At 39.0% G+C, this 264241-nt stretch overlaps 3 protein-coding genes and 2 pseudogenes across 4 annotated transcripts; 2 read left to right on the top strand and 3 right to left on the bottom strand.

The window, feature by feature from the left end:
- Nucleotides 1-31066: 31066 nt before the first annotated feature.
- LOC149829844 (protein STRUBBELIG-RECEPTOR FAMILY 8-like) lies at nt 31067-157782 on the bottom strand. The gene is made up of 16 exons (XM_090016112.1): nt 157361-157782; nt 156409-156541; nt 156187-156258; nt 156042-156107; nt 155844-155915; nt 155695-155766; nt 117405-117476; nt 117255-117320; nt 117105-117170; nt 116690-117018; nt 101536-101795; nt 100139-100410; nt 99907-100042; nt 79215-79354; nt 78941-79097; nt 31067-31766 (listed from the first exon to the last, which is right to left on the bottom strand). Exons 1-16 carry the CDS (start codon nt 157446-157448, stop codon nt 31614-31616), a joined length of 2154 nt encoding a protein of 717 aa, XP_089872238.1. The 5' UTR covers nt 157449-157782; the 3' UTR covers nt 31067-31613.
- An 18102-nt stretch (nt 157783-175884) lies between these two features.
- Nucleotides 175885-176894, top strand: LOC149829843 (proteasome subunit alpha type-4-like; annotated as a pseudogene).
- Nucleotides 176895-195499: 18605 nt separating this feature from the next.
- LOC149829842 (small ribosomal subunit protein eS28z/eS28y pseudogene) lies at nt 195500-195634 on the top strand (annotated as a pseudogene).
- Nucleotides 195635-199186: 3552 nt separating this feature from the next.
- GPAT9 (glycerol-3-phosphate acyltransferase 9) lies at nt 199187-243798 on the bottom strand. 2 transcript variants are annotated; one of them, XM_090016115.1, is made up of 14 exons: nt 243668-243798; nt 243080-243250; nt 242923-242980; nt 236411-236529; nt 236170-236269; nt 234233-234328; nt 234008-234104; nt 233791-233878; nt 233604-233700; nt 231285-231370; nt 228781-228900; nt 228575-228673; nt 199329-199389; nt 199187-199217 (listed from the first exon to the last, which is right to left on the bottom strand). In XM_090016115.1, the coding sequence occupies exons 2-13, from the start codon at nt 243160-243162 to the stop codon at nt 199341-199343; spliced, it is 1092 nt and encodes a 363-aa protein (XP_089872241.1). In that variant the 5' UTR covers nt 243163-243250; nt 243668-243798; the 3' UTR covers nt 199187-199217; nt 199329-199340. The 2 variants fall into 2 exon arrangements, with proteins under 2 accessions (XP_089872241.1, XP_089872240.1); XM_090016114.1 differs by having other exon boundaries at nt 199187-199389.
- Nucleotides 243799-259695: 15897 nt separating this feature from the next.
- Nucleotides 259696-260961, bottom strand: LOC149829840 (uncharacterized). Its single transcript, XM_090015312.1, has 2 exons — nt 260635-260961; nt 259696-260523 (listed from the first exon to the last, which is right to left on the bottom strand). The coding sequence occupies exons 1-2, from the start codon at nt 260959-260961 to the stop codon at nt 259696-259698; spliced, it is 1155 nt and encodes a 384-aa protein (XP_089871438.1).
- Between the last annotated feature and the right edge of the window lie 3280 nt (nt 260962-264241).

Here is a 264241-nt window from a genome sequence, read left to right as displayed (position 1 = left end):
TCAACAGTACTTTCTAATGATCTTTCTTGAAGATCTGCATCACTATTAATCCAGAAAATTTTTTAATCACTTGTTGAATTTCTTTTCGCACTGATTTCATCTGTTCGGTTGATCTATAGATTGTTTATCTGCTTATTAATTTATTATGTTCATGTTTGGAGTCGAGGAAAATCAAATTTATGTCGCAGTCACTTTTCCCATCAAAATCTCAGTTCAGAGAGAGACCTTGTGCTTCTCAACCTGCCTCAAAGTTCACTAAGATACTTTTTCCAATTGTAACTGGGAATGTTGCCCCAAGGGGTTTTGGCGTAGTGGGCTGGGGCCTTGGCTGCTAGACGGGCAGGCAAGGTTCGATTCCCATGGGTATCACCCCTCTGCACAAGCCAACACGTAGCATAGGCCCTGGGGGCAAGAGCCCTAGCCTCGGAGTTTTACGCTGCCAGCACGATGACCGTAGGCATGGCTGGCTGAGCCAGCGCGGCCAGGTCTTCGTGCCGGGTGTGGTTTCTTCAGGTTATAAATTAAAAAGAAAACTAGGAATGTCATGCCATGAGTTCAAAACCTGGGCGTGTCCCTTGCCGTGAGGCTGAAGTTGGGACACTCCTGGTGGGAAGGGGGGACCTGGGGTTTTTGCACCAACGGGCTCTCTAGTTGACTGAGGTGGTTTTCCCTGATTACCGGGAATGTAACTGGGAATGTCGACTGTGAGATTTATGAAAAATCTGAACTCGTAGGTTCCAGTTTATTGGGAAATTCTAATTCAGCAATGGGGTCTCATAATCCCATAGGCTTTCTCAGAATCACAACCAACTACAAAGTTCTTTCTTGATCATTACCGGAACAACTCAAAATAGTTGTAATATCTTGTGGAATTTTCTCAATTTTTAAACTTGATAAATATGATTTTGTTAAAATAATACATTTTTTGCGGCTTGAAGTGGTAGAATATATATAGGGGCTGACACCAATATGGATCTAGACATGGGTCATGGATCTATTAGTCAAGGCCCATAGTCCATCCACCACAAGATAGATAGGTTTGAAATAAATAGCAAATTTAAAACTAGTTAATAAAAATAAGATATATATAAATATATAGACATAATTAAAGAGCTAGAATTAGGAGTTCTATTTCCATATGGAAATAGAATTCTATCCAATGCGTCACTTCCTTGAGGAGTCCTTCTCAAGTTATAAAACTCTACAGAGAGTCCTCTCTCTCTCAACATCGGTTTTGAGAGCGAGGGAAAGAGAAGGAAGCTGAAAAAAGAGAGGAAGGTTGTACCGTGAGAATGAGAGAGAGAAAGAGAGGGTGCAGCGTGTGTACCTCCTCAACGTCACCACCATCTTCTTCTTCTTCTACTACTACTACTACTCCTTTCTCCATGAATCTACAAGAAAATGTACGGGATTTTCTCAGTCCAGCTTGTTAGGATGTAGCGTAGGATGATTCAGGCATGGGTTTAGGATTGGGGTTATAAATTTGGTTTTTATCTTGGTATTCATGATGAAAATCCATATTTGAAAACCTGCGATTTTATGGGACTGTATTTGATTAAAAAATCAGTAAGTTTATTATGTAAACCAGTTTACAAATCTGTGTTAGGATTAAAACCTATGTTCTTGCATGTTAAACTTGGTTGTAAATGTGTTTAGTTAAAAATCTGCATGCTTATCATGTAAACTAGTTTGCAATCGGTGTTTGATTAAAGAATCGTGTTCTTTTATGATAAACCTATTTGCAAACTGTTTGATTAAAAAAATTTGTATGTTTATTTGGGTAAACCAGTTTGCAATCTGTATTATGATAAACCTGTTTGCAATCTAGGCGTGATTAAAAAACTGTACATGTTAAACCGGTTTGCAATCTGTGTTTAATTAAAAATTTGCATGTTAAATCAGTTTGCAAACCTGCGTTAATTAAATCTGTGTTTCTTTATGTTAAATCAGTTTGCAAACTATGTTTGATTTAAAATCTGTATGTAAACCTGTGTATGGATTTACTTTTATGTAAAATTAGTTTGCAAACTTGCGTTTTGGATTAAAACTGTGACTGATTAAGAATTTGTATGCTTATTATTTTCAACCAGCTAGAGATCTGCATTGAAATCTGTTGAACCAAGAATCAGTCTTAGGGATTCAAGACTGATTCTTGAGCTGACAGATTCAAGACTGATTTTTGGGCTAACAAATTCAAGACAGGTTCTTGAAATCAGCCAATATATATATATATGTGTGTGTGTGTGTGTGTGTGTGTGTGAGTTTTTTATTGTGTCAGTCTTGTTGTAAGTTCTTTAATGATGTCAGTTATGCTGTAAATTATTTTACTTTGCATGTATGCTGTAAATTACTTAAATATGCACGTATGTTGTCAGTTTTTTGTTGTAACTGTTATAACCCACTATGGCTTGATGACTTATATATATATATATATATATATATATATATCGGTGAGTATATTTAATATGTATCAATTAAGATATATATACCTGTTGAGGAGTATAGGTACATATGGGTATGTATATACTAGAACTTATTTCAAAAAAGGTTTTGGAAAGTGCTGAAAATCTGATTTGATTAAATTTGATTTTATAAGTATGTTTGACGTGTTAACAAAAATCTGATTTTTTGAGTGTCATAAAAATCTGATTTCTGTCATGTAAAAGAAATCTGTTTTGAAAATCAAATTGGAATCTAAATCTTCATATGCCAAAAACATTGCTCTCTATTAGAAAATGTTAAATTGTTCTGCCTTGGATAGTTAGTAAATTTGAAAATTTTTAGATGTTAAATTGGAATGGTTATAAAAGTTTTGGTTTACTGTTGGCCTGATAATAAATCTGTTCAATGTGTATTTGTTAAATTGTTGGGGATATATATTGAGGTTGTATTGTGAACACAAAACTTAAATATTTATGTGTGATTGTTGTTCAATGAAATTTATAATGTCATTTAAATCTTATTAAATTTTATAGTGGTTATGTGTGAACCATCGACGGGGCTTTTAAAGATAGGAGCACGTGTTGCCCATGAAATAGTAAATTGTACATGCATTACAAAATGATTTTAGTATTATTTTTTAATTAATTACACTGTTGAATTAAAAGGGCAAGGGCCCAAAATTGTTATTGCATGATGATATGCGTAGATGTTCATGTATAAAGAACCCTTAATTGATTAAGAATGACAAAAGAAACCAAACAGTGTAATATTTTTTCTTTATTATTGTTCCTCTAAAAAAGTGAGAACCTTGGATGGCAATCATGAGGATAGTGAGAATACTAAACACCGTGTGTGGAATCGTGTTCCTGACCACGGTTATAGAAAATTCTTGCCACTTTGCTTGGGGGTGTTGTTGTTAGACTCAGCTGTACTTATTGATATACCAAGAAAGTTATGTCAATGGATGTTGATTTTCTTGTCATCCTGACATTAGGTGATGATTCCTAATGTTTCAATTGATAGTGATAATTTCTGACGTCAGTCAAAAAATATGTGTAGAACCCAGTATTTAAAATACAAATTATGTATTAAGCTATCACCAGGAACTGCCTTGAACATCGAGAAATTTGCCAATTTTTTTAGTATATGCGGGTTTTAAGAAAGTAAAAATTAAATAGTGTGCATTAAATAAGAACATGCATGCAAAAACAACTCTGATAATTGAACTTAAAAAGTTATTCATGCATGTTGCATTGATTCATGCATCCCTAATTATTTAATATAGCATACAATTGTTGATTGCTTTATTTGAATTGCCTAAATTGTAAGTTGTTTCAAATGTGTGTTGTTTGCAGAGCTTTCTTAAACTTGTGTTTAATTTAATCTATATTAATTTTCCTTACTGTTGGATTTTGATAGGGTCTCATACGAGAACTTTGATTCTTACCCTATTTTTAAAAATCTTTTTCAGGTACTGAGGTACAATGATGGTGGGACCAGTTTGTTGGAGGGCACGTAAATTATGATCTGGTGGCCAGGGTTCTGACATATTCGAAAGTCTTTGTTTTTCAGGGAAACTATGTGGATCCTCAATGGGGATTATTTGATTTAAATAAATTCAATTTCAGTTCATGAGTTGATTTATATTGTCTGAAATTATTGTTGGGTTTTGTAAATTAAATCTGTAATGTGCCCCAGGTCTCTGGGATATTTTTTGCAATGTTTAAAAAAAAAATCTATATTCTTTAAGGGTCAGTTTGGGGTTGTTACAAAGTTAATATCAGAGCTAGTCAGAACCACTACCATAAAGTCATAAACTTGTACTCTAAAAACAGTCTCCACATCACTGGTAAGAGGTATCTTGTGAATTTTTTTCCTTACTACTTGGTAGTTATGAAATTATTATTTTGGCAATATGAAAAGTTCTAATTAAATCAAAGTACGATGATTTAATTTGCAAGCTTGATGTGATTATGTATTTTTGGTGGGATCAATCCTAAGAGGGTATCTAGCGGTATAAATTTAATTATAATTTCTGGTTGATTTTTATTTTAGATATATATTTGTGGTCGTACGAACGCTCCTAAGAACTGCCAGGAACAAAGGGATTTTCTGACAAATGCCCTCAATAGTATGGTCGAGACAATTATTATGCACATCTAGGCACAAACTGCTCAGCCTGCACCATGTGTGCACCCCGCATCAGCTGCAACTCCTAATATTGGTGCGATGACCTATGAGAAATTCTTGAAGTTGGACCTGCCAACTTTTTGTGGGAAGGCTGGCCCTAAAGCCACTGAGAGATAGGTCGAGGAGATCGAGTGCATCTTCTGTGTCCTGCCTGTACCAAAGGACAAACAAACTAGTTTTGACACCTACCATCTTAAGGGTGATGCCAAGAAGTAGTGAGACATTGTGCAAAAGGTGAAATACATTGCAGTAAAGTCCATTCCCTGAGAGACTTTTTGAAATGAGTTCTTAGAGGCCTACTTTTCCTCCGCCAGGAAAAGGATGCAACAAGAGTTTCTCGAGTTGACACAAGGGAACATGAGTTTGGTGGACTATACCACCAAATTCTAGAGCTTGGAGTGATTTTGCCCTAACCTGTTTGCTGACTACAAGGCGAGGGCAGCGAAGTACGTAAGGGGGTTCAAGTTCAAGCTACATGTTCGGGTGATTTCCAGCCACCCTACGATGTTTAGCGACGTGATTAAGTCAACTTTCATCCTGAATGAGTGAGAGTGATTCAAGGGTGGGCAATCTAAGAAGTCTGGTGGCAACAGTAATGGTGGAGCTCCAAAGCACCCACCTACTGGTGGTAAGGCACAGGGGGCGCAGAACAAGAAGCAAAAGACCCAATATGGGAACTGATAGTACTTTTAGCGATTGAAAATTTTAGAAAAATGTTTTCAATAAAAGCAATTGAAAATCAACCATCAAATACTAAAAAGTGACTTTCACTGTTGTAGTGAGTCGGGTCGATCCACAAGGAACGAGAACTATTTGAAATCCTTAATCCAATCAAACTGCACTTTATTAATATTCAAACACAATAAAGATGAAAACTATACTGAATACAAGCATTCATATTACAAAACAAAAAGAAAAGAATAAATAAAAATTCTAGCTAGCCGGCAGGAGCACTTGGAAGTCTCAATTCATTTTTTTGCCTTCTTCTTAAGAGATATGACTCCATGTCTAAGATGTTGATCTTGACTTAAGATTGTGCATACCCTGACAGATGTTAGAATCATAGCTAAATAAGAATAACAACTAAGAAAGACTATACTATATCTCTGAATGTATTACCTAATAGCCAAACATGAAATTTGAATAAAGGGATGTTGCTCCTAGGTTATAACAGACATACTCTAATCACATGCATAACCAAAAACCAAGAAGAATAAAAAAATTAAGGGAAATCATTAAATGCAAATTAATACCTAAATCTAAGCTAAGTTAATTCAAGATACTATTGCAATTAATTAAAAATAGAACAATCAAATCTAAATGGTTAAGGACCACATTCTGTGCTATGACACATCCTTAGTGGGGTCTACACAAGCTAAGTGTCGGTCAAGGATGAATGACTTGTGGCTGATGTGGGTCCCTCAAAGAATACATATTGACTATAATTAGAATTAATAAAATAAATAAATAATAAAATGAAAAGTCAAAACAAATCTCTCTAACTAACTTAATTAATTCCACTAATCACAATGAAATCTTAAAATTAATTACACATTACCTACTTTAAGCTAATGTGGGGCCTACCAAAGTGACACCTAAGACAGAGATGGAAGGGATTAGAGATAGGGGAGAGAGAGAGGAGTTGGCGTGTGGAAGAGAGGAGAAAAGGAAGGTCGACACACCCTGGGACCCACACAAGATAATTCAAATTGATTGTACCTAAGATAAAGTTAATCTAATTAATTTGAATAAGACTTACTTTAATAAAATGTTAGCTACAAATTAGGAAAGCAATAACTAAATAAAATCTACTTTCTAAAAACCACCAACTAAGATACTCTATAATTTAGGCAACTCATTAACCCACGATTTTCAACTTTCTGATTTAGTTCTAAAGTTACCCTAATTCACCTAAGGTAAGTCTAGGTTAATTCAAATTCTATAAAACATGAATCTATATTTAAGGCAATTGAAATTCAAGATCTTCTAAAAAAAAATTGGCAACTAACTCACGCCCCTACTAGCTAGGAAATTCTCTCTTTTTTTTTCTTTTCAACTTTTGACTCTTGACTAAGACTAACCCTAATGGACGTCCTTCAAGGAGGTCGACCTCCTTGAAGGCTATTCACAAAAAAAAAGAATTTTGGAATTTAAAACTAGTCAACACTTCCTAAAAAGAAGCTACTATTTATTTTTGCCCTAAATGCCCATGGAAGAATACTCAATGCCCAAAAACTCCTTTACACGTATGGCCAAGACCGAAATTCGATTAACTGGGTTGGAATTCATGGCTAAGACGTTGGAATTCCTAAGGTGCCCACCGGATTTTAAAAATGATTTTATCGATTTTTAGAAAAATCATGCAAACTTCAATTGAAAGCTATTTGGTGCAGCCACTTAATGTAAATCAGATTTCATCAATTGAAATCTCCTCCATGCCATAAAATAATCAGATCTGCAATGAAATGAGGAATCTTCATAGAAAAAAATAATGAAATAAAACACTTACATAATTTTTTTTTATCCTAAACTATGAAAGGGATGCAAGAAAGCTTACCTTTCAGAAGCTCGACGAATATAGGTGCAAGAAGAATGGACCACGGCTTCCAGAGAGCTCCAATCACGTCCTTCAATGGCTGCTTGAAGGTCTGCAAATTTTCCAGCAAGTTTACGGTGGATGGGTGGAGGAACGAAGAGCAAAATGCTCGAAAAGAATCTTGCCATTAGATGCAAGAAAATCGGCTAGATCTTTGAGAATGCTTGATTTCTCAGGCATGATTGACGCCCTTCACCTGCAAAAATACAACAAACATTCATGAAGAATAATGACACAAAGAATTAGAGAAGAATAAAAATGAAGAGGACAAGAAAGATGAAGTGATAGAGAGGAAGATTTTTGGCTGGCTTTTCGACGAAGAAGAATATATGTGCAAGGTACAACAGGAGTGCTTCCTTCAGCTATGGACAAAACTTGCCTTTGAAAAACACATTCCTTATGAGGGAGGTTCAGAAAACGAGTTCTAAAAAATTCAAAACACCTCTTATTTTTCAGAAAATTTCATTTTCAGTTGAAAACTCTTTAAAATTGCATTTGGCCCCTCTCTTTTGAGCTATTTTGTAAAACTAAAACCTAAAGTTAGATGGATTTGGGTTTTGAAATGGATATGATGGTCTTGTCTGATCCACAAATCCAACAATAATTAGCTCGGTCCGGGTTTGGATCTGGTTTGTAATCGAAATCGCTCCAAGACCTTGAAATGCCTCTAACTTCTTCATCTTAGCTTCGTTTTAGCTCAAATTCGAAACGTGGCTCCTTGAGACCTATAGTGACATAAACATGTATTTAAATCATGAAAAAACACTGAATGCATGTAATTAATGTCTCAAATATGCTGCATTTTTGTGAACACCCCAAATTTTCCAAAAAAATTCCCTTTTGCCCCTGGGCCCATTCTCTGAATAAACTGGGTCAATTTCTGATCAAATTTCCATTCATTTCTCAGATTCACTAGAATCCAGACTCAAACTTCATTTGTGACCCAATTTCTGATCCAAATCAGATATCTGGATCCAATTCTGATCCTGAATCTCTTATTTCTCAAAAAATCAAAAAAATCAAATTCTTCATATTTTCTCAGAGTTTTTTCTCAATTCAGGGTCCAATCTCAATTTAAAAATCTGAATTCTAATGTTTTATCAAAATTCCCGGACCCATATCCATTCTGAAATCTTATTTCCAAAAAAATAATCAAGTATTTTTTTCCAAAAAACCCATTTTAGAAAATCTTAAAATATTTCAAAATAAATGTTTTACAAAAAAATACTTCAAAAACCCCATTTAGACCCCCCATCCTTTGTATTTCCTTCACATTTTAGGGTTTTTTCCCCTTTCTTGAAAAACTCAGAAAGTGACCCAACCCTCTTTCTTTGAAAACTTTCATAGTTAAACCTCCCTCTTGAGAAAACCTTATAAACAAACCCTCTTGTCGAAAATTTTAAGACTTGAAGGACCCAAGTTGAAAATCTCCAACGACCTTCCGTTGCAAGAAAAACCACAGAGACCTCCCTTTCTCTCTCTTTCGATCATCCTCTTTCGATCTCTCTCGATCCTTCCCTCCACTCTATATAAGCAACTGCAGGGGTCTCCTTCCCCTTACCGCTTCTTCACCCCTCCATCTTCTCGCAGGTCTTCTTTCTCTCTCAGTTCCTCTTCTCCTCTTCTTCCCCCTTCTTCTTCTTCTTCTTCTTCTTCTTGGCATCACTGAAGGAAGATCGCCATTCCAGAAATCCAGCAATCTCGCATCCATCAATCGAGCAATCCAGTAAGAGCTCCTCCTTCCCCTCTCCTCAGAATTTCCTCTTTCTGCTGCCGACCAAGCTAATCCCAAAGACATACTACAGGTAAGTAATCATCGTCTTCTTCTTTTCTGCAAATACTTATTTTCCTTTATCTTCAGCATTTCTCTGCTCTAATTTCTTTCGTTTTCTCCATTTACAAGGCAAAGTGGATAGAATCAACCTGCATATAGCAGGATCGATCCATCCATCGCTACATCAATGGAACCCTTTGATTCCAACATATTTTTCATTTTTTTCATTTACGATTTCAGTCTATAGCCGGTTTTATTTTATTTGATTTTCTTTTATTATTCCAATTTCATGTCTATTCTGATTTTAATTCGCGTCTTAATTTCTGATTTACATTCGTTTTTTTTTTTGAGTTGTTTCTTTCCTGTTTTAGTTTATTTTTAATTTATGCTTGACGTTCTATTTTAACTTGTTTAGATTTATGTTTAATTCTTGTTTTGATCCACGCTCTGCTTCCTGTTTCAGAGTTGCTTCGTTCCCTGTTTTCATCTTGGTCTCAATTGCTACTTTATTGCGTTTTAATCTATTTCGATTCCTGCTTTTTTTTTATTTCTCTTGTTCAGTTCCTGTTTCGGATCATACTTTGCTTCTTAATTACCTCTTTTACTTTTGTTTTGATTTCTGTCTGTTTTCTGTTTTCTATTTTGATTCCTATTAGCTTTGATTCCTATTGATGATCTCTCATTGATTTCCTGTTTTATCCCATTTATAGCTTTATGTCCACCCTTCTCTCTTTTCTCTGAATTTCATTTTAGCATTCAACGTTTGAATCTAATTCTGCATATGACTTCCGATCAAGGTTTTTTTTGTTTGATTGGCATTTGTGCTTTGTTTCATCGATTTTATTCCATTTCACCCGCTTTTATTCATTTTTCTATTATTATTATAATCCTGCATCTTCATTTTGATTTTTGCACTTTGATTTGATTTCCATTCTATGTGTATATCTTGCTTATTTTCATTCGCATATCATTGGCATCCATTTCCTTTTGATTTGCATCGTTCATATCATCTTCCCTATTCAACATATGTCATTTGCATCTCCTGCATTCCTCTTTAAGATCTGCTTGTGGTTCTCGCATATCCTCCACATCTCGTCAGTATGAAGCTGGCTTGAAGAGGTTAACTACTTTCATGGAGGATGAAAAGAATTACGTGACCCTGTAGGAATTTCTCTTATTTGAAATCCCTTAGAGCAACACAAATTTTGTTGCTCATTAAGTTCATAATTGACGGTTTCTGAAGGTGAAGTGCCTAAAACACTTCTGGTTTTCTGCTCATGATCCTTCGGTCCATAGAATCACTCTGAAGTCTTTCCTGTCGCTAAGAGCGACAACTCTAGATACTCTTATTTCAAAATCCTTTGCATCCGAATATAAACAGTGAAATTTATCATGTTTTGTAAGATAATGGATGACCAGTTGATGGGAAAGGAAGAAAAAATTGCATATAGTAGGAGGGATATCTCATTTGGTATGAATCCTTTGGAAGGTTGCTTGGGAAAGACATTATGAGATAGGATTTGAGAGAGAAGTTTGGCATGCAATTTTAGATTACAGGTGTGCCATGGGAAGTGGGTAGATCTTGTTGAGTGAAGGATCTTCTTAAACACAGTACGATCAATGGGTACTATGTTGTGTAGGTCAATGCCATAGGAAGGAAGATTCAGAATGCGTCCTAAAGAGTGAGTGTCAAAGGATATGATTTTTCCATGAACCATGGTGGTGATAGTTGTTTGGTCATGATCCACAGACAGATTGGTATAAAATAGTTTAATGAGAGCAGGATAATATAAAGCATTGTTTGAAGATCCTGAAATATGAACAAAATCTTGTAGAGAGGTTTCTAGATCAAAGGAGAAAAAATCTTCAAAGGAGATTAACCTTCCGGGTTGAATTGGGAGAGAACTTACGAAGTTATAATGTTGAATGCGATCCGGATATCGTAGTTTGGAAGAATCAATGATGTCAAATTTATTGAGGTAAGGTTTTAATGAAGAGGAGATCATTTGAAAATTAAAGAAGTGGATAACGAAGAACAAGCGTGATACCAAGAGATAAAAATTGGTGAAGGTATGATGAATTTTTCAAGTGATAGAGGTATGAATGCAAGAGTTCATTAAATAGAGAAGGTTGGGTTATTTCTTAAATGAAAAAAAATAAAGCTAGAGAATGTATGGTCAGATCAAGTTTTGGAATGTAGTTTAATGTGATATTGAGTATATGTGAGGTGATTCACAAGATAGAGGCAAACAAGAAGACACAAGAGTGGTTTGAATTCTCGTGTGAGAATATAAAAAAAAACTTTTTAATTCGATATGGGAGAGTCCATTGTTTTTAGAGAGAAGACATGGTTTGAGATAAAGTGGCAACAACAATACTTTTTACGTTTGAGAATAGAGTCCAATTTAGGACAAGCTTTTTATGAGTGATTGATAAGTATAGACAAGACATAAAGGAAGGATGAATAGAGAAAAAAATGTATAGCACAATGTTACAAAATAATGAACCACGGATTTTTAAAGAATCCGGTCATAGGAGTGATGAGACATAATAATTTTTGAAAAGAGGAAGGACAAAAAAAATAGCGTAAAAAGGTGTTTTGAAATAAAGTATTATTTTAATGTACGAATGATATAGAGTGAGTGACATGGGAGATATGATAGTGTGAATAAAATAAGAAATGTTCAAGAATGGCCTAATAAAACAAATAACAAGTAGGTATTTTAAAATACAAGACATGGGTCAATATATTTGATTTGAGGTAACATAAAGGAGATAGGCTCAATTTTCGTAAGGGAGGTTTTGAGAAAAAGACAAAAGTAATTGAAGAGGGTCATGAGATGAATGCCATGAAAGAATGTCATGATTGCTTATTTAATGTAAATAGTTTTTATGGATAGGCGTGAAAGGAGATAGGTCATGGGGTAATCATGTGATGTGTACTTGAAAGATGTTATGTTTAAAAATGTGAATGACATAAAGAATTTGTCATGATTAATGTGTTTTAATATTTATATCTTTTATACTCATACGTGAATATGATGACATATTTTGACTTTGAATAGAGTTAAGAGAGAGATAAAAAATGGCGTGTAAAGAGTAAAAAAAAACATATTTGAGAGATTAATAAGAATGGTAAGAAAAGATAAAGTAAACTTTGATAAATAGTTTTGAAAAACTGTAATATGCATGAATGATAGACTATACAATAGTACAAAAAAATCATATGATATTACAAAGTTTTATCTGAGTAAAAATACAATTAAGTGTGATAAATTAATTATATGTCACTTAGTTTACAGATTCCTGATTCTCTTCTAATTCGTATAAAGTCTTCATGTTTTAAAGGTTTAGTGAAAATGTCTGCTAATTGTTGATTAGTGGGTATAAATTCAAGTTTAAGTATGTTGTTTAAAACTTGTTCTCTTAAAAAGTGGTGTCGAATTCGTATGTGCTTTGTACGTGAGTGAAGAATAGGATTTTTGGATAAATTAATTGCACTTGTATTATCACATAAAATAGTTGTATTTTCAAATTTTAAACCAAAATAATTTAAGGTTTGTTTCATCCAGATGACTTGTGTACACGCTAAACTTGCAACAATATATTCAGCTTCAGTAGTTGATAATGATACACTGTTTTGTTTCTTACTGAACCATGAAACTAGTGAGTGTCCGAGCATATAACATGTTCCACTTGTGCTTTTTCTATCAGATTTACTACCAGCAAAATCAACATCATTGTATGAGATTAAATCAAATATAGATTATTTTGAATAAAATAACCCAAAATCAACAGTTCCTTTTAGATATCTCATTATTCTTTTTACAGCTTTAAGATGTGATTCTTTTGGATTTGATTGAAATATAGCACACAAGCAAACACTGAACATAATATCTGGGCGACTAGCAGTTAAATATAGTAGTGATCCTATCATACCTCTGAATAATTTTGTATCAACAGTCTTACCATCTTCATCTTTGTCCAATGCAGCGGTTGTGCCCATAGGTGTATTCTTTGAAGCAGTTGAGTTCATGTTGAACCTCTTTAGAAGTTCATGAGCATATTTTGACTGATTGATAAAGACTCCATTCTTGGTTTGCTTAATATGCAGTCCAAGAAAGTAGGTGAGTTCTCCCATCATACTCATTTCAAATTCTTTCTGCATAGACTTAGAAAAATCTTGACAAAGATCATTGTTAGTAGATCCAAAGATGATATCGTTCACATATATTTGAACGATTAAGGTATGAGCATCCACTATTTTTACAAATAAAGTTGAGTCTGCTTTGCCTACAGAAAATCTGGTTTTTAATAGAAAAGTTTTAAGTCTATCGTATCAAGCACGAGGTGCTTGTTTTAATCCATATAAAGCACGTTTTAGTTTAAAAACATGATCAAGAAACTGTTCATTTTCAAAACCTGGAGGTTGTTTTACATATACTTCTTCATTTATAAAACTATTTAGAAAAGCACTTTTAACATCCATTTGATATAGTTTAAAATCCATATAGCTTGCATATGCCAAAAACATTCATATGGATCCAAGTCTAGCAACAAGAGCAAATGTTTCATCAAAGTCAATACCTTCCTCTTGATTGTATCCTTGAGCCACTAGCCTTGCCTTGTTTCTTACAACATTACCTGATTCATCCATCTTGTTTCTGAAGATCCATCTTGTCTCAATTTTTTGATGATCTTTTGGTTTTAGTACAAGATCCTACACATCATTTCTTTGGAACTGGTTAAGTTCTTCAGTCATTGCTAGCATCCAGAACTCATCTATGATCGATTCATCAATCTTTTTAGGTTCAAGTTGAGAAATTAAAGTCATATTTGCAATACATTCCAACTGAGCTCTTGTTTGAACCCCCTTGGTCAGGTCTCCCAAAATCTGCTTTTGAGGATGATCTCTGATTTCAGTAAATGTTCTTTGATGATCATCTTCATTAGATTCAACTATGTTATCTAAAAGAAAATTTGTACTTTCAAGATCATGATCATTAGTCTTATTGAAAACTCTATATGCTTTACTATGACTTGAATATCCTAGGAATATGTCTTCAACAGATTTAGCATCAAATTTATCAAGGTTATCTTTTGTGTTCAGGATAAAGCATTTACACCCAAAGACTTTAAAGTAGTCTATTCTTGGAGTTCTGACATAGAATAATTCATAGGGAGTTTTATTCAACAATGGTCTAATAAGTACTCTATTTGAAATATACCATGTAGTATTAACAACTTTAGCCCAAAAATATTTAGCAAGATTGTTATGTTGAAGCATAGTTCTGGCAGATTCTTGAATGGTTCTATTCTTTCTTTCTACTACAGCATTTTGAGGTGCAGCTCTAGAAAAGGCAAAGTTATGTGAAATACCATGCAAGTTACAAAATTTACAAAAAGATCATTATCAAATTCTCCTCCATGGTCACTACGAATTTTAATAATTGTAGAGGATTTTTCATTTTGTAATTTTTTACATAAAATTTCAAATTCACAAAACGTGTCACTTTTATTTTTCAAAAATATTACCCAAGTGAATCTTGAGTAATCATCAATAATGACAAAAGCATATTTATTATGATTAAGACTAGCTACTCTAGAAGGACCAAAAAGATCTAGGTGGAAAAGCTCTAAAGGTCTTTTACTTGACACAACATTTTTTTATTTGAAAGATGATTTTGACAATTTTCCTAATTGACAAGCATCACAAAAATAGTTATTTTTAAATGGTATTTTAGGTAACCCACGAACCAAGTTATTTTTAGCCAGTTTAGAGATATATTTAAAGTTAACATGTCCCATTCTCATATGCCATAAATTTTGAGAGTCATTATTTGCTATGAGACAATGTCTAAGTATAATTCATATACATTATTTTTCCTTATACCTTTTAAAACAATGTTTTCGTTTGTGTCCACTATGAGGCATGCATCATGTTTAAAACTGACATTATATCATATGTCACACATTTAACTGATACTTAGGAGATTGTGTTTTAAAGCTTTAACAAGGAGAACGTCTTTAATAAGAGGTTTATCGATATTACCAATATTGTCAATCCCAATTATTAAACCATTGTTGTTATCTCCAAAGGTGAAGGTTCCTCCTTCTTTATGATGAAGAACAACAAAAAGGTCTGGATGTCATGTCATATGTTTTGAACATCCACTGTCTAATATCCATCTGTTCTTTTTCAATGTCTGCAATAGATCAAGTAAAAACTCTTTTTGGTACCCAATCGGGTTCCTTTTTGTTAGATTTTGGAACCCATATCCATTTTGATTTGGGTTTATCAATAATCTTAGAGGAGTACAAGAAATTGAAGTTATAATACCTCTGTTTAGGTTCAGCAGAACCTTTGACAAACGTGGTCTTTTGATTTATACAAGAAGGTTTATTATAGTGAGAGTAACCAATGTCATTCTTGTAAAAAGAGAATTTTTGAGAGGATAGGAGTTTGTCCAGGTTCTCTTTTCCTTTGGTAAACTTGAAAACCGTTTTCATAAGGTTTTCAGTTTTACCTTTTAATTCTGAAATTTCTACTTGAAGATTTTTAGTCTTGAAGCTAGTAGATGAGATTTCAGAAGTAAGCATAAAATTTTCCTTTTTCAACTCAAAATTTTCAATAATGAGTTTTTCATTTTTCTGGAAAAGCTCTAAATTCTCATATTTTAAAACTTTATTTTTGAAACTCAATTTTCTAGATTCTTCAAATAGTTCGTGAAAAGCATCTAGAAGTTCTTCAAAGGAAAAGTCAGAAGTTTCACTTACAGAGCTTTCGTCTGCCATGAAGCACATGTTTGCAGTTTCGGCTTCATCATCACTTGACTCTTCACTGGTGGATGGTTCTGAATCATACCATTGAGCATGGAGAGCCTTTTTCTTGAAGAACATTTTCTTAGGTTCATCGACTTTGGATCTTCTTTTTAGAAGAGGACAGTCACGTCTTATATGACCTAGCTTATTACATTGATAGCACATGGTATCTTCATTAGAATCTTTCTTTTCTTTGTGTTTTTTGGACAACTTGTTCTTTCTCATGAAGTGTTGGAATCTTCGAGTAAGTAGCGCATATTCAGATTCTTTTTCTGAGTCCTCATTCTCAGAAATGACTAGGAAGGCTAGATTTTTCTTTGGAAGTTGTTCTTCTTCCCTTCTTTCTTTCATATGTACTTCATAGGCTATAAGATTGCCTATTAAGTCTTTCAGAGTAAGTTTGAAAAGATCTTGGGCTTCTTCAATAGATGTGGTCTTTTTCTCCCAGTCAGTTGTAAGAGATCTCAAGATCTTTTTCACCTTATCGGTCTGAGAATAGGTTTCTCCCATAAATTTAAGATCATTGGTGATATTGGTGAATCTGGTAAACATCTCTGTGATGGATTTATCTTTATTCATTTTGCATAACTCGTATTTCTGAACTAGAGATGAGATATTTGCTTCTTTTACTCCGTTAGTTTCTTCGTGAAGGACCTCTAGAGAATGCCATATGTCATAGGCAGATTCACAGACTGATATTCTGTTAAACTCATTTTGATCAATGGCGCAATATAATGCATTCATAGCTTTTGCATTGAGGTTTGCCATCTTCTTTTCTTCATCAAACCATGAAGCATAGTCTGAAGTTGGAGATATGTATGGACATTCTACAATCTTCCATACAGCAAAGTCTATAGACTTGAGGAATATGGTCATTTTGCACTTCCAATATCTATAGTTTGTGCCATTGAAAAAAGGAGGGCGAGATGAGTGTTGACCTTCGATGTCACGAGCATAAGAGGTTGATGTCATTTTGTGCCAAAAGACTTGTTATGTCAAAACCAGTAGAACCTGCTCTGATACCAAATAAAATTCCACTAGAGGAGGGGGTGAATAATAAAATTTGTTTCAGATCGATAATATAAAAAATAAGATAATTAAGCACAACACAATAAACACAGGATTTATACTGGTTCAGCCGAGTTACTGACCTACATCCAGTCCTCAAGTAAAACACTTGAGCCTTTCACTATAAAATTTGTGTTACGGGATAAATAGTACAACACCCTCTTCCTCATAGGTCTACTTCTCTCAACAGAGAAGGGAAACACCCTCTTTTTCAGAGGTCTACTTCTCTCAATAGAGAAGGGAAACACCCTCTTTCTCAGAGGTCTACTTCTCTTAACAGAGAAGGGAAACAACAGTAAACAGAAAGTTACAACACTTTTCTATAGAACCTTCAGAATGATATGCAGAGTATGAATGCACGTATGAAGATTCTCTCAGAATGTTCTCTCTTTTAAAAATAGGCAGAATAATCTTTCAGGAGAACATAATGTTCTTTTTCTTTTTCTTCACACACTTGATTCTTTTGTCAGAGAGATTTTCTTGTCTTTTTCTCTTTCTTTTTCTAAGCTCTTTTTCAGTGTGTCGAGTAGGAATGTTTCTCTTTGAAAGCTCACATGTGTATTTTTGAAATATTATTTTGTCTGTATATATATAGACTTTAAAAAAGTAGTCATTGCTTTTTTAAATGTTTTGAAATAATTGTCCTTTTGTGATGTGAGATGTGAGAACATCTCAAAAACAACTTTTGTAAGAAAGGTGTGCAATGATATGTGTACTATAAAAAATTGTCATTCCATAGATTTAAATAATTGTTAAGTAATAAATGTTTGGTGTATTTAAATAATGATAGTTTCTTCAAGTCATCATTTCTAAATTAAATATTTTGGGGTACAATATACGTTGGTGTAATTAAAAATGAGATTTAATTTGTAATGGGTCTTTTCTCAATTAAATGTTTTGTAGTACATTGAACGTTGAAGTATTTAGAAATGTAATTTATATTGTAATTTGTTTTTACTCAATTATATGTTTTGTAGTACATTGAATGTTGAAGTATTTAGAAATGTAATTTATATTGTAATTTGTTTTTACTCAATTAAATGATTTATAGTACATTAATTGTTTTATTACAAATAGTCACTTCTGTGTTTAAGAAGTGTGAAAGTACAATAAATGTTTGTTTAGCACTTTAATTTATTAAATGGTCATTTCTTGAGTAAATGCTTTGAAGTACCATTTAATGCTTACTAAAAGAATGATGACTTCAAATATAAGTCATCACTTTTTTGAGTGAATGTTTTTGAAATTATATTTAATGCTTAAAAAAAATAAATGGTCATTTCTTAAATTAATAAAATAATATTTATTTTCTCAAATCGTCATTTCTAAAATAAATGATTTGAAGTTCAATAAATGCTTGAGTAATACTTATATTATAAATAGTCATTTCCCAAATAAATGATTGTATATTATGAACCAATACATCTTTTCACAATTTGTCTTTTTCTTATATAAATGTTTATGTATTATGAACCAAAATTTCTTACGTAAATGTTTGTGTATTACATGTATAAATGCTTTTGAAATCATGAGCTTTTATATCTTGTCAAATTATCTTTTTCATAAATGTTTGTAAGAAGTACAATTAATGCTTTTGAAATCATGAACTATTATATCTTGTCAATTTGTCTTTTTCATAAATGCTTTTAGGAAGTACAATGATTTGTTTCAAAAAGGTATTTTTGAAATACTACAATATACATAACGTATCTTTTTATGAAAGCTTGACTTTTTGTAAATGAATGACTTATATGATTTCAAATGATATAGTCTAATATGAAATATGCATGCTTCTGAAGGTTTTGTTACATATGACTCTAAAGAAGAAAAAATCTTCATCTTGAAGTAGCAGATCTTCTTGGATAATCTTTAATGCATCTTTTTGGCTCATAAAGCTTTTTCTTCAGAGTAGTATGATTGCATCAAATTGTTGCACTTAATCAAGTTGTCTTCACTCTTCTTAAGTGAAATAACCTTGCATCAAATACACGTTAAATACATAGCACATCATATTTAGTCATAAAATAACATATCTAGTTTCAAATATGAAAGCATATCATAGTTATCATATCTCATGAACGCATATCATATATTTATCATGTATCATATATATGCATCATGAAAGCATATCATATTTATCATGTATCATCAAAACATAGTTTCTCAACAGTGTGTACCTCCTCAACGTCACCACCATCTTCTTCTTCTTCTTCTTCTTCTTCTTCTTCTTCTCCTTTCTCCGTGAATCTACAAGAAAAGGTACGAGATTTTCTTAGTCCAACTTGGTAGGATTTAGTGTAGGATGATTCAGGCATGGGTTTAGGGTTGGGGTTACACATCTGTTTTTTTTTTTTGGTATACTTGATCAAAATCCAGATTTGAAAACCTGCGATTTTATGGGACTGTATTCTTTATGATAAATCAGTCTACAAAACTATGTTTGATTAATAAATCAATAAGTTTATTATGTAAATCAGTTTACAAATTTGTGTTAGGATTAAAACCTGTGTTCTTGCATGTTAAACCTGGTTGCAAATTTGTGTTTAGTTAAAAATCTGCATGCTTATCATGTAAAGCAATTTGCAATTTGCAATTTGTGTTTGATTAAAGGATCATGTTCTTTTATAATAAACCTATTTGTAAATTGTGTTTGATAAAAAAGTGTATATGTTTATAGGGTAAACCAGTTGCAATCTGCATTCTAGTTCAATCTGTGATCTTTTATGATAAAACCTGTTTGCAATTTGGGCGTAATTAAAAATTTGTATGTTTATCATGTTAAACATGTTTGCAATATATGTTTAATTAAAAATATGCATGCTAAATCAGTTTGCAAACCTGTGTTGGATTAAATCTATGTTACTTTATGTTAAATCAGTTTGCAAACTATGTTTGATTTAAAATTTGTATGCATAATATGTTAAACCAGTTTGTAAACCCGTGGATGGATTTAATTTGTGTTCTTTTTTGTGAATTCAGTTTGCAAACTTGTGTTTTGCTTTAAAATTGTAATTGATTAAGAATCTATATGCTTATTATTTTCAACTAGTTAGAGATTTGCGTTGAAATCTGTTGAACCAAGAATCAGTGTTACTGATTCAAGACAGATTCTTGGGCTAACAGATTCAAGACAGGTTCCTAAAATCAGCCAATACAGATATATATATATATATATATATATATATATATATATATATATATGTGTGTGTGTGTGTGTGTGTGTGTGTTAGTTCTTGACTGTGTCTATCCTATTGTAAGTTTTTTAATGATGTCAATTATGCTTTAAATTATTTTATTGTGCATGTATGTTGTTTCCTTGTTATACATGTTATTATCTTGATTAATTATGGCTTGATGACTCAAAAATTTATATGTATATATAAATATCAGTCAACATATATATATATACATATATATATACCAGTCAATGTATATATATATATAACAGGCCGTGTATATAAATTGATCAACATATATGTATATATGTCAATCAAGACATATATATATATACCTATCGAGCAGTCTATGTACATATGGGTATGTATATACTAAAACTTATTTTGAAAAATGTTTGAAAAGTGCCGAAAATATGATTTGATTAAGTCTGATTTTAAAAGTATGTTTGACATGTTAACAAAAATTTGATTTTTTGGGTGTCATAAAAATCCAATTTTTGTCATGTAAAAGAAATTTGTTTTGAAAATCAAATTGGAATTTAAATCTTCAGTTGCCAGAAACCTTGCTCTCCATTAGAAAATGCTAAAATTGTTAATCTGAGAAATTTTAGATGTTGAATTGGAATGGTTATAAAAGTTTTGGTTTTACTGTTAGCATGGTAAATTTGTTATGCTTGGTTAAATGTGCATTCGTTAAATTGTTGTGGATATATATTGAGGTTGTATTATGAACACAAAACTTGAATATGTATGTGCGATTGTTGTTCTCTGAAATTTACTATGTTATTTAAATCTTATTAAATTTTATAGTAGTTATGTGTGAACCACTGATGGGCCTTTTGATGCCAGAAGCACGTGTTTCTCATGAAATAGTAAATTGTAAATGCATTGCAAAATAATTTTTGTAATATCGCGTACTTTTACACTTAAGCCATTTTGAGATATTTTTCAAAAATTTGGCTAAGTCTGGGAGAAAAAAATGTTTGAGCCCCGATTTTAGATCGATGCTTTTATGTTTGGGTTTGACCCATGTCTCATTTTCTATGTCTAAACGAGCCAATCGAAACGTGAGAAAAAGTTTTATTTTCGACCTTTAAATTCAAGCTAAATTCGAGCAAAAATTGAGTTATTTTTTTATCAAAATTTAGAATTTGATATTAGTGTTATATTTCATTGGATGCGTCTCAAAATTTTGAGCGCAACAGTTTTTTACTTTCCCAAATTTGGATTTTGGTTGACTTAGAAATCACATTTTTTCTAAAAATTGAGCAGTTTGTCAAAATGGATCCAGAGTTGGATCAGATTGGATCCAAGGCCTAGGATCCAAATTTTTATGGATTTGATTTCTATGTAGGTCCTACTTAAATCTACATTTGACCCAGGTCTTGCTCCAATTTTCGTTTTGGGTATAGGTTTGGATCTTGGATCCAGATCCAAATTCAAGCTCAACATTTTTCTAGCTTTAAATTCAATATAAAACCTTAATTTAGAGTTTATTATAGTTAATAAACCTTTAGGGTTACTTTGGCTATTTTTGGAAGTTTTTAGATAATTTTAATTAATTAATAATTAATTAATTAATACTAATTCTGAATTTTTATTTTTAGGGCTGAGTAGGACTCTTTAAAAGAGTCCTTATTTCAGCTTAAGAGAGGTTAGGAAAGCGTTTTAAAAGGATTGAAAGTTTTTGTTTTGAAAAGTTAACATTTGGTAGTATTTACAAAAAATTAGTAAACTAGAGGGAGGATCGAGAGTTTCCATCCTTTTGGAAACCCTCTTAGAGAGGGCTGGAGAAGGGGGGGGGGGCATCACCCCCTCTCCCACTCACTATTTAAAGAAAAAAAAAAGGAGAGAGAAGGGAAAAGATAAAGAGAAAGATGGAAAAGAGGAGAGAGAGAAAGGGAAAGAAAGGAGGAAGGAGAAGAAGAAGGCCATCTTCTGCTATCATCCAACGAATTTTTCACCATTCAACCATGTTCTTTTCTCAATCCACACAAAGGTATGAGTTTTCTCTTTTGATTTGAGTGAGAAAAGGAATATAAATTCGATTTTCATGCTGTATTTTAGTGTAAAACCATGTGAATGAGTAAATTTAAATGTTTACTCTAAGATCCATGGATGAAATCCATGTATTTTTGTTTTCTTGAAAGTTATTATGAAATAACATACTTGTGGAAGTAATGTATATGGTAAACAAAATTTTAATCCATGGAAAACATAGTGGATTTTGTGTGTGCACTCTAGTATTTCTAATTTGTATAAAAGACCCATGGTATGGGCTGAGTACCTGACCCAGCCGACTAGGTCGGCTGGATGGGTCTGGCCGTGTGCTAGACCCAGGTTTGGCTGGATCACTTATTCTAAAAAAAAAATGATATATGTGTCTCAGATTTCATGTTAGGCGGGGGTGTTTAAAGACATGTTAATGAATGGAATGATATGATTAATCAAGGTAACATTGACGTGTGTATTTCAAAGTATGTGGGTTTCATATGTGACTGGACTTTTAGCATATGCACAAGTGATGGTTGTGATAGCATATGAAAATTTCAGTTATCCTTGTGAATTTCCATATTTTCTTTTTATATGACATTCAGTCCAATGCATGTAAAAGAATAATAGGCTTCATTTTCTTGTGCTTGACAAATCATGTTTAATCAAGGCAATATTTCCAAGGTTGCATCTTATGTGTACACACACTAAATCAATGTATTTGGCATGTGCATCGTTACTTGAATGCTCGCATGATTGATTAAAGTGTGTGTTGCACGAAAGCATTGCATGTGACATGAATACGTGAATTTGAGCATGCATTTGACAGAAACATGCAAACGGAATGAAAGCATGCAATTAAAATGAATTGGTGAACTCGTGCATATGTAAATGTATATTATTCATGCATAACTTTAAGTTGTCACAAATGAGTGTGCATTGAGAGGCATGGAAAGGTATGCATGATGGCATCTTATTCAAGATTTTTGCATATGAATGCATTGATGATCAAATGGATCATCCTGGGTTGTGTGAGTCTTGAGCATGCATTGCTCTTTGTTTTGGTTGTCCTATGCATTGCAAAAATCAACTGTGGTATTGTTGTTTGTATGGCATTGTTCCATGATGCCACATGTTGTGGTCCTGTGAAGAGCTTGGCATGTTGATTTGCAAGCTTATGTTATTAATTTTGTATGCTGATTTGCAAATGTAAAAGAGATGAATTAATAACAAGATAAAAGAAAGTAAAGAACAATGTAATTTATGTTTCTTTGATGTCCTTCTTTAGTGTGGGAATCTTGGATATTGCAGTTTGAAAAAACCGTGAGGATACTAAAACTCTGTGTGCATTGTTGTTGCCCCTGAACCCGATATTAAGGTTCTTCTTTTGGCCACGGTTTTAGAAAGAGTCTGCCACTTTACCTGGGAGTGGTGTGTAGACACAACTGTTGTTTTTGTATACCAAGAAAGCGACGTCAGTGGATGCTGATTTCCATGGTGTCCCGGACATTGGATGTTGATTTTCAATATTTCGATGAATGATGTTGTTTCCTGATATCGGTCAAGGGCTAAGTTTGGAACCCAGTAATAAAATAAAAATTACGTACTAAGCTACCCTGAGAACCTAACTTGACCTTAGGGATTTTACCCGTTTTGAGTATCCGCGGGCAATAGTAATAATAAAAAGTGAAACTTAAATGTGTATGCATCCCAATAGGGACATGCATATAAAAGAAAGCTTGATTGAAGATAATAAATTATGCATGCATTGCATTGAAATTATGCCTATTCTGGCTATGCATTAGATCATGCATATTTATGTATTTCTTTAATTGTGATACATTGATGAATGCATGATGTTGTTTCTTAATGTATGTTAAATGTTTTTAATGCTTAAATTGTGATTCATGTTGTTATTTAATTGTTCTTTCATGCTTAGTAATTGTTCCATATTGCATGAATGATTAGTTGAATTATGAATATGTTATATTTATGTTCCTCTAAAATATTGCATGAATCTGAGTTATGTTCTTTTTACTTATTTGATTCATTAGAGGAACCTGTACGCAGAATTTTTTGGATTCTGATACCCTACTTTTTATGTTTTTCGCAGCCTCAAATGCCTAGTGGGGTGATCTGCTTCTGAAAAGAGTCACGAGGGGACCACACGACTACATGGCAGATTCTTTGGACGGCTTGGCTCTTTCCGTTTGTCTTTCCTTTTGCTTTTTTTACTTTTAATTAATTATGTCTCAAACTCTTTACATTTGAATGAATGAAGTTTGGTTTGATCATGGTTTAATATGAAAGATGAGTATAAGATCCTTTGTGGTGGTGGATGTGTTTAACTGTAAAGGCTCTGGGTCTTTGGGATTGTTTCTGCTCTTGTTTAAAAAAAAATCTGCACTTTTAAGGAGTAAAAGTTGGGGTCGTTACAATTTTGGTATTATTTTTTAATTAATTATATTGTTGAATTAAAAGGGCAAGGGCCCAAAATTGTTATTGCATATGATATGCATAATTGTTCTTGTATAAAAAAAAACCTTTAATTGAATAAGAATGGTAAAAGAAGCCAAACAATGTGATATTTTTTTTTCTTGGTGACCATCTAAAAAGGTGGAAATCTTATATGGCAATCATAGAGACCGTGATCGTGCGTGTTTGTTGTCCCCAAGAACCTGATGCGTGGTTCGTGTTTCCGACCACAGTTGTAGAAAATTTCGGCCACTTTGTATGTGGGTGGTAGTGTTAAACTCAGCTGCAGTTATTGGTATACCAAGAAAGTGACATCAATAGATGTTGATTTTCTTGTCGTTCCGGCATTAGGTGATGATTCCTAATGTTCCGATTGATGGTGATGATTATTGACGTCGATCGAGAAACATGTGTAGAACTCAATAATTAAAATATAAATTATGTGTTAAGTTACCACTAGAAAGTTCTTTGAACCTCAAGAATTTTGCCTATTTTTTTAGTATCTGCAAGTTTTAAGAAAGTAAAAATTAAATGGTGTGCATTAAATAGGGGCATGCATGTAAAATAAATTCTGATAATTGAATTTAAAAAATTATTCATGCATGATGCATTGATTCATGCATCCCTAATTGTTTAATGTAGCATGAAATTGTTGATTGTTTTATTTGAATTGCTTAAATTGCAAGTTGTTTTGAAAGTGTATTGTTTGTAGAGTCCTTTTAAACTTGTGTTTGATTTAATCTATCATAATTTTTGTTATTGTTGGATTTCAAGAGGGTCTCGTACGAGAACTTTGGTTCTTACACTATTTTTAAAAATCTTTTTCAGGTACTGATGTAACGCCCCAAAATTTTTGACTTGTGATTTCGAAAACATTATCGAAAAACCTTTCAAAGATTTAAAGTTTTAACTTTTAAAAACGACAGCGGAAGACATTTAGAAAGGAGCACAAGTCAACAATCCTGGGTACGTTAGCTGAAAGACCATCATTCACATGAACAACAACTTAAAGAAATTGAGGAAATAAGGCAATAGATTAAAAATCTGCAATTTATTACAAAATGAGCATTTTGTTCCAAAGTTCAATAATCTAAAGAAAACTAAAAAAAAAAGACTCAGAGCCAAGCCGCCAGCAGAAAGAAGATAAATCTTGATCTATATTGCACCACGCCATCGGCCGCCTGTGAAGCCCTACTCCTCACCTGCCCATGAAATGGGTCAGTTTCATAACAAACCAGTAGGTGCACGAATAGATAAGTAGAATGAAAATAAAGCATGACATTTATGAGATGAGCAGTTATGATATTTAAACAATCAATACAATTGTAATCTATTCTAACAAGTGTAATATGTGCAAAGATCTGTTAGTTGAAGCATTTCAAGCAGTGTAAGTCTCAATCATCTACAACTATTCAAGAAGATATTCTTTAAGTTCTGATATTAACTGGCCTGTGGGTACGCACAGACGCGAAACGTAAAAACAATCGAGACCAATCTGAGGGTTTATTATGTCAGGTGTTTTCATTAACCTGAATGGCTGACTGATTCCGCTCCTAAGGGGACGGTCAGTGACCAAGAGAGTAAATCCCCAAAGGCATTCGTAGCCCATGGATGCATCCAACTTCTGCAGAAGTACCTGGGAGTTACCACCTAGGATAATTTATGGTAATCCCAATTCCCCTAACTCCGATGACTCGGGAAACAGAGTCTTTTGCCCGTGGGGTGGTTGTTAACAACCTGTCCATCAAAGTTTTTATACCATCCATCCTCTTCCTTGATGAACCGTGAAGGTCGAATGGGTACGACGGGGGTTTCTTAACCGCCGCCGCATCCTACATGCTCTGGTCTATTAGACCCACTCGAGCATCTTGCCTGTGAAGGCGAGTGGTCACCATTTATGTGATCTCAGCATTGTGCTAATTGCATGCATCGAGGTTGCTACAACATCATCCTCCAACCATCGTAACCCACATGGGACGTACTTGTCCAAAAAGTACGGTTGTACCTCCCTAAAGGTACGACTACGATGAGAGGGCAACATATAATGTTTTATGATTCTTTTGGTTCATACATGACATGTATTGCTCTTTTGAGCAATTGGCCTGTGGAGGCCGATATTATCACATCAAAATCAATAAAGTGTTGATTTCCCACTTCAAGACATTCCATGACCTCACATAAAATTCATATTGTACCTGTCTTAAGGTTCGGTTACAATAGCAATTGCAATGGTTTTCTCTCCAGAAATGAGTCTATTCACAAAGTCTACCTTAAGTATGCAGTTTCATAAGAATAAGCATGCAGAACAGACAATCACGACTTAAGTAGTCCTACAGGTAAACAGTTATGCCAATTCAACTACTTGATTCTTTCTAGAATGAGTCTACCCAAAGAATTTACATTAAGCATGCAATTTCAAAAGAATCAAAATGAGTAAAACACTCACTAGAAATTCATAAATTAAATACTTTTTCAGATAAGCAGGTATGTAAAATAACTATTCTATCTCAGGAGTCTTATTTTATTTTATTCATCCAAAATCCTTGTGCGACTTTTCCCTACCTCGGGATGTCGTGCAGCTGTGTGCGTCTACGCGTGTAGATGATACGAGGCTTAGGCCGCGAAGCCAGAGCGGGGTTCGATACGATGTGTGCAAAAGTGAGTATTCAGCGCTACGTTAATTATCATGCGAAGAATAGAAAGCTAGGCCTGTCGATCGAAAAAGAGAGGCAGCAGGGGTGTGCCCCTGCTGGCCGAAATCAGAAAAACGATACGGGGCGAGCCCTTGCCTGCTAACAACAGCAGTGCGACAGGGGTTGAGCCCTCTGTCGAAAACATCGAGGCGGCAGGGGGGTTAGCCCCTGCCGATCGCAACGAAGCGGCAGGGGCTGAGCCCCTGCCGGCAACAACAAAGTGGCAGGGGCTGAGCCCCTGCCGGCAACAACAAAGTGGCAGGGGCTGAGCCCCTGCCGACAACAACAAAGTGGTAGGGGCTGAGCCCCTGCCAGCAACATTAAAGTGGCAAGGGCTGAGCCCCTGCCAGCAACATTAAAGTGGCAAGGGCTGAGCCCCTGCCGGCAACATAAAAGTGGCAGGGGCTCAGCCCCTGCCAGCAACATTGACGTGGCAGGGGCTGAGCCCCTGCCGGCAACATGGCAGGGGCTGAGCCCCTACCAGCAATATTAACGTGGCAGGGGCTGAGCCCCTACCGACGACATAAAAGTGGCAGGGGCTGAGCCCCTGCCAGCAACGTCAAAGTGGCAGGGGCTGAGCCCCTACCGGCAATATAAAAGTGGCATGGGCTGAGCCCCTGCCAACAACGTCAAGTGGCAGGGGCTGAGCTCCTGCCGACAACATCGAATCGGCAGGGGCTGAGCCTCTGCCGACGGACACGGGACGCTAGGGGTCTAGCCCCTGCCGAAGGCGATAAGGTGGTAGGGGCCAGCCCCTGCCGCCAACATCGAAGTGGCAGGGGCTGAGCCCCTGCAGGTAACATCGAATCGGCAGGGGTCGAGCCCCTGCCGAGAGAGAGAAAAAGAAAAAATCGGGACGGGGAGGTGGGAGGCCGCGGCAGGGGCTGTGAGCCGCTTGTCGGCTTCCCGGCGAGGTGACGGAGAGCGGGGGGGGTGAGGAAGAGAAGAGGGAGGAGGAAAGAGAGGAGGAGGAGGAGGAGTAGCGTACCTGGGAGGTGGTGGCCGACGTCGGCGTGGGGCGCAGCGACGGCGGTGGTGGCGAGCGCAGAGAAGGAGGAGGCGGGGTCGTCGCGAGGGGATCGATGAGCTGTGTGCCTCCCCTTGCCCTCCTGCAGGGTTCTTAAAGGCCTCAGGGGGGCGATGGAAGGGGAAACCTCGGTGGGTTTCCCTAATCCACCCGAAAACGAAGGGGGGAAAGGGTTGCGGCGCTCGGGAAGGGGGTTTTCTCAAAAATCCCCTTCTCGAGTCGGGTTATTAAAACCCTATCGATGACGGGCCCGGGTTGGGTCCGGACCCGACCCGGCCCGGGTCCGATAATTTTTTTTTTGAAACATGGGTTTTACAACTGAGGTGGTGGGACTAACTTGTTGGAGGATGCGAGGATTATGATATGATGGCTAGGGTTATGACATATTCGAGAGTCTTTGTTTTTGGGGAAAACTATGTGAACCATCATTGAAGATTATTTGATTTAAATAAATTGACTTTCAGTTCATGATTTTATTTATATTGTGTCAAAATTATTGTTGGGTTGTGTAAATTAAATCTATAATGTGCCCTTGGGTTCCTGGAATATTTTTCATAATGTTTAAAAAAAAAACAGCATTTTTCGAGGGTCAGTTTGGGGTCATTACAATAATACTAAATTTCATTTCTAAACCACGATATCCTTCGAAAAGGAATAAAAATCGATACTGAAAATTCATGCATTTCCAGTTTTTTTCAAAATTTTAATTCTGCCTTGGAGAGGGAATACTATTAGAGGAATCACTAAGGTACTAATGCAAACTAATTTACATTAAGATCGCCATAGGATGGCTTTAGCATAATATACTAAAGGTTTCCAATTTAAAAGCTACTTACAAAGAACTGCCCAACATCTCAGTTATTACATTCAACTGCCGTGTTTGTTTACAAATTGGGAATCAGATTGGATATAATTGGATATCCAATCTGAATCCAACACTTTTCGGATTTAATCCTTATAATGAGATCTGGATGTGGATTCCAATTTGCTAAATCAGATTGTTTTTTTCTTTTTTTTGGATTTAGATGGGGTTTATGTCTATTTTAGATTGGATCTAATTTGGATCTGGATAAAATCTGATCTATTTTCTTTTCTTTTCTTTTTCTTTTTACATATATGTTGCCCTGGATTCAACCATACCATATAAGATCTGTTTCAGATCTACATTGTATATATTGGATTTGTATTCAGATCTAATAACATCTGAAGAATCATGTCCAATCCATTTGGAGCCCCATCTATAAACATTTCAAATGCTTTCTTGGTTTGTAAAATGCCATTTTTATCTGTTTTTTGTTAAAACAACACATCTTATGCTCTTTTGCTGAGCAAATCAATAAAGAGGGCACTTTAATCATTTTTTAAATCTAAACTAAAGAGAGCTAAGTGATTTTAGGACTAAGAGTGTCAGCTGAATGTAATAACTTAAAAGCTGGTGGACTTCTGTTAATTGCTGATAAATTAGGCAGCTTTTTGTGAAGTATGGTCTGGGCTGGATCAGGTCACCTCCAGAGTTTGATCCCACTTTGAGGAGGCTGTATTCAGCCAGGTGCACATAACCAAGCCTGGGATAATCAGGTTAACCCTTTACCACACGCCCCTAGGGATACGTAGAGTTGCGACCCTTCTGGCCTTAATCAAAGCTTGCCTGACTTTTGAGGCAGGATTATAAAGATCCAAACCAGGTGTGAATTTTTGTCACTATTCAATATTGTAGACCCAACCCAATTAAATAACTGGACATGCTTGTTACTTTGGTGGTAGCGGTACTGTATGAGTATAGGTTCTAGCCGCATAAGACCCAATCCCGTACAACCCACACGTAAACAATAGTAACCATGTTTGACATTCTCAGGAACTTAGTATCAGATCAGCCAAATGCAACCCAGTGAAGTCATGGCTTTTAACTAATTTATTAAAAATAAATGTTAAATATGTAATTATAGTATAAAAATAACACATAAATGTGTTTTATTGCATATAATAATACTTAAAAAAATGTGTGTTTGTGTATAAACATGTAAGATAATTATTTTATAATAACTTCAAGAAAACTTAAAATAAGTATACAAGACTGGGACGACTTAGCCAACTCAACGATAAAACTTGGCCAGGTTTAGTCCCTAACAGTCATACTGGTTTTTTTACTTGCTTAGCGGCCGATCCAATTAGGGCTGGAAAACAAGCTGAGCTGCTCATGGCTCAGCTCATGTCTGGCTCATTAAGAGGTAGTTCGAACTCGTAAAATAGGCTCAGCAAGCTGAACATGAACAATAGATACTTGGCTCAACTCAACTCGTATAAGCTTGTTAGGTAGTAAGAAATGTATATATATATATATATATATATATATATATATATATATATATATATATATATATATATATATATATATATATATATATTACATGTATTTTGTTGTAAACCTCTTTCTTCCAGATCTAAAACAATGTTTTTTCCTATTAACAAGCCAGCTCGGACTCGGCTGTTCTGATTATGAGCTCAAACTCGCCTTGACTCGCCACATGAACAAGCCAAGCTTGAACACTTCAAGCTTGTCTTGTTCAGCTTGTTTACCAGCCTTATATCCAAGTCAATTCAGGCGACTCATTCACCGAGTTTGCCCATGATAATGACATGATCCATAATGGAAACAATCAATTGCCATAACTTTGTCCTGCCAGTTTTAGAAGAACTCCATTTATTTGGAGCCAACAGCAAAAGATCTGATAACTTTGTGGGTCAGAAGACTGTTACCAAGTCATTATTTTCAAGGCAGTTGCAAAGTCTTTACAAAAGCAAGCCTGACCTTAACAAGGATGACAGCAACTTCATAAATAATCATCAGGGTAATAATATGAATCCATATTCATGGAGACCATGAAAACATTCCATGTAAAAAAAAGCACCAAGTTTATTTCACGTTGGGCTCAGCTTGTCATGGAATTCTGCTTCTGTATCAGCTGGCACAAATGAACACAGTACTTTCTTATGTGCTTCACAATACATACAGGATTCTGCAGTACCTTTGTTTTCAGCTACTTCTAAATATAAATGCCATCTTCGATTAAATAAATAATTTTCAACCAAGTTTAATTACAACTGCACGGAGTGGAGGGTGGGGTATAACCATAATGCCTGGTCAAGAAGATTTTAGTCATTGCAATAGAAATACATAAATACAAAACTTCTCTACAGCAAATGGTAGGGTGAGGAAAACCAACTTCATAGCTGCCCTTAATCGAGTTGCCTACCAATCTGGAAGACCTTGCAAGCTCTGATAGATTTTGGGTGCTCAAACAAAATCAGGGACAACAATAAGAGCCTTTACATGCTCTTTGCTTGCTATTATGGACACTCAAATGGACAGATCCAAAGGGTCATGCTCCGGGATCTTGTAAGAAAGGCCTGCTTCATCGTTGGACCGCCTTTGTTTGACACTGGCTCTTTGCATCAAGCGGACTAGAGCTTGAACTACTTCAGACATAGGAGGCCGAAACTCCGGTTCGGGCTAGTAAAGTCCATCATAAACATTAGTTGATGAAATCAAAATAGAGATGAAAGTTAAACATGAAAAGAAGAAAAAACTTGAATAGCTCAGGACATATATGATAGCATAATCACAAAAGTATTGAAAGAAACACTTTCCTTTCATATGGAAATCCAGTTCTAGAGTATCAAAACTACATTGATGGATGCCCAATACCAACAAGGTAAAAACTAAGATTGTATGAGTATAATATCAGGAATTATAGACCTGCTATGCATATAGGTCTCCAATACATAGAGGCTGGAAATAGCTGGACCAGATTCACAGTTTCAAACCTCTAACCAACTTTGAGCATAAACCTATGCCAGCAAAGGAATTGAAAATAATTGGGTTAGCTCATTTTAACAGCAAGATTTTAACTGTTTCTGACATCTCATGATGAAACTTAGACATTTTGACTGCATATAATCTAAGCTAAGATGCAACTCAGCCTATTCAATCTCAGGCTCACTTGGATAACCCATTTACTATATTGTTCCTATTGGAAAACTTCATGAAAATGGTGTTAAAATAGACTGTTATGCACACACACACACACACACACACACACACACACACACACACACACACATATATATATATATATATATATATATATATATATATATATATATATATATATATATATGTTACACTATTTATAGTGTTGCAATAGGAAATACCCATTAGGGGTTTTTAGCCTTTTCACAGCATTGTAATAGGATGTGCCCATTAGGGGCACAACAGTACTTTTATATTTTTTCCTTTTATTTTTTGTTATCATGTCCTTTAGCTTAAAGCTAAGGACATTTGTGTCATTTGGCATTAGAGTAATTGGGACCTCCCCAATGGCTCTATTTCTAGCTGTTGGGGAAGGTCCCAAGGCCTCTAGTGTGTGTGTGTGTTGTGTATAAATAGGGGTGAACCCCCTCTTGTATTTTATGCTTTTATCAAGCAATTACAATTCAATAAGATTTATATTTTTTTAGGCTTTGTGTTCTCTTCTAGCTTGTTGAAGCTCTTATTTGCACTTTGTGCATGTGTAGTGCCTTAGTGCCTTTGTATTGTCCATTAAGTGGACTTGTATTTGTGCACATGCACATTGTATTTTTGCTTTCCGCTTGTTTCATTACATGGAACCAGAGCAAATGAACCTTGGAACATGTTGCTCGTGATTGATCAAGGGACCAAGAGCTCGTGGTGACTGTGAAGGACGTGTTCGTGATCAAGTGATTTAGATCTTCCATCTATTATTCTCTCTCTTTCTCTTCTACTTCTTCATGGACCGAGACTCTAAAATTGAACTCTCATCTATTATTCTCTCTCTATAGATCATTTATGCGTTTCTCATTTCTGTATGAAATCTGGTCATAAATTGTCGGATGATACCTGATGATATCTTTGTATAAGATCAGGTTATGTAGGTCCAGGTTTGATATATATATTGCAGGAAAGAGTAATGCACGTCCCCTTGTGATTGGGGGCTACGCAGACTCAAAACTGTTAACAGATGGGGATTGGCATAATCTCCATCCTACTTGCTTCAAAAAAAAAACACGGGCCGATACAGGGCCTGTCAGGTCCAGCTGAACCAGGTTCAGCTGGACTGGTTTTTACCTGTCAGGTCCAGACGAACCAGGTTCGGCTGGGCAGGTTTAGGGACTGTTAGGACCAGCCGACCTGGGGTCGACTGGGCATGGAAAAGAAAAGAAAAAACTTTGTACAAAAAAAAAGTATTTGGGGTTGTCTGGCTGAATTGGAAAAGTCTGGAAATTTTATTACAAGGGTTGTCTTATGATTATAAAATGCAGTATAGTACACCATAATTCCAGATTTTTTCCTATTGAATATGATTAGGCTATAACTCATGCTAAAAAGTTAGCTCTGCATGCTTACGGTCGATTCAATATACATGCTCAATGTTAAAATACAAGGTTACCTGTATGTACTTCATATTGGCATGAACAAATCCTGAATGTTTGGATTATTTTGCATGTTAGTGCGTATGTGAGCATGAATTGACTTATGAAATATGTAATTGAGCATGATCACGTGAACACATGCACGGAACCATTATTGGTTATGCACATCCTTGTTGAGCATGTGAATTGTGCACTTAAGTGACATTTTCTTGGGGTTTTACATTTGATGCATCGATGATCGAATGTAGATCATCGTAGGCCGTGTGAACCCTGAGCCGGTGCTACTCTATGTTTAGTTGTTTTATGCATCATAAAAAAAAACCCAAAAGAAACTTAATACTATCACTCTAATTACACTGTTCCAAGATTTGCAACGGGCGGTGGTCCTGTGATGAATTCGCATGTTGATTTGCGAAACTATGTTGTTAGTTTGCATGTTGATTTGCAAAATAGAGAAAAATTGAAATAATAAGAAGATAAAGGAATAGAACAGTGTAATTCACTTTTTTTCCTCGATGTCCCTGCTTTAGCGTGGGAATCCTGGAGTTTGCAGTTTTGGAAAATCCGTGAGGATACTAAAACTCCGTGTGCATTTATGCCCTTGAACCCAACTAGGTGATTCACCTCCCGACCACGGTTTTAGGGAGATTCCGCCACTTTTCCTGGGTGGTGTGTAGGCACAACTGTGGTCATTGGTATACCGAGAAAGTGACATTAGTAGATGCTGATTTCCCTAATGTCTCGCTATTAAATGTTGAATTCTAATGTTCCGATGAATGGTACTGAATCTTGATATCGGTTGAGGGCTAAGTATGGAACTCAATAATAAAATACAACCTGTGTGTTAAGTTACAACAGGAAACCTATCTTGACCTCAGGAATTGGTTTACCCGTTTTGAGTATCCGCGGGCAATCGTAATAAAAAGATGAACAAAAATTATGTGCATTTAATAGGAACATGCATATAAAAGAAAACTCTGATAAAAGATAATAATTTATTCATGCATGTGCATTGATATCATAAATATTCTTGTTATATAATAGATCATGCATATTTACCTGTTCCCTTATGCTAAATTAGTGATTGCATGATATTTGCCCCATATAGCATAGTAAATGGTCACTATTATTTATTAAGTGTTTTATATTGTTAAATAATTGTTTCCTATTGCTTAGTAATAGTTTCCTAATGCATGAGTGGTTAATTGAGTTATGAATTCCTTATATTAGCATCCCTCTAACTAAAAAAAGTTTATTTGTCGTTGCCTCTAGGGCAACAACTCACGTGACCGGTGATGCAGATAAACTTTTCAAACCTATTCCCTATTTTGGAAAAAGTAAGATTATCACTGGAGATGGATCTTACCACCCTGTTACTCACATTGGAAAGTCTATCATCCCCATGTCACATTCTACTCTTGAACTCTCCAATGTCCTTCATGCTCCCAATATCAAGAAAAATATTATCTTTGTTTCTAAACTTGTTGATGATAATCATGCTTCAGTCGAATTTACTCCCTTCTCTGTGCAGGTCAAGGACCTTCGCACGAAGGAAACATTCGCTGAAGGAAAGAGATAAGGCAATATGTATGTCTTTCAAGAAAATCCATGTCATTCGGCCTGTCCTGCTCACTCGGATTTGAAGTCTCCATTAGAGTTATGTCTTTCTGAAAATGTTCTTAGTATTTCTGAATGTAATAAGCCTTCTCTATGACAGTCGTTTAGAGCATTGTGGGAGTCATTTGATTAAGAAACTTGTTTCTAATAATCTCATTCCAAAAGAAAGTCTCAATGTGGAAGAGCGAAGTCAAAAGTGTTCCAATTGTCTTTTATGCAAGAGTCATGTATTACCTTTTCATTCCATTAATAAGAGAGCTTCAAAGCCTTTTGAGATAATATGTTCTGATGTATGGGGGCCTGCTCCAGTCATCTCTAGATCTGAAAGCAAATACTATCTAATTTTTGTTGACAGTTACTCTCAATACATCTGAATATACTTCATGAAAAATAAGTCTTAAGCTTTCCTTTTGTTTCATAACTTCCTGTCCTTAGTAAAAAATCAATTTTCCGAGTCCATTCAATTTTTCCAATGTGATGGAGGAGGGGAGTTCACATCCAGTGACTTCATTTCCTTTCTTCAAAATAATGAGATAGGAAGAAGAGTGTCCTACCCACACACACCATAACAAAATGGGATTATTGAGCGCAAACATAGGCATATTGTTGAAAGTGCGATGAGTATGCTTCATGACAGTCATATTCCCATTAATTTGTGGACAGAAGCCTTTCATTCTGCTGTACATGTGATAAATAGACTGCCCATGATTGTCTTAGAAAACAAATCTCCTTATCATTGCCTTTTTGGAATTCATCCTGATTATAATGACTTACGCGTTTTTGGATGTGTTTGTTACGTGCATATTGATCAGTCCTTGAGAAACAAGTTTCAGGATAAGGCTCAGAAGTGTAGATTTGTGAGACATGTGGATGACTACAAAGGATACAGATATTATGATCCCATTAGCAAACGCATCAAAATCTCAAAAAATATTGTTTTTGACGAGCTGAACTTTAATCATAAAATTGGCATAGGTGACATGTCCTCTTCCCCACTTGAAGTTTATTACCCTTGGCTGAATTCAGAGCTCTTTGATAGTTCGAATGAAGAATGTCATTCGAACTGTGTGCAACACGAAGAAGAGAGTCCCAAGATCGTTGGTACATCGAAATCGCAGAACTATGAAGTAGCACCACCATTGGAATCAGGAAGGTATAAGGGCATTTCCTACACTAGACAGAGGACGGCTGCTTCAGGACTCCTAAATCGGGCTCAAGAGGCTGCACCTACCTCCTCACACACCCTTGACGTCAGGAGATCCACTCGCATGCGACATCCTATTGATAGGTGGGTCAGCTACAACAATTTCTCCATGGATTTTCAACTCTTTTTTACTGCTCTCAACAAGGAAGATGAACCTATTATGTACTACCATACAGCCACTTCTAAGAAATGGGTAGAAGCCATGAATGATGAGATGCAAGCCTTACATGAATGTAGAACCTGGGAAATTGTTCCCAGACCGTCTGACAGAAATGTGGTAGGATGCAAATGGGTCTACAAAATAAAATATAAACCAGATGGGACCATTGAATGATACAAGGCAAGACTCGTGGCAAAGGGTTTCACACAAGACTATGATGAGACTTTTAGTCCAGTGGTGAGAATGGGAACGATTCAAATCATTCTTTCCTTAGTTGTTGAACATGGATGGACACTGAGTCAGCTTGATGTTAAGAATGCATTTTTGCATGGAGATTTGAAGGAGAAAGTTTACATGGAACAACCACCTGGATACTAGAGGAAGATTGTAAGACAAATGTATGCAGACTAAAAAGGGCTATCTATGGCCTAAAGCAAGCATCTCGCTCTTGGTTTGATAGCTTCTCTCTTGAGATTCAGAAGCATGGTTTTGCCCACTCCCTACTAGATCACTCATTATTCATCTTTAGAGGGCAAAATGTGATCACCTTATTGCTAATTTATGTTGATGATATTGTCATCACAGGAAACTCTGAGGATCATATCAAAGAAGTAAAGAAACTACTAAGTCAGAGATTCAAAATGAAAGACCTTGGTGCCCTACGTTATTTTCTTGGAGTTGAAGTTGATAGCCGAGCTGATGGGTTGGCTCTCACCCAACACAAGTATATGATGGACGTTCTAACCAAAGCAGGTATGAAGGATTGTAAACCTCTAGGGATGTAAAACCAGTTAAAAAAAAATTAAGATCGGACCCGGGTCGGGTCCAGACCCGACCCGGATCCAACCTGTGCCAGCCCCTCGAAAACCCTTTTCGAGGGGACTGGCAGCCCACAGGGGGAGGGGAGCCTCCGGCGACACAGGGGGCGAGCCCTGTGTGCGCCCCCTCCCTATTAAAAGACGAGAGGGGAGGGCCTACGAGCCTCCCCCGACCCCCCCCCCCCCCCCCCCCGACTCTCTCTCTCATCTCTCGTCTCTCTCCCCTCTGCTCTCTCTTCCCCCGACTCCATCTCCCTCTCCCTTTTTGCCGACGCAGGACACCCCCCCCCCCCCTCTTCACGGCGCCACCCTCTCCGACGAACCCCCCTTCACGGCAGCCCAGGTAGCCCCCTCCTTTTCCCCCTTTTTCCTCCCCCTGATTCGCCGGAAGGCCGGCAGGTGGCCGGCGGCCCCTGCCGAGCCTTCCTCCTCTTTTTTTCACGACAGGCAAGGGGCTCCGCCCCCTTGCCTTCCTCTTATCTCGACAGGCAAGGGGCTCCGCCCCCTTGCCTTCCTCTTTTTCGACAAACAAGGGGGCTCCGCCCCCCTTGCTTTCCTCTTCTTAGCAGGCAGGGGGCGGAGCCCCCTGCCCTTTTAATTTTCCGGCAGGGGCCGATGGCCCCTACCCTTCCCCTTAAGAGAGGGGGGCAGGAGCCCCACCCCTCGGAAACCAAGCAGGGGCCATTTGGCCCCTGCCCCTCTTTTAAACCGACAGGGGCCAAAGGCCCCTGTCTCTTTTCTGTCGAGCAAGGGCTCGGTAGGGGCCTTTGGCCCTTGCACTCCCCTACCTCCTCTCCTTTTGAGCCGCAGGGGGGCCTTTGGCCCCTGCGCTCCCTCCTCCCTACTCGTTCCATTGGCAGGGGCCATCGGCCCCTGCCCCTTTCTTTTAAGAAGGCTGGCAGGAGCCGAAGGCTCCTGCCCCTCCTTTTAAAAACCCAGCAGGGGCCAATGGCCCCTGCCCCTCTCTAGACCGACAGGGGCCTCTGGCCCCTGTCCCATTTTCTTGTCAAGCAAAACTCGACAAAGGCCATTTGGCCCCTGCACCCATCTCCTTTAACGGCATGGGTCATTGGACCCTACCCCGTTCTCTTTCGCAACGGTAGGGGCCGATGACCCCTGCATTGAGTTGCGGAGAAACCGAGCTTTCTCCCTACCTATATTCATTTTATGCATGCTAAACTACGTATTTTTGCAGTTTACGCAACGGAGCCCGTTCGCGCCCCGCGAACTAAACCGACAATCACTTACGTTCGTAGACGGCTTCATTCTCGCAATACTCCAAAGTAGGAGAAGTTGCACAAGGACTTAAATAATTAAATCAAGCTTAAATAATTGATAATCGAAAGGACTTAATGATATATTTATATACTTATATGTATATAAGTACACTTTTAAATCAAGGACGCGGTTTCGCGATCCTTGTCCTTTGCTTTCGCATTTCAGTTTGCCGTCGCGCTTTGCGCCCAGGCTTTTACTTTCGTATTTACTGCTTATTGTCTTTTAATTCAAGGACGCGGTTTCGCGGTCCTTGTCCTTTGCTTACGCACTTTCTGTTTCTGTTGCCGTCGCGCTTTGCGCCCAGGCTTTTGCTTTCATAGTTACTACTTACTGTCTTTTAATTCAAGGACGCGGTTTCGCGATCCTTGTCCCTTGCTTTCGCAGTTCCTGTTTGCCGTCGCGCTTCGCGCCCAGGCACTTCTTTTTCGCATTATTATCTTTTGTTTCTTTTTCTTGCCATAGACTCAGTGTATTCGAGAGGTATACCTATTCCTCTTTCCACCCGATATGTTTTGGGAAAACCCTTGATTTGGGGCAAGACCAAGTTGTTGGGTGATAGGTTCCTTTGTGAAACCCATTTACCAAAACCAGTGTCGTGACTTACATAGCACCCAGACACTGCGTTATCGGATGTCAGATTCGAGAAAATCACATGCCTTATGTTGGCAAGATTGTGTGTGGTTTCGAAAGATTTGATATGTTAAAATAGTTTTTAAAAAAAACATTATATCTTTGCGAAACACACTCCCGAGGCTCCTATTAAGGACCTGTATCCCTTTTCTCGTAAGTGTACTTCTTAAACATGCGAGACATGTTAGTACTACGACGATTGGATGAGAGAGTCTTATGACCTCGATTAATGCTTAGTGCAGGTTGTTGAAAACACATATAAGAGTGAGATCGCCTTCATAGGCAAGATGCTCGTTTCGGTCTAATGGACCAGAGCATGAAGAATGAGGCAACGGCTAAGAAACCCCGTCGCGCTCAATTCAACCTTGCTTCGTCAAGAGAGAGGACGAAGGGTACCAACTCCGATAGGCAGTCCATTTATGGCTTTCAAAAAGGGCAAAAGACCCGTTTTTCCCCAGTCATCGGAGGTTAGGGGGAGGGATAGGGGCTACATAAGTTAGCCTAACACTTCTGCAGAAGTTGGATGCATCCCTATCAGGCCTTGAGGACTTACTCTCTCGACCATCGGTCGTCTCCATAGGAATAGGATTCAGTCAGACAACCGAGGTATATTAAAATACTTAACATAATGAACACTCGGCTTGGACTCGACTGTTTCGACTCACGTGCCATGTATGTACCCGCATGGTCGGTTATCAAGTAATAACTAAATTGAGCATGCACACCCTTTTCAGTTTGTTGTACTTAGCTTATTCCTCCAGTCTACCTGCTTAGTTTGCTCGTTACTACCTGCTGCATAAATTATCTATGCCTAATTTAGTTCTCCATTCCTTTTCATGAGATAAATCGTGACTTCATGCGCAAGATTCAAAAGAAAGAAATTGCAGAGGCTTTGAAGAAAATGAAATCAAGAAGGGCAGTTGGCCCAGATGGTATACCTATCGAGGCTTGGAAATGCTTGGGAGAGAAAGGTTTAGAATGGTTGACAAATCTTTTTAACTTGATTTGGCGAACAAATAAGATGCCTAATGAGTGGAGGAAGAGTACTTTGGTGCCTTTATATAAGAATAAGGGTGATATACAAGATTGCACAAACTATCGTGGTATAAAACTCATGAGTCATACTATGAAACTTTGGGAGAGGGTGATTGAGTCTAGGTTGAGGAAGGTTGTCATGATATCGGAGAATCAATTTGGTTTTATGCCTGGAAGATCAACTATGGAAGCTATACATCTTCTTAGACAACTTATTGAAAGATATAGAGAGAGGAACAAAGATTTGCATATGTTTTTTATTGATTTAGAGAAGGCATACGATAGAGTACCTAGGGACGTTCTCTGGTGGACAATGATGAAGAAAGGTGTTTCTCTCAAGTACATTAGTATAATTAAATATATGTATGAAGGAGTAGTAACCAATGTCCGCACTTGTGGAGGGGTGGCAACCAATTTTCCGATAACGGTTGGGTTACATCAAGGATCTGCTTTAAGCCCTTTCCTATTTGCGATAGTGATGGATGAGCTTACGAGATCAATTCAAGAAAATGTACCGTGGTGTATGTTGTTTGCTGATGATATTGTTTTGATTGATGAGTCTAGAGCTGGGGTTAATGCTAAGTTAGAATTATGGAGACAGACATTGGAAGCTAGAGGTTTTAAGTTGAGTAAGAGTAAGACTGAATATATGGAATGTCGGTTTAGTAAGCAACGAAGTAGTGATGGGAGTGTAGTGAAGCTTGGTGAGCAAGATATACCGGTGAATGATTATTTCAAATATTTGGGATCCATCATTCAAAAGTATGGAGAAATTGATGGAGATGTAAATCATAGGATAAAGGTTGGGTGGATGAAATGGAAAAGTGCTACTGGAGTGCTGTGCGATCGTAGAATGCCATTGCGGTTGAAGGGAAAGTTTTATAGGACGACTATTAGACCCGCTTTACTATATGGTATGGAATGTTGGGCTGCCAAGAGACATCATATTCAAAAAATGAGTGTAGCTGAGATGCGGATGCTTAGATGGATGTGTGGAAATACAATAAAAGATAAGATTCAGAACGAAGAGATACGTAAGAAGGTAGGTGTTGCACCCATTGAAAATAAGATGCGAGAGAATCGTTTACGGTGGTTTGGACATATTCGGCGAAGGCCTAATGATGCTCCAGTTAGAAGGTTGGAGAAATGGGAAAATATATTAGTTAAAAGAGGTCGGGGTAGGCCTAGGAAGACTTGGATGGAGATGATAGGAAAGGATATGAATGCTTTGAACCTCACCGAGGACATGGCGTTGGATAGAAATGATTGGAGGAAAAGGATTCATGTGGAAGACCCAAAATGAATTTCTTTTTTGGTTCATATCGCTGACCCCAATTGTTTTGGGATGAAGGCGTAGTTGTTGTTGTTGTTGTTGTTTGTTGTCTTTGTACTCTCCTGCTATTTTTTCGCAAAACTAACCCATTTCATGGGCACAGGTGACGATTAGGTGCATCAGGCGATGGCGCGACTGCGAAATGATTTAAGGATCCACTGTTTCTGCTCGTAGTGTTTCTCCTGGACATTTTTGGTTTTTGATACGGTTTTCCCTTGAGGAAACCCAAATTTTGTACAAACTTAATACTCTCTTCAAATAGAAGGAATGGTTTCCTAAGTATTATTGCAGATCGTCCATGGTAAATCTTTGTTTTCTCGCTAACGTGCCCAAGGTTGTCAAACCCGTCTTTTTTCTTTTAAAAGAAATCGTTTCCGCTGATTTAGAAATAAACTCTGTAAAGAAAAGGTATTTTCCAACTATTTCAAGGAATTTATAAGGTTCGAAATTTTGGGGCGTTACAAGGGACTCCAAGTATTCTTCACCAAAAACTGAGCGCTCATGATGGAGACTTGTTTGAGGATCCCACCAGGTACCACAATCTAATAGGGATGTTACAGTATCTCACATTCACTCGACCTGATATTATCTATTCAGTCAATCAGGTATCTCAGTTCATGCATGAACTGCGTACTGGGCATATGGAGGTTGTTAAAAGGATACTCAGATATCTGAAAGGAACAATTGGAGATGGATTGATATATTCTCCAAAACCATCTAGCAAGGACATGCACGAGATTACTGTATATTGTGATGCAGACTGGGCAGGGGATCCAGATGAATAAAGGTCTATATCAGGATATTGCATCTTCATTGGAAGAAATTTAGTATCCTGGAGCAGTAGAAAATAAAAGGCCATTGCTAGATCAAGTACTGAGGGTGAGTACAGATCTATGCCGCTACTGCTGAAGTCACATGGGTCAGACATTTGCTAGCTGAAGTGGGAGAAGTGATATCTCGGTCTGTCTTGCTGTGCGACAATCAAAGTGCTCTCAACATACCATTCAATCCGGTTCATCACAGTCGTGCCAAGCACATTGAGATAGATCAACATTTTGTCAGACAAAAGGTTGAAGAAAAGGAGATCGAGCCCGAATTTGTTAACACTGAAAGAAAAATTGCAGACATATTCACAAAAGGCTTGACCAAGGATCGTTTTTGAACACTTAAAGGCAAGTTGTTCATGGTTCAATACCACGATCAACTTGAGGGGGGGTGAAAAAAGTTTATTTGTCTATGTATTCTTTACTTGTATTTGTTATTTTGTATTTTGGGTCCGGATAATATATCAGACCCGACCCATACTATAAACAAATGATATATATACATATTTTAGGTCACGATTTCATTATTGGAAATCGTAACAGCCGCAACTCCTTTCTCTTTCATCTCTCTTTCACGTGTGACAGATCCTAGTGAAATCTAACACTAACATCCTGCATGAATCTCATTTATATTCTCTTTTTACTTATTTGAGTTGATAGAGGAATTCATTCGTAGGATCTTGCATTCTGACACCCTACTTGTATTTTTCACAGCCTCTGAGACCCAGTGATGGGACTTGCTACTTCAGGAAGCCACAAGGGCTACACGACTGTTTGACAGTATTCTGTTTGGACAGAGGGGCTCCACTATTAAGACTTGTTGTTGTTATTATTATTATTGTTCATGTTCATGGTCTCTAGACATTACAAATTTTATTGAATAAAGTTGGTTTGGTTTGGATGATGGTAGTATAAGATCTCTTGTGGTTGTGGATGTGTTATAACTATAAAGGTCCGAGGTCTCTTGGAATGTTTTCGTAAATGTTTAAAAAAAAAATTGCCACTTTTTAGTGGGTTTTAGTTGGGGTCATTAGACCCTCTCTCTCCCTTACACGGTTCAGAAAACGGAGATTTCTTGGATTCATTGCAGCAGGAAGGGGGAAATCGACCAAAATAAAGGGGATTCACGATTCAGAGGTGAAGAATAGAGGAATTAGAGTGATTGCGAGACGATGTACAGGCCGTGATACATGAATTCTTGATGTTCTCGAGACATTTAGAAATAGATTAGTTAATTTTATTTCTGTTATTTTATTGTCCGAAACATTTGGATTATTATTAAATTTCACTAGAATGGAATGGATTGTTTTGCTTTGGTTACCCTCTGATGTACCCGAGATGCTTAACCTGGAATGAACTTAATATTTCCACTAAAAAAAATCCTCAAAATTCAAGTTAAATTTCAGGTCTTACAAGTATCATCTTTGTATCTATGTTGTTTGCTTATTGACAACTTGATATAGTTGTTGATCCATGTTTGTCATTGTTGCAAAGTATCATTTCTCTTGATTTGTTGTATGTGGGATTTTGAATTTCCTCATTGTTTTCGTTGTGCATTTGTATGAAAATGGCTTCTTTTTTTTAAAAACCCTCTTCATGAATATTTTATTTTTCTTGTGTGGATTTAACTCGGTGAGTTGTCTTGTTTAATTGTTCTCTTTTGATTTTGTTTGTGATATTTAAAGGTTCATATTTATGACTTCATGTTATATATATATATATATATATATATATATATATATATATATATATATATATATATATATATATATATGTTTTTTAAATTGTTTTTAAACTTTTTTATTATGTTTAAAATTTTGTACTTAAAATTATTATTAAACATATTTTGTGTTAACACTCATCTTTTTGGATATTCTCTCTCTCTCTCTCTCTCTCTCTCTCTATATATATATATATATATATATATATATGGTAATGATAAGGCTCCCGGAGTACCTACACGCACCTAATACTCCCACCTAATAGAAGCTTTAGATTTTCAAATTTCTTAAACTTCTTTTGTTGCTCAAACCCTATAGATATGCTCTATAAGCATTATTTAGTAGAAAACAAGTTTTGATTATGTGATTATAGCATACATGTATGTTTTTTAAGACCTTTAAAAATCAATGGCTAACAATGTATCAAAATTTCATGACTTGAACAATCCTATTTTTATGTCCAAAAAACATGATTCAAGGCATGATTCCTATTAATTAAACTATGTTGAGTACATCCATAAGGTTTAATAGAGAAGATACAACATACAACCATGATTTCAAGTATGTGGGAGTAGGTACTCCCGGAGCACCAGAGCATTACTTATACATATATATTGTATTTTTAGTGTGTTTGACCATCCTCTCTCAATAATATATAACTAATATAGTTAATTTTGAAATCTTCTTTTATGTTTTATGATATATATGTGTATAGTTGGGATGTTTTCTTAGCTCTGATTACAGGATCTCAAGTATTGATGATATTGAAGATCCTAAAGACCCTTTGTATAATAGAGCATATGATTAAAGATCACGAGCACCCTTTAAGAAAGTAACGAATAAAAGAACTTGTTGAAGACAATAAAGACATTTTATGTAATGGTTTTTTTTCTCTTGTAAATGCAAACTTATGGTGAGCCACCGTAAGTGTAATGCCCCAAAATTTCAAACTTGTAAACCTTTCAGAAAACAGACAAAAGACTAAAAAGAAATCTCTTTATCTCAGAGATGGTTTATGAAATCAGCAGAAGACTATTCTTTTGTTAAGTTCAGAAAGGCAAGCTGACAACTTTGAGCGTGTTAGCTAAAAGAACCAAAGCACAACCCATGCTACTTGCGAACACTTGGAAAAGCCACTTTCATTTAAGAAGTTCTCCAAATAGTACAAAATTTGGATATCCCAAGGAAAATCCATTACAAAACCCCAAATATCCAGGACGCGAGCTAAGAGCAGGAAGAAGAAAGTCTTGAAGCCATCTTGCTATCGCGTCATCGCCCTTGGTGTACCTAATCATCACCTGTACCCATAGAATGGGTTAGTTTTGCGAAAAACTAGTAGGTGCACAAGAGAGACTACAAGAAACTGAACTATGTACATTTAATTCAGTAGGTTATGCAGTTTAAAGCAGATATGCAGTCAAACAGGTAAGCAATGCACACAGGTAAAATAGTGCAAACGCGGAAGTAGTACAAGCAAATAAGTAGTGCAAGCGAGTCAGTAGTGCAAGTGAGTCAATAGTGCAAGCGAATTAATAATGCAAGTGAGTCAGTAGTGCAAGCGAATCCGTAGTGCAAGTGAGTCAGTAGTGCAAGCGAATTAGTAGTGCAAGCGAGTAAGTAGTGCGAGCGAATCTCACGACCCAACGACCTGTGTGAACAGACTTTATGTTTCGATATTACTGGTCTGCGGGTACGCGCAGGCAAAACGTAGAAACAACTGAGACTAGTTCGGGCGTCTGTGATTCTATGTATTTTTCAATAACTCAAATAGCTAGTTGAGTCTGCTCCAAAGGGGCGGCTTTAGCCGAGAGAGGATCCTCCAGATGAGGCAGTGTCACGGATGCATCCAACTTCTGCAGAAGTGTTGAGCTAACTATTGTATCCCCTTTCCCCTTAACTCCAATGACTGGGGAGGCTGGATCATTGCCTGTGGGGTGGTTGTTAACAACCTGTCCATTGGAGTTTTGTACCGCTCTGTCCTCTCCCTTGACAGAACAACCAGAAGCAAATGAGTGCGTTAGGGGTTGCTTAACTAACGACCCATCCTATGTTGTGGTCTTTAAACCACTTGAGCATCTTGACTGTGAAGGCGAATGTGAGGCAATTTATGTGATTACAGCATTGTACATTTAGCACTATTCGAGATTGCACGACCGTCTCATCCAATCATCGTAGTACTAGACGTGTCGTGCACGACTACAAGTACTCTAGGATGAAGGGAGTATAGATCCTCAATTAGAAGCCTCAACAGGAGTGTTTCACAAAGATGTAATATTTATCAACTTTACTTTATCTTTTGAAACAGCAGTACCTTGTGCCAACATTATGCATGCGATTTTCTAGAATCTCATCCGCTATCGAGGTATCTACATGCCTCGCATGACTCGATACCGGCCTCGATAGACGGGATACAGGTTTCTCAACAGAACTCCTGCTAAGTAGTTCGCTCGAACCCATACTCGTCTGCAGGACTGCATACTAGAAGAGTCAGGATCCTTGCAAGGTATCTCTTTCCTTAGACGAGGATATAACGCTAGCTCCCAACTCAACTCTCATCGCAAGAGAGAGAGTGGTAAATGCCCCTTGCATCCTCCACGAGGATGCCTTTAAGGCATAAGCAAAGAGCAAGAACCTGTGTGTCATCTACAATAGCAAGCCAATACCAACACATATGCAAAAGTGAAAGCCTAGGCGCAGAGCACGACAACAAGGTAAAGACGGTAAGCAGAAGTGCAACGCTAAACCTCGACGTGATGCGTGATGGCAAGTAAAAACTGTAAGCAGGAGTGCAACGCAAGATCTCGACGCGATGCACGACGGCAAGTAAAGACTAATAGAAGGTAAAGGGGCAAGGATTGCGAAATCGTGTCCTTGAGTGGGGTGCATACTCGTATAAATATATATATATATATATATATATATATATATATATATATATATATATTCATTTAATGATCATTTTTAGTTTAATTGAACTTAATTCAATTATCCAAGTCTTCGGTGCAATCTTCCCCTACCTTGAAGAGTTATGAGTTTGCTGGCGTCTGCGGATGTACACGATTGACGGCTTGGGTCGCGGAGCGCGAGTGGGATCTTTCGTAGCTGCAAATATGCGATATTAACATGCAAACCCAGACAAAAGCAAAAGCAAGGAGAAGAATCGACTTCTCCGATACATAGGGCTGGGGCCAACCGTCCCAATTGACTCGAAAAAAGGATGGGGCAGGGCCAAATGACCCTTGCTGCCAAAAGAGGGATGTAGCCAAAGCGAGCTGATGACTTACGCTTACTAGGAATTCTTCGTTGAAGACCAACAATTACAATGATCTATCCCCATCACGATGTAGTTTCCAAAGATTACCCGGGCCTGTCTGCCAAGGGTATAGGCTCGTACACAAAAAGCAGGGGGCCATCAGCCCCTGCCGGTAAGCAAAAAGGGCAGGGGCCGATGGCCCCTGCTAGAACAATCAAAAAGAGGCAGGGGCCGATGGCCCTTGCTGGAACAGCAAAAAGGGGCAGGGAGGAGGGGCTCGGCCCCTCCCCTGCCATGACAGAAGCAGGGAGGGGGCTTAGCCCCTCCCCTGCAGTAACGAAAGCAGGGAGGGAGCTCAGCCCCTCCCCTGCAGCCACAAGGGCACCGGGAGGGGAATCGGCCCCTCCTGTACCCTGCACGACACAAGGAGGGGCTCCGCCCCTCCCTCGCTAAAAGGGTTCGCAGGGAGGGGGCTTTACCCCTCCCCTGCAACCTAGGGCAGCAGGGAGGTGGCTCAGCCCTCCCCTCCCTGCGTAACCGAGAAACGAGGGGGAAAGAGAGGGAGAGAGACGAAAGAGGAGAAGAAAAGGAAAAGAGGAGAGAAGAGGAGACGTCGGCGTACCAGGGGGGTTTTCGGAGGAAGCTCGCCGGAGAGGAGCTTGTCGCCGGTGGCAGCGGGTTGTCGGGGGTCGCCTGTGTCGGTGACAGTGGACGAGCGAGTGAGAGAAATGGAGAGACAGAGGGAGACGAGAGGGTCAGTGAGGGAGAGAGTGAGAGAGAGATTTCAGAGAGCGAGAGGGTAAGGGAGAGAGACGAGAGGCGGTGAGGGGGGTTTCGTAACCCTCCTCATGCCTGCCTCGCTGTCTTTTAATGACAGCGAGGGGCGGTGGCCTCAAGTCGGGTCTGGGTCGGGTCCGGATCCGACCCATCTCAATTATTTTTTTTTTTGAAGGTCTTACAGTAAGTTTGAGGGGGTTGTTAAGATTAAAGTAGTTTTTATACATATTCTTATATATATATATATATATAATATTTTTGTTATATATAATGATATATTATGTATATATGTATACATATATAGGTATATACGTATATATATAAATAAATATATATATTATATATAATGTATATATTTATTTCATATATAATATATATCTGAGTCAACCAAGGTTGACTTGACTAGCCATTGATGGCTAGTAAGGTCTTGTCTCTCTCCTCTTTAATCCCTCTTTCTCTACTCCTCTTCTCTATAAATATGTGGTGAGCTATGTCACAGGGACTCGACAAACTAGGTGCCGCACCCGCGTCGACGCGACGCGAGTGTGCATGCGGCACCCGGTGCGGTCAACCCGACCCTGAGTGCGTTGACCGCACCCAGGGTCATTTGTGTCCATTTTTTTATTAAAAAAAATTTGTTGGGGGGGGGGGGGGGGAGCCCCCGGACCCCCTTTTTGCAAAAAACTTGAATTAGCTTGAAAGTATTTATGAAGACAATATTCTTGAAACTTGACAAACCGAGTGCGGCAAAAAAAAACTTTCTGCACAAATTATATATATATATATATATATATATATATATATATATATATATATTTTGTCGCACCCCCACACCCAAGTTTTTTTAAAGTGTCGCACCCCCGCACCCGCACCCATGTGACATAGGTGGTGAGTGTGCATATTATGATATGAGAGCGATGGGTAGTTTTTAGGTTTTTGAGTGTATTTTGTAGTGAGATCTTTATGTATTTTTCTTTTTGTATTTTTAATGTTCATTATTAATGAAATCATTCATTCACAATATGTAAAACCCAGAAAAAAAATTTAAATTTCGGATCTGAATCCGAACCCCGTATAGAGGGCTATCGGTAGGCCGTAAGGGCCTACCGAGCGGCGCCCGCCCACTTTGCTGCTTATAAATGGAGCAGGGGGGGGGGGGGGGGGGAGCATTGAATGCTTTCCCCTCCCTGTCACCTCTCCTTCTCCCCGACGCCCCTTTCCCCCCTCTTGACTCCCCCAATTTCCCTCTTTCTCCGGCTCCCTCTCCTTCTTGCTGTGACACCCGCAATCCGCCTCCGTCCGGCGGCGTCTGCCTCCGCCGCCAACCTCCAGGTGAGTCCCCCTCTCCCTTGTCTTCTTGTTTTCCAGCAAGAGAGGGGGGAGCAAACCCCTCCGCCTGCGGCCTCGATAGGAGGGGGGGGGGTTCCGGCAAGGGGTGCCCCCCTGCCTCATTGTGCTTCTCGGCAGGGGGCTTCGCCCCATGCCTTCTTATGTTTTCCGGCAGGGGGTTTCGCCCCCCTGCCTTGTGTTTTCCGGCTGGGGGCGAGCCCCCTGCCTTCTTATGTTTTCCGGCAGGGGGTTTTGCCCCCCTGCCTTGTGTTTTCCGGCAGGCGGTGAGCCCCCTGCCTTCTTATGTTTTCCGGCAGGGGGCGAGCCCCCTACCTTCTCGTGTTTTCCGACAGAGGGTTTTGCCTCCCTACCTTGTGTTTTCCGGCAAGGGGTGAGCCCCCTGCCTTCTTATGTTTTCCAGCAGGGAGCTTCGCCCCCCTGCCTTATGTTTTTCGGCAGGGGGCTTCGCTCCCCTGCCTTGTGTTTTCCGACAGGGGCGAGGCCCCTGCCTTCCTGTGTTCCTCGGCAGGGGGCTCTGCCCCCCTACCTTGTGCTTTCCAACAGGGGGCGAAGCTCCCCCCCTGCTCTCCTATTGCTTCCTGGCAGGGGGTTCTTCCCCCCTGCCTCCCGTATTTTGCCGGTGGGGGGCGAAGCTCCCCCTGCCTCCTTCGGCTTCTCAGCAGGAGGCGAAGCCCCTGCTTTCCTCTTGTTTCATTTCCAGCAGGAGTCTGCGCTCCCCTGCCCAGTTTCCTGTTGAGGTGGCTTTGGCAGGGAGCCTCTGCTCCTTCCCCTGCCTTGCTGCCTCTGTCCCTCTTGTGCAGGGAGTTGAGCTCCCTGCCTACCCTAGTATTTAGGGTCTGGTACCACTGTAGGTCTTACTGAACTCGTTCCTCGTGGTATTATGGCATATTAACGTTTTTAGCATTGCAGGTTGCACCACGGAGCCTTCTCGTGCTACGTGGCCCGAGACAGTGATCACTTACGCTCGCAAGCGTATAAACCCTCGCACCCCTTCTAGGTAGGGGTTTGTGTAAAAAGGAACAGGAACAATGAACTGCTAAAAACAAAGGACTTAACTAATAAATTAAAACATTTACATATAGTATATATGTATATCTTTTCCTACACTTTACTTTTCCTGCACTTTACTTTTCGTTGTCGTCGCGCTATATGTGCCAAGGCTTTCATTTTAGTGTACCTTTCTTTATTGTCTTTTACTTTCAGGACGCGGTTTCGCGATCCTGGTCCCATTTCTTTTCTGCACTTTACTTTTCGCTGTCGTCGCGCTATATGTGCCAAGGCTTCTCTTTTTGCACTTTCCTCTCTTATCTTTTACTTCCAGGACGCGGTTTCACGATCCTGGTCCCTGTTGATTTCATTTGTTGTTGCTTATGTTATTTCATAAATATATATATATATATATATATATATATATATATATATATGTCATTCTTCTTTTTATTGTCGTAGTCTCAACCCTGCCGTGGATTGGCAGGGTTCGACAGCAGAGCTTAGCCTAGTGTAAGAGCGCAAGTATCAATGTTCGAACTCTGCAGTGAGTTATGAAATGAGATACCGGTTTTCTTAACTCGAGACAAGAGCCTCGTTGCACGAAGGGCTGTTGTTTCCTGAGTTTTGGGCAAACGTTTGGTTTTTGGTACTATTGCAGCGCTAATATGGTTGACACGGTGCAATGAGTTCTACGAGGCAGATTAGACCTCGATCGTGCAATAATACTGATTTAAAATACACCTAAAGGGTCTCAGGCGCCTTCACAGGCAAGATGCTCGTTTGGGTCTAATGGACCAGAGCATGAAGAATGAGGCGGCGGTTAAGAAACCCCCGTTGCGCTCGATTCGACCTAGCTTCTCCAAGAGAGAGGACGAAGGGTACCAACTCCGATGAACAGGCCATTAATGACTATTTACGAGCAAAAGACTCGGCTTCCCCGGTCATCGGAGGTTAGGGGAAAGGGGCTGCACTAGATAGCCTAGCCTAACACTTCTGCAGAAGTTGGATGCATCCCTATTGGGCCTTTGGAGGCTTGCTCTCTCGACCACCGGTCGTCCCCTTAGGATAGGATTCAATCAGTCAACCGAGTTATCTTAAAATACATAGCATAATAAACCCTCGGATTGGTCTCGACTGTTTCGGCTCGTGTGTCATGTGCGTACCCGCATGGCCGGTTAACAAGTGATAACTAAATTAAGCATGCTCACCCTTCAGCTGTTGTTTTTGCATACTTGTGGTAGTACGTGCTAGCATACTTGTGGTAGTACGTGCTAGCATACTGGTGGGTTCCCTGTGCAGTATATTTTTTCTCATTGTTGTTGATGTGGTATGCTTAGCTGCTTTACCTGCTAGTTCTTGTTCTTTTTGCACTCCTACTAGTTTTTCGCGAGACTGGCCCATTTTATGGGCAGGTGACGAGTAGCGGCGACAGGCAGTCAACGATGCATGCGACGTGGCTCGAGGCTATACTTTTCCTTCCAGACGTCTGGCTGTTGTTGTAGGTTTTTGAGTTTTGGATTTTTGTTTTTAACTGGGGGCTGGGCCTCCTGTTGATTTTCCCTGTACAGTGACTTTTTATTAAGAATTTAGTACTCTTTTCAGCTGTCTGCTATCTTTCGCCGTGGTCATGTTTGGATTGTCGAGCTAACGTGTATGGGATTTGCAAAACTTGATTTCCAAAATAGAAAGATACTTTTTGAAGGGTTTTCAGAACAACAGAGTTCAAGCTTTTCAAGGAATTCCCTCAGAAAACTTTACTTGTCAAGTTAAGAAATTTTGGGGCGTTACACAATATTTGTATTGTATTTGTTTTAATATGTCTTGTTTGTATCCAAATGCTTTTTGGTTTGGCATTTGGATCTTGGTTTGGAGTATCTTGGTTTCCATGTCATTTTGTGACATTTAGTTCATTTATTGGTTTATTGATATGAGAGCTTGAGCTCTGGTTCAAGCTCAAGTTCAACTTTCTTGGTTCCACCACTACAGTGAGATCAAAGGGAGTTTGAAATTCAGGTGAAGGATGAGGATGAACCCCAAGAATATCCAGATTCCAAGAGAAAAGTGAGGATCTGAATCACTCACCAGCCCAAACAATCAGGAGTTTCCTTTCTTCAACAACAAAACATTCACAATCAGCTGGAATCCCTCTTTTTCCACTGGTTGGGATTAGACTTAGACACTACAAATGTAGGGGTTCCCATCACGGGTGGTTTAGAAGGGCTTTTCAATTAGCAATTTCAACTTTCTGGTTACTTGTAGACCCTTAGATTTAAGATAACTCACTAGGCCACTGTACATCCTTTTTTATTTTCTCTGAAGCCCCACTGTACATTCTATTGAAATATATGTATATTGCCGTTATTAAACAAGATTCAAACAAGCTTACCAATCCCCATGTGAATCTCAAACTCAGCTGGTTTAACAAAAAAGCAGATCTAGGCTTGAGTTTGGCTCATACAATAAATAAACAAATACAAATCAATCTCTTACAGAGACAAACTCGAACACATTCTACAACTGCTCTACTTGGTGCCCATCCTTAGTTGTGGTTCGTTCCTCCCTAACCGATTCTAGCGATTACCAAGAGTAATACATTTTGAAATAGGAGGTCTATAATTTCCAACAGTAAACTCGGAGATTTTAACACATGATAAACACAAAGTGCATTGATTGATTTGGCAGAACTCATCCTTCTAGATCATCCAAGAGTTAAGCTTGGAACTCTTAAGGGTTCCTTATCTTTTTTGTCCACAAAGAATGCTTAGAGAGATGGTGTTATCGTCGCGAAATTTTTCTCCCGTCTTCCCCTTCCTTGCGGAAGAGAAAAAGAGGAAAAACGCTTTCGCGCTTCAAACTTTGACCGGATTTTGGAAATTGTTTTGAAATACTCGCCTCCGTTTTTGAAAATTGCGGGAAAATCCATGGGATGGGGCTCGACCTGTCGGTACGAGGTTCGACCGTTCCTGCCGCCTTTAAGAGGGGTAATCGAACCAAGGACCAAAATTGTGCTTGACTTGGTTAAATCATCAGAATTATGTTCTATCCTAAATGCACAAAGAATTCAGGCATGTGCCATGAGATTTTGGAAAATGCAGCTTGGGAAAACATGATGTATGCTTAGAAAAACATTTGGAGTTGGAAAGAATCCCTCAGGAAAAAGGTGAAAGTCAATTTCTCAGGAAAATCAGATGAAAGGTGTCTTTGAAATCATGAGAAAGTTCATAAAGTTGTGAGAAAATTCAGAAATAGTTGAAAATCTTGGGAAAATGGAAGTGATTCTTGAGAGAAGATGAACCTTTTGAAAAGGGAAACACTTCTTAGGAAAACTTGGACTTTGAGAGTTTTCTTAGGAAAATGATGGAAATTCATAGGAAAGCTCATTGGAGAAGGAAATTCAAAACTTGGGGAATCGAAATCCTGGGAATTTTACCTTTTTGAAATACTCGGAAATCGATTTTGGATCTTGAAGAAAGATTGGAAAACTCTTTTGAATATCTTAAGAAAATATCATTTTCCTGGGAAAACTGTGGAAAAACTTGTCTTGGAAAAACCAATTTTGAAAAATCCTTAGAATTTCTTGAGAAATCGATTTCTTGAGAATGAAGTTTTCTTGAGAAAATCTTGAGAAAATCAATGATTTCATGATGCAAATGATATGAGTGAATGAATGCACTTTGAAAAGATTTTCTAAGAGATTTGTTGGGAAAATGTGCATTAAGTCAAGATAAATCCTTCACATATCCTGACTGTGGCCATGAATATGCTCAGAATTTAGTTGATTTGATGCACATGATTTTGAAAACTTTGGAAATATGATGTGCATTTTTAAGATAGCCTAAGAGTGTAGGCTCAATGTGACTAGTAGAAAGATGATGGATCTGGGTCTCGTCCATATTCCGACTAGGGCCGTAAATATGGATCCCACCGAGTCCATCAACTCCCTAAGAGTTGGTGCACGTGCCATTCGTGAACATCCATGGTGCTTTTGAAATAAAATGCATGAATCATATAATCAGGATATTGCATAAATTCAAACTATATGACATGCATCCTAGTCTAAGCAGGAAATTAAATCTCTTATTCCAAAATTTACATTATTACATCACTAAATAAAGGAAATAAAAGAAATTTGCAGACTTCAGCTCCTTCTTTGGAATGTCCCTGCCAAGCTTGAAATAAAGTTAGCTCAAATATGTGGGTTTTTCCAAGATTTTCCAATAATATTATGAAATTATTGGACTTAATTGGATATAAACCCTATTCTCATGCTTCCTTGATATTTGAAATGATGAAAATGCAAGAAATTCAGTGGAAAACAGTTTGAAATTCGGAATTGGGGTCAAAATGACCAAAATACCCCTAAAATTAAAGTTACACCTTTAAAATCAGGGTTTTTTGAAGGAAAACTTAGTAAAATTGGGATTTCGAAATTCAAATTGAATTCAATGATGATGAAATGCAATATGACATGCTTCTAAACACATTAGGACTGTAAAATCAGAATTTGGTATTTGGCAATTTATCAAAAATAGCGATTTTCGCTTGTTTTTCGCTTGGATCTGGGTCCTGCGGGACCCTGTTTTGGTATTATGGATGATCCGAACCTCAAATGGATTCCAAATTGCACCAAATTCGGTATGAAGCATCTAAACACTCTGATAAACAACCTAGAATGCTAAAATTCACGAAATGATATGATTTAAATGCTAAAATTTAAAGGAAGTCCTAAAATGATGGATTTTGCCTATGGATCCGAACCAAATGCAATGCCTAATATGATAATGCAAGATTTACACCATGGAAACTTCTGATATTTTGCAGACTGCTAAAAGACCCGAAATGAAACATTTTTGGTTTTTATAGCCTCGGGATTTGAGCCATAGTGAATTCAGAAACAGGGAATTAATTCTGACAGAGGTAAAAATCACCCTGATCGATTGTAAAATGCCAAAAAAATATAAAACGGCCATGGAAATTTGTGAAATTAATCAGAGTCATGCACGACACCTACATGAACAACTTTCATGTTTATGACTTTGGCATTTGATCAACGGAAACATAGATAAAAATATAACTATTTCTGTCTAAACTAACAGACCAGACAAATGTAGCAAAACAGGGGACTGACAAGAAAAATCCGAAGCAGGGTTCAACACTGTTCTAAAATTTACAGGCTTTTAGATTCAAACAGAGGACATCTCGGACACCACTTTCACTTTTTACAGTTTCGGATTTGAAGCAACACACAAAGAGAAACCATAGCCCTAAGTCGATCCAAGATCTCAGAGGCCCAAATTAGGCTCTGACACGTGTCCCGAACTCTCGGATTTTTGTCAGTCATAAAAAAAAATCAGAAAAATCTGAAAAAATCATATTAAAAACTAGACATTCTCCCGAGTTCAGGGCATTTTTCGGATCGAAAATCGGATCTCCCAGGAGGGAGAACTCGATTTTACAAGTCGGCAAATGGTTTTCAAAACGCATCCCGGGTTACAAAACCCGACTTACCATTTTGGATGTTTACCGCAGTAAACAAATTCAAATGGCTCCGAATTTTTGGCAAAATTTCAGGGACACCTAGGGTCGCATTCCGTGATTTTTTTGGGATTTTTAATAAAAAATAAATGCATGAAATGACGTGTGGACTGACTGACAAAAACAGAGACCTACTGAAAATAAGCAGAATTGAAATAAAGGCTAAATTAATCCTAATTAATTCATGAAATATGCTAAATGAATGAAATAAAATGCAAATTAAACCTAGCTAACTACATGCATGTTAAAATCATCAAGGAAGCATAATGACACATTTTTATGTATGTCGTTTTATGAGAATAGCTCAATCCATCCCTCGGATGAGCTCTTTCTTCAAACGACTCCCGATTCGGATTATAGCATCACATCAAGGGGAAAAGAAGTGCACATTGCTTCGTTACGCAGCGTAGGAGCTCCTGAAAGGGGTCAGCTATCACGAGCTTCCTTCGTCCTTCGCTCCGAGCTTCGGATGGTCCACCAAAATCGACCTCTGTTGGAATTGAATTGGCCACAGCACGAGCTCTACTCCACCTTCTTCAATGCGCCAAAGGGGGCACGATTTCCACAGTTCAAAATCTGATTCTAGGAAGGCTAGGTCGGATTTTCCAAGTTCACCAGAGCTAAAAAATGATCTCCCCTTTAGGCTGGGCGTGAACCCTTGTTTTTATAATTTTTCTGAAAATTTTTGAAATTCAAACAGGCTGGATCTGAGCCCTCCATGTGGCGCCATCTCAGGGGGTGTCATCTGAGGGGTTTGAAATTCGAATTTGTCTTCTGCAGGGAGCCCTCAGGTGGCGCCACCTCATGTGGCTACTTTTATTAAAAATAAAATAAAAATAAAATTTTGAAGCCAAGTGGGACTCTGGATTGGTGCCACCTCAAAAGGTGTTCTGAGGTGTAAAGTTGAAAGCAGTAGGAGCATGCCATGTGGCGCCATCTCTGGAGGTGCTTGACATGTGTCAGAGGGATAGGAGTGGAGGAAGCAGATTGTGCCACCTCAGAAGAATTCAAATTCTACTTTTCTGCAGGAAAGGAGAGGCTGACATGTGGCATTTCCTCAGAGTGGCTCCTACGATGCCATGTGGCAAGAGGGAGGAAAAGGGACACGTGGCACCATCTCAGACAAAATTGAAAAGGTGAAGTTCAGGATTTGCGCCACCTCAGTCTGGAGTTTGAATATTTGAATTCTAGCTTTCTCTAAAGGAGGCAGAAAGTGACATGTGTCACTTGCTTTTTCTGAAGAAAGCAGAGAATGACACGTGTCCCTTGCTTTTTCTGAGAAGAGCAAAGGGTGACATGTGTCACTTGCTTTTCTGAGAAAAGCAGGGAGTGACATGTGTCTTCTACTTTTTCTAAAGGAAGCTGGAGATGACATGTGTCATCTACTTTTCTGAAAGAAGTAGGGAGAAGACATGTGTCATCTACTTTTTCTGAAGGAGGTAGAAGGGGACATGTGTCACCTGCTTTTTCTGAAAGAAGCAGAGAATGACACGTGGCAGAGGGGAGAAAAGGAGGGCCAAGCCATGTGGCGCCATCTCAGACATGATGAAAAAGGTAGGAGTTCAGGATCTGCGCCACCTATGAGGAGATTTGAACTTTTGAATTCTAGTTTTTCTGAAGAAAGCAGGAAATGACACATGGCACTTGCTTTTTCTGAGGAAATGAGAGCTTGCCACATGTCCTCTGCAGGAGACATTCCAGATGGCGCCACCTCAGAGGAGACAAGCCTACCTTTTTTGTAGGAATTCAGAAGTGACACATGTCTCCTACTTTTCTGAGAAAAGTAGGAAGAGACATGTGTCAGGCTACTTTTCTAGAAGGAAGGAGGGGTTGACACGTGTCCCCTGCAGGAGACACTCTAGATGGCGCCACCTCAGAGGAGACAAACTCCACTTTTTCTAGACAGGACAACCTATGACACTTGGCATCTCCTGGTAGTCTTTGAAATGACACATGGCGCAGGATGGATAGGGTGACACATGGCAGACAATTGGGATGACATGTGGCGGCTTCTGAAGGTAGCCCCACACTGACACTTGGCATGGAAATGGGAGGAGAGAGAAAAGACAAGTGGCGCCAATCCAGGGGACAAGGCTCATATATTTTTGGTTTTTTTCAAAATTCAAATTTTCAAAAGGGGAGCTTGTGTGACACCACCTCAGTGTGGGTCCCACATTGCTTCTTTATTGAAATAAGGATAAAACAACAACTTCTTTTTGGAATTTTCATAAAATCTGGACTAACGGGCAAAACAGGAATTTTGAAAAGAGTTTGCCCTTGTAGGGCGATTTTATAAAAGAAAGATATTTGAAATTGTCAAAAAGGGCAAAATCTGATGTGAAGTGACTGAAATTCATATTGAAAACTATCCAGATGGTTTTCCTGAGGAAATATTTTGAAATTCAGAGTCCTGGGGGTAAAATGGGAAAAATTGATAATTTTGAAGACCCAGGGTTTTGAAATCAATTTTGAAAAGAGTTGAAATTCTAATCTGGAATGAAGATTTTGAAATCAAGAGTTCTGGACCTCGAAATGACATGCTGTGCAGTGCAGTGATTTGAAATGCTCATGCAATGATATGCAATGTCATGTCTTATGAAATGCAATCTTGAATCAAGACTTGGAGATGTCTGTCTCCTGTCAGAAATAAAATTTTGCACATCTGAGCTAAAAATAGAGAAATTTTGAGAGTTTCAGATGAAATTTAGACTTTTGCAAGGTCCGAGCTCAGAAAATGACCATTTTGCTCTCCAGCGATTTCAGAGGCTGGATGATGATGCTTGGTGGAACTGTCGGGGAGGTGAGTAAAAATTTGGGGTGTTTACAGATGCCCCTCTTTGCTACTAAGCCGGCTCATGGCCGAGCTTAGTGGCAAAGAAAAACACACCAAATTTGGGCTATATAAAAAAAAAATGCCCTAGTTAGAAGGATCTGACTGGGTATGAAGAAATTAGCCCGAGGAAGATGGTAGATATGAAGCGAAGAATGAAGAGAAAAGACTCACTCTGTGAGAGTGAAATTCAGGTTTATGCCCTTAACCTGGATGGGACAGAAATACCTCGTATGGAACGAAGCTCAGGTTTTAACCCTTGACCTGATTGGGGGATGGAATATCTCATTGAAATGAGACTCAGGTTTGTACCCTTAACCTGATCGGGCGGAAAATGAAATACCTCTTTGATTGAGGCTCAGGTTTGTACCCTTATCCTGATCGGGCGGAAAAATGAAATACCTCTTTGAATGAGGCTCAGGTTTGTACCCTTATCCTGATCGGGTGGAAAATGAAATACCTCTTTGAATGAGGCTCAGGTTTGTACCCTTATCCTGATCGGGTGGAAAATGAAATACCTCATCGAAGGAGGCTCAGGTTTGTACCCTTATCCTGATCGGGCGAAAAATGAAATACCTCTTTGAATGAGGCTCAGGTTTGTACTCTTATCCTGATCGGGCAGAAAATGAAATACCTCTTTGATTGAGGCTCAGGTTTGTACCCTTATCCTGATCGGGCGGAAAATGGAATACCTCTTTGATCGAGGCTCAGGTTTGTACCCTTATCCTGATCGGGCGGAAAATGAAATACCTCTTTGATTGAGGCTCAGGTTTGTACCCTTATCCTGATCGGGCGGGAAATGAACTGGAATCTTCGAAGGAAGAGACCATGATGGAACCTTCGGATTTTGCACAGTAAATCCGACAGGGGTTTTGCAAAAGGAAGGAAAATGGGGTCCCTAAAGCTTGAAAAGGGATTGATTTTGGGCGTCTCATTGCTGAGACTAAAATCAGCTTTTGAAATTGCCTTTTGCTGGAATTGGTGGCTTAACCTCAAGCCGAAATGGGACTGTCTATGGTGGGACAGTGGGGACACAGGGAAGTGTGCAAATTTGAGAGTTTATGCTCTCAAAGAAGGGAAGGAATCAAGTCCTTAGGAGGGATTTAAAATTGGTGTCAGGATGCATCGAAAACGGATATCGAGCTCTCACTTCATGTCAGGATAGCTAGAAAATATTATCAAAATATTGAGAATTTTGTTGTTGATTCCAAGTTTTTGAAAATGTTGCACATGGCTACAAAGATATTCTTTCTTTTCTACCCAAAGCATTACCTCCAAACAGGGTTCACTTCGTAGAATCGAGATTTGAAACCCAAATTGCTCGCAATTGACCTTCTTCAAGGAAGTTATCAATTTCCTTGATATGAACAAGAAAGAGAATTTGATATTATGAAAGCAATTGATGAAAGAATATTGATAATAGAATTTTACAAATTTAAAGAGGATTCTTGATAAATCTGGCAGCTTGATATCCTGAGAGCTTCTCTCTTGATAATCTTTCTGCACTCTTTTGGCTCTCTGGGTTTTTGCTACACTCTCCTTCATTTTGGAGATATTTTGACTTTTTTTTCTCTCTTTCTTTTTCCTCTCTTGCTCTCTTTTGGAAGGGTACGTCACAAACTCCTTCATCTTGGAGATGTTTCGATCCTTCTTGGACGATGGGTTTGGAGATCTTTGGATGATAGCTGAAATTAAATATCTTTTAGGGATTGTCGAGAGGTTCATCGCATCTGCCTTCATCTTGGCAGTGCTTTGGACTTTCCCTAGAAGGACCCGTCACAAACTCCGTCATCTTGGAGATGTTTCGAATCTTCTTTGGCCCCAGGGGTCTACTCGCCTAATTCGTCTTCATCTTGACGACAGGTGAGAGCTCCCTTTTGCGGATATTTAATTGCAGCTTAGGTGATTTTGAGGAAACGGGGCTTGGGTAAACGCTCTCTTTTCTAGCGCTCAGGATATTTCCACTGCCTTGTCTTTACAAGAATAAACCTTAAAGATGCGCCATTGACTGCGATCAACATCGATCATCTACGGCTTTTCAATAACATTGAATCTTCTTTTCTGGCCATATCGAGGACTTATCCTTCATCCTTTTGGTTGGCCAATGAAAGAATTTGAAGTTTGAATCTCTTTTCGCAAAAGCTTCATTCTTTTGGAAGTAATGCTGAAGGCAAATTGAGATAGAGATTAGTGCAATAAAGATTCTGAAATCAACAATTGATTGACAAATTTGATAAAATTTTCTTGAAATCCTTGGTAAAAGTGAGTGTTTGAAGTCCGGTTCAACACATCCATGACGAAAATTCTCCTCTCTTTTTCCCCAAAAAGAGAGACTCAGGCTTAGCCCTTACCTGAATGGGAAATGGGAAATATTCCTCTCTTCCCTGAAGAGGAGGTGTTTGCAAAACGAACTTTCGAAGAGAAATTGAGCTTTCGTCAAAGCTCCCTAATCTTAGGCTTCTCTTATGGAAAGGGGGCCGATAATAGTGAGGTCTGAAAATTGGGTCATGAAAGGAACGAGTCCATCACACTCTCCCTGCAAAGAGGGTCTTTCATGACGAAAATGGCCTAGTATGAAATTGGGGGGTCACAAGAAAAGCGAGTCTCCGTCGAGCCTCTCCCTTTAAAAGGGTTTCTTGTGTGAAATTGGAAATTGTTTTGCAAACGGTTCACAAAGACGCGAGTCCCTTCAAACTCTCCCTAGAAAGGGGCTAAGTGAACGGATTGGATAGCATGCGAAAAGAACGAGCTCCCTCGAACTCTCCCTAAAAAGGGTCTCTCGCAAGAGAAAATGATTGAAATTGGATATTGAGATTGATTGACCCGAAGGTCGAAATTGTGTGACCCGAAGGTCGAAATTGAGAATTGATTGACCCGAAGGTCGAAAATTTGGAATTGGTTGACCAAAAGGTCGAAATTGTGTGACCCGAAGGTCGAAATTGAGAATTGATTGACCCGAAGGTCGAAAATTTGGAATTGGTTGACCGAAAGGTCGAAATTGTGTGACCCGAAGGTCGAAATTGAGAATTGATTGACCCGAAGGTCGAAAATTTGGAATTGGTTGACCGAAAGGTCGAAATTTTGGAAAAAGGTCAAAATTTGGAAATTGATTGACCTAAAGGTCGAAAATTTGGAAATAGATTGACCCGAAGGTCGAAAATTGGAAATTGATTGACCCGAGGGTCGAAATTTGGAAATTTAGTGACCCGAAGGTCGAAATTGGAAATTGAGTGACCCGAAGGTCGAAATTGGAAATTGAGTGACCCAAAGGTCGAAATTTGAGAATTGGATGACCCGAAGGTCGAAATTGGAAATTGAGTGACCCGAAGGTCAAAATTTTGAGAATTGAGTGACCCGAAGGTCGAAATTGCATGATCTGGAGTCAAAATTGAGAATTTGGTAATTGGCATTGAGAATTGGAATTTGAAATTGAAAATTGGGTGACCCTTGGGTCAAAATTGGGAATTGATTGATCCAAAAGATTTGAATTGAGAATTTGGAGGGCAAAATATCAAATTTGAGCAATTGACAGACCCTGATGATCGAAATAACTTGGATCAATAAAGGAGAATGATGTGTTCGAGTCAGAGCTCGAATAAAATATTGAGATCACGAGTCGGAACCCGGATCAACAAAAGAAAATGGAAGGCTCGAATCAGAGCACAAATAAGATAATGAGATCACGAGTCGGAACCCGAATCAACAGAGAAAAATGAAGAGCTCGAATATGAGCTCGAATGAAGATAAAGAGATCACGAGTCGGAACTTGGATCAATAAAGAAAACGAAGAGTTTGAGTCAAGGCTCGAGTAAGATAATGAGATCACGAGTCGGAACCCGGATCAACAAAGAAAATGAAGAGCTCGAATCAAAGCTCGAATGAATAGGGAGGTCTTGAGTCGGAACCCAGATCAATAAAGAAAATGAAGAGCTCGCATCTGAGCTCGAATGAATAAAGAGATCTCGAGTCGGAACCCGGATCAACAAATGAAAATGAAGAGTTCGAGTCAAGGCTCGAATAAGTTAGAGAGATCACGAGTCGGAACCCGGATCAACAAAGGAAAATGGAGAGTTCGAGTCAAGGCTCGAATAAGGTAGAGAGATCACGAGTCGGAACCCGGATCAACAAAGGAAAATGAGGAGTTTGAGTCGAGGCTCGAATAAAGTAGAGAGATCACGAGTCGAAACCCGGATCAACAAAGGAAAATGAAGAGTTCGAGTCGAGGCTCGAGTAAAGTAGAGAGATCACGAGTCGGAACCCGGATCAACAAAGGAAAATGAAAAAATCGAGTCAAGGCTCGAATAAAGTAGAGAGATCACGAGTCGGAACCCGGATCAACAAAGGAAAATGAAGAAATCGAGTCAAGGCTCGAATAAAGTAGAGAGATCACGAGTCGGAACCCGGATCAACAAAGGAAAATGATTTGAATAAAAACCCGAGTCGGAACTCGGTTTTCCTAAAAGTTGAAAATGTGCCAGCTTGAATACTGGATTTTTGAAATAATACCAGTTCGAGTGTTGGGTTTTGGTTCAGTATTGGCGATGATCTTTGGATCATTAGGAATTATGATGGGACTGTTTGTTGAAATCCCAATACCGACCGGATTGTGATTAATGCAATTGAATGCAAATGAATATGAGTTGATGCATATGAATGCACATGTGCATGAAATGAGAAATTTGTTTATCCTGCCTGCATATAGAACAAAATTTTAAAATGCCCCAGTGTAACTGGGAAAGAAAGTTGGATCATTATCTGCGAAAAAAATAGGAAGGATTACAAGAGGAAAATGTCTCAAGTATAGAATTTTTTCAAGTGTCGAGCATTAATAGGATCTGGCAATTCTACTCCATCGGCATTGATGAGCCGATATGAGTTGCGGGGTAATGCTTCTTTGACAACATAGGGGCCTTCCCAATTTGGCGACCATTTGCCGCCAGGACGATGCTTGAGATAAGCTGTGGATCGAAGTACTAAATCATTGACTTTGAATCTTCTTTCGATGATAGATTTCGCATATTGCCTGGCTACTCTCTGGCGATAGGATTGAGCATGCTCTGCTGCCTTTAGTCTTCTCTCGTCGAGTAGGTCTAGCTGTACTAGTCGCTGCTGCTGGTATTGATCAAGAGGTAATTGCAGAAGTGAAGCAAATTTCAAGGCGGGTTTCTGAATATGTAGTGGCAATACTACTTCTGTCCCATAGACCAGCTCTGATGGAGTAGCATTCGTTGGTGTACGAATGGTGGTCCGATAGGCCCACAATGCATCGTGGATCTTCTCATGCCAGTCACGGCCTGTTTCCACAGTTCGCTCCAAAATACGAATTAAAATCTTGTTGGTGGCCTCTGCCTGACCATTCCCTTGAGGATAATATGGAGCGGAGAAATGATGATAGATCTTGAATTTTGAGCAAAATGTCTTCATCTTTTCATTCTTGAAATGACTGCCGTTGTCTGACACAATGTCATGCGGGACGCCGAAACGGCAAAGGATGTTCTTGTGAATAAAAGAGACCACGTGTCGGCCTTCTACTGTGCGGAGACTGATGGCTTCTACCCACTTGGTGAAATATTCTGTTGCGGCAAGGAAGTATTTGTGGCCATTTGAAGCTGAAGGAGTGATGGGACCTACGACATCGAAGGCCCACATGGAGAACGGCCATGGAGAGACAACAGACTGTAAGTAAGTTGCCGGAGCATGGATGGAAGGTGCGTGTATCTGGCATTGCACACACTTCTTCACATAATGATAACAGTCTTGTTGCATAGTCTTCCAATAGTACCCTGCTCTTATGATTTGCTTGACAAGGGTCTGGTAGCCGACGTGGCCACCACAAATGCCTTCGTGTGCTTCCCGCACGACTTCTTTGGCCTCGTCTTCATCTAAACATCTGGAATACTCTGAACTGAATCCGCGACGATAGAGGACATTTGCCAGAATGAAGTATCGAGTAGACATACGCTGGATTGCTCGTTGCTCTTTCTTTGAGAGTTCTGGAGGAAATTCACCAAGGCTTCTTCCTTTGCTCAGCCTGGTTTACCTGTTCCGCTGGAATGAAAGCAGGTTGGTCAAGTCTGCCAATTTCAAAAGAGCGACAAGATTCTCCATTCTTGAATGCCATAATGGAGCCTAAGCTGGCTAGGCTATCGGCCACTTGATTAAAATCTCTCTTGATGTGAAATAACTGAAATTCTTCGAACTTGCTGACGAGAGCTGAAACAATTTTCTGATAGGGAAATAGCTTCTGATCTTTGACCTGCCATTCGGCTCGAACTTGATTAACAACAAGTAATGAGTCACCATAGGCATACACTCTCTTAACATTGAAGTCTAGTAGAATCTTTAGACCTTGAATCAGGGCTTCATATTCAGCCATGTTGTGAGTGCATTGAAAATCTAATTTGAGAGAAAATGGAATCATCTCCTTCTCGGGAGTGATTAATAAAATTCCGATGCCTATTCCCGCCATATTCTTAGAACCATCGAAAAATAAATTCCAGACTGGAGATTGCTGGATATTGCAAATTTGCTCATCAGGGAAGTCATCTTCGGCTTTTACTTCTTCGGCCAGAGGGAAATCCGCCAATTGATCTGCAATTGCTTGACCTTTGATTGATTGCTGCGAGACATATTCTAAGTCATACTGCATCAGTAAGACTTGCCATTTTGCGACTCGTCCGCTGAGGAAAGGTTGTTCTAAGATATACTTGAGAGGATTGAGTTTAGACAAGATTTTGACTTCTGATGCTAGCAGGTAGTGTCTTAGCTTCTGACACATCCATACCAGAGCTAGGCAGGTCTTCTCTATTTGAGAGTATCTCTTTTCATAATCTATGAAAGTCTTGCTCACGTAATAAATGGCGTGTTCTATCAGGCTGCCTTCTTTGTATTGTGCCAAGAATCCACCGCATGCGACTTGATTGACTGAGATGTATAATAAAAGAGGTCTTCCCAATTCTGGCGGCTTCAGGATGGGAGGATTAAGGAGATACTTCTTGATTCGATCAAATGATTGCTGGCACTCTGGTCCCCATTCGAACTTCACTCCTTTTCTGAGTAAGTGGTTGAAGGGCTCACATCTCATCGCCAAGTTGGAAATGAATCGTCGGATTGACTGCATACGTCCTTGAAGGCTACGTAGTTCTTTGAGATTCTTCGGGGGTGGCATATCGATAATAGCCTTTGCTTTGGCTGGGTCAACTTCAATTCCCTTTTTGCTAACCAGAAAACCCAACAGTTTGCCTGATTCGACTCCAAAGACACACTTTTGCGGGTTAAGCCTTAACTTGTAAAGGATGAGTCGCTTAAAGACTTGATCAAGAGCTTCAAGGTGATCTTCTTCCTCTTTAGATTTCACGAGAATGTCATCAACATACGCATCCATGATTTTGCGCATTTGATCGTGAAAGATAACAGCCATTGCCCGTTGATATGTTGCTCCAGCATTCTTGAGCCCAAAAGGCATAACTGTATAACAGAAAGTGCCCCAAGGCGTAGTAAAGGAAGTTTTTGATTGGTCGCGGGCGGCCAACTTAATCTGATTGTAGCCGGAATATCCGTCCATGAAAGAGAACATGGCATGTCCTGCCGTGCTATCGACTAGAAGATCGATGCTTGGAAGTGGATAGTCATCCTTCGGAGTAGCCTTATTGAGGTCTCTGAAGTCTATGCAGATCCTTACTTTGCCGCTTTTCTTTGGGACAACGACGATATTGGCTAACCAATCTGGGTAGTCAATAGCTCGAATAAATCCTGCTTTGAGCAGATCTTCAAGTCCTTCTTTGACTTGTTGTTCTATTCTGGGAACCATTTTTCTCAGCTTCTGCTTAACTGGCTTAGCATCCGGCTTTAAGACAAGACGGTGTTCGACTAATTTGGGGTCTAAGCCCGGCATGTCTTCATATGTCCATGCGAACACTTCTTCATGCCGCTTGAGAAAATCTGTAAGTCTTTTCTTTTCTTCCGGATTCAGACTGGTTCCGATCTGGAGAATTTTTGGATCTTCCTCTGAACCGATATTGACACCTTCAGTTGGATCTTGTACTAGAGGAGATGGTTCGTCCTGCTTCTGAACTGCGGCGAACTCCGGTAATTCTTGAAGAGACTGATCATATTCTGCACAATCATCAGACTGCTTTGCACTCTTGTCATTTCCGGTGCTTGCTTTGATTCTGTGAATTGCTCTCGACTTCTGAAAGGCCTTGGGATTGAGAACGAGCTTCTTGATTGTCCGAGAAGTCATTCTGAAATTTTGGAGAAGAAATCTGGTTCAGATAAATCGGCTTATAGTAAGACAAGCAATCATTTGAAGAGAACCATACATAAAATCGAATTATAAAATGAAGAGATAGACAGGAAGGGAGTAGATGGCATCCGGATAGACAAAGAAACTTGGAATTTTATTGATTGAATTGATCAATGACATTGGTAAAATGAGACATTTATTTGGAAAAGAATAGAAGGAAAGTAACAAATGGTCTTCATTGTGCCCCTTTGACAAAAACAGTCTTCTTTGATGAGCTTCCGCCGGCAAATCCTAGTCCTGCTCTGTGGGGACGATGTTTCTGGATCATTGGCTCGATGCGGCCATCTTCATTCTTGCCGAGTCCCTTGAAGGGTTGATAACCATGTTTTAGAAGCAAATCAAATCCCTTTCTTGACTTCATGAATTGCGGAAACAAGGGATGATCCTTAATGGTGCTGTAGTCAATTCGACCTCCAACCCTGAAGAATTGAGGACCTTTCCATTGGGTCATGGCTACGGTATGCAGAGATAGTTCTGATGATGCCTGAAGTATTTCTCGATTCTCTCCGAGATTGATCTCTTTACTTTCCCTGATGCTGGGAATATCTGCATTGAATGATGGCCGAGGAATCATGGGCTGCGGGAGCCTTTCTTCTGGGTCTTCTCCCAGTATTGTGGTAATCATTCCACCTTTTGACCACTTCACACATTGATGGAGGGTAGAAGGCACTGCATTAGTATTGTGAATCCACGTCCTACCGAGCAGCAAGTTGTAGGTTGGTGGTACATTAACCACATGGAAAAGCACTGAATGCACTGAATAATTAATGAACACCTCCAGGAATATCTTGCCCTTGGCCGTTTGACCATGATTGTCAAACCCATAGATAGTGATGGGATCCAGAATATATTCTTCATCCTTGATCCCTAATGCCTTTGCGGTCATTTCGGGACATATGTTGAGGCTACTACCTCCGTCGACCAGCACATGGGGAACCGTCATTCCTCTGACCCGAACGACGATGTAAAGAGCATTATTGTGAAAGGAATGAGGCTTTGGAAGGTCCTCATCCGAGAAGGTAATTGGTGCATTGGTCATGGCGGAGTTCACAATCTGTGCCATGTCTTCAGGAGTGGTACTGGGTTTAACTTTGATTTTCCTGAGCAGATCATCCAGTACTTGTCGGTGCTTGCTAGAATTCTTGGCCAAGTCAAGGATGGAGACATTGGATAAAGCAGTCAGAGGCTTCTGACTTGAATTCTCTGGCCTTGGTCTAACGATTTGCTTGAAGAAGTCAGGAGTTCCTTTTGATTTGGGAACTGACTTCACAGGTGCTTCTGCAACTTTCATTTTGCTGCATGCTGAAATTAAGTCCATCTTCTTAGAATCTGGAGCTGCTTGTCGTAGCACCGTCACCTGATGCTGAACTTGGAGATCTTGCGCAGAACATGGCTTGATATGTTCATGCGGTAGAAAGGGTTGTGCAGACACTACTGCTGTGGTGTGTGAAGGGAAGGGGTGATTGAGAATGTCCATTTTCTCTTCTTCTTCTCCTTCCACTAGAAGATTTTTTTCAATGAGGTCTTGTATGATGTTTTTGAGAACAAAGCAGTTCTCGGTGTTGTGTCCCACTGTCCTGTGGAACTTGCAGAACTGATCTTTCCATTTCCCCATGGGCACAGGGGGATCGGCCAATCTGGGCAATTTGACCATCTCTTTTGATAGCATGTACTCGAGCACATCCTCGAGTGATTGGTCAAGAGGAGTAAATTTTTTGTCGTAGCTCCATCCTTCATGTTTGGTTTTCTCGCGCAGCTTCGGCCCTTGATCCTGCTGAGGAGGCTTGCTGAACTGAGGAGCAGGCTTTGCTTTCTGATCCTTGTTGTTCGAACTGCCTGAGCTGTAGCAGTAATCTTTCTTCTGCCCTTTGTGCTGATTACGGCCTTTGCTGTTGTTGTTGGTAGAATAAGTGAAGTGAGCTTTCTTCTTCTGCTCACCATGGGGGTTGTTCTTGGAAAAGGTGAAGCCTTCATAGACTCCATTTTCCACACTCAGCTCGAGCCATTCGGCTCGTTCAGTCAGCTCAATGAAGGTCCTGGACGGCGCTGTGGAGATTAATCCTCTTAACGGCTGCGAGAAATTGTTGAGGATTAGGGACAATGCATGCCTTTCCGAGATAGGATCTCTCATCTTATTACAGGCTGATCTCCATCTGTGAATGAAGTCCCGTGCTTTTTCATTCTCATTCTGCCTCAAATTGCAGAGATGACTTAATGTAGGCAGCGCTTCTGTGTTGAACAAGAAGCGTTCAATAAAGAGATTTACAACTTTATCGAACTCCTTGAGCTCGATGGGGTTGATATGCTCAGCATACCATTTGGCGGCAACTCCTTCCAAGCTGCGGGGGAAGCATAGAAACAATGCTCGGTTATCCCTTCTGAACCTCGAGCATTCTGCGAAGAAGGTGGCGAGATGAGCTTTTGGGTCGCCAGAACCATCGAATTTGATGAATTTTCGGGGGAGATTTTCCAGATCATCATCCCCTTCTAAGCCGTCATAGAAGTCCTCACTGGTGAAGACTTTCTTGCCCTTGGCGCGGGCTTGCAGATCCTTGACCACTCTGGCCATTTCCCTGAATTGCGCTTGCAGCGGTTCTTCTTTATCTCTGCTCTTTGATCTGCGGCTTTTACTTTGGCCGCGCTTCTCAAATGCCGGAGGCACCTCATATTCTTCATCTGTGCTTTCAGTGGAATCTGATTCATCTGAAATCTCTTCTAGCTGGATCCGCTTCTTGGGAGCCTTCTTACCCCTGTGACCATGGAACCTTTCTCTGAATGGGTTCCTTTCTGAGCTGGTCCCGGGCTGCTCATTCATCATCTTATTCATCATTTTTAAGAACATGGCATAAATTTGAGGGTCTATGCCATCGTCTTCTTGCTGCTGCTCTCGACTCTTCTCAGATCGAGGGGAACTCATCTCTTCTTCCGAGGCTGACGAGTACTGGGATGCTGTGGTTCTTTTGCCTGATCTTGTCTCAACCATCAAATGATATGGATGCTCTCTGCAGGGCAAAAGACCTGATTAGATTTTGAGGGAATTAGCTTTTGGAAGAAATATTTGCTGAAAATATGGTAGACAATTTGGAAAAGATGTCCCATTACTAGGGACTGAGTCGTCGTGGGAATCACGACAATTGTGTTGTCATTCCTTCTGCAAAAGAAATAAACAACGAAAATATGCCTTGTTACCTAGGCGAGGTCGTCAAACCATAATAGAAAGAAAGAGGATTTTATTTAAAATGAGAAGAATAAGATTTTATTGATCTTGACAAAGAGGTGAAGGACAAACAATTTGCCACCATTCACGATAGTCGGCAGACACTCTAGGACCTGGAAAGATTTTAAGAGAGACAAAGGAATCCCAGCCGTAGCGGGCAGAATGATATGCCCCGGACCATTGTGCGGAGGTGAGATCGAACTCTGCCATAGCTCCTGATAACAAGCAGGCTTCGACGTACTGCTGCCTTTGGGAGAACTGCCGAACACATCTCTCTGGTTGATAATAAGTGCAGAAGAATGGTCCCAGCAACTTGAACCGCTTGCCATAAGCGTAGGTATATCTGGGAAGAGATATTTGCCGATCAAAATAGTCCCAAACAACGTCATCCTCTTGAATGTTGTTGATCATAGACCGGTACTGCGCCACTGGAAGGAGTTCTTGACCATTGTATCTGAAAGAACTTGCTCGGGCTGGAATGTGCTGGAAAAACCAGGACTAAAGTGCGTAGATGCATCCTTCAACTAAAATTGACTCTCCAAGTGAGAATCGAGTCGGACCTCGATAAAGGAAGGCGAGCGCTGCCATGGCTATGGAGAGGCGATTGGTTTGCCGACTTCCCCATCTCCTCATAAGCTGGATTATCCTGATGTCCATGTAGTTCTGTCCATCTGGGAAAAGGGACAGTCCTACAGTGCATAGAACCATTGCATTCTGAATCTTTTCTTTGGCTGTTCTTGATAGCGAGCTGACTTCGACGAAGGTTCCGTACTGACGGTACAACTCAAGTAGGTCAACATATTCATCTCCTTCTAACTGGATCAGGGGCCAAGATCGACGGTCTGTCATACGGGCTAAGGAGTCTCGGGGGTCCAAACCCTTGACATTGATAAGGAATTGATGCTCTAATGGGTCGCTTGGTCGACCAGCTGGTTCCGGTAATCCCATGATTTCTGAAAATTCATCCATTAAAACGGTCATCTCTCCCCACGGGAACCAGAAGGTACACGTCCGAGGATTCCATCGCTCCGCCATTGCATGGATCAGGTTGCCATTGACGGTCTGCTTTCCGACTGCTGATGCCAGCTCTAATCCGCACGCGCTCAAATGGTCCGGGAACATTCGGGAAAAGCTCTTTAACCAGGAATAATACCACCGGGGAATGAAAGTTCCGGTGCTAAGAGCTCGATGTTCAGGACGACCTTGTCGCACCTCGAAGGAGATGTGACCTTCAGGAAAGATAGGATCGACTTGACTGGATGCCATCGAACTGAAAGCAGAGAAAGACTCAGAATGAGACTTAGGAAAATGTGGAAATTTTTGAAAAAATTTTGCAGGCAGGATAAAATGCAGCTGGAAATTCGAGATCCAGTAGAAAGAGAGAGTGGAAAATCACCTGGAGTTTTGAAAGAAATGGGATATTTGAGAAAATCATCCAGGGTTTGAGAAAAAAAGACCTTGTGGAAAATAAGGATATTTTGAAAAGGACCTAATGAGTTGAAAAATATTGGAAAATATAAAGAATTGAGGAAATAACACACATACAATCACATCCTGCACAAACATTTATGCGCATACAGCACTCCCTAAAAGGCTGACTCTAGATGCATCAATTTGAAAATAGCTGTAGGACCTTAATCCTAACTCTAAGTTCAGATCATCTTTGTCCAATCCAGTTATGCCGATATACCCGAACCGAAATCCGAGGTACGTGGCATAGAATTTCAACTCCGGTTCTAAGGTAAGGTTTTCCAACATCCTTGAGCGCCTACCGATATACTTCGGACTGTGGCCCGTGGTACGTGGTAGGGGGGGTTAACCCAAATAGTTGGCCCAGTTGTGAGGCTCTGTCCCGAACTATGGTTCTGGAAGAGAGCCCAGCAACGTGAAGACCGGGTAATGATAGGTAATTGAGGTTTTGAAAAAATGATCACATGCAAGAAATAGAGGGCTCTAAGTCCTAGAGAGATAGACTTTTGAAAATCTTTGAAGAAGCATACATTGTTTGCATTCAGATCCTAAATCGAGGAGGATTGTATTTAGACCTAAGTCTATGTGAGCATGAAAATATCTCCTCAATATGGTCCTACCAAACCATGCCTAAGCTATATGCATTCAATGTCAGCTGGGTCAGAATCTAGGCTCCTAGGCTCACATGATATTGAAAGTAAAAGAGCTGACATTTTATGAACATAATTTTGATAGTTGAACTAAATCAAGCATAATTTAGGTCAGACAAGGACAGGTCCCATCACGGTCGCGAAACCTGTTATCGTCGCGAAATTTTTCTCCCGTCTTCCCCTTCCTTGCGGAAGAGAAAAAGAGGAAAAACGCTTTCGCGCTTCAAACTTTGACCGGATTTTGGAAATTGTTTTGAAATACTCGCCTCCGTTTTTGAAAATTGCGGGAAAATCCATGGGATGGGGCTCGACCTGTCGGTACGAGGTTCGACCGTTCCTGCCGCCTTTAAGAGGGGTAATCGAACCAAGGACCAAAATTGTGCTTGACTTGGTTAAATCATCAGAATTATGTTCTATCCTAAATGCACAAAGAATTCAGGCATGTGCCATGAGATTTTGGAAAATGCAGCTTGGGAAAACATGATGTATGCTTAGAAAAACATTTGGAGTTGGAAAGAATCCCTCAGGAAAAAGGTGAAAGTCAATTTCTCAGGAAAATCAGATGAAAGGTGTCTTTGAAATCATGAGAAAGTTCATAAAGTTGTGAGAAAATTCAGAAATAGTTGAAAATCTTGGGAAAATGGAAGTGATTCTTGAGAGAAGATGAACCTTTTGAAAAGGGAAACACTTCTTAGGAAAACTTGGACTTTGAGAGTTTTCTTAGGAAAATGATGGAAATTCATAGGAAAGCTCATTGGAGAAGGAAATTCAAAACTTGGGGAATCGAAATCCTGGGAATTTTACCTTTTTGAAATACTCGGAAATCGATTTTGGATCTTGAAGAAAGATTGGAAAACTCTTTTGAATATCTTAAGAAAATATCATTTTCCTGGGAAAACTGTGGAAAAACTTGTCTTGGAAAAACCAATTTTGAAAAATCCTTAGAATTTCTTGAGAAATCGATTTCTTGAGAATGAAGTTTTCTTGAGAAAATCTTGAGAAAATCAATGATTTCATGATGCAAATGATATGAGTGAATGAATGCACTTTGAAAAGATTTTCTAAGAGATTTGTTGGGAAAATGTGCATTAAGTCAAGATAAATCCTTCACATATCCTGACTGTGGCCATGAATATGCTCAGAATTTAGTTGATTTGATGCACATGATTTTGAAAACTTTGGAAATATGATGTGCATTTTTAAGATAGCCTAAGAGTGTAGGCTCAATGTGACTAGTAGAAAGATGATGGATCTGGGTCTCGTCCATATTCCGACTAGGGCCGTAAATATGGATCCCACCGAGTCCATCAACTCCCTAAGAGTTGGTGCACGTGCCATTCGTGAACATCCATGGTGCTTTTGAAATAAAATGCATGAATCATATAATCAGGATATTGCATAAATTCAAACTATATGACATGCATCCTAGTCTAAGCAGGAAATTAAATCTCTTATTCCAAAATTTACATTATTACATCACTAAATAAAGGAAATAAAAGAAATTTGCAGACTTCAGCTCCTTCTTTGGAATGTCCCTGCCAAGCTTGAAATAAAGTTAGCTCAAATATGTGGGTTTTTCCAAGATTTTCCAATAATATTATGAAATTATTGGACTTAATTGGATATAAACCCTATTCTCATGCTTCCTTGATATTTGAAATGATGAAAATGCAAGAAATTCAGTGGAAAACAGTTTGAAATTCGGAATTGGGGTCAAAATGACCAAAATACCCCTAAAATTAAAGTTACACCTTTAAAATCAGGGTTTTTTGAAGGAAAACTTAGTAAAATTGGGATTTCGAAATTCAAATTGAATTCAATGATGATGAAATGCAATATGACATGCTTCTAAACACATTAGGACTGTAAAATCAGAATTTGGTATTTGGCAATTTATCAAAAATAGCGATTTTCGCTTGTTTTTCGCTTGGATCTGGGTCCTGCGGGACCCTGTTTTGGTATTATGGATGATCCGAACCTCAAATGGATTCCAAATTGCACCAAATTCGGTATGAAGCATCTAAACACTCTGATAAACAACCTAGAATGCTAAAATTCACGAAATGATATGATTTAAATGCTAAAATTTAAAGGAAGTCCTAAAATGATGGATTTTGCCTATGGATCCGAACCAAATGCAATGCCTAATATGATAATGCAAGATTTACACCATGGAAACTTCTGATATTTTGCAGACTGCTAAAAGACCCGAAATGAAACATTTTTGGTTTTTATAGCCTCGGGATTTGAGCCATAGTGAATTCAGAAACAGGGAATTAATTCTGACAGAGGTAAAAATCACCCTGATCGATTGTAAAATGCCAAAAAAATATAAAACGGCCATGGAAATTTGTGAAATTAATCAGAGTCATGCACGACACCTACATGAACAACTTTCATGTTTATGACTTTGGCATTTGATCAACGGAAACATAGATAAAAATATAACTATTTCTGTCTAAACTAACAGACCAGACAAATGTAGCAAAACAGGGGACTGACAAGAAAAATCCGAAGCAGGGTTCAACACTGTTCTAAAATTTACAGGCTTTTAGATTCAAACAGAGGACATCTCGGACACCACTTTCACTTTTTACAGTTTCGGATTTGAAGCAACACACAAAGAGAAACCATAGCCCTAAGTCGATCCAAGATCTCAGAGGCCCAAATTAGGCTCTGACACGTGTCCCGAACTCTCGGATTTTTGTCAGTCATAAAAAAAAATCAGAAAAATCTGAAAAAATCATATTAAAAACTAGACATTCTCCCGAGTTCAGGGCATTTTTCGGATCGAAAATCGGATCTCCCAGGAGGGAGAACTCGATTTTACAAGTCGGCAAATGGTTTTCAAAACGCATCCCGGGTTACAAAACCCGACTTACCATTTTGGATGTTTACCGCAGTAAACAAATTCAAATGGCTCCGAATTTTTGGCAAAATTTCAGGGACACCTAGGGTCGCATTCCGTGATTTTTTTGGGATTTTTAATAAAAAATAAATGCATGAAATGACGTGTGGACTGACTGACAAAAACAGAGACCTACTGAAAATAAGCAGAATTGAAATAAAGGCTAAATTAATCCTAATTAATTCATGAAATATGCTAAATGAATGAAATAAAATGCAAATTAAACCTAGCTAACTACATGCATGTTAAAATCATCAAGGAAGCATAATGACACATTTTTATGTATGTCGTTTTATGAGAATAGCTCAATCCATCCCTCGGATGAGCTCTTTCTTCAAACGACTCCCGATTCGGATTATAGCATCACATCAAGGGGAAAAGAAGTGCACCTTGCTTCGTTACGCAGCGTAGGAGCTCCTGAAAGGGGTCAGCTATCACGAGCTTCCTTCGTCCTTCGCTCCGAGCTTCGGATGGTCCACCAAAATCGACCTCTGTTGGAATTGAATTGGCCACAGCACGAGCTCTACTCCACCTTCTTCAATGCGCCAAAGGGGGCACGATTTCCACAGTTCAAAATCTGATTCTAGGAAGGCTAGGTCGGATTTTCCAAGTTCACCAGAGCTAAAAAATGATCTCCCCTTTAGGCTGGGCGTGAACCCTTGTTTTTATAATTTTTCTGAAAATTTTTGAAATTCAAACAGGCTGGATCTGAGCCCTCCATGTGGCGCCATCTCAGGGGGTGTCATCTGAGGGGTTTGAAATTCGAATTTGTCTTCTGCAGGGAGCCCTCAGGTGGCGCCACCTCATGTGGCTACTTTTATTAAAAATAAAATAAAAATAAAATTTTGAAGCCAAGTGGGACTCTGGATTGGTGCCACCTCAAAAGGTGTTCTGAGGTGTAAAGTTGAAAGCAGTAGGAGCATGCCATGTGGCGCCATCTCTGGAGGTGCTTGACATGTGTCAGAGGGATAGGAGTGGAGGAAGCAGATTGTGCCACCTCAGAAGAATTCAAATTCTACTTTTCTGCAGGAAAGGAGAGGCTGACATGTGGCATTTCCTCAGAGTGGCTCCTACGATGCCATGTGGCAAGAGGGAGGAAAAGGGACACGTGGCACCATCTCAGACAAAATTGAAAAGGTGAAGTTCAGGATTTGCGCCACCTCAGTCTGGAGTTTGAATATTTGAATTCTAGCTTTCTCTAAAGGAGGCAGAAAGTGACATGTGTCACTTGCTTTTTCTGAAGAAAGCAGAGAATGACACGTGTCCCTTGCTTTTTCTGAGAAGAGCAAAGGGTGACATGTGTCACTTGCTTTTCTGAGAAAAGCAGGGAGTGACATGTGTCTTCTACTTTTTCTAAAGGAAGCTGGAGATGACATGTGTCATCTACTTTTCTGAAAGAAGTAGGGAGAAGACATGTGTCCTTTACTTTTTCTGAAGGAGGTAGAAGGGGACATGTGTCACCTGCTTTTTCTGAAAGAAGCAGAGAATGACACGTGGCAGAGGGGAGAAAAGGAGGGCCAAGCCATGTGGCGCCATCTCAGACATGATGAAAAAGGTAGGAGTTCAGGATCTGCGCCACCTATGAGGAGATTTGAACTTTTGAATTCTAGTTTTTCTGAAGAAAGCAGGAAATGACACATGGCACTTGCTTTTTCTGAGGAAATGAGAGCTTGCCACATGTCCTCTGCAGGAGACATTCCAGATGGCGCCACCTCAGAGGAGACAAGCCTACCTTTTTTGTAGGAATTCAGAAGTGACACATGTCTCCTACTTTTCTGAGAAAAGTAGGAAGAGACATGTGTCAGGCTACTTTTCTAGAAGGAAGGAGGGGTTGACACGTGTCCCCTGCAGGAGACACTCTAGATGGCGCCACCTCAGAAGAGACAAACTCCACTTTTTCTAGACAGGACAACCTATGACACTTGGCATCTCCTGGTAGTCTTTGAAATGACACATGGCGCAGGATGGATAGGGTGACACATGGCAGACAATTGGGATGACATGTGGCGGCTTCTGAAGGTAGCCCCACACTGACACTTGGCATGGAAATGGGAGGAGAGAGAAAAGACAAGTGGCGCCAATCCAGGGGACAAGGCTCATATATTTTTGGTTTTTTTCAAAATTCAAATTTTCAAAAGGGGAGCTTGTGTGACACCACCTCAGTGTGGGTCCCACATTGCTTCTTTATTGAAATAAGGATAAAACAACAACTTCTTTTTGGAATTTTCATAAAATCTGGACTAACGGGCAAAACAGGAATTTTGAAAAGAGTTTGCCCTTGTAGGGCGATTTTATAAAAGAAAGATATTTGAAATTGTCAAAAAGGGCAAAATCTGATGTGAAGTGACTGAAATTCATATTGAAAACTATCCAGATGGTTTTCCTGAGGAAATATTTTGAAATTCAGAGTCCTGGGGGTAAAATGGGAAAAATTGATAATTTTGAAGACCCAGGGTTTTGAAATCAATTTTGAAAAGAGTTGAAATTCTAATCTGGAATGAAGATTTTGAAATCAAGAGTTCTGGACCTCGAAATGACATGCTGTGCAGTGCAGTGATTTGAAATGCTCATGCAATGATATGCAATGTCATGTCTTATGAAATGCAATCTTGAATCAAGACTTGGAGATGTCTGTCTCCTGTCAGAAATAAAATTTTGCACATCTGAGCTAAAAATAGAGAAATTTTGAGAGTTTCAGATGAAATTTAGACTTTTGCAAGGTCCGAGCTCAGAAAATGACCATTTTGCTCTCCAGCGATTTCAGAGGCTGGATGATGATGCTTGGTGGAACTGTCGGGGAGGTGAGTAAAAATTTGGGGTGTTTACAGATGGATCATGTCATTGAAACAACTCGAACACATTCTACAACTGCTCTACTTGGTGCCCATCCTTAGTTGTGGTTTGATCCTCCTTAACTGAATTCTAGCCATTACCAAGAGTCATACATTTTGAAATAGATCTATAATTTCCAACAATAAACTCAGAGATTATAATGCATGATAAACACAAAGTGCATTGATTGATTTGGCAGAAGAACTCATCCTTCTAGATCATCCAAAAGTTGTTAAGCTTGGAAATCTCAAAGGTTCTTTATCTTTTTCGCCCACAAAGAATGCTTAGAGAGATGGATCATGTCATTGAAACTATAGATTCTTGCAACTTTCAAGAGTTACCACTTCAAAATGTACTAGATTGTAGGAAATATTTCATTTTCTCCTCCATCCTATAGTTTGACAAAGTATGACCAGTATTTTCTCTTTTATAATTTCACTGATTTCAAGTAGCTTACAGCAAGTAATTTTCACAGGAGAAAAGATGCCCTACGGTACCTGAACACAGATGGCAATGATGTCAGCAAACCGTGAAAGAGACTTTGCAGGATACATTCCTTTGAGAGCCGGATCAACCATCTTTGCCAATGCATCAATATCATGAAGCTGTGGGATAGCCCATCTCACAAGGGACTGCTCTGATCTTTGCCTTGAACTTCAAAACCAAAATTTGGGAATCAGAAACAAAAAGAAAGAGTTCTAATTTGATAAGGAGCAAACAACTAATCCAAAGTAGAAATTTCTGGGCCTTGCAAGAACTATAGATGGAAACCTGTCCAGTGGCTTCCTCCCAGTCAACAGTTCTAACATGACAACTCCAAAGCTGTAGACATCACTCTTTACAGTGTAAGTTCCAGACATGGCAAATTCAGGAGAACTGTAGCCAAACGAGTCAAGCATCTGTGTTGAAACCTGTTATATACACGTGCAAGTAGACTTTTTAAGAGCTTAAAAAATCAATGGCCCGCCATACATTACACTTTCGTGATTTGACAACAAAATTATGTTTTTTACATTGAAATTGTTAAAAATGTAAATATACATAGTGTAAATACTAAATACATATGTATATGTATTATGCACATATATACATATGTATACATATATGTATATATATAACTAGGTTAGTAACTAGGTTAGGTTAGTTAGCTCAATTTTAACTTAAGTTTGAACTAGTCAACAAAAGAGTCGTTGGGAGAGGTTCAATGGCTCTATTTAGAGCCGTTGGACCTCCCAATTCTTGGGTGAAACCCCTCTCATTGGTAATGCTTCTTGCATGGATTCCTCTTAAATAAAATAATATTTCTGTATTTGTGAGTGTTCCTTATGTGCACATTGAGTGGGTTTTGTGTATAAACCTATTTTGTGGTTCTTTACGAGGTAGGTTTACTTTCGACTTAGCATATATATGTAGATTTGGGTTGCAAGTGCAATAATCTTTTCATGCTAGGAATTTAAGTACGTTTATCGATTTGCAAAATTGATTTGTGTTGCGTCATTTACGAATAGAATATGTGTTTGTATTCTGCATTTTTTTATATGAACGCTTTCAAAAAGAATATGTTTATAAGGAAGCTCTCAGATTTTGCCACACTTATGTTTTTTTGTTATGCACTTATAGATTTCCTGTACGTAGTTAATGCCAGTATAAGATTTTGTGTGTTTCCGAGCTATTGAAGATGCTTGCATATGTTTACGAGACTTCATATGGATATGAGCTTTCAACCTATATTATGAGTTTTCAACCAGTATTATGGGCTTTTAACCTGTATTATGAGTTTTTAAACATGTATTATGAACTTTCAAACTGTATTATGAGCTTTCAACCTGTATTACAAGCTTTCAACCTGTATTATAAATTTTTAACCTGTATTACGAGCTTCAACTTGTATTACGAGCTATCAACCTATATTACGGGGTTTCAACCTGTATTACAAGCTTTGATGTGCATACGTGATAATGAAAAGACGTGAATGCATGCTAATGTATGATATTGAAATTATGTGAATGAATGATATATTAGTGTATAATCCGAATGAATGATATGCTATAGCATGATAATAAGATATGCAATGTATAATATGAAAATATGTCTCGCATGATATTAAAAATGTGCAATGCTAATGAATGATATTGAAATTATGTGAATGAATGATATACTAGTGTATAATCCGAATGAATGATATGCTATAGCACGATATTAAGATATGCAATGTATAATATGAAAATATGTCTCGCATGATATTAGAAATGTGCAATGTATGAAACTAAATAAGATGCTAATGTTTATTGTTGAAAAATGCATGAAATGAGACATTCAATAATTTCTCTTGATATAAGATACATGATGCTTATATTGGTTGCATGATATAATGTTTGTATGTGATGCATAATGATATAAAATGATAAATTGTATCATGATATACAACAGATTTTGTTGATATAAAATCAAGTGAATGTTCGAGCCTGGATGGTGGCTCGCGACCTTATGTATGGTCAACTGAACTGATATATGTTAAGTGCCCCAAAGTGGTGGCCAATAACTCTATGATGGGTTAATTGAAATTATATGTGCTTCTGGAATCAGTAATAAGTAAATAATGTTTTAGCACGTATATAAAGAATATTGGGCTTAAGAGTAAGTGGTACTTTCGAGTTTCGACTCCGTGGGATATTGTATAAGCACAGAAGGTTGCTTTCTTCAGCTATGGAGATAGGGGATATGACTACCATTGCAACCGCAGGGTGTTAGGTAAGCAACTCATGAGTGAGATTTTGATATATCAAGTTGCAAGTGTTGGGGTTTCTCTCTCGACTGGATCGCCCCTCATCGGAGAATAGGAGAAGAGAAGCAAGGCCAGGGTAATAAGATACAAATTGACTGAATGTACCTCCTGGGTCGGGCCTCTAATCCGAGTATTGTCTATGTTAGTACCCACAAAATATTGTGAAAGAGAAACAAAAGTGTACCTAAATAAAAGAGATTAAAGCCCCCCATGCATGAAAGAGGTGATCAACTCGTAATGGTAAGTACATGCATTATTTAACTGTACATGCATGATTATGATTTATAAATAGGATATGTGTTTGATATCATGTTCTAAATAAGGAAACTGCTTGATTGTGTTATAAATATGTGAATGATTGCATAGTCTCATAATTGTAGTTGGAAAAGTATTTTTATACAATGATAATTGTTGTTTATTTGGTGTGTACGAAAACAATATTGTTACATGTATACTTGATTCTATGTATATATGTGAAAACAATATTGTTACATGTATACTTGATTCTATGTATATATGTTCAGTTATTTTTATTCATGTTGAGGGATGTTCTGACCCCTACTAAAAACATTTTAGGTACTGAGTAGCTGAGCAGAGCGGATGCGGGATGTTGCGGTAATTTTGAGAGTCAATCATTTTCCTTTTTCGGGAACTGAATTCAGATACATGTTTTTATGGTTTTAGTTTTGTAATACTTGTTTTATTTGGAATTGAAATATTTTGAATAAGTCACGTTATCTGTGTTCTTAATTTAGTATAATCTACGTCACATGGGTGCGGGCGCGGGTGCGGGTGAGGGTGCGGGGATTCGGCACTTCCAAAAAACCCGGGTGCGGGGGTGCGGCAGGGGCAAAAATGTAAATATATATATATATATATATATATATATATATATATATATATATATATATATATATATAAATAAAGGGGGTCGACGGGTTTTTCCAAATTTCACAGCTGTCAGCAGCTGACAGACAGCAGCTGCTGCAGCTGACAGACAACTGCTGTCAGCATATTTTTTTTAAAAAAAAAAATTGTAGCCCATTTGGGCAAATTTTAAAAAAAAAAATCCAAAAAATAAAATGGACCTAAATGATCCTGGGTGCGGTCAACGCACCTAGGATCGGGTTGACCGCACCCGGTGCCGCACCCGCACCCGCGTCGAATCGCGTCGACGCGGGTGCAGCACCCTGCTAGCCGAATCCCTGTGACATAGAGTATAATCATCGTTGTATGGAATGTAACCCGCCCAAGGTTTTGACCAAAAGCTAAGAAAGCTTTCGCTGATGATTCAAAAAGAAAAGTTTTACATTTTATGCATTTTTCGGGCTTGAAATCTATGGGCGTAGAAGTATTAATGCAATGTAGGTTTGGTACTTAGGTAAAAAAAAATCATAAGATACAAATTTTGGGGGAGGTTTTGATACTCTAGATGACCTTCGAGTTTGTAGTTCTATATGGTTTTTATTAAAGTATAGTGCCAACGGGTTGGATCAGTTTGGATCTTATCCAAATCCAAGATATATATTGTGTGATTGACGTTGTGTTATTGGGACATGCTTGTAATATTGTTTTATGTTGTAGGACTATTATGTCCATTAAATCATTGAATCTTATGTATAAGTAAAGGAAATTAAGTCACGTATGGTGTAAAAAAAATACGTGATCTAATTCAGCCCCTAAACCCTATGTCTTCTTCTTCCTCTTGTTGATCAGTTTTGGTGATATTTCAGAATCTAACATGGTATCAAAGCCAAGTTGGATCTAGAGTTTGACGTTGTCTCCAAAAGGTATGACCATAGAGATCATCTTCTAATTACAGTCAAGAAATATCCCTTCTTAAACTATCTTCTCAGATATTTTTCTCGATTCCTCTTGTTTTTCTTCAATCAATCTTTATTGGATATCAGTTTGTTTCTTGATACTGAAGTCTGGATCGTATTCACTTTTGAAATATGATTATCTTGAATTTGCTTTATCGTATCATCTCTCTTAAATCTGCTTTCATCTGAAATACGATTCTTGATCGTTATTTGGCATTCAGGACTGTTCTTTTTCACTCCCATCTATTCTATTTGGTTTTGGAATCTTAAGAGTCACATAACGCTAGTATTCGATCAATCATCCTTTCTCTTTTCTTCTTTGAGTATTCTGATCTTGTATTTTCTTTCAGTGATCATGGATTCCTCTTCAAATCAATCCGGATTGTCATCAAACTTCCTTGGTCAACTTGTTTCTGAAAAATTGAATAACACAAAATTTCTGAATTGGAAGAGACAAATCGTCCATTTTATTAAAAGTCAAGATCTCTTTGGTCATCTGGATGGATCAATTTCAACTCCACCAGAATTTATTACAAAGGAAGAAAAGGATGCACAAGGGGTTGCATCTTCCAAGATTGTTCGAAATTCAGAATATGTTTTCTGGATGAAGAAAGATCAAGCATTAATTGCTTATATCACTTCCACCTTATCACAAGAGGTACTGATTGCTATTCCAAATGATTGTACAACAATGGAATTCTGGAACAGATTGACACAAACTTATTCTCAGATATCTGAAGCCCGTCTTGTTTCTCAAGTGTGAATTCCAACTCCTCAGAAAAGGCAGCATGTCTATTATGGAATACTTGAACAAGATAAAGTCCATTATAGATGTTGAGAATAGGTGGTTTAAGTTTAAATCTTCTTAGTTTGAAGGTTATTTGAAATTTTTATTTAATAAGGGACTTAGATGTAATTTATTTTTTTGGCCTCTTTCTATTTAACATAGAGAGCAGTCCTAATGTGAATTAACGAGTTTCTCTTCCTGTGCACCCGTCTCTCTCTCTCTCTCTCTCTCTCTCTCTCTCTCTCTCTCTCTCTCTCTCTCTCTACCTAGGGTTCGGTGCATCTCTCTACATGGTATCAAAGCATCGATCGTGATCAAACTACGATTAATCTACACCAACGAAATTTTTTTCCAGGTTAGCTGTTTATTTTTCTGTGTAAGATCTGATAACAGATCTAGGATTTAACCAAGGTCATGGCCCAGATCTGTCATCAAATCTAAGGGAACAGGATGCGTGCTGCTGGTCGTGGATGCGTGCTTCTCGTTTTCTGTTTTTTCTTGCCGTGATTCCCCGTTGCCGTGATTCCCTGTTGCCGTGATTCCCTGTTGCCGTGATATCCCTGCCGTGAGTTTCTGCCATGATTCTCTAGTGCCGAGTTTGTGGCTTTAATTCCCTGTTGCCGAGCTTTATTGCCGTGATTTCCTGGATTTCCTGCCGTGATGTTTTGTTCCCAAGTTTTATTGTCGTGATATCCTGATGTTTGGGCACAGCAGCAATCTTCTTGTCGTGGTTTTTTTTTCGTGATTTCCTGTCGTGACTTTCTGTTATTTGGGAGAAACAGCAATCACACTTGTTATGTTGTTGCTGGTGATTGAGATATGACTGTCGAGCTATATATGTCTGGGAGCAGCCTCTATGATTCAGTTTCTGCATATGCATAGTTATGTTGGTCGTGATTCCCTGCTGTGCTGAAAAAAAAAATTAGAACTATTATTCATGTTTGTGGGCTGTTGTTCACTACTGTCGTGGAAACTGCAGGCTTGATTCCCTGTTGTGCTCGGAAAATACGCTTGTTGTGGGCTGCTGTCTCTTACTGTCGAGGTTTTTGTGTGTGTGAACAGCTGCTGGTTGTCGTATCGGTTGATGTCTGAGTGTAACACACGCTATTCCCTGTGTTGATTGAAGTTTGTCTAGATTTTTATCTCTGCTGAAACAGAAGTATATCTTCAGTATGGCTGAAACTTCGAAATGTGATTCCAAATTGGAACATATTGGAGAATATAAGGCATTTGCCAATTCCTTTTCGTACGGCTCTTCTGTAAAGTTGAATGAAACTAACTATGCCAGGTGGTCTAGAACTTTTATGATGTCGGTATCTGGACATCGTAGAAAACATATTTTGTTGGAAGACGAACCCAATGAAAAGGTGGGAAAATACGTTACTTGGGATGAAGATAATGACATAGTTATGTCATGGATCATGAATAGTGTTGAACCTCATATTGCAGATCGTTTAATTTACTATAATACAGCCAAACAGATGTGGGACAATCTTCGAGATACGTACTCACAAGAGACTAATGTGAGTCGTATCCTGCAAGTCGAACAGGAGATATATAATTTACAATAAGGAGATCAGACCTTGGCCCAGTATTATGCATCAGTAAAAGCTACGTTTGAAAGACTCAATGCTCACAAGCCTCTTTGTTGTTCGAAGCAGAAGGATCATCAAGAATAGACTATGGTTGCTCGGTTTCTTACAGGTTTATCTTCAGAATTCTCTGTTGCAAAAGTCCAAATGTTGACTGGATCAGATGTACATACTCTTGTTGGTGCATACAATCGCCTGAGTAGACTTGCGATATCTCTTCCACAATCACAGCCTGTGACCCAGTCATCTGCTCTAGTTGTCTTCTCTAGTTATGGGCGTGAAAATATTCTGAATATCAGAGGACGAGGTCGTGGACGAGGTATGGGAGGCAGAGGAAAGCTTCAATGTACATTCTGTGGAAAATCTGGACATTTAGAAGATTGTTGCTGGGATAAACATGGCCGGCCAACCTCTTCATCAAATTCATATGCTCCTAAAGCAAATGTTACTACTCTCGAGGCAACAAAGGTACAGGAAAATATCTCTGCAAGTGACAGTAGTATCACCCTCAGTCGTGCTGAATATGATGAGCTGATAGCTCTTCGTCCTGTGAGTTCCACCCCTCCTGTAGCTGGTGTTGCCTATTCAACCGGAAATCATCTTCATCCGACTGACAGTAAGTGGATTATTGACTCTGGTGCATCCAGACATTTGTGTGGAAATTCTCTTGTCTTTTCAGATCTAAAGGATATTATTGTTCATCGAGGAGTCTCATTAGCCGATGGGAGTTCCTCACCGGTTGTTGGTCAGGGAAATATTTCTATATCCTCCTCCTTACAGTTGAAAAATGTTCTTCATGCTCTCAACTTTCCTCAAAGTTTACTCTCTGTTAGTTGCCTTACAAAAGAACAAAACTATAGAGTAATATTTGATCCGATGGGTTGTCATTTTCAGGATTTGCTGACGGGGAAGAAGATTGGTGGAGGCTATGAAGAAAATGGAGTCTACTACCTACATCATCCAATGGGTAATGTTCATGCTGCAGTGGAACACTCATCCAGTCTTGTTCAATGGCATCGTCGTCTTGGTCATCCTTCATTGTCAAAGCTTCGTTATGTCTTTCCTCAAATTCCTTCCACTACATCATTTCAGTGTGAAGCATGTCAGTTGGGCAAGCATCATCGAAGTTCGTTCCCTTCGAGTCAGTCTAGTCATAAAGTTTTTGAACTTCTTCATGCAGATGTATGGGGTCCTTCCTAGTAAGATTCCTACTAGGACTCAGTGTCGATACTATCTAGTTATTGTTGATGACTTCTCTAAGTTGTCATGGGTGTTTCTAATAAAAGAACGATCTGAAGTTCCAAGTATTATCAGATCCTTAATTCTTGAAATAAAAACTCAGTTTGAATCCATTGTCAAGATTGTTCGCACTGATAATGCTCTTGAGTTTAAATCAAAAGTTCTGTTACAATTTTACCAAGATCATGGCATTCAACCTCAAACTTCATGTGCCTATTCATCTCAACAAAATGGGGTGGCTGAGCGAAAACATAGGCACCTGCTTGATGTTGCTCGGACCATTATGATTCAATCTAATGTTCCTGTGTTATACTGGGGTGATGCGATTACCACTGCGTATTATCTGATCAACCGCATGCCTTCTTCTTCCGTGGGTGATCAAATTCCATTACATATCCTAAAACCCAATTCCCCACTCTTCTCTTTCTCGCCCAAAATATTTGGATGTGGTTGTTTTATACACAAACTTAGCCCTGACCGTGATAAATTAGCTGCTCAAGCTACAAAATGCATATTTATAGGTTATCCCAAAAATCAAAAGGGATATCGATGTTATGATCCTATTTCTCGCCGAGAGTATGTCAGTGCGGATGTATCTTTCTTGGAATCCACTCCATATTACTCTAGTACCGGTTCCCCGCTGCAAGTTGATCCAGCTGAGCCTTTTCCATTACCTATACCTCCTTTTCCTTTGGAATCCATGCCCTCATTACCGAACCAACCTGCATCCTCTTCCAGATTTCATAATCCTCCATTGGTATATGTGCGTAGAGCTCCACCTCCGCAAGTGCCTTCATCTTCTTCTTCCCCTGAGGTAAGTTCTACTGACAATAGTGATCTTCATGATGATGATAACAGGCCTATTGCTCTACGAAAGGGGACACGACAATGTACCTTATATCCCATATCTCATTTTGTCTCCAATGCCAGAATTGGAAATCAGATGATGTCTTTTATTTCAGCCTTATCTGCTGAAACTATTCCTCTAAACTATCAGCAGGCAGAGCTTGATAATCATTGGAAGCTGGCTATGCAAGAAGAAATGGATGCTTTAGTATCTCAGCATACATGGGATCTAGTTGATTCCCCAACAGATGCTGACATTGTTGGATGCAAATGGGTATATACAATAAAGTACAAATCTGATGGTTCTATTGAAAGGTACAAGGTCAGATTAGTAGCAAAAGGGTATACTCAGACATATGGTATTGATTTCTTTGAAACCTTTTCTCCTGTTGCACGGATGGGTACCATTCGTCTTGTTCTCTCAGTAGTTGTTCAGCATGGTTGGAGCTTGTACCAATTAGATGTGAAAAATGCATTTCTATATGGGGATCTATCTGAGACCGTTTACATGCAACAACCTCCAGGATTTGAGCTTGAGGGGGAGTTTCAGAAGGTGTGTAGATTGAGAAAGGCGATTTATGGCTTGAAACAAAGTCCTCGTGCATGGTTTCAAGAGTTGTTTGAAATGATGTCACGCTTTGGCTTTAATAGGTCAGCAGCCGATCATACACTATTTATCAAGAAAACTAGCTCTGGCATAGTTGTTATGGTGGTATATGTGGATGACATCATTCTTACAGGAGATGATGTGAAAGCTATTGAAGCAACAAAGGCTCATCTTCAAAAACACTTTGTTACAAAAGACCTTGGTTCACTCAGGTATTTTCTGGGTATAGAAATTGCCAGGAGCCGTGAAGGGATGGTTTTGTCTCAACGGAAGTATGTTCTTGACTTATTAAAGGAAACGGGAATGTTGGGAGCTAAACCAGCAAATATTCCCATGGACCATAAAGTTCAGTTGTTTGAAGAAGGGTCAAAACCGGTTGATAGCAAAAGCTATCGCTCCCTAGTAGGGAAGCTACTGTATGTAACTGTGACCAGGTCGGATATTGCTTTAGCAGTAAGCAAAGTTAGCCAGTTTATGGACAAACCAACTGAGGTACACTGGAATGCAGCTATTATGATTCTCAGCTATCTAAAATCTTCTCCTGGAAAGGGGTTATTGTTCAGGAAAGGTGGAATTCTGGAGATAGTGGCCTATTCTGATGCTGACTATGCAGGATCTGTAGTGGATAGAAAATCTACCACAGGATTCTGTGTGTTTCTGAGAGACAACTTGATTTCTTGGAGAAGTAAGAAACAAAATGTGGTTTCTAGGTCGAGTGCAGAATCAGAATATCGGGCTATGGCCCAAACAGCTGCTGAACTGATGTGGGTTCGTACTATTCTTCATGATCTTCAGGTGAAGGTTTCCTCTCCTATGACCATGATGTGTGGTAACAAGGCTGCAACATATATAGCGAACAATCCTGTCTTTCATGAGAGAACAAAGCACATTGAGGTTGATTGCCACTATGTAAGAGATATGGTTCAAGCTGGACATATCACTACCAAATATCTAAAGTCGGAAGATCAAGTTGCAAATATGTTTACAAAACCCCTTGCTAGACCAAATTTTTCAAAATGTTGTGACAAGCCGAGCATGATTGATATCTATGCTCCAGCTTGAGGGGGAGTGTTGAGAATAGGTGGTTTAAGTTTAAATCTTCTTAGTTTGAAGGTTATTTGAAATTTTTATTTAATAAGGGACTTAGATGTAATTTATTCTTTTGGCCTCTCTCTATTTAACATAGAGAGCAGCCCTAATGTGAATTAACGAGTTTCTCTTCCTGTGCAGCTCTCTCTCTCTCTCTCCCTAGGGTTCGGTGCATCTCTCTACAATAGATCAACTAGCTACTATTGGATGTGAAGTACAAGACAAGGATAAAGTACAACAGACATTGAATAGCTTGGGGTCATATTACCACGTATTGGTGACATCCTTGTTATGTTTGCAAACCCTGCAAGATATCGAAGCGTAGTTGGCATGCTTCAATACCTTACTTTCACTCACCCCGACATTGTTTATTCAGTTAATCAAGTGTCTCAATTCATGCATGAGCCACAAATGGGACATATGGATACAGTCGAGAAAATATTAAGGTATTTGAAAGGTACGGTTGGAGATGGGCTTATATATAAGAAAATTTGGAAGAATAAAGGCAAGTGTGACATCACTGTTTACAGTGATGCGGATTGGGCAGGAGACCCTGATGAAAGAAGGTCGGTTTCAGGATATTGCATCTTTCTTGGAGACAACTTAGTGTCTTGGAGCAGTAGAAAACAAAAGGCAGTGGCAATATCAAGTACTGAAGTTGAATATCGATCAATGGCTGCAGCTGAAGTTACTTGGACAAGGCATTTGTTGAATGAGTTGGGGGAACCAATCTCGAAAGCCACTTTACTATGGGACAATCAGAGTGCCATCAAAATATCTTTTAATCCTATTTATCATAGTAGGACAAAGCATATTGAGATAGATCAGCATTTCATCCGACAAGAGGTTGAAGACAAAGAGATTGAGCATCATTTCATTTCTATGAAGAATCAAGTGGCGGATTTATTCACAAAGGGGCTGACAAAGAACAGATTTTGGTTTTTGAAGGACAAGTTGTCCATGGCACGGGACCATGCACAACTTGAGGGAGGCTATTAAAGTATAGTGCCAACGGGTTGGATCAGTTTGGATCTGATCCAAACCCAAGATATATATTGTGTGATTAACGTTGTGCTATTGGGACATGCTTGTAATATTGTTTTATGTTGTAGGACTATTATGTCCATTAAATCAATGTATCTTATGTATAAGTAAAGGAAATTAGGTCACGTATGGTGTAAAAAAAATACGTGATCTATTCAGCCCCTAAACCCTGAGTCCTCTTCTTCCTCTTGTTGATCAGTTCTGGTGATATTTCAGAATCTAACAGTTTTCACTATCAGTATATTTTTCAAGGGCACATGGATGTTCAGAATCACTACGCCTGGAATATTGTATACAACTTTGATTCTTATGAAGTTTCCCTTCTCTAATCTCATTATCACGAGATTGTTCTTTACTCACTATATCATTTTTAACTTCCTGATCTAAGATCAACATCATAATCTTCATACTTTGGAATTAGATCCAATAAGAAAGAAAACACACTTATTTCCTTAGATTTTTCAATTTCAAAAAACCTTTTTTTTTCTAAGAAAGACAATTTCTTGAAACATATAGCTTTTTATTCTAAAATCAAAGCATCTATAGCCTTTTTGGTTATTCGCATATCCCAAAAAGACACAAGGAATAGCGCAAGAAAGTTTATCATTCTTATCAGTTTAAACAAAGCATTTGCACCCAAAGACTTTTAATCTAGAATAATCAGGAATTAGTTTGAAAAGTTCTTCAATTAGTGATATATTTTTTAAAGAAGAGGATGGCATTATGTTAATGAGATAAACTGCAGTTAATGTGGCTTCAATGTGGCTTCAGCCAAAAAATCTTTAGGTACTTGGCTTGTAATAAGCAAAGTTCTTATTGTTTTTATGATATGCCTATGTTTTCTTTCAACTAAACCATTATGTTGTGGAGTGTACTATTTAAATCTAGGTAATCTTTAAATTCTTTTGATAAAAAAATTTCCCCTGAATCAGTGTGAAAGATAGACAACATTTTTAAATTTATTTTTTATCAAATTGTGAAATATTTGAAAATGTGAAAAGACTTCAAATTTGTGTTTAAAGAAATAAATCTAAGTGTGTCTAGTAAAATCATCAACAAAGATTACATAATATGCAAACAACCCTTCGATATAATAGGTGCTTGGCTACAAACATCCAAATGTATAAACTTAAAAGGTCATATAGAGGACAAAGGTTCCTTCTTAAAATGGTAATGTAAAACCCGTTAAAAAAAAATCCGTGTCGGACACGTGTCAGACACGTGCCCTGCACGCGTCGGACACGTGTCAAGGTTGGTCCGTTGTGTCGGACCCGAATCCGAGTTGGACCCGAGCCTGAACCCGGACTCGGCTTCTCGAACGATCGAGAAGCCTGTGACTTTAAAAAGTCACAGGCGTCTCGGGCGAGGGGCAGAAACCCTCGCCCCTTTTCTCTCCTCTCTCGTTCTCCTCTCGTTCCTCCCTGCGGCCACCGACGACTCATCGTCGGCCACCTGTTCGCCTCCCGTCTTTGGCCGCCTCCTGGCAGACGTCGGCGTTCGGAGCCATCGGCGACTTTCGTGCGACGACAACCTCCGAGCTCCGGCAACGCATCGCTTCCTCCCCTTCCTCTGTGGCCACCAGCGACCAGAGCAGTCGGCGATCGTGCCGTTGACCTCTTGTCCGACCGTCGGTTGCGCCAGAGCCCCCGACGTCGGAGTTTTCTGTCCTCAACGCCTTTCCTGACCTGTCGCCACTTGCAAGCATCCCGTGCTGCCGCCGGCGATCGAAGTTATCGACAACCAACCCCGTTCGGCCTCCTCCTCCCTGTGTCTGGCAGAAACTCCGACGACCCAGTTACCCCCGACACCTCTCTCTCGTCTTCCTCCAGCTCATTTGAGCCCGTGCTGACTACCTCCACCCGCAACATCGCTGACTCCCCTCTGGTAAACCCTCGGCAACCCCCGTTCCTTCGACCTTTTCTTCCTTGTGTCTGCCAGCACCCACCTCGGCAGACACCCCCCTTCGTTGGAGGCTGACGTTGGTGACCTCGAGGGCATCCTCTCCTTTGTCCCTTTTTCGCCTGTTAAAGGAGGTCCTGTCACTGCCATCGCCTTCGCCTGAGTCGTTTTTGGACTCCCCCGTTGCCGTGGTCTCCTGAGGTAAAACCCCCTTCTCCCTTCTTTTTCTCCTTTGTGAGGGGTTGATCGACAGGGGGGCTGAGCCCCCTATCGTCGCCTCTTGTCGGTAGGGGGATAACCCTCCCTGCCTTCCTCTTAGAGTCGGTCGACAGGGGGGTTGAGCCCCCTGTTGTCGCCTCTTGTCGACAGGGGGTTAAACCCCCCCTGCCTTCCTTTTGGAGTCGATCGATAGGGGGACTGAGCCCCCTGTCGTCACCTCTTGTCGGCAGGGGGTTTTGTTCCCCCTGTCCTTGCTAGGTCGGCAGGGGGGCTCCGCTTTCCCCCTACCCTTCTTGTTGTGCCGGCAGGGGGCTCTGTCCCCCTGCCATCCCCTTTGTCAGCAGGGGGGCTCCGCTTTCCCCCTGCCCTTCTTGTTGTGTCGGCAGGGGGCTCCGTCCCCCTGCCATTCGCTTTGTCGGCAGGGGACTCTGCCCCCCTGCCATTTGTCTTGTCGACAGGGGGTTCCTCTCCCCCTGTTCCTTTTGTGTTTTCTGGCAGGGGGCGAGGCTCCCCCTGTTTTGGTGTTTCCCGGCAGGGGGCGAAGCACCCCCTGCTCTCCTGCGCTTTGCCAGCAAGGGGCGAGGCCCCCCTGCCTCCTTTGGTTTCCCAGCAGGGGGCGAAGCCCCCCTGCTTTCCTGTTTACGAGCAGGGGGCAAGGCCCCCTGCACCTCGGTTGTTCTCCGGCAAGGGGCTTTGCCCCCTACCTTGTTCTTGCTGTCGGCAGGGGCAGCCTCATTTCCTGCAGGGGGGTTGCACCCCCTGTCTTGATTCGTGTTCTGGCAGGGGGTGTTCCCCCTTGTCTTGTTGTGGCAGGTGTGGCAGGGAGCATTTGCTCCCTCCCCTGCCTTTCTCTGTTCTGGCAAACAGAGAGCTCCTCCCTGCCTTTGTTGTTGTTGCCAAGCAGAGCTGAGGCCCCTGCCTCTGGCACCCTTGTCTGCAGGATGCAGAGTTTCTGCCTCTGTCCCTCTTCTATAGGGAGTTAAGCTCCCTGCCTACTCTCGTGTTTGGGGTCCGGTACCACTACAGGTCTTACCAGACCCGCTTTCGTTTATATTACGACATATACTAATGTTGTAAGCATCGCAGGTTGAACGGTGGATCCAGCTCACATTAGTGGCTCGAGCTCGTGCTTTGCTACGCCGCAGGTGTACGAGGACCCGCAATCCCTCAAGGTAGGAGATTCTTGCCTAAAAGGACAATGAACGGATAAATGCTAAAATAAGGAAAGATAATTAAAAGAGGATGATATATGTATACATATAATATATATACGTATGTCTTTACATTCAAGGATGCGGTTTCGTGATTCTTGTCCTCTTTACTTTTCTTGCACTTTCCTTTTCTGTTGTCGTCGCGCTATATGTGCCTAGGCTTTTAATTCATGTATTTACATTCAAGGACGCGGTTTCACGATCTTTGTCCTCTTTACTTTCTGTATTGTACTTTCTTGTTGCCCCGCGCTTTATGTGCCTTGGCATTTACTTTTTGTCTCGTCTTTTCTGTTGCCCCGCGCTTTATGCGCCATGGCATTTACTTGTATACATCTGTCTTTTTACTCCAAGATGCAATCCTGGTCCTCTTTTACGTTCTCGCACTTTGCTTTCTGCATTTACCTTTATTGCCCCGCGCTTTATGCGCCATGGCCTTACTACTTGCTTTTGCTCTTCGTACCTTACTTTCCTGTTGCCGCCGTACTTCTGTAGCACTTACTTTCTGTATGTGTTTGTCCTTACTTTGTTGTTGCACTTCGTGCATGTATTCTTATCTCTGTTGTATGCTCCTTTACTTGCTTACGCTTATCATTTAATCGAGGTGCAACCCCATGCCTCGTGAGTCGTCATTTACACTTGCTTAGTCAGTATAGGATCTCATACCTCGTGAGTTGCTTACGTAGTTGCCTGCTTGTGTGTTTCGATGATCGATGTATGATTTCATACCTCGTGTGTAGCTCTAGCGTTCTACCCTCGCAGTGCAGCTTCGCACATCGAGTCTTGCCTCTTGATTTGTCATTGTATTAGTTTGTGCACAGGTTTGCCCTTTGTCAGCTTGCACTCCCTGATTGCAGCTTCGAGTGTATAGCGTATATCGTTTCACTTGTCTTAAGAGTCACAACACACACTTATGCACTTCGGTTCTCCAAAGATGATTTAGGTGCAAACCTATTTTCAAAGATGTATAGCTTTGTAAAGCAGAGATAGCGGCTGAATCTCCCAAATCGATGTATTTGGGAAAGGTGTGTTACAACCTTGTTTAGGAGCCTGTGACGAGTAGGGCGAGAATCCTATAAGGTACTTGCGCCATCGCTAGATCGGTGTTGCATCACCTCTGATATGAGACCTAGTCTCTAGGCTTTTTGGTCAAACCCAGATAGTTGGCGTCTTCCTTTCATTGTGAAGGTATTGTTGTTGGATTTCTTATGAGGAATCCATGTCCCTCCTCTTGTAGTTGTACTCTTAGTCACGTACGATATGTTTAAACTACGAAGAGCAGGATGAGAGCTCTATAGTAACTTCTAAACGTGTATTGACACTTTAAGCTAAATCCTGTTATGTTGATATTTGCCTAATAGGCCGAATGCTTGCGATTGTCTAAAGGACCCGAGCACGATAAGTTGGAACTGGAATGAGTTCACTGTGGACTTCTGTAAAGCAGAAGTGTTGGGAAATTTTTTGCGAGAGATTTTTACCCCTCTCATCATGGTTGTACCTTTAAACAGGTACGTTGCATACTGCGGTGAGTAGGATGAGAGGTGTGTGGTTGCCTCGAATGCGCAATGGCGCGTATAATTCACATAAATGATAATCATGCGCCTTCACAGGCAAGATGCTAGATTGAGTTAAAGACCAGAGCATGTAGAATGGGACGGCGGTTAAGAAACCTCCTGTCATGCTCATTCGGGACGGTTCATCAAGAGAGAGGATGGATGGTACAAAACTTCGATGGATAGTAATTAATGGCAATCACGGGCAAAGATCTGACTTCCCCAGTCATCGGAGGTTAGGGGAAATATTTCAGGCCACTTCTGCAGAAGTTCTGATGTGCATCCATGGGCCTTTGTTTGCCTTTGGGGATTTACTCTCTTGGTCACTGGTCGTCCCCTTAGAAAGCGGACTCAATCAATCATTCGGAGTATAATAAAATACATAGCATAATGGACCCCCGAATCGATCTCGACTGTTTTTACGTTTTTGCCTTGTGCGTACCTACAACGGCCTGCTCATAATGAGGCAAGATATAACTCACATACATGATTATGAGATATGCATGTTGTGACATGAATTGATTGCTTGCGTGTTAGTTCGGTAGTTCGGTACGCTACTCGTTGAGTTATAAACGCCTATCGAGGCATTACTCTAGTTGGTTAAACTGCTTACGTAGTTCCTTGCTTAGCAATAACTAGCTTCTCATACTTGTTAATTGCTTATCCTGTATAGCTTATGAATTGCTGTGATGCAATAGCTTGTGCCTTACAATTAATGTAGCTACTTGCCGATGGTCTGAGCCATCTAATGGTAATTGTATGTATGGCAAGCATTATTACGAATGCTTGACTTATGTGGTTGCTTTGTCTGACTCTTAGTTAGAGTTAGTCACTCTTCACCTATAGTATCTGTTGGATTGCTATAGTTGCTTGTTTAGTACTATGGTCCTCACCGCTCTTGTATGTAGCTATTTGTTTTACTAGACTTTGCTTACTCCACAGCACATTTGATTAGATCTGCTAGTCTTGCTTTTTCCTGCTTGAGCTAGCGATTATTTTGCATATTGCAGCCTTTGTTCTTTCTTGTCTTTTGCACCCCTACTAATCTGTTGTGAGACTGACCCATTTCATGGGCAGGCGGTGAACATGTTATACAGCTTGCGATGGCACGATGTCGTGGTGCGTTCAAGGCGAGACCCCTTTCCTGATGTTGCGTTCCTGAGAACACTTTTAATAAGATGTGGTATAAAGTTTCTTTGAAAGCATTTATTCTGATTAGAACTCTGGATTACTAAAACTGTATTACCAAAACGTGGTTCTTCTTTTCATTTCAATAAAATGTATATTCGGATTGCAAATCGGTTTATATGAAGAAGATTGCATTTGTGTTGTAATGCGCCCAAAGTCTAGGTACTTGCTATTTTAAACATGATTTTCCGCTGAACTCCAGTTTCGAACTCTGATAAATAATCGATTTCAAAGCTTTCAACATTTTTCATAAAAGGTTTCAAGTCCACGATTTTGAGGCGTTACAGGTAATCTCTTCATTTTGCCAAGAATACATCTTCACATGTAAAATTTTCAAAATTACAAAAAAATCATCTTTGAAAAATATTGAATTTTGGATACATTAGGATGGTCGAGCCTTTTTATGCCATAAATTCAAATCTAGTTTCTGATCATTATAACAAAAGGTATTCATGGGTATTTTCAAAAATTTCATGTAGTATAAACCTCCTCTTGGCCTTCCCCAATCAGTTTCCTGCACCCGACAACCAATAGAGGTGAAGGAAATGTTACATCCATAGTCAGATAAATTTAAAAATGATCTCTATCTTTCACACTTATTCAAGGAAAGAATTTTTATCAAAAGAATTTAAAGATTTTCTAGATTTAAACGGTATCACACATCAAAAATTTTGTCCTTACACTCCACAACAGAATGGTTGGAAAGAAAATATACGCATATCATAGAAACAACAAGAATTTTATTTATTACAAACCAAGTGCCTAAAGATTTTTTGGCTGAAGCCACATTAACTATAATTTATCTCATTAACAGAATGTTATCCTATTCTTTAAAAAAATGTATCACCAATTGAAAAACTTTTCAAACTAATTCCTGATTATTCAAGATTAAGAATCTTTCAGTGCAAATGTTTTGCTTAAACTGATAAGAATGATAAACTTTCTCCTCGCGCTATTCCTTGTGTCTTTTTGGGATATGCAAATAACCAAAAAGACTATAGATGTTTTGATTTTAGAAATAAAAAGCTACATGTTTCAAGAAATGTCTTAGAAAAATAAAGGTTTTTTGAAATTGAAAATTTTAAGAAAATAACTGAGTATTCTTTCTTATTGGATCTAATTCTAATGTATGACGATTGTGATGTTGATCTTGATAAAGATCAGGAAGTTAGAAATGATATAGTGAGTAAAGAACAATCTCGTGATAATAAGATTAGAGAAGGACAACTTCATAAGGATCAAAGTTGTATACAATATTTCAGGCGTGGTGATTCTGAACATCTATATGCCCTTGAAAAATGTATTGATAATGAAAACCATATAGAACTACAAACTAGAAAGTCAACTAGAGTATCAAAACCTCCTAGAAAATTTGTCTTATGATTCTTTTTCACCTAAGTACCAAACCTACATTGCATTAATACATTCCTACAAAGAACCCTCGACTTGAGCTCAAGCAAAAGGAATTTTGAATGGGTAGAAGTCATGAGGGTAGAGTTAGATACCTTAGAAAAAGCAAATACTTGGACTATTCAAGACATTTCCCTAGGAAAGAAACCTATAGGTTGCCGATGAGTGTATAAGAAAAAAACCAAGAGTGATGGAACTCTTGAAAGGTACCAAGCCAAATTAGTTGTCAAAAGATATTCTCAAGAGTATGGAATATATTATAAAGAAACATTTGCCCCAATTGCTATGATGACCACAATTAGAACCTTAGTAGCCCTTGCCTTTGTGAGAATATAGCTAATATATCATATGGATGTCAAAAATGCATTTCTTAATGGAAATTTGGTTGAAGAAGTTTATATGAAAGCACTACCTAGTATAACTATTCTTAAAGGAAAAGCTCTTTGTAGATAAAGCCTTGTATAGTCTTAAACAAGTACCGACGACTTAGTATGACCGATTTAGTCATGTTTGATGTTAGATTTAAATTTTGCCTAACTGACATAGCTTTATTTATTAAGATTTTTTATGCAGGTATTATTATTCTTCTCCTCTACGTGGATGACATGATCATCATTGGAGGGGACAAATAGGGAGTTGAACACATTAAGAAACTTTTCAAAACACATTTTGAAATGACTGATTTGGGTTTTTAAAATAATTTCTTGGTATTGAAATTGCTTATTCTTCTAAAGGTTACCTGTTGACTTAATCTAAATGTGTTCTACATATTGTTGTTAGGTCTGGAATCTCAGATGATAAGAAGGTTGGCACTCCAAAGTTGTCAATACCAAAATGAGAATTGATGATGGATAACCACTTGAAAATCCGACACCGTACAGACAACTTATCAGGGCATTGTCTTATCTTTCAATTACGAAACCTCACATAGCACATGCAGTTCACAGAGCCAGCCAGTTTCAGCATAATCTCACTTTTATTCATATGAGAGTGGTTTTACGTTTTATTAGATATATTAAGACTTTTATTTATCAAGGTGTTTTCTTATTTGCTTCTTCATTTTTAGATTTAACTGCTTATATTTGGGGAGGTGATCTCAATAACCGACACTCAAACACGGGTTTTTGTGTTTTCTTAGGTGACTCGTAGATCTCATGGCGATGTAAGAAGTAGCAGAAGGTCTCTCTTTCCTCGACTGAAGCAGAATACCGAGTTATGTCTACAACCACTATGGAGGTGGCCTGGCTAAGAAGATTGTTGGCAAATATGAGTGTTCAGATTAAAGGACCATCACAAATATGTTGTGACAACAAAAATTTCATCTACACAGCCAGCAACCGGACCTTTCACGAATAAACCAAACATATTGAGATGGACGGTCACTATGTACGAGAGGAGTATTTACATGGCACTATCAATCTTTTCTATGTTACTTTAGAATATCAGTTGGCAGATTTCTTCACCAAACCTCTCGCTGCTCCTCGATTTCACTTTATCTTAAGCAAATTTTTTGTTATTCAACCGTAAGTTTGAGGGGAAGTGTTAAAAACGTAAATATACATAGTGTAAATACATATGTATATATATTATGCACATATATACATATGTATTTATATATAAAAATATATATGTAACTAGGTTGGTTAGTTCATTTTTAACTTTTTTGTTCAAGTTTGAACTAGTCAACACTTGTTGACTAGTCAACAAAAGAGTCGTTGGTCTATGGCTCTATTTAGAGTCATTGGACCTCCCCAACGATTCTTTGGAGCTCCCCATTCTTGTGTATATATAAGGGGTGAAACTCCTCTCATTGGTAATGCTTCTTGCATGGATTCCTCTTGAATAAAATAGTATTTTTATATTTGTGAGTGTTTCTTGTGTACCCATTGAGTGGGTTTTGTGTGTGAGCCTATTTTGTGGTTCTTTATGGTGTTTTTGGTGGATCTTATTGTGGCTCTTTTTGTGTTAACCACTTTTGTGATTTAGAGAACATTGTTGAAGGTTATCATTTCCTTACAAAAATAACTCGATCTTATGTGCATTTTCTAATAAATTAACCATGTTGACTACATCTGTGGGGTCAGATTGATCAAATGAAGGTTGCACTTGTAGAGAGTGTGGTACTCTAGTGTAATTTTTTACACACACACACACATAAAACCAAGAGCCTTCACCTGTCTCTCAGTGTTGGGTGTTAGTGCAGCCAGCCCACAATCAGAAAGGTGAGGATTCAACTCTTCATCAAGTAATATATTTGCTGATTTGAAGTTTCTATGTACAACAGATGGCAGACATACTTCATGCAAGTATCTGAACGAAAAATTAACAAGAAATATGAGAAAAGAAACCAATTATTGAAGCCTCAACAAAAACAAAACAGGAATAATGTTATTGTTGTGAACTTACTCAAGTGCCCTGGCTGTGCCAAGAGCAATCCTGACACGTACATTCCATGTCAATATCTTAGTGCTATCCTCAATAAAGTGTAACATATCATGAAGAGTCCCATTTCCATAGAACTCATAAACAAGTAGGTGCTGCCCATGCTCTGCACAATACCCCAGCAACGCTGTGATGTTTGGGTGCCTCAAGCGTGACATATTTGATACTGCTTCAACGAAATTATCCTCATCCTGCAGGGATAATGCCGATCTGTCGATCTTCTTGACAGCTAGAACCTATGGAATGGAAAAGCAACGTGACATTAGTTGATAATTCAACATCACTGATACACAAGTTGCAAACGAGAAAGCAGGATCAAGATAATTCTACTTAGCTCATTAAATTCTGAAAACCTGTTAATGCTATGTTTATTTCTTTTTTTGCTCTGGTACTACCGAATGCCTTGTCAAGTGAGATACAAGATGTTAACCACTAAATGCCTAAGGCCGACATTGCGAATGTTTGACCACTAACCACACACCATACACATGGCCCATGTAGATATCTTCATGGTGGGCAAGCCAACTAGGAAACAAGGAAGAACTAGACTAAGAGGAAGGAAGAACTAGACTAAGAGGAAGGATGAACTACAGTAAGTGGTCAAAAGTGCTAGCCGACCCCAAGACATTGGATTTGTTTGGTCAACATCTAGGCCTTTACTGGAACAATGCAAAATAAAAAACAAAAGAAAAGAAAAAGTCTAGGTCCTTTAGTTTGACTGGATCAACTTGAGAGGTTAACTGGATCAACCAGACACCATGGCTCACCTAGGCTGCTTAGGCGAGAATTACCTAATCAACAGCCAGTAGTGGGATTCACTGGCAAGACCAGTAAAAGAAACCCAACCCAGGTTCAAGTCAAGAATATGATAGTTGGATCTGAGGCTGATATAAATATTCTTTTCTTTTGGGAGAGCATAAAAGATAGGATCTGAACCAGACAATCCATTCCTCCGCTTTGGCCCAAGGAATCCATGGCAGGGTCTAGCTGGGCTTGAGCCAGCTACCAATTGTTGATACTTATAGATGCCTCTTAAAAAGGAAACACAGAACCAATTCTTGCATCAATCCTTTTAACAAGAACAAATGCATGAACAAAGTAAGCCAGGTACAGAAATCAACTTATCCAAGGTAGTGACTTAGCAGCAAAGTTGCCGACAACAATAATAAAATGCCACTGAATGATTTTTGCAGTGGAACACAAGAAATTCATTCAAATACATAGACTAACAGAGTGAAGTGAAGTTATAAAGTGAAAAAACAAAACAAGCTCATGAATATTACAACTTGAAATTCTATTAAAGAAAAAGACTTTGATCAAAAGATCACAAGGGAAGTCACAGTTGTTGAAGTACTCATCACCTTCCCATTAGGAAACTCTGCCCTATATACACGCCCAAGTGAACCCTCCCCGACAAGGCACTCTTGACTGAAGCTGTTTGTTGCAGTTTGAAGGGAAGCAATAGTATAAGAGGCTGCAGTTATAGGAGACTTTCCTCTTTTTCCAGCACCACTTTGACCTACTGATCTCTCACCCATGATTTTATCTGCTGGTAGAGGCCTCAGACTTGTTATAGAATGTTCAACTTTAGCCATCTGCTCACGGGTATCTTTGTTGGCAACTAAGCAAAATAAACAAACAACAATCCATTACTTCTGCATACAGAATTGAAACTGAAAATGACATACAATGTTAGATAATCAATTTACAGAGCAAGCATACATTTTATGCAGGATTCACAATAAAATCCATGACTATACAGATACGCATACATAAAATGTGTGTTATATTTCAGTACTGGCTGCCATAGGATTGGCAAAAAACTGACAGCATGGAACCAGCCGCAGTATCAATTTTCTCGGTCAATCTGATAACTGGACAGCATCAATCAAAGGGACAAGTTTTGTTGGGTCAACTGGGTTCTCATTGTCCCTTCCATTGGTACAAAGGGTATCAGCATGAGCAGGCAGGCAGACACACATGGCCTTTCATGGATGTCAACAAGTTTCACCATAAATTTATGCTCCTAATGAATTTAAAAAAGGCATGGTGATTTCATGTGTTACTTCAATCTTTTTTAAAAACCTTATAAAGAATACATACCATGTTAATTCTACTTCGATCATTATAAAATCACTAAATGCCAGTTGGTTGGTGACCATTAATTCATGAAATCACCATGTCATCTTTAAGCTTGTAAGGGGAATAAAGTTTATGAACTTGTTAATGTCCACAACAGGTTGTGAAAGGACACCATTTCTTCTTCTTCAGCTTAGAGAGAGAGAGAATATTCTGTGATATATACTCTATCAGTATTGTAAGTATCATACCCTATCATACAACAATACGGTACGATACATATTGTTACTTTGGGAAAAACAATACGATACACACCCGTATCTCGATACAAGTGTGTATCGTACCTGTATCGGGTGTATCGTATGAAACAACCCTTGTATTATACTGTATTGAATGGTACGGTTCGGTATGCAGTATGCACAGCTTTTTTTTTAAATTGTATTTCATAAACTTGGTTATTTTGTTTATGTTTATGTAATATGAAAGTATGAGTCTTGTGAGATATGCAAGCAATGTTATCTATGATTCTATATTAGTTGATGTTTTATGATGTTAGGTGCACTAATGTGGATCCGATCTGCCGAGTGTATGCTAAGATCTGGTCCAGATCTACCGAATATATGATTATTTGTTTTTTATTCAGATCTACCCAGTAAAATGCTCATACATCTGAATGCATTATTTTGTTTTATATTAGTCGACATGCATTTGCAAATAACTACATGTTTCAGCTTTATCTGTTGTGCAACCAGCATGTGGTACATGTTATATTCATAGTTTCTAGTGGTCTGACCGACCCATGTACATGATTATAATCATGTACATGGATCAGCCATCATGTTGAAAACATGTATTTTCAGCATTGGTGGACCCATGTACATGAATTTGGTCATACACATGGATCAGCTCAGTTGGTGGTCAAACAGAAATTTTTGCATTGTTGATTTAGTATATGAATTTGGTTATGTACATGTTTAAGATTGATGTATGCATTCTTTCTGAAATAATACATAAACATGATTTTGATTTGATTGACTTGCAGTTGTGCATATCATATCCATGAAATCTGAAATTTATTTGATGTTTGCATAACAGTCATCATATACATATTTAATTGTTTATGCATGGAATTGATCATGATAATGTGTTTTGCATGCATATGCGCTTCGCTTCATATGCATTCATTTTATATTTGAATGTGCATCGTGAACATATTTTGAAACAATGAGTGTATTACATGTTCACTTAAATTTTACAAAGATGCATAAATCACTTTTGAGATGTTTAGGTGGTCAGATGTGAACCACTGCAGGTTGTGTGAGCCAGAAGCATGGGTTGCTCCACTTATTGTTGATTTTATTTTGTCACATGGGTGCGGGTGCGGGTGCGGGTGCGACACTTTCAAAAAACTTGGGTGCGGGGGTGCAGCAAAATATATATATATATATATATATATATATATATATATATATATATATATATATATATATATATATAAAGTCCAAAAGTTCGACATAAATGACCCTGGGTGCGTTGATCGCAGTCAGAGTCAGGTTGACCGCACTGGGTGCCACACCCACGTCGCGTCGCATCGACGCGGGTGCGGCACCCAGTTGGCTGAATCCCTGTGACAGATTTTATTTATGCATTGCAAAATTTATTTCTAAAAACTAGATGGTTTTCCAAAATTAATTGCACTGTCAAATTATGCGGGCCAGGGCTCGAAATTGGTTTTTGCATGTTGATTTGCAAAACGGTTCTTTTGTAAAGAACTTGAATTTTTTTTGAAAAAGTAAAAGAGACCAATCAGTGTAATTAATCTCTTCATTGATGTTCCTTACACAGTGTGAGAATCTTAGATGGCAGTCTTGAGGGACCATGAGGATACTAAAACTCCGTATGTGATTATGCCCCTAAACCCGATATGATGGTTCACCTCTCGGCCACGGTTTTAGGGATATTCAACCACTTTGCCTGGGGGTAATGTTGTTGACTCAGTTGTAGTTATTAGTATACCAAGAAAGCGGCATCAATAGATGTTGATTTCCCTGATGTCCCTGATAAAATTCATAGGTTCCCTTTGTCATATACAAAAATAAGCAATGAAGAGAGAACACGTGAGAGCTGTTGTAGAATCCTCAATTGGTGGTTGTGGTATTGGGCTTCCCATTAAATACAGACTGTTACAATTACTAGGGTACGAAAATACCCATCATACAACAAAGGTAATTTATAATGTCATTAATACTATTAATGAACATGTGCTTAAATCTGTAATTAGATAAACACGAATTGGGTTTGGATAAGATCCAAACCCAGTTCGTGGATGATGGCTTCTTTTCATCCTCCCTCAAGTTGTACATGGTTTTGAACCATGAACAACTTGTCTTTCAACATCCAGTCAGCAACTTAGTCAGTTGTCCGAACAAATTCTGGTTCAATTTCCTTCTCTTCGACTTTCTGTGTTACAAAATGTTGATCAATTTCAATATGTTTGGCACGACTGTGGTAGATAGGATTGAATGACATGTTGATGGCACTTTGATTGTCACATAAGAGAATACATTTAGATATCGATTCTCCTACTTTTGTCAATAGATGTCTGATCCATGTTACTTCAGTTGTAGTAGCTGCCATTGACCTATATTCAGCTTATGTGCTCGACCTAGCAATAGCCCTTTGTTTTCTACTACTCCAAGAGACAAGATTTAGGCCAACGAAAACACAGTATCCTGAGACTGACCTACGCTCATCTGGATCTCCTTCCCAGTATGCATCTGTGTAAACAAGAAGTTCATGCATGTGATGTTTACTCATACTCTTTATGTACAAAAGACCGTCCTTAATAGTTCCCTTCAAATATCGGAGAATGCGTTTAACAGCTTTCATATGTCCAATACATGGTTCATGCATGAACTGAGATACCTGATTGACTAAATAGACAATATCAGGGAGAGTAAATGTGAGATATTGAAGCATCCCTACTATCCTGTGATATCATGTAGGATCCTCATACAAATCTCCATCTTGGGAACTGAGTTTCTGATGAAGTACATTGGGCGCGCTTAGAGACTTGTAATCTTTCATACCTGCCTTGCTGAGAATATCAATAGCATACTTATGTTGGGTAAGTGTCATGCATTCAATAGTTCTGTCAACTTCTACTTCAATAAAATATCGCGGTTTACCAAGGTCCATCTTGAACATGTGGTTCAGGAGTTCTTTGACCCGCTAAATATGTTCATTGGAGTTACCTGTAATGATTATGTCATCTGCATATATCAATAACAAAGTAAATGTGTCTTTACATTTGAATATGAAAAGAGAATGATCAAGAAGAGATCGACTAAAACCATATTTCTCTATTTCTTCAAACCATATATAGCTCTCTTTAATCTACACGCATATTCTTTGGAATTCCCTTCTGCCTATGTCACACGGACTCGGCTCCAAGGTCGACGCACCCACGTCGACACGCACCGACACGGGTGCGGCTCGGATTCGGTCAACCAGACCTTGGGTGCGGGGTCATTTTGGTCCATTTTTTGGATTTTTTTTTTTAATTTCTGGGCTACCGAATTTAAAAAAAAAACTTGGGGGGGGGGGGGGGGTGCTGCACAGTGGACTGTGCTGTGCACACAGTCACAGACTGTGTATGTCTATGACTGTCACAGTCTGTGACTGTGCACAGCACAGTATGTGACTGTGCACAGTCTTTGCACTTTTTTTTTAATATATATATATATATATATAGCCGAGTCCCCGTGTCCAAAAATTTTAAAATCGCGCCGCACCCGTGTCGCACCCGCACCCATGTGACATAGCCTTCTGCATACCCAGTGGGATGCTCCATGTACACTTCCTCCTTTAGGGTTCCATGTAGGAATGCATTTTTTATATCCAGTTGACTAATAATCCACTGATGCTTTATAGCCAATGATAGGATGATGTGAATAGTACCCATTTTCACAACTGGACTGAAGGTCTCATCATAGTCTTGTCTTTGCTCCTGGGTGAATCCCTTGGCAACCAATCTAGCCTTATATCGCTCAATAGTATCATCCGGCTTATACTTTATTTTATACACCCACTTGGACCCAACCACATTTCGATTATGTGGTTTAGGAACAATCTCACAAGTGTCACGTTCATGAAGATCTTTCATTTCTTCATTCATAGCTTCAATCCATCGCTTAGAATTTGCGGCTTGATAAAATGTTGTGGGTTGATCTTCCTTACCTAAAGAGGTTTAAAAGAGTTGAAAATCCATAGTAAAATTCTCATAACTTACCCATCTATCAATAGGATGTCGAGGTCGATTGGATCTTCTGGGAACAGAAGAATGCATCTCCTGATCAGAATTGGGGAGAATTCCCTTCTCATGTCGAGAGTAAACAATGCCTTTATATCTTTCGGAAGGCAAGAGAGGATCGAAAATGACACTTTCCTGAGTCCTTTGTGCAGCATCAGACATGTTTCCCTCATCTCTTTGATTACATTCTGAAGGACAAACATCATCAATACTAGAAAAGAGATCAGAGTTCAACCAGGGATGATAAACTTCAATTGCGGGAAGGGTGTTAGCATTGTGGTCAAAATTCAATTCATCAAATACATTCCTGGATATTTTGATATGCTTGCTCACGGGATCATAACATTTGTACCATTTATAATCATCAGCATACCCCACAAATCTACACTTCAAGGCCTTATCCTGAAACTTGTGTCGCATTGAACTGTCAATATGAACATAACATACACACCCGAATACTCGCAAATCATGATAATTTGGATGAATACCATGTAAAGAAAAGTAGGGTGATTTGTTTTCCAAGATATTCATGAGCAATCGGTTTATGATATGAACTGCTGAATGAAACACCTCTGCCCAGAAAGTAACTGGAAGGTTACTATCATGCTCATTGCACTCTCAACAATATGGCGATGCTTTCGTTCAGCAATCCCATTTTGTTGAGGTGTATGAGGGCAAGACATCTGCCTACGTATTCCATTTGTCTGGAGGAAATTAATAAAGTCATTTGAGAAGAATTCACCTCCTCCATCACATTGAAAACAAAGGATATTATCAGAGAATTGATTTTGAACAAAGGAATGAAAATTTTGAAATAACTTGAATGTTTTATAGTTACATTTCATAAAGAAAATCCATGTATACCGAGAATAGCTATAAACAAAAATAAGATAATATCTGATGCTAGACATGGAGGGAACCGAAGTCGAACCCCAAACATCAGAACAAATCATTTTAAATGGTCTTGAAGCTCTTTTATTAATAGAATGAAATGGAAGAACATGACTCTTACATTGAAGACAATTAGAACATTTTTTGTCATTGACATTTAAACTTAGACTTGACTTGGGAATAAGACTGCTTGAAACAAATTTTTCAATGAAACGACTACTACAAAGACCCAGACGACCATGCCAAAGATTCGGCTTATTACACTCAGAAAGACTAAAAACATTCTCAGAAAAAACTGAAGAAGATGATGGTGTGAGCTTCAAGGTGGAAGGATTCTCTTGAAACGCATACATATTCCCTTGTCGTTTTCCTTCAGCGAACGTTTCCCTCGTGTGAAGGTCCTTGACACGAACAGAAAAAGGAGTAAACTCAACTAAAGCATTGATGTCATCTACAAGCTTAGAGACAGAAACAATATTTTTCTTGATATTCAAAGCATAAATGATGTTTGAAAGAGCAAGAGAAAAAGTAGACATAGGAATGACAGAGTTTCCAATGTGAGAAATACGATGGTCAGATCCATCGCCAGTGACTATACTATTTCTACCAGCATAAGGAACAAGAGTTAGGAGCTTACCAGCATCACCAGTGACATGAGTTGTAAGATCTCGTGTTTTCAGACCTTAGTCACTTCATGAAAAACTTTGAAATTTGGCTAAGTCTGGTAAGAAAATCGTTTGAGGCTTGAGTTTAGACCAAGGTCTTAGAGTTTGGGTTTGACCCAAGTCTCATCATCAGGGTCTAGACAAGCCAATCGATGTGTGGCAAAGAGTTTTAAATTCAACCTTTAAATTCAAGCGAAATTCAAGCGAAGTTCGGGTTATTTTCGGGCGAAATTCGGAATTTGATATTCATGTAATATATCGTTGGATGCGTCTCGAAATTCTGAGTGCAATGGTATTTTACTTTTTCAAATCCGAGTTCTGGTTGGCCCAGAAATCACGTTTTTCTAAAATTTTAGCAGTTTGTTGAGACGGATCCGAAATTGGATCGGATTGAATCCAAGGTATAGGATCCAAATTTTTATGGATTTGGGTTCTAGTTAGGTCCTACAAAAATCTGGAATGGATATAAGTCTTAATCCAAATCTTGTATGAGTATGGGTTTGGATCTTGGATCTGGATCCGATCCAAAATCCAAGCTTAACATTTTTATGACTTTAAATTCAGCTGGGAGTTTTAAATTGGGGTTATTATTATATAAAAAGTCTACAGGGTCAACATGACCAATTTTGGGAACTTTTGAGTACCCATTAATAAGTAAATTCAAAAAAATTGTATTTATTAAATTAATGATTTTTATTAATTTCGGGAATAGAGTTAAGAGGGTTTAGGGTTAGCCCTCTTCCCTAATTAAAAAAGGGTATTGAGGATTCCATATCTTTTAGGATTAGGAGGTCAAATAGTCAACCAAATGTACATTAGGGAAGGAGTCTAGAATTTGGAAACTCCCTAATGTGGGAGACCCAAATCTGGAAACTCATGAGGGGCGGCAGCCCTTTTCCTTTCTTTTGGCTGGAGAGAAAAAAAAACAGGAGAGAGAGAGAGAGAGAAAGAGGAGAAAGCAAAGAGGAGTGAAGGAGGTAGAAGAGGAGGTTGGAAGCATTGGAGCTCAGCCACACGCCCCCATAGCCTCTATTCTTTTCTTTTTCCAAAAAGGTACGGGTACTTCTTCTTGAAACAAATGAGAAATAGGGTAAAGATTGGATTTTTCATGCTTCTTTTGATGGAAATCCATAGAGGAACAGTGAACCTCGATTTCCACCATTATCCCGTTTCGTATAGGCTGTATTTTTGCTGTTTTAGAGAAATATATATATAGATACATATATATGACATACTAGGGGGCAGATTTCTCAAAAGAGGTGTTTTGCTGCTGTTTTTGACAGCATGCACAGGTCCAATCTGGACCTGTGTACATATTTTGGACCCAGCCGACCCGGCTGGGCTGGGTATCTTTTTTTAAAAAAAAAAAAAAGAAAATTTCAGTTTTTGCAAAATAAGTGGTGCTGCTGTTGTTGACAGCATACACAGGTCCAAACTGGACATGTGTACATGCTGTTGGACCCAGCCGACAGGGTCGGCTGGGGCAGGTGTGTGTTCTCAAAAAAAAAAAAATCAGTTTTTGTGGGGTGGGTTTTGCTGTCACCTTTGACAGCCTACACAGGTCCAAACTGGACCTGTGTGTATGCTTTTGGACCCAGCCGACAGGGTCGGCTGGGCTGGGTGTTCTTCCCCTGTTCAAAAAAAAGGAACACATGATATTTTTTAGCAGGCAGTTGTGCTTAAATAAATTTTTTATGCTGTTGATTGTTGACAGCATACACAGGCCCACACTGGGCCTGTGTATATGCTGTTAAGCCCAGCCAACAAGGTCGGCTGGGCTGGGCAGGGTTGCAACAAAAACATTTGAAAAAAAAAAATTAGTTTTCTTGTAACAGGTATGCTGTTCTTTTTTACAGCATACACAGGCCCAAACTGGGCCTGTGCACATGCTGGTGGACCCAGCCGACAGGGTCGGCTGGGCTGGGCATTGTCCTTTCAACAAAAAAATAAATATAACAAATAAATAAAACAACAAAAACTTTGAAATCTGTTTTTTGTGAAGTATCGGCTGTTGGTTTGGCTGACTGGCAGCCAGCCGAGTGGCTCTCGGCTGACTGCCAGCTGCTGGCCGAACCGACAGGCCCAGCCAAGTGCTTGGCTGGGTGAGTGGATGGTTTTGGCAGGGCTGGGGCAGGCCCAGTCGACCCAGTCAGTGGGTGCTGGCCTGGGCCTTGGCCTTGAGAAAATTTTTGGGTATACTTTATACAGGAAATTTTCTGTACAGGTGCTGGGCCTGTGGATATTCTGTCAGACCCAGCCGACAGGGTCGGCTGGGTTGGGCTGTTAAATACAAAATTTTTCTCATGTGGATACTGTAGCATGCTAGTAACATGAGTGTGTTAAATTAAGAAAACAGAGCCTGTTGTGTGATTAGTAAAGTTTAGAATTGTTAGTCTCTTGAAGCACGATAAACTTTAAGAATGAGTCATGTACTTGAAATTTTGATTTTCATATCGGTTGGAACATGTTTACACATTACTCCATGATAAAGTTTGTTTTAAGTACTTACACATCGATGGATTTGACATGTGTTGTTGCACATACATAAATATATGAATGCTTCTTTGCCCATCTCAACACAAATCATGGTTAAAGGTATATGTAGTAATGATTGCACAAAGATGTTTGCATACTATGCATATGCACGGGGAAAAGGGGCATAACATGGGCAGTTTAATTTGCATACGGGAATGTCATATTTCAAGTTCATTATCAATTGGTTAATTTGTTACATATATGACTACACTTTGCAGACATGTTAATACCATTGCATACTTTACATATGATTGTGATTCGTGCATTAGTGCTCCGGTGATCAAATGAATCATCGCGGGTTTGGTAAACCCGAGTTGTGGAAATGTTTCCCTTACTCATTTCAATGCATTGCAAAGATCATGCCTTATTAATATTTCAGTTTTATTGCACTGTTCTATATGTTTCCACAGGCCGAAGTCCTGTGATGGCTCTCGCGAGGTAGATGCGAGCTTTTATCTTTCTTTTTGCATATGATGTTGCAAAACTTAAGAAATTAAATTTAAATAAAAGAATTATAAAGCACAGTGTAATATACCTTCTATGATCACCCATCCGGAGAATGGGGATCTTAGAAATCCGGTCTTGGGGAGACTGTGAGGATACAAAACTCCGTGTGCTTAATTTTGGTCCCCTGAACCCGATATTGAGGTTCCTTCTCCTGGCCACGGTTTTAGGGAGAGTCCGCCACTTTACCCGGGAGTGGTGTGTTTGACACAGCTGTTGTTTTTTTGGTACCAAGGAAGTGGCACTTGTGAGCGTGGGGTGTCCCTTATGTCCCCGACATTAGATGTGGAGGTCTAATGTTCCGAAGGTGATTCGGTCGAGGGCTAAGTTAGAACCCAGTAATAAAATATAAATTGTGTGCTAAGCTACCCTGGGAACCTAACTTAACCTCGGGGTTTGTACCTGTTTGGTGTATCCGCGGGCAACGATAATTAAAAAGAGAAACTTAAAGTTGTATGCATTTAATAGGGCATGCATAAGGAAACAAAAGACTTAAATAGAAGATAATAAACTGATTCATGCATTGCATAAAAGACATGCATTTTTCCTGTTATGCATTAGATCATGCATACTTTAATGGTTTCCTTACTCAGTACATAAGGGTAGATGTTGAATGTTAAATTCTTGTTGCATGCTGAAATTTTAGTAGATGCTACTGCTTTACTGTCTTTGCGTGCTTAGCAATTATGATTGTTGCATGATTAAATTCTCAATTGCTATAAACTGTCTTGTATGTATTTCCATTAATTGTTGCATGATATCTCATCTCCATTCTTTATCTCACTTGTTTCATTAAGAAGTAGCTGTGCTCAGGATTTCGATTCTGACACCCTACTTCGTTGGTTTTTCGCAGAAGCAGGTGATCAGTGAAGTCGACAGCTACTGCGAGGGCGCGAGAGTCACAACGAGTTTTGACAGTCTTCTATGTGGACAGAGTGGCTCTTTGTTTTGTTTTTTTATTTAGTGTTCTTGTTATTTGCTTATTGTCATCAGTAGTTACTTGAGTCAGACACTTTATTTTTGAGATTTGTTTTTCATTCATGAATAAAGGTAATGGTTAGTTATGGATGTTAATTGCAAGTTCCTTTGTGGTTTGTGGCTATCCAGTTGGAATTGGAACTGTGAGGACCCCGGGTCTCTGGGAAGTTTTCCGCACTGTTTTAGAAAAAAAAAATCCGCATTTTCAAAGGGGATGAGTTGGGGTCGTTACATGAGTAGCTGCACCAGAATCGACATACAAGTGCCCTAGTTATTTAGTTTTAAATTCAATTCAGCTAGAGCATATAGTAACAACTCCTTGACTTCGTCACTGTTCTTCAATTTATCTGACCCCTTTCTTGTCTCTGGTTGTTTGCCTCTTTTTTTATGATTAAACCAGCAATTAGCTTTGATATACCCCCTTCTATTGCATAGAAAACAGGTGGGTATTGATCTTTGTCTCTGACCATTAGGAGGAATACTGGGTGTAGGTAATATTCCACGACTTGTCAATTTCTTTATTGACCCCCTCTTTCCCGAAAATCATACCTACCACGTCCTCGCCCATAGCCAACTCATGTGGCAAGGACATCGTGTGCTCCAACTTGGACATGAGTATTTTCAGAAAATCCCTTCAAGGTCATCTCATACTGTAAAAGCTTGGCACGAAGATCTTTAAATGTAGGTAAATCTGGCAAACACAATAAAGAAGTAACCATCATATGATAATCTGATCCCAGCCCACTCAAGGTTTATTGCACCATATCTTTGTCACTAACTGTGCATCCCACGATGGCCAACTTATCAGTAATGGTCTTCATTTTGTTCAAGTACTCTATGATGGTCATGGAGTCCTTCCTCAACATTTGAAACTCTTTCTTTAAAAATAATGCTCTGGCCTGAGAAACTTGAGAATATGTCTGAACCAGTCGTTGCCATAATTGCATGGCAGAGCAGTCATCTGGAATTGCCACAAGTACTTCCTGTGACAATGTAGAAGGGATATAGGCAACCAGTGCCTGATCTCGCTTCATCCAGGATACGTACTCTGGATTTCTAACATAGGTAATCGAAAGATCTCCCTCACCATTTTTTCCTTCTTGTGGTATGAACTCTGGAGGAACAGAAACAGAACCATCTAGATGTCCAGAAAGATCCTGACTTCTTATGAATGGTATGATTTGTCGCTTCCAAGTTAGGAAATTGAAATTGTTCAGTTTCTCATAGCCAAGTTGACTAAGGAAGTTTGAGGAAAGACCAGACTAAGAGTGAGGAAATGAGTCCATACTCTATTGAAGCCAAAAAAATAAGGAGTTGCCAAAATAAGAAGGAATAAGAAGGTTTAATTACTATGGAATTCTGATAAAATTCAGAACAGAAACTTAAGATCAGCGATTTCTGCAGCCACTGTCCTTTTTTTTTTATAAACCCGAGGCAGAAAACCAGAACTACGCAGTAAAGATCTATTCTAAATTAAAAACTTAATCAAAGGAGCACGTTATTTTGAAAATAACGTGTTTCCTTTCAGAATATGGGAGAATATAGACAAGCAGTATAAAACAGAAAGGAATATAGAGAATGAGTCCAAATATTAACCAAGAGAGATCTGGGATCACTTCCAGATTTGAATCTAATGTGTCGTCAATGTGCAAAAGAATTTGATGTGATCCTATTCAAGCTTTGTAATCACACAAAGATCAAATGATTCAAATCCGGTCTTAAGTGATTATTTAAATTGTTAATATATAAGATCACGTGCAGCAATATGACAATATGAAACAGAGAATCAGCAATATGTTATTTAAGCCTTGAAAAGAAGAATATTAGGCAAACAGAAAATTAGAAATGTGCAAACGTGAACAAATCCAAGTTTTGGAAGAGAAAGACGTTGGATTTTGATATCAAGAGACAAGAAGAATGTAGGAGAAAGGAAAAGGATAATATGTGACAGATGAAGGAGAAGGGGTAAGAAGAAAGAAGAAAATCTTGGAGATGGAGAAGCTTTACCGGATGAAGAAGCGTTACCGGATGTTCATAAGAAGATCACGATCCTTAAATTTGAACCTGGCGCTCTGATACCATAATAAAATTCATGGGTTCCAATAAGCAACGAAGAGAGAATACGTGAGAGCTGCTGGAGAATCCTCAATTGGAGGTTGCGGTATTGAGCTTCCCATTAAATACACATTGTTACAATTACTAGGGTACGGAAATACCCATCATACAACAAAGGTAATTTACAATGTCATTAATACTATTAATGAACATGTGCTTAAATCTGTAATTAGATAAACACGAATTGGGTTCGAATAAGATCCAAACCCAGTTTATAAATGATGGCTTCTTTTCAATCCCGGTATTAAATGTTGATTTCTAATGTTTCGATAGATGTGTTATTTTCTGATATCGGTCGAGGAACAAGTGTAGAACCCAGTAATAAAATACAAATTGTGTGTTAAGCAACAACTGGGAACCTACTTTGAACTTCGAGAATTTGTGCTTGTTTTAAGCATTTGCAAGTTTAAGAAAAAGTGAAAATTAAATTTGTATGAATTTAATAGGGACGTACATGCAAAAGCAACTTTGATAAATAACTTAATAAGTTATTCGTACATGTGCATTGAATCATGCATATTTACTGTTCAACATTAGTTCATGCATTTATGCATATTTGGCCTTACAAAATAGTGTGTTTAAATGCTTGAATGGTAAGTTGATTGTGGAAAATTGTTGTTTGTGATGTTCTTCTGAAACTTATGCATAAATTTGTTTATACTATTTCCTTTATTGTTTGGATTTTTAGAGAAATTCGTATAAAGGACTTTGGTTCTTACCCATTTTCTTAAAATTGTGTTTCAAGCACGAATGCCCAGTGATGTCCTGCGGTTGGAGACTCCGAGCATTGTGATTGGTTTCGGGTTTCTGACATGGTGGCTCTACTAAGATAGACGATTTTTGTGTCTAGACTATTTGATATTTTTTTATTGAATTAATAAAGTTTGATTTACTCTTCATTTGATTCAGTGCACAGTTTGGTTTGTAGTTTGGTTTATTAAATCTATGAGGCCTATGGGTGAGTTTCCTCAATTATTTAAAAAAAAAAAATCCACTATTTCTACGAGGATCAGTTGGGGTCGTTACAGTGTGTGTGTTCCTCCAAACTGTAGGTGGGTGTGGATGGATCTGTGTGTGTGTTCCTCCAAACTGTAGGTGGGTGTGGACAGATCTCAATTTTTCATTTTTTTTTAATCTTACCTTACATATGTGTTCTACATGGTTTGCTTCGTAGGAATTATCTTTTGAATCATCCAATTATGACATGTAAGCAGTTTTTTATAAGGATTTTAAAATCAATGGCTAAGAATTTTTATAAATTTTAAACTCATAAAATTATATTTTTCGTCGAAAAAGCATGATCCAACCGTCGATTCCTAGAAAATGGATCATGCTGAACCATTTTTGGGGTCTGATTTATCTAGCATGGCTTGGAACATCGAAAAGCAGTACCGTCCACACTATATAGATGGTTAGGAGGAACCAATCTCTCTCTCTCTCTCTCTCTCTCTCTCTCTCTCTCTCTCCATATATATGTATGTATATGTACTTATGTATGTATTTTAACATCAGAAGGATTAGATCTAAAGCATGTTTACCATGACAAACACATGATAAAAAGGCACATGCAACCATGACGTTCTGCAACAGAGTAAGGTAGCCACAAGGCCACCAAATATAAGCCACAAAACACACACACACATGTATGGAAGCTATGGGCATGTAAAGGACAGCTTACCTAAACACCATTATGAACTTAAAAGATATGATGAGTCTTGCTGCTATGTCACATGGGTACGGGTACAGGTATGGAGGGTACGACATGGCAATTTCAAAAGATGAAGGTACGGAGACATTGCTGTGTATATATATGTGTGTGTAAAAATATGACTGGATCATAAATTAAAGAAAGTTTGGGTCTGGATCTATAATAAGGTCATCAAAAAATTTTAAAAAAAAGTTTGTGTGACTAATTTTTTGAAAAAAAAGGGGCAGGGGAAGGAAAAAGTTTGTATGGAGGAGGTGACTGTAATTTTTAAAAATAAGGGAGAGGGGGGAATGAAATTTTCATTTTAATAAAAATCACTCTCTCTCTCTCTCATCTTCTTCCTTCTCCTCTTCCTCTTCCTCTTTCATCCTCTTCTTCCTTCGTTTCCAATCCTCTTTCTCTTTCGTCCTCTTCTTCCTTCTCCTTCTCCTTCTCCTTCTCCTTCTCCTTCTCCTTCTCCTATTTCTTTTTTTCTTCTTCTTCCTTCTCCTATTTCTTTTTCTTCTTCCTCCCTGCCTTTCACCGAGGACAAACAAAAAAAACAAAAAAAATTGGGTTGGAACTTGGGTCGAGGTTGGACCCGACCCAATCCGGACCACAGTACCAGTCCCTGTGTCGGGCTGTGTCGACATGGGTCCGGCTGCCTGGTTGCTGTGTCTATGTGACATAAGTCTGCTGCTAGGTGAAGAATGAAAAACAAGAAATGGGAAAGCAAGGTACGGTGATACCTGATGAAACAGAATAGACCTCTGACGAATTGTTGATGGCAGTTTCCTTTGCATCTATACCTTTTGGAAATTTTCGTAGGCAAAGCATAAGGGCAACTAAAACAACCACAACCACCAAAAGTGAGCCCATAACGATGCCTACTATTGCACCAGCTGAAAGTCTTTTTGAATCACTCTGTTTGTTGCTCTGGAACCCGTTTCCATTGATAACTGGGGGATTATGTGGAGTCATTTCAGTACTATGATTATTGCCTGCTCTTCCTGGAGGTGGTGGGGTATATGGTGGTGGAGGAGGAGCAGGGCCAGCATTAAATGAATTTCCTCCAATCCTGTATAATTATCAAGTGAAAAAATGCAGCAGAGACGTGGTAAAAGAGAAAGGAAAGGGAGATGACAGATGAAATTGGTAGCTTACACTAGATTAGAAATGGAACTGAACTGTGGTGGAATCCAGCCAGTGAAATTATTGTTTGCAATATTTCTGTTGAAATCAGTATATGTGAAACATCGATGTGGAGTAAAGAATCAGCTCAAGGCAGGAAGAAACCAAAAAAAAAGGACTTACAATTCCTTCAAGGTCAGATTTGTTAGAAGAGTAACTGGACCAGTCAATTGATTATTTTGAATGTCACTGCAGAAAATATCTGTGCATAAGTACCAAAGTTCTATCTTATACACAAGCTGCTTAAATAACTTGTATCCCCATCATACTTACAGAATTGAAAGGTTTGACAATAAACCAAAAGAGTTTGGAAGATCTCCTGTAAAGTTGTTGAAAGATAAATCCCTTCCATGGTAGTACAGATACATACAATGGAACATGCAACATCAAAAGGAAAATCAATGGATCTATGTTAGTACATATAAGCCTGCTTGTTAATAAGGACAATCATATTACATAGTACACAACATATGGAATGATAGAAAATCACAAATTCGCTTCTGAGGTTTCCATGGAGTGTTCAGCAAATTTTGCCATCAATGCGTACCTTCTTTCAAAATGAGCAGATAAGCAAAACCTAACATTCAAATCATTTATAACAAGGTTGGTGACCCGTTGGTAGATTCATCATGATTGATGATAGCACTTTAAAGAGAAATAGAATAAAATTTTCCTTATTTCCTGAATGGAAAATAAAACTCAGAGGCAGGCATCTACAAGGATTCATTTACAGCCATTCTATGTCACACAGACTCTTCTAACAGAGCACTGCACCCAGGCGGGTGCGACACTTGGACACAGTTTTCTTTATGTTAGGTGAAGTCAACCACACTGAGGTTCATTTCTATCCAAAAGTAGATTCAGTTAACCCTAATCAAGTCCATTTTTATCTATATTATATATATAAATACATAAATGCACATAGCGTTAACTTAAAATTGTTAAAAATTATACATATATATCCTCCCCGCACCCCTGCACCCAAGTTTTTTTAAAGTGCCACATCGCCGCATCCGTACTCGCACCCGCACCTATGTGACATAGCAGCCATTGTATTCGTGTAATATTAAGCACAGGCTTCCAGAGCATGAGCGCACTCCCAGTAGGCAATATGGATTAGATGTCACTTCAGTGAAATTTTGCAATCTCTATTAGCAAACCAACCAGTTTACAGAAGTGGGAGAAAGGACTAACAAAGAACTGAAAAAAAAAAGTTTTGGCAATTGACATTCTCCCATTGCCCTAATAGAAAAGATTGGAGCCTCTTATCAACATTCAAGCAAGAAGAAAGAAAAGGCCTGCAATCTAAATCAAGGTTGTCTATATCATATGATACGGTTCGATATGTATCGTAACTTTGGGAGAAACTGATGTGATACTTGTATCCGCATTGGGTGTATCGTAGGATACACCCTGTATTGAGGCATACCGTACGATACACCTTCGGCGCCCTTTAAAAAAACTGGAAGTTACTTTTTTACTTTTTGGGTTTTAAATACCTCTTAAGGAACGACTCCCTCATTTGTGTAGAGGCCATTAGAGGAGAACTCACGCACCCTAGGAGTCGTGAGAGTGATTTAAGGGGTGATCTTTGTGCAAGGGAAAGGGATTTTGCCATTTTTTCAAGAGTGCATTTTCACCCTTTTTCTACGCAAGAAAGTGGGTTAAGGTAAAAAAAATCTATTATATATGTGTGTAAACTTGTTATCGAATATTTGTATGCTTGTATTTTTATTTGGTGGTTAATTGGTTATGTTTTATTTTAGATGTTTCAATATTGTTTTCACTTTCATCTTATAGAGATGATCCTGCATGGCAATACTGCAAAAGCATGGATGATGTACCACGACAGGGTCATCGTTGAGATGTGTTTTGTGGTTATGTTATTAGAGGTGGACTGCATAGATTTAAACAACATATTGCAGGTCTTCATCAAAATATACGTCCATGTGATTTTTCATCTATTCCTGCCACTTTTTGTATTGATGTTATCGTTGAACTAGAAGAAATTCAAAGAAGAATTTTGCAAAAATGCAAGGAAGAATGACTTACAACCACTATTTCAGATTCAGAAGATGATAATGATGACCCACTTGTTGTAATACCGTGTGTGTTTTCATGATTTTTAAATTCAAAAATTTTGAATTTTTTACTAAGTATTTTATGAAAATGATAAAAATCATGGAAAATATCCTTAAATATGAGTGATGTCAGTTGGGTATGAGCGTAGCCCAAGGCCCACTGACAAGAACTAAATGAGATGGTTAATATTTGAGAATTTTTTTTAACCTTCAAATTTGAGTCAAAATCGAGTGAAATTCTGAGGCCAAAATTAGGTAAGTATACCGTTAGGTGCGTCTCGTAATTTTGAGAACGTTGGTACCTTGTTTTTCTGAAATCGAGTTACGGTTGGCCCGAAAATCATGTTTTTCAAAAATGACCCCTCTCCATTTTTACCTTTTTCTATATTTGATCGGACTAGATTTGCTCCATTTAATCCAAGTTAATATAGATCTAGACCCAGTCCAGGACCCATATTAACTAGGATTTGGTCCATGTAGGATCCATATAGATTTTGGATATAGATTTGGATCTTGGATCCGGATCTGAAATCCAAATATGAGCAATTTAAAACTTTAAAAACAATTTAAAAGTTAAATTGTGTAGGTAGAGTTCTACATGGAGTAGAACTCTACTCTGAGAGGACTTACAAAGGGGGGTGACACCCTCTGGAATATTCTTAGAATATATATATTTAGTAATAAAATAAATAATTAATAATAAAGAGGAGTATTTAGAGAGGTAAAGTCTTACCTTTGGTAGAACTCTACTCTCTAATAAAGAGAGTTATCTAGAGGAGACGTCACCCGATAAGGAGTTAGTTAAAAGAAATAAAAAATAATAAGATAAAGAGAAAAAAATTCTAGAATCACTATAAAAAGAGGGGGTTGGACTCCTCTCTCTCTAGAATCATATTCTAGAGAGAGAGAGAGACCAACTTGTGGGAGAGAGAGAGAAAAAAAAAAGAAAAAAAGAAAGAGAGAAAAGGAGAAAGAAAAGAAAGAAGAAGAAGAGGAAGGAGAGGAGGAGATCCATCCTTCTCACCAATTATCCGATTGTTTTTCGATCTTTTTCTACATCTGAACTAAGGTACAGGTTCCTCTCTAGATTCGTACGGGGAGAAGTAGTTTTAAACTTGATTCATGTGTAAGTTTAGATGGAAAGAGGGAAATTGGATTCAATATATATATATATATATAAAGTGACAATTTCAAGTATATATATATGATTATTTCCTAAGATTTTTTGTTTCCCTAAAGTACCAAATCCTGAAAATACCTATGTTAGTGATAGATGTCAATTTTCTTGGATTGACAAGAGCATGGGTTAACGACTTTCTTGTTATGCTTAAGCTTATGATTATATATATATGTGTGTGTGTGTGTGTGTGTGTAATATTGGATCCGTGATAGTTGATCACGTTTTTACTATGTTAAAGTTTGTTTTGTTTGTCATGATGCTGGAATTATTTCTGGATTTCAGAATCTGTTGACCTTTGAGTGCAAATTTAATCAGATTTGCCGACTCTTTTTTAGTACAAATCTGATCAGACTTGCAGTATGATCTTGGTGTGAAAATCTGATCAGATTTGCCGACTCTTTTTTAGTACTGATCAGACTTGTATGATCTCGTTTATATAATGATAGCCAGTCGATCTGCTCATAAATTATATGTTTGGCTGTGGGTGCAGTCTGATTAGACACGTCGTGTGAGTGCATGCTGATCAGACCTGCTGTAGATAAATCTTGTTTTTTTTTATGTTGTGAAATTTGGCTTTATGTTATCCTGTTAACTGCTATATAAAAAAAAATTTGCTTATAACGGTTGCTAGATCTAATTCCATTTAACATGTTTCCGATGACTCTTATCAAATTTAGCAGCATGTCAACTTAAGATCGTCATCAGATTCACGAACATGTTGAATTTGTTGACTGTTATAAAATCGAATTCCTTGTTACTGTATTGACTACTATCAACCATGATTTTGTGTTATCAAATCCAATTTTATGATAGTTGTTGGCAAGTTGATTATACATTGTTTTGATGATGTTATGTTGATAGCCATCAAAATTGTTTTGATGTTGTTATGTTGATAGTCATCAAAATTGTTTTGATGTTGTTATGTTGATGGTCACCAAAACCGTTTTCATGTTGTTATTCCGATTGTCATCAAACTTGAGTATATGTTACCATGTTGGCTGTTATCAGATAATACATATATACATGTTTGATGGCAGTCAGCAAACCAGAGTTTTTGCCGAATTATGGGCCGATTATTGGCTACATATATGTGTGGGTTACGGTTGTTCAGGGCAGCAAATTGTTGTACATATTTGTGCAGCAACACCACACTATCAACAGCATGTTGTTGTGCACATTTGGCAGCAACATGTTGTTGACAGCATGTTGTTGAGCACATTTGGCAGCAACATGTTGTTGACAGCATGTTGTTGCGCAGTTTAATGCAACAATGACATGTTGACAGCATGTTGTTGGAGCATGGTTATGCAGGCCAAACAGTGCATGGGGTAATTAAAAATTTGAACCAGATTTGCCACATTTTGGCCCTTGTGCAATCTGATCCAGGTTTATCTGTGATTTTGCATGTGAAATCTGAACAGATTGGCCACGATCTGGACAGGTGCAATCTGACTAGACTGCTGATTATGTTGGGTGGTTGCAGTCAGATTAGAAGTGTGTTGGGTTTGCATTATGTTGGATGTTGATCTTGAACAGTGTTGTTATGTTCAGACCTGCATTCATGTGTACTGCAGGGTGTTATATATGTTTTGGATTTGCTTGTGCACATTTATGATTTCAAATACGATGTTGCAAATATGCATATCATACGCATGAGAATTCTGAAGTTATTTTGATGTTTGCATAAATATGATCATGTGCATGTTGGATGTTTTTACATGAATGGATCATGATAATGTGTGTTGCAAGCATTTGTTTGCATGCATATGCAATTGGCTTCATGTGCATTCATGTGATGTAATTGAATGTGCATTGTGGACATGTTTTGGAACAAGGTTATGTTGCATGTTTGCTAAAATTTTGCAAAAAAATGCATAAATGACTTTGAGATGCCTTTGTAATCAGATGTGAACCACTCAGGCCGTGTAGCCAAGAGCATCTGTTGCTCCAATATTGATTTTAATTTATGCATTACAAAATTTATTTCTAGAAATTATTGATTTTCCCAAAATAAGGGTTGTTGCATCGATTGTAAGGTTATACCGGAAGAAAGTGTAGCTACACAACATAGAGTCTTAATTTTAGATCTTAGAATTAGACAATGCCACAAAAGGGATAGACATAGGATAAATCCTAGAATTAAGTGGTGGGCACTGAAAGGATCTAAACAAGGAATGCTTGTAGAGCAGGTAGTTAAGGAAGCTGATTGGTGTCTTGAGGAGGATTCAGAATCAATGTGGAATAAGATAGCGGGTGGCATGAGAAAGGTGGCTAAGGAGGTATTGGGTGAGTCTAAAGGTGGTGCACCACTAGGTAAGGATACATCGTGGTGGAATGAGGATGTCAAATTAGCTATTAAGGTTAAAAGAGAGGGTTATAGAAATCTAAGTAAGAGTCGTGATAATGAGAATTTGAAGAAGTATATGATAGCAAAGAAGGAAGCTAAAAAAGTAGTTCGGAACGCGAGGGATAAGGTATATAAGGAGGTTTATGACAAGTTGAATACCAAAGAGGGCGAGAAGGATATTTATAGGCTTGCAAAGATGAGAGATAGGAAATCGAGGGATCTGGGTATGGTTAGATGTATCAAAGATGAAACGAAAAGGGTTTTAGTCAAAGATGAGGAGATTAAGGAGAGATGGAAAGATTATTTTGATAAGCTATTTAATTAAAGTCATGCTCAAGATCTTGGAGACTTGTCCATTCCTTTTAATGAGATGAATCGTGACTTCATGCGCAAGATTCAAAAGAAAGAAATTGCAGAGGCTTTGAAGAAAATGAAATCAAGTAGGGCAGTTGGCCCAGATGGTATACCTATCGAGGCTTGGAAATGCTTGGGAGAGAAAGGTTTAAAATGGTTGACAAATCTTTTTAACAAGATTTGGCGGACAAATAAGATGCCTAATGAGTGGAGGAAGAGTACTTTGGTGCCTCTATATAAGAATAAGGGTGATATACAAGATTGCACAAACTATCGTGGTATAAAACTCATGAGTCATACTATGAAACTTTGGGAGAGGGTGATTGAGTCTAGGTTGAGGAAGATTGTCATGATATCGGAGAATCAATTTGGTTTTATGTCTGGAAGATCAACTATGGAAGCTATACATCTTCTTAGACAACTTATTGAGAGAAATAGAGAGAGGAATAAAGATTTGCATATGGTTTTTATTGATTTGGAGAAGGCATACGATAGAATACCTAGGGACGTTCTCTGGTGGACAATGATGAAGAAAGGTGTTTCTCTCAAGTACATTAGTATAATTAAGGATATGTATGAAGGAGTAGTAACCAATGTCCGCACTTGTGGAGGGGTGACAACCAATTTTCCTATAACGGTTGGGTTACATCAAGGATCTGCTTTAAGCCCTTTCCTATTTGCTATAGTGATGGATGAACTTACGAGATCAATTCAAGAAAATGTGTCGTGGTGTATGTTGTTTGCTGATGATATTGTTTTGATTGATGAGTCTAGAGCTGGGGTTAATGCTAAGTTAGAATTATGGAGACAGACATTGGAAGCAAGAGGTTTTAAGTTGAGTAAGAGTAAGACAGAATACATGGAATGTCGGTTTAGTAAGCAACGAAGTAGTGATGGGAGTGTAGTGAAGCTTGGTGAGCAAGAAATACCGGTGGATGATTGTTTCAAATATTTGGGATCTATCATTCAAAAGTATAGAGAAATTGATGGAGATGTAAATCATAGGATAAAGGTTGGGTGGATGAAATGGAAAAGTGCAACTGGAGTATTGTGCGATCGTAGAATGCCATTACGGTTGAAGGGAAAGTTTTATAGGACGACTATTAGGCCCGCTTTACTATATGGTACGGAATGTTGGGCTGCCAAGAGACATCATATTCAAAAAATGAGTGTAGCTGAGATGCGTATGCTGAGATGGATGTGTGGAAATACAATAAAAGATAAGATTCGGAACGAGGAGATACGTAAGAAGGTAGGCGTTGCACCCATTGAAAATAAGATGAGAGAGAATCGTTTACGGTGGTTTGGACATATTCGGCGAAGGCCTAATGATGCTCCAGTTAGAAGGATGGAGAAATGGGAAAATATATTAGTTAAAAGAGGTCGAGGTAGGCCTAGGAAGACATGGATGGAGGTGATAGGAAAGGATATGAATGCTTTGAACCTCACTGAGGACATGGCATTGGATAGAAATGATTGGAGGAGAAGGATTCATCTGGAAGACCCAAAATGATTTTCTTTTTTGGTTCATATCGCCGACCCCAATTGTTTTGGGATGAAGGCGTAGTTGTTGTTGTTTGTTGTTGTTGTATTGATTTTCCCAAAATTAATTGCACTGCTATATTGTGCGGGACGGGGCCTGAGATGGGTTTTGCATGTGGATTTACAAAACAGTTCTTGTGTAAAGAACTTGAAATTGTTTAAAAGGTAAAATAGACCAAATAGTGTAATTAATCCCTTGGTGTCCTTTTTGTTAAAATATGTGTAATCATATATATATATATATATATATATATATATCACATCATACCCGATAAAGGGTATTTTTGTAATTCTGCCCATTAGGGGCATTTTAGTCTTTTATATTTCTTTTATTTTCCTTTTCTTTTTCCTTTTCTTAATTTTATTTTCTTTTTTCTTGAATGTAATTGCATTAAATGCATTGCATTGGGGGTCCCAACTAAGAGTTGTTGGACCCCCAACGGTCACATTTGTGACCGTTGGGGGCGCAACAAGTCCTTGTTGGGCCTCCCAATGCTCTCTCTCTCACACACTATTTTCTCTCTCTCATTCTCCTCTTTGCTTATAAATAGAGGGGTAATCCTCCATGTAACTCATGGCTTTTTAAGCCCCAATTCAATAAAGAGTATTTATTTTTATGTTTTGCCTCTTTGAAGGCTTCTTCTGTTGTCCCTTAGTGGACTATTTCTTTATTCCCCATCGTGGATTCGTATTTATCCATTGTTGGACCTTGTGAATGCATTAAGCATTCTTGTTATTCATTTTCGCCCACTTCCTTACATGGTATCAGAGCAACGGAATTCTTAGATCTTGAAAATCTTTCACCTCAATTTCCGTGGTTCATTTGCAAAGGTCTGTTATCACCTTGTTCTTGCAAGGAGTGTTTCCTTCTTGGCTAGGTGTGCTTCATCACTTGCCAAAGGAGTGTTTTATCACGTCTCTATCAGCTACAAGAGGATTTGGTTGGAAAGGACTTGAGCAACATTGTTGTATTGTATTCTCTCGCCTCTCCTTGGAGTTACTTGGCATGTATTTTTTACATCTTTCAAGTATTTAGCTCATGCATTATGCATGAGAAAAACACTTGTTTCTCTTTATCATTGTATATATATATATATATTATGTATGATTAAAATAAAAAACAAAATGTTTTTTTTTTATTTTTAGTACTTTAATCATCGTTGAACTTGTTTTTAAGGAAATAAAATATATATATCATGTTTAAATCTCGAAGCTTTTTTAATATATATATATATATATATATGTATGTATATATATACATATATATATATAATCATGAATTATTAATTCTAGATGGTTCGTCAATCATATTCTTATCTTAAAAATTTGATAATGATGTCTTATTTCATAGAATATATACATGCTCAAACTTGCATATATACTTAAACTTGATTAGAAGCATGTCTTTTGTATGAGACATGTGGCTTTAATTTTTGCATGAGTGCTTTTGATCTCTCTATGAGAATGTATGCATTTGGTCTCTCATATGGTTTCTTTTATCTATACATATGCTTTGGTTCCTTGTTAAACTCTCTTGTGCCGTCTTTTGAAAATATGTAGTTTTGTATTACAATTGATAGCGGTAATATATTTTCCTCAAAATTCAAAGCTAAAAACAGTCTCGATGCTTGAGAATGATCCTAGATTTTTGTGTTCATCTCTAGTTTGTTTGTTTTGAATGCATTTTGATAACTCAATGTTATCTAAAAAAGTATCAAAATAGATTGCATTATGATTGGTATAATTTCATAGCCTTTATATAAATTATCTTTCACATATTCGTGATTGGTAATGATTGTGTTACAAAAGGTTCTTCTAAAAACTTCTTGTGTGGGCTCTATCCCACTTTAATAAGATATATTTTCTCTCTTTTGTGTGTACACCTTTTGAGTTTTTGAGAGTGTGTTGTATGAACCATTGTGTTCATTAAGAGAGATCTTTTGTGAGCTTCCTCTTCTTACATGGTATAGAAAATTCATATGCATTATTTGCTTAATATTTCATGTTGTGTTTGTTGCATAATAAGACTTTTTGGTATAAATGTCTTCATTTTTGAAGAATTGATCATGTTAAGCATGATTCGTATTTATGCAAAATTGTTGTCATAAGGCATATTGTTGTGATTAATTATCTACCAATATTGGATCTTTGATTTGATTTTTCAAATCGGCCTTCTTTATAAAATCACCTATTTAGAAAATGATTTCCCTAAGTATTTATTGCCTTATGGCATTTATTTTGACCATCACATGTTGTTATTTAATGCATCACTTTTTGGCATTGTTATTACAGAGATGTTTGTTGGGGTGAGTTATGTGCACCTTGCGTTATGTCATTTTAGATTGTCAACTTGTAGTTTGACTCTAAATGACATATTATGGGATCTCTAATTATGAGTGTGTCATTCATTTGTTTTTTGGCCATTGATTTTATTATGGATGTTCTTAATTATGTATACCTGTGATGGATGTCTAAGATTTGAAATCATAGTGTTTCAAGGTTTATTGAAAATTTGATATCCTTCCTGTTAAATGTTTTTTCATTACAAGCCTTCTTGCCTCAAGTGTCTCTTCCTTTTATGCCTCTGATCTAAGTGTCATCATATGTAGACAAGAATTTTTGTTCACACCTTCGTGTGTGTTAACCCTTTGTTGGCTTTGTTCTCTTGATCTAGTAGCTGAACAAACCTGTTTTGAGCGTCATTATATGTAGACAAGGTGATGCAGAGTAGGATGGAGGACCCAGATCCATACAGCCTGACCCAGGCAGTGGACCGGATTCACACCATGGGATTGGGGATCGGACCCAAGTAGTGGACCCGATCCAGATTCCCGTACCGAGACGCGGAGGAAAGGTCCCGCTGCATACCTACACCAGACGAGTACAAAGAGTACAGGCCAGGACGCCCCAGATCTAGCAGCACACATAAGTGGTCTCGGGTCCGGACCAGACCCGAGACCCGGATCCAACTGAAGCCTTTAAAAGATCATCCTAGGGTTGCGTGCGGCTACACAGAAATTATTGACTCTACCACAGCTTTTGGGTTTTTCCTTCTGTTTTGCTCAACTGCCTTTCTCTGATGTTTTTTTTAATTGGTTTATTCCTTGCAGTCCAGCCACTTTCTGTTTGAGTTTTTTTCTTTCATTTCTTTAATTGTAAGCATTGTCAATCATCAAATAAAGTGTTGCTCGGACCCATTGTTCCGAGCCTTCTTGGTTTTCACGTCAATTATGTGTTATTGCTTGTTGCCCGACTGTACATTGAAGAAGCAGCCAACAGCAGCTCGTTAGCAGCACAGTGTTGATCCCTTCATTGCAACTCAACCTTCAGCGTCGGCATCCACGAGGTTAGTTGTTAGCCCCCTCTCGTTGCATCAAAGTCGTATCAGAGCCCCGGCGTCCACCTTCATCAGCGTGATGTCTCGTGAAGCGAGGACCGATCCGGCAAGTGGCGATCAACGGGAGGAGATCGATATCGGGGATCCAATGATGCGCATGATGGAAATGATGACAAAACTGCAAGAAAACATGTTGCGCATGAGTAAAGAGGCTGCAGGGGTGTCGAAACGGCTGGACGGGATCGAGGGTCGACTCGTCGCCCTAGAATCGCGAGCGGAACCGCGCCCTACGACAACCCCGAAAATGGGTACAACGATGGGAGACGGCACAGTCAATCTCATCAACGCAGCAGCGAACATGTAATACCAGTAAAATTTGAGTGATTTTATTCATATTGGGTCCGGGATCCGTTACCCGGATCTAAAAGGAAATATATATATATATATATATATATATATATATATATATATATATATATATATATATGGGTATTAAGGGTATATACGTAATAATAAGGTTTAATAAAAGAATAATTTAAAGTGTTATAATTAAAAAGATTTGGGTAATTGGGGTTTGGACCCACATTGGATCCAAATGGACCCAGCCAGTGGATCCTGCAGTTCAGTGCCGACCCGGATCCACTTGGATCACTCAGGTTGGGCTGACCCGGATCCGCCTCTCGCTTGGGACCCGGATCCACTTTGATAGTGGATCCAATGTAGTGGGTCGCAGGACCCGGACCGAGCAAGAAGTGTAAAGGCTTATAAAACATGAATCGTGCCCTAGGCAAACAGAGTCAAGAAGGGGAGGAGTTACGCCAGTCGTTCTCGGAGATGCGTGGAGGGGGTACGATCGATAAAGGGAGAGGGGGAAACGAGTCTCTCACCTTCCTCTTGGGTTCCCGCTATATCTCATCTCTCTTCCTTCTCTCGGCTATTCCCTCCCACCTCGCTGAAGCCCTTCTTCTCGCCATAGAAGATCTTGTGCTTGCCTGCAGAAGCACCGGCGTCAGAGGAAGCCGACCACCTGCAACTGCTGTTGCCGACACCTCCAACTATTTTTCATCCGGAAAGAGGTAGGTTTTCTGTCACGGATTTTGTTGGGTGTGGACTGAATCGGGTTGGGGTTGGGTCGGTCAAGGGAAATCCCGATTATTATCTCATGAACGAGATTCCAAATTCTTCTTGGTTGTCTGAAAATCCAACACCGTGGCTGGGGTTACCGGTAAGGCTAATGATAGCCTTGGGAAGGGCAGATGTTTACGTGCCTAATCCTAAAACACAAATCCCCAAATCAAATCGATTTGGGGGTTTTCTTGATAAACCGTAAATCCCCACATCAAATAGATTTGGGGGTTTTCTTGATAAACCCTAAATTTTTAAATTCATAACGTTTTGGGGGGTTGGTTTGATCTTATTCATTTGCTTGATAGAATTTACTTTATTTTCTCGATTAGAATTATCTTTCTTACTCATAGTTGACTTCGTGATGAACAGCCTTTCTTGATCTTGTATCCGATTTTTTTTATCTATACCTGTCTGTGTTTACTTGTTCATCTACCTGCAAATGATAACAAATCGGAAATGATAAGTCATTGTATACACCTTTCTTTTCGGTTCATCTGTTGTTCTTGAGAATACAGAAGTATTGATAGTTTCAAATATTTGCAGTGCTGGGTGAAATATATATATTTATATATATTATCAACTACGCCAACACCTTTCTTGACTGACCTGTTGTATGGGCATCATGTTAACACAGACTGTTTGCTACTGTTCCGGCAATTTTTGTTCTATGCATGATTGTATTGAATCCTTTATTTTTTATTTACTGAAGATAGTGATTCCCTGTTGACATGCAATGGTAGTTCCAGAATTAGTTTATTTTTCCTATCCATTAGTGGTTGATTCCATCAGTTTATCTTAGCCGTAGGTAGTGAATCATGTCAGTCCATTAGTGACCTGCATATTGGTACATTGGAGCCATTATTACTTCTCATCTTAAATGGTTTATGATGGATTATTAAATCTGGCTGAAGCAGCAACCCTTGCCAATTGTGATATCTACTTCTTTGGAAATTGTTTGTTACGCTACTGCACCCCTATGTATGAAATGTTATATTCCTGAACTAATTCAGTGTTCAACTGCATTCTATATTGAACAAGTGTCAGCACAAAGTAGTTTACCACAAATTTCAGAGTAGCTTAATTGTTATGTTTGAAAAGATATCTAGCTGGAAACAAATTGGTTAGAACAAACTCTCAAGGTCCATGATACTTCTGTTAACAAAGCAATTGGGTCATATTTATCAGATAGATACATTTGATGGGTACTCATGTTTAGTATATGGTGAACAAAGAACATATCACATGACAAGTAAATTGGGTCTCAATGTTTGAGTGTGTGTATTACTAAAAATGGGTTAATGCTATGGCAATGATTAGAAGTTGTGGAAATGTTCTAAACTTCGGGTAAATAACTAAATTAATGAAACCCAATTACTCAATTGAGACCTACCTTGGAGAGGGTAGGTGGTATAAAACTTCGAGGACTTGTGTTGTGTTACGAGCGTGAAGCGGCTCGTGGGTCCCCGTCCTTGGAGTTAGGGACCAGGACTACCCATGTGTCCTAGGTGGTAGTCTTAGGTCTTCTGCAGAAGTTAGGAATGCATCCTGATTTGAGTTGAGCCCTTGGGAGATTCTCTCGGCTATTGGTCGCTCCCTTGGGGATTCAGTATCCGTTAGAATGTTCTCTTCTGAGATGGTCACATGTGCCCGTGTGTACCCACGGAATAAGATAATTAAACATCATTTAGAAGAGTTAGGTTCACAACTAGTGGAGACACTAGAGAGATATATGTAAGTTGTATTTCAGATGCTTCATATTATCAACTTGTAAATTAGTAAAATTCTTAACTTGGTGGATACGAGGTAATTAAATTGTTATCTAAAAGTGTACATGTTATTACACTGACTGTGGCATACCTCACCTGCTTATCAATGTTGCATATTTGTTATTGTTAAATAACTGCTCACTTGCATATTAATGTGGCATAATTGTTATTGTTATATCACTGTTTATCTACTCATGTACATGAATATAGATCTTTGTTATATAGTGCTTACGTGTCTTGATATACACTAAAGAGCAACCATGACACTCATACCACACACTCGATTCACGATATATTTGCACTATCAGTACAGAATTCATGCTTAGACGTGGTAGTCTAATTCCTATAATTTTTACCATTTTCAGGTAAACGAGTAGACTTATGAGCGGTTGCGGGATGAGGCATTAGATCGTGCTTGCTGATTTACTGTTCCAGTGATTCCTTGGGTTTATGGTAATTTAAATGTTCATTTCATAATGAAATGAAATACATGTGTTGAGTTTTCTCTCAAATGTAATGTTCTGAAATGCTTAAACCTATATTGGATATTCTTTCCGCTGTTAAAAAAAAAACCACATAAATCTGGGTTAAAAATTTTGGGGCGTTACAGAACGACCCAGGCCAATTGAACCGACCACTTACCGTGCAGCCTGGGGACTTCGGGGGGGATCCGCGTCGGACTGCCAATCGCGAGGCACCCCAGTCAGAGGTATCGTTCATGAACCAGAGCCCGACTACCAGTCGAGGGGTAGTGGCTGTCCAGCCGACACCCGGGCCCATGGGAGACCCTTCCGTCGTGAGCCTGGGTACGCAGGTTGGGTACCGAACCACGGCCCAAGGGCCGCAGGCCAGACGTGACCTGCAGGGCCCGAGCGTGACGCAGGGTCGGGCTGCAAGCACGCCCGCGCCAGCCCGAGCCGGCACGGGCCTGTCGACCCTCCCGGCTCCTGTGCACGAGGGCTCGATCGCAGCCCACCAGCAAGCAACAGGGGATCATCCCCTGTGGGTAAGACCGAATCCGACCGGGTCTAGCCAGGATCCGAGATTATTTGGGCTCGGACCCGGATCCCGTGGGCCATCCTTTGGGTCCCCAGAGGCGGGTCCGAGTCTCGAACCACCTTACCCGACCAACCCAGTTGGGTTTGGTTTGCGGTTCGCCCCGAACCAGACCCAACCCGTTATGTTTCAACCCCAAAATGGTTTCAATGTCGATCCAAACCCATATCGGACCCGGACGGAACTCCCGTTTGAATTGGAGCCGGGTCAAAACCAGACCCATAATCATATGGATCGTGGGTTGAGTTCAAACCAAGCCGTTTATCCCCACAACTCGATCATCGATCCAACCTATCCAAATCTGAGTCAAACAAATAGTTTAAGGAGAGACTCGATCCACATCCAATCGGGCGAATCAACCCAATATTATACTAATCAGACCCAATACTTGAACCCGAACCAACCCATTAACCAAATCCCGATCCAGAACCCAATACTGTATCCGACCCAACACCACTATCCTAGCCTGACCCATAACCCAAACCCATATTATCCCATTCCTACCCACCAAGAACCCGAGACCCGACCAATCTTTCCACTCATAGCAGGACCTCTTGTCATACCGGTGCCACAACGCCGGCCACAGATGCGCCCACCGTAGGGCCAGCCAGACCGAGGCAGATTCAACAGGGATCGGCGCAACCTGAGCGCCGACCACACAGCGTCGGAATACATCAGCACCAGCAGCTAGGCGAGCAGAACCGCGATGATGGAGCAGTGTGGGACAATGATGCTTTTAGAACGAGTACCCCGCAAGCATGGTGGAGGCCTGTCAGCAGAGAGCACCAGAGCACCCCTCCACGTACGGGGTGAAGCTGGAGCTTCCCGAGTTCGTCGGCAGGTTCAATGCGAAGCAATCCTTCGACTGGTCTTACGCCGTCCAGTTTTTTTCCAACTACCATGATATCGGCGAGCACTGTCGTGTCTCCTTAGCCTCTACTCGGTTGAGAGGCTTGGCACAGACATGGTTGGTCGAGTTACAAAAGTCAAGAAAACGGCAGGGACTAGAGCGCATACAGATATGGGAGGAGATGCAGAGGCTGATGTAGTCAAAATTCGTGCCTTCAGACCACGCCAAGCGAGCCTACAAGGAGTACCTGACCCTACGTCAAAGCACGCGAACTGTGGCGGAGTACACTACTGAGTTCCATCGCCTTTCCCTACGAGTGCAGATCGAGGAGACCGCTCTCTAGCAGGTCACGAGGTATATTTCTGGTCTCCGTCCTGCTATTTCTGACGACTTCAGTTGTATCACAGTCGAGACATTAAATCAAGCAAGCAGTTATGCCATGAATGTCGAGGAAAATTTGAAAAGGAGGCAGAAGTATAGGACTTCCCGTAGTGACCAGTCTAGTTGACCCAAGTCGAGTTTCCCAACCAGAGCAGTGAACTCTCCTAGGAAGGAAGACTCAAAGTTTACCCTTAGAGCAGACCCTGACAAACCTGACCCGTCCAGACCCGCATACAATACCCGGTCCAAAGCCAAACCTAATGAGCCTACCATCCGTTGTTTTAGGTGTCAGGAATTAGGACATGTCGCGTCTAAGTGCCCTACTGTGGGCAAGAACACCCATCCCATCGAGGGTATTGTGGAGTCAGCATCCGAGAGTGAGAATGAGTCATTGGTCGAGGACGAGGATGAGAAGAAAGTCGTAGAATTCGACGGCAACGTCAAAAATTTATTGTCCATCTGTCATGTTTTGACCGCACCCCGTGAGTCGACCCAGGCAAAATGGCTGCGAAACAACATTTTTAGAACCCGGTGCAACTGTGAGGGTCACGCGTGTGATGTAATTATCGACACCGGTGCTTGTGAGAATATGGTGTCCGAGAGCGTTGTGTCTACCTTGAACCTAAAAACCGAGAAATTGTCCCAACCCTACAAGATGGCGTGGTTCAAGAAAGGAAACGAGGTTCACATCACCCAACGTTGTTTAGTTTGGTTCTCCATGGGGGAGCACTACCACGATGAGGTGTGGTGTGATGTAGCCCCCATGAGTGTGTGTCACATTCTTTTGGGTCATCCCTGGCAGTTTGATCGCAAAACAATTCACGATGGCCGCAAGAACACTTACTCTTTTATTTTTAAGGGTCATAAGATAGTCCTCCTCCCTATCAAAGAGATCGGTTTTCTAACTGTGGATAAGCCGGAACAAGTCCCGAGACTCGCAGGCCTCTCGTATCGGTCCTTCTTGAGCCATTGTCAGGAAGATGGTTATTGTTATGCCCCGGTGGCTAAGTCGTTGATGAGTATGTCTTTGTCCGTTCCTACGGACATTGCCCCTCTTATTGAGGAGTTTCGTGACATTATGCCAGATGACCTGCCTACCCTCGATGAGGGTGGTCCAGCACGCCATTGATTTTGTCCCGGGATCGAGTCTCCCTAATCTCCCCGCATATCGCATGAACCCATCCGAGCATGCCGAACTGTTGAGGCAGGTTCAGGAGTTACTGCAAAAGGGCTTTATTCGTGAGAGTGTGAGCCTTTGCACAGTACCCGTCCTGCTCACCCCTAAGAAAGATGGGTCCATGTGCATGTGTGTCAATAGTCGTGCGATCAATCGCATCACGGTCAAATACTGTTTTCTCATCCCTCGTTTGAACGATATGTTTGATATATTGTCTGGTGCTTCATTTTCTCCAAAATAGATTTAAAAAGCAGGTATCACCAGATTCGTATCCGAAAGGGGGATGAGTGAAAGACGACATTCAAGACACGTGATGGATTGTATGAGTGGTTAGTCATGCCATTTGGGTTATCTAATGCCCCAAGTACTTTCATGAATATGATGAGCCAAGTGTTGCGTCCCTGCATAGGAAAGTTTGTCGTGTATTTTGATGATATCTTAATTTACAGCTCGTCCTTATCTGACCATTTGAGTCACCTGCGTCAGGTCCTAGAGATTTTAAGGAACGAAAAGTTGTACGTCAATGCCAGAAAGTGTGAATTTATAACGTCTAGTGCCATGTTCTTAGGTTTTATTGTGTCTTCCGATGGAGTTAAGGTAGATCCTGCGAAAGTTCGTGCGATTGTAGATTGGCCTACTCCAAAGACGATAGGAGAGATCCGTAGTTTCCACGGGTTAGCCACTTTCTACCGTCGTTTTGTGCGAAATTTCAGCACCCTCATGGCCCCTATCACGGAATGCCTGAAGGGTACCAGTTTCCATTGGACGCCTGCCGCGGGAAAAGCCTTTACGACTATCAAAGAGAAAATGACTAGTGCCCCTATCTTAGCCCTCCCTGACTTTAGTGTAGTCTTTGAGGTTGAGTGTGATGCCTCTAAAGTGGGGATTGGTGCAGTCTTGAGTCAGAACCGCAGACCTGTTGCTTTCTTTAGTGAGAAGTTGACTCAGGCCAGGTGCCAATATTCCACTTATGATGTCGAGTTTTATGTCGTTGTACAAGCCCTTCGTTATTGGAGGTGTTGAGATTAAGAGGTTTTAAGTTTAAGTTTACCTAGACTAGAGGTTATTTGATATTTAAGTTTAATGAGGGACTTGTGTGTAATTTCTTTCTTTGGCCTCTCTCTATTTAACATAGAGATTAGCCCTAATCAAACTTCAGGTGTTATCTTATTTCACAGCCGTCTCTCTCTCTCTCTCTCTCTCTCTCTCTCTCTCTCTCTCTCTCTCTCTCTCTCTCTCTCTCTCTCTAGGTTCATGCGCATCTCATCTAAACTTCTACATGGTATCAGAGCCATTGATCTCAGGAGCGTGATTGATCTACACACCAACGAAAAGAAAAGTTGGAACCAGGTGTGCACAGTCATTTTTTTTTGCGTAAGATCTAATAACAGATCTGGTGTCTAACTAAGGTCATGACCCAGATTTGTCATCAGATCTAAGGGACACGGTGGATGCGTGTCTTCAGGTGATCTCTTGCCGTAACCCTTGAGTTGTGGGATTTTTTTTGCTGTCGTGATTCCTGTGTCTGGCAGCCGTAACCCTTGAATTGTGGGATTTTTTATTGCTGTCGTGATTCCTGTGTCTGGGAGCAGCTGCCGTGATTTTTGTGTTTGGGAGCAGCGGCAATCTCATTTCTTGTATTGTTTTTTGTGATCGGGATATGACTGTTTTTTTAATGGTGCCCTGAAGAAACGAATTTTTTTTTGGCTGTCGTGATTTATATGTCTGGGAGCAGCAGCTGTCATGATTTTTATTTTCTGCATGTGCATATTATCGTTGGTCGTGAATCTGGGTGCCGAGTTCTTCTCAGATCTTATTTGGTTGTTCGATTTCAGAATATGAATATCAACAGTCGTGATTCCCTGTTGTGTCGTGATTTTTTTTTAACATGTGTGATGTGAAAGGAGCATGTTAGTATCAATTGTGTTTCTGTCGTAGAAGCAGCAGGCGTGATTCCCTGCTGTGTGGAAAAAAATTTGTTTGTGAGAAGCTTTTATCTACTGTCGTGGGATTTTGTGTTGAGTACAACTGCTAGTCGTAGTATTGGCTGATGCGTGATTGTAAAACACGCTATTTTCTGTGTCGCTTGTAGCCTGTCAAGATTTTATTTCTGGTGTGGCAAACTGTGTAGTCGTGGACTTGCGTGACATGTGATTATAAAACTCATTGTTCAAGTGAGTGAATCTGATTTTTTTTTTGGCAGCTGAAATAAAATTAAATATTCAGTATGGGTGAAACTTCGAAATGTGATTCCAAAATTGAACATATTGGGGAGTATAAGGCTTTTGCAAATCCCTTCTCGTACGGCTCTTCTGTAAGGTTGAATGAAACTAATTATGCCAGGTGGTCCAGAACTTTTATGATGTCGGTATCTGAACATCGTAGAAAACATATTTTGTTAGAAGACGAACCCAATGAAAAGGTGGGAAAATACGTTACTTGGGATGAAGATAATGACATAGTTATGTCATGGTTCATGAATAGTGTTGAACCCCATATTGCAGATGGTTTAATTTACTATAATACAGCCAAACATATGTGGGACAATCTTCGAGATACGTACTCACAAGAGACTAATGTGAGTCGTATCCTGCAAGTCGAACAGGAGATACCTTGGCCCAGTACTATGCCTCTGTCAAAGTTGCGTTTGAAAGACTCAATGCTCACAGGCCTCTTTGTTGTTCGAAGCAAAAGGATCATCAAGAACAGACTATAGTTGTTCGGTTTCTTACAGGTTTATCTTCAAAATTCTCTATTGCAAAAGTCCAAATGTTGACTGGATCAGATGTACCTACTCTTGCTGATGAATACAATCATCTGAGTAAACTTGTGATCACTCTTCCACAATCTCAGCCTGTGACCCAGTCATCTGCTCTAGTTGTCTCATCTGGTTATGGGCGTGGAAATATTCAGAATATCAGAGGACGAGGTCGTGGACGAGGTATGGGAGGCAGAGGAAAACTTTAATGTACATTCTGTGGAAAATCTGGACATTTAGAAGATCGTTGCTGGGATAAGCATGGTCGGCCAACCTCTTCTTCATCAAAGTCATATGCTCCTAAAGCAAATGTTACTACACTAGAGGCAACAAATGTACATGATAATATCTCTGCAAGTGACAGTATCACTCTCAGTCGAGCTGAATATGATGAGCTGATAGCTCTTCGCCCTTTGAGTTCCACCCCTCCTGTAGCAGGTGTTGCCTACTCAAATGTGAATCATCTTCATCCGAATGACAGTAAGTGGATTATTGACTCTGGTGCATCCAGACACTTGTGTGGAAATTCGCTTGTCTTTTCAGATCTAAAGGATATTATTGTTCATCGAGGAGTCTCATTAGCCGATGGGAGTTCCTCACCGGTAATTGGTCAGAGAAATATTTCTATATCCTCCTCCTTACAGTTGAAAAATGTTCTTCATGCTCCCAACTTTCCTCAAAGTTTACTCTCTATTAGTTGCCTTACAAAAGAACAAAACTGTAGAGTAATATTTGATCCGATGGGTTGTCATTTTCAGGATTTGCTGACGGGGAAGAAGATTGGTGGAGGCTATGAAGAAAATGGAGTCTACTACCTACATCATCCAATGGGTAATGTTCATGCTGCAGTGGAACACTCATCCAGTCCTGTTCAATGGCATCGTCGTCTTGGTCATCCTTCATTGTCAAAGCTTCGTTATGTCTTTCCTCAAATTCCTTCCACTACATCATTTCAGTGTGAAGCATGTCAGTTGGGCAAGCATCGTCGAAGTTCGTTCCCTTCGAGTCAGTCTAGTCATAAAGTTTTTGAACTTCTTCATGCAGATGTATGGGGTCCTAGTAAGATTCCTACTAGGACTCAGTGTCGATATTATCTTGTTATTGTTGATGATTTCTCTAAGTTGTCATGGGTGTTTTTAATAAAAGAACGATCTGAAGTTCCAAGTATTATCAAATCCTTAATTCTTAAAATAAAAACTCAGTTTGAATCTATTGTCAAGATTGTTCGCACTGATAATGCTCTTGAGTTTAAATCAAAAGTTCTGTTACAATTTTACCAAGATCATGGCATTCAACCCCAAACTACTTGTGCCTATTCATCTCAACAAAATGGGGTGGCTGAGCGAAAACATCGGCACCTGCTTGATGTTGCCCGGACCATTATGATTCAATCCAATGTTCCTGCGTTATATTGGGGTGATGAGATTACCACTGCTTGTTATCTGATCAACCGCATGCCTTCATCTTCTGTGGGTGATCAAATTCCATTATATATCCTAAAACCTAATGCCCCACTCTTCTCTTTCTCACCATAAATATTTGGATGTGTTTGTTTTGTACACAAACTTGGCCCTAACCGTGATAAATTATCTGCTCAAGCTATAAAATGCATATTTATAGGTTATCCAAAAAATCAAAAGGGATATCGATGTTATGATCCTATTTCTCGTCGAGAGTATGTCAGTGCGGATGTATCTTTCTTGAAATCCACTCCATATTTCTCTAGTACCGGTTCCTCGCTGCAGGTTGATCCAGCTGACTCTTTTCCATTACCTATACCTCATTTTCCTTTGGAATATGTGCCCTCATTACCGAACCAAACTTCATCCTCTTCACGATTTAATAATCCTCCATTGGTATATGTGCGTAAAGCTCCACCTCCGCCCGTGCCTCCATCATCTTCTTCTCCTGAGGTAAGTACTATTGACAATAGTGATCTTCATGATGATGATAACAGGCCTATCGTTCTACGCAAGGGGACACGACAATGTACCTTATATCCCATATCTCATTTTGTCTCCGATGTCAGAATTGGAAATCAGATGAAAACTTTTATTTCAGCCTTATCTACTGAAATGAATCCTCTGAACTATCAACAGGCGGAGCTAGATAACCGTTGGAAGCTGGCTATGCAAGAAGAAATGGATGCTTTAGTGTCTCAGCATATATGGGATCTAGTTGATTCCCAGTAGATGCTGACATTGTTGGATGCAAATGGGTATATACAATAAAGTACAAATCGGATGGTTCTATTGAAAGGTACAAGGCCAGATTAGTAGCAAAAGGATATGCTCAGACATATGGTATTGATTTCTTTGAAACCTTTTCTCATGTTGCACGGATGGGCACCATTCGTCTTGTTCTCTCAGTAGTTGTTCATCATGGTTGGAGCTTGTGTCAATTAGATGTGAAAAATGCATTTCTATATGGGGATCTATCTGAGACAGTTTACATGCAACAACCTCCAGGATTTGAGGTTGAGGGGGAGTGTCAGAAGGTGTGTAGATTGAGAAAAGCGATTTATGGTTGAAACAAAGTCTGCGTGCATGGTTTCAAAAGTTGTTTTAAGTGATGTCACGCTTTGGCTTTAACAGGTCAGCAGCAGATCATACACTATTTATCAAGAAAACTAACTCAGGCATAGTTGTTATGGTGGTATATGTGGATGACATCATTCTTACAAGAGACGATGTGAAAGATATTGAAGCCACAAAGGCTCATCTTCAAAAACACTTTGTTACAAAAGACCTTGGTTCACTTAGATATTTTCTGGGTATAGAAGTTGCCAGGAGCCGTGAAGGGATGGTTTTGTCTCAACGGAAGTATGTTCTTGACTTATTAAAGGAAACGGGAATGTTGGGAGCTAAACCAGCAAATATTCCCATGGACCATAAAGTTCAGTTGTTTGAAGAAGGGTTAAAATCGGTTGATAGCAAAAGCTATCGCTCACTAGTAGGGAAGCTACTGTATGTAACTGTGACCAGGCCGGATATTGCTTTAGCAGTAAGCAAAGTTAGTAAGTTTATGGACAAACCAACTGAGGTACACTGGAATGCAGCTATAATGATTCTTAGGTATTTAAAATCTTCTCCTGGAAAATGGTTATTGTTCAAGAAAGGTGGAATTCTGGAGATAGTGGCCTATTCTGATGCTGACTATGCAGGATCTGTAGTAGATAGAAAATTTACCACAGGATTCTGTGTGTTTCTGGGAGACAACTTGATTTCTTGGAGAAGTAAGAAACAAAATGTGGTTTCTAGGTCGAGTGCAGAATCAGAATATAGGGATATGGCCCAAACAGCTGCTGAATTGATGTGGGTTTGTACTGTTCTTCATGATCTTCAGGTGAAGGTTTCCTCTCATATGACCATGATGTGTGATAACAAGGCTGCCACATATATAGCGAACAATCCTGTCTTTCATGAGAGAACAAAGCACATTGAGGTTGATTGCCACTATGTAAGAGATATGGTTCAAGCTGGTCATATCACTACCAAATATCTAAAGTCGGAGGACCAAGTTGCAGATATGTTTACAAAGCCTCTTGCTAGACCAAATTTCTCAAAATGTTGTGACAAGCTGAGCATGATTGATATCTATGCTCCAGCTTGAGGAGGAGTGTTGAGATTAAGAGGTTTTAAGTTTAAGTTTTCCTAGACTAGAGGTTATTTGATATTTAAGTTTAATGAGGGACTTGTGTGTAATTTCTTTCTTTGGACTCTCTCTATTTAACATAGAGATTAGCCCTAATCAAACTTAAGGTGTTATCTTATTTCACAGCCGTCTCTCTCTCTCTCTCTCTCTCTCTCTCTCTCTCTCTGCCTAGGTTCCTGCGCATCTCATCTAAACTTCTATAGGAGGCATTATCTTATTTATAAGGAATTTGTCTTGTACACGGATCATGAGGCTTTGAAGTATCTGAATAGTCAAAAGAAGTTGAATGTTCGTCATACCAAGTAGGTCAGTTTCTTGCAAGAGTACACCTTCACGATTCGCCATCAGTCTGGTACTCTGAACAAGGTAGCTGATGCCCTTAGCAGAAAAAATAGCCTTTTGATGACTATGTGAGTGCAGGTCATTGGGTGCAGTGTAAGGAGTTGTACCCGACAGATCCGGATTTCCAGCAGGTTTGGGAAGGGTGCATCTCCTCTGACCACACGGTCGACCCACGATTTAGTATACATAACGGTTACCTCTTTCGCGGTAACAAGTTATGTGTGCCTGACTTCTCTCTGAGACTTCAGCTGATTTCCGAGTTACATGAAGGGGGACTAGTTGGGCATTTTGGCCATGATAAGACATTCGCTATGTTAGATAAACGCTACTTTTGGCCTAAAATGCGCAAAGATGTAATCAAGTTTATTCAAAGTTGTCGAGTGTGTCAAGTGTTTAAAGGTCATCGTCAGAATAGTGGTCTTTATACTCCGTTACCCATCCCGAAGCGTCCCTGGGAGCATGTGTCCATGGATTTTATTGTGGATCTTCCAAAAACCCCGCGTCGTTTTGATTCAATTCTAGTCATTGTTGACCGGTTCTCCAAAATGGCTATTTTTGTCCCGTGTAAGCGCACAACTGACGCCTCCTTAGTAGCTTCCTATTATTTCAAGGACGTGGCTCTCTTTTATGGTTTACCTCACACGATCACTTCAGATCGTGACACGCATTTTATGAGCCATTTTTGGAAATCATTATGGGCCTTGTTGAAGACCAAACTTCAGTTCAGTAGTGCTTACCACCTTCAAACAGATAGCCAAACTGAAGTTGTCAATCGCACCCTAGGAAACCTGTTACGAAGTCTAGTGGGGGAGAATGTCAACACTTGGGACCTCGTTTTGCCTTAAGCCGAATTCGCATATAACAGTTCCATCAACCGGTCTACAGGCAAATCTCCGTTCTAAGTGGTTTATGGTCGGTCACCCACCCATATCGTTGACCTAGCCTCTGTGTCTGATATCCCAGACACATTTGATGTCGTCGAATATATGCGTGATATCCACAAACAGGTCCGAGCCAAACTTGTTGAAAGCTACGAGGCCTACAAAGCTTTCGTAGATCAAAGTCGTCGTGATGTCCAGTTTCAAGTATGTCAGTTAGTTTGGGTTTACTTGCGTCTCGAGCACTTCCCCGTAGGTACTTATGGCAAGTTGAGCCCTAAGAAGTATGGTCCTTTTAAGATTCTTCGGCGATTGGGTCTAAATGCCTACCTCCTTGAGTTGCCCGAAGATTGGCACATTTCACCTACATTCAATGTGTCTGATCATTTGCTTACTGTGGAGACAATAAGTCGTCAGAGCCAACTTCTTCCCAACCAGGGGAGAATAATGCAGAGCAGGATGAAGGACCCAGATCCATACAGCCTGACCCAGACAGTGGACCGGATTCACACCATGGGATTGGGGATCGGACCCAAGTAGTGGGCCCGATCCAGATTCTCGTACCGAGACGCGAAGGAAAGGTTCCGCTGCGTACCTACATCAGACGAGTACAGAGAGTACAAAGAGTACAGGCCGGGACGCCCCAGATCCAGCAGCACACAGAAGTGGTCTCGGGTCCGGACCGGAGCCGAGACCCGGATCCAACTGAAGTCTTTAAAAGATCATCCTAGGGTTGTGTGCGGCTACAGAGAAATTATTGACTCTACCGCGGCTTTTGGGTTTTGACTTCTGTTTTGCTCAACTGCCTTTCTCTGATGTATTTTTTAATTGGTTTATTCCTTGCAGTCCAGCCACTTTCCATTTGAGTTTTGTTTTCTTTCATTTCTTTAATTGTAAGCATTGTCAATCATCAAATAAAGTGTTGCTCGGACCCATTGTTCCGAGCCTTCTTGGTTTTCACGTCGATTATGTGTTATTGCTTGTTGCCCGACTGTACATTGAAGAAGCAGCCAACAGCAGCCCGTTAGCAGCACAGTGTTGATCCCTTCATTGCAACTCAACCTTCAGCGTCGGCATCCACGAGGTTAGTTGTTCTCCCCCTCTTGCTGCATCACAAGGCTTGTTGTTTCACACCATTGTGTGTGATGTTAGCCCATGGTAGGCTTTTGTGTCCTTGTTCTAGTCGTTGATACACTCATTTCAAGTGTCATTTTATGTAGACAAGAGATGCATTGTAACACCTTAGTGTGTGTTTTAGCCCATGGTTGGCTTTGTACTCTTTTCTAGTAGCTGAACATACTTGATTTAGAGTGTCATTATATGTAGACAAGAGTTGTTTATTCACATTTTTATGTGTGATTTTTAGTCCATGTTGGCATTTGTACTCTTGTTCTAGTCGCTGATACACTCATTTCAAGTATTATTATATGTAGACAAGAGGTGTTTATACACACCTTTGTGTGTGTCTTTGGCCCTTTAGTGACATTATATTTATATTCTTGTTCTAGTCGCTTATACACTTGATTTGGGGATTTTGGAGGTCTAATGAGGTGATTGCTTGTAGTAGGATGAACTATTGTTAAGATTTGCAAAATTCTATATTTATGGAAACTCTTAACTTGGTTTTGATTTGCATGTATCATTCCATTTATCATATGGGATTTCCTCCTAAATGAGTTTTTCCTTAATCCTTACTACTTGCAAAGAAAAATATTTATCGATAAAAAGATCATATCATTGATATGCATATTTGAAAATCAATTTTACATTTTTGGTATTTACCCTATTGCGAATTCATGTACTTTGCATATTAAGTGTTTATGGTTTTCGGCCACCTAGTGAGCTTTTGTATTTGAGCTATGTCACAGGGATTCGGCTAGCAGGGTGCCGCACCCGCGTCGACGCGGGTGCGGCACCGGGTGCGGTCAACCCGACCCTGGGTGCGTGTTGACCGCACCTAGGGTCATTTTTGTCCATTTTTTTGTTTTTTTAAAAAAAAAAATGCCTTATAAAATGGGTTGCGGAATTTAAAAAAAAATCTTTGGGGGGGGGGGGCGCTGCCCCCCTATAACCCCCCGTCAGGGGCGGCCCCCCTGGACCCCCGCCCGCTGACCGCGCAGCGGGACCCGCGCCGGGGGGAGCCCCCGGACCCCCCTTCCTGCAAAGGCAAAAACAATGAATCAGGCTCCACAACTCATCACTTTCATCTTTGGGGACAACCATATAAGATAAAAAAATGGTAAAAAGCAAGTTGGGCACACATTCAGATATACATCTAAAAAAAATCAATGCCTCTGCAAACATAAAACAAAAGGCTTCTCGTGAAGAGGGATCAGTCTAGAAAGTTAATAAGTGTGTTGACTTCCATAGCCATCTGCAGTTGTTAACACATGACCATAAAATACACCCTTGAAGTTTAAAAATGACTTGGCAGTTCCATGCATTAATGGACACCAGTAGGTATTTTTGCAATTTTGTGTAAAAATAAGTTACACACTTATTAGCTGTGCATTCAAAATGCACAATTATTAATATGTTTTCCTAATAAAAATTACTAAAATGTCCATAATTGTGACAATTAATACACCTAATCACCATATCAATTTTTAAATTTGTTAGGGGCATAAAATTGTGGTGAACGTGCTAACATGCATAAATGTCATGCACCTTAACAGCTACCATACAATGATACATATACACTATACATGATATATATATATATAATTTTTTTTTACATTATTGCCCCTGCCGCACCCCCGCACCCGGGTTTTTTGGAAGTGCCGAATCCCCGCACCTGCACCCGCACCCATGTGACATAGTATTTGAGTGAGAAATTGCTCAATGTGTAAGGTTCTCTACTCAAATTACATTCATTCTTGACTCTTGGGTGGATGTCTTTATTATGCTTAATTAAATCATGTTATTGTAAGTTCACACGTGACATTTGTTGGCATAGACTTTTTTCCCTCTAAGATGTGTGAGAAATCATTAACTCATCTTTTGTTGGTAAAATGTCTTCCTATTATTGATTTGTATGTGTTAAACATGCTTTGCTCTTATACACATTCCCTTGGGAGCAATTAGTTCTTGTATGAACATTGTCTTATTAAAGATATTTCTAATACATGAAACTTATTCTAAAAGAGTCTTACTTGATTTTAATACAAATCTCATGTTTTGTGTGTCTTTGTGCACTTGTGAGTATTCTCCGTATTCTTTTGTGCACACACTTCTTACTTCCAAGTATTGATAAATTCCTTTGTGAGTACTTATTGGGCCTTTGTGCACATATCTTTCTTCAAGAACATAGTGAGTTTTATCAATATTGTATTTAAGTTTAATTCATTTTTGCATTGAAATGCGTTGAATATCTTTTGAATCGTTGTTTCCTTTTTTAATCATATGTTCTTCTTGATCAATGTTATGGTCTCTTGATTCATTTTATTTAATATGTTTTGAGATTCAAAGATACTTTTTACTTGGAGCATTTTTTGACTTGTTTCATAGGATCTTCAAGATGAGATTAAAGAAGTACCTATGATACATCATGGAAGAAGCTTGGGGATGATCATTAAAGGCAGTTAATGAAAGAATCTGAATAGGGCTTCAAGATGAAAGAATCTGAATAGGGCTTCAAGATAGTGCGCCTTCAAGCTTTGGAGAATAGCCTTCAATCTGAAAATACAAAATAAAGAGAAGAGAGGAGAGGGGGAGAGGGGGAGGATGCCAAATGGAAAGTAGGGCACGTTAAAGTATCGTGACCCTCTCTTAATAAGATATATATAGGATCTAACACTACTGAACAAAATACATGAAAAATATACAGGATTACAAGTATGCCACCGCCCAAGCATGGGGAAAGCATACGCTCGGATATGGATCCAATATCGGATCCATATCCGATACAAATACAATTCTAACATCCCCCCTCAAGTTGTGCATGAGTTTTCATCATGCCCAACTTGTTCTTCAAATGCCAAAACTGTGATCCAGTGAGTCCTTTGGTGAAAAGATCAGCAACTTGTTCAGAAGTATGTATATATGCAGGGGAGATTTCCTCATCTTCTATTTTCTGACGAATGAAATGTTGATCAATCTCAATGTGCTTGGTACGACTGTGAAGTATGGGATTGAATGAAATTTTAATGGCACTTTGATTGTCAACCAGCATGGAAGATTGAGCAATAGGAAGAGATAATTCCCCAAGGAGGTGACGAAGCCAAGTAGCATCGGCAGTGTCAGCAGCCATGGCCCTATATTCAGCTTCTGTGCTGGATTTTGCAATGGCGCGTTGTCTGCGACTACTCCAACAGACAAGATTAGAATTGAGAAAGACACAATAGCCAGAAACAGATCGGCGTTCATCAAGATCGCTTCCCCAATCAGCATCAGTGTAAGTAGAGATAATATGACCATCCACAGTAGGAGACATGCGTTTATAAGTAAGTCCATCGCCAATAGTCCCCTTGAGATAACATAAGATACGCTTGACAGCTTCCATATGAGTGTCTGTGGGAGCATGCATAAACTGGGAAACTTGATTGACAACATATACAATGTCGGGCCGAGTGAATGTCAAATATTGAAGTTTCCCAACAATACTGCGGTAAAGGGTTGGAACAGGATATGCAGGACTGCCATCTGAAACGTTCAACTTTGCATGCAAAACGCTGGGCGTGTTAATGGGCTTACAATCAGACATACCAGAGGATGTGAGAATATCAAGGGCATACTTGTGTTGAGAAAGAGTGAGGGAATCCTCAGTCCTGTCTAATTCAACACCCAAAAAATATCTGAGGTCCCCGAGATCTTTCATTTTGAAGTGTTGTTCTAACACTTCTTTGATTTGGACGATATGAGAGAAAGTATTTCCCGTGAGAACAATGTCATCCACATATATCAATAACCAAGTAGTGATCCCTCCTTTGTGATAGATAAAAAGAGAATGATCAAGAGCACTCTTCTGAAAACCAGCTTCTTGAATGTGAAGGGAGAACCTTTCAAACCATGAACGAGAAGCCTGTTTTAACCCATATAATGACTTGTGCAACTTGCATACCCATAGATTAGAATCATTAGTAGCATATCCTGGTGGCTGTTCCATGTAGACGTCCTCTTTGAGGAAACCATGAAGAAAAGCATTTTTGACATCAAGTTGATGTAATGACCATCCAAAAGTAACAGCAAGAGAGAGAATAACTCGAATGGTACTCATCTTAACAACAGGGCTGAAAGTCTCATCATAATCTTCCCCATGTTGTTGAGTGAAACCTCTAGCCACAAGTCGAGCTTTATACCTATCAATACTGCCATCTGGTTTATATTTGATTTTATAAACCCATTTAGACCCAACAACATTCTTATCCCTTGGCCGTGGAACGACTTCCCATGTTTGACATTCATTCAAGGCTTCCATTTCTTCATTCATGGCTTCAATCCAACGGGAATTTTGAGAGGCCTGAGAATAACACTTTGGTTCAGTCTGTTTATGCAAACTGGTCATAAAAAGCTGAAAATCCAAAGTGAAAGTGTTATAGCTTATCCATCTATCCACGGGATGTCTCGCTCGAGTGGACCTTCGTGGATGAGAAGGAACAATGACAGAATCAGTAGTAGAGGCAGGAGTGCGACGAGAATAAACCAAGCCAGAAAATCTGTCTAAAGGAGGATCAGCCATCTGAGTATCAGACATGTCTGCTTCAATGTGAGTACTATCCATCTGGGCATCAGACATTTCTGCTTCAATGTGAGTACTGTCAGAAGGGGCTGGAAAAGTGGTCGGTTGAATCCCATCGCCTAAGATATTAGCACATAACCATGGATCATATAGTCTGGACGCTGAATCATGAATAGCCTTGGAAGAAGTGTGAAACTGCAATCTGAGTTCATCAAAAACAACATGTCTTGAAATATGTATACGGCCTGTTAGGGGATTATAGCACCTATAGCCTCGATAATGGTCTGCATAGCCCACAAACTGACACATTATAGCCCGAGCCTGAAGTTTGTTCCGGAGGCTGGAATCAACATGAACATAGCAAATGCATCCAAAAACCCGAAGCTCATCATACTTAGGATGCTCATGATTCAAAAGAAAGAAAGGAGATTTCCCTGCGAGAAGAGCTAAAGGCAATCGATTTATAACATAAACGGCCGTGTGAAATGCCTCAGTCCATAGAGTCATAGGGAGATCAGTGTCATGGAGCATGCTTAAGGCAGTCTCTACAATGTGTCGGTGCTTGCGTTCTGCAATGCCATTTTGCTGTGGTGTGTGTGGACAAGATATCTGTCTAGTGATGCCATGATTTAGCAAGTATTCAGTAAATTCAGATGATAAATATTCACCACCACCATCACATTGAAAATGCACTATGTTGGATGAAAATTTATTTTGGATGAGGGCATGAAATTGGCTAAACAAACGGAACACTTCAAATTTGTGTTTTATGAAGTGTATCCATGTATAGCGAGAAAAAGAATCAACAAAAATGACATAGTATCTACTGCCGGAAGGAGATGAGACAGGAGCTGGTCCCCAAACATCAGAGTAAATCGTTTCAAACAATTTAGAAGCTCTTTTATTGATGGAATTAAAAGGAAGGGCATGACTCTTACAAAGTTGACAGCTTGAGCACATGCTTGACTCACTAACAGGTCTCAGACTGGATTTGTGCAACAATCCATTATTAACAAGGCTAGAAATAAAAGAATGACTACAATGGCCTAATCGATTATGCCAAATGGACGGCATATCAATTTGAGTCAAATTGACTTCATTCGGACTGATAGGAAAAGAAACAGATGAACTGGACTTGGACACTGGAGGAGCTTCTTTGAGGACGTACATGTTGCCTTCACGAATTCCTTCAGCGAATATCGTCTTGGTGAGAGGATCCTTGACAAAAACAGAGGAAGGAGTGAATTCAACTGATGTGGAAGAGTCGTCAATGAGTTTAGATACTGAAATAATGTTTTTCTTGACATTAGGGACGACTAAAACATTGTGTAAAGGAAGAGAAGTATGCGGCAAAGAAACATATGCATTACCAATGTGAGTAATTTTGTGGTGAGTGCCATCACCTGTAACTACAGAACCTTTTGCTAAGTATGGAGATGCACTAGAGAGTTTACCTGCATCATCAGTCACATGGGCGGCAGCACCAGAATCCACATACCAGACACCATCATCATTTTGCTTGAGATTCAGATTAGAAATAGCTGTCATTAAGAGTTGTTGTGCATCGGGCGTGAATGAGGAGGAAGACGCTCTAGAAATGATAGAGGGGGTTGGCCTGTGATCACGTCGACCTCCCTTAGCTTTGTTCTGAGGATTGTGCCAACATTCAGATTTAACATGTCCTCTCTTGTTGCAATAGAAACATGTAGGGATACGCTTTGGCATGTTAACAAGAGTGCTGCCCTGAGGAGTAGGAAGAATACCCTTTCCTTGTCCGGATGTATGAGCCCAAGTATGTGTACGTTGTCCTGACACACCATGTGTAGAAGTAACTAAAATACTGGGCGAAGTAGAAATGGAAGCATCATGCCTGTGAACTCTACTAGCCTCATGCTGGATCAATTTTGCCTTTAAGTCTTCAAAAGAGGGTAAGACGGGGAGAACCTCCAGAGCAGTGCAAAATATATCAAACTCTGACCCTAGACCACTAAGAGCCTGCTGAACTTTATCCTTGTCTGAAATAGGATGGCCAATAACAACAAGTTGATCGCTTACATTTTTAATCTCATAGAGATACTCAAGTACAGATCTGGAGCCTCTATTTATGCTTTGAAATTGACGCTTCAATTGAAGATATCTAGCTTCTGAAACTTGAGAGTATGTATTTGCAAGCGTATTCCATAGTTGAAAAGCTGAGATATCATCATCTATACCTGCAAGCACTTCTTCAGAGAGGGTAGAAGTAATATAAGCAACTAAAGCCTGATCATGTGCCATCCATACGGCATATGCTGGATTAGGGATATTATCTGTAGCAGTCACCGAACTAGTAGCATCCTTTGTTTCACCCAAAATCAATTCAGGCGGGGCTGGAGTAGAGCCATCAATATGACCATATAGACAATGGCTCTTAATGAAAGGGACTATCTGACGTTTCCACGTCAAATAGTTGGAATGGGTTAACTTTTGGGAGATGAGTTGGGAGAGAAAACTCGAAGAGAGGGTGGACATGATTATGCTGATATAATATTTGCGTTTCCAAAGGTACTCGGCTGAAGGATCAGGCACTCGGCTGAAGGATGAGGATCAGGCACTCGGCTGAAGAATCAGGCACTCGGCTGAAGGATGAGGATCAGGCACTCGGCTGAAGAATGAAGATCAAACTCAGCAGATCGTGGCCTGGTTGACAGGCGTGATGAAGAAGGCAGACGTAACTCAGCAGTTCGTCGATCGTGGCTGGAGAAGACTCGCTCGTGGCTGGGGAAGACTCGATCGTGGCTGAAGAAACAGGCGTCGATCGTGGGTTGCTCTGATACCATGAAAGAATCTGAATAGGGCTTCAAGATGAAAGAATCTGAATAGGGCTTCAAGATAGTGCGCCTTCAAGCTTTGGAGAATAGCCTTCAATCTGAAAATACAAAATAAAGAGAAGAGAGGAGAGGGGGAGAGGAGGAGGATGCCAAATGGAAAGTAGGGCACGTTAAAGTATCGTGACCCTCTCTTAATAAGATATATATAGGATCTAACACTACTGAACAAAATACATGAAAAATATACAGGATTACAAGTATGCCACCGCCCAAGCATGGGGAAAGCATACGCTCGGATATGGATCCAATATTGGATCCATATCCGATACAAATACAATTCTAACAGTTAAAGGCTGACATTTGCAAAGTTCTTTCATGTGCTAAAAAGATGATGGCTTCCATTGAAGACCTTTGAAGACTTGGAATCCTCCTTTTGTATCTTCAAACTTTTCGTTATCCCCACGTAAAGTTTGAAGGGGGGTGTTAAAATATGTGTGTGTGTGTGTGTGTATATATATATATATATATGTATATATATATATATCACATCATACCCGATAAAGGGTATTTTTGTAATTCTGCCCAATAGGGGCATTTTAGTCTTTTTATATTACTTTTATTTTCCTTTTCTTAATTTTTTTTCTTGAATGTAATTGCATTAAATGCATTGCATTGGGGGTCCCAACTAAGAGTCGTTGGACCCCCAACGGTCACAAATGTGACCGTTGGGGGCCCAACGAGTCCTTGTTGAGCCTCCCAATGCTCTCTCTCTCACACACACTCTTTTCTCACTCTCTCATTCTCCTCTTTGCTTATAAATAGAGGGCTAATCCTCTATGTAACTCATGGCTTTTTAAGCCCCAAATCAATAAAGAGTATTTATTTTTATGTTTTGCCTCTTTGAAGGCTTCTTTTATCGTCCCTTAGTGGACTATTTCTTTATTCCCCCATCGTGGATTCCTATTTGTCCATTGTTGGACCTTGTGAATGCATTAAGCATTCTTGTTATTCATTTTCGCCCACTTCCTTACACTTTTTATAGTGTGGAATCTTGGATAGCGGTTATGGAGAACCGTGAGAATACTAAAACTCCGTGTGCGATTGTGCCCCTAAACTTGATATAGTGGTTAACGCCGACTACAGTTTTAGGGAATTTTCAGTCACTTTGCCTAGAGGCGATGTTGTTGACTCAACTGTAGTTTTAGTATACCAAGAAAGTGGCATCAATGGTTGAGGATTTTCATTGATATCCCGACATTAGGTGAGAATTCATAATGTTTCGATGGAAGGTGAGGATTTCTGATATCGCATTAGGTGAGGATTTCTAATGTTCCGATGGAAGGTGGGGATTCTTGATATCGGTCGATGAACAAGTGTGGAACCCAGTGATAAAATAAAAATTGTGTATTAAGCTAGAATTGAGAACCTAACTTGGACTTTAGGAATTTGTGCCCGTTTTGAGTATCCGCGGGTTTAAGGAAAAATGAAAACTAAAATTTGTATGCATTTAATATGAACATACAAAAGCAACTCTAATAAATAACTTAATAAGTTATTCATGCATGTGCATTGATTCATGCATATTTACTGTTATGTATTAGTTCATGTATCCATGTTTATTCTGTTTCGCATGATAGTTGTTACTGCATGATACTTGTTTAAATGCTTGAATGGTAAGTTGATTATGTAAATTTTTTTTGTAATATTCCTCTGAAATTATACATGAATTTGGTTTATGCTATTTTATTACTATTTAAATTTTTAGAAGAATTTGTACAAAGGACTTTGGTTCTTACTCATTTTCAAAAATTGTTTTATAGGACTGGGTGCTCAGTGATGGGTTGACTTGCTAGCCGGAGACTACGAGCCTTACGTGACTAGTTCTGGGTTCTTGAGCCTTACGTGACTAGTTCTGGGTTCTTGACAGAGTGACTCCTTGTGATAGACAATTTTATTATTTCAGCTTATATGACATTTATTCAATTGATTAATAAAGTTGATTATTCTACTGTTGTAGTTTGGTATGTATTAAATCTGTGAGACCTCGGATCCTTGGGTTTTGTTTCTGCAATTGTTTAAAAAAAATACTATTTTATGAGGATTAGTTGGGGTCATTATACTTGCCAAAAAATGGCTGAAGATAAAGAGATCGCGCAGCAATTGGATGTGACACTAAGGAACTAGCACGTAAGGTTGGTTAAATGTAATGTTTTTAGTTATCATGAACTCTTAGTAGTTTAGTCATGACTTATAACATTTTAGTATGACTTGGATGTGAATTTAATATTGTTAGTTAAGCTTTTAATTGTGTTTAAAATTTAAATTATGTAGTTGCTTTTTATTTACATTGTTAGTTATTAGTTGCATGGTTTGTTATTAATTTTAGCACGAGGAGAAGAAGAAGAAGAAGATGATGATGATTATGATTATTGAGGTTTTATATAATATTTTGTTTTTGTTTTTGTAATATGAAAGTATGAGTCTTGTGGCATGTTCTTAATTGCAGAAGTCCTATGTAGCTCATAAAGACATAAATGCTTCATATGTGATTTTATGCAATTCATCGTGGTTTCATGTGTAATGATTTTTTAAATTTTTTGCTAATTTTTTCTGATTTTTCTTGATTTTTTTGAAATTTTTGAATTTTTTTATTAAAAATTTATGATACGATTACGATATGGTGTTACTTTGGGCCCGACCGATACGGGTAATGGTACGATAGATACAACCTTGATCTAAATATCTGCTTTTGAAAGGAATGAAATGATGTTAAGGGGATAAATCCAAGTTAGCTAAGAATATGTGTCTATATATATGGCTAAGCACTCATTAGCACCAAAAATCAATATAGACATAACATATGACAGTGGAAATTCAGAAAAAACTAAAAAAACATGAATTGACAATATAGGTGGACAAGGAGATTCCTAATTGAAAATCCATCTCATGATCAAGTCTTCATGGTTGTGCAAATCGGTTAAGTATGTGCCCATGTTATCGATTTAGCACTACTGACACCACAGGCATATGTCACATATACATAGAAGGGTATGGGATACAACAGAATTTTGTAAAACTATGAATGGGGTCACTTCTATGTACGTGTGTGTGTGTGTAATGATGCATATGTGATAGAAGATATTTGATTTTCACAATCTAAAGCAATAAAGCATGAACACCATACCAGAAGCATGTCCTTGATTAAAATCTGAGTTAAAATTTGAAATGCACACAACAGATGACAATTTTTGGAAAGGAAAAAAGTAGCCACAGAGCAAAAGAATCAAGATCCTAGACAAACAAAATGAGGCTAAGGACGTCACGTTGACCATGTCAGATGAATATTTGACAACGTCATGTCATGTCAAATCAATGGACATACTAAGTGAATTGTCTGTGATAAAGATATGATGTCAAGTTTACCATCTGCAGCATAACCTACACTGCCACTGGCAGCACATCGTAATTCTGTTTTGTCCTAAAGTCTGTCACAATTCATTCATATAACACTACATCATAGGGGTCCTTGCTACATTTAAGATGTCTTATGCTTTAAGTATAAACAGGGGGTTTTAGCAGGGAATGTCGTTTTTCATGACTGATCAACGCCACATTAATATGCCCATGATCTTGGCCAACACATCTGTAAGCATTGTATGATGGCCCTTACAGTCACCTTCTCCATTGAACTTAGAAAAATTGTGGCAAGAAAAACTTCATCTAACAGATGCAGCCTGTGTAAATGAGACACAAAGACAGCACCAACACATCTTTTGACTTATATATTGCTCAAAATGTATAGAAGAAGACAGTAAGCTTGTTTCAGAAAAGGCTAAAATCTAGAACCTATGTCACAGGGATTCGGCTAGCAGGGTGCCGCACCCGCGTCGACGCGACTCGACGCGGGTGCGGGTGCGGCACCGGGTGCGGTCAACCCGACCCTGGGTGCGTTGACAGCACCCAGGGTCATTTTTGTCCATTTTTTTTGGTTTTTTTTTTATTTTTTGCCCTATGAAATGGGCTGCGGAATTTAAAAAAAATTCTTTGGGGGGGGCGCTGCCCCCCTATAACCCCCCGCTAGGGGAGGCCCCCCTGGACCCCCCGCCCGCTGACCGCACAGTGGGACCCGTGCCGGGGGGAGCCCCTGGAACCCCCTTCCTGCAAGGGCAAAAACAATGAATCAGGCTCCACAACTCATCACTTTCATCTTTGGGGACAACCATATAAGATAAAAAAAATGGTAAAAAGTAAGTTGGGCATAAATGTCATGGACCTTAACAGCTACCATACATTCATACATATACACTATACATGATATATATATATATATATTTTACATTTTTTCCCCTGCCGCACCCCCACACCCGGGTTTTTTGGAAGTGCCGAATCCCCGCACCCGCACCCGCACCCGCGCCCGCACCCATGTGACATAGTCTAGAACTGAAACTCCATTCCAAGGTGTGTAGGTTTTTCTTTAGGTTGTCCTTAATTTGGAGAAAAATTTACTATTGCTTTTAATCCAAGATTCTTTCAACTTTCTTCAATGATCACATGCAACCATTAGTGATCCCCATATCACATCATACTTAAGTTTATGTGCCTAGCCCTGCACCATAAGCTCTATGTCTTGGCTAATAATAACCAATAACTCACGGAATTGGAAGTTGATAGATGGTTTTAGGGAGGTCAAATAAATGGGATTCCTAGGTTTTCTCATGAGAAAATGGAAAAATCCAAAAAACAAAAAAGTTAAACCTGATCACATGAGTCGACTCGTTTATGGTATCAAGTACAAGTGATTGACATCCATAATCCACCATATGGTGAGATAGAGGTAGCTTAGTAAAAAAAACTTGTGCAGTGTTGTATAGGACTGAATGGAAGTGTCAGCGCATTGTGAGACATTTTAAAAATTGTTCAACTGCTGCTTATGTTAAGGAAAAAAATTATACTTAAACCCAGTGTTTCATCATATCACAAAGTCAAATGCCTTCACAGTTGTGAGATAGAGGTAGCTTAGTAAAAATAACTTGTGCAGTGTTGAATAGGACCGAATGGAAGTGTCAGCGCATTGTGAGACATTTTAAAAATTGTTTGACTGATGCTTATATTAAGGAAAAAATTATAGCCAAACCCAGTGTTTCATCATATCACAAAGTCAAATGCCTTCACAGTTAAATGCGCTGATACCAGGGTTTATGCTGAACACAACAAGAACATGAGCTGAATGAATAACCAAGCTTACAGGGTGGAAAGGCCCTTTAATTTAGGGAAAAAATCTCCAATTGTCTGTGAAAGGAAATTTTGGCTTACGTTCCTACAAAATCCAGACAACAAGCATGTTAAGGAACTTAAGCACAATACAACAATCCTAAAACAGTTATGACAACTCACAGGTAATTAAGTGACATCATGGTAGAAATCGAGTAAGGAAGGTTCCCACTTATGTTGTTCCTTGCTAGATTTCTGCATTGTTGATGAGGAAAACCATTAATTATCAAACGACCAAGATTAAGCCTCCAAAAAGGGGAGAGAGAGAGAGAGAGAGAGAGAGAGAGAGAGAGAGAGAGTCACTAGGGATAATTATCATACAGGTACGTTACATTAGGTGGTAATTGGTAAGGAATGGTTTGGTGTATGTTGTTGTTGCTGAGATCCCTGTCAGGAAGAGAAGCAAAAATACATCAACTTTATAATTACCTCCTCCATTCTTTGAATTCATAGTAAAGATACTTACAGTGTTCTCAACGACAAGAGATTCGAAAGCATGTAACCCATCGTTCCATTGAGCCCAAGCCCAGAAATTTGGCTGGCATGACAGCCAACAAAACAAATAGCATCTTAAATAGGTCCTTTCCAAGACATACAAGCATGTCATTGAATTAAAAAACAATGACAATTTGTTGAAATAGCATAAAAGCACATTTAAAAGACTCATTGACAGGAAAATTGTGCATACATGGATACAACTGACGACCCCACACAGGAGACTCCCATCCACGATTCCCCGCATGGATCACCTCCGCTCGCTTTCCAACCAGTTAACTGAGGTGGTTGGTTCAATGAGTTGTAGATAACTTGAAGGGATTGAACTAAACAAAAAAGGGATGATGGTTGGTACCATAGATTAAACCAAAAAAAGTGGTCATAGCTATAATTGATAGAATCATTCGTCCAATGTAAAGAAATCCAACTGCATTCTTGTTTTATAGTCAAGACTTACACATTCCACAACGAATATTATTTATGCACATCAAACAAGCGACACTGCAGATAAATAGTACTTAGAGTTTTAACATTAGGGAGATTACTGCATGTGTTATAGTCAATAACTGTTCTTAACGATGATAACAAGCTGAAGATAAATAAATAGTAGGGTGTCAACCGAAATGAGATATTTTAATGAACCTTTTCATGTCCTTTTTCAGAATCCTACATAGTCAAAGAACTAAATTTTCCAAAATCAAACATGAAATCTTCTTTCATGGTTAATCATAAATTGATAGGTACACCAAAACCAAAATTATACTTTCATAACTTCTCCCATAGACCATCTTCATCTACCATTGATGGTGGTGGTGGTTGTGGTGATGTCTTTCTGTTATTCTTGTTGAAAATGCAACCCCAACAACAGAGATAAGAAAACCATTAAATGGCAAAAAGACATGATGATCAGACTGCAACTAAGTATAAGAACATATAAAACCATTTTTTCCCTTTCATTTCTTTAAAACATAAATAAAACACTGGTCAGGAAATGCATGGAAGGATATCTATTTCTTCCATTGCAACCAAAAGAGAAAAAACAGATTTTTTATCAGAGAAATACCCAAAAAAATGCATAAACAAAAATGGGTTTTTTCCTCTTCTGCTCGTTATTTTACAGAATGCAAGAACCGGGAAGAAATTACCGTCGGTTTGATCAGTGGTGAGGCAAACGACAGGAAGAAGAAGCAAAATCCAAAACGTCAAGAAACTCATTCTAAAGAGACCTTCCATCTTCCTCTTTCATGGCTACAAACACTCCATTTTCTTCTCCTTTTCCCAGAAACAATAAAATCTAGAGAGAGAGATTTTCCTTTTCCCAGAAACAATAAAATCTAGAGAGAGAGGGAACTTTCTGCTTCTTCTCAGTTCTATGCCTTCGTCAACATCTGTCGACAACGCATTGTAGGAACACTTAAGAAATGAATAAAAACCCAATAGGAAAGGTCATAATTAATGGGTTTTAAGGATCAGAGGTGTCGGTAGAGACAACCACCACACACACAATAAGAGAGAGAGAGAGAGAGAGAGAGAGAGAGCTTGTGTGGGACATCCTTTCTGGCCGACCACCGTGCAGCGTGAACATTTAAATTGGGTAATAAATCGCCAGGTTTTAACACTTTCCATTAGGAACAGTTTCAGGCTCACGGTAGTACCATTGAACACTCATGATGTTTTTGACTGACTGCGTGTTGGCAGTGAAGCAAAAGGCCATGTCCCCCAAGTCCGTGCAAACGGGTCGGATTCGGGTCAGATCCTAATAAATCAGAATCTGAATAAAAAAGCAAACGGTTATCTATATCCGAATTAGATCGGATGAGGAACTTAGGTTGAATCCGAATCTGAAATATAAGTGGTAATACTGGATCTAAAAAAAAGCTATTTACATGTAAGAAATGCAAACGGATTGCAATTTGAATTATTTCTAGAAATCGGGAAATTGCATTCAGACTAGGATTAAATATCCGATCCATTGGCTGTGGCCCCACAACCCATCAATTCATTCTGAATTGGGTCTTGAATCCAGGGACCTCTTGTGCAGCCTCTTTTAATCACCAGAAAACCCGCGATGGCTTTCATATTTTCTTTGCTTCATGTCATAAAGGTGGTTAATGGCCGAGGGGGCGTCAATATTGTACTCAAGCCTCTCAAAATATAAGTTCATAATATTTGCTAAAAATTGAGGGTGGCAAACCAAGCCAAGGCATCTTCCTCCAAACTCCTAAAAAACCACCTAAGCAAAACTCAATCATTTCGTCTATGTTCATAGCAGTCAATGAAGAAATTGAGGGGAATATGCTTTGTTTGCAGAGGTGTTAACGGGTCGGGTTTGGTTCAGACCCAGGTGGAATCAGACTTGGACCCGATTTTTAGGTATGGTATCAAGTCTGGACCCAAGTCTAATCAGGTCCATTATAAGAAAAAAACCATACTCGGACCCGATAAGAACTAAATGAACCAGACCTCCACCATACGGCGGTAAAAGCATATTTTTAATCATTTTACATTGAAAATTATGGATCTTAATCAGAACTCGGGTCGGGTCTAGGTCTGGCATAAAATCTCACAAACTATAACCTGGGTTCATGTATTAATTGGACTTTTCAGTCCGGACCCGAGACTTAATCAGGTCTTATTATTTATCACCATACCCAGACCCTATAGGGTTTGGTTCGGGTAGGGTCTGTGTAAACCCGAATCCGACCTGTTGACATCCCTACTTGTTTGGCGTATAAGAGTTCATCAAGCTAACCCGTGGCTCAAGTTGGTGAAGCCAAGTGCATCTTTATGAGGTTCATGGCTCAATGGTGTCATCGATTGGCTGAGGACTTGAGCTTGCTAGACTAACATGCATCTTCTAAGCTGAGTGGACCAAGTTTGAGATTTGATCCAGCTCAGGCTTTGGTTATGCTTCATATTGAAATGTAGCCTACATTTGATATTTGGTTCATGCCTTGGTTGACCAACTCAACAACTCAAATATTTATGCAATTAAACCTTTCAAGCTTATGGTTTTGTTAAGTCATGGCACTCATTCACGACCCGCGCAAACTAGTCAAATGTGAGGGGAAGTCTCAATCATGCACCAAGAAAGGCATATATTCCTCACTAACAAAGACAAATAACTCATCTAACACTTCATTTATTCGAAGTTTACATAAACTACACACGTCCACAAGGAGGAATATATCCCTTTCTTCACATTAAAATCAGTACTAATACTATCTTAGCCAAGGGTTCAAGTGTTGGATTTATGGTATTTTAGCCAACAGTCTCAAGCTCAGATTCCAAGGTGGTTGATGTACTAACACTATTTTCTTGCTTTGAAACAACCAAAAAGAGTACCACATTGTGATAAATGACAAAAAATTGCACCTAGTTTTAGGCCTTTGATTGGTGGGTACCTTACTTGGCATGAGTCAATCAGTGCTAATAATTCTCTATCCCCTAAGAAAAGTTAGCAATGGATGTACATCTTCTTGACCTCCGTGCAGGCTACGATGTCAGTGATCAAACTGGCCTTGGATGACTAAATCTTGAGATTATTTCAACATATTTTATGAACATGTTAGGAGACAAGTATTTCTGGAAATTTTAAATGTGGGGTTTGGTTTTTGGGTAGTTCTTTTGAGATAAAGTATACCAAAAAAGTTCACCTGTTTCATGTGCACATGTGTTCAGACACCAAAGACAGCTCCTTCTGCCCACAAATCCTCTTCAATTATAGTCTTTTCTATGTGTCTACAGTTTGTGGTTGTTGGAGATTGGGGAAGATGAATAATAATATATTGATAACTTTGGACATTTGACCTAGATACTAGTAATTCTCCTACTCAAGGGCGCTTTAATACGACAAGAAAAGCCACAGATTTATTTTTTTTTTGGACAAAAAGTCGGCTGAAATAAAGTGGACTGGTGGGGTTTTGGTCCAGCACCCTCACAACCACCCCGCTGACCGCTCAGGGCATTTTGGGAATATTTAATCTCCCAAATCCAACACTGTAGCGCTAAATAAATACCGTGTTTGATGGGCATTCAAGGATACCGTATTGCACCAAAAAAGTAACTTATTGGAGGATACGAATGGTAGTGGACTGGGGCAGGGATGGGGGACAAGGTCTCCACCCCCAACCCTTATCAAAATCCTGTCCTCCATCGCCGCCTTCATCCCTACACGGGTTTTGATTTTAGCCTTCATCCTCGTTTCATGTCCTCTATTTCTGGTCCAAACGGGGTGAGGTGGGGTGGGGCACCGTTTTCCCTCGATCCATTGTCACTACAAGAAAAATGCTATTTAGCGACAGAAATTTGTGACGAAAATAATTCATCACAAATTTATAACGGATTAGCGAGAAAAAAACTATTCGTCCCTAAAATTGAAATTAGTTGTGGAATTAGCGATGAAAAAATTCTGTCGTAAACGTCATCGCAAATTTATGACGGGTTAGCGACGGAACAATTCTGTCTCACACTCCGTCTCAACTTCACGATGGATGAGCGATATTGTTTTTTCATCGCTACTCCATTGCAAATTTGAAACGACGTTTGCAGCAGAATTTTTCTGTCGCTAATTCGTCGCTAAATTTCACGTAAAACCCTAATGTGAGCCCCCTTTCTTTTTCCTTTCTGTTTCATTCATCGCACATCCCCGCCATTTCTCTCGCCCCATTGCTCGCCCTCCCTTCTCCCCCTTCCAGCGATCGTCTCCCTCTCTGGCAGCTTCGTTGGTGACCTTTCTCTCGCTTTCTCTTGCTCGTCTCCTCTTTCCTTCTCTCTTGCTCATCTGTCGACGCCGATGTCAGTGACCTCCTTCCCCAAGTACGTCCCCTCCCTTCCCTTCTTCTTTTCCCTCATCTCTCTCTCTCTCTCTCTCTCTCTCTCTCTCTCTCTCTCTCTCTCTCTCTCTCTCTCTCTCTCTCTCACACACACACACACACATACACACACACACACAACGGGTCGATGAAAGAGGTCCCCCCCCCTTTCTGCCCCTTGCCCCGATTCTTTTCAAGGATGGCAGGGGTCATTGCCCCCCCCCTTTTTTTCTTCTTGGTCCGGCAGGGGCCGTCGGCCCCTGCCCCTCTTTTATTTCCGGCAGGGGACGATGCCTCTGCCCCTTTTTTTATTTTCGACAGTAGCCGATGCCCCTGCCCCTCTCTCACCCCCGCCCTTTCTCTCGCTCTTTCTCACCTTGATTGCTCGATGTAACCCCAGCCTCTGTCTCGCTCAGCAGCCGACCCACGATTGAATCCCCTTCGTCGATGAGTCTGCAGGTATACCGTCTCTTTCTCTGTGAGGCGGTGGGGGAGCCTCTGCCGCCTTTTGATGGGTTGCTACCCCTGACATATATAAATGTGCTTTGCAGGTGCGTAACTGAGCTAATTGTGTGATGCTTAGTGTTAAACATCGTATGCGGCTAAAAATGCAATGTAAAAAGAAATAAGAGAAAAATGCAAATGCAATGGCATGCAAATTGGGTAAATACTCATAGTGAGTAAGTGATGCAAGCGTATCATAGGTTATTTAATTTCTTGGATGCAACAAATTTCTATTCACATACTCACTTAGTTGTGGATATCTAAGACTGCTTTGATGAAGTTCGGAGATCATGCTGAGCATGATTTTAATGTATGAAAATAGAAGTGATCTTATTTTTGGAGTTTGAATTTCATACTAATCATGGTAGTAGTTAGCGAAATATTTGAGTATTTTGCTGCAGGTATATATTTGACATTGTTTTGATATCAGTGATTTGAATGTATTGCAATGTTTGATGTGACTGTATTCATGCTTGCATGAAGTTATTTTTAATTTGATTATGCCTTCCATGTGAAATTGTATTATGAAAACATGCTTCAAATGAATGTATTGTGTTATGAATGGGTTTGCACATGAAAATAAATAAGTTATCAATGCTTCAAACATGCTTCAAATGAATAGTTTTGCATATGAAAATATTAAGTTTTCAAACATGCTTCAAACAGTTCTTGTGATTGAATAACATCATATATATATATATATATATATATATATATATGTGTGTATGTGTGTGTGTGTATGTATGTGTGTGTGTGTGTGTGTGTGATATCAAATGATTATATCCACCATGAATGTATGCTAAATTATATATTTTCTTCATCATAGTATTCTTATGATTCTCTTTTAACTGGTTAGAATATTATCCGTAACATCATAGGACAAAATGGCTGCAAACTGTGAATGGATGTATTGTAGGATAGTTGACAATGAAGTATCGCTTGAATATATAGATGGTGTTGACTGTTTTATTGAATTTGCAATGGTAAGTGTCAATATTGTAGATCCCACAGATCAGATCAGGTGCCCCTACACGATGTGTAAGAACAATCGATTTGTAGAACATCACCTATACAGGAAAGGTTTTGTGAGTGATTATCAGAATTGGATGCTTCATGGTGAAGAATTTTGAAACAATTTTAATGCATGGGTGAATGTGGTGCACGATAATTTATATGTGAATTTGATATTTGATGTCGCAGGACCAAAACTAGGTTCTGTTATGGGTCATATTGATATACCAACTAGGGTAGAGGAAAAAGCAGTAGCTAGTAGATTTTATGATTTACTTAGAGATGCTGATGAGCCACTTTAGAATGGTTACGAGAGTCATACTATCTTGTATGCAATTCTTCAACTACTGAATTTGAGGTTCAAGTATAATTTGAGTCAATCATGTTTTGATCGTCTGTGCTCTATTATGAAGAGTATGTTGCCCAAAGATGAGAAATTGTCACAAAATTTCTATTGTGCGAAGGTTATGGTCAACGCTTTAGGTATGAGGTATTAAAAGATAGATGTTTGTCCAAATCACTGCATGTTGTATTTTAAAGATCAAGAAAATAGCAGATCATGTTCGTTATGTGCGCATCCTCGGTTCAAGCTAAAGGCAAGAGGCAATAGTAGTACGAGGTCAATAGAAGTGTCATACAAGTCTCTCCACTACTTCTCTCTCACCTCTAGATTGCAATGATTGTATATGTCTTCTTGGACAGCTAAACACATGAGATGACATGCAAATAAAGTTTGACATGATGAAGACAAGATCACGCATCCTGTTGACGCGAAAGCTTGGAAGCACTTTGATCATACTCATTAGACCTTCACAATAGAAGTGAAAAATGTTAGGCTCGGTTTATGTACAGATGAATTTAATCCATTTGGGGGTAGATCAACTTCATACTCGTGTTGGATAGTATTTGTCACTCCATACAACCTTCCTCCAAACTTGTGTATGAAAAGTCAAAACCTTTTCTTGTCTCTATTGATCCCTGGTCCGACCTCTTTGAGTCAAAATCTTAATGTATATTTAAGGTCATTGATTGATAAATTGAAAATATTGTAGGATGACGGTGTTCTCACGTATGATGCCCATAAAAAATAAAACTTCAATATGAAGGTTGTTCTATGGACAATCAGTAACTTTCCTGCATATAGTATGTTATCTGGTTGGAGCACACATAGAAGGTTGGCATGTCCGTACTGCATGGAGGACACAAAATCTTTTAGATTGACGCATGAAAGGAAGTTGTACAGGTTTGATTGTCACCGTTGATTTTTACCTAGCGATCATCTGTTCTGACGATAAAAGAATGTGTTTTAAGCAGGCACAACTGAAATGGAAGGTCCACCTATACGGTTGTCTGGCATAGAGATTTTAAAACGATTGTGATATTTTTCATATGGACTGACAAATGCCCATAGTCTGACTCCCATCCTTAGATTTGGGAATGATCATAATTGGATAAAAAAAATATATTTTGGGAACTACCATATTGGCAGACCTTATTGATATGACATAATTTGGATGTGATGCATGTGGAGAAAAATATATTTGATAGTGTGTTCAATACGATAATGAATGTCAAAGGGAAAATGGAGGATAATCTGAAGACCCGTATGGATTTAAAAGTAATATGTAAAAGACCAGAATTGGAACTCAAATAGTATAATGGCAAAGTACTGAAACTAAAGGCAAGGTGCGTGCTTTGACCAGATCAAGTAAAGCAGGTATGTCAATGGTTGCGACAATTGAGATTTTCAGATAGATACGTCTCTAACATTGTTCGGGCTATAAAGATAGACGATGGACAATTATATGAGTTGAAGTGTCATGATTGTCATGTCATTATGCAACGGTTGATTCTCTTAGCATTCCATGATATGTTAGACAAACCTATATGGGGGGTATTATTCGAGTTGAGTAGATTTTTTAGAACATTGTGTGCATCAAAAGTTGTAGTAACTGAGGTAAAGAATCTCAAGGATTCTGTCATCACTACTATTTGTCAGCTAAAGAAGATATTTTTGCCAGCATTTTTTGATGTTATGGAATATGTGATCATATATTTACCATACGAACTTAGGGTAGGTGGTCATGTGCAATATCGGTGGATGTACCCATTTGAAAGGTATATATTTTTCTCTTCAATGCTATTGGAAATTTATTGTATTACGAGATGTATATTGTTGAATGATGCGTGTTTGATCTAAAAAAAAAGGTTCAGAATAATGCAAAAGTGGAGGGTTCTATTTGTGAGATGTACACTTTAGAAGATATTTCAAATTTCTCATCTATATACTTTGAACCTTACATTCCAACACATTACACTTGCCCACCTCGTAATGTTAATGAAAAACAATTTATTGTAGCTGACAAACTGTCGATATTTCAACCACTTGGGCATGCCTTTGGCAGTTGTCGGTTAAGACTCTTGGAAGATCGAGAGCAAGACACAACATAAATCTATATCCTTTTTAATTGCTCAGCGATCGACCCCTACATCAAGTAAGTATACTTAATATGTAATACTAAGTTCTATACATGCGTGCATGGTTCGGTAACATAAATATTTGTTAAGTGCAGACGATTTGATCCGGAGTTGCGAAGAGAACTTTCACATTTCACTGATTCAAAAATACAAAAAGAATGTGAAAATACGTTTGTAGCATGGTTGAAAGAGTTGGTAAGGACGATGACATACATTCTTTTCATGTAAACAACAATAAGTTACTTAATTGATTGTGATCACAACCATTGTTTATGCTTGTAGGTCCGTCATAGTGATGTTAATGACCAAGGAATATGTGATTTATAGAATGGTCTGACTAAAGTTGTGCAATGTTACAATGGGTACATCATAAATGGTTATCAATTTATACAAAAGACTACGGTGTAAACAAGTCAACGATAAGTAGTGGCATGTGTGTCAAGGGTAGCAACTACGGTGAAAATGAACATGACTACTACGGTGTTATAGAAGAAATAATGGAGTTGACTTACTTAGGCATAAATAATAAGGTAACTTTATTCAAGTGTCATTGGTTTGATCCCACAACAACAAGAGTCGACAAAGCATCAGGCATTATGGAGATGAATCATAAATCAAGGTTTAGAACATATGAACCATTCATATTAGCCTCGCAAGTTTAACAAGTTTACTATACTTCATATCTGAATACAAGGAAGTCAGATAGAAATGAATGGTGAGCAGTTTGCAAGGTAAAGTCTAAACTATACCCCGAGTATGATCAGTTACAAGAAGACAAGATTGCTGAAAATTGTGATTACTATCAATCAGATGATATGTGTGACTTCTCTTATGGTCATGATGTTGTATATGGTATGCATGTCATACCCCCATTGTCCGATGGCACACATATGGAAGAATGTGATCCAAATGATATACCAAGTGGACGGGCGTCTAATGAAGAAGAAGGGGATGAAGAGGAGGAGGAGGAGGAAGAAGAAGAATATGAAAGTCAAACAAGTAATGAGAAAGCATACTCGAGCTAGTGAAATACATCTTATAATACATACCTTATGTTTGAATGTATTGAAATGTTTGATGTGAATGATTATAATGATTTGAATGTATTGATATGTATTGCAATGATTTGAATGTATTGCAATGTTTGATGTGAATGATTTGAATGTATTGCAATGATTAGAATGTATTGCAATGTTTGAATGTATTGCATGAAGTTATTTTTTATTTGATTATGTATCCATGAAGATATATAGTTGTATAATTGATCCAAATAAAATTTTTATTTGTTAGAATATGGTTCGTGGAGGTCACAGTGGTTGACCAGCCAGTGGTAGTCAATCTTAGCCTTCATATTCACGGGCTGCTTTGATAGGTATATCATTTAACTATTTGTATACTTGATTAGTGTAAATGTCCATTGTGTAAATTTCTAACTCATTTTTTTATAGATGATGGTTTGTCTGCACATGACCCACCTACACCAGCTATTCATATACTTTACGAGACAATGTTGAATGCAAGATCTTCTCAGTCTGACACATAGTGACTGATTCAAATAGTATATATCGATAGTCAATCGTAAGTATTTTATTTTTACTTATCCAATACTTATCTTAAAAATAGTGTATATTGATAGTTAATGTGTATCAATTTATGTGCAGTGTGAGGTTCGAGTCATAAGAAGTAATACAAGAAATTAGGCACTCACTAGATCAACATCTTCTAGGATTGATTGCTTAATGGAAAAAGTATTTGAAGGAGGTGTTGAACAGATTGTGGTCCTCATTCATAGTATACAATCGTTTATCATAGTTAATGTGTTTCATATTTAATTTTTTTTTATAGTCATGTGTACTAACTTTCTGAAATTATTTATAGGCTTCAAATCGCTTCGCGACTGCGAATGAGGAGCAGGACGCGAGGCGGGTGTGGCAGAAAGTGACTGTCAGTCGATTTGCAGACATGCTGCACAATATGAAGATTGCAACAATAAAGACATCTGGTGGGATAGATGATTCACTGCAGTGGAAGGGTCATGACCCTCCTACTATCAGGTCAGATTATTGGGATGCCATGTGCGACAAGTGGGCGGGCTATGAATTTTGAAACCGCTCAGCAAAGGCTACACAAAACTGAGTGAAGATGTCAGATGCTCATCTACACACAGGTGGATCTAGGACTTTTGGGAGTCACCTGAAGAAAATAGTAACTCATCAATATATATTGTCAAATTTATAAATATTGTTGCATACTTTGTAATTGATTTTTTTATAATTTAACCTAGCAGGAAGCAGAAAAAGGAGGCATTGTGCCTTACAAGGATGTGTTTGTTGAAACACATAAACGTAAGAGCATGAGAGAGTTTATATCAGAGAAGGCGAGAGAGACAACGATATGTATTTATTGTATTAATAAACATTGTAATAGACAAATTATCATGAATATTGTAATTCTTAATTATTAATCCATACTGTAATCATTACTTTGTAGGAGTCATACGAGCAGTAGATGGTAGAGCGATATGACGATGACTCCACTCAACATCCGCCTTTTGATCCTGCAGCATGGGTGACTACAATCAGTGAACCAACAAAAAGTCGTGTGTTCGGGTTTGGGAATAATATGAACGCCACACTAGTCATTGCCTTCTCTAGCCATGGCTCTCAGAGTTCTTTCGCCAGCATCAACTCCCAACGTCCGATTGACCCTACAAATTCTTGAGATGGAATCTGCCAACTTGTTAAGGACACAATGCATGACTATTTACATGAAGTCATTTCTGACGTTGTCCGTAATGAGTTGTGCAACTTTTTTCGGGACAGGATAACTTCGTCTGTAGGTGCTCGTCAGGTATGAAAGTTTCATGTCATTTGTTTCATGTCGTTAGATTTCAAGCTAGTATATGCATGATTTTATCACATATGAGCATGATTTCATCATTATGAAAGTTTTTTTACTGCCTTATAACACATATATACATGATATAATCATTATGAAAGTTTTTTGACAACCTTAGAACACATATTAGTATGATTTCATCATTATAAAAGTTTTTTGACTGCCTTAGAACACATATATGCATGCTTGAATCACTATGAAAGTTTTTGACAACCTTAGAACACAAATATGCATGCTTGAATCACTGTGAGAGTTTTTTGACAAACGTAGAACATATATACGCTTGATTGAAGCACTATAAGAGTTTTTTAACAACATTAGAACACATATAAGCATGATTTCATCACTATGAAAGTTTTTGACTGCCTTATAACACATATATGCATGATAGAATCGCTGTGGAAGTTTTTTTACAACCTTAGAACACATATTAACATGATTTCATCATTATGAAAGTTTTTTGATTGCCTTAAAACACAAATATGCATGCTTGAATCACTATGAAAGTTTTTTGACAACCTTATAACACATATATGTATGACTGAATCACTATGAGAGTTTTTTTACAACATTAGAACACATACAAGCATGATTTCAACACTATGAAAGTTTTTGACAACCTTATAACACATATATGCATGCCTGAATCACTATGAGAGTTTTTTGACAACCTTAGAACACATATATGCTTGATTGAAGCACTATAAGAGTTTTTTGACAACATTAGAACACATATAAGCATGATTTCATCACTGTGAAAGTTTTTGACTGCCTTATAACACATATATGCATGATTGAATCACTATGAAAGTTTTTTTACAACATTAGAACACATATAAGCATGATTCCATCACTATGAAAGATTTTTTACTGTCTTATAACACATATATGCATGATTGAGTCACTATAAAAATTTTTTACAACCTTTGAACACACTTATGCATGATTGAATCACTATGAGAGTTTTTGACAATATTAGAACACATATAAGCATGATTTTACCATTATGAAAGTTTTTGACAACTTTAGAACGCATGCTTGAATCACTATGATAGTTTTTTGACAAACGTAGAACACATATACGCTTGATTGAAGCACTATGAGAGTTTTTTGACAATATTAGACACATATAATCATGACTTTATCACTATGAATGTTTTTTACTGCCTTATAATACATTTAAGCACGATAGAATCACTATGAAAGTTTTTTGACAATCTTAAAACACATATTAGCATGATTGCATCATTATGAAAGTTTTTTGACAGCCTTAGAACACATATATGCATGCTTGAATCACTATGAAAGTTTTTTGACAACCTTATAACACATATATGCATGATTGAATCACTATGAGAGTTTTTTGACAACATTAGAACACATATATAAGCATGATTTCATCACTATGAATATTTTTTTAATGCCTTAGAACACATATATGCATGCTTGAATCACTATGACAGTTTTTTGACAACCTTAGAACACATATATGCATAATTTAATCACTATGAGAGTTTTTTGACAACATTAGAACACATATAAGCATGATTGTGATACAAAAGACATTTATTTGGCAGCCTTATAACACATATATGCATGCTTGAATCACTATGATATTTTTTTGACAACCTTAGAACACATATATGCATGATTGAATCACTATGAATTTTTTTTTGTGAGCCTTAGAACACATATCTGAATTCTTTTAATGTCCTTCACTTTATTGCTAGCTAGCCTATGTTTAATTCATTCATGTTACATTGATTGTCTTAGATTAGGTGCATTGCATATAATTTATTTCATTGTATTTTGTTTATCAATACTAACCTTTCTTTTCTCTTGTAGGATGTTGTAGATAATCAGCGTAGAGGAGCTGATGGAGGCATGGATGAAGGGGCAAATCGAGACAATGAAGAAGATGATGCTCAGAATCTTGGCGATGATTAGATTCATGTGTTGAATTTATTGCACCTTCTTGTTGTTTCAAAAGAAACTCTTTATAAATGTTCACTTGTAAATAATTAAAACTTGGCGAGGATTATAGTGGATCGATAATTTTTTTTCACCTTTAATCTTGTGTTAAATTTGTTTCAGCTGCTTTGTATATGTATTTGTTATGTGTACTTTGTTTTTTCTACACAGGATATATAAATTGTATAACAAGAAAAATTTTCTCAAAATTTATATTTCAAACATTTTTTTTAATTTTAATTTTATTTTTTTTTATGGATTAGCGACAAATATTATTCGTTGCTAATTAGTATCGACCTCCAATTTAGCGACGAATTAGAGACAAATATTTATTCGTCAGAAAACTAAATCGGCCGATGTTTTGTGATGGATTATAATTCATCATAATTTTGTCGCTACAATAGCGACAGATGTGTACCTGTCACAAAACTAAATCTCTGCAGATTAACGATGGCCTTGCGACGAATCATGACATTCGCTAATTCATCGCAAATTAGTGATGAAAGTAGTGATAAATATTTTTTGTCGCTAATTAGCGACTAGGAACTTGCGATGAAAGTTATTCGTCGCTAAACTATTTAGCGATGGATTATAACCGTCTTTAATCCACAGATTTCTTATAGTGTGTCATCCCTAAAAAAGGATTGTGGATGGGGCAGAGTGGGGCAAAGTGTGGATTGGGATGGAGAAGAGGTGGGGTGGGAGAAAGCATAAGTTCATCCCCGCCTTCATCTTTGCACGGGTTTTGATTTTAACCTCCGTCCCTACTTCATGTCCTCCATTCCTGGTCTAAACGGGGTGAGGCAGGGTAGGGTGAGGCCCCATTTTCTCCCGATCCAAACGAGGTGAGAAGTCAATTATGGTTCCAATATGCTTCTTGATTATCTTGAACCCATTGTTAAGGGGATTTTGGTTTTGGAGGGTCACATGTGCTTCTAGTTCTGAAGCCCATTGATTTGGGTTATGAGCATGGTGTCTCTTATAATGGTCCCATACTTTTCATTGCAATGTGGTGGTCACGTGGTTTCATGGTTTTGGTATGAACATGGGCTAAGGTCTTTTTTAAGTCCTTTGATTGATGCTTTAATCTAGGATAAACTGGTGGGATGTGTGTGCGTGTGTCTATTCATGTCAACTTTTGTTGTTTACGTGCCTACGTAGTAGCTTATGAAAAGGCTACAACAGAGAAAAGAAAATATCTTTTGAATTGCATTCCTTTGGGGATAGCCGAGTAGGCTATTTATAGGTTAAACAACATACAATGGTTTACATACATGAAGATTGATAACTCTAAAATTATCATTTTTTATAATGATTATCAAAAACGATAATCAGCAACCTTTAGTTGCACTCTTCATTGACCAGACTCTTCACACGTTAAACTGTTTGAATTTTTTATTGACAGGACTCTTCATGTGTTGGAATCGGACTCTTCATGTGCTAGAATATTCTGGACACATGAGAGGTTCACTGTGTTTTGATGTTTACGTAGAAACGGTGTCTACTGTATCCTTATCATGCCCCTGCAAACTCAACATGGGGTCAACGACGTTGAGCTTGTCACGGAAAAAGATAAACCTTGAGAACGGAAGAGGCTTCATGAGCCCATCAGCCAATTGGTCAGACGAGGAGATAAATTAAACCTAAATATGACCCTTTTGCACATGGTCTCATACAAAGTAAAAGTCAATTTCAACATGTTTAGTGCAAGCATGAAAGACTGGATTTGCAGCAAGGTAAAGCACACCAATATTATCACACCAAAGTATAGGTGGCAAAGAGGGAGCGCGACCAAGATCAGTCAGGAGAGACTATAGCCAGAGAAGCTCTAACGCAACGCAATGCAAGCTAGCGACTTTTACTCGGCTTCAGTGCTAGAGTGAGCTATGGTCCTTTGCTTGCCGAAAGACCAAGAGATCAGATTGGTACCCAGAAAGACAACAAAACCACTTGTAGATTTGTGATCATCAAGACTTTTGGCCTAATCGGTGTCAAAATAAGCTATGAATTGAAACAAGGAGGACCGTGAGAAAAAGAGACCATGCTGAATGGTGCTTTTAACATATTGAAGAATACGCTTGATCGCCCACCAGTGAGTCACCATGGGATGATGCATGAATTGACACACCTTGTTGACGAAAAAAGCAATATCAGGTCGAGTGATGGAGAGATATTGAAGGCCACCGACTATACTCAGGTATAGTGTTGGGTCATGGAACGCGGAGGCATCATCTTTAAGTAGCCAAGTAGTGGAGCTCAAGGGAGTGGAGACAGGCTTTCCATCTGCCATAGAAGCACGACAAAGAATATTCAAGGCATAAGTACGCTGACACAAATGAAGACCTGAGGAAGCATAAAGCACTTCAATGCCCAAGAAATAGTTTAGACGCCCAAGGTCTTTAACGAAGAAGGCACAACTAAGCTGTTGAATTAACTAGTTGATGGCAATGTGTGAACTTCTTGTAATTATGATATCATCAACGTAGATGAGAACATGCATAATCAAAGCATGGTCTCAAAAGACAAACAGAGAAGCATCAGAGAGAGACATCTGGAAGCCGCATGACTGAAGATAAGAGCTGAGGCGGTGATACCAGGCATGTAGAGCCTGTTTGAAACCATGCAAAGCACGGTCTAACTTACAAACATAATGAGGATGAGAATTGTCTTCAAAACCGGGAGGTTGTGTCATATAAACATCTTCTGAGAGAACATCGTTGAGAAAGGCATTGTTAAAATCCAATTGATGTAGAGGCCATGTGAACGAGACCGCAAGGGCAATAACCACTCAGATGGTGGTAGGTTTTATCACGAGACTGAAAGTCTCAGAAAAATTAATACCTTCTTCTTGATGAAACCCCTTGGCAACAAGTTGGGCTTTGTATCGAGCAACAGAGCCATTGGCGTGATGTTTAATTCTGAAGACCCATTTGGAGCCAACGACATTATATTGAGGAAGAGGAGGAACAAGGTGTCATGTATGATTGAGCTATAAAGCACTAAATTCTTCTTGCATGGCTGAGCGCCACTTAGGATCAAGATTGACCTATTTGATGGAGGTGGGTTAAGGTGTGAGTAAAATCGGGCTAAAGAGAGCAAGTGAAATCGAATAGCGAGAAGAATGGAAGGTATGCGGTTTAAGGGAGTTGGTCATAGACCGCGTAACCATAGGATGAACATGATTCAGGGGCGGTTCAGAACGAGTTTGAGAGAGTCAATGGTTGGTAGAGAAAGAGGTGGTGAGGCAAGTTCAGAGAGGTCAGCATTAGGAATGGGATGCATACCATTAGTGGGGGACGGAGGGGGAAGAGAGGAATCAGGTGGAGGTGGTAGTTCAAAAGCCGACAAGGGTAGGGAATCTGAGGGAGGAAGAAGAATGGGTGGGGAGAGACCCCAGGCAATGAAGGAAGGTGAAGGGGACAATGGTTCAGAACATATAGGTCCAAGAGTGAACTCATCAAAGTAAATGTGGCGGGAGACATAGGTGAGGTTACGAAATGGATCAAGACATAGATAGCCCTTTGTGGCGAGAGGCATATCCAAGAAAGATGCAAAGGACAATCTTGGGGTGAAATTTGGTAGTGAGATATGGTGTTAACAGGGGTTAGCATCGGGCACCAAAAATGTGAAGATAATCATAGGTAGGTGGTTTATTAAAAAGTAGCTCGTGAGGTGTTTCACGATGAAGGACAAAGGTGGGGAGACAGTTAATAATATAGACAGCAGTACAAAAAGCTTCGACCCAGAAAGAGTGTAGTAAAGACATGGAAGAAATCAGGCTCAGGCCAGTTTCAACATGTCGATGTTTTCGTTCAACGAGACTGTTTTACTTGGGACTGTGCATGCACGAAAACTGATGCAGTATGCCATGGTCTCGTAAGAAGTTTTCAAACTCATGACTGGTGAACTCTCCTACATTATCATATTGAAAGGTGTAGACAGAGGTTTGCAGTTGTTTTTCAATAACGAACTTAAAGGCTTTGAAGCATTCAAAAACTTGTGACTTAGTGAGCAAAGGAAAAAGCCATAAAAATCAAGAAAAATCTTCAACAATAAGAAGATAAAAGGGAAAATCTTTATATGAGTTAATTGGAGCGGGTCCCAAAGCATCGGCGTGAAGAAGTTTGAGATGAGATTTTATGGATGAAGTCGAGTGGCCAAACGGCAGTTTATGAGCCTTGCCAATAAGACAACTTTCACACACCTTTGTTTTGTTATTTTTATTAACAGAAATAACATGACTAGAATGTAAATGAGAGATAATCTTCTTATTTGCATGACCGAGATGTTTGTGCCAAATGTCAAATGAAGCTACTTTGTCTGCATATGCCGCCACCTATGTATAGAGATCTGATTTAATTGGGTAGAGCCTCACATGGAATTTTGGTCCTCGTAGATGAATCTTGCCTGTCTCAAGAAATTTAAAGGGAGTAAATTCAAAAATACAGTCATTATCTTCAGTAAACTTCCCCACAGATAAAAGATTCTTCGTAATAACTTGAACGTGAAGAACATCTTTTAGGCAAAAAGTGAAGCCTTGAGAATTCAAAATAAGATTGCCAGTGTGAGAGATAGAGAGCATCTTACCATTACCCACCATAAACTGCTCACCACCGTGATATTGTGATTTTTTAGAAAATTATTGATCATCCATGCTTAGATGATTTGTAGCACCAGTATCAGGATACCAGTAATCATCATTGGATTGTTGAAGAGTCATGGCTGAAAAGGCTTTAGGAATATCCCAACAGGTTTTAGCAATGTGTCCTCATTTTTCGCAAAACTTATAGGTTATGGTGTCACGCTCGCCTTGGTAACTGAGGTTGTTATTATTGGTTGTGTTGGGAGAGGGACTTCTTCCTTGATCCCTCCCATGACCTCTATTAAAATTATGGTCGTGACCTCGACCTCTGAAAGTGGTGAAGGTCGTTTGTTGAGATTCAGATGTTTCAGGAATCTTGATATGAGATAAAAGCACACATTTTTCCTGATTGAGAAGCATATCATATAAATTTGTAAAGGAGTATGATACTGAATTGGTTGTGACAGATGTCACAAAGCTCTCATATTCATGAGGTAGACCATTCAACGTAATTTGGATTAATTCTTCATTGTTTACAGGGTGATTTGTGGCGGCGAGCGAGTTGACTAGAAATTTGATGTGATCCAAATAGGACAGCATATCCAGACTTTCTTTCTTAATGAAAGCTAAGTCTTTCTTCAAAATCATGAGTTTTAAAGGAGATTGAGGCCCATATGATTTTTCTGAAGTAAGCCAAGCCTCACGTGTTGTTTTGGTTCTTATAATTTAACCAAGAATAGTTTCTGAAATGATAGCTTTTATCCAACTAAGTGCCAATTGGTCAGAGTGAGTCCAAATAGGATAACTTGAATTCTCTATCTTACTTCTGTCTGGCGTGCCAATAAAAAGCTCTGGTTGACGAGATGACCCGTCAACAAATTTAAGAAGGTCATGACGGATTCAAGCTGAGATCTCCACAACAAATAGTTGTCCCGATTAAGCTTAATCAAGATAAGGCTTGCAATAGCGTTCTACTGGGTCATAGTCCAGGGAAGAGACGACGATGAGGCCATGTCAAGCTCGATGGAGAGTCGTGGCTCTGATACCATAAAACGGCTACAACAGAGAGAAGAAAATGTCTTTTGAATTGCATTTCTTTGAGGATAGCCGAGTAGGCTATTTATAGGCTGAACAACGTATAATGGTTTACACACATGAAAAACGGTAACTTTGAAATTATCATTTTTTATAATGATTATAAAAAATGATAACCAACAACCTTTAGTTGCACTCTTCATTGGAATCCGACTCTTTATGTGCTGGAATATTCTGGACACAAGAGAGGTTCACTGTGTTTTGATGTTTACTTAGAAACAGTGTCTACCATATCCTTATTAGCTTATTATGAGGATTTTTTTTTATCTGAGAAGATATGGCTCTGTTTTGTTTCTTTTTGCAGTCATTAGCCAAGATGTCTAGATGGTATGATAGTCGAACAACCATATTTTCTCCCGAAGGTCGGCTTTACCAGGTTGAGTATGTTATGGCAGCTATAGGAAATGTTGGAACTGCAATTGGGGTTATGGCCAAGGATCAGGGCCGTACCTGTGTTTTATGGGGCCTGAGGCGGAGGGGAAAAATGGCCCCCCTATTAATAGTAGGAGTTCGAGGGCAGCGCCTCGAAATTTTTTGAGCCCTCTATTAATAGTAGGAGTTCGAGGGCAGGGCCTCCAATTTTTTGGAGGCCCCTAATGAAAATGGAATCCTTATTAAAAATGGGCCCCTAAAATTTTTTTTGGCCCATGGGCCCTGAGGCCCAAGTCTCATTGGCCTCCTGACAGGTCCAGCTCTGCCAAGGATGGAGTTGTTTTGGTTGGAGAGAAAAAAAAAGTAACATCCAAGCTTCTTCAAACATCAAAATCTACGGAGATGTACATGATTGATTATCTTGGCATGCGTTATGGCAGGAATCATGTCTGATGCTAACATTCTGATTAACACAGATCGTGTTCAAGCTCAACGTTATGCGTATGCTTACCAGGAACCTACACCCGTTGAGCAGCTAGTGCAGTCTCTGTGTGATACAAAGCAAGGATATACACAGTTTGGTGGGCTTCAGCCAGTTGGTGTGTCATTCTTGTTTGCTGGTTGGGACAAGAACTTTGGGTTTCAGTTATACACGAGTGATCCAAGTGGAAACTGTGGAGGATGGAAGGCTGCTGCAATTGGAGGAAATAACCAGGTTGCACAATCCATGATTAAACATGAATACAAGGATGGAGAGAAGAGGCAGTTCAGTTGGTGTTAAAAGTGCTTAGCAAGACCATGGACAACACAAGCCTCACTTCTGACAAGCTTGAACTGGTTGAGATCTTTGTAGCTCCTAATGGAGAGGTGAAATACCTTGTTTGTTCACCCGAATCAGTTAACAAATTATTGGTAAAATTTGGAGTTACCCAACAGGCTCCTGAAATCTCTTGAACTATTTTAAGTGCCTCTACAATTTAGCCTCTTTTCATCATGTTGATGTGCATTTCCTTACTTATTAGGTGCATACCCTGTCAAGTACATTTTCATGTTTTTACTCTATATATTGTTGGCACCACCGGCAAAATGCAGTCTATTCTGGAGATTAGAATGCAAATGAAAACATTTGGCCACATTGTTGAAGAAACAAAAAGGAAGAAGAAAAAGGTCCATGAGCTTGCCATGCATGCACAATTATATTGCTTTTAAGCAATATATAAAAAGGATTCTTGTAGTAACTTCAGCCTAATGGATGGTCAGGAGTGATCTCTTCACGAATATTTGAATGCGGCTCAGGTAAAAATATTCATACTCGAGGCAAAATTCAATTAGAGATCCATATTCGGGGCAAAAATTCAATTTGAGATTCATATTCTGGGCAAAAATCCAATTTGAGATCCATATTGGAGGAAAAAATCCATATTCAGAGCAAATATTCAATTCTAGATCCATATTCGAGGCAAAAATTCATATAGGGGCCAAAAATTCAATTTGAGATCCATATTCGAGGCAAAAATATATATTGAGGTCAAATATCCAATTCTAGATCCATATTCGAGGCAAAAATCCATATTGGGGCCAAAAATCCAATTCAAGATCTATATTTAAGGTTAATATCCATATTCATGGCAAAAATCCAATTCCAAATCCATATACATGACAAAAATGTCATTCAAGATCCATATTCGGGGCAAAAATCCATATTTGGGGCAAATGACCAATTCCAAATCCATATTCATGGCAAAAAATCATGCTTTTTAGATATAATTTCATAATTGAATCCATATCTGAGCAAAAAAACCATAATAAATTGGTTAAAACGTGGAAAATGGTGAACAGATTGGGTCATACAGTCCAAAGCAAAGTAATTTGACCCATTATCCATGATTGTCCAAGTTGTCCTCACATTGTCATCAAACAACGGACATTTGGAACATAGCATCTGAGTACGGTCCAAACAAACATTGGACTTGGAACATTTGTTTCAGAACGAGCATAACACCAATGTTCTGCTCTGTCTTTTTTTTTTTTCATTTCGTCCCATCTTGGACAAGCCATCAAACATACCCTCAGTGGTCATTGGTTTCGCTCCAAAACGTGGAAAATCGACCAATTTTTTAGCCTTTCCCCACTATGAATGAAACAAAAATTGTTGGTGGTGGCCCTACATTTTCATAGGAAATGGCCTATGCACCTTCCCTGAGGAAGTGCTTTCCCGCACGAGTGTGGGAGTTTTTCAATGGTCAAGGGCCAACTCATCTCTCTCTTATGAAAGGGCGGCTTGTAACGAATGGGTTAATCTTAGTTTTCATTAAGTTGGCCGACAATTATGGCAAATTATAGAGACGTCATGGAATGGACAGTGCTTACTTTTTACAATAATTTAAAAAGTGAGAGATGAGTTGGCCCTTGCACCAACTCCATACAAAAGTTAATGGTGAACTTCAACTTGTTGGATCTAAAAATCAACGGCCAGGATAAAATGTTAACAAATAAAAAAATTCCCTATGACCTTACAAGAGAAGAGAGTAAACTAACCTTAACTTGATTTCCCTTCACAAAAAGATTGTGAGATAGTGCAGGCATACTAGAAAATAGTGCAAGAAAGTAATAAATAAAATGAAAACGGGGGTTGTACGTAGCTGGCTAGGTCCAGTTCTACTGAAAGACGCCTTTTTACCTGGAAAATAAAACTTTTCATGGCATAAAAAACTCATTGCCTTTCTTTCATGTCCATAAGCTGTCATCCCAAGGATTTATCCACGTTTTTTCTTTATTTTTACTCCGAGAAACCACCTCAGGATCATAAACCTAGTCACGTTAGCTATGTCTGTCTACTGTATTTATGGTCGTTGTCCTAGCAGCATAAAACTCCCAAAGCTTACCCCTCGCCCCGGGGAAGTCACCATGCTTCGGCACATGCAGAGAATGATGCTCATGGGATTTGAACCTAGACCACCTGCCCCGCCTAGCAGCCTAGGCCCCATCCGACTGCACCAAACCCCTTGTGGCTAAGGATTTATCCGTTTACTACCTCAAAATGGATCGTGACCGTATAGAAATTAGGGGTGGCAATTTCTGACACGACCCACCAACCCGACCCGCTTCTTAGGCGGGTTCGGGTTTGGCTTAAACGGATTTGTGTCATAAATGGGTCGACCCGCTTAACCCATTTATGAAACGGGTCGGTGTTAGGGATATGCCAACCCGCCAACCTGTTTACCATATCTGCCATTAACCAAAAATATAAGGAGAAAAAGGGAAACACACCAAAACAAGTAACCCGGAGAAGAACAGGTTTTCTTCATGGCATTAATTCTGCCTGCAGTAAATAAATGCTCATCCTTAGTGTTTTGCTCCTTTTTCGTTTGCTTCCATCGGAAGATACGCGGTACCACCATGGTCGCTCTTCGGCTCATTCCCGAGCCCATACTCGTCGGGGACCTCGCCGGGATCCCCCCATGTGCTCATCCTCCCGGTGAGCGGCGTGACCATCCCCCGTGGCCAGAACCACCTGGTCCACAACGCCTTTGCCGGTGGCTCCCCTGAGACCGACTTCTACAAGGGCTCGTTCGGGGACATCGCCGCCGTCCACGGCGCCCCCAGGCTCACCCTTGACCCGCTCCACAACTGCGCGGGGATCACAGCGATCGCAGCCCTCCTAGCCCTTGGTGTCCGGTCCGTCGGCATCTCGGTCTCGCTAGAGAAGGGGCTCCCTCTCGGCAGCGGCCTCTGCTCAAGCGCGGCCAGCACCGCCGCCGTCGCCTTTGTCGTGAATGCCTTCTTCGACGGCCGATTCTCCGGCCTCGACCTCGTCCTCGTCCTCACCAACCCGTTTACCCGAACCCGACCTGTTTATTAAACAGGTTAATCGTGTCGTGTCGGGTTATCCGTTTAATAAACGGGTCGGGTTCGTGTTTGCCACAGCCGACCCGTTTAATAAACGGGTCGGGTTCGTGTTGAGGTTTGCTGACCCGCCAACCCCTAATAGAAATCCCTTACCACTACTTGTAATTTAGAGAGAAGAGTGGCAGCTTCACATTTCATCAACTCTCTTTCTGTTTTGGTAAATATGATAATTTGCAATATTTGTGGCAATGGTGCAGTTCTTTTGGAACACTATAAGTGCATATAGCCCAAGGGAGCCAATAAACAAGCATTTTCCCATAATTATGATTAATTATCTCTTCTTGCATCCAACACCGGGACCTTTACACAACCAAAGAAATGTTTATATAATATAGCAATGTTGTTCAGGTCGGATAATCTTACGGAATCGGCCAGAAATCAATACGAAACTAAGCTGATTCTGTTTATGTTTAAATATGTTTTAAAATATGTAATGTTTTTTAATATTTTCATGACACGTCATCAGATGGTTACATTTTGGCTGATTTAGTTCGATTGTGATCAGAATCCAAATCGGCCCATTCCCTGAATCGTTTCCCAAATCTATTCAGGGCCGATATGATTCTGGACAACATTAATGCAAAACAGTGATGATAATTCTGGGAACTAGAGGTGTAGGTGAAACTAGACTTGGACCAGATTTTTTGGGTATGGTATCAAGTCCGAACCTGAGTTTAATCGGGTTCACTATAAAAAAAAACATACCCGGACCCAATAAGAACTACATGAACCAAACCCGAATCATACCCGATAAACCATATTTTTTTATCATTTTTATATTGAAAATTTTCAGGTCTTAATTGGAACTCGGGTCGGGTCCAGGTCTTGTATAAAATTTCACAAACTATACCAGGTTCTATGTATTAATCGGTCATTCGGGTCCAGACCCGGACCTTGATTGGGTCTTCTTATTTATCACCCTACTCGGACTCTATAGGGTTTGGTTCGGTTCGGGTTGGGTCTGGGAACTAGTGGAGCTTGCACATCTCAAAGATCATCACTCCTATCACCAAGAACCAATGGTACCATGTCATTTTACATATGAACTCTTGGTACTTTTAGATGACGCAATTTTAAACATCATTTTGACCAAACAAAGTCTAATATCTTTGATTGGCACCATTATCATGTTGGATTGATGCCATACCTGTCTGTGTGTTAATGTCACACATATTGTGCTTGAAAATGCTAGAGTATATTGTAGATGCATACAATCAAACATGCCCTAACTTGTGTATTCGACTGTGGATCTCAAATTTTGAAAAAGAAGAGGGTTTTTCACAAGAATTTTTTTTAAGAAAAGGAATCAAAAATCAGATCCGAATTCGAGCGTTATGGAATCTGTTATGCAAGTTGCGCATTTTTTTTTCTTCTTCTTCTTCTAAAGAACATAGATCAATCCCACCAGGAGCTCAAAATCTTCAATTGTAGGTTTCAGCATGAGAGTGTATGTATCTTGTATGTACGTGAATCCTAAAAAATAAACGAGCTTGATGGCATAGGCTACCAAGACTAAAAAATATATATATAAATAAAAACAATATACAAAGATCAGGAAGTTCTATACTTGCAAAATAAACTAAAATAAATGAAATAAACAAGAACCGAATTACACTTTGGGCAAAGGTAGTCATTTTCTACATTGATGATGAGCACGAGGGAACTCGAAGAGCACTCTAGCTCGGTGTGAACTCTAAAAGTTAGGTGAGATAGAAGATCTGAGTCCTAGGTTAAGCTAAGTGGGCTCAATTAGGTTAGATTTGTTGAGTCTAGTTGTGTCAAAATTTTGACAAAATATATTTGCAATTAGGTTTCAAACGTTAGATGGTGGAACAAAGAAAAATGAACCCTTATTTATAGTTTTTATAGAAGATCCAAACACAATTTTTGAGTATCAAGGGTTCGTAAATCTGGATCCATCTAAAAATAAAATGGTGGAATCCTATTGGTTGGATTTTAAATGGATTTCTATGATTGATCAAGGGTACTTAGGGGTTAGGTTTTGGTTGGTTTAGGATTATGATAGGGCTTAATCTTCGGTTTTGAGGGGATTCAAATAGGATTTTGGGCGGGCTTCTCAAAATGAGGCATATTTTTTAACTAAAAAAGTTGGTTGACGACACAATTTACTGACAACAAACAATAATTATTAGAAAAAGCATCGATGACAAATAAAAAGTGCTAATGACTCATCAAAAGTGCTAATGACACATTAGATTTGCTAACGATAATTCACCATTTTCTTACCCTCCTAATGACACATGTGAAAAAATGGCTAACGAGACATTGATGTGTCGCCAGCATTTTTGGACAACTGCTAATGATAGATAGATTGTCGTTAGCAAAATCAGGTAAAATATTGTCATGATAAATTTTTTTGTCGTAACTTTCTATCTGAATGTCATTTTGAGGTGATTTTTTATGTGTTAGAAGTATAACATCCTCTACTTTAATTCATATTTTAAGGAAAACTCAAATTCAATCATTTTAATGAAAAAATACTCTCAAAATATGTCTTATCTTAAAAAAATTTACTAAACAAGTCATTTTATTTTAGTCGTGATATCAATTTTGGCTTGTTAAAAAGCCAAGATCTTTTAGTTCAATTGATCTTTTGAACAAAAATCTTGAAGATGCCATTCTGAAGGTGAAAAATGAAGTTCAATTTAACATAACTTTGAAATGAACCAAAAATACTGAATTTTGGTATGTGACTCATGACATGAAATGACTCGGTCAAAATTTGGGTGTCTACTTCGACTTAATCCATTTAATATGAATCAACACTTATCATTTTTTTCAATAATTTTTTTGAGTCTTGAATATTTATAAAATTTTGACCCATTGATTTTCAAATCCAATAAAAATCTACTAGCATTTTAAAATCAAATAGTCTCAGAGTTAACTCCTACAATATCAAACATTGTACATCACCTCTATATGGTCAAATTTTAAAAAAAATAAAAAAAACTATAGTCACACAAAATTTGTAACTACATCCTACTCATATAGGATTTTAAGTGTGTGTATATATGTGTGTGTGAAAATGGGGATTGTGCTGCCCTCTTTTTATGTCACCATTAAGATCCTCCAAAAGTCCTAGTTTTATGTGTTTGATGTTAGATATGAACCATTAGATGTGTTTATCACTGTTTATTCAATAAAAAAACATGTTTTTGATTAAGCACCTTTATACTCATATGTGCATTTTAAAGAGGTAAAAAAAATCAATGATTGATATTCTACTAAAATCATCATAAAATATTTACATTTTACATCAAATCAATTTTAATAAAGCATGTTTCTTAATAAATAAGCATTGATAAACACATCCAAATGTTTAGATCTAAGTATAAAATAACTAATACTACTATTTTTAGGTCTTAACAGTGACTTAACGAAAAAGAGGCAGCACAATCCCCATTCTCAAAATATGAAGAATGCTATTTAAAAAGTTGTACTCATATTTTTAATAATTGAGGCTTGTCAGTACTTTTGGACAAACATTTTTCCACAATTTTATGGAAAAAACGCATGTGTGGATTGACGATCAAAACACAATTGGTTATTGATTGTGACTTTTTCATGTATGATGGTGACAATAAAGAGTGAAATGAATTATTTTTGGTAGACAATAAGAAAAAGCTTTAAAAAGTTAAAAGGTAGGGTCACTGTCCATATCTTGTTTGCTTTCCCTCAGCTTTCACATGAACAGGATCTAAAAAGTTGGTCACAGTCATAAGCTAACCGTTGGTTTATTGGCAAACTCTGGCTACATTACAATGAAGATATTGACAATTGATGTCATTGGGGCCCACAAATTTTCTTTTAGGTGTTGTTTGATGTTAACCCAAATTTCTTGATTTTTCAGTTAATGGAGCAGTGGAAAACTAGGAACTTTTTTGGATCTTATGTAATCAAACAATAGGTTGCTGGAAATAATGAGAAATTAAAATATATATAAAAGAACTGCATTCTTTCAAAGGCTTTCATGTGTCTCCATCAATTTACAAAGAATTTAAAGTAAAAGTTGTAAATGAGATATGAAAGCCATTAAGAAAAATCTCTATGAACAGTGAAAATGACGAGTTTTTAAAGAGAAAATATTGGTACATAAGAAACCGTAAAATATATATGTAATATATAAAAATATATTGCAAACATATAAATAATATAAAAACTTTAAAAAAATGTTTTTAATGCATTAAAAAGGTGATTTTTATTTTATTTTTTAAAATATCATTTTTTTTAAACGGCAAAGTAATGGCTATTGCAAATAATGCATTAAATTTACTATATTTTCAAAATGTTGGTGATATATATTTGTGACAATGGTCTTAGAACTCATGGAATTGGTGACACATCAAGCGATGCCCAGCTGAACCCTAATCTTCTTCTCATTAGAGCATGATAAAGTGTTAAGAGTAGAAATATTGGGAATTCATGAACTTGCTTACCCTTCACATGAAGCCAAAGAAAACCTTAAATGTGGCTCATTTATGTCAAGCATGCATGGTGGAAGTCATAAATGCGCAGCTGATTTTGTTACGAAATAATAGGACAAAAAAAATAAAATAAAGGCACATTGTAGCACTGTCCTTCACCAGCTAAGAACTGCATGATTTATTTTCGGCTGGAGACAGGTTTGGTTGTAAAGCTGCACCTCCCTTCTAATCTCCATATGGGTTGATTAAAGTATTTGTTGTTTAATCTTAAAAAAAAAAAATTTAAAGAACACGTTTGACTTTTGTCCTATTTACAACGACACACCTGACCATTGAATATTTACGAATACACGCCGAGTTAAGAAAATAATTTACAAATGCATGCTACTCCTAACTTAGGGTTTGGCATGATAAGATTACTTTATTGCTCTTCTCTCTTTCAACCGTTTCCCACTAAACTTGAGGTCCTACCAACTCTCTCTCTATCTTTCTCTCTCTCTCAAGAAGTGACCCATGCCCCCAATCCATAGCCATGAGGACTCACATGCAGGTGAGTAATGATGATGTACATTTGATGAAGGGGGGATGATGGATGTGTTGGACATTTTTGATTGGGTTCAACTGGAGGTGACCCAGTTTGACACAAGGCACACTAAATGATAAAGAGAAAAGGGGGTTACTCAATAGTTCACATTCAATATGATATTTTAAGGGTTCATATGAATGAATGCTACGCATGTAACCCCACTCTCCTCTCACTATAAATAGAGTGACATAGTTGTATGATAAATGCAACCAAGGTACTTTCTCTTAAATTGGATTCAAGGGTCCTGCTCACCTTTTGACCTGATGGCCTGGGCTCATCGTGGGCGTCGATAAGTTGACCACCCACATCAACGAAAGCTTTTTTTCAGACAGATGGATGCTTCTAGTATATTTTCATTCTCCGTGTAATTTTTTGTCAACATTAAGTTATGGGCCCACATTCCTCACTTCCACTGTGTGTGTGGGTGCATTGGCGTGCTCTGTCGAATGCTCACCAGAAATTCCATTCTGGTTTTTCTTTTATTTCGTCAAACTCTCGTTCGGTCTTTAGGATATTGGACGGTGACAGGGAAGTAGTAGGCCGATGCACCCCCGCCTGCGGGTGTGGGTGTGTTGACGTGCTCTGTCGATTGCTCACCATAAATTTCATTTTGGTTTTTCTTTTCTCTTGTCGGATTCTCGTTCGGTCTTTGGGATGTTAAACGGTGACGGGGAAGTAGTAGGCCAACACACCAGTGTCTGCGGGCCAGCAGCCGTTGCTGAAATCTGGGTTTTTGCCAGGTCATTAGAACCCCCTTGCATTTAGCCCCCACCACTTGAGTCTGCCAGCATGGTGAACCTGATAGTCACAGCTGACCACCGGCGATTGGTTTTCGCAATTGCTGGCAGAGGCTGGCTGCCTAAGACGGTCATTGTCGGCTGTGACTGTCAGAATATGGTGGTCGGGGGCTCAAACCCCTGCTTTCACTAGAGTCGTCGGATGACGACTATTTTGATTGACCTTCATTTGTTAGAGTCAAGCCATAGCTGAAAATCTCCATGGTAGGCCGCCATTGGCAACGATTATCATTAAGGGATAGCAGAAGGGACGATACCCTAAAAAAACAAAATTTTTTTCAGGGCCACCATCTGGCACCCATTGTCAGGGTAGAGCCTAGGTCGACAATGGCTGGTCTCCGATCAACCATCGTCAGTGGTGCTAGAGGTTGATTCTGGTGATGTCGAGTGCCATTTGAGGGAACATGGGGCATCCTCTGTTCCTTAATGACAACCTCCCGACCAACGGTGGTTGGTCACCGTCTGTAATACCCATGAATTTTATCAGATAAATAAACTTGAAATTATGTCCTTAAGCTGAAACATGGATATTTTTGTTATTTTATTTGTTTATTCGTATTTGGACCTTGGATATTTTGTTTGGATCTTCAATGTTGGATCCCTAAATATCTTGTTCGAAACTTCGATTTTTCCATTCGGATCTTAGATATCAGATCACAAACATTTTAATTGGATAACCAATAAGGGATTTTAGGCAAATGGATTATATCTCTGGTATTGGATCCTCAATATCATGATCAAATTTGATATTGGATCTAGGATAAATGGAGTGGATCCATGAAGTTTAAATCAGATTCTTAATAAGAAAATTTCTATATCGGACTTATAACACCTTATGGGGATTCATAATAATCTATGCAACATTTGGATCCACAATTTGGCATTTGGGTCCTGGACATCAGAGATTTAATTATGGCGATGATCCAATTAGAATTTTTATATTTGGATCCATAATAGTGGTCTAGATCCATGTATGGTAATTTGATTCCATAGTTCCAAATAAGAGTATGATGAAAACTTTGGATCCTTAGATCCGAATCTCTTAAATGGTTTATGAACAAAACAGATCCTGTATCCAGTATAGTTACATGAACTCCAGGATAAAGTAATCAGATCCATAATGATTCAAGTTGGACCCTTCTCTGGAATTTTTAAATATTAGTGTTTTTTTATGTAAAGAGAAGAAGATCTGGATCTGCGGATGGATCCAGATAGACACAAAACTTGGAACCAAGATGGTGTATGGATCGCGGGTTGGTCTATCCGACTTCGCACATACATGTGCATTAAAATAGAAACACGAAGAAAAAAAAAAAGAGTGACGTGCGTTAAAAAGAAAATTGTATGTATTAAGGAAACTGCAAACCCTAAGTGGGGGTTTGCAAATTCTTTTAAAATGGGTAGGAGTGAAGGGGGGAGGCGACTGCGTATGCAACCGCCAACCACGACCCCCCCCCCTTTCTCATGGTTTTGTAATTGACTTCCCATCCCATCTATTTAGCCGATGTTTCCCCTTTCTTCCCTCACACACACTCTCTTCCTCCCTTACTCTCTCGTTCTTCCTCCCTCTCATCCTCCCTTTCACGGCAGAGGAGTAAGGGTGGCCGGATGCACCTCCAACCACGGTTGAGCAAAGGGGAAAAACACCAATCAAGGTAGGGGTTTACTGTTTTTTTTAGGATACCATGTTTTCGAGTTTATAATGTGGGTGTCCTCTGTGATTGGGAGTACGCTCTACGGTAGCAAGGTACAGTGGGTTTCCATAGAACCCAAATCAAAAGAGAGGTTTTAATGGCTGCCGTAAACCCCAAATCGACAGATTTGGGGGATTCGGTTGCTATGAACCCCAAATCAAAAGAAGAGCTTTAATGGCTGTCGTAAAGCCCAAATCGACAGATTTGGGGATTTCGGTTACGATGAACCCCAAATAAAAAAAATGAAAATCATATGGTGATGTTGGTATTGCTCAAATTTCTGAAATGTATAGGTGTACACGAAATAGTTGCAGGATATTATTTCTTTTGAAAATATCATGCTTTTATGGCAATATCACGGCAGGTATGTGTTTGAGAGAAGGTATATGTCAATTATAGTTGAGTTACCATGAGTGGGTTCAAATTAACCTCTGTGAAAGTTCGATTTCTATGATGTAACATTGAGTTGTCTTGTTATTCATATATTGTTTCTGTTCAGAATCGGTTATTGATTGCAATATATTTCAATTTTCAACTTAGAATTATTACTGAATATTTGTGAATGATAATGTCTTAGAAATCATTTCAGATTAAAGGTTTTGAATGCATGCACATAATCATACATTGTATACAATGTATTGTCATGCCCTCGTGTCCTAGCTTTGTGAAACACCTATTTTGTATGAAGTGGGTTTGTGTTGTGTCCTGTATATGTGGCTACTATCTGTAGAGATTGTAAATTGGATATTTACCCAGCCTTGGACTGACAATGTCTATAAGTTCTCATTCTCCAAGATTTTCAGGCTACTTCATTAACAAGGATTCCTATTCACCCTTGATCCAAACACACCCCAAATTCTTGATTGATTAACATATATATTTGCTTGATTAAGAGAGTCCAAATTGCTCTTTTTGTTTCTTTCATATTTTCTACTAAGTATGGATATGTCCTAGTTCCCTTACAATTGCCAGAAACACCAATTAGTAAAATTTTTTAGTTTTTTATGAGCGTCTCACATTTGAGGATATGCTTGCTTTGGACATAGTGAGTATTCCTGCTGAATACTAAGTTGGTATTCCTACTGCATATTAAGTGGTATTCTGTTGCATATCATGTTGATATTAATCCGCATCTTAAGATGATCTTAGACCACATACTCGGTGGTTATTAAACTGTGCATGATGCTGATGTGCAAACGCATAGTTAACAACTTATTAGGAATGCACAAATGCCTATTAAAGTTGCATAAATTCTGATGTCCAAAAATATACATCAAGTTGCATACATCTTGGAATGTTTGAACATCATTAAGATAGATATTACTTAGATTGGTCAATTGCAAAGATGATTGGAGAAAAGGGTTGATCGCTTAACCGAGTCTACGAGCCAGTTTATTGTTAGCACATAAGTGTCAAGCCAGTGTGTTGAGGGTCACACATTTGCCCTCGAAATTATGAGGTGAATTCACATGTAAATTGAAAATAATTATATTTTTGCCTGACTGGTTTAAAGGTACTGGAGTACTCTGAGTGGGTCTGCATAATTAAATGGATAAATTTTGGGTTATTGCACCATTCTAAAGTATGAATTTTGGGGACCTACTACTGCAGTAGTATGAATCAAATTTTGGGAAAACTCTTGTGTCTTGAATGACTAGGTGCAGTTCGGGAAAAACCCAGGCACATCAGGAAATATAAATTAATAAAAAGAGCAACCCACTCAGATTCGGGCTTTCCTTAGAGAGGGTAGGTGGTACGCAACTCCGGGGACATGAGTTTTTTACTTTAAGCGGCAATGACTCGTTGGTCCCCAGTTCTTGGAGTTAGGAGACCCAGACTACCAATGTTGTCCTAGGTGGTAGCTTCAAGTTCTTCTGCAGAAGTTAGGGATGCATCATATTTATTTGGGTCTTTGGCAGGTTCTCACGGTTATTCAACCGCTCATTTAGGATTTCAGTTTCAGTTAGAACGCTCGAGTTAATAAAACATCAATGCATAATAAACCCTTGAGTGTTCTTTTCTATTACGGTTGCCTTGGCCCACGTGTACTCGTGGGATAATTAAAGAAAAACACTAACTAAAAGCATCTAGTGTACATCAGTTGAGTAGAGAGTTGGCAGGTTTGCACTTTAGCACATTAATAGTTACTTTTAGCATGTAGTTATTTAAATTAGCATGAAATAAATTTTGTATATCTGTGAGTTGCTTTGAGCCTGCTATTGATCATACATGCTAGTTAGATTGTTAGAATTTGTTGTTGTAGTGATTTAGTTCATGTTATTTACTTTCTCCTTTTATACTCAATATCATGCTATTCACACATATTACATGGCACATGATATACCTGCAAAATCACAGTATTTTTCTACTTAGAATGGTTGTAGTCTAATTCTAATTATCTTACTATTTTTTAGGTGAAGAGTAAAGTATTATGAGCGACTGTGGGATGGGGTGTTGATCGAGATGCTTGGTTTATTGTGTTTCCGGGTCGTCGAACAATAAATTTTACTCAAGACTCTGATTTCATAATTAATTAGAATAAAATGAATGTTATTGCTTTGACTACTCTTGTAATATGCCTGGTTGCTTAACCCTACAAAGTGATTTGTTTCTGTTGTTATACAAAAAAAAAAGAATCCTCAAAAAATTGGGTTAAAATTTTGGGGCGTTACATCATCGACTGACCGTCATCGTCGACTACAGAGGTTGGTCGTCGGTGGTGACTACAGCCGACGGAGGTCGCTGGGAAGAGGGTGTAAACCCTCTTTAAAAAAATAGTTTTAGAGGGGTGGCGGTCGGGGAGTCGATCCGAACCCAAAACCATTTCTTGGTTATGGGTGGATCGCGTCTGCACCCATTTCGGGGGGGACCCGATCCAAACCTAAATCCATTGAGTGGATCAGGTCTAAACCTGACCCTGGAGACACTGTCCAGACCCAGACCCGTTTGGGGTTACGGGTCTAGGTCTGAACCTGATCCAATGTGATCTAGGTCCTAGATCCGGATCCGACTTGGTATTTGATTTGCATCAGATCTATTTCAGACTAAGTCTAGGATCTGAATTTGACCCAGTATCTGGTTTAAAAATGGGTCTAGATCCAAATCAGGTCTCGATTATGAGATCCAACTCGAGGCCCATTTTAGATTGAGCCTTGATCTGGATTGGGTTTGGATCGTGGAATCCAACCCAGGATCCATTGAGTCTAGATTCAAACAGGATCGAATTAGGTTTGAAATTGGGTTCATGCACTATTTACCCCTTTTTTAAAGAGTTGAACTGGTTCTACAATCGATACAGGGCATTTCGGGACCGATTCAGAGCTCTCTTTCACTGGTTCCAATTGGGTTTTCACCGGTTCCTGTAAACAAACACCCTGTTTCATGAATCGATAAAAGAACATGGGTTTTTTCATTCAGTTTTAGGGGTTTATAGGCTTTTGTACATGTTTCAAACTAGTTAGGTTGTTTTAAGACCGGTTCAAAGCCTTGGTTGATTGGTTTGAGGTTGTTTCAGACCAATTTAGAATACTTTTTGGTCGGTTCCAGCATGGGGATCTCAAATATTACCTGTAAAAGCATATTGTTGTCATTTTTTTATGCTTTATCTGTACTTATTATCATGGATGCATGTCGCTTGCATGCATTTTTATATTATTTTCAGTTATCCATAATATTTCAGCATTAAGTATGACCAAATCCATGACATATAAGATATGTTTCATCAAAATTTTATTTATGCATATTTGATAAAGCATGAATTTGTGTTTTGATACTATAATATAGAGTTTGTCATGAATATACATGTATTATCATGTGTGCATGGGCATGCTCTATAATACAAATATGTTTGTGGTAATAGATCTCGATTAACTGACTCATAAAATCACCAAAGTGATTCAAGTTGAGTTAATTGTGGATTCTTTAGACCGCGTTAAGATTCAGTATAATAATTATGTGTGACTTTATAAAATAATGATTCTACCCAAAGAAAGGTCATTATGTTCTAAATTCACACAAAGTGTAACAATAAGTGTGTATACATGCCCATAAAGCATATTTATACCCAAAGGTAAAGTCAGTTTTTTGAGAATTGAGGAGACGAAGAAGCTTTGAGTATTATCATTTTCACCAAAGTGGAATGATAATGACCCTATTATGCTTGTCTCAAAAAAGGTGAATAATAAAGGGTTAAAATTTTTACTTTTTTAACATGAGTCTTGTTTGAGTATTTATAAGGTCTTTTCTTTTGTTCTTGCAGTATCATGTTATTTGATTATTAACGGTTCTAATAATACTCTCATCTTAAACAGAACCAAATTTTGGATTGAAAAGGAATAATGTTATTCACTCTAGGTTACATGGATCTAGATTTGACTCTTAGAATTAATGAACCTCACGCTCTTACAGTATAGAATACAGCCAAACACAAGGTTGCCTCTGAGAAGTGAAAGCGCTCAAATAGACTTAGTATGTTGCTTTTGCAATCAAGAATGACTAAGAACATTCAAGCCGTCATCCATCACTGTAGGACAGTGAAAAAATTCTTTAGAGTCATTGAGGCTCAGTTTGTTAGTTCTAATAAGGCTAAGGCCAGTACTCTGATGTCTAAGTTGATATCTATGAAATATTCTGATGATAATCACATCCAACAACACATCTTAGAAATGAAAAATATTGCATTTTAGTTGAATGACATAAAGTTCACCATTTTAAACTCTTTTTTAGTCCATCTAATTTTGACCTCGTTCCTATTGAATACAGACCCTTCAAGATCTTTTACAATACACATAATGATGAATTGTCCTTTAGTGAATTCTTGACCAAGTATGTTGAAGAGGAAAAATATTGAAGGGTGAGAATGTGTCAAGTACATATATAATTTTTCATCAGGGAAAGTACATGCAGGGGGCAAACAAGGGTTCCTTCAAAAAGAAGAACAAGAAAAAAAACCTCTAGGGAGAGTTTCAACTCTTAGGCAAAAGTCAAATCATAGGCAGAAGGTTCTTCTATAAAGTGTTTCTTCTGCAAGAAGAAAGGACATAAGGAGGTGGAATGCCTGAAGCATAAGAAATAACTCGAGAATAAAGGTAATTAGTCATTTATTTCTCATGAGTATAATTTGATCATGTTTCATTGTATAGTTGGTAGATTGATTTTGGTGCCACGATGCACATTGTTAATTCTTTGGAGGCAATTCTGAACAAAAAAGAACCAACAGTGCATGAGAGAAGCATCTTCTTAAGAAATAAGATGCGTTCACATGTCAAGAACGTTGGGACGTACAAAGTTGTGTTGGAATCGGGATTTATTTTGGATTTGTTTGATATATTTTATGTTTCATCCTATAGTCGGAACCTGATTTCAATTTCAAAACTTGATAAGTTTGGTTTTGTTTTTAAATTTGAAAACTCTAAGCTAATTATTATTAAAAAATTTATTCACGTAGGTTCTACATATATGTGTGATGGTTTGTATCGTTTGAAAACCAATTTCTAAATCCAGGAATCTCACTCTGTTGAGAATATAATGATTGACAATAAACATGGTCTAAAGGATGATCAATCATATTTGCTTTGATATCGAAGGTTATGATACATCTCGAAAGATAGAGTCCAAAGACTTATAAAATAAAAAATTCTTGGATTGCTTGATTTCACAGATATTGAACTATATGTTGACTACATAAAGGCTAAGCAGTCCAACACATATAAGAAAAATGTCAAACATAACAATAAAAAATTAGAGATTGTGTATACGGATGTTTACAGGAATTTTTTTCTGTGTTATGTGGGTAAAAAATATTTTGTCACCTTTATAGATGAGAATTCACGGTATATATATCTCTATTTATTATTTAAAATTTTTGAAGTCTTTCAAGTTTTCAAGGACTTCAAGAAAGAAGTAAAAAAAGCGACTGGTAGAGTTATTGAACATAGAGCATAATGCACTATGGGATCCATTAGTAAGGCATGGTTCAATAACCTGACAGTACTAGAAAAGATTGAGCATTGGCCTATGGCTTGAGCACCATTTGCTTAATATGTTTCTATGAGAAATCCTACTTAGCATAGTCAACTTCAACTTGTTTGAGTCAAGGTTTTAATACCTGATGACTCATCCTTGAGTGACTCGTGACTCGGTCGGGTCATGTTAACTTTATATTTTATATAAAATATATAAATATATGTATATATTATCTATATTTTATAGTATTTTATCAATATATCATATATAATATACATTATATAATATTTTTATAATATATGTTTATATATAATATACATAATATTTATATTATATTTCATATAATATATGTAATAATATATAAAGTATTATATATATATATATGCATGACTCACCCTTGACTCGGCTAACTCGCCCATGACTTGGTCGGGTTGACTCGGCCGAGTTTTGTTAAAGCTGAGTTAAATCTGGTTTTTTACCCGATGACTGGGAGATTTGGGCTGAGTTAACCGAGTCACCGGGTCAACCCGGTGAGTTTTTAAACTATGGTCCCAGACTCTGAGTTGCCAAATTGATTGTTGAGCCAAGACTTGACCCCGGAAGATAAGTACTCATTCATGCCTTGATATAATGATTTGATTTTGTGCAATGTTTGGACACATGCAAAAATGTGCCATTACATAACTAAGGGTACATTGGCAGGTGACATGAGCTGTTTGTCGGCCTTGCAGCTTAACATGGTTAGCTTAGGTTGGTGGTGGTGTTTTAAACAACATCACTAAAAGATATAAAATTGTGAAAATTGAATGGGGTTTAGAAGTAATGGATAAATGTATTAAAAAACACCAAATAATATTGTTGAAAATAGTTTAGAAAGAATCAGATTATTGTTTTAGATCCATTAGATTTTGTATAGGGAAGTATTGATAACAAATAATACATAAACCAAGTCTAAGAACCATGTTGATGAATAACACTGATGCACCAGCTGAAAAGAGACAATAGTAGACGATCAGATTAATGGTTAAACGAAGACAAGTATTGGTCTTGAATTAGTTCTTATCACTTTTTTCTTGTAAAAGAATACTGGTTGCATTTGGGGTGCATTTGCATAGATGAGAATTCTCATTGATGTTAATTCTTGCCAATCCTGCAGCATTTTTGTTTGGGTAAAGTAAGAAAGAAAATTGTGAAAAGTCTTCTTCACTTTCTGGACACTGCTTTTTCAAGGGAACTCTCTTTATCATCTCACTAGGTGGTAATTTGGATTCATAGAAATTATGGGTCTCACTAATTACATGGGTTCCATTATTTCTGTTTCTCAAAACTGTAATTTAATAAGATTCCTATTTACCACCTAAATTCTCCAATCAAACCCTAAATGCACTGTTAGAACTCCTAGAAAATAGAGAGTATAGAACTGAGATGATCGGTTGACATCAAACCTGCTGAGAATTCAAATTACAACTTAGAAGTGGTAAAAGAATCCTTTAGAAAGGCTGGTGTGGTTTTGAGGAAAAATGTGGATATTGTCATTTTACAATTTCCTTTATTCACTTTACCCAAAGAAGGAAACTTCGGGCCTGTTGAGAATTCTCATTAAAGAAAATTCTCAACCAGTGTATCCAAAAGAACTGGGGGGGGGGGGGGGGGGGGTTATTGATGTTGTCATTCCCATACATAAATACATATCAAAGGTGTACTCTCTGGACCACTTGTACGACGGCCATAGACATTAGATGTTTCAAGGAAGATCAATTAACTATAGTCTGTCAAAGCACATCAAAAAGATAAAATTAATAAATTTATTTGCTGCTTTTAACTGCAAAGCACTGGCTTTGTAGTAAAAAGATGAGGCTCAATCTTGGGCATTTTGATGCGCGGTTCAACTTGAAGTTGCAGTACAGTATAACAGATTTGCAAGAAAAGGTCAAAAGATGTGATCAGTGACATTGGCCTTCACAGTGTTGCTGGCCAAAAAGGAGCCTTGAGCCTTGCTGTGCAATGCCTTGAGTCAAGTGGATAATTTCATGTTTGAGCAATATTCTAGTGTGAGCTGGAATTTTAAATGGTTTTGAATAACTTAAAACTTCAGAGTTGTCTTGTGTCATTTTTGTGAAGTCTGTATATAAATACTGTCAAATACATTTTTTGTGTATACAAGATGGATTCACAAGTGAAGCTTGCAGTTGTGGTCAAAGTGATGGGAAGAACAGGGTCGAGAGGTCAGGGGCCTGTCAGAGAAGGTGAAATCCTTGCTCTGCTAGAATCTGAGCGTGAAGCAAGGAGGTTGCGCTGATGGCTCTATGGTATCTTAGTGAAAGTTTTGGATATGTTCCTAGGGAGTGGCAGTTTGTACTGCTTATACTTTTGAGTCCACATATATATATATATATATATATATATATATATATATATAATGTGATAGGATTTATGAAAATATAAAAACTAAAAGAGCTGGAGCTTCTCCTATGGTTCTACCCAAAATGAATCAATTGAGGAAAATACTAATCTTTTCAGATGGCTAACCCGTACCAATTTGTGATTCAGTACTGGATTAAGTTTTGATATGATCTTGCTTTTGAAGCGCCAATGCTATTAGTTGGACACTAGTGTTTTTTTCCTTGTTTTGTTTGAATGCAATTTTGTGCCATAAGGTGTGAGGAAAGAGCATGTGTAAGGGTGGGCAACAAGCCAACCCTTTTTGCAAGAGCCTTCAAGTGAATTCTGTGCTTGGCTTGAGCTTGGTCATTTAATTAGTGAGCCAAGTTCAAGTCATCTGGTATTGTGATGGAATCTTACAGGAATGATTGAGGTTCTGTTTGGGATCTGGTGTTGGAAGCGGAGAGGGATTTTCCAGATCTCCATCTTTGCTGATTGTGTTGGCATAGTTGGGAGAGGGGGCTCCATTGGCAAAATTGGGACGCTTTGCTTGTGAAGTGTGGAGTTCAACAAAATCCTTCCGAGGATGTTGTGAACTCCGCTCTCATCCCATCTCCACACCAGTATCCCTCTTGACATCGGCTCCCAAACAAGGCCTTAGTGTCTTTGGTGAATCATCATCTTGAGGGAAGAGGCCAAATTAATGTGATACCTTCTCAAGTTGCAGAGCTTTTACTTCCATTTGACAGATGTAGCATTGTGTATGTTAGTAGGTGTTATAACAGTGTTGCTAAATCCCTGGCCAAGCTAGCTGTGCTGCGGCAATCTAGAGAGTGGCATGATATGCCGGCTGATTGGAATCCTGTAACTCTTTTCCTTCTTTTTTTTTATATGCAAGCTGGGATTAGGCAGACCCCCACCAGTTATAAAACATAACATTGGGTTTTGAACTTGCAGCGTCCCAACGCATGATGAGGTGCACTAACTGCTCCTACCAAACAAGTGGAGGCCCCAGTTGATCCCGTAACTCATTCCTTGTAATCCTATTCTTATGCAATTATATTATTAAAAGTAATCTTTTCAATGTATCAATCCGATAAGTATCTCTAAATCATGAGACAATTGTAGGCCTCTTTCAAATAATTTAAGCACATTAGATTGGAATAATTCTATCGTGCACCATGTGTGCAACTTTTGTGTGCTTCGAGATTTTCATCTTCTTTGATCTGTCATGTCTGTTGATGGCACATAGTTTTTTAGGGCTCAAATATCAACGGGCAGAAATTCATAACAAATATGATTCAAGTGTTGATTCTTAATAATAGGTCAATGCAAATGCTCTGTCCACATGAAAGTTCACATGGTAGATTGTAATTGAACCAAGCACAAACTGAATTCTGAATTCAAAATATGCAGGGGGGGGGGGGAGTGGGGGCGCTGCACCTCTTTTATTACCTAGTAGACTAGTGCACAGTAGGTTCGGGTTGGTGTCAATCAAAAACTTGGATCTACAAGTAGTATCTGATTGTCTTGATCACCATCACCATTTCTTCCTCTTTGTCTTCACTTCCTCCTCTCAACCTCTCTGTTCACTCTCTCTTTTTCTCTCTCCTCTTGCCAACACTCTCCCTCTCTCTTATCCTATTCTCTCTCTCTCCTTTCACCGACATTTCCTCTCTTTTGTCTCTCTCTTTAATCTCTCCCTTTCTACCCCAAGTTTTATTATTCTCTCATTTCTTTCTAAGTTCTCTCTCTCAAATCTCTCTTCTCTGTTAACGAGATCGACCCTCTGTGTTCGCCAGACCACCACCCCACCCACCACAATCAGGTTGGCTGTCGGCCACCTGCTGTCAGCCAAGCCCCATCATCGGGGCTTACACCCAGCCGACGGCACCCAACCACCATCGGGCCCCCTTTCCATCGGCTGCCACTCCTATCCGACCCAAACCCCTCCCATCAGGGTCCCCTGCCTGCTGAGGCCGTCCCCACCAGCCGGGCATTCCACCTCCATTGGGGCTTCTGCCCAGCTGGCCACCGTTTGTTGGTTGCCACCGTTGCCACCACCACTGTGAAGGGGAACCAGAGGAAAATGAAGAGGAGAGTAAGAAATGAAAAAGAATGATATTTTTCTAATTACTAAATGACATAAAATGTCTCCAACAAGTGGCTCTAAGCCAAATATTTAAGAATATGCCTAATGCAAAACCCTAAATTCGAGACCCAAGAAAGAAGCGATATTCGCTAAAAACTAAACTTAAAGAAAATGATATTATCTTAAAAAAGAAGCAAAAAACATGAGACCTAGTCAAGAACGCAAAGATACGCTATTTGGAATACCAAACCAAATGAGTGTTTATGCCCCAAAATGACAAAACAGAGTTTTAACCACAAAAAATGTTTTTCTAAATTTTTCTTTCAAAATATCAAAAAAAATTGAGCTAAAGCATGCTGACCATCCATCTCGCACATCGATGGACGGTCAGCATGCAAAAAAAATAAAAATCATGTCAAAAACATGATTTTTGCACAAAAAGACCTTTCCTTGCACAGTATGGGTCCTTTACTGTCGTTTTTAGTGCACCAAAATCGTCTTAAATGGCACACTAAAAAAGCCAGCAAAGGGTTTTTTATAATTTTTTTACATGCTGACCGTCCATCAATGCAGGCGATGGACAGTCAACATGATTTAGCTCTGATTTAACACCAAATGGGTTTAGTACAGACCTCTCTCTCTGTATATATATAGTAAGTGGTAGCTGCCTACCACTTTTTATGCCTGACGCAAATGGATGCAGTCCTATGCATAAACAGCCTTTATTGGTGCTTGTATAGCGCCCCAAAAGCCTTTAACAACTCTTCAAAAGGGTTCATTGTCAGACCATGCAAATGTGGTCTATATGTTTGTTTTTATAGGAATCACTTCTTGAAACATTTGATTCAGATACATTGATAGGTTTTTATAAGGTTTCAAAAATCAACAGCCTACAATTTTCATAAATTTTCAAAGCTTCAAATACATTTTTTTCATCCAAAATGCATGATCCAAGTGTCGATTTATAGTAAATCATATAAATCAATCATGCTGAACACATCTATGGGTTAAAGTTTTTAAAAAAATCACCAGAAATCCACTAGGAGGGGGGCGGGGTTGATGAATCCAACCTTACAGATGTGATACATGGTTGGTTTAATATAAAGCAGCTCTCAGATCATCCGGTTATGACATGTAAGTAGGTTTCTATATAAGGCTTCAAAATTCAACAGCACAAAATGGACTAAATTTTCACCACTCAAAAAACCATGATTTTGCATTAAAAAAACATGATCCAAAAGTTGATTCCTAGCATTTTAACTATGCTGAACACATCTATCAGGTCCACTTGAGTCGATATGACTTGAACCTATGGTTGCCAGTTTAATTTGACAATCAGGTCGCCATGACACTGCTTACGAGTAACTATTGTTCCCATGCCCACGCAACTCAGTTCATTCATTTGATCCTGTTTATAAGTTTAATGTGGTGATACAAAACCAACAGTAGTGGAAGGAAATTAAGACAATTGCCTGAAACTGCATGAAGAAAAAGCAATAGGAAATAGAACAATTTATACCCAGAATAGCAATCACTTCTCCTCCAATCGTCTCAGCACTGATTCCGCAAATATTTTCTGCCTGGAAACATACAAAATGCGTTATGGCGAATAATGCTTCCGCAAATTATTTTATATGGACTTTGACATTCGCAAATTATTTTATATGGACTTTGACATTTAAATTACAACAAAAGCAAATACCCACCATCACAGAGTTGAGAGATTAATATGAGAAAACTGTCCACAAAACTCCAAAGATATGCTCATGCCAATATAAAACATCAACTAGCTTTCCCAAGTTTAACTTTACCCTTCCAAGTGTCCAACTTATTCTGGAGTTACGTTTTGTGGAATTTTTTTCTTTTTTGAGAAATAGTAAAATATTCATTAAACAATAGAAGGAAGAGAGTCTGATGAGGAGCCAGTGTAAAACCCGTTGTAAACAAAAAAGAAGTTTCTGATCCAAGTTGGATCCAACCCGGACCCGACCTGCCCCCCCCCCCCCCCCTGTTTAAACAGGGGAGAGGGGTTCTCCTTTTACGCAAAGGAGACCCCCGACGCTCTCTCTCTCTCTCTCTCCCCACTGTCTCTCTCCCCTTGTTACACTCTCTCTTCCCGACCCCGAGCTCCCCCCCTCTCGTCCTCGCTCACCCTCTCGGCGACCTCCCCCCACTCAGGTGAGTTCCCAGCTCCCTCTCTCTTCTCCCCGTCTCTCTTGGTCCTCTCATTTCAGGGAAGGGGGTGCTGCCTCCTCCCTAAGCTCTCTTTTCAACAGGGGAGGGGCGCGCCCTGTCTCCCTGTTTCGGCAGGGGAGGGGCGTCGCCCCCTTCCTTACTCCCTCTCTCGTTAACAGGGGATGGGCGCAGCGTCACCCCCCCCCCTCTCTGTCTCTTTCATATCACATGGGAGGGGCACCGCCCCCTCCCTGCCTCTCATTTCGGCGGGGGAGGGGCGCCGCCCCTCCCTGCTTATTTTTAACCAAAGAGGGGTGCTCTCTCTCTCTCTCTCTCTCTCTCTCTCTCTCTCTCTCTCTCTCTCTCTCTCTCGGGGTTGGGGCCAGGCTCGGCCTGGCTGCCGAGCCCACCCCACCCCACCCCTCTCTTGGTTTGAGTTGGGGCTAGCCAAGCCCACCCCACTCTCTGTGCTGTCAGGTCGGTGGGTAGGGGCGCGGCCCCTGCCCCATCCTTGTTCAGGCTAGCCGGCGGGCAGGGGCGGAGCCCCTGCCCCCTTCCTCTTTTCCATAGGACCGATAGGTAGGGGTGCAGCCCCTCTTTCTGTCAGCCCAGCAGACAGGGGTGCACCCTGCCCTCCCTTTTCTGGCCGGTGGACAGGGGTGCGCCCCTGCCCCCTGTTTTCTTTCTTTGTTTCAGGCTGGCAAGCAGGGGCGCAGCCCCTACCCCCTTTCTTTTATTTTTGGCTTTTGGGCAGGGCGCCGCCCCTGCCCCCTTTTCTTTTTTAGCCGGCCGGCAGGGGCGCAGCCCTTGTCCCCCCTTTTTTTTTCAGGATGTAGGCAGGGGCATGGCCCCTACCCTTCCGTTCACTATCTGGGCCAGGCAACCGAGCTCGGCTAACCTCGGGCCCTTGCGACACGAACATGTTACCAAACGCAGGATTTAAAATGAGTTCCTTTGCATCGTTTACGTAGTACGCGCACCCCATCGGCGCAACGAACTACACGCGTGCACCGAGACACGAGTCGCTTATCACCTACGTCTGAAAACGTCAGTAAAGCCAATATTCTCAAAGGAAAAAGTTGCACAATGAATAATAAATGACAAATCTTAAAACTTATGAATTAAACAATATATATATATATATATATTATATACATGTATATATAAACATTACGCATTTAATTCAAGGATGCAGTTTTGTGATCCTTGTCATCTTTCTTTTATGTCATTTACTTTGCCATTGTGCTATCACATGTACAGGCTGCTTACGCATTTAATTCAAGGATTCAGTTTTGTGATCCGTGTCCTCTTTCCTTTATGTCATTTATTTTGCCACCGTGCTTTAGTGCACAAGCTACCTGCTTATGCGTTTATTTAATCGAGGTACAATTTCGTACCTCGTGCACTGCTTAAGCATTTATTTAGTCGAAGTGCAGTTTCGTACCTCGTGCATTGTTCATGCATTTATTTAGCCGAAGTACGGTTTCGTACCTCGTGCACTGCTTACGCACTTATATATTATCGTCGCGCTGTAATGTGCAAAAGCTTGCAATGTAATATATGTATTATTCTTATATAAACGCAACCTCGTAGGACACGCAAGAGTGTATCCTATCCTACTTGTTCCCCACTCGCTCTTTTTCAAAAGACATGGGTTTGCGCATGGATGCTAGAGTTTTAAAGAAAATAGATTCTTTGCGAGAATCCAACTTTCTAAATGCGTAGTTTTGCAAAGCAAATTTTGTACACTAAAAGGTTGCCAAATTGCAACTAAGTTTTTCCTAAAACAGCATGATAGGAGAAAATGTTTTAACTTCGGTTTAATACTCGACATCATCCGTATAACTCTGGATGGCAGCATGAAAATGTGTTTGGTTGGGGTTTCTTCTAAAAAACCCATACCCCTTTTATCGTAAACGGTATTGCAAGACATACGTTGCATGTTTAATACTACGATAACTAGATGAGAGATTTGTGGCGAGCTCGTATCGTGAAAAGTGCACGATGATATAAAATGGTTTGAAAGACCAATTCATGTCAAACTAAACTAAAATTGTTACACCGTTTCTTTCACGAAATAATTGAGTTGAGGTTTCTTTCTGAGAAACCTATACCCCTCTCATCGTAGTGGTACTATCAGACATTCACAACATATTAGTACTACGATAATTGGATGAGAGGTTTATGGTAACCTAGAAGCGTGCAAAACGCACATTGTTGAAATCACATAATGGTGATGATTCGCCTTCACAAAAAAGATGCTCAGCTTGGTTTGAAAGACTAGAGCATGACAAATTAAACTAAAATAGTTACACTGTTTCTTTCACGAAACAATTGAGCTGGGGTTTCTTTCTGAGAAACCTATACCCCTCTCATTGTAGCGGTACTATCAGGCATGCACGGCATGTTAGTACTACGATGATTGAATAAGAGGTTTATGGTAACCTCGAAGCGTGCAAAAGGCACGTTGTTGAAATCACATAAATGGTGATCATCGCCTTCACGGGTAGGATGCTCGATTTGGTTTGAAAGACCAAAGCATGTAGAATGGGTTGTCAGTTAAAATAAAACCTGAGATACTCATTCATCACTTGTTTTCGGCAAGGAAGAGGATGAAATGGTACAAAAACTCCGCTGAAAAGTTGTTAACAACCACCCCTCGGGCAAATGACTCGGCGTCTTCAGTCATTGGAGTTAGGGGACGGGACTACCAAAAATTATCCTAAGTGGTAGATCTCATTGACCTCTGCAGAAGTATGGATGCATCCCTTTGAACAAATGGCCTTTGAGGAATCCTCCCTCGGTCAAACACCGTCCCCTTAGGAACGGATTTAGCTAACTGTTCGGGGTATCAAAAAAATACATAGCATAACAAACCCCCGAACAGTTTCAGTTGTTTCTACGTTTCGCTCTTGTGCGTACCCTCAGAACAGCTAATATCGAAATAAAGTTATCATGTTCACTCTACTTATTCTGACTTGCACACCGCGAAAAGAACAACGTTTATATATCAATTTGGGTTCTACATTTTGCTCAGTCTGCTCACTCTTCAGAGATATCTGATAATATAGGAACGATACAGAAACAAGATTAGTATGTTCATTTCTGCATATTTTGAATTTTATATGGTATGAAATAAAACATGTGCTAGTTTTGTCATAAATTGTTATACTTGTGCACCTACCAATTTTTCAAGAAACTGACTCGTCTTATGGATATCGGTGATGATTAAGACGATACTACAAGCGATGACACGATGACGTGATGGTATCAAGATGGGACTTTTTCCTTGATGTTTTGTTCCTGAGGACATTTCTGAAATTTTGCATAAGGGTTTCCTTGAAAATTTCTCTTTTTTATAAACTCTAAATTATTAAATCTGCATTTCTTTTTAATCTATTTGGTTTTGAATGTACGGAGTTTCAAATCCATTGTGTAAAATGAAAGGTTTTGCAAGTAAAGCGCCTAAGTTGACTTGTTATTTCAAAAATACAATTTTCCGTTGAATTACTATTTAAAACTCTGATAAAAGAATGTTTACAAGACTTTCGAAATTTGTCTAAAAAGTTGCAAGTCCAGGATTTTGGGGGCGTTACACTCTTTGGAGATCCCTAATACAAGTTTCTGGATGTGCCGCCATCAACATCAGGCCAGGACCGTTTAAAAGACTTTTGGAAGAATGAACACAACCAAAGAAGGTAAGGATGTGTAGACTGGTTTGCCAACTGAATAACATATTTCTTGAATTGGTACATGGTATGGATTTTCCCTGAAAGGCCAAAGGAAGACAAAGCACATGTACACCAAGGGTGGGTGGTGGGGAAGTACAATGATACAAGACAACAACATCTTTAAAGAGAAGAAGCACAACAGTTCTATAATATCGTGCATTTTAGTACTTAGTCATTCTAGAATTTTGACGAAAATTTGGCTAAGTCTGGGAGAAAAATCGTTTGAGGCTCGATTTTTAGACTGAAGTCTTTGAGTCTGGGCTTGACCCAGGTCTCAACGACAAGGTCAAGGCGAGCCAAACGAAGCGTGAGGAAGATTTTTAATTTTGACCTTTACATTCGAGCGAAATTCGGGTTATTTTCAAGTGAAATTAGGAATTTGATATTCGTGTAATATATCGTTGGATGCGTCTTGAAATTGTGAGCGCAAGGATATTTTACTTTTCTGAATTCGAGTCTCGGTTGGCCCGAAAATCGTGTTTTTTTTTTAAATTTAGCAGTTTGTCAGAATGGATCTAGAGTTTGATCAGATTGGATCCAAGGCCTAGGATCCTAATTTTTTTGGATTTGGGTTCTATTTAAGTCCTACTTAAATCTGGATTGGATCTAGGTCTTGATCCATTTTTCCAGCTTTAAATTCAGTATAAAGCCTTAATTTGGGTTTTATTATAGTTAAAAAGCATTTAGGGTTAATTTGGATATTTTTGAAAGTTTTTAGATATTTTTAATTAATTAATTAATTAATTAATATTAATTCCGAATTTTGGTTTAGGCCTGAATGAGACTCCTTATGAGAGCCCTTATACTTACGTAAAGAGAGTTTTAAAAGCTTTAAAAAGTTAGAAAAACTACCAAATGTGGAAAAGTCAACATTTGGTAGTATTTCGAAAAATTAAGAAATTAGAGAGGGAGAGTTCCACCTTTTGGGAACTCCCTCTTAGAGAGAGCTAGAGAAAAGGGGGGGGGGGTCACCCCCTCTTCCATCCTTTACATAGAGAAAAGAGAGAGAGAGAGAGAAGAGAGGAAAAAGGGAAAGAGGAGAGAGAGAGAGAGAGGAAAGGAGAGAAAAAAAGTACTTTCTTCTCCAACGGTCTAACCACCCTTTCCACCATTGATTTTTCTCTATTTTTTGATTCCTATCAAAGGGTTCTTCTTTTGACATAAGTGAGAAATCGAATACCGATTTGATTCTCATGCTACACCATGATCAGAAATCATGGTGAAAGAGTAGATCTATGTGATCACTCTATGATATACGAAATAGGATCTATGTATCCCTTTCCATGCATGTGTTTTTTACTTTTTTCATCTTTCCAAAAACTAAATTTCTGTGTATACTTATTTCTGTGTTAAAAATAGATTTTTTCAATGATGTATATGCATCTGTTTAATGCCTAGTCTTCGTGGGAATCGATTCCTATGGGTGAATCAGGCCATGGACTGAATAACTGCATGAAACCATATGTGAAATCATGTTGTATGTTTCTTTTTCAGAAAAATGTATATGTAATGGAGTCTTGTTTAATACGTGTAGTTTCTTTTTTATTAGAAAAAAAATCTTGTTTATGCCAGTGGGCTGGGTTGATTTAAATTTTTTTATGATTGATGGTTTGTCCAGCCCTGACAGCACGCACACAGGCCCGGGCTGGGCCTGTGCACGGGCTGTCAGGCCCAGCCAATATGCTCGACTGGCTGGCTCAGCTAGCCTGGGCCGGCAGGGACTGGCCAAACCCAGTCCAGCCCTTGGGCCTGACTGGGATAGGCCTGGCAGTCCACTGCCAGGCCCGGCCAGATTCTGCCCAGACCAGACCCAGCCGATCCTGGTCGGCTGGGCCTGTTTGGGACCCCAGCCGACAGGGTCGGCTGGGTGTAACCCTTTAAAAAAAATAATAAATTGTATAATGATCTTTTTTTTGTGTATGTGTGTGGCTGTCCAGCCTTGACAGCACACACAGGGCCGGGCTGGGCCTGTGCATGTGCTGTCAGACCCAACCGACAGGGTCAGCTGGGCTGACTTGGCTAAGCCTGCATGGCAGGCATGCAGGCATAGGTCTGACCAGACCGACCCAACTGACTAAGGTCAGCTGGGCCTGTTTTCGGAACCCCAGCCGACTGGGTCGGCTGGGTGCAAAAAAAATAAAAAGGAAATAAAAAAAATATACATACATGCAAGTGTGCAGGTGTCTGAATTCTGATATTGCAATTTCCTTAGCATATGCTGTATATTGATGTGTATGTTATTCCAAAGTGAAACCGTGCGTGGACAGGTACATACGCACTTGATGAACATGCATTTGCATTGTCAAGCATATGCAGAAGTGAATAGGACATGCATAGATATGCACATGCAACTTTATTGAGATCATGTACATGTCATTAATATGCACACTTGAAGGGAAGCATGCATAGTATATGTATATTCAAAAGAAAATGCATTGATGAACTCATGCACATGCCTATACTTATTATTGTTTCATGTGCATCTTTAATTGTCCTACATGAATGTGCATTGTGTGGCGCAAAAAATATTGCATTGGAATATGTTACTCATGGTTGTGGGCATATGCATGCACCGATGATCGAAATGAATCATCGTGGGCTTGGTGGGCCTCAAGCATTGGTTTGCTCTTCTTTATGTATTTGAAATTGCAATCACAAAAAAAAACATGTTTTATTTCATTGTATTGCACTGTTCGATGTGTTTCCACGGGCGAAAGTCCCGTGATGGTACTCGCAGGGGTAGATGCAAGCTTTTGCCTTTGTTTTTGCACGCTGAATTGCAAAACTCAATAATTGACTCTTAATAAAAAAATAATGAATAAAAACAGCGTAATATACGTTCTGAGATCTCCCATCGAAAGAATGGGGATCTTAAAGATTCGGTTTTGGAGGACCACGAAAATACAAAAACTCTGTGTACTTTACTTTTTACCCATGAACCCGATATTGAGGTTTTTTCTCCTGGTCACGATTTTAGGGAGAGTCCGCCACTTGACCTGGAGGTGGTGTGAGCTATTGTTTTGGTATACCAAGAAAGTGACACTTGTGGGCGTGGAGGGTCCCTGATGTCTCGACATTAAATGTAGAGGTCTAATGTTCCGAAGGTGATTCAATCGATGGATAAGTTTGGAACCCAGTAATAAAATACAATTTGTGTGCTAAGTTACCCTAAGAACCCTACTTAACCTCGAAATTTTTTACCCGTTTGGTGTATCCGCAGGCAACGGTAATTAAAAAGAGAAACTTAAATTGTATGCATTTAATAGGGCATGCATATGAAAAAGAAAAACTTTAATGAAAGATAATAAAGTGATCATGCATTGCACATAAATCATGCATATTCCTGAGATGCATTAGAACATGTATATTTTACCTGTTCCCTTAATTATTACATATTGGTGAATACGTGATGTTTAATTTCTAATGCATGATAAATGTCTTGCTTACTTAAATTGTGATCACTGCTATTGATTAAATGTTCTTTGATGCTTAGATGCTTAGAAGTTGTTCTCTGTTGCTTGAATGCTTAATTGAATTATATAATTGGCATAATTGCATTCCTCTGAATTATTACATGAAATCATATTTGTGTTCTTTATACTCATTTATTTCATTAGAAGGATTCATACGCAGAATTTGTCGAATTTCTGACACCCTCTATTTGTGGTTTTTCGCAGCCGCAGGTAATCAGCGAAGTGATTGGCTTCTGGAAAGTCACGGGTGTCACATACTTGCTAGACAGATCACAGATGGACAGCATGGCTCTTCTTTTATTTCTTTTTTGTTTCATTTAGTTGTTATTGCACTCTGAATATTTCATTTATGCAATTGTCTCTAGACTTATCATTTATTATTTCAATAAAGGTTTGGTTTAGTATGGATGATAATTGTAAGCTCTATTGTAGTTGGTTGTTTTATCCAATTGGGATAGAAATCGTAAAGGCTAGAAAGATTTCCGCAATGGTTTTAAAAAAAAAATCCGCATTTTCAAGAGGTATGAGTTGGGGTCGTTACAAGTTCTATGACTGGTGAAAGATCAGCCATATGCTCCAACTAAGAAGGATGAGCCATGAACAGCTTAATTCAGATTGGTGACAACAAAATGCACTGAACTTTCTAACAAATCAATTCGATAGAGAAATTAACAAAATGGAAGATTTAAATTTTAAAGCATTCATTTCTGACGGGATCAAGTTACAGCTAATAATAATGCACATGCTGTGTTGATGTTTCCCGCAGCTATAAAATGAACAGGTAGAAAGAAAGTCCAAAACAAGATGGTCTTAATCCATCTATTCATCAAGTAGACTCCATATTCCAGCAGTACAAGGCAAACCGACCTTAGAAAACAGGTACCAATAGGATGTCCCTCAACAGATAATGGCCACATCTTTAATTTTCAGACAGAATGGTTAACAAGAGAATATTTCTAAATATACACCCAAATATCAACAGAAAGAGAACATTGAATTCCAAATTTCAGGAAGATTGGTGCAGATCTTATCACCAAATTATGCTACAATCCATTATCTAAGCCTACATCTTATTCCCTCAGAACTGTCTTAGCTCAAGCTCGCAATTTAGAAAGGGAATCTTCAACCACTACAATTGACTAGATTTCTACTAGATGTGACTCTTACAATAAACTTGAACGTATGTCCTTTTGGATGATGACCTAATGTTGATGATCCTTCAGCAGATGCTTCAGCACAAGGCATTTTCTGATCTAACTTACAATTCCATCCACCATGCTCAAAAATGCAGAAATTAAAACTGTGTATCTCCACCACAGTCACATTCTTCATACAGTTAACTTTGTAACTAAGAACCCCTACAAATAGAGCCTGCTAACAATTCTAGAATCTCAAACCACCCTATCATACTGGTACTGTGCTACTAGTACTTACGTTTAACTTCACATGTCTACCAGCTCAAAGCAAATTATATGAAATTGGTTTCACTCAAGGATTAAACTCAGACTTTTCCAAAGAGTAGCAAAATAAAAACAATAAAGAAATTGATTTTTTTAAACCAAGCGATTGTCAAAATCACCCCTGAAGAAAACAGACAAATGACGGACATAGCAGACATAAATACTTACCAGCCAACATGATTAAGTCCACTCTGAAAGGAAACAAATGAATCCCTAGGCTAAAACGTATGTCTACAATGGCATAAATGAGATATGAAAATAATAAAGCAATAAGTAATTATCAGAAACAATATCCAAACCAACATATGCTTTAATAACTATCTCTTGATCTTCATTAGGCCCTGAAGAATGTGTGTAGATTGTGATTAGCATTATGAGGACTGAGTCAAGCACATTCTGCCTGGTTTTGAAATTCAAAATGTTTTATTTGTTAGTGTTGAAATTAACCAATAAAAGTTATGGTATGATTGTACGCATACCACCAGACGTGGACTCGCAGATCAACTTTAGAATGCAATCTGTATCTCAGATCCCAAAATACGGTAGCATATTCGGTGTACCATGGTCTTCAGCACCTAGCAACCCATGAGGTGTTACTTGCCAACCTGATGGCCAAGCTCCACTCAGCAGACTACTTTTTATTATTACATGGTGCTCATATATCTCAGATAGCCTATTGATATTATTAATGAATATTGCTCACTTAATCATCACATGAGATGAAGATGTCGAGACTTTATTGTAGAGTTAAGAACATGATTCATCAATAATTTGACAAGGAGTTTGATCCCTCCAGATAGTACCTCGGTAATTTGAAACCATTAAACAGACTTCTTGAAAGGAAACCTTATCCCGAAATCATATGCCATATCAAGTAGAAGATGGCAGTCTTGCATATTTTATAGCACCTAAACATTCATATGGCAATCACATGGTTCTGTTGGCTCCTGTATGAGAGCTTTACCCTATCATCAAATATTCAGCATTAGTGCTTATCTAAATAGCAACAGATCAGACTCATGAGAATATGCCTGTGTACTAGGCCACTGGCAATGTCCTAAATTGCTAACATCTGTTGAAACATGTAATATTAGTGTATTGCTAGTGTTGGGTCATACCCGTTTCTTGTATTTCCAAGGGCATCCTTGTAATTAGACGCAATAAGCGAGTAGGAGTCAAAAAGGTCTATTTTTGTCCAGTCTGTAAATAAGAAGTTAGTGGGGGTGGGGGGTCAACCCCTATATTGTTGAATTCACCCATTTCTTGACTAATGAAGTTTTCCTAGTGTGTTTGCCTTTATGCTTTCTACCTATTCTCCTCTCTTCTTGTTTTGATATGGTATCAAAGCCATATCAAGACCAAAAGAGGATTGAATTTGTGCATTAGGGAGGAAGGAGACTTCATTCATCGGTCATTGAAACCCTACCTAGGAAACGATGTTATAAGTGCTGACATCAGTAGATGCCTGGTATGAGTGTTTGGATTTCATTTGATTGAAGTAAGGGATTAGGTAGGCATATTGAACTTTCTATAAATTTTTGAATTTTTTCTGCATTATGGGTAACCGTGTGGCCAGATTTGCAGAATACTATGTTACATGGACACTTCAAACAGGCTGAAGTATCAGTGTCAGACACAGCTGGACACCAACACGGACACGTCACTTTTTAATATGAAAGTGTCCCAAAATCTGGACACATGTTCAGTGTGGTGTCCGACACTTGGAAGTATATTTTGACATGCCGCATCCATAGCGTGTCAAAGAGAGAGAGAGAGAGAGGGTTCCATAACCCCCCCCCCCCCCCCACCACCACCACCACCACCTCTTTTTTATTAAAGAGAGGCAGCCCTCTCATTAATGAGGGAGATTCCCTCTCTTCCCTCCCTCATTTTTTGATAAATGAGAAAGAGGAAAGGGGTTGCCTACAGCAATCCCACTCCTTTTTCATTAATGAGTAGGTACACTTTTCATTAGTGAGGGGGTCATCTCATTAATGAGAACGAGAGGAGAGCCCCTTTATTTTGGAAAAATGAGAGGGAGGAAAGGAGGCTATTTTACACCACCCGTTTCCTTTTCCCCTCTCCTTAATGTGGGGATAAGAGAGGCACTCTCTCCTTTCTCTTTCTTGGGAAAAGAGGGGTTCAAAGTTGATTTTTTTATATAAAAAATAACAGTTTTTTAATCCAATCCAGATTCCTTATATATATATATATATATATAGAGAGAGAGAGAGAGAGAGTGATTGGTAGTTACTTACACATTAGGTGCTCAAACGAAGGTCACTCATGCTGAGCGTCCATCGTGCGACATGATGTATGCTCAGCATCTTTTTTGTGCAAAAAGACCATTAAAAAGGCTTTTCAAAAATGATGTGTGTATCCCGCTCGGCTTTTAGCAGCGCACTAAAAGTGCCAGTAAAGGTCCCAGGACCTTTAGCGATGCTTTTAGTGCGCCGCTAAAGGTCTTTTTGCGCAAAAAAATACGCTGAGCAGTGACCTTCATTTGACCACCTAACAAGCGAGTAGCTCTCTCTCTCTCTCTCTCTCTCTCTCTATATATATATATATATATATATATATATAATTGTGTCTAAGTGTCTAGTTTTGCAAGGCCTGCCATGTCCGACACTTCATAGCCATGTCTCCATGTCCATAGGCGGAGCGGGGGGGGGGGGGGGGGGAAGCAGTATTAGAATGGCTATGGATTCATTCAATAAAGGACCCATATCCGTTCCAGGTTTTGTATTTTAATGTAATATAAGTTACTAATACAGGGGCACTTTTGTCCATGTACACATTATTGTAACCCTATTAATGTTAATAGAGTATTAACGCAGCCTGTGTGAGAAAACAGAGCTGCCGATTCCCAACAACAGCAAATCTCTCTCTCTCTCTCTCTCTCTCTCTCTCTCTCTCTCTCTCTCTCTCTCTCTCTCTCTCACACACACACACACACACACACACACACGTCTTTGATTTATGCAGCAAATCTGACATGGTATCAGAGCAGCGGCAGGTCTGGGCATAACACGCTTCCACCTCCTTCAGCCAACCGAGTCATAACACGCCTCCATCTTCGTCAGCCAGCCGAGTCCTTCTCTTTCAGATTCTTCCTTTTCAGCTGAGTCATCTTCATCCTCTTCAGCCGAAACAAGTCAAGTTTCAGATTCTTCAGCCAAGTCGAGCCTTACATCATCTTCTTCAACAGATCGTCTTTGGTTTTCTCTATTCTTTATTCTTTCTTTCTTTTATTCCCACTTATTTTCTGTTTCACGACAGATCTGGGTTCCTTTCAGATCTGGTTTCTTTTATTCCTGCTTTTAATCTACTTCTTATTACCATTTTTTCTTTTTCTTTAAGGACAGATCTGACGTGCTGCCTCTGATCACGTCAGATCTGGTGCTGTTTCTCTGGTGCCTCTTTCTGTTCAAAGAACAGGTTTGATCTGACGTGCTGTCTTCTGTCTAAAGAACAAATCACGTCAGATCTGGGGCTGTTTACTGTTATCTCTAGTTTCTGTCTCTCTTTCTAGTTTCTGTCGTGATACTGATCTGCCTGTGATATTGATTAGTCTGTGATAGTCTCATTTATTTTCCTGTGATACATATAAATATTCTTTTGTTTGCTGTTGATACATTTAAAATCTATTCTTTTGATCCCTTATTCATCTTCCGTCAATCTTCCATACACTTAAAAAGGGGGTATATATATATAAATATATATAGAGCTCCCGTTTCTCGTCGTGACCTTGTGCCGATTTCTGTCAACTGTGTCAGTTTATGATAAAACAACCAAGTTTCTGCCACTAGTGTTTTTTCAAAAAAAAAAAAAGAAGGGAGGTTGTCAATTAGCCTACAAATGGATATTTCAGCTAATTCGGGTCTTTCTTCCAATTTCCTGGGGCAGCTAGTTTCGGAAAAGCTAACTACAAACAAGTATTTGACTTGGAAAAGGCAAATAGATCCTTTCATTCGAAGTCAAGACCTTTTAGGTCACTTGGATGGCTCCACTCCAATGCCTCCAGAATTCATCACAACCGAAGCCAAAGAGGATGGGGTATTGCCGAATATTGTTCGCAATCCTGCATTTGTTTCTTGGATGAAGCATGATCAGGCCCTTGTCGCATACATCATTTCCACGTTATCACAAGAAGTACTGATCTCCATTCCTAATGATTGCACATCCAAAGTTTTGTGGGAGAATTTAGCTCAAGACCTACTCTCAGATATCGGAGGCCAAAGTGTTGTTTCTCAAACGCGAATTTCAAATGTTAAAGAAAGGGGCAATGAGCATCATTGAATTCTTGAATCAAGTCAAAAGCATTACAGATCAGTTAGCCATGGTTGGATATCCAGTGTCAGACAAAGAAAAGGTGCAACAGACACTGAATGCTCTGGGGCCAGAATATCATGTTCTTCTGACGTCTTTATTGTGCCTACCTACACTACTCAGTTTTGAAGAATTACGTGCCAAACTCTTTCAGTACGAAATGACTCTGAAAAGCATGTCTGATGCTTCAGCAGGACAACCATCTACGCATGAGGTTCTTGCCACAGGAATAATAACTGAATGTTCACGAGGAGGACGTGGCAGAGACAGGGGAACTCTAACCCAGGGTGGACATGGGTTACTACCTACACCAAGTTCCAATGTCAGTTTTTCAAGGAATGTTCCCACGTGCTACCAGTGTAACAAATGTGGTCATATCAAAGCCAACTGCTGGTTCAATCCACAAAATCGGAATAGAACACAAAATAATAGAAATGCTGCTTCAGGAACTGTAGGTACATTTCGAGTCAGTGATGATGCTAAGGATCTTCTCTTATCTACGATGGCCAACTTGAATCTAAAACAGAATGATGATGGAATATGATATGTTGACTTTGGGGCAGCAGCACGTCACTGGCAATGCAAGTAAGTTCTCTACTTTGACTCCTTATCTTGGTAAATCTAATATGGAGATGGGACTCACCACCCTATTTCAAACATAGGCAATGTTCTCATTCCCTTGTCTGAGTCATCTATTCCTTTATCTGATGTTGTTCATGCACCAAATATAAAGAAAAATATTATCTCTGTTTCTAAGCTTGTTGACTCTACCAATTCATCTGTGGAATTTACTCCTACTTCTGTCTTTGTCAAGGATCTTCAAACGAAAGAGATGTTCGCTAAAGGAGAGCGACGTGGAAACATGTATGTCTTCGATGAAGATTTAGCCTTCAGTGTCCTGAAGCCCAAGTCTGATCATGTCTCCAAAAGCGTCTTAAGTATATCCAAATGTAATAAGTCAGATCTCTGGCATTCCCGTCTTGGTCATTATAGTCAAGTCTTTATTGACAAGTTAGTGTCCAATGGTTTTCTTTCAGAGTCTGTTTCACCTTCATTGAAGGATAAAATGTGTCCCAGTTGTCAGGTCTGCAAAAGTCATGTACTTCCTCTTCATCAAATAAATAAAAGAGCCTCCATGCCATTTGAAATAATATGTTCTGATGTTTGGGGTCCAGCTCCCAATCCTTCCTCTTCGGGAAGCAAATATTATGTATCTTTTATTGACAATTTTTCTCGTTTTACATGGTTATTCTTTATGAAACACAAATCAGAGGTTTTTCCCATCTTCCGTCACTTTCATGCCTATGTTAAAACTCAATTCTCCCAAAACATTCAAATTCTTCAATGTGATGGAGGTGGTGAGTATTCCTCCAAAGAATTTTTAGATTTTCTTCAAGATAATGGGATACATCGTAGAGTTTCTTGCCCGTACACTCCGCAACAAAATGGTATTGCTGAACGTAAACATAGACATATTGTGGAAAGCGCAATGAGTATGATGCATGGTTGTAATTTGCCCATTAGTCTTTGGACAGAAGCTTTTCATACTGCCACTCATGTGATAAATCGTCTCCCTATGCCTATCCTTGAAGATCTGTCTCCCTATTATGTTCTCTTTGGTGCACATCCTAATTATGATGAGTTACGAGTTTTTGGATGCACATGTTATGTACACATTGACAAATTCATGAGAACTAAATTTCAGGACAAAGCCTCTATATGCCGATTTGTTGGTTATGCAGATGAACATAAGGGTTACAGGTGCTATGACCCTGCCAATAAGAAGATTAGAATTTCCAGAAATGTTGTTTTTGATGAAAATAGTTTTCTGGAAAGTAAAGCAAATCACAATCGAGAACATGATGACGCAGCTGGTAATTGGTATGATCCATGGCTTAGTGCTGAACTTATTTCACATATTGCCGAAGATACTATTTTGACTCCTGAGGGCATACATGGTGAGACGGTTTTAGATGATGCATCACAAACGTGTCTGAGATACAAAGGTAATGTGTACACCAGGAGACCCAAAGAGCAAACGAATGCCCCAGCTGAAGAACACGTTGCATTGCCTGATAACAGAGAAGTACCAAGAAGATCAGGCAGGATAAGACATCCTATTGAAAAATGGGTTAGTTATGACAACTTTTCTATGGACTTTCAAATTTTTCTATCCAAGATTGAGAAACATGATGAACCACACGGTTTTCATCAAGCAGTTCAATCCAACAAATTGATTGAAGCGATGAATGAGGAGATCGAGGCACTTTATGAGTGTCAAACATGGGAGATAGTTGGTCGTCCTCCAGATAAGAATGTTGTTGGTTCCAAATGGGTATATAAAATTAAATATAAAGCGGATGGTAGCATTGAACGGTACAAGGCACGTCTTGTAGCCAAGGGTTTCACTCAAGAATACAGTCAGGATTATGATGAGACATTCAGCCCAGTGGTGAAAATGGGTACTATTCGCATCATACTTGGCTTGGCAATTGAACATGGTTGGATCCTTAGTCAGCTTGATGTTAAAAATGCATTCCTTCATGGAAACTTAAAGGAAGAGGTCTACATGGAGCAGCCTCAAGGTTACACAGAAGGAGACCCAAAGGATTATGTATGCAAATTAACCAGAGCCTTGTATGGTTTGAAGCAAGCTTCCAGGTCATGGTTCGAAAGCTTCTCCTTAGAGATTCAAAAGTATGGTTTCTTTCGTTCCCAACTAGATCATTCTCTGTTTATATACAGGAATGATACCACATTGGTTTTCTTACTTATATATGTTGATGATATTGTGATCACTGGTAATGCTCCTGACCACATTCAACGAATTAAAGCTTTATTGAGTATGCAATTCAAAATGAAAGACCTTGGGGAACTGAGATACTTTCTTGGTGTAGAGGTGGACAGACGAAATAGCAAAATGTCATTAACTCAACACAAATACACTCTTGATCTTCTGGCTAAAGCAGGAATGACAGATTGTAAACCTCTATCCACACCCAGTGTTGTCAACCAAAGGCTCAGTATTTGTGATGGTGAGTTATATCCTGATGCAGTCAAGTATCGCAGTTTAGTGGGTATGTTGCAATATCTTACCTTTACTAGACCAGACATTGTATATTCTGTTAATCAAGTATCTCAGTTCATGCATGAACCAAAGACTGGTCACATGGATGCTGTCAAGCGCATCCTCCGCTATTTAAAAGGCTCGATAGGTGATGGACTTACATATACTCAATCTTCATGGAAGTCACCAAAACATAACATACTGGCCTATACAGATGCAGACTGGGCAGGGGATCCAGATGAGAGGAGGTCTGTTTCAGGGTACTGTATTTTTATTGGAAGCAATCTTGTCTCATGGAGTAGCAGAAAACAAAAGGTTGTAGCAAGGTCTAGCACAGAGGCAGAATATAGATCTATGGCAGCCACCACTGCAGAAGTAACCTGAATTAGGCATCTACTTACAGAGATGGGGGAGGATATCTCAAATTCGACACTTATGTGTGATAATAAAAGTGCTATACAAATTGCATTCAATCCCATTCATCACAGTCGCACTAAGTATATCGAGATTGATCAACATTTCATCAAACAAAAGATAGCAGACAAAGAGATTGAACCAGTTTATGTGTCTTCAGAAGACCAAGTTGCTGATCTATTTACAAAAGGTCTTACAAGTCAACGTTTCTGGTATCTGAAGAACAAGTTGCACATAGTCCATTCCCATGCTCAACTTGAGGGAGGGTATTAGAATATATTAGAATGTGGGCTGGATATGGATCCATTCAATAAAGGACCCATATCCGTTCCAGGTTTTGTATTTTAATGTAATATAAGTTACTAATACAGGGGCACTTTTGTCCATGTACACATTATTGTAACCCTATTAATGTTAATAGAGTATTAACGCAGCCTGTGTGAGAAAACAGAGCTGCTGATTCCCAACAACAGCAAATCTCTCTCTCTCTCTCTCTCTCTCTCTCTCTCTCTCTCTCTCTCTCTCTCTCTCTCTCTCTCTCTCTCTCACACACACACACACACACACACACGTCTTTGATTTATGCAGCAAATCTGACAAGCAGGACTGGGCTGTAGCCCAGTCCTGCCTCCCGAAACAGTTAAAAAAAATTAAAAGCCCAGTCCTAGCCCAGCCCTGATTCCATATGAAATAGATTTTTATCCATTTTTGTAGCCTAGTCCTAGGCCCAGCCCAGCCCTGACTGCAGCAAATAGTTTGATTTGTACATATGAAATAGATTTTTATTAATAATTGTAGCCATTTTTTATTTTATCTCCAAAAAAAAATCGGGAGAGCTGCCCCCGAACCCCCGACCTATCAAACCAGCTTTTTTTTTCCTACAGCCCTGTTTGCCCCCCGCCCCCCTCACATGAATCCTAGCTATGCCACTGCCCATGTCAATATCCAAGTAACATAGGAAAAATAAGTTGATTCTGATCTGTTTGAGGATTTCAGATGGCCTAAATTAGTTGTATTTAGGTCGCTTTTGAGAAAGCTACCTATTGTCATTGATTTGGGTGTGAATCTTGAGGATTTGTTCTATTGATTTTTTTAGGTATTCTCATTAGGCGGTAATATGTTTTTAATAGTGTATGCTTAAACTAATTAACATGCGGGCATTGGGTCTGCATTATATCGCATTGTATTGTGATTTTTAGCAGTTTATGCGAGAATTGACTGTTATTGTTGGCAGTGATTCAGTCTTGTTGAAGCTTTGGGGACTTCTTGGCATCGGCAGCATAGTGTGCGTTTGGCTTTTTGGAGTTTTGGGTGCAGCATCCTAGTTGGTTGATTCCTTGCTGTTTTGGGTGTTGTATAATGCTAGTTCATGCTGTGTTTGTTGTTTAGCATACATTCTTGAAAAATTGTAGTTGGGGGTTGAATGACGGAGAAGAAAGAGAGCATCCAGTTAATTCCGATAAATTGGATGGAACTAACTACACCTATGGGTTGAATTTATGAAGACAGTTATTAAAGGCTTTGGATATGGAGGATACTTGAATGAAACCAAGAGAAACAAAAGATGAGGAGGAGGATTATGCTAAGGCTATTGATGAATGAGAAAAGGAGAATGCGAAAGTGAAGTCCTAGCTATTGGGTTCGGTAGAGCATCCAGTTAATTCCGATAAAGTTGGATGGAACTAACTACACCTATGGGTTGAATTCATGAAGACAGTTAATTAAAGGCTTTGGATATGAAGGATACTTGGATGAAACCAAGAGACAAAAGATGATGAGGATTATGCTAAGGCTATTGATGAATGAGAAAAGGAGAATTCAAAAGTGAAGACCTGGCCATTGGGTTGCTGTAGATCAAATATTGCTCTCAACATAATTAAGTTTGAAGAAGTGAAAGAGGCATGAAGTTACTTGAAGCAGATTTAAGAGCAGTTAAGCAGACATGGTATGCATTTACCCTTATGTTACCTAATGTAAACTGTGTCAAATCCAAGGGATGTGCAGAATGTAAGAGGCTTAAAACTGAGGTGAGGAACCAGCAACAAGTTATTGATCTTTTGATGGCATTGCACACTAAGTTTAACAATGTATGCAATGGGATTCTTCATTGCCTTACGCTACTCACCTTGATACAATCTCTTGTTGAGCCTATGGTTGAAGAGACCAAGAATAGGTCTCTTGATGCCCCCCCTGCTGAGGAGCCTATTCTTGTTGAAGAGACCAAGATGGTGAGCTTCTTGATGATCCCACTGTATATGTACAGTTGGTAGGGAGTTTGATTTACCAGTCCATTTCAATGGCAAATATCACCTATGTTGTGCATCAGTAAGCTAATTTATGAGTGCTCCTAGATCTTCTCATTTGGCAGCAATTTTGAGGATCATCAGATATATCAGATGTACAATGCATTATGATCTATTCTTCTCAGCCTCATCTGCTTTGGAGTTAAAAGCATATTGTGATTCAGACTTTGGAGGGGTTTCTCAAGATAGACATTCCACCACTGAATTTTATATCTTTTTCGGGGATTTGTTGATATCATGGAAGAGAAAGAAGCAACAAAGGGTTGCTATGTCATAGCAAAGAATACATAGTTGAGATGGTTATTGTACGATATGGGTATTACTATGGAAGGTGCTACTCAAAGTTGCCAATCGAGGAAGCGGAAGTGGGAAGCGATATGGGAAGCGGAAGCGGGAAGCGAAGCACTTTCAAAATTTTAGGAAGCGGGAAGCATGGGATGACTTACAAGCGAACCAGGAATCATCTCGGAACCAACCTATGAAGCGAACTGGAAGCGACCTAGGAAGTGAACCGGAAGCGACCTAGAAAGCGAGGGGGAAGCAAAAAAGAGAAAAATAAATAAAAATACAAAAAAAGATGAAAAAAAAACAAAACGAGAAGCCCGTTTTCCAGTCAGAAGCGCGACGTTTCGCGCTTTCGAAACATGCTTCGGGGAAGCGTGCTTCCCCACTCCCAAGGGCGCTTCCGGTAGCTCTGGCGCTACTACTTTGTATTGTAACCATCAAAGTGTTATTCATATAGCTAAGAATCCAGAGTTTTATGAGAGAACCAAGCATATATAGATAGTTTGTCACTTCACCTGGCACACCTAACTAGATGAAATCATCTCATTGTCATATGTTGGGACCGCAAGTCAAATAGTGGATTGTTTCACTACCTTTGAAAATATTCCAACCCTTTCTCCTCAAACTTGGAATGATTGTGTTTTCACCATCCCAAGTTTAAGGGGGAGTGTTGAGGAATGTAATACCCATATCATATGGTTGTGTGCCACCCTCTAAACTTGTATATATGCTTGTTCTAGAGGGGTAATATTGTAACATAGCAGTGGTAGGTTTAGTCAACTATTTTTGTGATTTTGTGTATCTAAAAGGATCGACCCTTATATGTATTGCATTCATTCTTTATTGTGAGCTAATGAAGCAATTCTTATCTTCTCCATTGTGCATCGTCTTGTTCTTCTTTTTGCTTTCTTTCATGGCTAACTGAATCTCCATAATTAAAATTTTCAGTTAGATTCAAAGAAAGAATACATTAGTCATATGATTTAAAGTTTCTTACAAGAGAAAGGGATTGTCCATCAAAAATCATGCCCATATACACCTAAGCAAAATGGAGTGGTAGAAAGGAAAAATAGACATCCTAGAAACTATCGAGGTTGTTTTGTTTTCTAGTTGTGCTTAAGATTTACTAGGTGGATGTTGTTTGTATGGCAATCTATCAAATTAATTGCATGCCCTGCGAAGTCATTAAAGGTATCCCTCTCTATCAGAAATTATATGGTGTTGCTCCTAATTACAAATTGTTGGGAGTTTTTTGTTGTACATGTTTTGTCCTTTTGCCTGAGAGCTATAGAGATAAACTTTCTTCTCGAGTTGCCAAGTGTTGCTTCTTAGGATTCCCAAGGATTATAAATGTTATGATTCTCTTCCAGCTGATCCTAAGCAAGCAATTCAAGATCCTTCACCTCCTTCACCCTCACCCACTTCACCTCCGTAGATACATCTCAGTTCACGATTTCTGCTTGTCCCACTCATTTTGTCCTATGAATTCTTTGCAACAAAGCATCATGCATACTTGGCCTTAATTCATTCTTAATTTGAGCCTCCCTGTGTAATGAAGTTTTCTATCAATTCTTGAGTAATGAAGTTTTCCTGGTGTTTGCCTCTCTGTGCTTCTACGTATTCTCTTCTCTTCTTGCTTTGATAACACCAACTCCAGTCTGTTAGGCCCTTATCTCCTAGTGAAGTAAAAGGCAGATGAGTTGTAAAGCCCGTTAAAAAAAAACGTGTCGGACACGTGCCCTGCACGCGTCGGACACGTGCCCTGCACGCGTCGGACACGTGTCAAGGTTGGTCCGTTGTGTCGGACCCAGATCCGAGCCCGGACCCAGACCCGGCGTCTCGGGCGAGGGGAAAAAACCCTCACCCCTTCTCTCTCCTCTGCTCCGTCTCTCTCACGCTGCCGCCGACGATTGGAGACGCCGGCGACCAACTCCGCCCGGTCGCCTCCTCCTCTCTGAGTTCGGCAAACCTCCCGGCGGCATGGTTTTAAAACTCGCCGAGTCAACTCATTGACTCGGCTCAGCTCGACCCTCCAACGAGTCAACCCGACAAGGCAAACTCGGCCTGACAAGACTCGGCCTTGACTCAGGCCTGACTCGGGCGAGTTCTGGGATGTTTGAAATTTGATTTTTTATTTGAGTTAAACAAACATGGGACGAAGTACGGTTGTTACAGACAGAACATATGTTTTGTCTGTTATGTTCTAAGGGTTTGTCCACTCTTGGACAAGCAATCAGACAGACCCTTAGGGTCTCTTGTGAGTGTGTCCTTAGTGGTCCTTGTGTTGGCTGATTTGGTGGACTGATGTGTTCATTGGATTTGTGGTATGTGTGCTCTTGGATCTTCCCTGTGTGTGTGTTAACTTCGTAACAGGTACTAAGTATCACTATCATAGCATAATCAACTATAATATTCATCATGTATTATCAGAAGCATAAAATTAAGGAACTAAGTATATGTTGGAAACTGGTAATTGGCCTTGTGGTAGCCAGTAGCTAGAAGTCACTCAAGAGAGGATTCGTAACGTTTTCATAAATTTCTACCAATAAGACAAATGTCAACAGAGCTTCACAAAAGTTCTTGATTGCTTGACAATGCACAGAACCATCAAAATACAAAAATCCCACCAATTCATAAGAAACAACATTAGGAGCCAGTGTTCATAGGGAAAAGAGTTTTAGCTCTGTTTGGGAGTGAACAACCAGGATTTTATATGCTGCATCTCTTTCGAGAATTTTTGTCATGCCACTTAATTTCATATTTTTCAACTGACACCATAGTTATTCTTCAAATTACTCCATAGTCCTTTGTCTAAAAAAGAAATTTGAAGGCTATTTAGCAGGATATCCTAGAGTTTTTTGCTACAGCATTAGTTGCTTTTAATGACCTTTGTTCATTTGTCAAGGATGTACATTTATATATGGTCACATGGACAACAAAAAGGACACATGACATGCCATTGTTGTTCAATTTTTCATTAAGAATACTGTATAAGGGGGCATGACACAAGGGTAACTGGTAAGTTGGGAATATTCCTGTGAGAAAGTCTGGCAGAGATCAGCCTATGCATTTTTCAATGCTACTGCTCTCTATGAATGGTTTAACTAGAAAATGACAAACCCAGGAAGTAATACAAGCAAAAACCAAGCTAATTTAGTTGATGTCAATTGTTATCAGTTCAAAAGCAACCTAAGAAAGAGTCACATCTCTCTCCCAGTTTCAGTGATTACATGCCTTTACACAACCCAAGGATCTCTTGTTTACTGAAAAACATGGTTTGAGACAAATTATAAATTGTTTTTCTTTTAAAATCAAAAGTTAACAAAACCCGGTCCGAGTCATCGAGTTGACCCGCCGAGTCACGAGTCAATAAAGAACGAGTCGAGTCCCGAGTCACGGGTTTTAAAACCTTGCCCGGCGGTCTCCGAGCTTCGGCGACCGACCATCTCTCACGCCCTCCAGGAACCTCCACCGGCTGACGGCCTTGTTTCCCTGCAGCCACCGACGCCGACGACTCGCCGCCGGCCACCACTTTCGTCCCGTGTGCTGCAGGAAGTCGGCAACCTCAGCCGCCAGCAACAGTATCGTCGGCCACCTCTTCGCCTCCTCCTCTCTGAGTTCGGTAGACTTCCCGGCGGCCTCCAAGCTCCGGTGAACCCCCCACCTTCGTCGACCCCTTTTCGTTCCCTGTGTCGCAGGACGCCAACGATCGTAGCCGACGACAACCTCCGAGCTCCGGCAATGCATCGCTTCCTCCCCTTCCTCTGTGGCCACCAGCGACATCGCCATCGACCTCCTGTCTGGCTGTCGGCTGCGCCAGAGCCCCCGACGTCGGAGTTTTCAACCATCGCCGCCTGAGTTCCTCGTCGTCGTCGACCTCTGAGCCTCGACGACCTCTGTCGTCGGTGCCTCGCTGTCGGCCACCACCCTCCTTTTCTCTCTTGCGTGGGTGCCAATGACCCCTCTGTTTTTGTCGCCTTCGTCCCGGGTGCCGCAGACGTCAGCGATCGGAGTCGTCGGCAACCTTCGACTACCGACCACCGTCGCTGGCCATCTCACTCTTCGAGCTGGCGTCAGCGGCCCGCCATCAGCCACCATCTGCTCCATCTTGGCTGTGTTACCCGATGACCGCCGCCGTCAGGCACCCTCTCCCCCGTTCCTTCGACCTCTTCTTCCCTGTGTCCGGCCACCTGGCGTCAGCTGCTGTCGGAGACAGCAACGTCGCTGCTCTCTCTCAGCTACCCCCCGACAACGATCGATGTTCGTCAGCAACCCCTCGGTCTGGTGACCTCAGTCGACACTCCCCCGTTGTCGTGGTCTCCTGAGGTAAAAACCCCTTCTCTTCTTCCTTTCCTTTGTGAGGGGTTGGTCGACAGGGGACTGAGCCCCCTGTTGTCACCTCTAGTCAGCAGGGGGTTACCCCCCCCCCTGCCTTTTTGCAGTCGGTCGACAGGGGGGTTGAGCCCCCTGTCGTCGCCTCTCGTTGGCAGAGGGCTCTACCCCCTGTCGCTTTGTGGTTTTTCGGCAGGGGATTTTGCCCTCGTGCCTCCTATGGTCCTCTGTTAGGGAGCTTTGCCCCCTATCCCCATCCTGTGTTTGGCAGGGGGCTTCGCCGCCTGCTCTCTTGTTGCTTCTCGGCAGGGGGTACTGTCCCCCTGCCTTCTTTGGTTTCTCAACGGGGGGTGAAGCCCCCTTGTCCTCTTCATGTTTTCGAGCAGGGGCTTGCCCCCTGCACCTCGTTTGTTCTCCGGCAAGGGGCTTTGCCCCCTTGCCTTGCTCTTGCTGCCTGTCTCGTATTCCAACAGGGGGTGTTCCCCCCTGTCTTGTTATGGCAGGTAGCCTCTGCTCCCTCCACTGCCTTTCTCTGTTCTGGCAGACGGGGAGCTCCTGCTCCCTGCCTTTGTTGTTGCTGCCAAGCAGGGCTGAGGCCCCTGCCTCTGGCACCCTTGTCTGCAGGTTGCAGAGTTCCTGCATCTGCCTCCTACAGGCGGCCTTGTTGCCTCTGTCCCTCTTCTGCAGGGAGCTGAGCTCCCTATCTACTCTCGTGTTTGGGGTCCGGTACAGGTCTTACCGGACCCGCTTTTCGTTTATATTACGACATATACTAACGTTCCAAGCTTTCCAGGTTGAACGGTGGATCCAGCTCGCCCTTGTGGCTCAAGCTCGTGCTTACCTACGCCGCAGGCGTACGAGGACCCGCAACCCCTCAAGGTAGGGGATTCTTGCGTAAAAGGACAATGAACGAATAAATGCTAAAATAAGGAAAGATAACTAAAAGAGTATGATATATGTATACGTATAATATATATGCGTATGTCTTTACCTTCAAGGGCGCGGTTTCGTGATCCTTGTCCTCTTTACTTTCTCACACTTTCCTTTCTGTTACCGCCGCGCTATATGTGCCTAGGCTTTTAATTCATGTCTTTACATTTCATGCCTTTAACTTCAAAGACGTGGTTTCGCGATCCTTGTCCTCTTTACTTTCTCGCACTTTCCTTTCCTGTTGCCCCGCGCTTTGCGCCATGGCATTTACTTGTATGTCTTTTTACTCAAGGATGCAATCTGGGTCCTCCTTTACGTTCTCGCACTTTGCTTTTTGCATTTACCTTTTGTTGCCCCACGCTTTATGCGCCATGGCCTTACTACTTGCTTTACTCTTCGTACTTTACTTTCCTATTGTTGTGATGCTGGTTGTCGCACTTACTTATGTATGTGTTCGTCTTTACCTTGCTGCTGCACTTCGTGCATGTATTCTTATCTCTGTTGTATGCTCTTTTACTTGCTTACGCTTATCGTTTAATCGAGGTACAACCTCATGCCTCGTGAGTCGTCCTTTACACTTGCTTAGTCAGTATAGGATCTCATACCTCGTGAGTTGCTTATGTAGTTGTCTGCTTGTGTGTTTCGGTGATCGAGGTATGATTTCATACCTCGTGTGTGGCTTGTGCGTTTTGCGCTCGAGGTGTCGCTTCGCACATCGAGTCTTGCCCCTTGATTTGTCATTGTATTAGTATGTGCACGGGTTTGCCCTTGGTCAGCTTGCACTCCTTGAGTGCAGCTTCGAGTGTATAGTGTATATTGTTTTACTTGTTTTAAGAGTCACGATACACACTTATGCACTTCAGTTCTCCAAAGATGATGGTCTTAGGTGCAAACCTATTTTCAAAGATGTATAGCCTTGTGAAGCAAAGATAACGGCTGGATCTCCCAAATCGATGTATGTAGAAAAGGTGTGTTACAACCTCAATTCGCCTATCCGATACGACTCAGATAACCTTGTTTAGGAGTCTGTGCACGAGTAGGGCGAGAATCCTATTGAGGTACTTGCGCCATCGCTAGATCGGCGTTACATCACTTCTGATGCGAGACCTAGTTTTAGGCTTTCTGGTCCAACCAAGATAGTAGCGCCTTCCTTCCTTCGTAAAGGTATTGTTGTAGGATTTCTTACGAAGAATCCATGTACCTCCTCTTGTAGTTGTATCCTTAGTCACGTACGATATGTTTGGGCTACGAAGAGCAGGACGAGAGGTCTGTAGTATCCTCTAAACGTGTATTGACACATTAAGCTAAATCTTGTTATGTTGATATTCGCCCAATAGGCAGAATGCTTGCGATTGTCTAAAGGACCCGAGCACGATAAGTTGAAACTGGAATGAGTTAACTGTGGACTTCTGTAAAGCAAAAGTGTTAAGGGATTTCCTACGAGAGATCCTTACCCCTCTCATCGTGGTTATACTTTTGAACAGGTACGTTGCGTACTGCGGTGAGTAGGATGAGAGAGGTGTGTGGTTGCCTCAAACGCGCAATGGCGCGTGTAATTCACATAAATGATAATCATGCGCCTTCACAGGCAAGGTGCTCGAGTGGGTCGAAAGACCAGAACATGTAGAATGGGACGGCGGTTAAGAAACCCCCCGGCGTGCTCATTCGAGACGGTTCATCAAGAGAGAGGATGGATGGTACAAAACTCTGATGAACAGTCATTAATGGCAATCACGAGCAAAGATCTGACTTTCCCAGTCATCGGAGGTTAGGGGAAATACTTCAGGTCACTTTTGCAGAAGTTCGGATGCGCATACATGGGCCTTTGTTTGCCTTTGGGGATTCACTCTCTTGGTCACTGGCTGTCCCCTTAGCAAGCGGACTCAGTCAGTCATTCGGGGTATAATAAAATACATAGCATAATAGACCCCCGAATCGATCTCGGTTGTTTCTACGTTTTTTCCTTGTGCGTACCCACAATGGCCTGTTCATGATGAGACAAAATATAACTCACATACATGATTATGAGATATGTGTGTTGTGACGTGAATTGATTGCTTGCTTGTTAGCTCGGTAGTTCGGTACGCTACTCGTTGAGCTATGCACACCTGTTGAGGCGTTACCTTAGTTGGTTAAACTGCTTACGCAGTTCCTTGCTTAGTAATAACTAGCTTCTCACACTAGTTAAATGCTTATCCTGTGTAGTTTATGAATTGTTTGTGATGCAATAGCTTGTGCCTTACAATTAATGTAGCTACTTGCCGATGGTCTGAGCCATCTAATGATAATTGTAAGTATGGCAAGCATTGTTACGAATGCTTGACTTATGTGGTTGCTTTGTTTGATTGTTGGTTTGAGTTAGTCACTTTTCCCCTATAATATCTGTTGGATTGTTATAGTCGCTTGTTTAGTACTATGGTTCTCACTGCTCTTATATGTAGCTATTTACTTTACTAGAGCTTTGCTTACTCCAGAGTACGTTTGGTTAGTTCTTTTAGTCTTGCTTTTCCCTGCTTGATCTAGCAGATATCTTGCTTATTGCAACATTTGTTTTGCACCCCTACTAGTCTGTTATAAGACTGACTCATTTCATGGGCAGGTGGTGAACAGGTTATACAGCTTGCGATGGCACGATGACGGGATGCGTTCAAGGCGAGACCCCTTTCTTAACGTTGCGCTCCTGGGGACCCTTTTGGTAAATGTGATATAAAGTTTCTTTGAAAGTATTTATTCTGATTAGAACTCTAGATTACTAAAACTGTATTACCAAAACGTGGTTCTTCTTTTCATTTCAATAAAATGTATATTCGAATTGCAAATCAGTTTATAAGGGAAAGATTGTGTTTGCGTTGTAATGCGCCCAAAGTCTAGGAATTTGTTATTTTAAACCTGATCTTTCACTGAACTTCTGTTTCAAACTCTGATAAATGATTGATTTCAAAGCTTTCAACCTTTCTCATAAAAAGTTTCAAGTCCATGATTTTGGGGCGTTACATGAGTAAATCCTTCAAAAACAAGAAAACAAGTCACCGGCACATATTGCTGTTGGGGCACAATGTTCCCCCCTCTGAGATGATTTATAGATCATACATATTGGAAAAACATACCATTTCTCTTTCTCTTTTCCTTTTCTTTCATACTTCCATTCATCTGCATCCTCTATTTTCATTTCAGAACCTACACAATTAGCATTCTGATTTTACATTATTGAGAAAGGATTGCAGTTGCTATAACTTTTGTCGATCAGCCAATATCCCTCATAAAGATGAAGAGATAAAGCACGTCAGTGTAACCCAACCCATTATCTGTTTCACCTGGAACACTGATTCGAACAGCTACATGCACTTTTCGTATATATACCAACCAGCGTTCAAGAGGTGTAAGTAGTTCATTGTCCATAAAAATTATGTGTGTGTGTTGAACATGGAGCCAAAACACACAAGAAAACTATCTGATAGTGTTGAAATCTAGGAGACAGCCATGTAGTTTTACTGAATTCAGAGATGGTATACTATACCATTTAAGCTATGTCACACGGACTCTTCTAACAGGGCACCGCACCCGCGTCGCACCCGCGTCGCACCCGCACCCACGCGGGTGCGACACTTGGACACAGCTTCCTTTGTGTTAGGTGAAGTCAACAACACGGAGATCCATTTCTATCCAAAAGTAGATTCAATTAACCCTAATCAAGTCCATTTTTATCTATATTATATATATATATACATAAATGCACACACATACTCATAGTGTTAACTTAAAACTGTTAAAAATTATATATATATACCCTCCCCGCACCCAAGTTTTTTTAAAGTGCTGCATCCGCACCCGTACCCGCACCTATGTGACATAGCATTTAAGGAAGCAGCAGTCACATCTAGCTTAAAACTCTGGTGGTAAACTTTACAAATCAATAATCTTCAACCAAGCAACAAAAAAGGCATGTGGCCTCCAAACCAACTTTCTGTATAAGGGAATTTGACAATATGGCTGCAGCCACAGCTCACATGGTTTTTATTGCACAAAGAATTACTCGTTTCAATGCTCATGAAATAAGCAATCTTAAAACTGAGAAATAAAAGATTTTAAACAAGATTTTTAAAACTGAAGATGCTTATCAATGAGATAACTTAGAACAGAATTTAGCCTTTTCAATTGCAGAGAGAATACTTGAGAAGCTAAATGTTGACTATAAAGATCAAGGCAATGTAATGGAACTGTGGAAGTATTGCTAGTGAATTAAAAAGCAGTGGCAGGGAAGCATACTTTATTTCAGTAAGCTTTGGGCTTGGACGATAATATTTCAAATATCCATCCCAGGGAACTTTCTTAAGACCAGCACGGACAGAGATAATGTCTCTAACCCTGTAGTAAAATGCAAAAGGAACTTGTTACATGAAAATTTCCAAAGGAGTATTTAAAGCCTGTAAACTGGACCCAACATCATTCTATGATAAGAAAAGCAGCCCCACCTTTCTGAAAATTCAATGGAAGTCTCTCCAGGTTTTATTGTTTGAGGTTCCAAGTACCACACATCACAAACTACAGCCCATGAAGTCATAAGTCGAAGCAAATGCATCGTAAAAGACTGCCTGTCAATAATGATCCAGAAATGGTAAATTATTTTTGTTGCAATAAGGAGGGGTTTGATTCGAGGACAGCCATGGACAAGAACACCATGTTCTGTCCTGTCCTGTCTTGTCAGGACAGTTACAAGGTGTCCTTGTCCAGCGTTTGCATCGACCACTTTAGAAAGCTACTGTCAATGTGTCCTGCGTTTGATTCATCATCACGGACTACTTGGATACATCATCAAAAAATGTTTACAATTTCTGTATTTTGACAAAAAAAATCTTTGGATATACACATGGAAAAACAGGTATCATATTGAATCAAATTATGAAAATATGTCAAAAACCCTAAAATCTAAACAAACTCTAAAAAAAAATTAGATTTAGCATGCATTCATTCAATAAATTGCAAGAATAGGGATTAAAAGATACAAAAGCCCTAAAATCTATACCCGGAAAAAGAAAATCAGATTTGGCATGCATTCACCCAATAAGTTGCAAAAATAGGGATTAAAATACAACACCCCTAAAATCTAAGCATACCCGAAAAAAATGGGATTTAGCATGAATCCACTCAATAAATTGCAATAATAAGGATTAAAATACAAAACCTCTAAAATCTAAACATACCCAAGAAAAATGGTATTTAGCATGCATTCACTCAATAAATTGCAAAAATAGAGGTTAAAATACAAAAAACCCCTAAAATCTAAGCATACCTGAAAAAATTCAAATTTAGCATCATTCATCCAAAAAAATTGCAAAAATAAGGATTAAAATATAAAATCCCTAAATATAAGCATACCAAAAAAAAAATCGGATTTACAAAAAATTACAAAAATAGGGATTAAAATATAAAATTCTTAAAATTTAAACATCCCCCAAAAAATTGGATTTAGTATGAATTCACTCAATAAATTACAAAAATAGGAATTAAAATACAAAACCCCTAAAATCTAAGCATATCCAAAAAAAATGATTTAACAAGCATTCATCCAAAAAGTTGTGAAAATAGGGATTAAAATGCAAAACCCCTAAAATCTAAGCATACCTAAAAAAAATTTGATTTAGCATGCATTCATCCAATAAATTGGAAAAATACGGATTAAAGATTGTTATGAGAATGGCGTGAATCCCGATGCACTCTGGAATGGGTCAAGAACAAAAAATACAATGTATTTCAATACACATTCATCAAAGAAATAACAACGGAATACAAGACATAAAAACAAACAATTTTATTAAGAATGAAATTCAAATAATACAAAAGAAATACAAAATTACAAAGTGCCTCACTACAAACACTCAAAACAGTAAAAACTACCCATACATTCTCTCAACCTCATTTAAGCTTACACACACATCCCATATATATACATAAGAGGTAGTCCCAAATAGAGCTGTTGGAACAGTTCAACAGTTATGAATAGAGCGGTTGGACTGTTCCAACAGCTATATTTGACTAGTCAACTCTATGTTGACTAGTCCAAAAAGAACCTAACTAAAAGGAAAAAGACGAAAGAAAAAAAGAAAAATAATAGTTACAAACTTACAACTAATTTCAATATTTACATATATAATATATATGTATACATATATACAAATATGTATATATATTGTACATATACATATTATATGTATATACATTTCAACAACATTTATCTTAACAAAGATAACCTTAATTCTACAACAGCCGAGAGAAAAGGAGAGTGGGAGACACACACACACACAGAGAGACTTAGCCTACAACAGAGAGAGGGAGAGTACCGCCCATCACCCAATACTTTTGCTTCTGTGCTTTTCAATCTTCACCTTGAAGCTCTAAAAAGGAGATCTACCACTTTTGAGTAATGAGGTACCCATTTTAAGTAATTTTTCTGATCCATAACAAATTCCAAATAGTCCTTAGTCTATCTCTACCTCCCTTGCTTCAGACATTGTTCAAGCACTTACATGTGCCATATGTGCATCCTTCTAGCAGTCTACTGGCCTCCTGATTGATCTATGAGCATCCAACTTTGGTGTCTTACAGTCAAGGGTATCACATATTGGATTCATGTAGGAGAATAATACACTAATAAAAGAATATAGTGCATATGTGTCCTTTAAACCAGTCAGGCAATCAAGAATTTCTGTCACATATTTCATTTTATACAGAAGCAAGGATTTTAACCATCACATACTACAACATATATAGTGACTGCTTTACATCACATACACCAATTAGAGGCAATAGCTCAGGGCAAGAGAAATGTATAGCAACCCACGCATGCCTTCACTCATGCAAATGTTCATGCAACACAAACACATGCCTAATTGCCTATGCACATAACGCACACATGCACACACAGACAGCATGTGGATGCAAAAGGCATACAGATAATTAGATGTTCCATGCTGCATACTTTTTACTGTTCCAAAAAGCATCCACAAAAATCTTGTTGTACTTGATTGCAATAGGGCAAACAGTGCACCCAAGTTCAAAGGCACCCTGTAACATACCAAAAAGAAGCAAGGGTCACCACACTGAAAATTTTACCGGTCAATAAGTTAGATTGCCATAACCAATCATAACATAGAGCAACAAAATCATGAATTATTGCACAAAACCATTAACATGAATGACACGTCCTTTTGAAAAGCAATTTGTTGCCAGAATTGGAAAGAAGAATACATTAAAAACAGAGAAACATCCTTGATAGTCTAGAATATTAGAACTGAAAAATAAACAAAAATCAAGAATGAATTGCATCAACAACCTAGAATATCATGACTAACAAAAGGGGCCTGGAATGCAAAATTATCCCGCTGTATGTCCAATGTACGTTTAGCACATCAAACAAATAACTACTGGAATGAGGAAAGAAATAATAAACACACACACATTAAGATATAGGTTCAAAGAAAAAAGAAATTCCTCAAGCTAGTCTTTTCCTAAAAAAATGTTTCCCATGCTCATGGAGAGAGGTTAAGGCATCAAAAAACTTCTAAAAGTTGAAACAAGAAGTCATTCCTCTATTTAAAAGACAATAATAATAGCTTAAGTGTGCCCCATAGAAACTACAAATAATTTTTACCTCTAATTAAATATTAAGATATATAAAAAATGCAAATGACGCAGTTCATAATTTTAGATATATAGAAATTCTGTTCTTTGATTATTAACTCTACAGCCTAATCCAATTCCTATTGAAGCAGCAGCTTTATAGGCCAGGACTGATATTTGCAATTTCAGCATCCATTTAATCAATTAGACTGCAAAGAACACTACAAAGGAAAAAGAGGTAGAGCCTTTGTTGTTGCTGAGCTTGTGTGGCGTCATCCTATTCGCACAATGCAACTTCTGATTTTGGCACCTGCTCAGTTATTTTCTAATCATACAACCATTATTTACTAGACATACTTTTCATCCATAAGAGGAATAAGCAAATTGACATGGATTATTATCAAACAAAGTACAGTTTTTGGACGATATACTGATATAGTTACTTTGCATATATTTCAACCAATTGCAGTGTAATAGCCTCATAAAATCTCCAACAGTTCCTCGTTAAGCTTCCACTGATCTTACCATGGCGAGAGGAGCACTAGCAAATGTAAGGATTCTTTTGGATTGAAGATGAAAAGGAAACCTATTAATCAGACTTCAAAGAAATCTGGCAGACTGTGAATTGACAGCTTTTGTCATTGTGAGGCCCAAGATTATAGGATTCCTTTGGACTAAAACCATCCACTTTTCTGGAATTTGGAACATGAGTTCACAACACACACACACACCAGAATCATGGGCCAGGTGAGAATTCTCATTAGATAAGAAATAAAAATTCTCACCAGCCATATCCAAATGCACCTTCACTGTGTATAGTATATTTCTTTGTTACTCTGTTTACCCCTTTGTACATGTGAATCACTATTTCTGCATTATTCTATGTATATTTGTTTTGTTCTTCTATTCAGTGGAACTTTTGTTTTTTGCCCCATTACCATATCCATTATATTATTGTATCACCTTATGCCTATTTTTTATGTTATTGAGAAACACTTTAAACATCGTGCTTCTTTTAGTCAAGATAGCTGACCATGCTTTACAAGCTGGGAAGAATCATATTAAGACAAAGCGTATACTGAATCATAAAGAATACACGCAATGCTATACTGGCTCAAGGTACCTGGTTTGCATTGCATAGCCCTGGAACTATGAACTTGGAAGATGAACAGTAACACACTTATGTGTCTCCCTCTACAGGACTTTAAGAGCTTACTGTGAAAACAGGGCAATACAAAGGTCAAAAGCACAATCCCTCTGGATGGATGGATTGCAAACTGGTAATACTTTGACAGCCAAATATATTTCGAAAAAAATTCCCTTAAATTTTCATTTATATGCTGACACTCTTCCAACACCAATAGTTGGGTGCCAAATAATGGAGAAATTCAGACTAAACATTCCCAGTGGAGTGCATCCAGCTTGATAAGATCCACTATGTTGGTTGGGAGAAGGCTTGCACGAAGCTAGTGGAGGTAACACAGGAATCAAGGTCTAGTTTGGCTATTAAATGCCATGAAAGACTACTTCTACTAATTAATGGAATTATTTTCAGGTAATAAATCAACAAGTAAAATGGGTCATATAAGAAAAGCAAAATGCAGTAACATCTTTTGCATGAATGCCATTTAGTGAGGAATAAATCAAGTATCATTTTAAAGTAACACAACACACAAACCTTTTTAAACATGACAGTGTAGTCATTATTTACACAAGTTCCCTCTGGAAAGATGAGAAGAGGATTGCTTTCACTATTTCCAATGTGATCTTTCATCCTACAGATGCGAAAATCTTGATTTAAGGTTAATATGAACTGCAGAAAAAATAAACAGAAGCCTAGAATATGTAAGATCAATAAAGCTCACTTCTTTGCTACAATCTGTCGATCCTTTTCTTCTGTACGGTTAAACCATATGCAACCCAAACTTTCCAAAATGGTAGTTTGTAAAAGGCCTACATTAACATTATCATCGATCAAAATTTTCAAATATAAAGTCCAAGAAAAGGGAAGAAAAATGATAAAGCAATAGACTTCTGCCATGAAGATCTTATATGACCATTGCAGAAAGAGGATAATCGTACCAACCCAGCCTGGATGTTTCTGCATCATAACAGCAAATGCTGTCATTTGCTCTAAAACAATGAAATCAATCATGGAAGTATGATTTGCCACATAAACCTGCTTCACCAGTTACAGGAAAGGTCAAATATCCAACCACACGATGCATACTGGTGGTAGCACCGCAGCGGTACAAGATCCATCTCAGATGGGAATAAAGATAGAAAGTGTTGTAATCTTTGGAATACCTGTTTTGGACGGATACTGGGTCGTGGTCCGTGGTACTTAACAACTCCAGTCCACGAAGCAACAAAAACACTACACAGGAACTCCACCAGATACCTCTGAACATAAGGTAAACAATTTAAAAGCATCAGAAAAGTCAGTGCCAAAGACAAAATGACCAAAATAATCCTACCAAACTTTCAACTAATTAAATCAGTGTTTTACCAAAATAACTAGATGATAGATTCCACTTTATACTTCATACACACTCATACAAAATATGCACAGCAATCATTATAGGAGGTAAAAATGCCTATGGATGTTACAGCTAGTATAATTTCGAAGATCTCATAAGCTAAGTTTGAGCACCACATGAATAATATCCCAGTTGACTGTTTCTTCATGCTAAGAATCCAACTTGGACAATTGCTTCCATCACTTTCTAGACCCAACATGTTTCATACTTATCAACTTTTGTCACTGGGAATAAAATACGAGCATTCACTTAATATTTATTTCTTTTCCCAAAACATTAAATCTTTGTAGAAATGGAGAAAAGTAAAATGGGAAAATCTATAAAGATAGTAAATATCCTACTCCTTTGCATTCTAACATTGATTGGACAGAAACTTCTTTTCTCAATTGAAGGCCAAAGGAAAGGTTTTATTTTATTTTTTCCCCTTGAGGACATGGCATTGGATAGAAATGATTGGAGGAGAAGGATTCATGTGGAAGACCCAGAATGATTTTCTTTGTTGGTTCATATCGCCGACCCAAAATGTTTTGGGATGAAGGCATAGTTGTTGTTGTTGTTGTTGTTGTTGTTGTTGTTGTTGTTGTTGTTGTTGTTGTTGCCAACCAAGCTGGGCGACAAGTCCCAGTGGATTCAGAACTAAGACACCCCAGCTATGATAGTGTAGCCATATTGTTCTAGCAATGACAATTGACATCTTGCTCCATTTTTAGTTCCAACATGAGAACCGCTTGCTTCCTATGTATGAAAATTGATACTTTTATATCTGTGTGTGTGTGGTGTGTGGTGTGTGTGTGTGTGTGTGTGTGAGAGAGAGAGATGTTCATTGTGTTAAAGAGAGAATATGTGATTGTCATGATTATTCTTTGAATTAAGATGAGCAGTGGGTCACTCATGGGAGAAAGATCTAAGGCTGTAGGTAAAACAACCATACAACAACAACAACAACTACGCCTTCATCCCAAAACAATTGGGGTCGGCGATATGAACCAAAAAAGAAAAACAACCATACAAAAAATAAAATTAATTTATAATCTCCTAACAAAATTATTTTCATGAATTTAGGATATAACAGTCTTTTTAAATCCACATAAACCAACCTCATTTAATTCAACACTAAATAGTATGTTAAAGATGGATATTTTAGACATTCTCCTTTCCTTCTATGGCATATTGTGCAGAGTGGAGGCCTCATCAGAAGAGTTTGGTTGCATTTCTTCCTCAATTTGCACAAAATGGAGTAACATATGGTCAACGGATGTTGTAGTCTTTGTTTTTCTTAAATAAGCAAATTCTCCAATATCTAATCTTTGAAGGAAAAAGCAAAAATAAAAGGCGGTGGTGATGGTGTTGTAGCAGCAGTAATAATAGGATTAGTAGTGGTGGTAGCAAAGGCGGCAGTAGTAGAAGCAGTGGCAGCAATTGTCACATGCAGATGCAAGTTTTTTAGCTAAATAACTGCATGGATACCTTTCCAAAGTTTTCCAACCAAATACGACTACTTGAAAGCCATAAACAACCACTCTTACATTATGCTACAAAAATCAAAAAATGAAAGATAATAGTAAACCAAAATGTTTAAATGTGGTTGACTATAGCAGATAGAAGACAAAATTTTATTGAAGTTATGCCACACAATATCATGACATGATCAGAGAATTAATCCATATACCTTACACCAACTTCATAAAATATTACAATCCTAACCTCTAATTGTCGCCTAGTTTTGTTCTGCCCCTTCAATAGGTAATGTACAAGCATAAAACATGTAAGGAATATCACCCATCCTGTTGCTAGGAGCATACATCTGTAGATTAATAAACAAACAAAAAATCATCCGTTTAGAATACATATATACAGACAAATCTTCAAATGGGACCAGTTGTAATGTAAATGAAGGTAGTGTCATGGATAAGTAAAATTAGTTTCATAAGTCAACAAATCTCACCTAAGTGGAAAGAGAACAACATATCTAATTACAACCCCCAAACACCATAATGGGAATAAATACACATTCCAATTCCATGGTTCAGGTGGATTTGACTTGAAGCAGCGAGTAAAGGAGTCCTGTGAGTTTGATATGATAAATTTCATAAGGCCACAATTGAGAATAAATCTTTCACAACAAAAAATAAAATTTAAGATACTAGAATGCAAGACAGAAAGAAATATAAAACAATTATATACTAACGGTGAAAATCTTGTGCTGTAATGAAATGAACAAATTAAAAGATAAGACATCAATGAGATACACAAAGAGATCATATGTGTGTAGAGTCCTTGAGGGCATATGATTAATTGATAGATTGCCATGCCCATAGAATCCGCCCAATAGTCCCTAGGCACGCTTCCACCAAAAAATAATGCTCTAGTAGTCTCTAGAATGTGTTTGTTCTTTCTCTCTGCAACCCCATTCAGTTCAAGAGTATATGGACATGTCTGCTAATGCTCAATTCTTCTTTCCTGCAGAAAACTTTTAAACACAATACTAATATACTCCACCAAAATCAGTGTGAAGAACTCTAATCTTAACTGAAAACTGAGTTTCAACCATGACACAACTTTTTGAAAAATCTCAAAGAGTTCACTTCTACTTATCATGAAATATACTCAAGCAAGGTAGTCTGTATCGTATGATATGGTACAATACGTATCGTTACTTTTCGGGTTTACAATATGATACACACTCGTATCGCGATACAAGTGTATATTGTACACATATTGGGTGTATCGTATGATACACCCCTGTATCGTGTTGTATCATACGATACACCTTCGGCCTACTTTAAAAAGGCCAAAAAATTATTTTTTTCATGTTGGGTTTTAAATATCTTTTGAGGGTCAATTTCTTCATTTGTCTAGAGGCCATTAGAAGCGCATTTCCAATGTTTTTTCACCCAAAGAAGTGGGTTAAGATAAAAAAAAATGCATTTTCACCATTTTTCCACTCAAGAAAATGGGTTAAAATAAAAAAATTATTTATTATCAGTAAAATTACAAAGTTACTCTCCAAAAAAAATTTGCCTTGGGAGATACAACCCCCCGCCAACTTACCACGAAGTTGGATCCACGAAAATTAAAGATTTATATCATAGAAATCAAGCTCCGCACTCCTCCAACAAAGATGGCATCAGATGATCTGACATCTATGTCACACGGACTCGGCTCCAAGGTCGCCGCACCCGCGTCGACACGCACCGACACGGGTGCGGACACGGGTGCAGCTCGGACTCGGTCAACCCGACCCTGGGTGTGGTCAACGCACCCAGGGTCATTTTGGTCCATTTTTTGTAAAAATTTATTTTTTTGAAATTTTTTTTTTAAATTTTCTGGGCTACAGCTGTAAGGAAAAAAACCCATCACAACTAAAAAACCTGTACACTTTCAAGTTTTAAGTACAGAATGGGCACAACTCAAGTTTTTGTGGTTTTTTCCTGTATGAAGAAAGTGAATTATTACAGTGTATGAAGAAAGTGCCCAAAAGTGAATTATTCCTGTACGAAGAAAGTGTACAGAATGCCTTCACAACTCATCACCTGTCCCCTAATGGGCACAACTTTGACCGAGTCTTTTATATATATATATATATATATATATATATATATATATATTTTTTTTTTTTTTTTTAATATATATATAGCTGAGTCCCCATGTCCAAAATTTTTGAAATTGTGCCGCACCCGTGTCGCACCCGCACCCGCACCCATGTGACATAGTCTGACATAGCAATGGGACACTCAAGTAATGAGTGAAAACCGATTGAAAATCGAGTGCAACTACTGACATAATATTTTTGTTTAAGTAGTATAAAAGTATGAGTCTTGTGGCATATTCTTAATTGCAAGATATTTAATATTTTGCATTATTTTTGTGATATATTTGATGTTTAATGATATCTTATGCAGCTCACAGAGACATAAATGCTTCATATGTGATTTTATGGTTGTATTGTGTACAATTCATCATTATTTGATGTGATGTTTTTTTAGAATTTTTACTAATTTTTTTATTTTTTTAAATTTTTTAATTTTTAATTTTTTTAATTTTTAATTTTTTTATTTTTTATAATTTTTTATTAAAAATTTATGATACGTTTACGACTGTCACACAGACTCTTTAAACAGGGCAGGGCACCGCACCCGCACCTAGGCGGGTGCGACACTTGGACACAACTTCCTTTTGTGTTAGGTGAGGTCAACCACACTGAGGTCCATTTCTATCCAAAAGTAGATTCAGTTAACCTTAATCAAGTCCATTTTTATCTATATTATATATAATAAATACATAAATGCACACAAATACACGTAATGTTAACTTAAAATTGTTAAAAATTATATATATATTCTCCCCGCACCCAAGTTTTTTTAAAGTGTCGTACTCGCACCCGCACCTATGTGACATAGGTTTACGATACAATATGGTGTTACTATTGGCCCGATTGATACGGGTAACCATACGCTACTTACAACCTTGTACTCAAGTATATCTAGTACAATCATCAATAAAAGTCACGAAATATGACGAACCTGCTTTGGACATTACTATTGAGGGACCCCACACATCATAATGATCAAGATCAACTTCCCTGTCTCTAGTCCCAAATGGCAAAGCATGACCTTTCGCTATCCTACAGCTCTCACATTCTTGCATATGCATTGACACAACTAACTTTGCCCCACCTAAACTCGAGGCGTAGCGAGGCGCTCCACCAAAAACTTAGGCGAGGCGTAAAGCGTAAGCCATAAAAAATTATAAAAAAAAATATCTAAAAATACAAATAAATAAAGAAATGCTTTATTGATGAAGTAACAAACAATAAGAAATAGAAAATCTCAAATAAGTACTAAAAAATATGAGATTAACATATAAAAGTAACTAAGAAACTGAAAATATCTAAAAATACAAATAAATAAATAAATGCTTTATTGATGAAGTAACAACCAATAAGAAATAAAAAATCTCAAATAAGTACTAAAAAATATGAGATTAACATATAAAAGTAACTAAGAAAGTGATTACATAACTGGAAAACTAATTATATAATTGAAAAATATAATGTCCTATAAAGCAACAACCAAATATGAGATTAACCTATAAAAGTTAAAACATAATTAAAATATGAGATTAACCTATACAATGAGATTAACTTCTTCTTCTTCTTCTTCTTCTTCTTCTTCTTCTTCTCTGCGTTTTTAAAAACACTGCTCCCAACAGATAAAAAATGTTGTAACCTAGAACTAGAAATATGGCCATAGTCTCTAGTGCCACAAAACTGACTCATCCATATATACAACTCCTAGACTAACTCCAGATTTCCTCTACAAGCTCATATCTAGCCAATCCAAATAATACAGATCTTTCCTCTTGTACCCAATTTCAATCAATAAGAGAGAGAGGGTAACATTACAATTAAGCTTGGTAATTTGGCCAACAAAATTAAGATTCACTGCAAGAGAAGGAACATAATAAAATTTGTGAAATATTCAATTTACTTCTAGGACATGGGTTGGAAGTAATGAACCTAACTTTGGATAGAATCATGAAGGAGTCATCTGAGATGCAGAAAATACCACTGCAAGGCTGACAATTGGCTAAAATTGACTCATGAGTACACGTGGCATAATGATCCTGAATCTATCAGCCATCCAAGAGGACTACTAGAAATACTTGCACAAGCCATATCAGAAGAGGAAGTGAGAATAGAAGAGAGAGAGAAACATTGAATGATTGGGTTAAGAGCTGCAACTGGAGAATTTGTTGTTGCATCTGCCACATCAACTCCAAATTCTATAGCTGACTCCCACCAGAATGCTCAAAAGAACCTCCCACACGCAAGTCAGTAGGTTGAGCCCTTTCACTACAATTTGTTTGTTCATTCTTATATCTAGGACTCTATGCAATGGACTGAGCTGTAGAACCTCCACTCTTCTTTTGCAATACAGGGCAGGATCGCTTCATATGCCATATTTCTTTGCAATAGTAGCATCTTGTACCACTCATATTACCTCTGGATCAATGTTGTGAAAAGCATTGAGGCATAGCGAAATGTTCCACCAAAATATGAAGCCAGGCGTAAAGCGTAAGCCTCAAAAATATATTTTTAAAATTTAAAAAAAAATATATCTAAAAATACAAATAAATAAAACAAATGCTTTATTGATGAAGCAACAACCAATAAGACATAAGAAATCTAAAGTTCTAACTTCTAAACAAACATCAAGGTAATTTTTCAAGCACTAGAACACATAATAATGCAAACAAAAACGCTTAAACTTATTTTTAATTTCCATGATCTAATGACACAAAATAAGTCACAAATTCACATTAACAATCTATATACACAAAATTACAAACCAACACATACACAATAGATTACATGTACATACACAATCTTTATATGCAGTTATGTACATGTACAAACCTACACATACGCAATCAATTACATGCATATCCACAAAACAAAAAATTATTTTAAAATAATGACACAAACTAACATTCACAATTTGATATACGCAATCTATACAAAAACCAACAAATACACAATAAATTACATGTGCATACATAATCACATGCACAGTCAATTAATTGCATAGAGGAAGAAAAAGAAGACGCACACAGGAAGAGGAAGAAGAAGAAGCGGCAGCAGCAGCAGGAGGGAAGAAAAAAAGGAGGAAAGAAGAAGAAGAAGACGAAAGGAAGAAAGAATATGAAGCGGCAGCAGAGGAAGGGAAGAAGAAAAAGGGAAGGAGAAAGAAGGGAAGAAGAAAGAGCAAAAGAAGAGGAGAGAAAGAATGTACCCACCACCGGTGGTGGCTGCTAGTGGTGGTGAAGAGAGTGGGGACTAGGGAGGAGAAAGTGGGGCCCTAACATCGGGCCTCCGTCCCACCTTTTGTTTTGGCCTTTTTCTTAATTACAAATGAGGCATGCGCCTCAAGGCGTATGAGGGGCATGCCTCACACATGCTTGCGCCTTACGCTTGTGCCTCAAGGCAAAAAGCCCCTCGGGTTGAGACGATGAGTGCTTTTTGCGCCTTGAGGTGCTTTTTTCACAACACTGCTCTGGATGCTCCTGATATAGCAACCCTCTTATCACTGAATGAATCTACCATTCTAACAATAGATACATGAGTCCCAACAAACTTCAATGGGTCAAGCTAAATCAATTCCCCCCCTTTCCATCACAACCACAACCTCTAACTATACTATAAATTTCTTACTCATAACAAACAATAACAACGGCAAAATATCCAAGAACTATTTAAAACACAACCAATCACCACCCAGGAATGATTTGAATGACCTCCTTCTCCATACCCTCCAAACCCGCAACTACACTATAAAACAAACCTGCACAAGAAAACCTACACAAGAAGGAAACTACACAACCAACCACAAAAATATGCATCAAACAAGATGCACACACAGCCAATCAAAGACCAAAGATGTTGTCGATACTATCAACTCAACCAGCACACATGTGCTCAGCCGATATGAAGAACATCAACAAAAACACCTCAAATGCCTCAAAAATATGCACCAAACAAGGTGCACGCCAATCAAAGAACAAAGATGTTGTCTATACTACCAACACACTTATGTGCTCAGCCGATATGAAGAACATCAACAAAAACACCTCAAATGCCTCACAATAGCCCTCATAACCAGTCAACAGATGTCGATTAATAATAAATAGGCCTTAGACTACAAAACGTTTTTCACAACCCAAACTTGATTCCAATATCTAAACTCAGTTACCTCCACTTAATATACTCCAAAAGATTCTTTAAAACTCAATCAAAACAGCAAAACTCTTACCAAGAATGCTATTAACAGCCTTCTTACTCAAAAATGACCCAAATACACTGATTTAGGGCAAACAAAAACTACCGATAGCAGCATATTGAACAAATTTTGCAAATCTGGGGACTAAGGAACTCGATATCATAGTCACAAATATCGGTATCCACTATATCTCGGTGAGGCTTTTTCTCGCAATATTATATGTTTGGTGATAAATCTCGGAAAAATCTTGAGAAAATCTTGAAGCTTAACAAAATAAAAATTATATAAAAATAACAAAAATAACTAAGAAAATATCATGTTTAGATAATAAAATACATATATAAAAAAAATAAGTAAAAATGCAAAATAAAGAAGAAAAACAATTTAAGATGTAGAAAATAAATAAAAACAGTAACTCAATTATTTTTACTAATAGGCACTTAATTCTTGTGACGAATTTCTTTTAAACTCAATTATTTTTCATGTTAGACGCATACTCTAAAGCAACGTCACTTTTATGCAGCACCCCAATGATATTTCAAAAGTATGAACAAACTAAATCAGAATAACAAACAATGGCATTCAATAAATCCTCCGAACAATTTGAACAGCACACATGCAAGAATCAGAGATAACATAAATAACAAAATAGTTAAGAAAAATAAAGAGAGAGAGAGACATCGATAATAGCGCCCGCAGCCTCACTTAAAGCAGGCGAAATATTAAGCAGGTCGGAGCTGTTTCTGTGTTAAGGATTGGAAAGAAAAAAAAAATCGAGAATCGCTTCGTAGAGAGAAGTCGAAAGCAAAAGAGGAGATGGGTAAGGAAGAGGATACAGATGAAGGGTCTTGTCTGGGTCGATGGCGGAGTCGGTGAGGTACTCTTCGATGTTTGGGCGATCAAAATCCATCTCTGACATTACACCACTTGAGACTCCCCTCGTCAAAACCGATCGATCAATGCCGCTATCCCCTTGTAATTAGATTTAGGAAACCAAAGCTTTGTCCCTATCAAAACAGATCATCGATCAGCAACGAGATTATTATCACCTTTGGAGAAACAATGCAAGCGCCCTAGAAACCCCACCCGCCCTCAATCACAATGCCAGCCCCTGCCTAACTCAATGACTACAGCTAGGGCTGGCAAACGAATCAAGCATCTCGTGACTCGTCGAACCTGAACATAAGGTGTTCGGCTAGGCACGACTGAGGAGAAGGGGGCCCGCCGGCCTGACAGAAACGAGGGAGGGGGCAGGGGCTGCGCCACTTCCCTCAGGCCGGAAAGGGAGGCAGGGGGGCGTCGCCCCCCCCCCCCTGCCCGCTGGCCGGAAAAAGAGGGAAGGAAGGGGCGACGCCCCTGCCCTCCTGACCGAAAAGAGAGACAGGCAGATAGTAGGGAGAAGGAGCAGGGATGGAGGCGCGTACCTGCAGGTGAAGGTCGCCGGCGTTGGGTGGGCTCCGGCGAGGGTCTGCCGTGCCGGTGGGGTTTAGGTCGAGCGAGAGGGGAGAGAGAAAGTCGGGGGGGGGGGGGGGGGGGGGGGGCGGGTGAGAGAACAGCGAGGAGAGAGAGAGCGTCGGGGGTTCCCTTTTTCTGCGTAAGAGGGGATCCGAACTTCTTTTTTTTAACGGGTTTTAAAAAAACTTGTCTCTGTATGTGTGCGTTGTTACACAGTATATCCCATGGCATTGGTCCTTCGATATGTTTTGTAATCTCAAATTTATCTGTGTTTAAAAGTGGCTTCTAGGTTATATATAAATCCATCAAAGGGTGTTGGATGGGTTGTGCACAAAGGAGAAACGCCCCCTCAATCTCAACAGATGCCTCTCTTGAATTATGTTATATAACTCTATATTATTCAATGTCTTTTATCTTATTTAATTTAATTTTTCTTGTTTAACTGTTATATAACACATGACAGTTGGAGTGGCTCTTCCAACGGCTGGTTATGGCCACATGCTCTTACATCTCCCACTTGACCATAAAGGGCTACCGGTGTTTCAAGTTTATTCACTTATTACGTTTTAGCATCGAATATATTCTTGAGTTATATTATTCACACAATTTTATTGTGGACTTATATACTCATTAATTAGACATATTTGAGTCCCGTTTGACTCACATGTCTAGTAAAAACTTTTTCGGTGATTACCTTGGTTAGAGGATTTGCTATAATATCACCCGAAAGAACATAACTAACTATTATTTCATGTATCATAAGCATATCATGAACATATTGGTATTCAACCTCAATATGCTTACTCTTAGAGTTATTAGCTCGTATATGAATTAAATAAATAGTAGTTTTGTTATCACAATAAATTTAAATTGGATCTCTCGAAATATCTAATTTCAAATCATTTTATGAAGTGATTTATCCATATACCAAAGGTGGTTGCTGTGTTACAGGCTATATATTCAGCTCCTGGATTTGTTATGTCGTATACCCTTGCTTCTTGCACAACCATTCAACTGCCCACCTCCTAATGTAAATTCATAACCAGAGGTGGATTTTGCTTTGTCTCTATCACCAGCAAAATCTACATTAATATACCCCACAAGTCTTAGTTTATCTGCTTGATAGCATAACTTGAGTTCATTAGTTTCCCTTAAATACCTAAAGATTATTTTCATTGTTTTTCAATGAAGAAGTCTAGATACTTACTAGACTCACATCCAAACTTATATTAGGTCTAGTGTAAAGTATTTTATACATCAGGCTTCCAATTGCTTGAGCATAAGGAACATCTAGCATTTCTTATCTATCTTTTGGACAATAATTTTTACTTAGTTTTAAGACTTTAACCACAGGAGTATCATTTGCCTTAATACTTTTCATTTTAAATCTCTTCAAAATATGATCAATATATTTCTCTTAACTTAGACATAACAATCTCAATTTTATATCTCTTTGGATTTTAATTCCAAAGATATATAAGGCTTCACTTATATCCTTTATTTCAAATTGAGAACTTAACTAAGACTTAGTCTCATTTACCATGTCTATATCATTTCCTGTGATTAGTATGCCATCAACATAAAAGTACAACATAGTAAACTTACTCTTACTTTTCTTTGCATATACACAGTGATCCAAATTATTTGCCTTAACCCAACTTGATTATGTCCTTATGAAAAGTTAAGTATCACTATTTAGGTGACTGCTTAAGTCTATGAATTTATTCAACTTGTATATTTTATTCTCTTGACCTTTAATTTAAAAGTCTTATGGTTGTTGCATAAATTTGGTTTATTTTAGTTCACCATTCAAAAAAGTTGTTTTCATATCTATTTGATATAGGACGAGATCGAAATAAGCCACCAGTGTTGCAGACCCTACTAAATTCGAGCCAAGGCAAGAGGTGGATTGGGTTGTTGCACAACATAACAGACCAAATCACGTGCAGACAGATGAGCAACGTGTCAAGGAAAACTAGCAGGGTTCAGTTGAGCGTTGAGTTACAGCAATTGGGCCAGCATAGTGTCGGGACAGGTTCATGCGCAGCAGACCAATCAGCTGAGTCTCGTTGGTGCGGTACAGGGTGGACAACACTAGAGGGACATGGTTGTGTGGTTTCAACTGAGCGTTAAGGGTTGATGCCAGTCAGTCTTGAAGTGCGGGCTGCCCAAAGGCTTGGTGTCAAGTCGATGTCAACTCTATAAATAGTTTGGTCTTTTGTAAATAAAGCATTATGTAATCTGATGAGATTTGAGATTGGAATGAATTCAAGTTTTCTTTTGGCTCCTCTTATGGAGATCGACCTCTCTTGAGGATTTAGGATAATTAGACTAATTTAGTTAGTCTAGTTAGATCATCTTCCTACCTTCCACTTTATATTCTCTTTTAATTGAGAACTCAAGTGATCGGATAGAGGATGCATCATGCAAAGATCGTCTTCAATTGCACACCGATCCACAACTGGCGGATGATCAAGCATTCCATGTCGTAGCTCACCTCAACCCAGGATTGCACCTATGCATAAAGCCTTGACGCAAAAAGAGCATATTAGCTCTTGAGCGTCTGTGTGAACTGCAGCTGAGTGAAATCACTTGCGCTCTTTTCTTCTTCATTTTTTTATTTTAAAAATATGTTCATTATATTGCAGAAACTAGCTTGAGTGGATCCGGTCATCTGCAACTACTGCGCTAGTGGGTAACGTGCATTAATCGAGCTTAAGGCACAACGATGAGCGTTGAACACCACAACGACTGCGAGCGCTAACACCTTGCGCATGCATGCAAGTCATTTGTCTGCGTCTGCATGCATAGATGAACTCATCGCACCTACGAGCATTGTATGCATAAGTGTGCATGCGTGCGCTGTGAGCAGAAGAGTGCTTGTGTGCGCCAGAACGAGTAACGCATGTGTGCATTGAAGAATATACAACACCTGTGTGTGCCTAGTCAATTGTGTGCCTGCGTGCACCCAACAGTTGAGCCCAGTGGTAGAAGATCCACAGCAGGGCCGTATCAATTAGTATCAAAGTTATGTTTCTGAAAGCAGCACTGCTCAAGGAGATCATGCTGGACCAGTTGCATCAGCGAGTCCACGAGCGCTTTGAGGAAACTTCACTCTGAGTTGCTTCACTTGAAGGCAAACTCGAGCGAGTGGACCGCCAAATGATAAGTCTTAAAGCACAAATCACTTCGCTACAGCAGAATGTGACTGAGTTATTTGCTGATTTGAAGGCTCAGCTGAAGGCCGAGGGTAAGAGGCCTGAGCTGCTTGGTTGTTCTGTGGACAGGCGTGCGCCTGATGCGCAGATGATGTTTGATAAGATGTAGACAATAGCAGGACCCTCAGCGGTTCGCACAGGGGAAGTGCCTCGCGCACAGTTCCAAGTGCACGATATGCCAGGAACTGGCGCAAATGCAATAGCACTGAATGTGCTCAGCTCTGACACACCTTGGCATTGTACGACTGCATTTAATGAGCCTTGGTGTTGTGCAAATGCGTATGAAGCATCCTGCATAATTGCACGTGCGCGCTTTGCATCATCGCGAAATGCACGCGGAGGTGCTAGCACAAATGCACTGCAGCGCAACGTGCGCTACACACTGCCATACGATGCCTACGGCAATTTCCGCATGGGTGAGCAACTGCACCACGCGTGCTACGCTATGATGCACAATGTGTGCAGTGCTGCCTACGAGGATGACCTGGCACGCCGCATGGGTGACAAAAGACAGCATGCGCACCCTGCGTGTGGCAAACCCGGCTATGCAAACCTTGATGATTTTGAGGAAAATTCTCCTTGGCATGACCAGAATGATGAAAATGTCTATGATCCAAATGAGACAGTGCGAGAATGTCAATTCACACCCGAACATGGAAGTTTTTGTGAATCAAATTTACCTAGATCGGTCAAAATTCCATTTTTGGTATTCAGGGGCACAAATCCGATGGAATGACTCTATAAAGCATGTCAATTCTTCATTAGTCTTAATATGAAGATTGAGCACATGGTCCGATGTGCTATTACGAGATCTAAAGGAGAAGCTCTAAGATAGTTCCGATGGTTCGACCAACGAAATGACTATCGTACTTGAGATATATTAGAACGAAAACTTATAAAAAGATTTGACCCAACTTCATACACCAATCACGGAGTAGAAATGAAGCAACTTCGCCAAATTGGTTTCATACAAGAGTACCAAGCTCAATTTGAGGATTTATGCTCTCTATGTGGTGAATGGAATGAATATGCACTTTTGAGTTCTTTCATTGGTTGATTGAAAGATGACATCCAACATAAGCTAATGACTTACAATCCACTAATACTTGAGGATTGCTATCTTCAAGCATGCATCATTAGAGAAAAATACAAAAGAATGTATGAGATTCGCAAAAGCTCCATGAATGACAATCAAAGATCCAAATTCATACCAAGGCCTATACCAAACAAAGGGGTTAAGTTTCGAGATTTCAATAACCCTAAAGTGGAGCATATCTCTAGGGAGGAGATGAAAGAGTTGTGAATGAATGACTTATGTTTTAATTGCAAGAGCAATTGGATACCGGGTCACAAATGCAAATCTCTCAAATGCTTGATAGTGACCAACAATGAAAAAGAATGTGAGCTGGAAGAAAAAGAGACCAATGATGAATTGGACTATGAGAAAATTGAAGAAATTCAAGGATCGATTGGCCAATGTTATGCTTTGAGAAGCAAATCAGCCCCTAATTCCATGAGAGTCCCCAACACTTTATCTAGAAAGAAAGTTGATATTTTGTTAGACACGGGTCTACCCACAACTTTGTGAGAGAGGACTTAGTGTCTAAGTTCAAGTTTCAACCACATGATTATCCAAAGTTTGATGTTATGGTGGGAGATGGAAGTTATCTCAAATGTGGCCAACTTTGCACTGATATGGAGATCAACCTTCAAGGATCTTACTTCAAGCTTGACTTGTTCATGTTACCTATGCATGGCACTGATGTTGTGTTGGGAATGTGTTGGCTTCGCTTTTTAGGGAGTGTCACATGGAACTTCACCAACATGAAAATGATATTTTCCAAAGAGGGCCGACCAATGATCTTAAAAGCTAACTATACACAAGAAGGCGAGATTATTGATGGCCAAGAGGCTATAAAGATTTTTCAAGCTACACATATGGCTTTCTTATGTTTGGTACAAACAATAGTTCCAAAAGAGGAGTCCAAGTTGGAAGACATTGTTTCATCGAACATGAGTGAGTTGTTTGAGTCATTTAAAGATGTTTTTGGAGAACCCAAGAGGTTACCTCCTTCACACACTCAAGACCATCACATACCTCTTATTTCGGGACAAGGTCTGGTTAGTGTAAGACCATACCAGTATGCTTTTGCACAAAAGGGAAAAATTGAAAAGTTAGTGTAAGAGATGCTTGAAAGTGGCATCATCCACACAAGTTTAAGTGCATATTCTTCATCGATTCTTCTTGCGCAAGAAGGATAACTCATGACGATTTTGCATTGATTATAGAGCACTTAATGAGGTGACATTTAAAGACAAGCATCCCATTATGGTCATTGATGAACTATTGAATGAGTTATTTGGTGTCAAATACTTTTTCAAGCCTGACTTAAGAGCCGGATATCATCAAATCTGAATGGCTAATGAAGACATAAAGAAGACCGCATTTCACATGCATGATGGTCACTATGAATTCTTGGTTATGCCATTTGGGTTGACCAATGTGCCGACCACCTTCCAAAGAACAATGAACGACATATTTAGACCAATGTTGAGCAAGTTTATGTTGGTATTCTTTGATGACATATTGGTCTATAGCTCGAATTGGGAGAATCACCTCAAACACTTGATAATTGTGTTGGATATGTTGAGAGAACATACTCACTTTGCCAAGCGAAGCAAATGTAGCTTTGGACAAGTGAGTGTGTCTTATCTTGGACACATAGTGGGAAATAAAGGGGTATGTACCGATTCGGATAAGACCATGTCTAGTTGGCCTACTTCGTGCATCATCAAAGCCTTTAGCGGTTTCTTTGGTATTATGGGTAATATCGTTGGATCATTCGACACTATGGCATCATTGCTTAACCACTTATGACATTGTTGAAAAAGAATGCATGGGAATGAAATAGTGAAGCCGAACATGCCTTCCAAATTCTCATTCAAGCAATGATTGCGACAACGGTTCTTGCTTTACCCGACTTTGATAAGGTCTTTGTTTTAAAAATTGATGCTTGTGACATCAGAATTGGGACCATACTAATGCAAGAAAGTCATCCATTGTCATACTTAAGTAAAGATCTTCTGAGTAAGATCAAAAGCCTTTCTACTTATGAGAAGGCTCTTCTGGGTAAGATCAAAAGCCTTTCTACTTATGAGAAGAAACTTCTCGCCATTGTGTTGGCTTTAGAAAAGTGAAGACCCTATTTACTTGGGAGACAATTCCTAATTTAAACGGATCATCAAAGTCTCAAGTATATCTTACAACAAAGAGTCTCAACACCTCTTCAACAAAAATGGTTGACTAAGCTCATGGGATACAACTTTGAAATTAAGTACAAGAAAGGTCTCAAGAATGTAGTTGCCGATGCATTGTCTAGAAAAATGAAAAATGACTCACTTAGTCATTTCCAAGGCCACGACTACATGGGAAGAGGATACTAACCTCTGCAAGAAGTATCACAAATTTTCTCGTAGAGGACTAGGAACATTTCAAAAGGGAGGGATTGTTGCGGACCCTATTGAATTCAAGCCAAGGTAAGAGGTGGATTCGGTTGCCGCACAACATAAAGGACCAAATCACCAAATCATGGGCAGACAGATAAACAATGTGTCAAGGAAAACCAACAGGGTTTGGTTGAGCATTGAGTCACAACTATCGGGACAACAATTTAGCATAGTGTCGGGTCAAGTTGATGCACAGTAGATCAGTCAACTGAGTGAGGTTGGTGCGGTACAGAGTGGACAGCACTAGAGGGCCATAGCGGTGTGGTTTCAGCTGAGCACTAAGGGTTGGTGCCAGTCAGTCTTGAAATGCAGGCTGCTCAAAGGCTTGTCACCAAGTCAAGGTCAACTCTATAAATAGTTTGATATTTTGTAAATAAAGCATTATGCAATCTGATGAGATTTGAGATTTTAATGAATTCAAGTTTTCTTTTGGCTCCTCTTATGGAGATCAACCTCTCTTGAGGATTTAGGCTAATTAGATTATTTAGTTAGTCTAGTTAGATCATCTTCCTACCTTCCACTTCATATTCTCTTTTAATTGAGAACTCAAGTGATCAGATAGAGGATGCATCGTGCAAAGATCGTCTTCAATTGCACACCGATCCACAACCGACGGATGATCAATCATTCTATGATACAGCTCACCTCAGTGTAGGATTGCACCTGTGCATAAAGCCTTGACACATAAACATCACATTAGCTCTTGAGTGTCCGTGTGAACTGTAGTTGAGTGCAATCACTTACACTATTTTCTTCTTCAATTTTTGCTTTTGAAAACACATTCATCATGTTGCAAAAACTAGCTTGAGTGGATCCGGTCATCTGTAGGTACTGCACCAACAGATAACGCACATCGATCGAGCTTGAGGCACAATGACGAGCGTTGAACACCACAACGACTGCGAGTGTTAAGTAACGCCTTGCGCATGCGTGCACAAGTCATTTGCTTACGTCTGTGTGCACTGTGAGCAGAAGAGCACTTGTGTGTGCCAGGACGAGTAACACATGTGCGTGTTGAAGAATATACAACACCTACATGTGCCTAATCAGTTGTGTGCCTACGTGCACCTAACTGTTGAGCTCAGTGTTTGAAGATCCATAGCAGGGCTACATCATCAGTGTCAAAATAATGCGAATAGAGACCAATTTTGTCAGAGGAGAATAAGTTTCTTCATAATTTCTACCCTCACATTAAGAATATCCTTTTGCAACTAATTTTGTCTTGAACTTATCAATAGTTCTATGAGCCTTGAGTTTCTTTTAAAGTTTCTCTTTCAACCTTCACGCAAAGTAGTTAGTTCTCAAACTTTATTCCTTTTTATAGAATCCAACTCATCTTTTATTGTTTTCATCCAAGCAATTGCATCATTAAAACTTAGGTTATTGGTGGTACTTTTAGCAATGGTTATTTTTAAAACATTATTTTTATCGTTGAAATTGCTTAGAAAATCGCCAACCAAGTAATAATAAGTGGTGAGTCAGATCGATCCACAAGGAATGGAAAATACTCAAATTAAAACTAAACTTTGCACTTTATTGATATTGAACTTGTTTAATTATAGAAAATATTACAATGAAATCAAAATTGAATAAGAACAGAAAAAAACACGTAGTGACTTAAGCCTGCGAACAAAAAAGGCATTTTCGTTATTTCGCTTGATGCAATACTCAATCACTGGGATGAGATGCTCTTAACTTGCAACTTAATATCATCTGCACGACAAAAATGAAGTTAGTAAAACTATTTATAAAAATTGAAATAACTATCTCTAAATTAATTCTAAAAGTAACCGTTAATCTAATTCTACGTAAAAAGAGAAACTACCAGAGCTAATTCTCTCAACTAATTATCCTAACGCTATAATTAACTCTGGACTAATAATAGAATCCTAATAAAACACTAAAAATTGGAATTAGAAAAACTACGTAAAATCGCACGACTTTTGCCCCCACGCTCCGCGAAACCCTAATTTCTAGTAGGTAGTCAGAGAATGAATAGCAGACGGCTCAAACGGAGTCTGATTGGAGTGATTTTTGATCTATTGTATTTCTGACAGAGCCAAAAATTCAGCAAAACTTTCGGATCCCAAATGTCATTTCAAGAGCTCCAGATATAAGCATCACAAATTCAATCAAAATTATGAAATGAACCTATCTAGAACCTCAAATGCTGTGATGTGCAAAACTATGTAAAAATGAGCCCTAAAACACTAATTATCAAACTAAAACATGGGCATACTAATTCTAAATCTAATTAAACTGATAACCTACAGAAAATAAAAATATAACAATGGATTCTAAGCTCATAAATCGACAAACCCAGCTAGAGACGTGTTCTAATCAGTTTTGACATAGAAATCAAGAACTGTTGCGATGAATGTCTAAAATGCAAAGGAGAATGAATTTAACCTCACTACACTCTGTAAGAGACTAAATACTAACTAACTAATGCTTAAAACCATGTTAAAAACACAAATCTAATCAGGAAACTAATACCCATACTTATTATCCAGAATCACTATTGCTACAAGGAAAACTATTTCTAAATAATGATAAGATTAGGACTAAGCTAACTATAGCTAATCTATATTAACTAAAATACTGAATGCAGCCTCTACTACTAATTGGCTAAGTAATCTAATTACAAAGTAACTAACAACTAACTTAATCACTTGTTAACAACTAACTCGTAATGAACTAATCACTAACTAATCATTCAATGAACTAAAAGCAAAAATGCAGTGAAAATTAGCAATTAAAAATAGTAGAAATCACAATGAAAATCAGCAGTAAGAACAATCAAGAAAAAATGCAATGAAAATCAATTACAAAACAATAAACTAATATAGTGGAGCTTCAGTAAAAAAAAATAGTAGAACAAATAGTAAAAATTGCAGCAAAACAAACACTAACACAAGCACTAAAACAAATAGTGAAAATCAAACACTAAAACAGACAGTGTTAATGATACTTATCAAACTAAAACAGTAGTAACAACCAGTAACCCCTTCTAAAACAATGTTAACAAACAGTAAAACAATATAGTAAGACTTAGCTGATGCAGCAAAGACAAACAATCAGTAAGAAAATTCCTGCTAAACTCAGTATTAGCAGTGACATTCAGCAGTAACAAATAGGAAATTAAAAGAGGAATAATAAATCAAAACAGGAGTAGGAATAGGAAACGAAACAACTAAAGTCAACTAAAAAAAATTGCAGGAATAGGAAACTTAGTTGAATGCTAAAAATCGCAGTAAGAAGTCAAAACAGATTAAAGCAACACAAAACATCAATCAAAACGAAAATAAAATAGAAAAAAAAGGAATTAAGCAGATTAAAACAGGAATTAATACTGAAAGAAAAACAGAAAAAGAACAACTCACGAACAGGAAAGAAAAGCTTGAAACAATGACAGGAAACGAATCAAAAACAGGAAAGGAATACAAATGTAAAAACAGGAAAGAGGTTAAAACAAACACATGAATCAAAACAAAAACAAAAACAGGAATCAAAACTTGAATCGAAACAGGAACAAAGAAAGTAAACATGGATCAAAATTCAAAACTGAAATCAAAACAACAAAAAAACAAAAACAGAAAAGAAAGTAGGGATCAAAACATATTAAAACAAAACAAAACAGACATCGAAACAAAAATAAAAATAGGAAACGAAACAAGAATCAAGCAGGAACTGAAACAGGAATCAAGCAGGTAATAAAAAACAAAAACAAAAACAGAAATTAATACAGAAATAGGAAAGAAAGCAGGAATCAATACATGTTAAAATCAGGAAACGAAAACAAGAACAGAAAACAAATCAAAACTGAAATAAAAAACAAAAACAGGAATCAACATTTAAACAGTGCTAAAAAAAGTAATAGAAATACGCATCTACACTCACTCTATTGTGTTGGTTTATGCACGAACTAGCTAAATCTAAGGGTAAAAAAAAAGAATGCAAACAACCAAAATTTCAATCACACGCATTCGACTCTACGCTACAAGAGATGGGATGAGAGACATATCGTGGCCTATTCCGACAGTCTGAGGAGTGGGATGGTAGAAAAGAACGATTCAAGATCGGGAAGAAGACACCATCCAAACTGCTTCTGCTGCAATACCATTCTGTTGGTGTTGTTAATGGCTGGAGCACAGCTGGAAAGCCACACAGAATGAGGGATGAAGGAAGGGGACGCCGGATAGAAGGAACCAGCCACCCAACCGTTGTAGACGGCACAACCGGCTGGATCAAGCATACTTCACGCCTGATTTCCTGCACAAAACAACAACTCACGTTAAAGATTAACAGCAAAGAGGAATGGAGGATGAAACGGAAGGGGAAGAAGTGGTGGAGGGAGACGATGGAGCTCGATGGTTGAGACGACCAACCATTTGTGCGTGCGAAAAGAAGTCTTAGAAAAGAAGAAGGAGAAGAGACGAACGGGGGAAATGGATGAGGAAGAAGGAGAAGGGAGAAGGGTGAGTTCTGAGTGGCGCATCTCCCAAGGCAGGAACCTACGATTAGGGTTAGAGTGTGGTTTTTAAAGCCCAAAACCATATTTTGGTTAATTCCAAAATAAGGATTAAAACCAAAAGAATGGCTAGGCGTCACTTCTGAGGGGATTTTCTGCAATTATTTTCAAAAACTGGATTTGGGGCAAGATGTGGGTTGGATCTTGAAGTTTTGGCTCGATCCACAGCCCAGAATGGCCGTTTGGATCCAAATTGACCCATTTTGTCTCGAGGTCCGACCCACTATACTATAAATGCGATAATTTTCTCATTTTAAGTCCGATTCAAACAAAATTTGAACCGTAGCTCCATGACCTCTAAATGCATCTAAGTGAGGGTACTAAACCTATAAATAATACGCTTTTACAATAAAAATATATTATAATTATGAGTAATTTATGCATCATCAAATACCCCCATGCTAGAATAATTGCTAGTCCCTAGCAATATACGCTACCCTTGCAATGAAGATATGGACTACCCCAATAAAATGCAAACTTTTATTAAACTAACTCACTTTCGTAGGAATCACAGTTGCATTTAGCTTATGCAACAAGCCATTTTTGAACTTCTGGGTTATCTCAGTGGACAAGCAAGGTCTCGTGAGGGTTTGCAGAGATGCTACCCACAAACATCAGAAATCATGCAGAAATTTAAATTTTTCTAAAATGCTAGGCAATTCCAGAAATCAATTTTAGCTGACATTTCATGTAATTTTTTACTTCTCAAAACATAATTAGAGATTCTATGCCTCCATGATACAAATTTTCCTTTCACTCTTATAAAGATTGCATTTATCTATGATTGTTTCTCAGAAAATCGTGTATTGTCATGCTATTGCTCATTTTTTATCACATGTATCTTTTTCTGCATAATCTTTCAATCTACTTCTAAGTAATGAATTTTTCTTTACATTAAGCTCTCATTTTCATTGGATTTTTAATTTTTTTTTTTTTACTTTTTCACTTTTCTTTTGTTTTCATTTGATAGCTTGCGTGTAGTCTGCCTTTGTGCCCTATGCAATGTTAATATCTTCTTATACCACTATATGTATGTTAAAGACATTAACTAGGAACAAAAGTGACTTCCTTCATGTACCCCTTTGACATGAGGTTCAGACACTTCAACTTGTGTCTGATCTCAACTTCTAAGGCTCACGAAGTTTTCACTTTTCTTTTCGAATGAAATTCAAACGCTTCAACTTGCGTCTGAACTTATGTTACTCAAAATTGTGAAACTATCCAAACAACCTAACGCAGAATCTTTTCTTTTGAGCTCGAGCTTTTTCTTTATATATTTTTTTTATTTACTTAGTAGCTTATTTCAAACTGTGCATACTTATAATTTGTGATTCAAAATTATCTTTTCACATTCAAATACAGTATTTTCTTTGAACTTTACATAAATACTCACTTTTTTGGCTTTGTTCAAAAAAAAAATTCCTCATGGGGCTTTTAAAACTTTCTAACATGTCGGATTATGTCAATAACATTCATATATGCTAAATTTTTTTCTAAAATGCCTAATTTATGAGTTTTAGCTACTGAAACATGATAAATAAGACCAAATAGTGTGTATTTACTGAACTCCCCCCCCCTCCCCCGATGCTTGAATGACACTGTCCCTAGTGGCATGCAAAGATGTAAAAATGCAATGTAGATGCACACTAAAGAACTTGAAATCAAGACAAGAGAACAAATAGATACAACCTGATATGTGGAGTCTCTCGAGCTGATTCTTGGCTGGATCATGCTCCATCGCTAAGCATACGCAAATGCTTAGTTTTAAGCTGACTTCACCAATTATCTGTTCTAAAGGCCATGTCCTAAATCCAATAACCTGCACTCATACTCTGAGTGATCAAATAAGCTAGCATGATTTAAATCAAATGTAAACTTATCAGAGATCAAATAACGAAACAAAAATAAAGGTTGGACTGAAAATCCTAAATCTACTATGCACATAAAATACATTTTCCTGCTCGGACCCTAGTCATTTGTGAGATCCCAGACCTCACACTCACTGGCCTGTAAGACATTTGAAATGTAGGGCTTCAGTCTTTGCCCATTAACCTTGAACATGCAATTGGTGCGTGAGTCAACTAGCATCACTGCCCCATGCAGAAACACTTCTTTCACAGTGTAAGGTCCGTCCCATCGTGACTTCAACTTACCTGGGAATAACTGCAAGCAAGAATTAAACAACCACACATTTTGCTCTGGCTCAAACACTTTTCTGATAATATGTTTATCATGAAAGGCTTTGGTGCGAGCTTTATATAACTTGGCATTCACGTATGCATCATTCCTGAGCTCTTCTAGCTCAGTGAGCTGCAGTGCTCACTCCTTGCCAACCTGGGTCATATCAAAGTTAAGCTTTTTAATTGCCCAGTATGCTCTGTGTTCCAATTCTACAGGGAGGTGACATGCTTTTCCAAAAACCAGACAGTATGGGGACATGCCAATAAGGGTTTTGAACACAGTCTTGTATGCCCAAAGAGCATCATCTAAATGTTGGGACCAATCCTTGCGGTCCGGACGGACTGTATTGTCTAAGATCCACTTGATTTTCCTATTAGAAACCTCAACCTGTCCACTGGTCTGCGGATGATAAGGAGTGGTGAAACGATGATTGACAAAGTATTTTCTCAGAAGAGAAGCGACCTGTACGTTCCTAAAATGTTTGCCACCATCAATTATCATCGCGCCTGGCACCCCAAATCAATTGAAAATATTATGCTTAATGAACTTAAGCACGATGCTATGATAGTTGGTCTTGGTTGCCACGGCCTCGACCCATTTGGACACGTAATCGACCGCCACTAAGATATATATATATATATATATATATATATATATATATATATATATATATATATTGCCGAGCGATGGCGGAAATGAGCCCAAAAAATCTATGCCCAAACATAAAAAATCTCAACAATCAAGATCGGAGGCAAGGGCATTATGTCTCTCTTGGACACGTTCCCTGTTTGCTGCCAACGGATACACTTTTTGCAGTATTCATGAGCATCTTTGTGGAGTGTGGGCCAAAAAAATCTAGACTGCAAAACTTTTGCAGTTGTCTTCCTGCTACTAAAGTGCCCTTCACAGGCTAGTGAATGAGAAAAACTCAGGATGGACTCATACTCTTCCTCCGGGACGCACCTCCTGATGATCTAGTCCGCACAATATCTGAATAACTCTGGTTCGTCCTAATAATACTGCCTGACTTCTGCTAAGAATCGCTCTCGCTCATTCTTAGTCCAATGTGCAGGTATTTGTCCTGAAACCAGGTAGTTCACAATATCTGTGAACTAGGGCAAATGCGATGTTCCGACGACTATAATTTGCTCATCGAGAAAGAAATCAATGACCGACCTTTGATCCTGAGTAGAATCCACGATCAGTCTCGAAAGATGGTCTGCTATTACGTTTTTACTCCCCTTCTTATCTTAAATCTCGAGATTAAACTCCTATAGTAGCAGGACCCATCGGATGAGCCTCAGTTTGGTGTCTTTCTTGCTGAGAAGGTACTTCAATGCAACGTGATCAGAATAGACAACTGCTTTCGAATCGAAAAGACAGGACCTAAACTTGTCCAGTGCGAACACTACTGCGAGCAGTTCTTTCTCTGTCGTAGTGTAGTTCATCTGAGCATCATCCACAATTTTACTCACATAGAGCTTCTTATCAATCCTTTACCCTAAAATGGCCCCCATCGCATAATCGGAAGCATCACACATGATCTCAAAAGGAAGCGTCCAATCCAGAGATCTCAGGATGGGCGTAGTGGTTAAGGCCTCTTTGAGTGTCTTAAAGGTCTTCATGCAATCATCATCAAATTCAAAGGGCTGATCCTTTGCCAATAAAGAGCAGAGCGGTCGAGAGATTTTGCTAAAATCTTTGATGAACCACCTGTAAAATCTAGCATGCCCTAAGAATGAACGCACCTGTCTAACAGTAGTGGGCGGAGTCAATCGAGAAATCGACTCCACCTTCGCTCGATCAACTTCTATCCCTCTTTTGGACACAATGTGTCTGAGCACTATCCCTTCTTGGACCATGAAGTGGCTCTTTTCCCAACTCAACACTAGGTTTGTCTCCATACACCTACTCAGTACTTGAGTAAGTTTGTGGAGGCAGTCCTCAAACAAAGAGCCATAAACAAAGAAATCGTCCATGAAAACTTCCATGACATCGTCCACCATGTCAGAGAAGATAGCAATCATGCACATTTAAAAAGTTGTCGGGGCATTGCAGAGCCCAAACGGCATACGCCTAAACGCGAATATGCCATACAGACAAGTAAATGTAGTCTTCTCCTGGTCATCAGGGTGGACAACTACTTGATTATATCCAGAATAACCATCCAAAAAACAGTAGTAGCTTTGTCCAGCGAGTCACTCCAAAATCTAATCAATGAATGGCAACGAAAAATGATCCTTCTGAGTTGCCACATTCAGCTTCCTGTAATCTATACCGACTCGCCACCCTATGGTAGTTCTCATCGGGATATTCTCCCCCTTCTCGTTCTCCACAACAGTGAGTCCCGATTTCTTAGGCATGACCTGAATCAGGCTGACCCACTGGCTATCAGAAATGGGGTAAATGATTCCCTTATCCAACCACTTAACCACTTCATTCTTTACCACTTCTCTCATGTTGGGATTTAGCCTTCTCTGCATATCCCGCACTGGTTTGGATTCTTTATCACAATGAATCTGGTGCATGTAGAATGAAGGGTCTATCCCTCTCAAATCCGCTACCCCCAGCCAATCGCTGCCTTGTGCTCTCGCAAGATGTCGATCAATCTACGCTCCTGCTCCTCAGTGAGCTGTGAGCAGATAATCACAAGCACGGTCTCACCGTCTCTTAGATATACATACTTGAGTGAATCTGGCAAGGGTTTCAGCTCAAGTTGCGGGAGAGACTCTATCGACGACCTCGCTGAGGTCTCAGCAAGTGGTGGGAGAGGCTCAACATGTGCTCTCCATGAACGGGCACCTGAGATTACCAAAGACACATCTACATTATCCCCAGAACTATCTTCTAATGTACAATATAAGTCTAAGGAGTCATCTGCCATATACATCTCGGGATGTGCTTCCACTAACTCCTGAACAATATTTACATGGAAACACTCCACATCTCTCACTGGACCCATCGTGACGTTGAAAATGTTCAACCTAACCTTTCGATTGCGGAACGACAGATCTATGGCTCCGGTTCTGTAATTAATGCACGCATTGACAGTCGCTAAAAAGGGTCTGCCAAGAATAATCGGAGTCTGGTGCTGGCTGTCAATTCCCTCCATGTCGAGAATGATGAAATCGACCAGAAAATAGAAATCATCTACTTTCACTAGCACATCTTTCAAGATACCTCTTGGCACCTTGACTGACCGATGTGCTAGTTGAAGCGTAATAAGGGTCAGTTTCATTTCTCCTAGCCCAAACGAGTCATAGAAGTATCCAGGTAGGATGTTCACACTTGCTCCAAGATCGAGAAGAGCGCGTTCTATCCGGATGTTTCCTATGGTACACGAAATGATCGGGGCTCTAGGGTCCTTGAGCTTTGGTGGGGTCTGGTGCTGCAGCACCGAACTCACATGCTCAGTGAGATGAACCTTGGTGGAAACTTTTTCTCTAGATTTCTTCTTCTAGGTACAAAGTTCCTTGAGGAATTTGGCATAAGCCGACACCTGCTGAATGGCATCAAGCAACAGCAGGTTGATCTGTACATATTTGAAGATCTCAAGCATGTCATGAACCTTCGTGCCTTGCTTTCTTCTTCCAAGGGGAGACTCTAACGCTTCTGGATAGGGTGGCTTGAGAATATACATCGGGGGGTCCTTCGCTTTGTGAGGAGGCTCACCTCTATCATAAATCTGAATCAGGGGCGAGGACTGAGCCACAGGGGGTGATCTAATCGGTTCTGACTCTTCTGTCCTTGAACTGCTCTCGATGTGATGCTCACGTCCGCTCCTAAGGGCCATCACAGCTTTGGCCTGTTGTTGTGAATCTGTCATGTACAGGCCACTAGAGCTCAGCTCCTTGCCCTTAGGGTTCGCAATAGCCTAACTCAACAAGCTACCCTCAGGCCTCCTACTTAGCGCTTCCGCTAATTGTCCCATTTGTGATTCTAGTTTCGCTATGGATTGAGTATGGGAACTCACAATCTGACTGCACTTCTCGAATGCATTCTGATTAGAGGGTTTTACCTCCTGGAATGCTTGGAGAAGTCTCGCCTCGAACGAAGTCTGTGGGGCAGACTCTTGGGAAGGCTGAGGAGGATAATAAGTGGCTTGAGGAAAGCTCGGCCTCTGAAAAGTCTGAGTGAATGGTGGCAACCGAGTGGGCTATGAGGGAAGGCTCTAGGTGAAAGTCTGGGGACTTTTCCATGAAAATTTAGGGTGATTACGCCACCTCGAGTTGTATGTGAATGAAAATGGGTTGTTCGGGGGCCTGGCGTAACCCTGAGCAGCCTGAACTTGCTCCTGCACAAATTCAGGGTACTGAGCTGCCGAAGGGCACTCAGTAACAACGTGCGCCAGACTGGCACACAATGCACACACCAAATAAGATTGGGGTTGTGGTGGTCCTGAGAGGACTTGGTCCAGCTTCTGAGAGATCATGTCTACCTTGCTTTTCAGCTCGGTAGTGGACCCAACTTCAAGAACACCACCTCGCTTTGATCCGCTTGGTGTGACTTTCTCAATGCGCGAGGTGGAGGCATGGTGTAATGAATTCTCGGCAAGAGTATCAAACAAATGCCAAGCCCCATCCTCACTTTTCAACGTGAATGTCCCCCCGCAAGAAGCGTCAATCATCTGATGATTTCTATCAGACAATCCATCGTAAAAGCATTGCACTAGCTGCCATCTGGGCACCTAGTGGTGAGGACATTTCCTGAGGAGATCCTCCATCCTCTCCCACGTTTCATAAAATTGCTCGCCATCCAGTTCTGAGAAACTGGTGATGGCTCGCTTGAATTGATTTGTCCTACCAATAGGAAAGTACTTCTTTTGGAACTCCTGCTGAAGCTGATCCCATGAACCTATCACTATCATGTCTAAGGATTTCAGCCAATACTTGGCTTTGTCCTTCAATGAGAATGAGAAGAGGGTCAATTTCATAGCATCATCCCCAAAATTTTGAATCTTTACTATGAAACAAATTTCGAGGAACTCGTCGAGGTGCCTATAGGGATCCTCGTCACTAAGGCCATAGAAAGATGGGAGCATCTGAATCACGCTGGCCTTAATCTCGTACTGTGGCACCCCTACATCGGGTCTTCGAATGCAGGACGCCTGGGTGTACTCCGTGGGTAGGAAGTACTCCCTGAGAGGGCGCGTAGGAGCTTTGGGTTCTTGATCCCCCATTTTGGATCGGTTCCGAGAAGAACGTATAATTCTCTCTGGATCCTCAATGAACGGTTGAAGTGGGACACCCAAATTTCTGCGCCCTTGCATACAATGGAACTAAGTCCAGATGTGTGCAACGTAACCTAAACTAACGAGGCGACCTAACTACGTAAATGAAAAGAAAGCAGTACACAACGAACAAAAACAAGAAATTAAAACTAAATGCAATTAAACTATGATAATCATGCTTAAAGAAAAATTCAACTACAAAATTAAATCTATTCTAAATATACGTATGTACAGAAATAGGAATTCAAGCTATGTTATCTAGGACTCATCTATCTAAGCGCTCCAGAAGGATACAAAATTCTGAATCCTAGAGAAATAACCGTGAATCCTATATGTACTTACTACGTTAATCCTATATTTACTAACTAATCCTATTAACTAGAAAAATAACATGCAATTAACTAACTATCTAAGCAAATATCAACTAATTGCAAACTTAGACTTAAAAGAGTATACGCCGTTCCCCGACAATGGTTATTTTTAAAACATTATTTTTATCGTTGAAATTGTTTAGAAAATCACCAACCAAGTAATAATAACAATTTCCCACGTAAGTGGTGAGTCAGATCGATCCACAAGGAACGGAAAATACTCAAATTAAAACTAAACTTTGCACTTTATTGATATTGAACTTGTTCAATTATAGAAAATATTACAATGAAATCAAAATTGAATAAGAACAGAAAAAAACACGTAGTGACTTAAGCCTGCGAACAAAAAGGCATTTTCGTTATTTCGCTTGATGCAATACTCAATCACTGGGACTAGATGCTCTTAACTTGCAACTTAATATCACCTGCACGACAAAAATGAAGTTAGTAAAACTATTTATAAAAATTGAAATAACTATCTCTAAATTAATTCTAAAAGTAACTGTTAATCTAATTCTACGTAAAATGAGAAACTACCAGAGCTAATTCTCTCAACTAATTATCCTAACGCTATAATTAACTCTGGACTAATAATAGAATCCTAATAAAACACTAAAAATTGGAATTAGAAAAACTACTTAAAAGCGCACGACTATTTTGCCCCCACGCTCCACGAAACCTTAATTTCTGGTAGGCAGTCAGAGAATGAATAGCAGACGGCTCAAACGGAGTCCAATTGGAGTGATTTTTGATTATTGTATTCCCGACAGAGCCAAAAATTCAGCAAAACTTTCGGATCCCAAATGTCACTTCAAGAGCTCCGGATATAAGCATCACAAATTCAATCAAAATTATGAAATGAACCTATCTAGAACCTCAAATGCTGTGATGGGCAAAACTATGTAAAAATGAGCCCTAAAACACTAATTATCAAACTAAGATGTGTGCATACTAATTCTAAATCTAATTAAATTGATAACCTACAGAAAATAAAAATTTAACAATGGATTCTAAGCTCATAAATCGACAAACCCAGCTAGACACGCGTTCTAACCGGTTTTGACGTAGAAATCAAGAACTGTTGCGATGAAGGTCTAAAATGCAAGGGAGAATGAATTTAACCTCACTACATTCTGTAAGAGACTAAATACTAACTAACTAATGCTTAAAATCATGTTAAAAACACAAATCTAATCAGGAAACTAATACCCATACTTATTATCCAGAATCACTATTGCTACAAGGAAAACTATTTCTAAATAATGATAAGATTAGGACTAAGCTAACTATAGCTAATCTATATTAACTAAAATATTGAATGCAGCCTCTACTACTAATTGGCTAAGTAATCTAATTACAAAGTAACTAACAACTAACTTAATCACTTGTTAACAACTAACTCGTAATGAACTAATCACTAACTAATCATTCAATGAACTAAAAGCAAAAATGCAGTGAAAATTAGCAATTAAAAATAGTAGAAATCACAATGAAAATCAGCAGTA

Source organism: Nuphar pumila, chromosome 8 (assembly GCF_984573655.1).
Source record: "Nuphar pumila chromosome 8, dmNupPumi1.hap1.1, whole genome shotgun sequence".
Lineage (NCBI taxonomy): Eukaryota > Viridiplantae > Streptophyta > Magnoliopsida > Nymphaeales > Nymphaeaceae > Nuphar > Nuphar pumila.
Note: the sequence above shows the minus strand (reverse complement) of the source record. Positions and strands in the feature narration are given on the sequence as shown.

Coding starts and splice junctions, on each gene's coding strand:
- LOC149829844 (XM_090016112.1), bottom strand. CDS start 157,448: ATGGAAGGTCTCTTTAGAATGAGTTTCTTGACGTTTTGGATTTTGCTT. Junction 156,259..156,408: donor GGGTCGTCAGTTGTATCCAT/GTATGCACAATT, acceptor CTGTCATGCCAG/CCAAATTTCTGGGCTTGGGC. Junction 100,043..100,138: donor GGCACAGCCAGGGCACTTGA/GTAAGTTCACAA, acceptor TTTTTCGTTCAG/ATACTTGCATGAAGTATGTC.
- LOC149829840 (XM_090015312.1), bottom strand. CDS start 260,961: ATGACAGATTCACAACAACAGGCCAAAGCTGTGATGGCCCTTAGGAGC. Junction 260,524..260,634: donor TGCTTGATGCCATTCAGCAG/GTGTCGGCTTAT, acceptor TCGGTGCTGCAG/CACCAGACCCCACCAAAGCT.
- GPAT9 (XM_090016114.1), bottom strand. CDS start 243,162: ATGTCAGAGATGGATTTTGATCGCCCAAACATCGAAGAGTACCTCACC. Junction 233,879..234,007: donor GAAACATCCAGGCTGGGTTG/GTACGATTATCC, acceptor ATGTTAATGTAG/GCCTTTTACAAACTACCATT. Junction 228,901..231,284: donor GCTTTTTGGAACAGTAAAAA/GTATGCAGCATG, acceptor CATTATTGACAG/GCAGTCTTTTACGATGCATT.